General features: G+C 37.0%; 4 protein-coding genes across 5 annotated transcripts; all 4 read right to left on the reverse strand.

Annotated features, from left to right (window-relative positions):
- Positions 1-30,180: 30,180 nt before the first annotated feature.
- LOC145979638 (clavesin-1-like) lies at positions 30,181-132,464 on the reverse strand. Its single transcript, XM_083112603.1, has 8 exons — positions 132,402-132,464; positions 130,578-130,752; positions 78,345-78,485; positions 70,503-70,594; positions 68,569-68,719; positions 59,186-59,379; positions 48,628-48,738; positions 30,181-30,360 (listed from the first exon to the last, which is right to left on the reverse strand). Exons 1-8 carry the CDS (start codon positions 132,462-132,464, stop codon positions 30,181-30,183), a joined length of 1,107 nt encoding a protein of 368 aa, XP_082968729.1.
- Positions 132,140-226,102, reverse strand: LOC145979388 (glutathione S-transferase 1-1-like). Of its 2 annotated transcripts, none has more exons than XM_083112257.1 (6): positions 225,958-226,102; positions 218,855-219,003; positions 193,067-193,128; positions 188,177-188,312; positions 177,702-177,866; positions 132,140-133,660 (listed from the first exon to the last, which is right to left on the reverse strand). In XM_083112257.1, exons 2-6 carry the CDS (start codon positions 218,993-218,995, stop codon positions 133,505-133,507), a joined length of 660 nt encoding a protein of 219 aa, XP_082968383.1. In that variant the 5' UTR covers positions 218,996-219,003; positions 225,958-226,102; the 3' UTR covers positions 132,140-133,504. The 2 variants fall into 2 exon arrangements, with proteins under 2 accessions (XP_082968383.1, XP_082968382.1); XM_083112256.1 differs by having other exon boundaries at positions 132,145-133,660; positions 188,171-188,312.
- A 15,550-nt stretch (positions 226,103-241,652) lies between these two features.
- LOC145979443 (clavesin-1-like) lies at positions 241,653-278,331 on the reverse strand. The gene is made up of 8 exons (XM_083112345.1): positions 278,248-278,331; positions 266,171-266,334; positions 265,174-265,265; positions 259,845-259,995; positions 256,274-256,467; positions 253,090-253,200; positions 246,156-246,300; positions 241,653-244,396 (listed from the first exon to the last, which is right to left on the reverse strand). Exons 2-8 carry the CDS (start codon positions 266,328-266,330, stop codon positions 244,353-244,355), a joined length of 897 nt encoding a protein of 298 aa, XP_082968471.1. The 5' UTR covers positions 266,331-266,334; positions 278,248-278,331; the 3' UTR covers positions 241,653-244,352.
- LOC145979639 (histone-lysine N-methyltransferase SETMAR-like) lies at positions 273,587-274,483 on the reverse strand. Its single transcript, XM_083112604.1, has one exon. It carries the CDS (start codon positions 274,481-274,483, stop codon positions 273,587-273,589), a length of 897 nt encoding a protein of 298 aa, XP_082968730.1.
- Positions 278,332-288,358: the final 10,027 nt, after the last annotated feature.

Genomic DNA, 288,358 nt, shown 5'->3' on the forward strand with positions numbered 1-288,358 from the left:
AATTTTGAGCAGTAAGATCATGGACCTGTCTTCTGATATCCTCAAACAGGGCATGCAGTTCATTAATATGTTGATTGGTTGGAAGAGTGGCCACTGTCTGAGTGAGTTGTTTGATCTCTGCTTGGATATTCTTGATATCTTCTGATTTCAATATGCGATTCACTGCTCTCTTAATATTTTTAAGTTCCTGTGATGTAGGAAGATTTGATACTGTATTTTGCAAAGATTCAAGTGCCAATTTCACATTGTTTAATTCAGAAGCATCAGCCACATTTTGCATAGCATTTTGGAGCAGGGCTATATCTGCCTGAGTGGGTGTGGATTGTTGTAAAATTTCAAGTTTTGTTTGAATATCATCAATCAAGTGATGAAAATGTGACAGCTCAGATTCAGTGTTGAGGTTTTCAAGCTTTGTGATTTGTTGCTGGACACTGACAAGAGTATCTACAATCCCAGGCAATCGGGATTCTTGTACATTTGCCAAATCACTTTGCACTGCTGCTATTGTACCTTCAAGATGGGTTATGGTACTTTGAATTTTTCCAAAATCTTCATATGTTTCAAGTTGCAGCTTAATGTTTGCTACACTCCGAGTTATTGCACTCAAAGCATCAGAAGATGGCAAATTGTTCATAAAATTTTCAAGTGTCTCAATTTTTTCTTTAACCTCGGCTATGGCATTGTTCAGAGTGTCCAGATTAGGTATCTGGAGTGACTGAATCTGTTCTTTTAGAGTGGAAATCACTAGATCAAAATCTTCTTGTGATTTTATGCTTTTGACAATTGTTTGGAGCTGTGTCTGGACATTATTTATCTGCTCTTCCAATTGCTGTTTCAATTGCTCGGAATTGGTGGCCTGGGTCTTAAATTTGGCTTGAAGAGCTGCTACAGCTTCTTCTAAACTTTGAAAATTATCTAATGTTGCCAGATCAGTATATTTCTGAAGCAACAATTTGAGTTCTGAGTCAATTTTAAGAAGAGGGTCCATGCATTGTGATTGTAAATTTGTAATTTCTAATTGAAGACTGGCATTGAGTGTGGTTTGTAAAGCTTGTAAATCACTTCTTAATTTCTTGACTCTGACATCAAGCATAAGAATCTCATCACTGTGATCTTCATGTCTTGTGTGGCCAAAAATATCGTTAGGCATTTTTGTTTTAATGGTTATTTATTATAGAGTATCTGATTCTTAATTCTATAAAAAAGGGTATAAGCTTGTCATATGACCCAGGGACCTCAATATATAAGCAGTCACCAGCAGAAACAGTATAAACAGTGCCAGAAATCATGTTTGAGTGCTTAATTCTATAAATATTTCTCCCTACTGAAATCTTGACATCACCCTCAGGGGTTGTAATAAATTGCAATTGCCCACCTACAGGTAATTGGTAATGATTTAAATTATTGTTAAATATGTACAATATTTTGCCTGTTTCTTCATCAACATCTGTAAGTATGCTGTTCAGATGAATAATTAACAAGCCACTCAGTTTAGACAGCATATCAGAAGAGGGTTGTGGTGTTGGCAGGTCCATAATTTTGAACCCAAATAAGTTCATAGGCATGTTTATTTATTTCAAATCCTGCTCTGTAATTGGGCATTGTTTCCCATTTTTCAAATCGCAATGACCCCATGGTAAAGTATGTATGCCACATGATAAAATGCATCTCTTATCATCATGTGGGTCCAGGGCCACTTTTCTTACAATATTTGAAGTCAATAAGTGATCCACACTCTGGATTCTGGATTCTGATGTTTTGATTGAATTCTGGGATTTGAGGCAATTTTTATAATCTTCAAATTCAAGATCTTTGTCAACAGCTACTCTGCCAATGCCCTTAGCCTTTTTGGCAACAGTGCCACTACATGTCTCAAAAGTGTACATCTTGGCACTTAACCCAGCAAATTTCACAATAACATCACCAAGTGTCTCATCTTTTAACTTGCCAGGCACCTTTTTGTTGTGGTGTTGAATCCTTGTATGTTCACTGGTATCAAAATATTCAAGCAATGCAGGCTGTGACATATCTTGATAAACATCTTCTGTTTGAATATCAAGAATAAAACTATCCGTGTCCATGTACAATAATTTTACACGATCACCATAAAAAGGTTTCAACACATCATAATACAATGTTAACATATGTAATTTGGACAATTCCAATATCACAGCCCCTACATAAATAGGTTTATCAAATTTGATCTTTGTTTTCTTCATGTTGAAAAGTGCCATGTGCTCATCATAAATTTTTCTGTAATTGAAATTAGGCTTTGCAACCAATTTTTTGCTCCGGCTGGGGTCAGTAATTATTTTAACATCGGTATGTTTTCTGACATTTTCTATAGTTTTGCCATAGACAGAATTCACCATCAATTTAAACAAGGCCTTATCAAATTGGCTTTTTGCAGATGTTCGAAGCTCCGTGTTTGTATCAATGTATGGTTTCAACCATTCTGAGTGCCTGAACCTCAAAACTTTGCCAACTTTGGTCACTTGAACACCATGATTCATCAGGAACTGGAGGTTTTTGTAATATATGACATAATCCTGTTTTGGCTCCAGTGTCATCATGAGCTTCTTCTGTTTAGAGCCAGGTGAGCACTGAACCTCGGGAATTGGGGGCAGATCAGAAAATGTGTTGTGTAAATCATCAGGAATTTTCAGATCAACCTCTAAGATGAGACCATAGTCACTGTCATCAAAATCCTTAACATTCTCAATATTAAAATCTTCAACCCATTCAAGCCCTGCATATGGCAATTTATCCATCATGGCATAACCATAGAGGCTGTTTGCATCTACATACAGTATAAAATTTGATGGCCGTGCTGGATCATAATCAGGCATATGCTTGTTATTTGCTCTGGCATATCTCTGGGAACATTGCACCATCCCCCCTCTTATACATTTCTCCATAAACAGATACATATCTTGATCGTGGATCAGATCCAATTGCTTTTTAGTGTTGAAAAACATTGCGGCCCATGCTAGGCCCGGGGCACTGTAAAAATATATTGGGTCCAGTTTATAATTTTGCATGGAAGATTTTCTGAATGCTTGCAATATATCAGCTAAGAGAGTGACATCAAGTTTTAAATATGCCATGTGATAATCACCAAATGTCTTGCAATTTAAATTGTTCCACATCAACTGAGCATGGTGATAATCATCATCAGTGATTCCAGATCCTCTGATTTTGCTGTAAAACTCTTCTTGTGGTGGCAGGGAACACTCATCAAATTTAGAAAAATCTGTAACATAGTCATATGGATATACACCCTTCCGCCTAATTAATTTCAGGTCCTGATTTGGAAACGAAGCACGTGTGATTTTGAATTGATCATCAGATAATTGACTGGCCAATGTAACCAGGCTAGCAGATAAAAATCTGTAAGAATCAAGAAATCTTATGTGAATAGGAACACCATCAACTTTAATTATCTTGCTAATAGATATATATTTCTCATCATTTTCAGCTAAAATATTTAAATTCTGCTTGTCAAACCCCTCGTACCTGATCAGATGATGGAAATCATAATTGGATGCTCCATGGCAAAATATGGGGACAAATCTTGGTCTCTTGATCTTAATATTACAGCTATTACACAGGGCCATTAAGAATTTACCATCTGTATGAGAATGGTGATGTACCTTGATATTTGTATCTGAAAATTCACAATCACATACCGGGCATTTTTCTGTATTGTTGAAATCCTCAATCTGTTTCTCTGTTAAAGGCAACATAGGCTTTGATTTTAATAAGATGTTAGATGCTATGTCACGGCACACATTTTCTATTCTATGTGCAAATATTTTGATGGCATTTGGTCCCTTGTATGAATATTCTTTAATAACAACACCATCCCGTATAACCATAAAACAAAAGCTGGAAGGTTCATGTTGCTGGTATGGTGTAATTGAAGATTCTTCGGGATCTGGATTGCAGAATGCAAGAGATTTGAGGTTTGATTCAGAATCCCAGACAATATATACTGGGTGTTCCAACGAGGCTTCATACTTTTTGAATTTGCAATTTTCACTTGGCATTGGCATCACCATATGAACAGGTTTATGGTTCCCACAGTATTTCAGATGCTCAATTAACTTGTTTTTTGCAATTTCTGCACTCTCTTCCCGAACCCCCTTAACCATTTTCCTGCCATCAAATTCAGTTAAGCATCTTCTGCACAACTTAAATATTTTTTTATATTTGTCTAGTTGTGTTCTCACTAAAGCTTCAAGATTATGTATCAGAGTGTAATGGTATGTATCATCCCCTTCAATTAAGAGCAGATCAATCGGAATTGCAGATTCATCATCAATTGTACTGATTCTGAGAGGTGCTATCGGACAATTGCCAGTGGAACAAATAAATACATTAATAGATAATTGTTTGCCATTGATGTGCCTGGCCCTTTTTTCAAATTTATCAATATTCTGAACTGACATTGGATATTCTAAACCCTCCATTACATCATCAAAATCATGTTCATGCTGTTTGTAATAAGTTATTCTCTGAGGATCCCTTGAAACTGGATACAAAGCAGCTAATATACACCACAAAAAGCATTTCTGGTCATTATTTTTTATATTGACCACGGCTCTTTTGTTTTTGATATTGGCAGGTAATGACACATATGTAGATCCTTGTAATGGGTTGAATTCAGAAATATTAACATATAACTTGTGTGATGAACCGCATAGGCTCCATCCGGACTCTTTTGCCGCAAATTCAGAGTGTCTCATATTCAATTGATCTATCAACCTGCTTATTATTTTGTCTGAATTTGCATTTGAATATACAGGTACAGTTTCTGTTATGTGGGGCTGTGTAAATTTTGTGTCATTTGGTTTCTTATATTGAGTATACAATTTGAGGGAGAGCTTATAAGAGCCATTTTGTGCATTTAGAATTGCCTGCAGATCAGAATTTACACTGTTCAAGAAATTCTCAATGCCACATCTTGGCTCTGATACAAACTTGTGATCCCTTAATTGGCCGTTAAAACTGCTACGGATGGGTTCATAGCGTGGCTGCTTTGCTGCTCTGGCATTAAGAGGTGCTTCGTGCCTTCTTTTCAGACCAGATGTGGATGGTTGTACAGAGCAAGTATCTTTATGTGTATATGTGAAATATTCCATGTTATATTTTCTATGGCATTTGGGGCAAATTTTTGTGGGAGTTCTGTATTTGTCTGGGTTACAAATTTTTTGGTGTCTGGCCCAATTAGAGCTGGATATATTTTTATTGCATTGGTCGCAATATTTTTGATTCGGCATTTTTACTGTTGTTTATTATATACAATTTCCTGGGTTTCAATTCAAAACTTTATACTGAATAAAAAATATCAGTTGGGTTCAGCTGTGTGCTTTGTATGTGTGTATGTATATATGTGTGTATACACTTAATATTTTTGGCTTTGGTATTTATATAAAATTTCCTGGGTTTTAAATCAATCTCTATGCTTATTATGACAGGTTGTAAAGCCAATAGCTTACAAATGGAATATTCATTCACACTGCCATTCCGCAAATGCCTGCACGGACATGCATGTATAGAATGGCAATGACCTTGTTATGTATTAATTTTTGTATAACAGGCTGGGACAAATATAAGCTTGACTCTAAATATGAGTGGATTACAACAAATATCAGATTTTATAATGTTCAATTAAACCAAACAGGCCTGTAAGTATGAGAAGCACTGTATCAACACATCTGTTCCCCTCAGTCACTCTCACATAACTGGCTGATGCAATAATCGGGAATTTCTGTAAATACTGGCGCTGAGGAAAAAATCAATACTACCGTCTCGGGAATTCCACACACTGACACAGAGGGGAAACATGCAAACACGGAGCAATTCTAGAACAGGGCTCTACATATTACATTGTTTTAATATTAGATAAGCAAATTGAATGGTATCCAATTAAACTTAAACCAGAAGTAAATATATATGTGTATAAGCTTAATTTCTGGTGTGGTCAAAAATTGACAAATTTATGAACAAAAATCTGGCTGATGCAACTTTTGTAAGTATGTGCAAATCAATCTGAGGAAGCTCTTCTTTTCTGAAAAATTCCCGAGGGCATTTTTACAAAAATCTTGAATTAGACAAGATTCCACACTTGCTCAAAAAACTCATATGGGCATGTTGAGCAAGTTTTAAGTGTAGCAAATCTGCTTGAGGGGGGCTCGTACTTTCTCGCGCTGTCCCCACCACAAATACCACTACTAATCCGTGTTGTGTAACGTGTGTGAAAAAGTGAGTGGAAACAACGCAGTTCAAGCCAGTGTTTAAAGAAGTATTTTGTTTTGTTTGTTTAATTAAAATATGTGGACGTAAAGAAGCACTGAACTTCTCCACTTCATGAAACTATAATCGCGAGAAATAAGTTGCCTGCGTTGTGTGTAGTGAAAAAGTGAATGGTCGAGACGCAAAGTATTTCCCTGCATGTTTTTACTGTTAAAAATAGCTATATAGTTCTCGTTTACGGTATATGACCCCCCCGTAAATTTTGCACAAAGTTTGTCCTCTTCTTTTTAAAAAATGTTGTTTCTCACTTCCCTGTGCGTAGTGAAGAGGCGTAGAATACCACGTAAGTTGTTACGTTCAGAGCCTCTATCTAATACAAATTACGAATCAACTGATTTGTTCTGTGACATCGTTACGTAATGTAAGTCTACGGCAGCACCACAGCCACGGTCATACTTGTTAGATCAGCTCTCGATTGGTTGCACAAGCTATCAAGAATAAAATTATCCTATGAAAAAACCTTTAATAATAGCTCAAATGAACATAGGGTGTTAGGTTACTCACTTATGTTAATAATCTCTCTCTTTCTCTCTCATGTAGTCTTGTATAGTTTTGTTTCTCATGAGGCTTGCGATGCCCTCCATATATTATTTTCATAATTTTTTCGTAATTAGGTAGGTAGAATTAAAGATTATTGACAAGAATAAAATACAAGGTTAAAATGTAATTATGATGCTGCACGATTGCACAAGTTGCAGATGTTGTATTTAACTAGACATGCTAAAAGAAAGATGAAACATGATTTTTTTTTCTGCGGAATACCGAGGAATTATTTAAAAAGTAAATGGAAACACTGATTTTCACTAATATTAACGATTTGGATGTTACATGACATATTGAGCATTCACTAAAAACCTTTATGCTAGTTCTGAGCAAATAATATGAAGTAAAAGCAATTTTTCTTGCCAAAATTCAATCTGTTTTATGGCATTCTCCGAGGTTACATTTATAAAAAAACTGATTGGTGCTGACATGAAGAATGTAAATTCTTGATGTTGCCTTGCAATTTTCTTCAAGGCTATGATGTTTATGACTCCCACAGTTAGTTTTTATGCAGATTTAGCAGTAATTGAGTATTTTATGGCTGATTTAAGATTAGTTTCTTTCGCAAGAATGATCATTTTTTGACAAAATTTGGATTTCAAATTACAGTAATACAAAACTATGAAACAATACAAGTTTAATATACTAGATTTGGGTCATTTGTGGTTCAATTGTTATTATTAAGTTTGAAGAGGTAAAAAATTGGTAATATTTAGTTGTTTTTATGCTAAAAATCCATTCAATCATCATTTCTTTGTAATTAGGTAAGTAGAATTATGGATTATTGACAGAAATAAAATAAAAGGTTAAAATCAAATTATGATACTGCATGATTGCACAAGTTGCAGATGTTGTATTTAACTTAGCATGCTAAAAGAAAGATGAAACATGAATTTTTTTTCTGCGGAATGCCGAGGAGTTTTCTAAAAAAGTAGATGGAAACACTGATTTTCATTAATATCAACGACTTGGATGTTACATAACATATTGAGCATTCACAAAAATCTTTATGCTAGTTCTGAGCAAATAATATGAAGTAAAAGCAATTTTTCTTGCCAAAATTCAATCTGTTTTATGGCATTCTCCGAGGTTACATTTATAAAAAAACTGATTGGTGCTGACATGAAGAATGTAAATTCTTGATGTTGCCTTGCAATTTTCTTCAAGGCTATGATGTTTATGACTCCCACAGTTAGTTTTTATGCAGATTTAGCAGTAATTGAGTATTTTATGGCTGATTTAAGATTAGTTTCTTTCGCAAGAATGATCATTTTTTGACAAAATTTGGATTTCAAATTACAGTAATACAAAACTATGAAACAATACAAGTTTAATATACTAGATTTGGGTCATTTGTGGTTCAATTGTTATTATTAAGTTTGAAGAGGTAAAAAATTGGTAATATTTAGTTGCTTTTATGCTAAAAATCCATTCAATCATCATTTCTTTGTAATTAGGTAAGTAGAATTATGGATTATTGACAGAAATAAAATAAAAGGTTAAAATCAAATTATGATACTGCACGATTGCACAAGTTGCAGATGTTGTATTTAACTTAGCATGGTAAAAGAAAGATGAAACATGAAATTTTTTTCTGCGGAATTCCGAGGAGTTTTCTAAAAAAGTAGATGGAAACACTGATTTTCATTAATATCAACGACTTGGATGTTACATAACATATTGAGCATTAACAAAAATCTTTATGCTAGTTCTGAGCAAATAATATGAAGTAAAAGCAATCTTTCTTGCCAAAATTCAATCTGTTTTACGGCATTCTCCGAGGTTACATTTATAAAAAAACTGATTGGTGCTGACATGAAGAATGTAAATTCTTGATGTTGCTTTGCAATTTTCTTCAAGGCTATGATGTTTATGACTCCCACAGTTAGTTTTTATGCAGATTTAGCAGTAATTGAGTATTTTATGGCTGATTTAAGATTAGTTTCTTTCGCAAGAATGATCATTTTTTGACAAAATTTGGATTTTAAGTTACAGTAATACAAAACTATGAAACAATACAAGTTTAATATACTAGATTTGGGTCATTTGTGGTTCAATTGTTATTATTAAGTTTGAAGAGGTAAAAAATTGGTAATATTTAGTTGTTTTTATGCTAAAAATCCATTCAATCATCATTTCTTTGTAATTAGGTAAGTAGAATTATGGATTATTGACAGAAATAAAATAAAAGGTTAAAAACAAATTATGATACTGCATGATTGCACAAGTTGCAGATGTTGTATTTAACTTAGCATGCTAAAAGAAAGATGAAACATGAAATTTTTTTCTGCGGAATGCCGAGGAGTTTTCTAAAAAAGTAGATGGAAACACTGATTTTCATTAATATCAACGACTTGGATGTTACATAACATATTGAGCATTCACAAAAATCTTTATGCTAGTTCTGAGCAAATAATATGAAGTAAAAGCAATTTTTCTTGCCAAAATTCAATCTGTTTTATGGCATTCTCCGAGGGGACCTTTATTAAAAAACTGATTGGTGCTGACATGAAGAATGTAAATTCTTGATGTTGCTTTGCAGTTTTCTTCAAGGCTATGATGTTTATGACTCCCACAGTTAGTTTTTATGCAGATTTAGCAGTAATTGAGTATTTTATGGCTGATTTAAGATTAGTTTCTTTCGCAAGAATGATCATTTTTTGACAAAATTTGGATTTTAAGTTACAGTAATACAAAACTATGAAACAATACAAGTTTAATATACTAGATTTGGGTCATTTGTGGTTCAATTGTTATTATTAAGTTTGAAGAGGTAAAAAATTGGTAATATTTAGTTGTTTTTATGCTAAAAATCCATTCAATCATCATTTCTTTGTAATTAGGTAAGTAGAATTATGGATTATTGACAGAAATAAAATAAAAGGTTAAAATCAAATTATGATACTGCACGATTGCACAAGTTGCAGATGTTGTATTTAACTTAGCATGCTAAAAGAAAGATGAAACATGAATTTTTGTTCTGCGGAATGCCGAGGAGTTTTCTAAAAAAGTAGATGGAAACACTGATTTTCATTAATATCAACGACTTGGATGTTACATAACATATTGAGCATTCACAAAAATCTTTATGCTAGTTCTGAGCAAATAATATGAAGTAAAAGCAATTTTTCTTGCCAAAATTCAATCTGTTTTATGGCATTCTCCGAGGTTACATTTATAAAAAAACTGATTGGTGCTGACATGAAGAATGTAAATTCTTGATGTTGCCTTGCAATTTTCTTCAAGGCTATGATGTTTATGACTCCCACAGTTAGTTTTTATGCAGATTTAGCAGTAATTGAGTATTTTATGGCTGATTTAAGATTAGTTTCTTTCGCAAGAATGATCATTTTTTGACAAAATTTGGATTTCAAATTACAGTAATACAAAACTATGAAACAATACAAGTTTAATATACTAGATTTGGGTCATTTGTGGTTCAATTGTTATTATTAAGTTTGAAGAGGTAAAAAATTGGTAATATTTAGTTGCTTTTATGCTAAAAATCCATTCAATCATCATTTCTTTGTAATTAGGTAAGTAGAATTATGGATTATTGACAGAAATAAAATAAAAGGTTAAAATCAAATTATGATACTGCACGATTGCACAAGTTGCAGATGTTGTATTTAACTTAGCATGCTAAAAGAAAGATGAAACATGAAATTTTTTTCTGCGGAATTCCGAGGAGTTTTCTAAAAAAGTAGATGGAAACACTGATTTTCATTAATATCAACGACTTGGATGTTACATAACATATTGAGCATTAACAAAAATCTTTATGCTAGTTCTGAGCAAATAATATGAAGTAAAAGCAATCTTTCTTGCCAAAATTCAATCTGTTTTACGGCATTCTCCGAGGTTACATTTATAAAAAAACTGATTGGTGCTGACATGAAGAATGTAAATTCTTGATGTTGCTTTGCAATTTTCTTCAAGGCTATGATGTTTATGACTCCCACAGTTAGTTTTTATGCAGATTTAGCAGTAATTGAGTATTTTATGGCTGATTTAAGATTAGTTTCTTTCGCAAGAATGATCATTTTTTGACAAAATTTGGATTTTAAGTTACAGTAATACAAAACTATGAAACAATACAAGTTTAATATACTAGATTTGGGTCATTTGTGGTTCAATTGTTATTATTAAGTTTGAAGAGGTAAAAAATTGGTAATATTTAGTTGTTTTTATGCTAAAAATCCATTCAATCATCATTTCTTTGTAATTAGGTAAGTAGAATTATGGATTATTGACAGAAATAAAATAAAAGGTTAAAAACAAATTATGATACTGCATGATTGCACAAGTTGCAGATGTTGTATTTAACTTAGCATGCTAAAAGAAAGATGAAACATGAAATTTTTTTCTGCGGAATGCCGAGGAGTTTTCTAAAAAAGTAGATGGAAACACTGATTTTCATTAATATCAACGACTTGGATGTTACATAACATATTGAGCATTCACAAAAATCTTTATGCTAGTTCTGAGCAAATAATATGAAGTAAAAGCAATTTTTCTTGCCAAAATTCAATCTGTTTTATGGCATTCTCCGAGGGGACCTTTATTAAAAAACTGATTGGTGCTGACATGAAGAATGTAAATTCTTGATGTTGCTTTGCAGTTTTCTTCAAGGCTATGATGTTTATGACTCCCACAGTTAGTTTTTATGCAGATTTAGCAGTAATTGAGTATTTTATGGCTGATTTAAGATTAGTTTCTTTCGCAAGAATGATCATTTTTTGACAAAATTTGGATTTTAAGTTACAGTAATACAAAACTATGAAACAATACAAGTTTAATATACTAGATTTGGGTCATTTGTGGTTCAATTGTTATTATTAAGTTTGAAGAGGTAAAAAATTGGTAATATTTAGTTGTTTTTATGCTAAAAATCCATTCAATCATCATTTCTTTGTAATTAGGTAAGTAGAATTATGGATTATTTACAGAAATAAAATAAAAGGTTAAAATCAAATTATGATACTGCATGATTGCACAAGTTGCAGATGTTGTATTTAACTTAGCATGCTAAAAGAAAGATGAAACATGAAATTTTTTTCTGCGGAATGCCGTGGAGTTTTCTAAAAAAGTAGATGGAAACACTGATTTTCATTAATATCAACGACTTGGATGTTACATAACATATTGAGCATTCACAAAAATCTTTATGCTAGTTCTGAGCAAATAATATGAAGTAAAAGCAATTTTTCTTGCCAAAATTCAATCTGTTTTATGGCATTCTCCGAGGTTACATTTATAAAAAAACTGATTGGTGCTGACATGAAGAATGTAAATTCTTGATGTTGCCTTGCAATTTTCTTCAAGGCTATGATGTTTATGACTCCCACAGTTAGTTTTTATGCAGATTTAGCAGTAATTGAGTATTTTATGGCTGATTTAAGATTAGTTTCTTTCGCAAGAATGATCATTTTTTGACAAGATTTGGATTTCAAATTACAGTAATACAAAACTATGAAACAATACAAGTTTAATATACTACATTTGGGTCATTTGTGGTTCAATTGTTATTATTAAGTTTGAAGAGGTAAAAAATTGGTAATATTTAGTTGCTTTTATGCTAAAAATCCATTCAATCATCATTTCTTTGTAATTAGGTAAGTAGAATTATGGATTATTGACAGAAATAAAATAAAAGGTTAAAATCAAATTATGATACTGCACGATTGCACAAGTTGCAGATGTTGTATTTAACTTAGCATGCTAAAAGAAAGATGAAACATGAAATTTTTTTCTGCGGATTTTCAATCTGTTTTAGGCATTCTCCGAGGAGACCTTTATTAAAAAACTGATTGGTGCTGACATGAAGAATGTAAATTCTTGATGTTGATTTACAGTTTTCTTCAAGGCTAAGATGTGTATTTTACTTGTGCAAAATATTGTTTTTTGAAATGAAAATTCTGACCAGAATTGATATTATGACATTATTTCCTTTCAGAAAAAAATGAATGTTACTGCACTCCAACAAGAGGTTATAGCGGAGAACCTGCAATGAAATACTTCTTAACAGAACAGAAACAATTGTATTTTGACAAATTTAGACAAATAAAGAATATATTTTATGAAAAAAATATTATTTTTACGTATAATAATAATGCATGTCCAATTTTTAGAGTTCAATGGTGACATGGATAGTGTCTGATCACTCGCTGGTGTAAAAAAAAATGTATCAAAGTATGCTTATTTATATTTATTTGGTTCTTTGAATTGATGTTTTAAGTCCACTTTATGCATAAATAGGGTAATCGGGACTGGACCTACAATTCAAAGTGGGATCCGTATCACTGCAATGTGCCTCTACCAGAGTTTCGAACCAGAAATCCCTTCATTACAAGAAGCTTAATTCAATTTCTCAGTGTATTCTGAAACTGACCAACCCATCTTAACCACTATAACAACGTTGAAAGTCAAACATGGGTGAAATAAAAATGATTAAAAAATAATAGAAATGAGAACATATAATTATATCTTTGAAGTAATAATTCAATGGAAATTGCTCACAAGTAACATTAAGAGAATTAATTTCTCTAACTAGTAACCACAACCTCTGATACACACTGCACATTTAATATTATAGAGAATGTCAAAACTTTTCATTGATTTATAAATTTTTAGTTATTATTCAATTATATTATTCGTATTGTTACTGCCTAAAAATTGCTAAAGTTTAGCTTGTCTCCATTTTGCACTTGTGAATTGATATTTATTTCCCAGTTGTGGTTACTGGTTCATTTACTGAATTTATTTTGTGGTCAAAGTGTATCTACATTTCTACCATTATGTAAGTGTATAGGATATTTTTACATTCATTTTGAATTTTTATTTGAGATACGTAAAAGGTGAGAATGTCACATAGTAAATTTTAGTATCCGAAAGTTATATTTGAAGACATGTGCTCAATTGTGATGTTTGAAATTAATTTGGAATATTGCTGTGTAATTCTGAAAGTTCGAACACCATATAGGTTGAAAACTATACATGTGGAACATGTATTCTGTCCAGGAAAAATGTTTTTATTCATACAGACACATTAGAGTAGAATTTTCAGATGACCATGACTCATAGAATCATGAATGGATTTCATACAACACTAAAATGCTTCCAGCTTCTCATCTATTAGTAGAGGGGACGGGAGCATTATGCTGATCACAGCACTCAAATCCCACCTTCTTTGTTGGTTGGTGCTTTAAGTCCACTTTATGCACAGTAAGGCTAATCGGGACAGGACCTACAGTTTAAAGTGGGATCCGAACCACTTGTGCCTCCACCGGGTATCGAACCCGGGACCCCTTGATTACAAGGCAATGACGCTACAACTGCGCCATGGGAGAGGCCCCACCTTCTTTGTGACAGGGTGCAACAAACCACGGAGAGCTTATTACATGTAAAACTTTACACACATTTGATGGTCGTTTAGGATTTGGTGGCGAATACCAGTATTTTTCTTTTTTTTTTTTAGTTGTAACTGTTGTCTGGTTTGAATGAATGTGTATTTCGTAATTTTATGCACTTTCCCCCCCTCGAGAATAATTGTAGCAATTGAGATACTTGGTCATTTGAGGAGAGGTAAAATAAATATAATTAAATATCATTCCTAATTAGGTATCAAACATTGTGAATTTTATTTTCAGGAAATGATTTACAAATAAATATTGAAATAAAGGGGCTTAACACCAATAGCCCCCCTTAAATATTTCACTCGTGAATACAGTACTGATTCCATTCAATATAACCGCAATGTAAAATTATATCACTGTAATGTAGCTGAAATATCACAAAACCTTACGGAAATGTATTTGTAATGTTACACTGACATGTTTCTGCAATGTTACATTGACACGTTTCTGTAATGTTGCACCGATATGTTCCTGTAACATTACGAATGTTATGTTAGATTCGCGGACATTTTTACATTGCTGAAACATACCTGAAACATCACAGTAATGTTTCGCAATGTTGCTGCAATGTTACAATGTTTCACGAGTTACGTATCCGTAACATATCTGAAACCATGTTGTGCTGTATGGGTACATGATGTAGCTGGACGGTTGTGAGGGGTCGTAACCGGTGGACATGTGGTGATTGTTGGCGTGCGAGTGTCGCTGCGACACCTGGACCATTCCACCCCGCACGGCACGTTCTACAAACAGCATCATGTCCACGTCCGAAAGAAGCTCCAGCTCGATCTTCGTCACCAGAAACATGGCCGACCATGCCAGTCCAGGAAGACTGTAGAAGTATGCAGGGTCCAGCTTGTAGATGGTCTTCGCAGTTGCACGGAACGTCTGGAACACGTCGGCGAGGAGCGTCACATCAAGTCTGAGGTAGGCGTCGTGGTAGTCCCCGAGAGTTCGACAGCCCAGCTCGCGCCACATGGACTGGGCATGGTGATATTCTTCGTCGGTGATGTTCGAGCCTCGCAGCTGACTGTAGAAGTTTGATCGAGGAGGTAGCGACGTCTCCGCGAACTTGGAAGGGTCTGTGACGTATTCATAGGGATAGACCCCCTTACGCCTGAAGAGGCCGGCGTCCAAGTTCGGAAAGTTTCCGGAGGTAATGAGCATTTGCTCGTCGCTAAGCTTCCCTGCGAGAGCATCGAGGCTGGCCGGGAGGAACCTCAGGGAGTCGAGGAAGCGAAGCTCGACGGTAGAGCGTAATTCTGAGATCGACACTCGTTTGCTCACACTGATGTAACGCTCCTCGTTCTGGGCGAGAACGCTGATTCCCTCGTTGTCGTACCCAAGATGCTTGACGAGGTGGTGGAAGTCGTATCCCGAGCCATTATGAAAAAACACAGGGATAAATCGCGGGTCCCGGGCCATGAGGTTGCATCCGTTGCACCAAGGACCAACGTACCTACCGGTAAAGTGATCATGGTGTTGGACTTTACGGTTGTTGGCGGTGTACTCCTTGACGCAGACAGGGCAAGCGATGGACTCGTCGTGTCTACGTTGATCGTCGGGGGGCAGTGGGAGCATAGACTTGGGGGCCAACAGTACCTTCCCTATCTCATTGGCCTCGACAACCATCCTCTCGAGGAAGTGTTTGGCTGCGTCGGGACCACGGTACACGTAGGGCTCGGGGGCGATGTGCTGGTCTCGTCGCACCACAACGTAGGCATAACTCGAAGCCTCGTGGAGTTGGTAAGGGGTGGTGGAGGAAACTTCAGGATCGGGATCGCAAGTGGACAGGGGTTTGAGGAAGGCCTCGAAATCCGCGATGATGATAGCGGGATGCTCTACCATGGCACCGTGCATGTGGAAACGCTCCACAGTGCCAGGTTTGGGCAAGACTGCCACACCTGGCTCGTTGGCATTGCAGTAGATCTTGTGGCTGGCAAGCTTCTCTGCAGCGATGTTGGAGCCTCGAACATGTTGGTAGTCCTGCTGTTCTCGATTATCAAAAGTTGACAAGCACCTTCGACAAACTTCTATGCTATCACGATGCTTGCTTTTTTGACTCGACACCAACAGAGAGATGGAACGGATGAGGGTGTAGTGGTGATGGGTCTCGTCCTTGATGAGCAGAAGGTGAATTTCCTGCGCACCATCGTCCTCTACGTCGCTCACCCTGATGGGGTACACCGCATTTTCGTCAGTGATACCGTAAACGTTGATGGCCAACCGCGCACGAACCTCAAACTTTCGAATGTCCGGGACCTCCACGGGATAGTCGATCCCAGCCATCGCATCTTCCAGCTCTGGCTCGTAGGGTATGTAGTGGTTAACGCGTTTTGGATTATTTTTTGGCTCAACTGGGTGCAGCGCTGCCAGAACACACCATACGAAGCACTTGGCGTCACTGTTTTGAATGTTCAGGACAGCCTTCTTTGCCACAATGGTAGGTGGTAAGGGGACGTAGCTGGAGGCGGAGAGAGGCACGAACTTACAAAGTTTGACGCACAGTTCGTGAGGCTCGCCACACAGCGAACCCCCCGAGCCTTTAGCTTGATGTTCCTCCTGTTTTGCCACCAGCTCATCGGCAAACTGGTTGTAGATGACCTCGAGGTTGTCGACATCCGCCAGATGCAGCGTCTTCGCCTTGGTGTTGTGGCAGAAGCTGTAAATTTCGTCAGACGGCTTCTTGTACTGGCAACGTAGCGATGCGTAGAATTTGGTGGAGTGCGTTGCAAGCGCATCGCCGAGGATGGAAATGATTTTGGCTTGCACGTTCTCCAAAAAACTACGCACGTCGCATGAGCCCTCCGAAGTGAGGACAAAGTCCTCTAACAACCGCTCGAAAGCAGACTGGTTCGCTTTCGCCACAGGCTTGACACGTTTGGCGGATGGTGCATTGATGGAGGCTGCTTCTGCCTTCCTCTTGGTGGAGGTCGAAGACTGGGCCCCAGATGTATTTTTGCTTAGACAAGTAAGCTTATGCTTCTTGGCATACGCAATTGTGAAGCGTTTATTACATCCGGAACACAGTTCGGTGGCAGTTAAATGCTTGCCTGGCACGCAGGTGCGACAATGTCTTGCAAAATTTTGGCTTGATATGCTTATTTTGCACACAGGGCAACTTTTCATGGAGCGCATTTTTTTTGGGGGTATGTTTATTTATATGTGATCTGTTGGTGGTAGAGCGTTTACAAAAAAAATGCCTTACGAGAAAAATTTTGTAGGCTAATTCTAATTAGTGTTAGTTTGAGGGTTTATTTATGGGTGGTGTTGTCTTCCTTAAATATGTGCTTTAATAAACCCTGTAAAAAAATTTAAAAAAAATATATAAGAAAAATATGATTGTAGATAGAAAAAGCACAATAAATATTGTATGCATGTGTAATTCTATTTAGCTTATTTTTGCTAGACACGAATCTTCTTCAGATTTTATTGCCTACTAGTATATTTTTCTACCAATCTAGTAGATGTGTGAAACTATGAAAATGTTCTTGTTTAAGCACTAATCATTATGTTTCCAATAGGACTCCTATGGGACGTAAAACCTTGTAACTTTGCTCTATGTATATACTAGTGCTTTTCCAACATATTCACAAAACCTTAGAACCTTCACAGACAAAAAAATAAAGTTTCCCCCCTGTGTACATGTATAATTCGAATCCCACTGTAGGTCCAGTTTCGATTAACCTTACAGTGCATAAAGTAGACTTAAAAAAAAAATCCAACTCAGAGTATCAACATATTCAAAAAGATAAACACACACAAAAGAAAATACTCGAAAACTAGCTAAATTTACTCAAGCTTTTATTTTTCATAATGTCAAGAGCATCTACCTCTAGCGCGGGTTGCTTGTTGCTGACTTACAGACTGATAAGAGCTTATGTAAGAGCACCCTGCTTGGCGACGAGCTGTAGAAGCCACAATTACCTAACCTATTTTTTTTAAATATATTTGTAAAATCCATCTAATATCTGAATTTAAAAAAATATATTATATTTGTTAACTGTTTAAGAAAATTTTTTGCAAAATACCCCGACAACGTTTCAGCTACTAGGACCTCATTACCATGAGCCTAATCCTAGTAAGCCACATACACACCTGTTCTTCGTATCGCATATGCTAGTAAGTCAGATGACATACTGGGAGAATCACATTTCCCCCAATGATCCCACCACAACAAACGTCGCACATGCTAGAAGAAACAGGATCAGGATATTTTATGCTAAATTTACGGCTGCCTGTATGCAGTTATAGGCAAATCATTAAAAGAGCGCTCTAATATACAATGATTTCTCCTACCATGTACCCTAACATACAATTTAACATAACAAATAAAATTTCGATTCGTCTATATATACCCAACAAAACTCAAAAACTGTCATACGCGAGAGCTAATATTTTGCAACAACTATAATTACCCAACACTAGCAACAAGAACAAAAAAAATATATCAATTACTTGTATAATATTAATTAGTAACTTTAGATAATATTAATTATTAGTTTTCAGTTGTAATTAATTTTAAAAAACAATTAATAACGTGTTAGGTGATGATAACCAAGTGCAAAAAGCATTGCTTTTTTTTTACACACAAACAAAACACCACTTAGTTCACAAAACCTCTAACAGATGGCAGATAGTTACATGGTTCTAGTTAGGATGATTTTTGGGTTGTTGGATTGGGGTTGAAGAAGACTATTTGTTGTAGTGACCACAGTATTGTTTTTTTTTTGTGTGTTTTCTGTTCTCTTACGAGAATTAATATAGGTTGTCATAGAACCCTCCAATTCACAACTTAGGAAAAATCTGTTTGGTGATTCATCATGTACACCTATATGTGAGAAAAAATATGAATAGAACCTATGCTCGGAAATTCAAAATGGCGACCGGAAGTGGGGTTATCTTTGAAACGGCAAGACTTAGAAAAAATCTGTTTGCGGATTCATCAGGTACACCTATACGTGAGAAAAAGTATGAATAGAACCTATGTTCGGAAATCCAAAATGGCGACCGGAAGTGGGGTTATCTTTGAAACGGCAAGACTTACAAAAAATCTGTTTGCGGATTCGTCATGTACACCTATATGTAAGTAAAATATGAATAGAACCTATGCTCGGAAATCCAAAATGGCGACCGGAAGTGGGGTTATCTTTGAAACGGCAAGACTTAGAAAAAATCTGTTTGCGGATTCATCAGGTACACCTATACGTGAGAAAAAGTATGAATAGAACCTATGTTCGGAAATCCAAAATGGCGACCGGAAGTGAGGTTATCTTTGAAACGTCAAGACTTAGAAAAAATCTGTTTGCGGATTCGTCATGTACGCCTATATGTAAGTAAAATATGAATAGAACCTATGCTCGGAAATCCAAAATGGCGACCGGAAGTGGGGTTATCTTTGAACCGGCAAGACTTAGAAAAAATCTGTTTGCGGATTCGACGAAAAAAAAAAACACGTGAAACTCTACAGAGGTGCGGTTGAAGATAACCGCAGCCGTTAGAAAACCTTTACTTTTTTGGCTGGGCACCACGCACCCTGGCGAGGTTATAGGGGCCAGGCATCCTAAAAAACAACAATTATTATTTGTTTGCTTGTTTGCGTCACAATACATGCGCGCGCGCGCGTGTGTGGCACGTCGTTCCCCCGAGAGAGAGGTTTACAAAGGTCACGATATACAAACATTGGCCCCCGGGACTTGGAAAATTACGATATGGCGCATTCGCTCACCACTGTTGCCAGCCATAAATCTCTCTCTCTCTCTCTTTATCTTACAGCAAACGTTGGCATCTCTATTTTTTAGTTGTAAGTAAATTGCCAACACACTCTAGTTAATAATGCTACATATTATACGCACACACGCACACACATACTATATTACCATCCACCCATCTCTCTCTCTTTTACGGCAGTACATATTTGTTGCCGGCTCTCCTTGTTTAGTGTGTGTAGGTTGGCAAAAATTGCTTTATGCACTGTAAGGCAAGCCTCAAGCAAAGTTGCCAGCTCCTTGCTTTAGGTTAGGTTAGACCAAGAAAGGCTGTAGGTGGGCTGTCGGTTGTTTAACTCTTCCCTCTCTCTCTCTTTTTTTTTTGTAAAAGGCTATGGCAAAAGTACCAGTAGGTTGGCAAATTTGCTTTATGCGCTGTAAGGCAAGCCTCAAGCAAGGTTGCCAGCTCCTTGCTTTAGGTTAGGTTAGACCAGGTTAGGTTAGGTTAGGTTAGGTTAGGTTAGGTTAGGTTAGGTTAGGTTAGGGTGGGTTAGGTTAGGTTAGGTTAGGTTAGGTTAGACCTGGTTAGGTTAGGTTGGGGTGGGTTAGGTTAGGTTAGGTTAGGTTAGGTTAGGTTAGGTTAGGTTAGGTTAGGTTAGGTTAGGTTGTTTAACTCTTCCCTCTCTCTCTTTCTCTCCTCTCTCTCTTTTTTTTGTAAAAGGCTATGGCAAAAGTACCAGTAGGTTGGCAACCTTGCTTTATGCACTGTAAGGCAAGCCTCAAGCAAGGTTGCCAGCTCCTTGCTTTAGGTTAGGTTAGACCAAGAAAGGCTGTAGGTAAGCTGTCGGTTGTTTAACTCTTCCCTCTCTCTCTCTTTTTTTTTTTGTAAAAGGCTATGGCAAAAGTACCAGTAGGTTGGCAACCTTGCTTTATGCACTGTAAGGCAAGCCTCAAGCAAGATTGCCAGCTCCTTGCTTTAGGCTAGGTTAGACCCAAAAAAAAACCTTGGTGATTTTTTCGAGTAAGCAGCTGGCAACACTGCAAGAAAATGAGGCTCATGCCTTACGAGAGAAATCCATTAAGGCGAGCCTCACCGAGCCTCACTTTCTGACGTTGAAACCGCCAACTTGCACTACTGAGGCACGAACTTGCAAAGTTTGACGCACAGTTCGTGAGGCTCGCCACACAGCGAACCCCCCGAGCCCTTAGCTTGATGTTCTTCTTGTTTTGCCACCAGCTCCTCGGCAAACTGGTTGTAGATGACCTCGAGGTTATCGACATCCGCCAGATGCAACGTCTTCGCCTTGGTGTTGTGGCAGAAGCTGTAAATTTCATCAGACGGCTTCTTGTACTGGCAACGTAGCGATGCGTAGAATTTGGTGGAGTGCGTTGCAAGCGCATCGTCGAGGATGGAAATAATTTTGGCTTGCACGTTCTCCAAAAAGCTACGCACGTCGCATGAGCCCTCCGAAGTAAGGACAAAGTCCTCTAACAAACGCTCGAAAGCAGACCGGTCTGCTTTCATCGCAGGCTTGACGCGTTTCGTGGATGGTGCATTGATGGAGGCTGCTTCCGCTTTCCTTTTGGTGGAGGTCGAAGGCTGGGCCCCAGATGTACTTTTGCTTAGACAAGTAAGCTTATGCTTCTTGGCATACGCAATTGTGATGTGTTTATTGCATCCGGAACATAGTTCGGTGGCAGCCAAATGCTTGCCTGGCACGCAGGTGCGACAATGTCTTGCAAAATTTTTGCTTGATATGTTTTTTTTTTGCACACAGGGCAACTTTTCATGGAGCGCATTTTTTTGGGGGGTATGTTTATTTATATGTGATCTGTTGGTGGTAGAGTGTTTACAAAAAATACCTTATGAGAAAAATTTTGTAGGCTAATTCTAATTAGTGTTAGTTTGAGGGGTTTATTTCTATATGGGTGGTGTTGTTTTCCTCAAATATGTGCTTTAATAAACCCTGTAAAAAAATTTAAAAAAATATATAAGAAAAATATGATTGTAGATAGAAAAAAGCACAATAAATATTGTATGCATGTGTAATTCTATTTAGCTTATTTTTGCTAGACACGAATCTTCTTCAGATTTTATTGCCTACTAGTATATTTTTCTACCAATCTAGTAGAGGTGTGAAACTATAAACATATTCTTGTTTAAGCACTAATCATTATGTTTCCAATAGGACTCCTATGGGACGTAAAACCTTGTAAGTTTGCTCTATGTATATACTAGTGCTTTTCCAAAATATTCACAAAACCTTAGAACCTTCACATTCAAAAAAGTAAAGTTTCCCCCTGTACACTTGTATAATTTTAATCTCCAAGTTCGATACCCGGCGGATCCCACTGTAGGTCCAGTTTCGGTTAGCCTTACTGTGCATAAAACAACAAATCCAACTTAGAGTATCAACACATTCAAAAAAATAAAATTTCCCCTGTACACTTGTATAATTTTAATCTCCAAGTTCGATACCCGGCGGATCCCACTATAGGTCCAGTTTCGGTTAGCCTTACTGTGCATAAAAATAACAAATCCAACTTAGAGTATCAACACATTCAAAAAAATAAAGTTTCCCCTGTACACTTGTATAATTTTAATCTCCAAGTTCGATACCCGGCGGATCCCACTGTAGGTCCAGTTTCGGTTAGCCTTACTGTGTATAAAAATAACAAATCCAACTTAGAGTATCAACACATTCAAAAAATAAAGTTTATCCTGTACACTTGTATAATTTTAATCTCCAAGTTCGATACCCGGCGGATCCCACTGTAGGTCCAGTTTCGGTTAGCCTTACTGTGCATAAAACAACAAATCCAACTTAGAGTATCAACACATTCAAAAAATAAAGTTTCCCCTGTACACTTGTATAATTTTAATCTCCAAGTTCGATACCCGGCGGATCCCACTGTAGGTCCAGTTTCGGTTAGCCTTACTGTGCATAAAACAACAAATCCAACTTAGAGTATCAACACATTCAAAAAAATAAAGTTTCCCCTGTACACTTGTATAATTTTAATCTCCAAGTTCGATACCCGGCGGATCCCACTGTAGGTCCAGTTTCGGTTAGCCTTACTGTGTATAAAAATAACAAATCCAACTTAGAGTATCAACACATTCAAAAAAATAAAGTTTCCCCTGTACACTTGTATAATTTTAATCTCCAAGTTCGATATCCGGCGGATCCCACTGTAGGTCCAGTTTCGGTTAGCCTTACTGTGCATAAAACAACAAATCCAACTTAGAGTATCAACACATTCAAAAAAATAAAATTTCCCCTGTACACTTGTATAATTTTAATCTCCAAGTTCGATACCCGGCGGATCCCACTATAGGTCCAGTTTCGGTTAGCCTTACTGTGCATAAAAATAACAAATCCAACTTAGAGTATCAACACATTCAAAAAATAAAGTTTCCCCTGTACACTTGTATAATTTTAATCTCCAAGTTCGATACCCGGCGGATCCCACTGTAGGTCCAGTTTCGGTTAGCCTTACTGTGCATAAAACAACAAATCCAACTTAGAGTATCAACACATTCAAAAAAATAAAGTTTCCCCTGTACACTTGTATAATTTTAATCTCCAAGTTCGATACCCAGCGGATCCCACTGTAGGTCCAGTTTCGGTTAGCCTTACTGTGTATAAAAATAACAAATCCAACTTAGAGTATCAACACATTCAAAAAAATAAAGTTTCCCCTGTACACTTGTATAATTTTAATCTCCAAGTTCGATACCCGGCGCATCCCACTGTAGGTCCAGTTTCGGTTAGCCTTACTGTGTATAAAAATAACAAATCCAACTTAGAGTATCAACACATTCAAAAAATAAAGTTTCCCCTGTACACTTGTATAATTTTCATCTCCAAGTTCGATACCCGGCGGATCCCACTGTAGGTCCAGTTTCGGTTAGCCTTACTGTGCATAAAACAACAAATCCAACTTAGAGTATCAACACATTCAAAAAAATAAAGTTTCTCCTGTACACTTGTATAATTTTAATCTCCAAGTTCGATACCCGGCGGATCCCACTGTAGGTCCAGTTTCGGTTAGCCTTACTGTGCATAAAACAACAAATCCAACTTAGAGTATCAACACATTCAAAAAAATAAAGTTTCCCCTGTACACTTGTATAATTTTAATCTCCAAGTTCGATACCCGGCGGATCCCACTGTAGGTCCAGTTTCGGTTAGCCTTACTGTGTATAAAAATAACAAATCCAACTTAGAGTATCAACACATTCAAAAAATAAAGTTTCCCCTGTACACTTGTATAATTTTAATCTCCAAGTTCGATACCCGGCGGATCCCACTGTAGGTCCAGTTTCGGTTAGCCTTACTGTGCATAAAACAACAAATCCAACTTAGAGTATCAACACATTCAAAAAAATAAAATTTCCCCTGTACACTTGTATAATTTTAATCTCCAAGTTCGATACCCGGCGGATCCCACTGTAGGTCCAGTTTCGGTTAGCCTTACTGTGCATAAAACAACAAATCCAACTTAGAGTATCAACACATTCAAAAAAATAAAATTTCCCCCGTACACTTGTATAATTTTAATCTCCAAGTTCGATACCCGGCGATACCAGCGAATTCCACGCCGCCGGAACGGACGTTCCGCCCGGTACGGAAGTTGATGTTTATCGCGGCGTCACGAATCGCACACCGGCTGCACGGAAGCTGATCTTCACGTGTATTTCTCACAGGACACGCTAAACGCCACGTGCATCCGTAAGATCATAGCCTTGTGTAAAAAATCAAAAAATTTAAAAACGATAAAATTTTACCACCGGGCAAACTGCTCGAAATGGACGCCAAACAGAACACGGCTAAATTAATAATAAATAGTATGCACGGGTAAATATACAAATTGAAAGACATCCCCGAAGAGATTCGCCCCCCACGTCAATCAATTTTACGTTCGAAGGCCGTACGGGAAAACCTTTACTTTTTTGGTTGGGCACCACGCACTCCTGGCGGGGTTATGGGGGCCAGGAATCCTAAAAAACAACAATTATTATTATTTTGTTTGTTTGCTTGCGTCACAATACACGCGCACGCGTGTGTGTGTGTGTGTGTGTGTGTGTGTGTGTGGCACATCGTTCCCCCGAGAGAGGTTTACAAAGGTCACGATACACAAACATTGCCGGAGTTGGAAAATTACGATATGGCGCATTCGCTCACCACTGTTGCCAGCCATAAATCTCTCTCTCTCTCTTCATCTTACAGCAACGTTGGCATCTCTATTTTTTTTTAGTTGTAAGTGGGTTGCCAACACACTCTAGTTAATAATGCTACATATTATACACACACACGCACACACATACTGTGTTGCCATCCACCCATCTCTCTCTCTTTTACGGCAGTGCGTGTTTGTTGCCGGCTCTCCTTGCCCAGTGTGTGTAGGTTGGCAAAAATTGCTTTATGCACTGTAAGGCAAGCCTCAAGCAAAGTTGCCAGCTCCTTGCTTTAGGTTAGGTTAGACCAAGAAAAAAAAAGCTGTAGGTGGGTGTTGGCAGCTGTCGGTTGTTTAACTCTTCCCTCTCTCTCTCTCTCTCCTCTCTCTTTTTTTGTAAAAGGCCATGGCAAAAGTACCAGTAGGTTGGCAACCTTGCTTCATGCACTGTAAGGCAAGCCTCAAGCAAGGTTGCCAGCTCCTTGCTTTAGGTTAGGTTAGACCAAGAAAAAAACCTTGGTGATTTTTTTCGAGTAAAATGTTGGCAACACTGCGAGAAAATGGAGCTTATGCCTTACAAGAGCAAACTATTAAGAAGCCTCAAGCAAGGTTGCCAGCTCCTTGCTTTAGGTTAGGTTAGACCAAAAAAAACCTTGGTGATTTTTTCGAGTAAGGTGTTGGCAACACTGCGAGAAAATGAGGCTTATGCCTTACAAGAACAAACCATTAAGGCGAGCCTCACCGAGCCTCACTTTCGGGCTTAGAACCGGTCCACCTGCACTACTAATATTGGCGCAGACATGTTCAGGCGTATATCAGAAACCATGGTGAAACGTGCAAGAATGAGACTTGAAGAGAATGGAGGTCACTTTCAGCATTTGATGTAATGGTAAGTAATTCTCCCACGGCTTTCCTCTAATTTTCACACAGTAGCATTATTGTAATGTTATTATGTCGAATACTGTATCTATTTGCAAAGCGGGACTTCCCACTGAAACAGCCAGTATGTGGATAACAGGTTAACATCAGGTCACTTCTATATCCAACTGCTGAAGAATGAAGGAAGAAGTCGTTTGTTTCGATTTACTCTGAAGGAATGATGCCTTCGCTTTATTTCAGCATTAACAAACATCCATTCCCAGGCCAGGATTTGAACCCGGAACCTCTGGCGTCGTAGTGCGATGCGATAACCACTCCGCCACGGGGAGCCGGCTCGCTGTGACTTATTTATAATGAAATACTGAAACCCTATGTTATAATACGAGTATTTACTTTTCGATTGAAACAATATTGATATAAAAACTTTTGACAACTTAGATGCCTAACAATATACAGAAGTATATATATTTTTTGAGAAACTGTTCTGTGTTTTCTTGATAATAAAGTTTATTATATAATCACATATATTTACACCTTATATGTATATATCGTCACATGAATAGCAATGACTAACATATCTGTACTTCATTCATTAAAAATACACATATTTTTTCATCTCATGATAAAAGTAAATATGCAGATTTAAGAGGTGAATTTTCACCACCTCAGAGTGTCGAACTTCTTCTAATAATTTATCCAGTTTCCTATGCGAATCCCGATGATGCTTCCTCTGAAAGAAACAGGCAGAAATAATATAAGGTACAGTTCGTAAAGCAATGTTACCTGTACTGTGAGCCAGAACCATTGAATAAACTTTATACTTTCTTGACTGAAATATCATGAAAATTACATTACCGTGATGTAAGAATCTTTGACACACATTACTACTTTACATACGCTATTTTGGACTATAAACGTGATGAGTTACTTCGCCATTTTCCGATTAAAATTCAAATGTTTAATTGCAACTATCGTGGTATCTTTAAACTGTGGTCATTTCTAAAATACAAAATGAAAACTTGATAATTTTTACGCAACGCCTTTAAAAATATTGTGGTGGTTAAATATTGTTCTTTAAGTAACTAAAATATAATAATATTATTGTTGGAATTTTTACTGAGAGTGTAAGAAAATACTACTGAAGGCTATGAATACTTAATTTCATTCAAATTATTTAATATTTTCTCTTCTTATACAGAAACATACCAAACATGAACAAGAAATGTAAAAACTACGTTTATTTGCTAATTTCATTTTCGTTACAGCTTACTGGAGGCTAATTTCCAAATGACTATTAATAACAATTTATGACTTATTGTATTCTCGCTCAACCCTTGCCACGATATTTCTAAAAGTCAGTTCTCAATGTCCCATTGTTCCTAGTTTCCAGTTTTAATATATAGTCTATATTTTGTAGGTACACCTAATCATACTAGCCTCCCTGACGGCGCAGTGGTAGCGTCGTCGCCTTGCAATCAAGGGGTCTGGGTTCGATACCCGTTGGAGGCACATAGTGGTTCGAATTCCACTTTAAACTGTTGGTCCAATACCGATTAGCCTTTCTGTGCATAAAGTGTACTTAAAACAACAAATGAACCAATCAAACAAACCTAATCATACTAAGCAAAATTTGCGATGCCGATCTATGGTATGTTGTTACATACATATCTATGTTATGGTATGTATACAATACCAAACTGTGATCGTACAGACAGCGTTCGTTACCTATAGGCATATACGTATATCTGGCCTATAAAGAACACTAAAAATGCACACCAACATTGCATATGTTACAGTTTTGAATACTCTTAATACCAGTGGTCCGAAGTGGCACGTTATTTGAAGCAAAAAAATTATTTGTATGTAGCTGTACTGTCGGTACATATTTCAAATTGTTGTTGGAGCTGTAGCTTTTCTATAAATTTCTTGCAGCGAAAATTACGTTGCAGCCGAATTTCTTCTCGGCGTTTTTAGGTTAACTGTTGTACGCGGCAAGAGTGTAAATTGTCAACAATAAAGCTTACGTGTTGAGGACTTTCATAAATAACAAGTACATATATTACAAGATAATGGCAATCCAGATGATTATTATCCTCTACGTCACAGTCCCCCCTTATAGATATCAATATGTAATATAATTAGTATCTTAATAATTATGATATCCATATAATCAATTGACATAGATCAACATCATTCGGTCACATTGTAAGTCATATGTGTACCAAGTTTGGTCATCGTGAATGGCACCAATTAGCTTAGCGACTCCAAAAATTATGGATTCGACACTTACATTGGTCATTTTTGACATTTTAATTTTCATCCCCTTTCACCTCCCATCGCGATAGATGATGAACTTGAAGTGGAACGGCATTGGGAGTGTCACTATTCATCTTAGATACCCCGTAGACTATGGATTCCACATTAATATCGGTCGTTTTCGATTATTTTTAAAAGTCACCCCACCAGGGGTGCCAGGGGTGTCTTACCCCCACAGTATTTCTTTCGATATTGCAAGTGATACGGGTTCCAAGTTTGATTGAAATCGCTCCAGACGTTCGAGAGTTATGCTGGAACAAACATACACACATACATCCATTTTTTTTAAATATTAGATTTATCAAGATTTGTTTCACAAACTATTTCACATATCAAGATATTTTCTAGAAACCAATGAGAGAATATATATCTTCTACATTCAATGTTAGGGTTTTGTACTTTAGTTACTGTGTTCATAAAGGTAAAAAAAAGGTAAAGTGCTCCCCTGTGCATAGCACCACGCCATGAAGGCGTATAGGGGGTGTGGGGGTAACGCCCCACACTTTCTTGATCCGGTCGTGAGTTGGGGTGATGTGATCAGCATCACACCCCTGACCGCCTTTACCCCCCAGGGTTTCCCCCAGGTACCCATGTTATTCGACGCTGGGTGGGCGCTGGGGCCGCTTCCATCGTTAGAAAAGTTCCCGGATTTGAACCGGCCGGGGATCGAACCCGGGACCTATAGCATGGTAGTCAGACGCGTTACCGACTTTTTTTTTTTTTTTTTTTTTTTAAGGAAAGCCCCCTAAGCGGAAGCTTCCCCCATCACATTCACTCATATCATTTCATTCACATTTCTATTTCAGGACTTTTTCAGGACAGACAATCACAAATACCCATGCCTTACCCGGGACTCGAACCCGGAACCCCTGGCGTTGTAGCGCGCTCTGCTAACCACTTCCCCACGGAGGTCGACAACTGAGCCACCGCGGCAATAGTTACTGTGTTCATAATAAACATATTATATACATAAATAAATAAAAAAAATATTTCAACATTTTCAAATAGCAATGTATTATTGTTATTATTATTTTGTAATCAGTGGACGGAACATATACATTTGAGAATCGGGGGGTGGGAAGACCGTGCTAGACACAGTTCCCGTTCATTGCTTCGACCCTCTAGTAAGGAAAACTTTTCGTTCTCACAACACACACTTCAGCTACAGCTCTCCGACCAGTTAGCGGGGGAAAGATTTCTCTCCTCGCTTGCCAGTTTTTACTTTTGTTTGTGCATCGAAATAGTATATAGCCTGAATGGCAGACTTAGTGCATCAGTCTGAATGAACTTGTTTTCTTTCGTGAACGACGTCGGCCATGTGCGGCCCACGATCGTCAGTTGTTCAGAAACGGTGTCCACTTGGTAAGTAACGTTCACTTGTTAAGAATGTGAGCGTGTGCTAGGCTGAGATCTCTTGTAAGTATATTCGCAAAATGAATTAAATTTCTTGTGTTACATCGATGCGTGTTCTGATTCTTTCATATGTTACAATCATACTAATAACTTGGCTTGTGATCCAAGACCGATGTTGAAAGAACGTAATTGTCTTTGAACATCGGCCGAACTCAGGGCCGTAACTTCAAAAACATTGCTTCACCCATGTTGGTATATCTTGGTACATTTATCTTTCAGGTTTTTTTTCTTCAGTTCTATTAATTAACAAACATCCATGCCTGGTATAAACTTGATTCGAACCCGGTTTGAACCCCTCTTTTGTTTATAAATAGCAGTATCCCGAACAGGGACTTGCTTACAACACAGGTTGTATAGTGATTGTTTACTGTACAGCTGCATCCTAAACGTACTAAACATTTCTAAATTCAATCGCCATCCTTATGCTTATATGGTATATTACCTTTTAGTGCGTCCTCTCTTGCAAGGATAATACTTTTCCATTCATCGAAGTCGAAGTCAGGTTTTCTTCCACCATATTTTCGAGGTAGAATGTCTGCGCTGATATGTTTGTGTAATGAAGGGTAATCATATCCATGGATATACACCTTCGAAAAGAAATATAAGGGATATTATAAGCAAATGCCTCATCAGGCCTGGAAAATTTGAATCCATGAAGCTGATCGCACGGTAGGTTAGTATTGTTAATTACCCCTCGGATAAAGCCACAGAAATCACTATGTTAGCATCAAATATGCACAGAATGACCAAACTGGTGCTTACATTAAAAGTATTAGTATATTTTAACTAGTAATTAATTTTATATCACAGAACTGTAATGAGTCATTCCATGCCAAATCAACACAGATATGTGCAATTTTTAACCTGACAATCTCCGATTTTCATGAAATTTCTGGAGTTGAAACTATGCATAGAACTTAGTAACTATGAAAATTTTTAGTCTCGTACGTCTTGTAATTGTTAAATTATTCAAGGTCAAAGTTTTCAGAAATTGCCCTTTTTGAGCCCGCTTAGCTATACTAAATGTGCTGTAACTCCGCAACTATTTTGCCTAGGAAGCTCAAATAAAGCTTATTGTACGGGGAATTGAATAAGCTTTCCAGTGATATATAACAAGCCTACCTTTGGATAAAAATATAATTTTGTAACGTGACCTTGACTTTTGACCTTGAATATCTCAAAACATGTCATCACCAAAAATCGTGAAAAAAATATATTTGGTCCCTCATACCATACTCTAAAACATACCAAAAAATCATTCTGGGACTGCAATGGGATCAGAAGATACAAAATAATATGTGTAACTATGTGACCCATTACATGAACTATGAAGAGTCAAATGTCCCTTAACACCCTCTACAAAATGTAAAGGAATTATCCTGGGTATAATTGGTCATGAAAGAAATAGGTTAGGCACAGGGAGATCCCTAGCCGTGTGTGTCAAGCGCAGATCCGGCATATTGTTGACCGCCATATTGAATTCAACGCAAAAATTTTAAAGGAAAGGGGGTGATGTAATATATCAAATGAGGCTAGAATTTCACAAGAAATGAAGTGACGAAGGTTTATCCAACATATATTTAACCAGCAAAAATTTATTACTGCATGCTTGTAACCATTTTCTCCTTTTCGAGGTGTTGAAAACAAAGCATTGGAATTCTCCTAACGTGTTAGGAACTCATCGAGATCACGCTGACATCTTGGGAGAGAAAAAGAAGTATACGCACCATTGCATATGATTTTAATCAGCTACATTCACCAAATAGTTGAATAGTGAAGAATATTGGGAAAAGTATCTCAAACAAACACTTCCTTTGGAATGAAAAAAATTTCATTGACGAGGCTAATTTTTATGTTCACGGTGAAGTTAATAAAAATAATATGCAATACCTGTGATTTGCTCAGTCGAATGGTTGTTGCTGGTAAGCTAATTATGTGGTATAATGTATGGCGAACGGAAATGGTTGGTCCATATTCAACAACGGAACCTTAAATGGTGAGGGCTTCTTGGATTTGTAAAGTGAACAGGTTTTTTCACCCTTGCTTACGGAATATGGCACTTTTCGAGAGTTTTGAAACAGGACAGAGTGTGACCACACTATGTGGACATTTTTGCAATTTCTTCATGGTAATTTTCTAGGTAGATTGATGGGCACACGGGGATCTATTAAAAGGCCTGCACATTCCCCAGATCTAACATCTTAGGAAGACTTTTACCTTCAGAAACATTTGAAGAGAATGGTGCATGCACTAGAAGTCCCTGATATTGACCATCTCAAAGAAGGCATAGTTGCTGCTTGCGATGTTGTTGCACATGCTACATTACCAAATGTTCTATGCGAGTGTGAGAGACGTCAACGAGTGTGCTCACAGGAACATTGACAACATTATAATGTGCATATATCGTAAGTGAAAGATATGTGTATAACGTTTTGCTGGCGTAAGATACTTTGGAAAATCCTTCGTCACTTCATTTCTTGTGAAATTCTAGCCTCAGTTGATATATCACATCACCCCCTTTCCTTTGAAATTTTTGCGTTGAATTCAATATGGCGGTCAACAATATGACGGACCTGCGCTTGACACACACAGCTAGTGATCTCCCTGTGCCTAACCTATTTATTTTATGACGAATTATACCCAGGATAACTCCTTCACATTTTGTAGGGAGTGTTAAGGGACATTTGACTCTTCATAGTTCATGTAATGGGGCTTTTATCAGTCACATAGTTACACATATTATTTTGTATCTTCTGATCCCATTGCAGTCCCAGAATGATTTTTTTGATATGTTTTATAGTATGGAATGAGGGACCAAATATATTTTTTTCACGACTTTTGGTGAAAAAGTCGTGAAAAAAATGATGACATGTTTTGAGATATTCAAGGTCAAAAGTCAAGGTCACGTTACAAAATTATATTTTTATCCAAAGGTAGGCTTGTTATATACCACTGGAAAGCTTGTTCAATTTTATGTACAATAAGCTTTATTTGAGCTTCCTAGGCAAAATAGTTGCGGAGTTACAGCACATTTAGTATAGCTAAGCGGGCTCAAAAAGGGCAATTTCTGAAAACTTTGACCTTGAATAATTTAACAATTACAAGACGCACGAGACTAAAAATTTTCATAGTTACTAAGTTCCATGCATAGTTTCAACTCCCCAAATTCCATGAAAATCGGAGATGGTCAGGTCAAAGGCTGTGTTGATTTCGCATGGAATGACTCTAATGTAAAATAATAACACCAGCAATTTTAAATTAGGCTAAAATATTTTTATAATATTACTTCAAGAGTATTGCATGAATCCGGAACAAAAATGCACCATCGATGTAAAATGCATTTTAATATTTGAAAGTAGTAAAAGATAGTCAGTAGACTTTCATTCCAAGTCACAAAAAATGTTTTAATTTCATGTTATTGTTACGAAAATTTACAACCCATGCCATAGTGATGTAAGTTGAAGCTTGAGACAAAAATAAATTAATGTAGAAATAATTGCAACACACAGGACCACATTTATATATTTAGAAACCGCGTGTAATACGATATATAGTGCGGACCTCTTATAACTTGAAATGCAGATATCAAGTTTAATTTAATGCAGTTGACAAACATGTGTACGTGTCATTACTATGTGTGTGTGGGGTTACTGATTCATTGATCTATGCCGAAACCTCGTTTTTCACTATAACTACTAGGTTACACAATTTTCAGACTTGTTTTCATATTGGGACAGTATCCAGTGCACATGGGTGTCGGGAAAGGGGTCGAAAGGAACACCCCTGGAAATTGACATAATTCATTTAAAGATACAAGATAGCCGTAAGTTGTTTACTCTTATAGTTAAGAACAGAAATTAAGTTAATTTAGTAAGTATTCGAACAGAAATATCAAAGTAAAAATGCATTGGATCGAAAAAATTGAGTGAAAAGTATAGGCAAAAGGTTATATACTACCATTTCATCCTAAGAACCAATGGCTCCACAATTTTCAAAATTCTAAGAATTACAATGTAGGTGAGAAGTCACAGAACAAACTTTATGGAAAAAAAAAGTTCTCCAAAGCCTCTTCTTGAACGCGACGTGCAAAAGTTAAAATAAAAATATATTTCAGATACTAACTATATAAGATGCAAAATAAATAATATTAAATAGTTGTACTGGTATTGATTCGTTTGCTGAATCGACTCCCCCCATTTATATAATAATAATAATAAATTATTATTTCGAATAAAATTAATTTTTCACTTTTTACAATATTTATTGTTGTAAAGTAAAAGAAAAAGTAAAGTGCTCCCCTGTGCATTTCACCACGCCATGAAGGCGTATAGGGGGTATGGGGTTAGGGCTCCACACTTTCTTCATCTCGGCCGAGCTGGAGGTGATCTGATCATCAACACGCCCCTGGCCGCCTTTACCCACTAGTTTTCTTCAGGTACCCACTTTATACGACGCGGGATGGGCGCCGGAGCCGCTTGAACAGGTTGAAAAAGTTCCGGTTCTAACCCGCCGGGAATCGAACCCGGGTCTCTATTGTATAATAACATTTATAACTGTGGTAATAATACTTATTATTTTTTTACTATTCAACTTTTTGTCATTTGCCCGACCTACCCCTCCCCCCTGCAAAAATTTCTGGCGACGCCCATGCCAGTGCATTTGTTATTGAGGTACCCAACGTTACACCGTACTTGTATATTTTTATGGGTGAGAATGAAAACTAATGTACTATTATTTTTACGAAATCAAGAAGACTTGAATATGTCACAAATGGGAGAGGATAGAAGAATTTACAGGATTCTTGTTGGGAAACCTGATGGTAAGAGGAAGGCCAAGGCGAATATTGAGGGATAACGTTGAGATGGAGCTAAAGGAAAATATTGGATTGATCTTGCCCAGGATAGGGACATGTGGAAGGCCTGTGTTGCTGCAGCCGTTTACGAAGGCTAGAGGCATTAGAGTGTACGAGAGAATTGTGTGTAACTGCATGGACGATCATTTATGAACATACCACAAAATTTTGAGTAATTCTTACATGGGTAAGATAGATATTGGCATCGTGTTTACATATCATCATAAGAAAAGACAGAAAAATAGAGATGAAAGAAACTGTGGAGAATGAGAGGAAGGAAAACAATTAATGAACCAGAGAGGGAGAGAGAGAGAGAGAGAGAGAGAGAAGCAAGGAGAAGGGAAACATAAGTCAGAATCAGATAAGATAGGAGAACTAAAAGAAAGAAGACAACACACACACAGGCACATTGTGCGAAATGAAAAGACACCACAGGGGAGAAAAGGATTACAGGTACTCCCATTGGACTGGGATTGTTTGCTCTTAGTGTCCTGTTAGTACTAAGAAAATGTAAATTAATATTACTAGAACTTGAGTCAATCTAAATTTTCTCTTACCGAAGGGAATTTGTGAACGTTGACTGGAAATTTAATTCTGTAATAAATATAAGTTAAATTATTTGCCACCTGATACTTTGAATGTTATAGAGGAACGGACCGAGGAAATAATTGTATACATAATCTAATAACTGAATATAATTTCAGTAATAGTAACTGAATCCACATGTGTTTTGTTTCAATTTTATGTTCTTTAACAAAAGTCTTTAACATTTCCTATTTTATTTTACTGTTCAAAGTTTTATGTCTTTCTTGTACTTGTCAAACCTTTGGTATTTTACACTTATGTTCATTTTATTTGTTCATTTTCTTATTTTACTTTGTGACATTTGATTATGACTGCTTGGGTAAAAGTGCTGTACTTTGGAATTTTCTGTAAGCCTTACTATATATGTATATATAGACCAGCAGATTACCCGGCGTTGCCCAGGTATTTATTTATACCAATCTTCTATTGGACAAAAACATAATGAATTCTATCATATAGTGTAAAATGAACTTGCAGTTGAACGGCATTGGGAGTGTCACTATTCATCTTAGTGACCCCGAAAACTATGGATTCCACACTAATATCGGTCGTTTTACATGTAAGCCCCTTCCTACCCCTGGGGGTACCAGAGGTGTATTGGAGCTGAACGGCTTTGGGAGTGTCACTATTCACCTTAGCGACCCCGAAAGTATGTATTCCACACTAACATCGGTCGTTTTCGATTATTTTTACATATCACCCCTTCGCACCCCTACTGGTACCAGAGGTGTATTTGAGTTGAACGCCATTGGGAGTGTCATTATTTATCTTAGCGACCCCAAAAACTATGGAGTCCACACTAATATCAGTCATTTTTTTATGATTTTACATGTCACCCCCTTCCCACCCCCCTAGGGGTGCCAGGGGTGTCTTAACCCCACAGTATTTCTCTCCAGATTGCAAGTGTTATGTGCACCAAGTTTGGTTGAAATCGCTCCAGTCGTGTTCGTGAGTTATGCCGGAACAAACATACATACATACATACATTTATATATATATATATATATATATATATATATATATGTATGTATGTATACAGGGTGATTGGTAATTCGACCTTTTCCTAGAAAGGGGTAATACTATGGCACATTTGCAACAAATTTGACCCTATGCACCGGGAGTTGGAAATCAATGGATTTCGAGTTATTGCAGTTTGTATACTCTCGTGACATATTGGGACTTGCGACCAAAAAACTACTACACCCTGGACACTTAATCGACACGTTGCTAACAGCTGACGAATGAGTGACTACTAGGGAAAACATTCATGCCCAAAATTCCTATACCCACACAAAGAAACAGTCATTGGAGCACACGTCATGAAGAAATTTGGAAATTACCGTTTAAATCGAAGAGGATTAATTAAAAAAATTGGTACCACACTTAGCGTAAAAATTACGGAAAAAACTTCCTCGATTCATAAGCTCTCCAAAAAGATACAAATGTTGTCAACTGGCACACGGGTTGGGGGAAAATTCTGAATAAAAAGCGGAGAAGGCGCGTTGTAAACCTCTTTTGTAAAGTGAAAAGAAGTTTTCGGTTATGAGAAATAAAGGAATGAAAATGAGTGAAATAATAATGTTATTTACCATTCTCATGATTCCAGGTTGTCAGAATTAACTGTTACAAAAACTACAAATCCTGTTAAAATTGCCTCCCCCGGTACCGGAAAACCCCAGTAGTCACTCATCCGTCAGCTGTTAGCAACGTGTCGATTAAGTGTCCAGGGTGTAGTAGTATTTTGGTCGCAAGTCCCAATATGTCACGAAAATCTACAAACTGCAATAACACTCGAAACCCATTGATTTCTGACCCCCGGTGCATAGGGTCAAATTTGTTGCAAATGTGCTCTAGTATCACCCCTTTCCAGGAATAGGTCGAATTACCAATCACCCTGAATATATATATATATATATATATATATATATATATATATATATATATATATATATAGATAGATAGATAGATAGATAATTGGATATTTATGCCAGCCATTCTTTCCAATATAATTTTACCGACTTTGAATATATGTACAACGTACATATCCACCCATCTTCTCATGATACATTTGCCTTGCACAAGCTGCACTCATATTACCATGTATGAAATAATATCCACTTCGTAGCTTGTTAGGTAGGGGATGTGGGAATAATTCATGCATTCTTTCTTCGAAAATATGAAACCTTTCTTGTGGCGAGAAATATGTCACCCGTTTTAGCTTATTATCCATACTATCTTTGGTTTTGTTTAGATATATCTAACTGCCAGAACATGCTCCCTGTTCCCTTGTTTAGGCATCTCTGGGCGCTATCTTTCTCAAGATTGAACATAAGAGCTAAGTAATAACAGTGCTTTGTATAATGTAGTCAATTTCCTTGAAGTTTGCTCCCGAGAATGTATTTGCATGCCAACAGTCGAGTAAGTTCATTTAGGAGTGAAAGAAATGAGAAAATAATTCTCCAAATTCGGACATTTGAAAACATGACGTTTTGATCGTCCGTTGTCATCGTGCAACTAGAATTTGCGTGCAATTTAAAATGAGCTGTAGCTATACTGCATGAGGAAACTATGCTACTACGTCCATAACTATGATAGAACTATTATTTACGTTGACCTCTTTAACATCACACTTTCAAGATTTGGAACATCCAACCATGGATTAGCTTTTTACCAATCTCTTCTTCAAGTGAAGCAGAATAGGAAGTAGAAGATTCGCCGTTCATGAAGTCTGAAGTTAATCTCGACGTCTTCCTCTGATAATCATCAATATTAGATTTACATAGCAGATTGTCAAGAGAGGAGTGAAGTTGAAGGACGAGTAGTGTGCAATGAAAAGACAATTAACTTCCAGTTTGCCGTAACAGCAGATGCTGTTGAATCTTGACTTCTCATTTATTTGATCAGGTAGAGAAGATGGTTTTGGAATTCTAATATCCTAACTTTCTTGTAGCCGGAATCGTGTGCTGTAACAAAATAAGCCTTTCACCTGTCATTATCCCGGACATGATCAATCCCATCTTTACAGTGCTATCCTTGCCAATTTGTATTATTGTATTATTATAAGTGTACTACTTTCAGCTGGTGGTGAGAATTTCATGAAATACACTAGAAGCTTAGGAATGTTAGATTGATTGCCTTGGTATTTCCACGATGTTTCTTCTTATGCTACCCATTGAAGAGTGTTTTCCAGGAGGAAAAGGAAACCGCTCCAGAAAACTGTCCCTTGAGACACTTAGGCAACCTACTTGTAATATCTGGGTATAATTCGTCACCAACGAATACATTTTAAGATTTTGATTTTCAATTCAACTTAATTTTTCCCTTCTCGGTGTTGTACTACATGAAAGTTATCTAAACAATGACTGATTATGAGAACAAGGAATGGGAGTAGATTTCGTGCTTATATTCACTCATTTGGAAATGCGAAGCTATGAATCAGAGGCAATTTTACCTCATGCACCAGTCATAATTACGACCTTACAAGTAGCTAATTTTTAAGATCAAAAACGCTAAAATAATGGTTGTGCCAAAAGTACAAAAGATGTGAAGTACTTTGTTCTATCTTAACGTGTTTCAACTTGTATTTTTCTACATAGTAAGCTATTATTGTAGTCAGTGGCATAGCAAGGGGTGGGAGAAATGGGCGACCTCCCTGGGCCTCGTGCCCGGAGGGGCTTCGCGTCCCATGAGGTCGATACGAAAACTGTCAAAAATAGAAGTGAGATAAAAAGATGGAAAAGGCAAAATTTTGTGGGCAAAAAATTAAAACATTATGTTTTTATCTGGCTTTCAAATTCTAGTTAGTTTTACCCATACATTCTTTTCTTGGATAAAAAGCACTCCCGATTTTAGTATATTAACACTAAAGTACCTCCAACAGCCACGAAGCAAGTTTAAGGTATTTAAATGCTTGCGTTGTTTTTAACTCAAAATGGGTATGGATAATACGAGGGCATGCTGAAAAGTTCGTAGCCCGACGTAGAGGGAATGCACTTGGAATTATGAAACTTCATAGTTACTCAATATACTCTCCTCGAAGCTCAATGCACTTTCTGGCCCGATGCTCCAACTTTTGCAAACCAGTTTAAAAAATGCTGAAATTTGCTCCTCGCACCAATGCTCTGTGGCAGCAATCACCGCCTGATCTGAGGCAAAATGTCGTCCCTGCAGGTGTCTTTTGAGCTGAGAAAACAAAAAGTAGTCCGATGGAGCCAGTTCAGGGAATAGGGTGGATGATCAAAACACTGAAAGCCCAGGTCTCGCAATTTCTGCTGTGTTGCTGCTGCTCGATGGACAGGGGCATTGTCATGAGGTGATTACTGCCACAGAGCATTGGTGCGAGTAGCAAATTTAAGTATTTTTTAAAAGTGGCTTCCAAAAGTTGGAGCACCTGGCCAGAAAGTGCATTGAGCTTCGAGGATAGTATGTTGAGTAACTATGAAGTTTCATCATTCCAAGTGCATTCCTTCTACGTCGGACTACGAACTTTTCAGCATCCCCTCGTATTAGCAGTTCGTCCTTCCTTCCCACAGCTTCAGATTTCAGGAGAACAGAGAAATACATTTTAGAGTGAGTGAATTATTAAATCATTTTCGTCAGTAATTTATTATTATTATTATTGAAATGTCATAATTTGCTGACGTATCCCTCAAGATATAGTATCGATTAACATTCAGATTTCAAATGTAATCCTTAAATGTTAGCGAGGCACGCCAGAGAAATTTTCTTTTTGTTGTTATGTTGGTATTCCTGCGAAAATATTCAAGAACGCTTGTGTAATCTTCGTCTGTAATACGCTTTATTAGTAGGTGCAATTAGTTTTTCAAATGAACATTTGTTGGTGCTAATAGTCGACCTTCTGGGATGGGGTATCGCCCTGGTACAGTCATGTTCAAAAAATCTGTCGCATGGATTTTTTCTAAGTCCAACGTCTTACGAAATTATGTTGGTAGCTCTCAAACAAGGAAGTGTTGTGAAATATACGATCCTCCAATCAGAGTGAAGTTCGATTCGGAGGAGCAGGAGGCGTGACTCTCGGTCTTGTCCACAGGAAGTTCAACCAATGCAGCATTTCCAAATATGAGATAACGTCCCCATTGGTTAAATATTGTTTCAATAATGTGAATCGGCAGAAAGATTGCGCAAAAGTTTACTTTGTCGTTTTAATACTTTTAATCGTTTCAAATTAGTATAAAATTGTCCCAATTATAGTTCAAGAGCTTAATATAATGTATTCATGTATGTGTTTGACAATCATATATCACTCATTAGAACAATTTTCACATTGTTTTCACTACGTGAGATGACATTTCATTTACATTTACGATAAAATAGTGGTTTGGGTGTAATAACAGTTTTCATTAATTAATTTAGAGATGCATTTTTATTTGTTGAGTTAATGATCAGGTTAATTCGTTATTTCTCGCGAAAAGAGGGAACCACAGCTGAAAGAAAATACACAACTTGTATTATTGAGGTCAAGAGTTCGTTTTAATATCACTTTTTGCACACATAGGCTAATCACGACTCGGGATACATTTAAATTGGAATCTGAAACATTATGCGACCTGACTGGAACTCGGAAAAGGACACACTGATTACAAGACGTCGATATATTACCACTTGGTCTGGCGAACGCCAATAATAATGATAATGAGGGGTTGTGGGAGTGGGAGAGGGGTGACGGAAAGTAGAAAATAAATAGTATTTTTGGGGGTATTTAATGTTATATTTATACACATACAAACCTAAGAAAATATTTATTTTGATATGTGTGTGGGGGTGGGGAAGGGGGGAAAGAGTGGGACAGAAAGATATTGGGAGAGATGGGACGAAGAGGTGATTGTGGAAAATGTTGTATTTGACGTTCAGTAATAAAAACAATCAAATCAATGATGATTATCTTATAAATACCATATTTAATGTAAATTTGTTTTAAAAATGGGGCGGGGAGCTGTTCATTTTACGTTCAGTGCAGGATAACAAGTGGAGACACATAGTGGTTCGTATCCCACTTTAAACTGTAGGTCCAGGCCCCATTAGCCTATCTGTGTATAACGTGGATTTAGGATTCAGTAGAAAATAACGTCGATCTAGTATTTTGGATTTTAGATGCGTTGAGACCACTAAAATTTCCAATTCTTATAATAAGAAACCTGTCCTCGCATTACCATTTTGAAAGAGAGAGAGATAATTGTATAATCTTTCGTTGTTAGTTTCAAAGAAGACTAATTCAAATAGTAACAATGGGAATGAATAAAGTTTACGAAAAGTTTTTGCCATCGTGAGGATTTGAACCTACCACCATTAGAGTGACAACCCAGTGCGATAACCACTACCCCACGAGTTCGTTCCTTCTTACGGCATGATTATGAGTTAAGACCAATTCGTTCAATATGCATTAGAAATATAATCCCCACCCGCCTCTTTATAAACAACACACCCAAACGCTCCTTTCTAGCAAATGAAATAAAGGTGGTATGAATGTCACAAAACATTTAAGCAAAATCTACTATATTTACCACGCAATCGTTTTACATGGAGAGGCTACAGCTTCGAGAATTGAAGTTGTGACGTGGCTTCTTGTACTTGTAGGGTAGATATTCGTATGGCAAGGTTCCAGCGTGCACTACCCAGTAATTTCCGAGAAAAAACTTCAATTATTTTTATGATGGTAAAGTAGTTCGGTTATAGGCTATCAGTATTACACGCCGAAGATTATAGGTTTGACTTCTATTCGATTACCCGTATTATTATTATTATATATAGCATTTAAGTATTGTATTTAATTAATAATTTAAAGAAATAAAAATGTTATATATTTTTTTAAAAAAATAAGACTCTTTTCTAATGATTTTTCAATGTTATTTTTGAAAATTTTTCAGAATATGTTTTTGAATTTCTCATCATTTTAGTAGGATTTGCATAAAAATGATCCATGTGTCATATTCGACGAAATGTCATGTACAGCGAAAGTTATACATTTTTATTTTAGGGAAAATTATCAAGAAACAAAACAAATAAATACTATTGACATCCTTTTGTGAATAGTATTTATTTTACATTATTTTTTGTTCACCATGCATAGTTGTATTCTTGTAAAAAGCATGAAAAACAATATATTCTCTACATTTCGCAAAGCAAATAATATACGAATTTTCGTAATAAGAAAAATGCAATAAATAATTTTTCGGTTTAATAAGAAATAAAAATCGCAGAGTTAACCGAACGGTGAATCGAACACAGAATTTAACAACCCATAAAATGCCTTGTAGCCTTTGCAATGAAGTGATGTAGATTCAAGTAATAAAATTTCATGCAAAATCGCACGTTATAAGATTGTTCAAATATATTAAATCAATGTGTCCATAAGTTATTATACTGTCAGCCATTTGGCACATCTCGTTACCAAATCTCAGCACATCACCATTCACTAGTTAATCGAATTGAATATTGATTCACTTCACAGTTCAATGTGCAACAATAGTTTCGACTCATATCACGTGAGGTGTAAACTCAATTCAATTCTCTCGTTGTATGTAACTTGTATGTTGAGCTCATGTAGAAATATCAATTATGAGCTCTAAGCTAAATTTGACGCTACAATCGCATGATCAACCCTTGCGTCTAGCTGCCAGACATTCTACGTTCCTGTTTGCTCCAGGTCGCTTCTGAATTTCATTATCATTGTTTTTACCTCTGTTTCATTCTCATCGTCGTTATAAACCTACGTAATTTCTACTGTTTACAGTAGACAGAATCTATTGTTATCAATTGTAGTACTCTACTGTGTCTCTCGGAAATCTACTCAAAATCAATGATTTCCTACTGAACACTTTTAGTAGGCCTAATGTGTAATTACAGTTGAGGAACTACAAGTGAAATATTCCCTTCAGTACTACATGTAATATTGCATGTAGTGTGTTTGAATTTGAATTAAAAATTTTGGGTGCGTCAGCACTTAGGCTATTTTGCACCTGTCACTTTATACAGGGTCCAGCCCCTTACCAGAACTAAAATAACATAACTGTAACGTCGTGTTGTAACTAAAATATTAAAATATTCTGAATTCGGTTAAAAGCTGAGGCTGTAAAGAGGCACTCAGCACCCACAAGGACCAAACACAGGACAACACAGAAAATTATACTGGCCATGGGGTCAGTCGCCAGAACCTCGTTCGTCTGCAAACTGAAGTCCAGGGTGTACTACGTGGAAGCAACGATTGGGTGTACATACTTCGTGGAAGGTCATCTCTTACACCCTTGTAGTGTGTTTAGCTCAGCATGTTAGCTGTAAATATAACTTTTTATTCCTCCTCACTAACAATTTGTTTTTTATATCTATTTAAAATTTAAACCAACCTCACTTCCATGTAGTACACCCTGAACTGCATTTTGCAGACTAACGAGGCTCTGGTGACTGGACCTACTGTTAGTATAATCTTTGTAGGACTGTGTGTGTGTTGTCCTTGTTTGTGCTGACTGTCTGTCGCTTTACAGGCTCAGCTTTTAACCCAGGTAAGGATATTTTAGTTTTCAGACGCGCTTTTATTTTTGTCATGATAAGGGGCTGGACCCCGTATAGCGTGACGGGTGTAAAATACCCTAAGTTTTCAGGCACACAAATTGTAATTCAAATTTAAAAAATCTTAACATAGATGTTTCAAAACACCTATTGATCTACTGAAACCAGTACAGTAGAGAAACTGCAAGTGAAATTAATTTATTCAGTATAGTGTATAATATGTTAAGTTTAATATTTTGGCTGTAAATATTAATTTCATACCCCCTTATTATTTTTTTGTATTTATATCTTTTTTGAAAATCTGAACACAGTAGATGTTTCAAAACACCTATTGATCTACTGAAAACAGTAGACAAAAGTTTCATTGGAGTAAGTAGAAAAGAGTCATGAAATAATACCCAAAGAAGTCAACCATTATGAATTAATGTTACATACTTTTTTTTATTTCACTTTCCAAAACCTAGGAGCTCGAAATAATACATGGCATGCGATTTAGTAGACAGTCTGCTTTTCTGAGATTGATTCGTCGTGCCCAGTCGGGGATTACTACCGTTCAAGGTAAAAGGGGAAGGGGAATAAATCCACCACAGTACCATGACGTATGAAGTAACATGTTCCCAGGCATCCAATACAACAGGTAAGGGTTCACCTAACCTTGGAAGTGTGGGAAACACGTTTCACGCTGGTTTCCAGAATGCTGTGGCTAAATCTGGAACTAACGGTGGAATAAGAAATAGTTTGTAACATTTAACAATGACATTTCGCATTTACAAAATATGAGATATGTAGACTTTGATTTATTTATTATAGTAGACGGTAGAGAATTACTTAACACGAAAGTCAAGTTCTAATTTGCAGACATCAAAATCTACGCCAGGTTGTAAAATACATTTGCGATAGACAGCAGATAGGTTAATAAGGTTTAGAAGATTGCTAACGACTCTTAAGACAAACGTTCAACGAAGGTTATTGAGTGAGAAAATGGGAAATTGTTAAAAATAGCGGCCTAGTTGAGTGAAGGTCGAAGGTTCGAATCTCTTATAGAACCGGCTATTTTTTTACACTAATTTTTGGTGCATAATATATTTAATGTATTGTCGACATTTATAAGAAACAAAATATGAAAACTCTCCTCCTCCGTAGCGGTGCGGTCTAAGACTCTGTGCTTTGGACTCCGACTGCAGCGGGACGGCATGGATTCGAGTCGTCCTGGGTTCTCGGCCTGTTATCTGTATAGGACCGGTGGCAACCCACCATCGTGAGGAAATTGGGGAGTACGAGTGACTGGTGTAACCTGATTTCAGATATCTTCTATAACGGCTGAGGGTTCGACGTGCTGACCAGCGTTACCTCGTTGCCAGTTGAAGATAACTCTAGGTAGGATTGTGGAAGGGAGACTGACAGTCGGGAGATAGCCCATGGCCCTTCGAGGTTTTAAAATATGAAAACTATTCCTTCCGTAAATCTAATTTCTCGTCATTGTCACGTGAGATTTCTTTTCAGTATGACTCCTGGAATACTAATTAGTTCCTAAGTGAGATAATGAGATGGACAGAGAGATATTAAATTATGAGTTCACTGTTTAAAAAATAAGCATTAACACATTTTTATATTCACATACCTCTTTACAAATTCCTGAGCACGTCACTACAAATGAACCAATCTAGTGCACACTAGAGCCTTGGTTTATCGATACCTATGGGGTATCCTACAATTACAGTCAAACCAGAACCTCAATTCTCGAAGCTGTAGCCTCTCCATGTAAAACGATTGCGTGGTAAATATAGTAGATTTTGCTTAAATGTTTTGTGACATTCATACCACCTTTATTTCATTTGCTAGAAAGGAGCGTTTGGGTGTGTTGTTTATAAAGAGGCGGGTGGGGATTATATTTCTAATGCATATTGAACGAATTGGTCTTAACTCATAATCATGCCGTAAGAAGGAACGAACTCGTGGGGTAGTGGTTATCGCACTGGGTTGTCACTCTAATGGTGGTAGGTTCAAATCCTCACGGTGGCAAAAACTTTTCGTAAACTTTATTCATTCCCATTGTTACTATTTGAATTAGTCTTCTTTGAAACTAACAACGAAAGATTATACAATTATCTCTCTCTCTTTCAAAATGGTAATGCGAGGACAGGTTTCTTATTATAAGAATTGGAAATTTTAGTGGTCTCAACGCATCTAAAATCCAAAATACTAGATCGACGTTATTTTCTACTGAATCCTAAATCCACGTTATACACAGATAGGCTAATGGGGCCTGGACCTACAGTTTAAAGTGAGATACGAACCACTATGTGTCTCCACTTGTTATCCTGCACTGAACGTAAAACGAACAGCTCCCCGCCCCATTTTTAAAACAAATTTACATTAAATATGGTATTTATAAGATAATCATCATTGATTTGATTGTTTTTATTACTGAACGTCAAATACAACATTTTCCACAATCACCTCTTCGTCCCATCTCTCCCAATATCTTTCTGTCCCACTCTTTCCCCCCTTCCCCACCCCCACACACATATCAAAATAAATATTTTCTTAGGTTTGTATGTGTATAAATATAACATTAAATACCCCCAAAAATACTATTTATTTTCTACTTTCCGTCACCCCTCTCCCACTCCCACAACCCCTCATTATCATTATTATTGGCGTTCGCCAGACCAAGTGGTAATATATCCACGTCTTGTAATCAGTGTGTCCTTTTCCGAGTTCCAGTCAGGTCGCATAATGTTTCAGATTCCAATTTAAATGTATCCCGAGTCGTGATCAGCCTATGTGTGCAAAATGTGAAGTTGACCTCAATAATACAAGTTGTGCATTTTCTTTCAGCTGTGGTTCCCTCTTTTCGCGAGAAATAACGAATTAACCTGATCATTAACTCAACAAATAAAAATGCATCTCTAAATTAATTAATGAAAACTGTTATTACACCCAAACCACTATTTTGTCGTATATGTAAATGAATTGTCATCTCACGCAGTGAAAACAATGTGAAAATTGTTCTAATGAGTGATATATGATTGTCAAACACATACATGAATACATTATATTAAGCTCATGAACTATAATTGGGACAATTTAATACTAATTTGAAACGATTAAAGGCAATTAAAACGACAAAGTAAACTTTTGCGCAATCTTTCTGCTGATTCACATTATTGAAACAATATTTAACCAATGGGGACGTTATCTCATATTTGGAAATGCTGCATTGGTTGAACTTCCTGTGGACAAGACCGAGAGTCACGCCTCCTGCTCCTCCGAATCGAACTTCACTCTGATTGGAGGATCGTATATTTCACAACACTTCCTTGTTTGAGAGCTACCAACATAATTTCGTAAGACGTTGGACTTAGAAAAAATCCATGCGACAGATTTTTTGAACATGACTGTACGTACCTTCCACGGTTTCGAAAATTTTCTTCTACACTTATGCAAAATGACATTCAAAAAGGTGACGCACCACGAATTTGCTACTTTTGTGTGTCATATTTTGAGAGAAAAGGATGACTTCGATGATGATGACGACGGAGAATCTGAAATTGTTAGAATAATGTAGAAGAGCATTTGAAAACTCCCATTCGAAATGTGTGTGGATCCGGTCGCAACCCGGCCTTGTTTAACTGAGCAACTTTGTTTAATTATACTTTCAAAATTATAAAAAAAATGCAATATAATATAGGAAGGCATCATATATTAATACATAGGGAGGAATGGTTTTTGGGTCTATCCGTCAATGGTTTGTGATGACATAATGAACACGAAAGTAGGTATTCTTCGGTTAAGAAGGTTGCAACACTCCATACTCACTCCAAATCGACAAAACACAAGCACGACGCGCGATGATCCACACCTGTGCGCGCCATATTGTATGTTCCGCAACGGAAGAAAGGACCCAAAAAAATTACTCGTAATGTGAGAAACCGAAGTTATTTTCGTTTAAAAAAAGCATAATAGCACCTTCAACTATGTTCCGCAATACACAATTGGTAAGTGCGCACCATTTAAAACTGAAAATATCCGATAGAAATGTGTCTCCGATATAACAGACATTTACCCAGTTTTTATTCCAGAAATGCAAAATAAATCACTTGATGGAAAAATACTGCTTAGAATTCTGAGATTTTCAGTGTATGAAAAATTTCAAACATTTCTGTCCTACAAAACTCCTCATACACATGAGCGTCACCACAAATGTTTGCAGGGTGGCGAAGGCTCTTAAAACTTTAAGTAATAATAACAACAATTACCACCTTTATAAATGTTATTTTATTTTTTTAAAAAAAAAAACATTTTTTTTTGAAAATTATATATATTCCATACAGTCAATGTACTGAAATTCACAGTTGTGTACTTTGTTATTAACTTTTGTTGTTCAGCAAAAGGCTTGAACAAGTTGGACGAAATCTTAGCTACTCATAAAATTTATGTTGTATGACCTCTCATTGAAAACTTCAATTTTTCGAATTTTAAAAACTGTGAAACCATTTATTCTGTGAATTAAATGGTATAATATAAAAATAAAGCCTGATTGCTGTATTCTTTTCGATCTCGTGCAATAACTTCTGATATTTCATTCCAATACTAACTAAATTAACTTTACTTCTGTTGTTAACAATAAAAATCATTCTGTTTTGTTTTCTTTTGTAACTTGATATGAACGATGCAAATTCCCTGGGTGGGGGATTGCACGGACCTATTTGACCCCCCTTTCCCGACGCCCTTGCTCATACATGCCAACAACTAAAGAAAAGAGTGCTCGCTCAATGAAACAGGCCATGCCATGGATCATATCATGAGCATACACAGTGTAAAATTTCATGAAGGTAGTCACTTACTTATTTTAATATTTCGGAGCTCAATACTTTTATTTGATACTTACCGCTTTGACGATTCTCTCAGGAAGAAATGGCTTCACCACGGAATACAGGAAATTGAATACAGACGAATTGTTTACAATATGCCACGCTTTCACATGGATCGGAAAGGTTTCCTGCAACAGAAAATGTTTATATCGTAGATCGTCTAAACAAATAAGTTATATCTAAATTATTTTGCTTATGAAACTGGATAGGAATGTGTGCAGTGGGATCCATGGATATTTTCCTGCAAATTGTCCATACAATGTTTAGGCACTTTATTGGACCCAATAAGAGCTTCAAGAATTAAAAGAAAACTCAAAACAAGCTGTTGAAAAGTTCTGCACAAGCATACATAAAAATTCATCGCTTAAAAACACATAGGATGTATGAGAAAAATTAATGAAAATTAGTTATGGACAATTTGCGTAGCAATACTAGTGGATCCCACTTTACAAATAGATTTCTCTTTTTCTATGTATTGTGCCAGGACATTTAACTACCTCATTGGACAGTGCAAACATGGAAATTTAGGTCCTGTATAGGGAATGCAGGATAATTGTTAAAACACGTGTAAGTTGCACTTTGAGTTTATTAATGAATAGTTTCTTAACTGGGGTTAACAGAAGCAATACATTTTCATAAATATTAGTACATATCAATCAAATCAATTATGATGATTGTATAAAAATTTAAAAAATATCATTGTTGACAAATAAAAATACGTGCAATTTATAATTGTTTATCCAATCATATTAGAACCACCATGTCACAATTTTCTAGAAACTACATATAAATCGACATTTCTTGCATGTTTGCATTATCATCTCATAATTAACAAACTATTTTAACTAGAGTAATCCCTGAGTAATCCGGCAGATACCAGACCAGAGGACTGCCGGATTAACGAAAACGGCTGAGTAGTGGAGGTTCATTTAAATAAAAACGCATTTTAATAGAAAAACCTATGTTTATTGCACAAAATGTTACAAAATATGTACGTACGTATGTAACGAGTGCACTCACGGTCCCCGAAATGACGTGTCAATCATACCCCGGCACGGGGCCAAACGTCGTTATGTGTACGGGAAACCGGTCGTGACTCACGGTCCAGTTATCAAGTTCGGTACTGAGACGGTCGTTTATTGTCATACTATTGCGAGGCGGAGGTTAATACCTTGAAAAGTTACACTGTTTTGTTTACCTTTGATGTGTAGATTCGAACAATCATAAAACACTAATAGCATAATATCTGGTACCTGAAAAACGTCAAATAACAACACTGACGAACGGTAAAAAAGTAAATATATATTGTAACAACAAAAAAATATTGCAATCAACAACTGTTTACAAAGCCTCCTCACTCTCACAACATTCACTCTATCTCTCTTTCACACACATGAGGTATTTTTACATGTGAAGTATGGATACAAATCATGGATCTCATTAACATATCATTCCTTTTAATTTTTAAACCTTTATGTGAATTTAGGGCATTTGTCTGCCAGCTCCTGTGCTCTTTTAAATTAACTTAAGTGCCAGCCCTCGGAAAGCGGTTAACTAAGACAATTGGGTCGGCGTGGTTAAATCTTTCGTTCGAATGAACGTATGCATCGAGTCGTAAGGACGACATTATACAAGTTTCTCGGACGGGGGTATTACACACCAGCCTCTCTCGTCCAATGAGAACAACTACTCAATTACATAGTGATGCAAAAACTTAATTGGCTCCAGCTGCCGGAATACACTAATCAATCGTCGGCGCGAGCAAAAATTACCTTAAAAACCACCATGCAACAAATAATACTATTTCACGCACACGACCTTGCAATAAAATTTACGCCTTCCACAATTAAAAAGGACTCATCAGTCAAGTATTGACAAGTTAAATGGCGCGACGGGGCGGTCGGTTACACAAGAAATGGAGCACACTTTGACAATTTACACTAAATATTAAAGAAATGAAATGGAGCTTCTAACCCTGAATGCAGACAATTAAATTAGAACATCTGAACATGAAATTACCCTTTTTTATAACAATACCAAAACAATTTTTAGACGCGGAAGTTAGGTTTGGGTTTTCCTTAGTAACTTTGCAAATAAGTGAGACTTCGGCGTTAACTGTACGGTGTTGATACTAACGACGCACGTTTACATGGACATGAGACCCTCTGAAGTATACTGTACCAGACTCTGCTACATGGCGTGATCATTCATCCCTCCTGGACGCGGGACTTGTACACGGTTCCTTTGTGGCGAAATTGACCTCCGAGGTCGATCGCGACGAAGAATAATTGCGACGATCTGGTGTACTTGCACCTCCTTAGTACTTCGGGCGTTCCTCTTGCCACTAGCGTCGGATGTACGTGGTCACGCGCCGGTTCGGAATCTGTCTGGTGACGGGCTTCGATTCGGCGTCGTTCTGGAAGCGTCGTTCTGGAGTCGTCCTTCAATCTCTCCCTCTGGCTTCGATCGGCGTCGTTCTGGAGTCGTCCTTCAATCTCTCTCTCTCTGGTGACGGGCTTCGATCGGCGTCGTTCTGAAAACGTCCTCCGGGCTTTGGGCAGTGTTTGGCTTTGGTGTCGTCTTTGGCGTTGGCTGACTGGCTTCATCGGAAGATGGCGATGCATCGTTGCGGGGTCAGGGAAGTCGACAGACTCCCTTCTCAATCTCCTTTAGCCGCCCATGATTATGTAGTTAACGCTTGGCAAAAAACAAATCACCGCGTAATCTTCACCAAAATAAGGCGCACACTGGTAACTCTCTATCTGCGATTCGCTCACGGTACGTAAGGAAACAAAGTCCACGGACACAAAACAATGATCACGCGAGAGTGTAGCGCGGAGATGCTCTCTCTGTGAAATCCGGGTAAAAACTGTCTCTGGGGTGGTAGCACCGCATATATATAAGAGATTCAAATTCTTCCGTTGAAACCCACGCTAAGGTGGCTTCGCTTCGCTTTCTCAGGGGATGGAAATGACCTCTCTCCATTGTCTTGAAACGCGGTCAGCGACGCGTCCTGGATCCTTGCAGGCTTGAGCTCCAGCTGGTTTTCCTGGTCATCCGTGAACATGGGTTCGAACGCCTGCTGCGACTCAAGCCCGGTAGCGGCGAAAATAATCTTTCCTTATCTCCGCGTTGGTGCAAATATGTCCTGTTCTAAGCGGCGGCTGTCACTCAAGAAAAACCCTTCCCCAACTCCCGACGTCTGGCTCGGATACAAGTTATTTTCACAAAATAAGATCAAACCTCACACTTTCGTGTTTGTGCATAAAATGAATCAATATATAAAAAATAATTTATATCGAACTGCGTTTCACATGTCACTAGATACCGTGACACGTACATATATTAAAATGGAAAAACTGTGCACATGGGGTTCCGTGTGTAACAATGACGCGAACAGAGCTATACTGAGCGTAGTGTTTATTTGATGCCAAGGCCTCTGACACCGACATGCAGTAACTTGTTTTCCCTTTCACGCTCCCCACTCGCTCAACGCCGGACTACTGGAGAGGCAGGATTGGCGAAGTGCCGGATTATAGAGGGACAACTTGATTAAGAAAATATTTTATTGCAAAACATTTAACAAATATCCATGAGAGATTTGTAAAATGCCAGGAGATTCAATGAATCCAATAGAAGAAAGTACTTCGTTTGTGTATAACCACAATTAGGTGGTTATACACAAATGTTTTTCACAATTATTAATATATACAAAATATTAAAATTTCACTAATATTGAATACGTTTAATCACATTAAAATCACGGCAAAATTTTAAAATAAGGCTATTTGCATGTTTCTCATTTGACGTCGGTTTTCAATGTTTTGTGTAACGGGGTAAGGTTGGGATTGGTTGATGCAATCGATGAAGACACGCCCGCAAAGAAACTCGCAATCAAGATGGAACTTGGAGCACCTCTTTCCATATTTTCAAATATATTTTAAACTGGACGAATTAAAAAATCACAAGTTAATAAAACTGTTTCACAATAATAATAATAACCATTTCAGTAAGCGCGATGCTGAAGTGAGAAAATTTGGTGTGTGCCAAATGTGTTGAGTTATTCCTGCTCTGTTAATCCCGCAGCAAAAGGTCCAATCCCACAGTCGTATACTGCGTCAGGGATTACTTGATGCTTTTCCTGTCTGAATCTGAGAAGTTACCTGAAATCTAAAGTGTCAAACCCGCCACATGCAGGAATATGTTTCCAGAAATAAAAAATTAAAGTGATCAAGTATGATTTTTTCTTTTAAATTATATTACGTAGAATTACTTGTATCAATTTTATTTTTTTAACAACACAAAGTTCAACACATTTGAACGCTACATGTAACTGTTAGAAAACAATTAGTTATAGCGTCATTAAAGTCTTGCAAACTTCATACAAGTACTAAAACTTTAATACAATATTCGAGGTTTTGCTTGAAGTCCACTATATGCACAGAAAGGCTAATCGAGACTGGACCTGCAGTTTAAAGTGGTATACGAACCACTATGATGTGCCTCCACGGGGTATCGAACTAGTAACCCTTTGATTACAAAGGCGACGACGCTACCACTGCTCCATCGGGGAGGCCCTATTAGTTAGTTGAATACACTTGCTGTAACAAAGAAACGTCAGTCGATTACACCATTAATCCAAACACACAACAAAAATATTAATGTTATTTGAAGTATTGTAAGTATGGAACATGCTCATAGGTATCTTCGATTGATTGATTTGGTTTCCTTTACCTCGCATTTCTGCCACTTTTGTCTAATCGCGAACACGATGATGCGTGATGATACGATGAAGTTTATGAAGGAACACTCACAAACACCCATGCCCAAGCCGTAATTCGAACCCGGTACCCCTTGGAGTCCTTACGCGATCTGAGGCTGGCAGCCATTTTCGAAGATCGCTCGTGGTTCTGTACTTTCAAAGAACACTCTCAATACGCTTGTCTATTTCCATGCACTGACATCTTCTTCTCTTCCCAGCCAATATACTTCATGCTACCATCTTAATTGCATATGAGTTATTTTTATATCCGCCTTTATGGCCTCAAGCATCACCTAAACATTGGTTTACCTTTTCCTCATGACTTTGCTTAACTCTGAATACCAAGACTCAACGGCATTATTTATCGTGTGTCTTCGGATTCAATAGGACCATGAAGATATTGAAACATGTTCGTTATGCAGCCATTGTTTCAGGAATTAGTCGTTAAACAATTGGAGCTTTTTATGGAGTATAAAACTTTCCATGATGACGAGGAATACCGTTTTCACTTCTGATTCAGGGATCAGACAGAGTGCAGCAGATATGTTGATGTGCAATCTTACAGTTTAATCATTCTTATGAATGTCAAATGTCAGTTAGTCTCACGCATTGAACGTTTCCCCAAATTGTTGGTCTAATGTGTATTTTTATGAAAATACAAACTCAAGTTCCACAGTATAATTAAACTCTAATAAAATACTGGTTAGGTGAATTTGGATAAACACTTTTTTTAAAAAAAAACTCTTCCTCTTGATGAAATCCGCCTACGCTAGCCTATTGGTTAAGTTATTTCTAGGTGCCTGGAGTTTTTTTTACTTGTTTTCTTTGCATATTTTCCTACCTCAGGGGGCCCTTCCAATATGCCAAATTTGAAATGAATCAAAAACTGTAAGGTTGAGGACCTTGTTGATTTCACGTGGAATGACCCATATAAAAATTCACTGTGCCAGATGGATGTACGTTTAAATATGTTACTGTTCAAATACATAAATCATTTTTATCAACTTTCTATTATTTAAAAATTATCTGGTACCATTGAGTCAGTGAAGAGAAGTAACTGCTTCTGACTGAATGCGATTGTCAGAGTGCGGTAAGATGATAGGGAGTAAAGAGGTGCATTCGCGTAACCGAGAATTAGGCTTACGCATTTCTCAGTGTAGCCAGGCAGGGGCCAGGGGGGGGGGCTCAGCCCCCTCTGGAACTACCGTCAGCCCCCCCCCCGGCACTGAGGTCAGCCCCTTTGACATTAGGTAAAACTATTTTATGTCATTTGTTTGCAGTGAAGAGAAAAAATGTAGACAGCATATATTATTTTGGTCACAACTTTGATGAAAGATAAATTCAGGGAGCATGAACAGCAGTTATTACATTCATTCATCTTATTTATAAGAAGAAGTGTAAGTAGCGGCAAGGATTTAGGAGATTCTCTTCTCTAGACTTCAGAAAGTTTCTTCACAGGGGAGCTTCTTTATCTGTACCTTCGTTGCCCCTGTTGCGACCTCCCATTTATACAGATATCTGTGACTTTGATGTCATTATGCAAATTCCCTCCGCATCTGCGTCAAAGGTTAACTAACAGCTTCCAAGTTTTGGGAACGAAGGGGAGTTTTATTGTTTCGGCCGGGGAGTGGAATGTATGCTAGGCACTATGATTGAATATTGTCCATCTTTTCTTGGGTGATATAAATATCTGAATCATCAAACGTAGTATGGAGTGTGCAGTAGAGGATGATTTCAGTATCAGCCAATTAACACTTCAAGCGATATTTTAAAAGATATAGAGATAATATAGTATTTGTGTGATATTTCTAAACTTTATGTAAATGAATGACCCCCACACATAATTTACCTTCATTTAATACTGTTAAATTCTTATAAAATGGACGTGATGTACAAAGCCCCCTTCTAACCCGTGAGGCCCACGGCCCCATGAGATCAATTCTAGCTACGAGCCTGAGTGTATATACAGGCGTCCGTCATTCTAATAAATTATAGTCCAAATATATCTCGGTGTTTTCATTTAAAGGGAGGTAGGTTGATTTAAATCAGGTATTTTTAAAAAAATCACTTATTTAAATCACTTTAAATAAATAAGTTATAGAATAATGTACATAAGGATTTTATAGATATCAAAATCATTCTGTGAAAGTATTAATCTTGTAATCATTTACTGGTATTTATTAGTATCTAAGAAAGAAAAAGAAAGGAAACAAAATATTACGATAGGAAATGTAGTATGTAAACTGTAAATAGATTACATTTTTCTTGATTTAAACTCCAAAAATTTTTTATGGGAAAAAATAGCAACAATTTTGTGTAGGATAATATACAAAATACTAATCATGTTAAATCGTAAATAGTGTCATTATCATGAAATTGAAAATAAACATGCAGCTGATATTTTGCAAACTATCTTTAAAAAAATTGCCAAATTTCAGCTACAAAGACTATAAAGATATTTAATGTTACAATTACAGAGTACATACAGGATGTTTTATTTCCACTGGATGAAAAGTTACTGAACTTATTATAGTTTCATTAACACACTCAACAAACATTTCCATAGTAGGTTCGTACATACAGTATCTGAAATAGAAAAATGTATATTTACATATATTTTTTATTTGCTTTAATCAAACTGTTCAAATATCTTACAGGGCCGTTTGCTAGAAAAAGCCTTTGTTCAAAGAAACATATGTATATATATATATATGTAGTTCTAGAAACAACACAAACAATATTAGGCGTGGTTTATAAAAAATGAAAGAAAATCGATTTAGAGGAAAGAAATCTCAAAAAACTTTTTTAAAATAAAGATCATTATTTTTATCCACCCTGTTAGAAGTAGTAATACGAGTTGGAACACCTAAATCGCGGGTGAACACGTGGATCTCAACGGACTTCACAGAGGAAAAAGGAACCAAACCTGTAACCCTGAGATACCACCAACATGTTCTACTGAGCTGCTAAGGTGAGTTGCACCATTGTTCTCACGTCGTTGGTGATAAGTGCAGCGCTACGAGAACCGTAGCATTCTTTCTACTCTTTTATCGTACATTCATCCACCAATCATATACATTTATGTAGTCCACGTTCATTTCCCAGCCAGTTATTTTCCTGATTGTATCGTGGTGTATGATCGAAGAAACAAATGAAACAGGTACGCACGGCAGGTTTGTCATTCTGGCTTGCAGGAAAACCAGTCACGGAAACTCTGACATATATCACGACGGAATTGAACAGATAAGTCGCCCAAGAGACGGAACAGGGAAAAAGAAGTCGAAAACGTCGACAACCCAGCAACGAAGACGATTCTGCCAACAGTGAGTCCGACGACGCTGGTTCTTCAGCGTCATAGCAACATGGTTCGACCCAAGTTGCCACGCCTGTAGCCTCAAAAACCGAGAAGACATACAGACCTCCCTGTATTTCCATATTTGGCGAGACAAGCTTCACTTTGGCAGACCGAATACATAGTCTCACAGAAGGCAGAGCTACTTTTACTTACAACAGAGGATGTTGCAGAGTTCACATATACAAGAAGCAGGATTTCACGATTGTTCGTGACTGCCATCACAAAAAGGAGATCGGATATGCTTACGGCTCGTCTGCTGCAGAGAAGCTAAAAGTGATCATTCGACAGCTTCCGGTGGATGTTGACACTGAGGTCGTTCGAGAATATTTGACAAACTGCCGAGACTTCCAAATCCTCTCCGCCCCAGTTCGACGGCAGCAGCAACCTACCAATACAAACCAGGCTTCCCGTGGTACCACTTCGATAAGACGACTATAACCATAATGTTAGTCTTTCTACCAAAATCTCCGAAATCTCAACGCATCTCCAGACTTGAGAATATCGGCGCTTATTCGATACGAGTGGAAATTATCGCTCGTCACAGATTTTGCTATGTCATGCTTGCCAAAGGATCGGGCATGGCCAACGTCACTGCTTCGCCCAGACCCGGTGCATCAAATGTGCAGGGGCCCACTTATTTTCCGTCTGCCCAAAAAAGGACCAGACTATACCACCGACGTGTGATAATAATTACACAAAATTACTACACCAGCTACAGAGGTTGCCCTTAAAAACGAGCGACGTGCCCAACAGGATTACAAACGACGAGCATCTACTCGACCCATCGACAGGACATTGCCATGATATCATCAGTCAAGGAACCTCGCCCTGCAGCTCAGTCTAGACAGCCCAATCAGAAGCCAGCTTCACGCCGGATGGATCCCCGTCCTCCAGCAATTCAACAGGTCTTGCGCCCAGCGATTGCTCCGACCTCGCTTCAAGCTTCGATGTTCGACATCCTTGAAACCTTAACCTTCATGATTCTTGTGTTACTGTTTTGCCCCTTTTATATGTGAACAATAGCTAGTTCCCGGTTTGTGACAGTTGCAACCGGTCAATTATATCGACTTGAGAAGTAGGGTAGTAAAGTCACTACCCAAAAATTCTCATATTATATTTCTGTTATGTTATGTAATAAAACATTATAGGTGTAAGGTTGTAAACAAATTGTTGGTATTTGAATAAAGATTGACGACGAAGTTGAAAGCCGAGGTTAGTAAAAAAAAAAAAGTAATCAAAAGTTACGTATATTCTTTGTCTAGGTACAGAAGCTATAAAGTCAATCTCTTGTCATAGTCAGCGTCAGATTGGCAATCTGGCAGTACTGGACAATACAAGAAGGGTAAGTCCTGAATAAGCAAAATTGGGATGGGCCTGGGTCAATTTATGGAGATCGATTTATCACATAAGTATAGCAGAGAGGATAATTTCCTGTGAAATTCATCAAAACATTGCTCTTTAACTGCTTTACTTCCACAAAACTTATCTTAATGTTCCGCAGCCTCTCACAAGATTGACAAATAACCTGACCTGTGTAGGCGATCAAAGTGCGTGGGAGATCGATTAAAACTTTTTTATAGCTGCCGAAGCCCGCTAGATGCTGACTATCGACTCTATCGCTTGCTCTTTAAGATTTTTCATGGATTTAGCCGCATATGGTGCTTGGTCGTGTTTGAGGAACACATTTTTCTGTCCGATGGAAGGATATCCACCCTCCATAAGAAAGCTTAACACCCACTGATACGACGGAAACGCTCCACCTCGAACCTCCGAGTGGAAAATTCCATGGGCCTTTCCGAGGGTAGTCCTCCCACGTCGAATCTATTGGTGGAAAAGGACTATATAGATATAAAATAAGGATTGGTCCCTAAGTATTCAATTAATTCATTATAATTATTTTAATATTTATTTCACATTTTTAATTTTTAATGGTGATTTTATTAATAATGTATGTGTGTTGGTGTAGCTTATATAAATAATGCATGACATTGAAGTTGTTAGGAAAAATAATTAAGCTTCATAAACATTTCCTGAGTTTACTTAACTCATCTTTATCACGAAAAGATAATGTAATTTGTACACTAAAGAAATATTAATAGGAGTATTAATGAAACATTTTCCATGCTCGGCTACAGCGGGGCCGAGTACGACGCTTGCCGGAGCTAAATGAAGAGACGCGGAATTACACGAGAGGGCATTGAAGACGAGGCGAAAGGAAAATTTCTTCCCTATAAACCTGCAGGCTTCTGGCACGGTAATTCCGCGCTTCAGTCCAGCGCATTTCGCTTTGGTGGGCGTTACACCATTGGATTTAAATAGATGCCGTCAACAGATGTTCTATTGTCCCGTTTCTATTGCTTAAAGTCCACGTTTTATTTTTTTCAGTAAAAGTTTAGGTGTTCGCATCCTCCCAAGGTCCTTTAAAATAAAATAATGATAACATATTTTATTTCCTTACCTCAATCATGTGCAGCCCTGTTCTGATGTGATACGGGGTTAGGAAGCGGATGAGCTGCCACCTGGCAGACGCTGCGTCTATTAGAGCTACAACTCCGCAAAGCTGTGTGTCCTCTTCCTCCAGGGCGTACTCCACGTGGCAGACGACGGACCGAGCCACCTCCTGCGCCGTCTGTCTGCTCGGGTCTACTGGAGCTGCAACAGATTGCACTCTTTGTGTTTATATATATATATATATATATATATATATATATATATATATACACATATGCATATATATATCCACACGTACCTACATACATATACGAGGGGCGTTCTATAATGATTTACACTTTATTTTTCTTCAGGTCCATGGTCCACCATTCGAGAAGTAAGGACTGGCATGTGAAGCTACGAGTCTAGTCTACCGATTGCAGGAAGCAGTGCCCAAAAAGGATTACCGGTGTTCACACAGCAGCACGTTCCGTATCACATTGTCAGCGGACTTTTGGACAACATGGAAAGCGACTATAATGGTCAGAACTTGTACCTTTTTCTGTTGACGTACATCCTGTTTTGCAGCCTTCTACCCAATTGTAAACGGTTTTCCGTGAAGGCGCATGTTCACCACACACTGCCACCAATCGCCTGTAAATCTCTGCTGCGGTCCCACCCTCTCTCCATAGAAACAAATTGTCGAACACTGACCATTATAGTCGCTTTCCATGTTGTCGAATAGTCCGCTAACAATGTGATATGGAACGTGCTGCTGTGTAAACACCGGGAATCATTTTTGGGCACTGCATCCTGCAATCGGTAGACTAGACTTAGACTTATAGCTTATACGCCAATCCTCACTTCTCGAATGGTGGACCATGGGACCTGAAAATAAAGTGTAAATCATTATAGTACGCCCTTCGTACATGTAAAAGTGTCTTCCAATGTCTTCCCTCGTTTTCTTCCTATTTCTTCCACCATATCTTCCTATGTCTTCCTTGGTCTGCCCCTGGACATTCTTTTTTCTAGTCTTGCCTCCAATAACTGCTTGGGTTTTCTTCCCTCCTCTATTCTGGTTATATGGCCAAACCATTTCATTTCTCTTTCCGTGAGTTGGTTTTTAATTGATATTTGCTCCAGCTCTTCCCTTATCCTATCATTTCATACTCTGTCTTCTTGCTTTTCTACTATCTTTCGGTAGTACTTCATTTCTACAGTTGGTATCTTTAAGACCGTTTCCTTTCGTTGACCAGCTCTCACTTCCATACAATAATATTGGTTCTATCACTGATTTATATATTTGTAGTTTGGCCCTCGTTCCTATTTTTCGTTTTCCAAATATTGTCTGGTTAATATATGCATTATTTGCTACTCGGAGACGAGTTGAGACTTGTGGGTCTATTTTCCCATTTTGATGAAGTATTGTTGCAAGGTATTCATAGTTTGGGGCATGCGCATTTAACTGTAATGTTTTCCACTACACATTATGTCTAGGTTTCTTACTTGATCTTCTGTTTTACTCATCTTCAGTACTTTTCTCTTACTTACATTAACAACCATCCCTTTTTCCTTTAACGTTTCTGCCTATTCTGGTATCGTTCTTTGCGGCTTGCCCTCTGTATTTGCAATGAGTAATATATCCTCTGCATACACCAAAGCTTGACAATCATTCTCCACATTCCTACCTTGGTCTTTTCTGTTATTCGTTTGCCTGTTTTTATCACTTCATCTATTTCTCTTATAAATAGCAATGGGCTCAAACTGTTCCCTTCATTTACTCCTCTATCCATCATAAAGACTCGGAATCTTTCACCACTGAAATGACTGGCCGCAACTTTTCCAAGGCGTTGGATCGGCAGGGGAGGGCCAATCCCGTGACTTTCAAGGTGTTCCGCCTTGACGACTTTTATGTGTGGAGACACATGAAGGCCTTGATTTGCGCAACATCTCAGACAAAGAATCGTCGATGCTGCTGAAGAAATGCGACGCTCTTTCACTTCCAGGGTAACTAAAACAGAAGTAAGGAAGCGGGTTCCGTCGTGTATTCGACATAGGGGAGAACATTTTTGAGCAAGACTTGTGAACTTAATCCATTATTACATACAAGATTTATTTCATTTAATTATTATTTCAGTTCCCATTTCATAGTCGCCCACTGCCTGCCCCTTTGTTATTGAACTTTTATCCAGGTATGTTTACTTTCTTGTGAACATTAATACGTCGTCGGACAGCTGATAAAACAAGGAAGTTTTTCTAGTAGTTTGTGCGTTTAGTGGATTACTGATTTTTTGAGATATTTGCTGTTATTTGGCAAGCCATAGAAAATTTAAACATGGAGTAAGTTTGGACCTGTTCTGTGAAAATGTTTGGCGCTTGTGATTGTTTTACTGTTCATAAAACATTGTAAATGTGTTGGTATGACATACAAATTACAACAAGTTGAATTCGATCACCAATTTCTTCTTCTTATTTTGATCTTGAACCTAGAAATATGCAGTTTTCCAAAAAAAATCAATAAATGTGGAATATCTCGAAAATTTACCTCCTTGGTATAAAGCACTTTAGGGTTAAATTTGTTGCAAATTCGCTGTACAAGTTCAACGAAGTTAGTAATAAGTTGTGTTTTATACAGATCATATTGATACACTTGTAATACTATTCTCTTTGCTTGTATGTTCTGCAAATATGCTGTATAAAAAAACAAACTGCCGAAGTACTAATTGAGGCGAGTGTACTATCATGCCTTCAAAGGAATACGTCGAAGTTTGAGGTAACCCTGTATATATAACTGAGGATTTTCGGACATATGTTTATATAAACTTTTCTTCTTCTTCTGGTTTGAGGAACCAGCCCTCAAAGTTTGTAAAATTATATTTCAAACACCCTGTCTATATATATATATATACACACACACACACACACACCCACACACACACACACACACACACACACACACACGCACATAGTAGTAGCTTTTGTGGGCAATCATCCTCCACGATCGATTGTCTATACTTGTATATTACAAACACGAATAGAACATTGTTCGAATAGTTCATTGATTTTGTTTATTTGATTTCGCTATTTTGCAATTTTAACTAATCGCGAGGATGAGGTTGAGTGATGGTATGATACTGTACAGTTGATTAAGGGACACTCCAAAAGAATACTCATACGCAGGCCGGGAATGGAACCCGAGACACCACGCTTGGTAGCGCCCTCCATTTTCCATCTCGGCTTATTTTTCTGTGATACAAATACCCCCAAGATCTGGTCGACATTACCTACTCCTTATTTCAAACAATTCAACAAGTTAATTTTAATTTTATTATAATTCTATTATTAGTATTTATAATTATACTTAGATCATGTTTACGACAACCGTAATGCAATGAACTTGCTCTCAGAAGAAAAGTATTTTTAATCCCATTTGTAACAAAAGATACCTCCACAGCACATTGTCACTCGCTGTACCTTGAAAAAGTATTACCATATGTACAGTCATGGACACTTCTGGGTTGTAACGACCCTATTGAAGAAGCACTGAAGCAAACCCTCGATGTCTGACCACCAAGCGCCTTGTGAGTAGACAACCCAACCAACATTGCAATTGTGCGGCTTGTATACAAGTCACGGGTATACATCTCTGTAAATTGAGTAGTGATGTCAAAGAGAAATACGAGATGAAGATTGTCGATCGTAATGTCTCGTGTTCTCGACATGGAATAATACTCGGTCCCCGTTACGTTCCTTTATTTAATGATGTTTGGGAACGAACCTGACGGACTGGGTTTATATTTTCACTCCTTGCATTACACTAAGTTCTATATTTTACAATTATACTAATGCTTTGAACGAAAATAATACCTAGAACAACATCCAACACACCTACACACCACTCTTGTCACACACACGCACGTGAAAACACACAGACAAAGATAAGTTTTAACTTCCAAATAACAGTAAACGGAGAAGCATGATGTGCGAAACATGGGATATTTCACAGAAAGAATGCGTCTATTTTTGACATACGTGGTTTCTATCAATAGACTATGAAACAATTATCAGTAAAATTAAGATGCATTTGCGTTGAGGAAGGAAACAGACTGGCTGGAGAAAAGAAAACGTAGTGTTATAGATAGTGTGTTGGTTAGATTGCAGAGCTTTCATCAGCAAGAACTGGGTTGGAACTAACAAGAGAGGACTAATGATGAACTAAAATTTTAAACTAAAATAAAATATCTAAGTTTTTTCAGGAAAAGGCACACAAGTCACAAACTGCGAATATTTGTTGATTTCATGTAAGAACGGGTCCTTTTATAGTGGTAGGGTACCCTGTAGTTTTTTATTATTAAATTGAAGGAATCAACCTACTAGTCAGTATCCCCAGTTTTTCACATTTTTCTCAGTTGTCACACATGTCAATTTTATCTATGTTCTCTTTATTCTCTATGGGACAAACCAAACATCCATGCTCGAAACGAGTATTGATAATACCGCACGCTACCCAACAATTTCCGAGGAAAAGTTTGATACCTGGTTTAGACGCAAGCGCTTGGGATCCCAGTTTAAACTGTAGGTACAGTTCAGTATTAGCTTTCTTACTGTGCATAAAGTAGACTTAATAGAAGAAAAAAATCCGAGAAAAGCGCTTGAAGGTTTCAATGCTTTCCAAGTGCCTTGATGAGGCGAAGCTATTGTATGACATTCAAGCGGTAAAGTGGCCCCGTTGTAGCGAATACGTTTCACGTCCTGAAGGTTTTGGGTTCGATTCCCGTTCTACTGTACATTTTTTAAATAACTCGAGTAATTCATTTTTGCATTCTATTTAATAAATTATTTACATAAAGGTGAAATGTTACTTTATTTTTTCTGTAGAAATCTCTATTTTACCGTTTTCAATTTTATTTATGAAAATGATTTATGACGATAATTTTCCATTTTTCGCATAATTTTACAAACATTTACATATTAAATTGTCCACGTGTTTTATTCAAAAAATGTTATGCCTGGCAAAGGTATACATTTCTTTCGAGAAAATGATCCAGATATACAAGTAATTGTCGTAAAAGTTTGGAAAACAAAATTCAATTCAAAATTCAACAATTTGCTCTGCAAAAAAATAAGAATGTGCGCAATAAATAAAATGAAATAAATAGTTGCTCGAGTTAAGAAACTGGATGCAATCAAACGGGAATCGAACCCAGTACCTTCTAGGTGTCAAGCTAACACACTATCACCACACCACCGACCCTTCTGACAGACGGAAAATATATTCGTCTCATGAGTAACGCTTGCTAAATTTCTAATCTTTGATGCGCTTTTTTCTCGGAAATGACTGGTTAATGTAATTGTTGTTGTTTGTCACGTACTTATGTTTACTGCGACATTTGAGCACACAATCGAAACATAGAGAAAAAATGTTTTTCTGCATATCATTACTTTTCTCTGAGCTCAAAAAATATCCCGAGTCCAAACTCACTGCAAGTTACCTAGTTATGCAAAACGTGCCAGGACCATACGGAGCATGCGCTTTATCAAGAATGCGAAGGAACCTCGCAAAGAAGGTTCTCTGCGGTCCTGACGGTTGGCCGCGGATTTACGTGGTATCTGCTTATCAGTCGAACATTACCTTGTGCATTCACACCAGGACACTGAAGCGAACGAATGTATTTCTTGTGATTTTTTAAGCTGGAAGGAATCGTTCCACGCGTTACAACCGACAGAGGTTTGTCTTCAGCTTACATATTTTGGGACAGGCAAACCACACTAGACATACAGAGTATATTGTAAGATAGGAGGCAATTATTTCTCCGCCTCCTCACACTGACAATTTTATTACCTTTTTTGGAGTTATTTGGCCACAGAAACGCATCTTATTATTGAAGTCGTATCTCATGTGATGGCATTGTTCAGTATGCTGACCAGGTTTTTTTGACAAAAGCTGGACAGGGTACTCCAGAACAGTAATTTTCTACATTTTATATCTGCTTCCTTCATCGTCCTGTTTAAAGCACACAAGCACATACCACAAACATGTAAGAGAAATATTTGTTAATTTGGTAACTTGTTTTGCAGTTGATCTTATATCATGAATATCTGCAACTAAACAAGGGTTTTCCTTTTTAAAGATTACAATGAATATTTCTTTTTTATTAGGAAACTAAAAGTAACTTCAGTATTCTCATGCAGTACACAAGAGATTATAAACACTCTCTAAAACATACTACTGCTCCTTGCAACAAATTATTTCCACAATCAAAACACAAAATTAAGGCATGCTCAAGTAAAATTACATTTCTGTGATTATCAAGTGCTTTACGGGTTCAACGTCAATTTTGGATTTGTTGGTTATCCATATATTATTAATTTTGAAAATACTCTTTCAGTTGGTGGAATGTGCCAGAAATTGAATGCCATATTTTAAATCGTGAACGTGTTTTGTTTCTTTAATTAAAACTTTTAGTTTCCAATTTAGTCCATCAAACCAACCTGTGTTCTTCTATCTTGTTTATTTATAGTAATAACTAAAAACCCATTGAAGCATAGATAAACCTTTCACTGTTCATAAGTCAGTCATTGTTCTCTGCAGTTTTCAATGCAACTTTTGATACCCGGTGGAGGCACATACTGGTTCGGATCCAACTTTAAAATGTAGGTCCAGTCCCGATTAGCCTTACTGTGCATAAAGTGGACTTAACGCATTAATTCAATCAATCAATCAATCAATCAATGCAACATTTAGGACTTGTTAACGTGCATCTTACGCTTCACATCAGGGTATGATCATTTAAAAGTTGTTTTAATTGAAATTCCACATTTTTATTCTTTCAATATATGATATCAATATCACATTGCAAAAATAGTTATTAATGGTTTTAAAGTCATTTACTGGGGAAAAAATCGTATTACTTTGGATTCGAACATCCAAACACAAATATCAAAGTATTTACTTTAGACCACTCACGATTTTGAAACGTGGAAAGGTAATCATTTTACGGAGAACGTGAAAGTTGGTGTGTTGACAGAATGTAACTACTGCCATATTAGCGCTGACAACTAGGAAACGACCTCAATGATAACATGGCTGCATGCATTTCGCTAATAACTGTGATTTTTCAACATATACACAAATACATCGTCGCTTCGGAACAAGAAATGTTCATCTTCTCTGCTTTCAGATTACCGACATACGACGTGGCATGTAATTCAAAAGGTTTTGCAGAAACCTCAGTCGTATAAATAAGATTGGATGAAATTAGACAAAAAATGTTACTTTCCGGTGGACTCGAACTCAGGTTTCCCGCATGCTAGTCCGACACAATATCCAACACTCCAAGCGAGACAACACGAAAAGTTTTTGCAAGTAGTCGACTAAACCGAAAGTTTATTTTCAGATTGTTAATTCCCAAAGTATAACATGGCTTGGCAGGTGTGTATCGCATTTTCTGTACTTTTGTCATTTGAGTAGCTTTGGTCTCGCCCTAGGTTAATCACGGGAATAGTGATAATGTTATTCAGACGAGGATGATAAATAGACATCCAGGAATAATCCCCCTCGCAAAAAATCCAGAACTCGAGCCTGAAACCTTCGATGCGAGGTATGTTTTTGTTCTAACTATATCTGTGTGCTTTGGTTAGATTCATGGTATTTCGTGAGTAGATATGAAGAATCGTAGCTACAGAACCATTGAGAAGATATTCTTCGCCAAGAAAGAGAATCTCCATATCCCTTGTGAAAGAGAACCTATTTGAAGAATGAAACGATAGATTAAAATTATAAATTTGATGTGTATCCTTTCGTCAAAATGCCCAGAAAACAATATAATATACTTTTTCACTGCTAAAAAAAAAACAAAAAAAAACTTAGCTTTGTCTGTGTGTTTTCACGTGCATGTGTGTGACAAGAGTGGTGTGAACGTGTGTTGGATGTTATTCTAGGTATTATTTTCGTTCAAAGCATTAATATAATTGTAAAATATTGAACTTAGTGTAATGCAAGGAGTGAAAATATAAACCCAGTCCGTCAGGTTCGTTCCCAAACAACATTAAATAAAGGAATGTAACGCGGACCGAATATTATTCCATGTCGAGAACACTTCTTCCGACAATCTTCGTCTCGTATTTCTTCTTGGCATCACTGCTCAATTTACCCGTGATTTGTATACAAGCCGCTGAGTTGCAATGTTGGTTGGGTTGTCTACTCACAAGGCGCTTGGTGGTCAGACATCGAGGGCTTCCTTCAGTGCTTCTTCAATAGGGTCGTTACAACCCAGAAGTTTCCGTGACTGTACCATTGCTATAATGAAAAATAATATTCCTACCTTTCAAAACTCAAATTAAAATTTGGCATTTTGGCTGATGGCATAGGATCTAGGGGACAAGATTTCCTAACATCCCTATTCTATTGCGTTTTTTCTTCTCCTTTTCGTGTTATTATGAGTTATCATACTTATTTTTTCCAAAAAATAGTTCCATAAATAAGACGTAACATTTAGGGGAAATTGCACTTAAACTTTAATACGCGAAGCAAGGGACATTCATGCTGAGGACAAAATCCATGGGTAAACAGGGCTAGCCTAAAATAAATGGACAGTTTAAACGCTTTATAATTGAAATTTTTCTTTCTTGCATCAGAAAGTATTTAGTATCGTTATATAGAGAAAGTCTTCAAGTTTACGACCTCTGCCATTCGTTTGTCTTCGTGACGTCAACATCACGCAAGTACCCTTGAAGTAAGTCGAACAGCATGGCCGCAGGCAGATGGAGAAGGTTTTCCTGTGTGATTGAATTTGCAAAAACAAATTCTGTTACTATCGTGTCACGTCGTTTTATAACACGGTATGGCAAACAACCACCCACAAGGCAGTCAATATACGATTGGAGCGAAGAATTTAAGGAAACTGGTTGTCTGTGAAAGTGGAAAAGTCCTGGGAGAGAAGAACTTTGTAACTAACCAATGTAAACTTCAGGACGTACTCTACAAACCATGTAAGTATTTCAGCCCTATTATTAAAACTCTTCTTTCTGTAAAACTTTGAAAGTGTCTATTTCTTTTAGACTAGTCCTGTATTTTTAATGTATTTCTTTAAACAATTTTTCATTATAATTGGAGGAAGATAAGGGATATATATCTAGAATATGCAACAATTTTCAGAATTACTCCACAAGTGTAGTAACTATTGTTACAGAGTTCGGACCTTAAATTGTCCCGATCGTAGACTCGCCCACAGCCCATATATTAAGTTAATACGAGAATAGAAAAGATCACAGCACTCAACGGCGAATTTACTCTCAGATAGTTTTAATGACATTAATAAACCATTTCTTCTTTTCAGAAATTAAATCTACATATTAATATTTCATTTTGTAACACGGATTCCAATGTAAGTTACTAGAATTCTAACAAACCTAGGGTTCCAAATAGCACAGTTCTTCCGACTTGGTCTCTTTCCTCCAGGATGCCAATGTGTTTCGCTTTTATACCCCACTCGAGGTCAGACTTAGGGTCCTTGATGTACCAACTGCCATCCACCAACTTATGCTTGTAGCGTTTGATCAGCTGGAAAGGAAATTAAGCACTGTTACACAAGCAATGTACAGTACAAAGCGAATGGACGAGTTTTATATGTTAATATATTAATTTAATAAAAGCTTTTCGATGTCCTGTATATCAAGCAACAAGAAATTTCAATTTTAAGATCTCCTACAATGAACTTTCGCAATAATTACTGATGTCGTAAGTGCGAACGAAAGAAAATTATCCAGAACACTATGTAGCCTAATTATATTTTATGTTGGTATATGTTCATCTATCACAATTAAAAAGCAACAACACTTATTGTCCACAAATTATAAGTTCTCTCCAGTCATGTTTATAATTTCTTTGAGTATGATCTTGCGAAAACTTTCGAAGGACCTTTCTCCATTCACAGCAAGAGAAGAATCAAAATATAGCCAACTTTTCAATCGTTTATCATAATTAAATCACTTTTATTGTGATCGTCTTTGCTTTGAAATTTTAAGTTCCAATAAATGTTCTATCTACTATTTCTTTGTGTCTATCTTAAAGGAAAGAAACTTATTACGTTATATTTTAGATATAATACCAGTGTGCCTTAAGTTTGAATGGTTTGATAATTCAGAACCAGAAAGTTCCAGTGCTACAGCTTTCCAGAGTTCCAATTCTTTCAATTTCAGAGTATACCAAGCATTGAAGTATTAGAAATTCCAGCCTAGTTTATAATCCTAGATCTGCACTGAGCTTCTCCGTAGACCAATTGGAAAACGTGAAACGCAGTGAATCATTACACTGTATATCGTTTCATCTTAAATCTCCAGAACTACTGAATGTACACATATATTGAATTTGTGAATAAACACATCTACATAGAAAATTAACATAGCTATTGCTCGTAGAGGGTTGATTGGAATAAAGTATTGAATTTAGTCTATTATCTGTCGTTGACTGGCTATACAGAAACCCATAACCCTTAGATATTGCACATCTACTGGGAGCTGGTAAGACGAACAAATTTTTCAAATCCACTTAAAAGTAGGGGAGGTCACAAAGTTCAGATCATGCACTTTATCCAAATCTCCAATGCATATGAAGAGAGATTTGTAACATCTGTAATGTGACTGCCAATTGTCTCAAACAAAACTTTCAGATTTGTTCTAATGCAGATATTTTACCTAATCATTAGAACTTTATGTTATTTATAATTGAATATGTATAGACTTAGGAAATTATAGGAATTGCAATTTTATTCATACGAACAATTTGAGGATCATTTAGTTGAAGCCGAATTTGTAAATGTGTGGTTGATTCGTGTCTCTCTACTAAAAGACATAAGTTAGTTGTGTGTTATTGTATTAAGTTCATTTTATGCACCAGGTTAATCGGGACCTGACTTACATATTAAAATGAAATCCGAACAACTATGTTCCTCCACAGGGTATCGAACTCAGGGTCTCAGGCAACGATGTAAAAGTAAATGAATGTTCACAAGTAACACTGTAGGGAGGGATGTGATATTTTTCATTGTTTGATTATATAAAATATTTTAAATGCAATGATATTAACTCTGAACAAGAGAAATAAAATTTTGAAAAGGGAAAATATGTGTATATAGATGTAGGCTGTAGAATGATGCCTAATTGCAGCCTAAAGTTCTTCTAAAATGGTGTAACAGCAAGGGTATAATCTGTTGATTACTTCAAAGTGATTCAAGTAGTGAATTTCCTTCGTTTCGCACAATTTGTGCAGAACAGTAAATATTTTTAAAAAACCAATTTACCTACTATAAAATATGTAGACGTACTGGTTCCTTCCCACAACTTACCATTTTATAAGCCTTCTCACTGTCGTAGTGGAAGTGCCTGAGGTACCTGAGAATGTAATTGTCGTCTGTTCTGCACCTCAGGTCTTTAGTTTCTGAAACAAAAATCCGTATCAACTGTTAGATAATTTTGTAATGTGTATATTTACAGTGTTGGAAAATATAATTTTATGTTTTGTAATGATATAATTACTACATTATTATTATTATTATTATTCGTCTTTATGGATGTTCAATATTAATTTTTATTTAATTCCAAGTGTATTACCATAGCCAGTGGCCATGTTTCAATCGTTTCGAGCTGAAAACTACCATTACGGTTTGCAGGATGAAGTTCAAGGAGGACATTGAAGCGACTGTCTATTATTTTGCTTGTTGTTGAAGAGCAACTGAAAACCAAGTAACGTGATGGAAATTGTTAAGGACTATTATGATCGGATTTGTCTTGCCCACAATAGACACAAATGGAAAATATTTGTTGCTGCCGATATACACCTTCAGGTTTAGTAATGCCAGAGATTTTATTAACTGGAGATGAAGAAGTGAACACAAATTCTATTATCTTTTCTGATTATCTCTCACTCCGCGGGAGCTTCATATGCTTTTCAATTTTCTAGGTCAAATTTCCAAGAATGTTCATACGAACTATTCAAAGAGTGTTATATTTTTCTTGTGATCACCATGTCATTCTACAGTAAGTTTATACATACTTTCACATATTAACCGTCTCAAAATAGGCCCAATACAATTCAGTAATTTCTGGTGCAGGAGAAATTTCAATCTCATCTTACTTCGTTATGTGGAGATAGATACCTTCATGGCGTGGTGCTAAGCACAGGGGAACACTTTACCATTTTTTTAAAGATTTTATCCGCCTAACGAGGAATGATGGCACTTTATAATATCCAAAAATAACCTAAATTCGATGGAATCTGTTTTGAGCTGTTCAAATTTGAAATTTCAATATTTGAACATAGTATTTAAATATTACTGAATTTGAACTTTGGATTATACCATAATATGTGACTGTCTTTCCTATTTGCAATGAGCTCAAGCATGCTTTTATATCTTTATTCGTTCCCGAGACATGCGAGTTTCAAAATTGCCTGTTTTTGAAAAATCACTTTTTGAACAACCCTCACATAATACGTGATAATCATGTTTCAACAAAATCCTTTCACTTATGTTGGTTTTGGAGCAAAGATAATCTGTGTACCAAATATCGTCGTACCAAAGCGAATAAGCTAAGGGAAAACAATGCCAGGCTATATTTTTTGTTGAGTCAACTCTTGTCCACATAAAATAAAATAAAAGTTTCCCATAATTCCTGATAATGTTTTGATTTTATGAAGAAAAGTGTACTATGTATCTGCTTTGCCTAAGTACTCAGACAGGGAAAGTGAATAACCTTACACAACTTTCACAATTCAATTTAGTTTTCACTAGAATCACAAGAACCTCTAAAACATTAGTGGACGTCATCATTGTAGATGATCCATCCATTGTACACTCCGCTGACGTAACGGTGCCGATCAGCAATTCAGACCATTGTTTGGCTTACATCACGGTCCTTCTTGAGAAACCCGACAAACGTTTCAAAATAATTTCGTACAGAAACTACTCATCGTTCGATATGGAGAGTTTTGAAACGGACGCTAAACATTTTCACTGGGACAATATAAAGCATTTCGAGAGTATTGACAAAAAAGTAAACTTTCTTAATAATGGTGTTAAGACTATTTTCGATAAGCATGCCCCTATACGTACTGCACGAATAACCAAGAAAAAGTACCGTGGATAACCGACAATACCAAACTATTAATGAAACTTAGAGATAATGCTCTCAGAAAATATAAACTGACGAACAATCAGTCACATTGGGATTATTATAAAGAACTGCGGAATTTCACCACGTCGGTTATAAGACAGGAGAAGAAAGCCTACCTCTCGTTCCACATCAATAGAAACGTCCATGATTCAAAATTAGTGTGGAAAGAGATAAAGAAATGTGGTAATTACGGAAAGGTGGAGCCGAGTGTCCCACACTTTTTAAATGATCCGCATCTGTTAAACACCCACTTTATTGACAGCGCCAGTCCCTCTAACCAAGAAACCGATCTCATCCTCGAAGAGTGCGAACGCTTCCTTACAACTACATTTACTGAAAACGGCGACACCTTATTCTTTCGACCCGTCAAAGAAGTAGAAATTGCACAACTCGTGTCCAAAATCCGTTCCAATTCCTGTGGCACAGACGGCATAAACCTAAAAATGATAAAGCTAATTCTTCCACACATTCTTTCACCTCTGACTCACTTGATAAATTTCTCGTTAGATGAGAACACCTTTCCCCTTGCATGGAAGGAGGCTAGAATCCTGCCCTTGCCGAAGAAACGACACGTGACCGACATGAACGACTTACGACCAATTAGTATATTACCTGTCTTATCAAAAGTTATCGAGAAAGCAGTGTACAAGCAGATAGAAAGTTTCGTTACCAAAAATCAAATATTGCCTGCAGTACAGTCTGGTTTCCGATCTTCCCACAGCACCGCAACGGCGCTCATGAAAGTAACGGACGACATTTTACGAACACTAAACGAAAGTAAGGCTGCAGTCTTGGTGTTGCTTGACTTGTCCAAGGCGTTTAATCTTGTATCTCATCAGCTACTCCTTTCGACAATGTGTTACTACGGTTTTTCGCCGGGAGCAATAAAATGGTTCCAGTCTTACCTTACTGGGCAAGTGCAATCGGTGACGCTTCCCTCGGGAGCTATATCGACTCCCATTACGATACCCTCAGGGGTTGCGCAAGGAAGTATGCTAGGCCCTTTTCTATATCCCTCAGCACCGCCGACCTACCCCTAAATGTACGACACAGTGTACCTCATTGTTATGCAGATGACACGCAGCTGATGATGCCAGTAGACCCCAAAAATGCAAAACCAGCAATTGGTCTCCTTAACCGTGACCTTGATGCTATTTATAAATAGTGTAAACGTAATGGTCTTGTAATTAACCCCTGTAAATGCTGCTTTACATTAATTGGTTCTAGCGCTGCCTTAAATAAAATTCAAATAAATGGGTTATCAATTAATATTAATGATGTGAGGGTCCCACACTGCACAACTGTTAAGAACTTAGGTGTGATATTTAATCGGAAACTTGACTGCCAAAACCACGTAACGTCTCAGAGTTCAAAAGCTTATGGTATACTTAGATCACTCTATAAATCATAGCATTTACTTTCGACTGATGTTAAATTGCGTCTTATTCAAGCTCTCGTTCTTCCCATTTTCGATTACTGTGACGTTGTTTACGGTGTTAATCTAACAAAAAAGAAAGCTAAAATTGCACAAAAAGTACAGAATTCTTGTATACGTTTTGCATTTAGCTTGAAACGAAGGGATCACATACTGCCTTACTTAAATGACGTTAATTGGCTGAATATGACACGACGCAGAAAACTACATCTGGCCTGTATCATATTCAAAATTCTGCAAACAAAAACACCGACATATTTATACGACAGACTCCAATTTAGATACGACATACACAACTACACGACTCGACACTCTAAGAAACTTAATCTGGACAGATTCTCAAAATCCATATTCCTGTCATCCTTCAAAGCTGCTTCTGCATATTGTTGGAATGCGCTGCCACCAGATGCTACCTCGTGTGCGACATACAACAGCTTTAAAAGGGCAGTAACAAAAGTACTTCTACATGAGCAAGGACAGAGCCTCAGTACACATGACTAGATTCAGCATGCTTACGTTGAAATCAAAACACAAAATGAGCAGATTTGAACCCAAGATGAACATTTTGATGTGTGTGAATGAGAAAAATTGTTTTTATCTTTTTAGTGTGTTCATTACTGAAATAGTTAGAAGTGAAAATGTAATGGAATTTTTATGTTATAGTAGTAATTGTATTCTGTTTGTTTTAGTGTACTAGATTTTGCGGGTTAAATGGTAGAGCAGCCACAGGCTGAACTTCGCCCATGAATAAAGAAATTCTAATTTTAATTTAGTAGCAATTGACATCGAAACAACACACAGCATTATGTTAACGAACTATGTGAGAAGGTAATTAGTGAAATTATGACCATTTACAGCACGTTAGATCAGTACAAATCCATACTTTTTAGCCACTCAATTTATAGTAGAAGATTTTATTTCCTCCAATGATATTTTTCAAGGTTTTTGAGACTATTTTTCTTCTACGGTCCTCGTCTCATGAAAATGAAGTATCTGAAAATAAATCACAACATTCGTAACTGGTATTTAATACCAGTACAACTGGTTTATTGTAGTTTAATTGCAATGGCTTATAATTAGTTCAATTAATGTAAAGTTGGACAATAATATTATGAATGGATACTGTACTAATCGGCAGAAATTATTGTACGATAGTTGCGGAAAACAAAAATGCAGTCGCAATATACGTTTCACCGTCATATTTTAGCCAATGTAAAGAAATCCACCACCGCAAACCACATGGAATATCCTCTTCAGTATGAGAAAGATCCTAATATGTTTGCAATGAATAATACGAATACGAATACGAATAATACGTATAGTCTATACCAAGAGTTTCCAAACTATTAGCTGCACGCGTCTCACCTCAATAAGAAGAATAATAGATAAATACATGTGACAATCACATAAGATATCTTCATGTGTTTGTTTACTGTTGGTATATATACAAATAATGAACATAAGGTGTATGATTAATACAGGTATTGTAGATTGTCTTTCCTTTTTTTTCTTTTATTAAGCTGCTGTCATTTCATTCATCCATATTCATGAGATAAAAAGGTAAGAAAATCTAGATTACATATGTTAAAAACAGCCGTGCATAAATGATTGTATTTCTTCATTTAATTATAGAACTGTTTGTAACAATGCGCTCAATGCACGAAAGCAATCACCAATGATTTCATTATTAATCTTTGTCTTAGAAAACAGCAAGTTCCTTTTAAAGGCTGCCAACTTGTCTGAAAGGTGCACGATTGTACCCTTCTATCTTGTAGAGGTACATTCAGATCATTTAATGTGTGGAAAATATCGGAAAGGTATTCCGATTTCTGTACAATGACACTATTAATGAAGTTTTCTTCTACAAGTTGCGAGTGCAGTTCCTATATCAGTTCAAAAACACGCGAGATGACATTGCCGATGGGCAAGCAACGAAAGCTTTCCTGGCTACGAATGATGAAAAGATTGATATATTTTTGATAAACAAATTTTGAATTTTCAGAAAAAAGAAATAGTTTTTATAAAGTTCTCTCGCCTACCTAGAGAAACTTCGGAGCCTCACCAGGAAGGCGCGTCTCACGGTTTGATAACACTTGTCTATACTGTAAATTGTCCTGTATTATAATACAGGGCAATGTAAAGTACATAGAATTATGTAACTTACATACTCCAAATAAAACTAAGCGGACAAAGCGGACTGCTTATCCACTTCAACCTATCCGCTTTGCCCGCAGAACACATTTCAACATTTCAAATGAGGATATGCTTATGTAATCCTCAACAATATATTTACTTACTATGGTACTTTGAAAGTAATTGTGCTGTCTATGAACTACTATACTATTATCTAATAACCAATTTATTTTTTTAAAAAAAATGTGTGTTGTATGCACGTTTGCCTCTCTTTGGAAAATTCTAAGAAAAGAGAGAGAGAGAGAGAGACAGAAGGAAATAGGGAAGAAGAAAGAAGGAAAGAAGAAGGAAGGAAAGAAGAAAGAAGGAAAGGGGAAAAAAGAAATAATTAAAGAAAGAAAGAAGAAAAGTAAGAAAGAAAGAAGAGAAAGAAAGAAATAAAGTAGGAAGAAAGTAAAAAAGAAAGAAAGAAAGAATGGAGCAGTATATTTTCTTCAAACACACGCTGGTCTGTCGTCTCAGAAGCAACGATGCGCCAATTAATTTCCAGCAGATGTTTCTGCTTGGGATATAGCAGCAGAAGATGTCCAATATAGCAAGATAAATTAAGTATTCTCTTTACCCGAGTTATTCTGTTTGACCGGGACTCCCCTACTTACAAATCCGACCATTACATTGTTTATAATTAAAATGTTTCAGAGTTACATTTCAACAATCGAAATTGTGATAACCCTTGGATATTTATAACATTTCTGGTGCCCCTTACGCTAGAGTGTAGATTATGATAATGGATTGTCATTGCAATGCAATCGAAAAGTTCTAAAGGAATCTGTGTTTGCAATATAGTAGGTCCATTACAACCTCACATATACCTCTGACAACCTGATTCTTATTTTCAATCTGATGTTCCACCAGCAACTTGGGAACACACGTTGCAAACTATCCACTTCATATCCATCATGTTTAGTAAACGGTTCCTTTATTATTGCACGCATTCACAGCAACATCTAAGACACACCAAACATTTACGTGACTAATCTGTAATCGAATTTATAACAAACAATAAATTCTGAGCTCCTAATTTAGGACAATAATTATCCTCTTACGTAGGTAATCATTTGCTGCAAGTATTACAATTATAAACTAGATAACACATTTCAAAACTGCTCTAATAGAAGACATTATGAAGAATAAGAAGAAGGAAATTCGTTTGAATCGAAGTGTATTGATTTAAATCAGGTTCATATAGATCGCGATTTAAAACAAGATTTAAATCAGGTGATTTTGATTTTTTTTAAAAAAATCACTGATTTAAATTAAATCACTTTTAGTAAATAATTTATTGAATAATGTACATAAGGACTTTGTAGATATCAGAATCGCTTTTCGTGAAAGTTCATTAATCTTGAAATTATTTAATAGATTGTATTAGGCTCTGAGATAGGAAAATTAAGGAAAATAATATATATATATATATATATATATATATATATATATATATATATATATATACTTATGGGGTGACGCTCATACGAAAGGAAATGTAAACACATTTTATCTTGATTTAAAATTCAATATTTTTTATAGGCAAAAAAAGCAAACATTTTGTGTAGATAAATATACAAACTATAAATCATGTTAAACAATAAATAGTGTCAATATCACTAAACTATAAATAAACACGGCAGTTGATATTTCTCAAACTATCATTAAAAAAACTATAAATTTCAGCTACAAAGACTATAAAAATATATAAGCTAATATTTTAAGTTACATATATATATATATAGTACATCCAGAATGTTTTATTTTCACTGGAAGAATAGTTACTCAAATTATTATTAATTTCTTTAAAACAATCAACAAACAACCCAATAGTAGGGGCAGTATTAAAAACAGAAGAAAATATATATACGTATATTTTTATTGCTTTAATCAAACTGTTCAAATACTTTTCAGGGTCGTTAACTAGGAAAATCCTTTCTATAAAAACATATATCTATATATATAGTGCCAAAAATCAAACAAGCCATTTTAACGTAAAACATAACAAAAAAAGTCGATTTAAATGAAAGAAATTCAACAAAAATTATTTTTTAAAACCAAAATAATGATTTTTCACACCCTGGTTTGTATTATGAGAAATGTATTTAATTTAAAAGTCCTCTACAAAACTCGACATTAGATATGAGACTTATCTTGGGCACACAACTGCTAAGTGGAAGGCCATCGAACTTCCCGAGTTTGAGTAGTGGCCTCGGCATGCACGTACTTTGTGAACGTCCCTTCATCAATTTCATCTGACAATCACTCATTCTCATCGTCGCGATTGCAGCAGAAAAGCGACGCCGAATAACAAAATTACAAATTCAAATCATTGTAAACGTAAAGTTTCTTGAGGTCTAATTTACTGTTACTTCGACGATTTCACTGTATATCTTAATCTCACCTAATATCATGTTCCTGAGAGCAACAATACTCCTGTTCATCGCTTCTTCGGTTTCTCCGATTCCGTCCTTGGCCTTTGTTCGCCATTCGGGGTCTCTCGAGGAGGAAGAAGGAAGAGAAAAGATCCTGTCCATTGCAAGACCTGTAAGGAATAAAAATCAGTTCGGTAATATACAAAGTATATAACAACGGAAACTGTAAATGTAATTAAAAGTAAATAAATTAAATACGTACATAAAATAAAACATTTGTTAATTTTGGTAAAATTTGATGAAAACTACTTGAGCTTCAATTTCCTTTTAAGAACACTTTATGCACAGAAAGGCTATCTGGGACAGGAGCTGCAGTGGGACCCGAACCCCTTGATTGCAAGGCGACGAAGTTACCACTACACAATTTTTATTGAAAAAGGTAAAACCTCTAAGCGATAGTTTCCCATTCCATTCTCTTTTCTGTTTTCTCACATTACTTTTTAATCAATATTCTCAGTTTCTCTCTATCACCTATGTTTTACCCACGCGTCGTAGTATCCCTTTTCATTCACCATTTTCTCAACTTTCACACATATCCATTTTTACTGTATTCTCCGTAATTCTCATAACGGACAAACGCAAACATCCATGTCCTAGCCGGTATTCGAACCCGGGACCCCTGGCTTTGTAGCGTAGCGTAGCCGTGGAGGTCGACCATTGTGGAGGCAATATCAATGACTTTATGCTCACATAAATTCATTTGGATGTGCAAGTTATATTAATGTGAAACACTGCCATGTGACCCGTTGGAAATCAATTCCGGTACAGTGACTTCAGACAATGCCTTAGCCACTACGCTCTCTAGGTCGTTTATGCAAGATTGTAAAAACAAACCTTTCCAAAAACAAAGGTCATTCATAAAATATAGCACATTTAAATAAATGTTACTACACACAGACATGCACATGCATCCCAACACACAAACACACTTGTGTATGAGGATGAGTGCATAATGAAAAGCGCTGAAAAAATGGTCATTAGTACGGTGATGCTACCTATGTCAATAGAGAAGAAAAGTTTGAGCTATTAGAAATTTAATGACATGAAATGCCAAGAGACTGATATTAGTGGTTGTGAGATAAAAATAAAAGTGAAGTATGTATAAAATTATCATATATTTGAAAGATCAGCAAAGACGGTAGAATAGCGCTTTGCTAGTACTGAGTATGATATTGTTTGAGAGTGAAGTACAGGTTGCTGTAGCATTTAAAGAACTATGGATTCTCTACTCATATCTGTCATATACCATAACATGTACTATTATGCATCATGAACTGGCAGCTGTGGCCAATTTAATAGTATGTGCATAGCAACCATAGGCGCCGACTTCATGGGCCTTCATTGAGCCACTTAAATGTTAACCAAGGGGGGGGGGGGCAGAGCCCCTCAAATAATTTTGTTTAAGAGGATTTAATGTATTATTTTGCTTCTCTCGTAAAGTTTGCTCTGAACTGTGCCACATGAACTTAACTTTAAAAACACATTTGACATTTTCTAGACCATTGAATTTGGGGGGCTGAGACCGCTAAACCATCAACTTGGGGGGGGGGCTATGACTAGAGACAACAAAACACATGACTTATTACTATATACTAAGTATATAATTATGAGTATTGTTAACATTTTTAATAAAAAGAGTTTCAAAAGCCGATGTGCATGAAGTAGGGGAGTGGATGGGACGTTCGGGCTAGAAATGGCTCTCACATGACATTTAGAACGAGGTCATTGGTATATTAGGCAGATATTAAAAGTCGGGAATATTTTGCTATTAGGGTTGACGAAACTTGTGACACATCCATCCGTGAAGAATTGACATTCTGCATTCGAACTGTGAATGAAAATTTTGATTTTTTTTGAGGATTTCATGGGCTTTTACGAGATTCCGAACACTGAGGCCAAAACTATTTTTCACGTTGTGAAAGACATTCTGGACTTGCCCATACAGAATATGAAGGGACAGTGTTACGATGGTGCCTCTTGTATGAGGGGAAGATTTAAAGGGCTGCAAACGTTGGGTACAGATTGCAGCCACAGGCTATTTATGTGCGTTGTGCAGCTCGTAGCTTGAACTTGGCAGTTGAAGACAGCTTGCGTCACCTGCCCTGTATCAGAGACATAATGAATTTAGCCAACGACTTGTTAAAGACTGTTTGGAAATCCCCTAAATTAATGCAGATATTTAGGAATATTATTGATGTGAACGAGAAGACTGGCCATGCTGGACTGCGACCACTTTGCCCTCCCGGGTGGACGTTGAGAGCCTCCAGGACGCAACAGATCTTAAAGAACTATGAAAACCTTCTCAATTTTTTTGAGAAATTTTCTGAAGAAAATTCTACTGACGCAGCATCAAAATGTGCTGGATACCTGGAGACAATGCTTCACTTCAAGACAGTTTTCTTTCTCCCCTCTACTGCCATGTGATGGGTCTAATACAAGAGGTAAACTGTAAGATTCAGTGTCCACGCATGGGTGCTACAGAAGGAAGTGGAATGAAAACTTAAATATTTGACTGACATCTTTCAAGAAAAGCGAATAAGGTTTGAACAGTTCTGGCAGAAATGCACAGAGCGCAAACCCAGCGTTGTTGATGAGTCAAAATTGGCCCGGCAACGTCACGTCCCTAAAGGACTTGAAAATCGTGATGCTGCCAAACTTTACAAGTTCAATATACACTGTCGTGTGTGACACAGTAAAATCAAGACATGAATCTACAGGACTACAAAAAGTAACGTAACAGTCGTAGAGAAAGAATGCATCTCAGCTGTAACAATAAACTTTGAGCAAACGCGAGGATTCTTTCGCCAAGATTTGTATGCCGATAGGCTCTCTCTCCATACACCTGTCCATGCTTGGTGATATCGACAAACAGAAGAAAGTGGTTCTAACTACCATTCATGACATAAGGAAGTTTCTTTTGGAAGATATCACCCTCCAGGAGCTTCTGCCTGAAGTTGCCAAATTCATGATGCTCCTCCGCACTGTGCCAGTGACGATGACGACCGCCACAGCCGAAAGGTCATTCAGTGCTCTTCGCCGACTCAAGACATATTTGAGATCTACAATGGGACAGAAGAGACTAAGCAGCTTGCGGTACTCCACATACATCAAACTGTGCTTGATAATTTGGACCTGAGACCGCTCGTTAATGAGTTCATAAAAAATAACCCAGTGTTTAGAGCAACTTTTGCTTTATTTTGAAATCATGTTCATATGTTTCTATTGTGTATGTCACTCTATATCTTAGTGTACAGTCAGAGAAAGAATTACCTGGGCCACGGGACCTAGAATTTCGTAACGTCTTAAAGCCTGTTGTTTATGCAACCCAAATAACAAAATATTCCCTTAAGTTTGTCTGGTGGATCCGAGTTCTCGGGAATGATTGAGCACTGATAACATGAGTCACATGACTCATGCCCCAGCCACAACAAACAGCTGGGTGCTACGAGGCTTCCAGAAGAAAATTTCAGGACCTGGTTTCTTAACATGAGCTACTCGTAAGGAAATATTATTTCCTGTATTATTAGAGTCATTGTCAATAAGGTTCACTGAAATGATGGTTCTCATCACAGACCACATGCCACACACTAATTGTTTAGGTCCAGTTTATGCACTGGACCTACAGATTAAAGTGGGAACCGAACCAAATGTCCCTCTATCTGGTAATGAATTCGAAAGCCTTTGATTACAATGGAGAAGACGTTACCACTACGCCATCGGAGAGGCAAGGGAACGCCTTGAGAAAGAGACTGAAACCATATTTGGCGTAAATTTTAAAAATAAGACAATATTTTGTGGACACAGGTTCGAACCGTGGGAGACGCATAGATTTTTGTGCCATCGTCCATTTCACGAGTTTATAATTCTTCCTCACCGACACTATTAAGGCGAGTGGTAGAAGAAAAGCGAAGTAGAATAACTGAAACAGAAATAAAAGGAAAACGCGAAACAAAATTTATCCATAATATTCTGCATTCACTTCAGTCGTATTCACGGAATGCTTGCTACCTTTAAAGAGAGCCGTGGTCTCTAACTTGTCTTTTCCCCTTCCTTTGTGCTCTCGATTCCCTCTGTCACGATTGGTTTAAAACTAATTAATGCGACATTAATTAAACAATCCAAGCAACGAAACAATGTACAATCAACTGCACATAACAACATTCCAATTGTTTTCGAATCGGAAAACAATTGAGATGCTGTAAAATGAAGCAAGATGCAGTAATAAAGTGATATTTTGGTACGGTATAGAATTAAATAGTTGAAGATGTAAGATTTGATTGGATGTTTGTTATTTAGTGGCACTATTCTTTCACTTTCAAATAGCGACGATGAAGATTAGTAATGAGTGATGATATGATGATATTGATTAAGGGACACTCGCCAAGAACACCCATGGCCAAGCCGAGATTCGAACCAGGGGCCCATGCTGTCGCAGTGCGCTGTGCTAACCACTCCGCCACAGAGGTTGGTTAGGAGTGGACATTATACCATATTTTGTGTGCGCAATTGGGACCAACCAATGGAATGACTATAAATATTATATTATTAATATATTCATATCATAATATCACGTCATATTATTCGGCACGAAGTTACATCAGGGACATTCAATCTTGCATTTTTGCCTTTCAACTAATTCTTCGACTTCAGATTAATCACATCAAGAAGATAAATTATGAAACAAATGATAATGAATGTGGGATATTGACAGTTATTACGAATTACCTGACACAAGCAACATTAAGCAGACTCGGTGAGCAAGCTCATTAAGTGGTCGACAATTTGATCTCGTCACCAAAGTTCCCGGATTTAAGTACCGTCCTTGACACAGGTGTTTGAGTATTTCGTCATTAATTTCATATAATGGTCACTCGTCCGCGAATGGGAAGAAATGTGTTGTTACGTAACAAAAATAATAAAAATATACATGATCGAAGGGTACTTATTTCATCTCTCACGAAATCTCCTACGAAACCGGGATTTATGAAATATATGTATCTTCACAAACTTTTCCGATTTCTATATTTAACTAGCCGAGACCGAGAACGGGAGAGCAATTTTCAATTCGAGAAACCGAGAGACGGAGACACTGTCAAATCTTGTTTCTTTCTTGACATCTTCCTAATTGAGTTGTTGTTCTGTTTGTTGTTGGCTTTGTATTGGCAATTGTCATTATTCTTCCCCTGTAGGTAAACCATAACGACGATTTATGATGAAATAAAGCAGATAAAAGGGCAAGAACAAGAAAGTCATGCCTACCCGGGACTTCAACCCAGAACCTTACGTAACGATATTTGAAATTCTGGAGAAGGCATCTGTGTTGCGCTTGGCTTTATCTTTCCTCAACTTCTGTTATTTTATCATACACGTATAATTAAAATGGATTTGAGAAAATATGTTGCGATCCATAAGTTTGTTGGTTAGATGCTACAGATGTGAACTCCAACCTGGAATAAATTATTATTTTTTGTTTCGTATGTTGTTGAACATGAAATTTTCTTACAATGTGACAATTTATTATATTAGCTTTTGTTTTGTGCACAGATAAGCTAATCGGGACTGGACATTCAGTTTAACATGGGATACGAACCACTAAGTGCCTCCACCATGTGTCGAGTCCGGGATCCCTTGATTACAAGGTGACGACGTTATCATTACGCCATCGAGGAGGCTCCGTGACAAAATGTTATTCACTCGATCTCTACAATAATTTATTTCAACATTTACATTTTCGTTTTCTTTTCCTTCTTTGTTTATGTTAACTAATCTTAAACGGCTCTTTTTGCGTCTTGGAATTTCTTCTTGTTTCAGGAAAAGAAAAATAATACATGCAGGCTGTATAAAAAACAGCCGTGTAAATAGATAAAAAGTTCACTCTCGAGAACTAAATTATAAATAACGTAACTATTACGAAACTATTCGAACGTTAACTGATATGACTGCAGATGAAACAATACTTACAGACAGTGGCGTCTCGTCTCTTGGGACTTCCGGGGCTTAGCCCCTAAAGAAAAACGGACGTATTCACGTAATTAACAATCACCATAACGCGTAACTATCACACAGTCTTTTAAAAAGCGATTTTTATTCACGTAAATTCATCTCTTGCAATAGATACGACAGCGCTCCTAGCGGCATTGATGTGAATTATCGTTTTCCGGGGCACGTCGCGAAGGAAGGAGTGGCCTACACCCACCTACGCTACAGTGAAGGTCACATGCTAGCAGAGAGAGAGGAGGGGAGAGTGCAATGGATTTTGAGTGCTCATTCGGGGCTAGTTCCGTTGCGTCGCGTTCGATCTCGCGTGTTGTTCTGTAGTGTTGTGGTGGCTTTCATTCGCTATGTTTGACTGAGTTTGGCAGGGTTGATGTTCGAACACAAAATGATGAAGGACATAGGCTGTCAATTACAAGACACAATGAATTTGTCCGGAAAAATAGGCATATATTAAATAGAATTTTCGATTGCTTAAAAGTCTGTGCTCGACATGAACTTGCTCTACGAGAACATAATGAAAGAGAACAATCTTTAAACAGAGGCATCTTCCCAGATATATTATCCCTTCATAGAAGTGTGAAGAGTTGAAAAACATAAACTCTATCAGTAGATTGCATTCATTTTTTATTTAAAATTATTTAGAGGGTACCTTTTCAGAAACAGTAAAAATGACAAACATAGTTTTAATAACACCAGTGGCAACAGCTGAATCTGAACCATGTTTCAGCACATTGAAGCGTATTAAAACCTGCTTAAGAAATGCAATTGGACAAGACAGACCAAATGCCTTGGCACTTGCTTACAATAGAGATAGAATACATTTCAAACATAGAGGGCTACAACGAAAAAGTAATAACAAAATTTGTTGAGCAGAAGAACAGGAGTCAACGTTCGTAGAAAGGTATGTTTCACAACAATACCTGTTTCTTTTGTAATCATGTGAATTGTCATTATATTTTAAAGTCTTTAAAAAGATAAGTCCAGTTTTGTAGTTTAGAAGAAGATAAATACCCGTTTTTTTGTAATTCATGTAATTTGCCATTACATTTTAAATTCTTTAAAAAATAAGCCCCGGCCAAATTTGAGGCCACGAGACGCCACTGCTTACAGATGCTAACGAAATATTTATTGTTGTATAAGCTCACAGGCAACAGGTATCTGGTGAGTCATTCACTCTTGCTAACTACGAGCGAAGGTCACTGAACCAAAGGGTGGCAAACAGGCGTCTGCTCTACGAAACTAAAGTTACAGACAAGGCCACGTGTTCCTGTTATCAATTTCGTACGAAATAAGGAGGAACACAGCTTTCGTATCAAACTATTTTTTACACGTATGTTTTGGTCCAGTCATTGCATGTAGAACACTTTCTCGTCGTGGCCTTGAAGGCCTACGTAAAGGCTTCTCTGCAAGAAGGATAGCTTACCATTAAGGGAAGGAAACGTGTGTGTGTATCGAGGTCCTTCCACTTTCGTATTCTTCTTCATTTCTGAACGCGTGCTGTATCGTCGATTTAATCCAATCTATCGGTTGTAGTTTTTACGTTCTGTTTCTGTTCGGTAATTTTATATTGTATTCCTGCTTATGTTATTCGCGACGAAGGTTCTGGATTCGATAATCTGGGCAATAACGGGATTGTGTAGGTTGGTAGATTTGGTGTCTTGAGTCCACTTTATGCACAATAAGACTAATCGGGAATGCACCTACAGTTTCAAGTGGGATCCGAACCACTATGTACCTCCACATTACTTTGCTACTAGATACTTGCATGCTAAGATGTAGGAAGTGCTACATTTTCAGTGTGTGGAATTGAGAGTTATTTTGGATACGAAAGATCGGACAATGGAGTAGTGGGAAAGGAGTAGTAGTATTTGTGGTACTACCAGGACCACTTACAAGTGTAGAAAAGGAGAGCTATTTGATTGAACAGCCCGATTTGCCTATACTTAAAACAAAGCCAAGAGGGGCTTATACCCCAATTCTTCCAGTGTGATATGCTCTGAATTTTAAGAATTTTGAATTCTAGTGTAGAAAAGGAGAGCCTCAATCATCTGATTTGCCTATACTTAAAACTATGCCAAGGTCCCATATTATTTTATTGTTTAGAGTATGTTTTTCTGTCAAAATCCCAGGAATCTTGAATTCAAGTGTAGCCCCCCTCAGATTGATTCGGCCATGTATATATTTATGAGGCCCAGTGGAGTGTGGTGCATAGCCCCATGGTTTTTGTTGCCTTGTAATCGGGAGGCTCGGGTTTGAATTCTGATAAAATGTAAAGCCTCTCCTGATGGCAAAATGTTAATATTGTTGCCTTGTAATCGGGAGGCTCGGGTTTGAGTCCTGAGAGATTGAAATATGTGTGGCAAAATAATATCTCCACACGTGAGATTTTGAGAATAATTATTCCTAGTTGATAGCCCCCAGATCTGAAACCTGGTAAAAGTGTTGTTCAACAGCATAAAAACGCAAAATTATTTTATATTTCGGGATCACCCGAGCCTAGGTTTTGCTGTTGTTTGGGTATAAAAGCACCAGCTCAGCCATTAACTGCTGTTATAATTGTTTTGACATATTGTCCATAGTTCTGTTTTTTCGGACCAGGAAATTGTATATAATAAACAACAACAAAAATGCCAAGTCAAAAATATTGCAATCAGTGTAATAAAAATATATCTAGTTCTCATTGGGCTAGGCACCGGCATATTTGCAACCGTAAGAAAAGCAGAAAGGCCACAAAAATGTGCTCAAGATGCCATAAAATATTAAGCAAGGCATATTACAAATGGCATAGGTGTAATTCTTATGTACAGTCATCAGCATTGCCCCCGCAACCATCTACATCTGGTCTGAAAAGAAAGCACGAAGCACCTGTTAATGCTGGACCTGCAAAGCAGCCACGCTATGCACCTATCCATAGCAGTTTTAATGCCCAATTAAGAGATTATCGGTTTGTATCAGAGCCAAGATGTGGTATTGAGAATTTCTTGAACAGTGTAAATCCTGATGTGCAGGCAATTCTAAATGCACAAAATGGCTCTTATAAGTTGTCCCTTAAATTGTTTGTACAATATAAGAAGCCAAATGGCACAAAATTTACACAGCCCCACATATCAGAAACTGTACCGGTATATTCAAATGCAAATTTAGACAGAATAATAAGCAGATTGATAGATCAATTAAATATCAAACACTCTGAATTTGCAGCAAAAGAGTCTGGATGGAGCCTATGCGGTTCATCACACAAGTTATATGTTAATATTTCTGAATTCAGCTCATTACAAGGATCTACATATGTGCCATTACCTGCCAATATCAAAAACAAACAAGCCGTGGTTAATATAAAAAATAATGACCAGAAATGCTTTTTGTGGTGTATTTTAGCTGCTTTGTTTCCAGTTTCAAGGCATCCTGAGAGAATAAATTATTACAAACAACATGAACATGATTTTGATGATGCAATGGAGGGTTTAGAATATCCAATGTCTGTCCAGAATATTGATAAATTTGAAAAAAGGGCCAAGCATATCAATGGCAAACAATTATCTATTAATGTTTTTATTTGTTCTACTGGCCATGGCAATTGCCCGATAGCACCTCTCAGAATCAGTACACTTGATGATGATTCTGCTATTCCGATTGATCTGCTCTTAATTGAAGGGGATGGCACATATCATTACACTCTGATACACAGTCTTGAAGCTTTAGTGAGAAAACAACAAGGCAAATCCAATACAATATTCAAGTTGTGCAGAAGATGTTTAACTGAATTTGATGGTAAAAAAATAATAAATGGGGTTCGGGAAGTGAATGCAGAAATTGCAAAAAATAAGTTAATTGAGCATCTGAAATACTGTGGGAATCATAAACCTGTTCATATGGTGATGCCCAATCCAAGTGAAAATTGCAAATTCAAAAAGTATGAAGCCTCGTTGGAACACCCAGTATATATTGTCTGTGATTTTGAATCGAACGTCAAACCTCTTGAATTCTGCAATCCAGATCCCGAAGAATCTTCAATTACACCATACCAGCTACATGAACCTTCCAGTTTTTGTTATATGGTTGTACAGGATGGTGTTGTTACTAAAGAATATTCATACATGGGACCAGATGCCATCAAAATATTTGCACATAGAATAGAAAATGAGTGCCGTGACATAGCATCTAACATCTTATTAAAATCAAAGCCCATGTTGCCTTTAACAGAGGAAGAGATTGAAGATTTCAACAATGCAGAAAAATGCCCGGTATGTGATTCTGAATTTTCAGATACAAATATCAAGGTGAAACACAATTCTCATACAGATGGTCGATATAAACAGGCCCTGTGTAATAGCTGCAATATTCAGATCAAGAGACCAAAATTTGTCCCCATATTTTGCCATGGAGCATCCAATTATGATTTTCATCATCTGATCAGGTACGAGGGGTTTGACAAGCAGAATTTAAATATTTTAGCTGAAAATGATGAGAAATATATATCTATTAGCAAGATAATTAAAGTTGATGGTGTTCCTATTCACATAAGATTTCTTGATTCTTACAGAATTCTGTCCGCTAGCCTGGCTACATTGGCCAGTCAATTATCTGATGATCAATTCAAAATCACACGTGCTTTGTTTCCAAATCAGGACCTGAAATTAATTAGGCGGAAGGGTGTATATCCATATGACTATGTTACAGATTTTTCTAAATTTGATGAGTGTTCCCTGCCACCACAAGAAGAGTTTTACAGCAAAATCAGAGGATCTGGAATCACTGATGATGATTATCACCATGCCCAGTTGATGTGGAACAATTTAAAATGCAAGACATTTGGTGATTATCACATGGCATATTTAAAACTTGATGTCACCCTCTTAGCTGATATATTGCAAGCATTCAGAAAATCTTCCATGCAAAATTATAAACTGGACCCAATATATTTTTACAGTGCCCCGGGCCTAGCATGGGCCGCAATGTTTTTCAACACTAAAATGCAATTGGATCTGATCCACGATCAAGATACGTATCTGTTTATGGAGAAATGTATAAGAGGGGGGATGGTGCAATGTTCCCAGAGATATGCCAGAGCAAATAACAAGCATATTATGCTGCCTGATTATGATGCAGCACGGCCATCAAATTATATAGTGTATGTAGATGCAAACAGCCTCTATGGTCATGCCATGATGCAAAAACTACCATATGCAGGGCTTGAATGGGTTGAAGATTTCAACATTGAGGATCTTAAGGATTTTGATGACAGTGACTATGGTCTATTCTTAGAGGTTGATCTGAAAATTCCTGATGATTTACACAACACATTTTCTGATCTGCCCCCAATTCCCGAGGTTCAGTGCTCACCTGGCTCTAAACAGAAGAAGCTCATGATGACACTGGAGCCGAAACAGGGTTATGTCATATATTACAAAAACCTCCAGTTCCTGATGAAACATGGTGTTCAAGTGACCAAAGTTGGAAAAGTCTTAAGGTTCAGGCACTCAGAATGGTTGAAACCATACATTGATACAAACACAGAGCTTCGAACATCTGCAAAGAGCCAATTTGATAAGGGCTTGTTTAAATTGATGGTGAATTCTGTGTATGGCAAAACTATTGAAAATGTCAGAAAACATACCGATGTTAAAATAATTACTGACCCCAGCCTGAGCAAAAAATTGGTTGCAAAGCCCAACTTCAATTACAGGAGAATTTATGATGAGTACATGGCTCTTTTCAACATGAAAAAAACAAAGATCAAATTTGATAAACCTATTTATGTAGGGGCTGCAATATTGGAATCGTCTAAATTACATATGTTAACATTGTATTATGATGTGTTGAAGCCTTTTTATGGTGATCGTGTAAAATTATTGTACATGGACACGGATAGTTTTATTCTTGATATTCAAACAGAAGATGTTTATCAAGATATGTTACAGCCTGAATTGTTTCAATACTTTGATACCAGTGAACATACAAAGATTCAACACCACCACAACAAAAAGGTGCCTGGCAAGTTAAAAGATTAGACACTTGGTGATGTTATTGTGGAATTTGCTGGGTTAAGTGCCAAGGTGTACAGTTTTAAAACATGTAGTGGTGCTGCTGCCAAAAAGGCCAAGGGCATTGGCAGAGTGACTGTTGACAAAGATCTTGAATTTGAAGATTATAAAAATTGCCTCAAATCCCAGAATTCAATTAAAACATCAGAAAATAGAATTCAGAGTGAGGATCACTTATTGACTAGCAATATTGTAAGAAAAGTGGCCCTGGACCCACATGATGATAAGAGATGCATTTTATCATGTGGCATACATACTTTGCCATGGGGGCATTGTGATTTGAAAAATGGGAAACAATGCCCAATTACAGAGCATGATTTGAAATAAATAAACATGCCTATGAACTTATTTGGGTTCAAAAAACAGGCTATTATGGAGCTGCCGACACCACAACCCTCTCCTGATATGCTGTCTAAACTAAGTGGCTTGTTAATTATTCATCTGAACAGCATACTTACAGATGTTGATGATGAAACAGGCAAAATATTGTACATATTTAACAATAATTTAAATCATTACCAATTACCTGTAGGTGGGCAATTGCAATTTATTACAACCCCTGAGGGTGATGTCAAGATTTCAGTAGGGAGAAATATTTATAGAATTAAGCACTCAAACATGATTTCTGGCACTGTATATACTGTTTCTGCTGGTGACTGCTTATATATTGAGGTCCCTGGGTCATATGACAAGCTTATACCCTTTTTTATAGAATTAAGAATCAGATACTCTATAATAAATAACCATTAAAACAAAAATGCCTAATGATATTTTTGGCCACACAAGACATGAAGATCACAGTGATGAGATTCTGATGCTTGATGTCAGAGTCAAGAAATTAAGAAGTGATTTACAAGCTTTACAAACCACACTCAATGCCAGTCTTCAATTAGAAATTACAAATTTACAATCACAATGCATGGACCCTCTTCTTAAAATTGATTCTGAACTCAAATTGTTGCTTCAGAAATATACTGATCTGGCCACATTGGATAATTTTCAAAGTTTAGAAGAAGCTGTAGCAGCTCTTCAAGCCAAATTTAAGACCCAGGCCACCAACTCTGAGCAATTGAAACAGCAATTGGAAGAGCAAATAAATAATGTCCAGGCACAGCTCCAAACAATTGTCAAAAGCATAAAATCACAAGAAGATTTTGATCTAGTGATTTCCACTCTAAAGGAACAGATTCAATCACTCCAAATACCTAATCTGGACCCTCTGCACAATGCCATAGCCGAGGTTAAAGAAAAAATTGAGACACTTGAAAATTTTATGAACAACTTGCCATCTTCTGATGCTTTGAGTGCAATAACTCGGAGTGTAGCAAATATTAAGCTGCAACTTGAAACATATGAAGATTTTGGAAAAATTCAAAGTACCATAACCCATCTTGAAGGTACAATAGCAGCAGTGCAAAGTGATTTGGCAAATGTACAAGAATCCCGCCTGCCTGGTATTGTAGATACTCTTGTCAGTGTCCAGCAACAGATCACAAAGCTTGAAAACCTCAACACTGAATCTGAACTATCTCATTTTCATCACTTGATCGATGATATCCAAACAAAACTTGAAATTTTACAACAATCCACACCCACTCAGGCAGATATAGCCCTGCTCCAAAATGCTATGCAAAATGTGGCTGATGCTTCTGAATTAAACAATGTGAAATTGGCACTTGAATTTTTACAAAATACAGTATCAAATTTGCCCACATCACAGGAACTTAAAAATATTAAGAGGGCAGTGAATAGGATATTGAAATCAGAAGATATCAAGAATATCCAAGCAGAGATCAAACATCTCACTCAGACAGTGGCCACTCTACCAACCAATCAACATATTAATGAATTGCATGCCCTGTTTGAGGATATCAGAAGACAGGTCCATGATCTTACTGCTCAAAATTCAAAATTGGCAGTTGTTGAAAATTTACAGCAAATTGTAGCCAATATCAAGCAACAGCTAGGGACCATGGAATCCAATCAAGCAAATGCTCTGTCTGTTTTTGCCACGCAGCTTCAAGAGATTGTGCAACAATACAAGAAACTTATTGTGGACATAAAAATCAAGCCAGGCTACGATGATGTTGTTAGGACCATCAATGAGCACCTTGAATCTGTAACAAGCAGATTGCTCACAGCAGAAAAGGAAATAACAGGCATAATCGAGAATCCAAAACATTCAGTAATTCTTGAATTGTACAGCATCCCCAACAAAGAATATGATTCACCATTTACACCAGGTGGCAAAATATATATGCTGTCCCCTGCACAATTTTATTACCAGTTTTTTGTTGGGGACACATTGAGACCAATCAAGATCAAATATTGGCATCAGCCACAGGCACACCACTACCCCACCTTATCAATAACAAATGCTGACAACAAAGTGAAAATCACCAGTGTAGAATTAGAGGATTTTACAGACCCCAATACATTAGAAACAGCCTATGCTGAAGATGATGGCTCTCTGGAATTTAAAATACAAATAGGGGACAAATTATATTTAGAAAATCCTGCAGTCTCAGCTGCTGAACACCCCATAGTTGCAATATTCTTGTTTTCATATTATGTCTAGAGAAATTATTGTTGATGAACTACACAGACAAGCCCGACATAATTTTAAGAGACTGCCAGTAGTCACAAAGGGCATAGATGATTTATGGCAGAGCGACTTGATTGAGTTGTCAAGTGGACAGTTGAAAAACTTAGACAAAATCAACAAGGGCTACAAGTATCTACTCACTGTGATAGACACATTTTCAAAATTTGCCTGGGCTGTGCCACTCAAATCCAAGACTGGAACATGTGTTACAGAAGCCATCAGAACAATCATCAATCATTCAGGAAGATCCCCGCGCTATTTGCAAACAGATAATGGCAAAGAATTTTATAATTCAGTGTTCCAACAATTTATTAAAAGCCAGTCAATAAAACATTACTCGAGTTACAGTGATCTCAAAGCCTCAATTGTAGAGAGATTCAACAAAACCCTAAAAAATCTTATGTATAAACAATTTACACTTCAAGGTAATTATAAATGGATTAATATTCTTCCAGAACTTCTACATAAATATAACAACTCTGTCCATTCCACAATCAACATGAAACCCTCTGAAGTAACTTCATCTGATGAACAAAAATTGATCAGCACTGTTTATTATCCTAGATACCAGCCAACAACAAGAAGGGCCAAATACAGGGTGGGTGATCAAGTAAGAATCAGCAAATATAAGCACTTATTCAAAAGAGGCTTTACAAGAAACTGGAGCACCGAATTATTTACAGTGGTTCAAGTTAAACCCGGGACCCTTAACACATATATAATAAAAGATCACCGAGGAGAAATTCTCAAAGGCAGGTTCTATGAACAAGAGCTCAGCAAAACTAAACAGCCTGACACATATCTCATAGAAAAAATCATCCGCAGAAAAGGCAACAAGTTACTTGTCAAATGGCTGGGTCATCCGGAAAACAGCTGGATCGATGCAGACAATGTGATAATATGAACACCTGGGATGTTATAAAAAGGCTGCCAGAACCTGAACAACAGAATAAGAGAAATGGCAACTTGCTGCCTGATAATATTAGGTGTCTTATTGTTGGGCCATCAGCTTGTGGTAAAACTACACTAATGGTTGATAATTTTTTATTGGCACCCAACTGGTTAGACTGGAAAAACAGGCACTTGTATGTTTTCTCTAAGAGCTTGGAACAATTAAAATATCAGCAGCTGATGAAGCTATATGATGGATTGGATATTGCCACTTTTGAATCAGATGTTAAGCCACTTCACGATTGTCTCGATAATTCTGTTGTTGTGTTTGATGACATTATACTGGATAATCAAAACAAGGTTAGAAATTTCTTCACACAGGGCCGGCACAAAAACATTGATTGTTTCTACCTGGCACAGACTTTTTCAAAAATACCGAAGCAGCTGATCCGAGACAACAGCAATTTTATATGTGTGTTTTATCAAGATCATACCAACCTCAAACACATACATGATGAATATGTAGGTGGGGACTTGAGCTACAATGATTTTTCCAAGTTTTGCAGCAGGTGCTGGAACCAGGACAGTTATGGGTTTGTCACAATTGATATGACAAGAACACCCAGTAGCGGCAAATACAGAAGTAAAATCAACGATTTTCTAGACGTTGAGACGTATATAAATAACCATGAAAAGGCCAATCATTGATGATCTTAAGTTAAGAGATTATCTTGTAAAAAGATTTAAGGGATGGAAATCAGAGAACCGGGGAATTTATGAAAAACACAAACAAACAGAACAGCCTGTCATTGATGCTATTAATAATTTAGGTAAAAATATCAAAACTGTTACAGAGCAAAATCAAGATTTGATCACAGAGCTTGTACCTGTAGCTGCAAGGAACATATTAGATTATCCATTCACCCCACTTTCCAGTATTCATACACCTAGTCCTGTTGCTCCTAGAAGAATTGAAGCTACTCAGGATCCTATTGAATTGGGTCTTCTTGCTCAAAAATATTTAACCACACCTAAAGACAACAAAGATGAGGTTTTTGGCTTATATGCTGACACAGAGCTTGACGGTAGCATCATTCATAGAATTGGCAATTTCAGAGTAACATTTATGGGAGATGATATAATTGTATATTCAGAATCTCGTCTCGGAGAAAAAGGTGCTTTTGTTAAATATCCCGGCACACTTGGGTTGTGGGAACTGATGACTAGGAAAAGGCCTGGCAGCTATACAGATCAAGATTATGAATATTACAAAGAAATATTAATAAAATCAGATGCTCTATACCAGAACAATGATCCCACACAAAAAAGGGTTAAGTCTAGCAGTGGGGCAAAATACAATAATTTAATCAAGCCCATATGGTCACAGATCAAGACTGGCAGTGGAATCAAACAATACAACACCCTGCCCAAAGAATTTGTGTGGGTTGATGATGTCAGGAAACTTGTAGATAGGTTGCTGGTGATAGCTGGGGAGGAAAATGCTGGGAACCACAATTTTTACAATGAAAAGGTTGGAATTATGGACATGATAAGCACAAAATTGTCTAATTTTATAGTGAATGACCCTAAGGGGATTGGATATCTCATAAAAATTATTAATACTCTACCACCTAATTTTGGAATATTTCTGAGGGTCGGGGCTTGGTTAATGACATTATAAACAAGCTGCCATTTGAACTACACATTCCAGGCTATCAGTATTGTGGTCCCGGTACAAAATTGGATCATAGATTAAACAGAGGGGATCCTGGTGTAAATCCCCTAGATGCTGCTTGTAGAGACCATGACATAGCATACAACACACATACTGATCTTGACAAGAGACATGTTGCAGACAGGAAATTAGAAGAGGCTGCATTTGGTAGATTTGTAAGCAAAGATGCTTCTTTGAGTGAGAGAATATCAGCATTGGGGACCACCATAGCTATGAGCACCAAACAAAAACTGGGGTGGGGGTTGTGAATATGTATATAATAAACCTACAATGAAGGCCAAGGGTGTTATGTATCAAATACCTTATGCAGGTCTCAAATCTCTTAAAACTATTGATAGTCTCTTGACCAAAAAGCAGCGGAAGAAAAAAAGCTCTTGTCTTGCAAAGGGACATGGTATGAAATTGTTACTTAGTACCCCCCAATTAAAAAAATTACAGCAATCAAGAAAAAAATCACATGTGGGGGGTTTCATATTTACCATCCCTGCCATCTTAGCTGCTCTCGGGGCTGTTGGGAGCTTGGCTGGGGGATCAGCTGCCATAGCAAAAACAGTAATAGATGCCAAGAAAAATAGGGCAGAATTAGATGAGCAGAGGCGCCATAACCTGGCCATGGAGAAACAAGGCAAAGGTGTTAAGAGAGCCATGAATAAGTTTAAAAAAAACAAGAGCCGCTTACAAACCAAGATATTGAAGCTTTAATCAAGCCACTGGGCATCAAAAATTTTAGAGGTGTGTACATGTCTGATTCTTTACCGGAACAACCACTCAACAAAGAGTGTGGCATTGTTAATTTGGATGAGTACAAAAATCAGGGCACTCACTGGATTTGTTATCTTAAATATTTAAACAATGAGGCATTTGTGTTTGATTCATTTGGAGGTGTTCCACCTGAAAATTTAATAAAATATCTAAAATCACCTAATCTTTATTACAATAATGCCCGTGTTCAAAATTTCAAAGATGTTAATTGCGGACATTTGTGTTTATCTGTTCTTAGATATATGTCTCAAATAAATAAACCATCAATTAAAGATTTTCAAAAGGCCTTGTGGTATCTGAAACATCATGGGGGTATTCCATCTCACCAGCCAAAATTCAATATTGAAACTCAAATTGCATGATGACATAGTGTATCCCAAAACAATAGCTCTCAGAGCATTTTACGGCATGTACTTGATCCCTAATATTACACACCACAACAACACAATTGCAGTAGGGGATCAAAAAATTGTCATCACTCCAGGGCAATATAATCTGTCCACTCTAAATGCTCAATTACCCAGAGGTGTAGTGTTAAGTCAAAATTCTGTCACTCACAGAGTAGAGATTGTATCTGCTACAGAAACAGTGGATCTGGGTACTATAGGAGAGCTGTTAGGCTTTGAGAACAACACAAAACTTGAACCGGCTATCAAACACACTGCTATTAATATACCTAAATTCTTGGCCATAGAGACTCTGAATATTCACTGTAATGTGGCGGAGGGTATGATCACCAAATCAAATGGCATAGGCACTCACAAACAAACCGGCATCATTGCAACATTCAAACCTAATTCCGAATTCATGGAGCCCGTCATCTACAATCCATCCCCAACATTATATTTTCCTGTGTGTCATAATAGAATAGATTACATTGAATTGATGGTCACTAATGAAAAAGAAGAATTAGTTGATTTTGCTGGAGCCACAACAACTGCAATCATAGAGATTAACATTTAAATAAAAATACATACAATGGAAAATATTGAGAGTTATGAGCTACAATCATTCCCCCCAAACAGGAGGACATTTGCAAATTTAAATCAACCCAACACAGAGATTGAGGTTGATCTTGATGTAGGGGATGGATTTATACACCCCCACAGAGCAGATCTATACATCAAATTTGATGTTGTAAAGCTCGATGGAACAGATTATCCGGCAAATTCAAACATAAGATTGGTAGACAATTTTGTGCCGCATCTGTTCTCTGAAATTGAGATCAGAAAGCATGGTGTTGTTATAAACAGAATAGATTATCCCGGCATTACCTCCACAGCTTTGGCCACATTAAAATTATCCAAAACCGAGGCTTCTTACTACAAAATCGGTGGATTTGAGGCTGGTGATAAGATATTATCTAAAAATCACACAGTGCTGTTCCCCATGCGCCTATTGCCAGGATTCTTCTCGGATTACAAAGAAATTATGTGGAAGGGCGGGTTAAGAATTACATTTAGAAGAGCTGCAAATGATAATAATGCTTTGATGAGGTACAGCACATTAAACCCTACAGGAGAAGCTCTGCCTAATACCCTACCTGATGCAGGCAAATGCATTATTCAGACTATGGAGTTAAGAATCCCAGTTGTTGAATATGAGGCCAGTTACGCTCTTAAATACAAAGCTGATATAATAAAAAATCCACAGATTCCTCTGCAATTTTACACATATCAATCTGTACAGAAGCCCGCATCTGGCATATATTATGAGTTTGATGCTACAAACTCATTCTCCAGCATTCAATTTGACATGCCTGATTTTGTGGTGGTATTGTTTCAGACTGGAAGACACAACAATCAGGAAAAAAATTCAAGTAAATTTGATAGCTGCAACATCAAGAACATATATCTTAAAAATGGCAGAAATGAGGTATTTCCTAGAGAAAATTATAATTTAGACATGTCCAAGGATGATTTTCTTAAATTATATGAGGCATTTTCGGCTTTCAAGCGTGTCACTACTGGCAGTACTGATATGTATTACTCACCAGATGAATTCAAAACACAGAGACCCATGTTTGTAATCAACACTTCAAAAAGGAAACAAGTTGTGGTTAATGACAGGACAAACATTAAAATTATCTGTGAATTCCACGAGGCTTTACCAGATGACACCATATGTAGCGTCATTCTCATAGGTGAAAAATCATATGTTTATGATGTAAGAAATGAGAGAGTCACGGAGCAATTCTAGAGGCCCGATTCAAACACAGAAACCCCTTGATTACAAAGCAATAATACCAACACTTTGCTGTCAGAGAGGCCCCAGACACTCTACCAGCTTTGAAACCTCAACTGTATTATCAGCTAGCAGTGAATATCTTATGTGTGGGCAGTTGTATATATTTCAATCTTTTATCAGGACTCGAACCCAAAGCCCCTGATTACAATACAACAATATTAACACTTCTCAATATGGAATATGCCCACATTTTACTGGGTTCTGAGACCCTTATACAGACAAAATTGGATTTTGAACTGCCATAATATTTTCTAAGTCTTTGCCTAGGCTCATATTATCAGAATAGAATTGCTTTCAGCATGAAGGGGGTGCAGTTCATTGCCACTGTGTGAAAATATGTATTTTTATCTCAATAATCTTTGTTACACTTTTACATGTTGCAGACATGTTACATTTTTTCCCCTGTCGCACAGAAAGATTAATGGCCCCTTCAGTGAATCGTACAGAAAAATCATTAATGTTCCCTTCTAGCGTGTAGATTTTATCTCTTGCGTGCCGGCAAGACATGCAAACAATTAATTATATTTGCCCGCTTTTCCCCCTATTGTATGGCTGAGCGGGTGGTTCCCAATAGAGAATAATTTTGCTCTGTTGAACAACACTTTTTACCAGGTTTAAGATCTGGGAGTTGTATATCAACTAGGAATAATTATTCTCAAAATCTCACGTGTGGAGATATTATTTTGCCACACATATTTCAATCTCTCAGGATTCAAACCCGAGCCTTTTGTTTACAAAGCAACAATATTAACATTTTGCCATCAGGAGAGGCTTCACATTTTATCAGGATTCAAACCCGAGCCTCCCGATTACAAGACAACAATATTAACATTTTGCCATCAGGGGAGGCTTCACATTTTATCAGGATTCAAACCCGAGCCTCCCGATTACAAGGCAATAAAAACCATGGGGCTATGCACCACACTCCACTGGGCCTCAGAACCCAGTAGCTATAAGCTTTATATTAATATACATGGCAGAATCAATCTGAGGGGGGGGGGTCACCATTTCTACACTAGAATTCAATTCCTGGGATTTTGACAGAAAAACACACTATAAGCAATAAGATCATATGGGAACTTGGCATAATTTTAAGTATAAGCAAATCTGTCCGAGGGGCTTCACCCTTTCTACACTAGAATTCAAAATTCTTAAAATTAAGAGCATATCACACTGGAAGAATTGGGGTATAGGCCCCTCTTGGCATTGTTTTAAGTGTAAGCAAATCGGATTGTTCAATCAAATAGCCTCTCCTTTTCTACACTTGTAAGTGGTCCTCATCCTATATACTTTTATACTACTGAAAGGTCACCTTATATGTTTGAATTATACCCCCCCACCCCCACCCCCACCCACACACACACAGGATATCGGCCGTGGTTTTTATAAGGAAATATAACATGGATGAATTGTATCAAGAAAAACTGGAGCCTATTAACATCCCTACGGAACTTAGAAGAAAGTCCACGTAGAGATTAGAAAGTTCTGTTCCGACAAAATCTGACGTGTAGTAAATTAAAAACCAAAGTGCTACCTTGTGCTTTGAACCAAGCCATGATGGCGTGTAGGGGGTGTGGAGTTAGGACCCTACACTTTCTTGTTACGGCCGAAGGTGTTGATAATGTGATCAGCACCACGTCCCTGTCCGCCTTTACCCCCCCCCCCCGAGTTTCCTACAGGTACCCACTTTATACGACGCTGGGTGGGCGCCGGAGCCACTTGAACAGGTGGACAAAATTCCAATTCTCCCAGTCGGAGATTGAACTCAGATCTCTCGCATGGTAATCAAACGCCCTTACGACCGAGCTACCGCGGCACATACAGTATAGTAGCCTTTGTAATTAAGGCAATAATTATATTAACGTTTCGTTCAACGCTTTGAGGCGAATCATTTTCGGACATGTAACGTGTAGCTCATTTCGGTTCTGCGACTTGGCTTGAGAACAGGCGATATTCTGACGAACAACATTTCACCTGACAAGTCACGTGACTTTCCTACATTTCCTGTGTCTGTTGGCTATTGCATAAAAGACGAGTTGCTCTTGAGACAGACAGAATCACCCGATTACCTAAACGTGCAATGTGTGTTGCCTACCTTTCCGGCATTATTTACTGCCATTAAAGTCTTATGGGGAAGAATTTTTTTCCACCACTGTACATGCTATGTGTTTTTTTTATTATTGCAAAATTAAATTTAGAAAGTAAAATTTTGTAGCAAGAACAAAAAAGTAAAACTACTTTCCTGCGATTTGTGTTATCATTTATGTAAATAAGTAAATAAAACTGTTTAATATTGTAAATATTCGTTATATTTATGGGTACGTCAACACTAAGGTTATTTGCCCCGTCACATGTCCTTTCTTTACAAGTCTTTTGCGGACATTAAAACACACCCATGCCCTCGCCGAGACTCGAACTCGAGAGCTCCGGATCAAAGCGAGTTGAGTCGACCACCCAACACGCTCGGCTACCGACGCTGTTAGGTTGGTATCTTAATGTAAATACATACTTTTCAATAAGAATGTTAATTGTTATCTAAAACAAATGAACAGACGCAAAATACATAAAAAGTCTTTGAAACATTTTCTAAACGTTTTTCATGTTACATTTCATTTGCATGAGGAATATAATAGCTGCTTAGAAACTGTTATACGAAGACGTAATTTTTATTTTTAAAAAATGGAGGGAGTGCGCCATTCATTCATTTATGTCAGTAATTTTGACAAGTCGGCGCCCCTGATAGCAACTATTATACACCTTGCTTATGTATGTATTTAAGTGTTTGAGATGTAAATCCACCTTGTTTTCAGTTACAATATATTATTTATGAAGATCCACTCTTGACATGTGTATTTCTGTTTGTCAGGAAGAATAAGACATAACAATATCTACTTTCATTAGCTCGAGTATGCCTGTGAGTATTACCAGCTCTCATTTTATAAGACGAAGTAATGCCTCTGGTGCTGGCCAATGACAGGAAGTTGAGCACATGCTACAGTGGAGATGATTTATTATTCATATCCTATGAAACGTTTCATTCAGGTAAATGTAATGTGCTCTGGAGATGAGTGTAAGTACATTGCAGGAGTATTTCGAGCCGTGATGGACTCATATTTTTGCACCTTCTGTGAAAGTAAAATGAAATATTAAAAGGCTGCTTTCTGCTATTGTTTTCTATAGAAAATATTTTGAAACATTTTCAGGTTTGTTAACATTTACAAGTTAAGGATACTTTTGTTAATATCCTAAGTGCCAAGTTATGCCCATGATGAATAGAAACATGTGCTGGATCAAATATTTAACTTTTTAGCGCAGAAACTCTTTGGAATCTAAAGTTGCGATTCAGGAAGAAAGACACTTGCTTTAGAGTTGTTTTGAAAACTTATTGTTTTGCACTATCTTGGAAGCCAACATGCAGAAAATTGAATGATTGCATTGGTATATTTTACTTTGATTTTCTGCCATTTTTGGCTAATCGCCAAGGTGAGGATGAGTGATGATATGATGAAATTGATGAAGGGACACTCACGAGAAACACCCATCCCAGGCCCGGATTCGAACCCGGGACCCTGGGGTAGAAGCGCGCTGTACTAAAACATGCAGAAAAGTAACATATCTACGAATTGCTTTCCTTAGAAGACACTTACCCTCAAGTAGCTGCCGGGTCAGTTTTGTAAATGCTCATTGTTTGAGGAAGTGTGCGCGAATTGCGTTCAACCACGCCCTTTGTAATCTCGCTTATGTTTACGTCTGGAGGGACAACCTACTGCACTTTGAACTCGTCCTGTGCACGCAGCAACGGAATTACTATTCATTACTTGTTCATTTTGGTTTATCAGGAACACAATTTACTTACTCTTATCGCTGCACATGACTGACCCGTCGTTATCTGAATGCAAGACAAGAACTGTGTCGAGATGGGCGATGTAGGTAGTAAATTCTGTTTAAGGAAGCGATTTCTGAGTCAATAATCTCCAGTGCACTTTGACTTATGTCTTGTGATGTAATTACTCGCTTCTGAAAGTACTAGTTTTCTTTCAGCGGGAGGTGAATTATTTTTAGAAAACGTCATGTTCACGCGTTTCAAGGTAAGGGTTACAAGTGGCTCCGTTACTTTGTAACCCCATATTTTTGTACCATCAAAACCTCATTTGCCAAATTTTGTACTATTTTTGTACTACTCAAAAATGCTAAAAATAATTCTTGTACCACTCAATTTACCGTCGAAAAACAAAAATCAATTTTGGATTACAGAGTAACGTCTCAACCTCATCATCGGTTTCGATAAAGTTATCCACATCAAAATATTGTACTATTTATGTATCATTTTGTACCACTATTTAAAAATGTTGTACCCGTCAGAAACAGCCTGAAAAAAAGGCTGGAAAACTTTTACAATGCAACCATATATTTTTGTACCGTCTCGAGTTGCTTCGAAGACTATTATGCTATTTTTGTACTAATTTCTTTTAAATTAAACTTTATAAACACTGCTTTGCAATAAGTGGATATCCGATGTTTATACCGTTCTTAGAAAACCCCTCAAAATTTTAAAATTTGTATTGATTTCTTATAGGCAGCAATTCACGGAAAAAAAGGACAGAATTTTATCGAATACGTGAGGTTTTTTTCTGCTTAATGTTTGAGAAAAATGTCTAGAATGAGTACTTTCCAATAAGCCCCTCCATTATTTTTATACCGCTACGGAAAACCCGAAAATAATTTTCAATTTTTGGATTTTTCATATCAATGTACTAATTCATATAATTAAATGGACAAAATATTACTAGAATGGTGAGTTTAGAGCTCCTCAATTCATCAATGCAATTTTATAGACATGTTCTTTTTATCAAGTCCCTTTTCCAGTTTTCGCAAAGTCACGAAAAACACGGGAAACATTTTATAAATTTCACATTCCACTAAGAGACATGCACTTAACAAGAAAATATGGACCAAATATTAACGAATGTGTGAGGTTTATATCTGATTAACGTTTTAATAAATGTCCTAATTGAGTACTTTCTATTAGGCTGCTTTTTGATTTTGCTACCGTCACGGAAAGACCCAAAACAATTCTCAATTATTATTTTTTAACTTCGATGTAAAAGTTCCATCGTACATACGGACAAAATGTTATTATATTAGTGAGATTTATAGCTCATTAATCCTTCAAAATAACGATATGGAATCGTACTTTGGATCAAGTCCCTTTTTGATTTTTGTACCGTCACTGAAAACCCGGGAAATATTTTTTAATTCTTACTTCTTCGCTGAGACACGAGATTCACAAGAAACTACGGAGCAAATATTATCGAGTGTGTGGTTGGTATCTAAGTAATCTGTAAATAAAATGTTTTATATGATTACTTTATATTAAATTCGTTTTTTTTTGTACCGGAACGGAGAACCCTGGAAATATTTTTGAAATCTTAATTCTTTCTTAAGACAAGAAGTTCTCAAGAAACTATAAACCAAGTAATATCAAGTGTGTGAGGTTTGTATATAAGTAATCTTTAAATTATATCTCCTATATACTTACTTTCTATTAAGCACATTTTGGATTTTTGTACCTTCACGGAAAAAACGGGATATATTCTTTAATTCTTACTTCTACGTTGAAGCACGAAGTTCACAACAAACTATAGACCAAATATTATTGAGTTTGTGAGATTTGTATCTAAATAATCTTTACATAAAGTCCTCTATATAATTACATTTTATTAAGGCCGTATTTTATATTTGTACCGTCACAAAAAAAATTTTTGAATTCCTTCTTCTTCGCTGAGACACGAATTTCAGAACAAATTATGGAGCAAATATTATCAAGTGTGTGAGGCTTGTATCTAAGTAATCTCTAAATAAAATTTTCTATGTGATTACTTTCTATGAAGCCCATTTTGAATTTTTGTACCGTCACGGAAAACCCGGGAAATATACTTTAATTCTTACTTATTCGCTGAGACACGAAATTTAGATCAAACAATGGAAAAAATATTATCGAGTGTGTGAGGTTTGTATGTAAGAAATATTTAAATAAAATCCTCTATTTGATTACTTTCTATTAAGCACATTTTTTATTTTTGTACCGCCACGGAAAACCCGTAAAATATTTTTGAATACTTACGTCTTTGCTGAGAGACGAAATTCAACAAGAAACCATCGATCAAATATTATCGAGTGTGTTAGGTTTGTATCTGAATAATCTTTAAAAAAAAATATTTTATTTATTACTTTTTATTAATCCCGTTTTTTTATTTTGTACGGTCACGGAAAACCCTGGAAATATTTTTTTTAATTCTTATTTCTTCGCTGATATACGAAATTCAGAACAAACTATGGACCAAATATTATCGAATGTGAGCGGCTTGTATATAAGTTATCTTTATATAAAATCTTCTATATCATTACTTTCTATTAAGCCCGTTTATGATTTTTGTAGTGTCACGAAAAATTCGGGAAATATTTTCTAATTCTTACTTCTTTGCTGCGACTCGAAATTCACAGGAAACCATATACCACATATTATCGAGTGTGTGAGGTTTGTATCTAAGTAATCTTTAAATAATCTTCTATTTGATTACTTTCTATTAAGATCATTTTTTATTTTTCTACCGTCACCAAAAACTCGGGAAATATTTTTGAATTCTTGCATCTTCGCTGAGATACGAAGTTCCCAAAACCTATTTACGAGGCATTATCAAATTATAAGTAATGTTTATATCTCCTATATGGTTACCTTACTTCCTTCGCTGAGACACGAAGTTCACAAGAAACTATTGACAAAAAATTATCGAATGTTTGAGGTTTGTATCTAATAATATTTAAATAAAATATTCTATCTGATTATTTTCTACTCAGCCCGTTTTTTGATTTCTGTACCGCCACGGACAACCCGGGAATTTTTTTTGAATTTTTACTTGCTCGCTCAGACACGAAGATTACAAGAAACTATTGACCAAGTATTATCGAGTGTGTGAGGTTTGTATGTAAGAAATCTTTAAATAAAATCTTCTATGTGATTACTTTCTAATAAGCACATTTTTTATTTTTGTACCGACAAGAAAAACCCATGAAATATTTTTGAATTCTTACATCTTCGCTGTGATACGAAGTTTTTCAAGAACCTATTGACCAGGCATTATAAAATTATAGGTAATGTTTATATTTCCTATATGGTTACCTTTTACTGAGAACATTTTCGATTTCTGTACGGCCACGGTAAACCCGGGAAATATTTTTGAAATCTTACTTCTTCGCTGAGACACGAAGTTCACAAGAAACTTAACACCAAAATATTATCGAACGTGTAAGGTTTGTATCCAAGCAATCTTCATTTTAAATCATCTATATATTTACTTCCGATTCAGAACATTCTTGAAATTCGTACCGTCACGAAAATTCCGGGAAGTGTTTTAAATTTTTTTATACTTCGCTGAGATCCGAAATTCTCACGATTATATAGACTAAATTTTATCGAGTGTGTGAGCTCTGTATGTAAGAAATCTTTAAATCAAATCTTCTATATGATTACTTTCTATTAAGCACATTTTTTGTTTTTTTACCGCCGGGAAATATTTTTGAATTCTTACTTCTTCGCTGAGACACGAAATTCAACAAGAAACCGTGGACCAAATATTATCGAGTGTGGGAGTTCAAAATCTAAGTAATCTTTAAATAAAATTTTCTATGTGATTACTTTTTACTAAGCACATTTTTGATATGTTTGTACGCTCACGGAACACTCTGGAAATATTTTTAAATTCTTACTTCTTCGCTAATATACGAAATTCGTAACAAACTATGGACCAAATTTTATCGAAAGCGTGAGGTTTGTATATAAGTAATCTTTATATACAATCATCTATATAATTACTTCCTATTAAGGCCGTAATAATTTTTGTACCGTCACAAAAAATCCGTGAAATATTTTTGATTTCTTACTTCTTCGCCGAGACACGAAGTTCACAAGAAACTAGTTACCAAATATTATCGAGTGTGTGAGGTTTGTATGTAAGAAATTTTTAATTGAAATCTTCTCTGTAATCACTTTCTATTAAGCACATTTTTTTATTTTTGTACCTCCCCGGAACACCCTTATGTATTCTTGCATTCTTACGTCTTTGCTGAGACAAAAAATTCAACAACAAACCATCGATCAAATATTATAGAGTGTGTGACGTTTGTGTCTGAGTAATCTTTGAAAAAAATCTTCTATCTGATTACTTTTTATTATTCCCGTTTTTTTATTTTGTACGGTCACGGAAAACCCTGGAAATATTTCTTTAAATTCTTACTCCTTCGCTGATATACAAAATTCGGAACAAACTATGGACGAAATATTATCGAATGTGTGCGGTTTGTATCTAAGTAATCTTTATATAAAATCTTCTATATCATTACTTCCTATTAAGTCCGTTTATGAATTTTGTACCGTCACGAAAAACTCAGTAAATATTTTTGAATTCTTACTTCTTCACTCAGACGCGAAAATTACAAGAAACGATTGACCAAATATTATCGTGTGTGTGAGGTGTGCATGTAAGAGATCGTTAAATAAAATCTTCTGTGTGATTACTTTCTAATAAGCACATTTTTTACTTTTGTACCGCCACGGAAAACCCAGGAAATATTTTTGAATTCTTACATCTTCGCTGAGACAAGAAGTTCACAAGAACCTATAGACCAGGTATTATCAAATGTGTGAGATTTGTATCTAAGTAATCCTTATAGAAAAACTTCTATGTGGTTACTTTCTATGAAGCCCGTTTTCTCATTTTTGTACCGTCACGGAAAACCAGGGAAAAATTTTTGAAATCTTACCTCTTCTCTGAGAAATGAAGTTCACAAGAAACTTAAGACTAAATATTATCGAACGTGTCTTGTTTGTATCAAAGTAATCTTCATTTAAAATCATCTATATATTTACTTCCGATTAAGATCGTTTCTGAAATTCGTACCGTCACGAAAAATCCGGGAAATATTTTTAATTTATTAAATCTTCGCTGAGATCGGAAATTCACACGAATATATCAACCAAATTTTATCGAATGTGTGAGATCTGTATGTAAGAAATCTTTAAATCAAACCTCCTATGTGATTACTTTCTATTAGGTATTTTTTTTATTTTTGTAAAGCCATAGAAAACCCGCGAAATGTTTTTGAAATCTAACTTCTTCGCCGAGACACGAACTTCACAAGAAACCACATATTATTCAGAGTGAGAGTTCTAAATCTAAGTAACCTTTAAATAAAATCTTCTGTCTGATTAGTTTCTATTAAGATCGTTTGATATTTTTGTACGCTCACGGAACACCCTTGGAAATATTTTTAAATTCTTACTTCTTCGCTAATATACGAAATTCGGAACAAATTATGGACCAAATATTATCGAAAGCGTGAAGTCAGTATATATGTAATCTCTATATAAAATTTTCTATATCATTACTTAATATTAAGTCCGTTTATGATTTTTGTACTGTCACGAAAAACTCGGGAAATATTTTTGAATTCTTACTTCTTCGCTCAGACACGAAAATTACAAGAAGCCATTGACCAAATATTATCGAGTGTGTGAGGTTTGTATGTAAGAAATCTTTAAATAAAATCTTCTATGTGATTACTTTGTAATAAGCAAATTTTTGATTTTTGTACCGCCACGGAAAACCCAGGAAATATTTTTGAATTCTTACATTTTCGCTGAGACAAGAAGTTCACAAGAACCTATAGACCAGGCATTATCAAATGTGTGAGATTTGTATCTAAGTTCACAAGAAACTTAACACTAAATATTATCGAACGTGTCAGGTTTGTATCAAAGTAATCTTCATTTAAAATCATCTATATATTTACTTCCGATTAAGATCGTTTCTGAAATTCGTACCTTCACGAAAAATCCGGGAAATATTTTTAATTCTTACTTCATCGCTAATATACGAAATTCGGAACAAACTATGGACCAAATATTATCTTCTGTCTGATTACCTTTTATTAAGCCCGTTTGATAATATATACGCTCACGGAAAAAAATAGAAATATTTTTGAATTCTTACTTCTTCGCTAATATACGAAATTCGGAACAAACTATGGACCAAATATTATCGAAATTGTGAAGTTTGTATCTAAGTAATCTTTATATAAAATCACCTATATAATTACTTCCTATTAAGCCCGTTTATGATTTTTGTACCGTCACGAAAAATCCAGGATAATTTTTTTACGTCTTACTTCTTCGCTGAGACAAGAAGTTCACAAGAAACTATTGACCAAATATTATTGAGTGTGTGAGGTTTCTATCTAAGTAATCTTTAAATAAAATATTCTGTTTGATTTCTATCTAATAAGCCCATTTTTAATTGTTGTACCGCCACGGAAAACCGGGGAAATATTTTTGAATTCTTATTTCTTCGCTGATATACGAAATTCGGAACAAACTATGGATCAAATATTACCGAAAGTGTGAGGTGTGTATATAAGTAATCTTTATATAAAATCATCTATATAATTACTTCCTATTAAGCCCGTTTATGATTTTTTGTACCGTCACGAAAAATCCAGGAAATATTTTTTTTAATTCTTACTTCTTCGCTGAGACACGAAGATCACAAGAAAATATTGACAAAATATTATCGAGTTTCTGAGGTTTCTATCTAAGTAATCTTTAAATAAAATATTCTGTTTGATTTCTATCTATTAAGCCCATTTTTAATTTTTGTACCGCCACGGAAAAAAAGCGGGGAAATATTTTTGAATTTTTATTTCTTCGGTGATATACGAAATTCGGAACAAACTATGGACCAAATATTATCGAATGGGTGAGGTTTGTATATAAGTAGTCTTTATATACAATCATCTATATAATTACTTGCTATTAAGTCCGTTAATAATTTTTGTACCGTCACAAAATGTCCGTGAATATTTTTGAATTCTTACTTCTTCGCTGAGACACGAAGTTCACAAGAAACTATAGACCAAATATTATCGAGTGTGAGAGTTTTGTATGTAAGAAATTTTTAATTAGAATCTTCTATGTAATTACTTTCTATTTTGCAAATTTTTTGTTTTTGTCCCGCCACGGAAAGCCCTGGAAATATTTTTGAATTTTGACGTCTTCGCTGAGACACGAAATACAGAACAAACAATAAACCAACTATTATCGAGTGTGTGAGGTATGTATCTAAGTAATCTTTAAATAAAATGTCTTATCTGATTAATTTCTATTAACCCCGTTTCTGGATTTTGTGCTGCCACGGAAAACCCTGGAAATAATTTTGAATTCTTACTTTTTCGCTGAGACACAAAGTTCACAAGAAACCATCGATCAAATATTATCGAGTGTGTGAGGTTTGCATCGAAGAAATCTTTAAAAATAATCTGATTACTTTCTTTTAAGCCCGTTTTTTTATTTTGTACGGTCACGGAAAACCCTAGAAATATTTTTGAAATCTTACGTCTTCGCTGAGACATGGAGTTCACAAGAAACTTAAGACCAAATATTATCGAACGTGACAGGTTTGTATCTAAGTAATCTTTATATAAAATCATCTATATATTTATTTCCGGTTAAGATCGTTTTGAAATTCGTACTTCTTCGCTGAGACACGAAGTTCACAAGAAACTATTGACAAAATATTATCAAGTGTGTGAGGTTTCTATCTATGTAATGCTTAAATAAAATATTCTATCTGATTACTTTCTATTAAGCCCGTTTTTCATTTTCGTACCGCCACGCAAAGGAATGGAAATATTTTTGAATTCTTACTTCTTCGCTGAGACACGAAACTGAGAACAAACTATGGACCAAATATTAACTAGTTTGTGAGGATTGTATCTAAGTAATGTTTAAATAAAATATTCTATCTGATTTCTTTCTATTAAACCCGTGTTTTATTTTCGAACCGCCACGCAAAGGAATGGAAATATTTTTGAGTTCTTACTTCTTCGTTGAGACAAGAATTTCACATGAAACTATTAACCAAATATTATCGAGTGTGTGAGGTTTCTATCTAAGTAATCTTTAAAACAATCTTCTATCCGATTACTTTTTATTAAGCCCATGTTTCATTTTTGTACCGTCGCGAAAAACACTGGAAATATTTTTCAATTCTTACTTCTTCGCTGAAACACGAAATTCACAAGAAACTTTAGACCAAATATATGGAATGTGGGGTGTTTTGTATCAAGGTAATCTTTAAATAAAATCTTCTATGTTCTTACTTTCTATTAAGCTCGTTTTTTTATTTCTGTACCTTTACGAAAAATCCAGGATTTCTTTAAAATTCTTTCTTCTTCGTTGAGACACGAAATTTACAAGAAACTATGGACCAAATATTATCCAGTGTGTGAGGTCTGAATCTAAGTAATCTTTAAATAAAATCTTCTATATCATTACTTTCTATTAAGTTAGTTTTTTTTTATTTTTGTATGGTCACGGGAAACTCTGAAAATATTTTAGAATTCTTACTTCTTCGCTGAGACACGAAATTCAGAACATACTATGAATCATATATTATCGAATGTAAGGGTTAGTATCTAAGTAATCTTTAAATAAGAGACTCTATGTGATTATTATTATTATTAGTTATTATTATTAGTAATATTTAGTTCTTACTTCTTCGCTGATACACGAAGTTTACAGGAAACAATGGGCCAAATATTATCGAATGTGTGAGGTTTGTATCTAAATAATCTTTATATAAAATCTTCTATGTGATTACTTTCTATTAAGCCCGTTTATTATTTTTGTACCGTTGCGGATAGCCCTAAGACTATTCTGAAAATATTTTTCTCCCCTTCGATGCATTAATTCGTATGCATTCATGGACAAATGTTATTATGTTGGTGAGTTATAAGGCTCTTTAATCCTTCCTGTAACATTTGATCTATGTATCAAGTCGCTTTTTTATGTTTGTGCTATCACGGAAAAAACGGGAAATATTTCTTAAATTCTTTCTTCCTCGGTAACAAACGCAGTTCACAAGATAATATGGGTCAAATATTATGAAAAGTGTGAGGTTTATATTTGATTAATTTTTATATATTGTTGATATGCTAATGCGTTATATTAACTCTGCTTGATTTGAGAACCGTTAGAGAACATCTAGAATTTTTTAAAAAAAGTTTCGTTTCCTGTTGAGAGGCTGTTTTTCACAACAAATGTGATTTTTTTGTGTTTTTTTTCAGGTTTTTGTGTAATAATATCAAATCAAAATCTAATGAACAAGTACTTTATATTATGTTTTTTAATTTTTTTCTCAACGTAAATTACCGAAAATAACATTTACATACTTATCGTCAGCTTGGTATAATCGTACCGTTCCATTAGGAACGCAGGGATCTTAACCCGGGACCATTAGATGTCCCACGGGTAGCGATAGCGTCTTGCATCACAGGCGCTCGCTTGGCGAATAACTCTTATGCGAGTGGTTGTACTTGAATAGCAGTGAACGGCAATGAATACTCAATACACACTATATTGGATTTTGGTCTCACTACCATTGTATCGGCATGTTGTTAGGAAGATACCTGTATTCAAGTAGAAGCTAAATATCTCCGTAGTCTCTCAGAAACGTGTAAAATTGTAGAATTGTTCTTATGGTGACGATGTATAGGTAGAGAGTAATAACACATCTACTCATGGTGAGGGACCAACATCGGCCTTATAGACTGCTGTACAAAGACTGACCTCTCTCACTCTTGTCGTAGGTATCTCAACTCTGTTCACACTGATCTACCAGAATACACACTATTTATCCTACAAGGATTGCTTTTGTAAACACTAGGTCGATTCACATCTTTACTTCCTCAAAGATGTTTGTTAACCTGTTTAATGTACTTCTTACTAGGAGACAGAAAAGTGGCATTCTCTTTTTTGTATGATTAGAACAGATACAAACCTCACATACTCGATAATATTTGGTGTATATTTTCTTGTGAATTTCGTGTCTCAGCGAAGACGTAAGAATTCAAAAATATTTCTCGGGTTTTCTTTGGCGGTACAAAAATAAAAACGGTCTTAGTAGAAAGTAATCACATACACGTTTTTCTATAAGGATTACTTAGATACAAATCTCACACATTTGATAATGCCTGGTCTATAGGTTCTTGTGAACTTCGTGTCTCAGCAAAGATGTAAGAATTCAAAAATATTTCCCGGGTTTTCAGTGGCTGTACAAAAAACGAAAATATGCTTATTACGAGGGTCACTATTTATATTTTGAGCCTAACAATGAAAAAACAGGAATTTGGCATTGAAAACTGGTTTATTGTTTTTCGAAGTATTCTCCTTTATGGTCAATACACTTTTGCATGCGTTCGAACCATTTGTCAAAGCAGTTTTTCCAATCTTTTTGAGACACCTCCATAATATGGTTTCTGAACGCATCAACGGCGTCTTCCGCCGACGAAAATCGTTGTCCACGCAATTTATTCTTGACATTCGGGAACAAGAAGAAGTCATTGGGTGCCAAATCAGGACTGTACGGCGGATGACCCATCTATTCGATTTTCTGACTGTTCATAAAGTCGGTTGTTAGACGAGATGTGTGACAGCTGGCATTGTCTTGATGAGGAATGATCCGACGGCGTTTGTTTGTTTTCCGTATTTGACCGAAGACCTCTGTCAAACAAATTGTTGTGTACCGTTCAGAGTTGACCGTTCTACGTTCCTCTAAAGGCACAGTTGTCACATGACCAGTTTTCCCGAAAAAACAGGCGACCATTTGTTTCGATGTGCTTCTAGCGCAAACAACTTTTGTTGGATTGGGTTCATCTTGAAACGCCCATACAGTCGACTGCTGTTTACGTTCCGGCTCATATGCATATATCCATGATTCGTCACCTGTTACAATCTTATATACGTCTTTTGAAGCACCACGATTGTATTTATTGAGCATTTGTTTGCACCAATTGACGCGAGCGTCTTTTTGAGTTTTCGTCAAATTGTGTGGGATCCAAAGAGAACATACCTTTCTCACAGCTAAATGATCATGTAATATTTTATATATGCTGGTGGAACTAATGCCTATGGTTGCCTCAATCTCACAGTATGTCACATGACGATCTTGCAGTATTAGGTTTTGCACAGCATCAATGTTTTCTTGAACAACAACTGATTTTGGACGACCTTCGCGAATCTCGTCGGTGAGCGAATGGCGGCCACGTTTAAATTCACGATAAAAATCATCGCACGAAAGTGTTCACGAGTTAGTTCCATTTTATTGTTGTCGCGCAATCTCCAAGGCAACATGAACAACACAAATCAAGCTATTGACAAAACATTTGAAGTACGTTATGGTCAATAATGCCAGACGATTCCGTGCAAACGTCAAATCGCGCCTAACTTCAATCAGTGTTGCCAAGGCTCAAAATATAAATAGTGGCCCTCGTAGAAAGTAATCACATAGAAGATTTTATTTAAAGATTTCTTACATACAAACCTCACACACTCGATAATATTTGGTCAATGGTTTCTTGTAATCTTCGTGTCTCAGCGAAGAAATAAGAATTCAAAAATATTTCCCGGGTTTCCGTGGCTTTACAAAAATCCAAAATGGGCTTAATAGAAAATAATCAGATAGAACATTTTATTTAAAGATTACTTAGATACAAACCTCACACACTCGATAATATATGTTCGATGATTTACTGTGAATTTCGAGTCTCAGAAAAGAAGTAAGAATTAAAAAATATTTCCTGGACTTTTCCTGACAGTACAAAAATGATAAAGGGGCTTAATAGGAAGTAATGATATAGATGAACTTATATAAAGATTACTTAGATACGAACCGCACACATTCGATAATATTTGGTCCATAGTTTGTTCCGAATTTCGTATATCAGCAAAGAAGTAAGAATTTAAAAATATTTCCAGGGTTTTCCTTGACCTTACAAAATAAAAAAACGAGCTTAATTAAAAGTAATAAGATAGAAGATTTTTTTAAAGATTACTCAGATACAAACCTCACACACTCGATAATATTTGGTCCATGGTTTGTGACGTTCACAAGTCAATCATTTGCACGATTACATTTCGTTCATAATTATTTGAAACTAAAACGCGAAGGTGAAGATACAACTTCTATGGGTCTATATATTAGTGAAATAACTGAGCAATAAGTTCACTATTACCTATATTTCCATTTTTGTCACACACATTACCACATAATGACTATTGATTCTCGTTGCTATAGCAACGTTAGAATTCCAAATATCTCGTTTATACAGCGTATAGTGCAATGAATAACATAAAACATAATTAACGTTGTACAAAGTAATAATTATACATTTTTTAAACGTTAATATAAAGTGATTTTTATAATATGGAATTAATAATTTCAATAAACATATAATTATATTGTGCGGATTCACAGGACCGTCACAACATTCCCCTCCTCCGGGAAAATGAAAACTACGAAACAACGAGGAGGAGTTTGCATTTATAAATCAGTCAGATGTGTATCAACATAACTACAACAAAGTTACAAATGGACAATATTATCTGACATTCGACAACAACGTGCACATAAACAGATTTGTGCCTAACAGGTAATATCAAATCAGAACATAATACAACATTCAATTGTACAAAATAATAAACAGAATGGTTTCATTTTTCAAGTATCTACTCTCATAAATTTAATTCTCAGACAAGAGTTGATTCCTCCTTTCTTCCGAACAGTTAAACACTCGAAGATTTGAAAAATTCACCTTGTCATAATATTGCTGGTTCATTGTGTAAAGAATTGCATTATTTACCTTAATTTCCTTGACAAGGAATGGCCCAATATACAAGTTGAACAATTTATGAATCTGGCTGTTAATTTTGGAACTAACTTGCCTATTTTTTATCATAACCAAATCTCCTGTTTGAAGTTTGATCGAGTTCAATGCATTCTTAATCTTCCTACTTCTTCTAGATTGTCTAGTCCTGATTTCTGCTAAAAACAATTTGCGTTTCCATGACAAAGATTTAATTTGTTCTGGCCAGCTGATTTCTTCAAATATTGAGTCCTTCATATCTTCATGTAAGAAAAGTTCACTAGGAGATAACCCGGTAACTGAAGAGCATGAATGATTTAATAACTGAATAATATAATTTATTTTTGGATACCAACTGGTGTGATTATCATTGCAGAATAATCGCAGTAATCTAACAATCTCCTTATTGTACCTCTCAATAGGATTAGATTTCGGATTGTATGTAGTGGTATTATGCTTAATTTTCCTTGAATCCATGTAGGCTTTCCACTGATTTGATGTAAATTGGCTTCCACAATCTGATAATAATACATTGCATACAGGGTAATGTTTAAAATATTGTTCTTCAAAACGATTGATAATTTCCCTGGCAGTCGCTTTTCTTAACGGATAAATCATAACAAACTTTGACATAACGTCTACAATTATGAGGAGATATTCATATGTAAGTGATCTTGGTAATTTTCCGATTAAATCAATAGAGAGGAAATCGTGTGGTTGGTGAGAAACGACGTGATATTCATCTCTCCGCAACGGCCGACCTACAATCTTTGTTCGTGCACATTCTAAGCAATCTTTCAGGTAATTTCTAATTGATTTTCTCATGTACGGCCAAAAATATGCCCTTCTACAAGCTGCTAAAACCTTCTGATAACCAAAATGTCCATTTAAATCATGCATTTTGTGCAATACCAAAGGTATAAGCTCACGTGGCACTATAAGTTTACAAATTTCATCTGAATTGGGTTTATAAAACAGAATTTTGTTGTGAAGAAAATACTTTGAGAAGTCTTTATCAGTTGTACTATCTTCCAGGTGAGAAATTATATTGCATTTTTCATCCGCTCGTTGAGCTTTTAACCAAATAGAAGAAGTATCATCTTGTGAATCTTCCACAATTACTTGATTGATATATAATTTATCATCAAGTGCAGAATAAGAAGTACAAGGCGGAAATCTGCTCAACGTATCAGCAATATTATTCGAAACTCCTGGGACATGATATAACGTGAAATCAAAACACTGCAGTTTGAGAGCCCATCCCGTAAGACGAGAATTAAGTGATTGTGCAGTTTTAAGCCAAGACAACGACTTATGATCTGAATATAAGTTGAAATCAGTTCCTTTAAGATATATAGCAAATTTCTCCAGAGCAAATAATATAGCTAAACATTCCAATTCGTGTGTACTATATGTAATCTCTGCTTCTCTAAGAGAACGACTGCCATATTGTATGACACGAATTTCATCATTATCAATTTGCCAAAGTACACAACCCAATCCTTTCTGGCTTGCATCAACAGAAACACAAAACCTCAACTCAAAGTCGGGTTGACTCAATGCTGGTGCTGAAATTAGAGCATTCTTTAACAACAAGAAAGCTTCTTGACACTGAGGTGTCCAATAAAATGGCACATTCTTGCGTAAAAGATGATATAATGGACTAGCGATATCTGAAAATCCCTGTATAAAACGATTCCTCCAATTTGCCAGTCCTAAAAATTTGCGAAGTGACTCTTTGTTTTGAGGAACAGGAAATTGTAGAATAGCTGAGTCTTTATCATGATAGACCTTAATCTAGAAACCAAACACCACATGACCCAAAAACTTAATTTCCGTTTGGAAAAATTTGCATTTGGCAAATTTTATGGACATGTTCGTCTTCTGCAATGTCTGTAGAACATAATCAAGATGTTCAAAATGTTTCTCTTATGTTGGGCTAAATATTAAAATGTCATCCACATATATCATTAGAAATGAATGAGTCTCTGGTCCAAACACCTTATTCATTCTTTCAACAAAAACAGAAACAGCTGATTTTATACCAAATGGCAAGTAACAAAACACGTGCTGTCGTCCTCGATACGAAAAAGCTGTGTACTTATATGAGTCGGGCGTAAGTGGTATTTGAAAATATCCACAGGAGAGATCAATCGAAGAAAAATATCTTGCACCCTTAAAATGTTGAAGTAGCTCGTTTATCGGTTCAACATGGGTAAGTGGTCAAATTACATGTTGGTTTAGGCGACGAAAATCCACCACTGGACGCCACTCACCATTAGATTTTGGGACGATATGTACTGGGTTTAAATAAGGCGAAGCCATCTCTCTAATTATTCCCCAGGCTTTCCATTTCTCTAGTTCCCTTTCTAACGCTGCTCTTTTGGCGAACGGTACCGGATATATAGGTGCCTTGATTGGTTCCTTTGTGTCTAGTTCAATTTGATAAGGTTCTACGAATGCAGATCGGGGTCGATCAGAAAACAAACTATGATATTCTATTATTAGATTCTCAAGCTGAGACTGCTGCTCCGTGTTGAGTGATTCACACGACCGCACCTTCGTTGTGATCTGATCTAGAGAAACGACAAGTAAATTTTCTGCTTCTTTAACAATAGTAACTTCCTGCATCTGGCAGCGATCCCTATCAGTTGTGATTTTGCTAGAGTTAAATGGCTGAACCAATTCGGAACCAGTGGACGCCATCAAACTAATTTCGTTTCTTCTAAAATCGAGTACAGCTTTGTATTGCCTTAAAAATGGTATTCCGAGAATTAATTCAGCATGCAGTTGCTTCAATACGAACATCTCCAAAGTAAAAACTTCCGAGTTAATTTAAATACTTATAATCTTCCGACCAGCAACACGAAACTTCTGATGTCCTGCAAACGGCAATAACTTAAGTTGATCCACTGTATCCAGTTTGGCACTCGGAATAATTGATTTTATACTGCACCATAATTCATAACTGACTAAATTACACTGGCTTCCACTGTCGATGACACACTGTATGGTAATACCGCAAACTGTTCCTGTGATCAGAGGTTGATCAGTAATAGGAGTAGGTATACCAGTATCATTTAAAATCCAAGTAGGTTCATCTTCGTGCCAATCTAATTGAAAAAATATTGAAAGCGGATAACAATGATCAACTTCAGATAAAACTGAATTACTTAATACAGCATACTGACAAGTTGTGCCTATATTATCACTACGATATGATTTAGACGGACCCTCCATTATGTTAGTGCGAGCAAACTGGTCCACGTTCACCCGCGACGTTCGTTTAATGTTGCTTCAGGGACAGAAGAAATGAACTGTTTACAAGAAGTTTCTCTTGGATCGAAAGATGGAGCATTTTCATTTAATGGAGTATTCGCCACTGCAGTTGCATTGCAACTGTTTCCCGTTGACAACTGAGAAGACGAATATCCGCAATTGGCACATACACTGCATGGTTGGAATGAGTGGAAATTATTGTTAGAGAACTGAGAGTTAGGACTCAGTGTAAATTGCTGTTGTTCTTGCTCGTTTCTGGCATTGAAACTGTTGCTCATAAATCTACCATTATTGTTGAAGTATCGTGAGCTTTGTGGACTTCTATTTTGCCGGAAATTTTGAGTTCCTGCACCATTACGTCTGTAACGATTATATGGTCTGTTAGTTAGGTTAGGTTTCCCAAAATTATTATTTCTATTAAATATCATCGTCTTCTAGCTGGAGTTTGATTGTTGGTTTTCAGCAACAAACGGAACATCTGTACGTGGAATCTTATTTCTTTTATTTCCATCGCTAGAGGAAACAAAATGAACAGTATCATTAGGTCTTACGTTACGTCTTGAACCTTGATTTCCATTAGGTTCATCATCGTTCACAAACGATGAACTTTTAGCAACACTCTGAACTCTCAGTTTTGCCCTTGCACTATTATTGTCGGTAAAACTTTTGGAATTATTCCCATCATGTCGGAAATTTTTTTCACGTACATTATCATGAACATTAAAACTCTTGTTTGATCTTGAATTCACTAAATCCAACCTCTTTAGTAACGCAATTACATCATCCATTTTAACTAATCTAGCAGCTAATATTGTTTGTGCAATAGATTTGGGCAACTGATTGATTAAAATATCAATAACTTCTGCATCATTCGGACGATCAACTAAATTATAATATGCCGAATGCGTACGAATAGCAAAAACTTCCATACTACTCGTCGATTTAGGATCATATTTACGACTTCTAAGTTCAGATAATTGAGCCTGAGTTAACGAATAAGACGTGTAGTGATTCAGAAATTCGTCAACAAAGTGTTTGTATGATGTAAACGAATCGACATGAGTATTATACCAACCTTCTGCAGGTCCTTGAAAACAATTAGTAATACATTCAAGCCTTTTCATGTCAGGAACTTGCAGTAAGTCTAAGTAGGACGTTAAAGTTTTAATAAACTTACGTGGGCTTGATTTTTCAGGGTCTCCAGAATATTTACGAAGAACAGTAAGTTCATTCAATCTTACCAACCGTCGAGGTTCTTGAGTAAGCGAACGCATACAATTGTCAGGATAATCACATCGATGATTCTGCGGATTTGCTGACTTTTGGTTTATTTGCCTCTTTCTTTCCTGACCAGAAACATCAGAATATAAAGAACGGGTTGATTGACATAACTTGTTAGTATTACTAGTTCTCACTCGATTATTTCTAGAACGTTTGTGTCTTTGTGAAGCAATGCGATTGTGTTCATCATCAGAAACATCACACGCTGAAGAATCAGATGATTTAGGAGAGGTTAGGTTCCGTGCAGGAATACCAGGTTGACAGTTACTATTCACATGAGAACTGTAAACTTGTACAGGATTACTTGATTCAACATTAGTCGAAATATTAGATGTTAACTTAGTAATATTTTCCTCACATGCTTCCACGCGCTTAGTTATTTCGTCCTTGCTCACAACGGCTTCAAGTCTTTGAACTTGCCGAGACAACCCTGAAACATTGTTCTGGCATTCTGTAATCTGATCATTCAATCCAGTAAGTTTATCAGAATTCTCTGTACAAGTAGTGTTGACTTCCTCGATTTTCTCTGTTAGTCCTTGCACTTCTCTTTCCATTTCCTGATGTAATGAACGTGTTGCTAATTTGCAGGACTCTGCAACTTCAGCTAATTCCTTTCCTAACGATGTACTCAATTCGTGGAAGTCAAGCTTGAGTAGTTGCTGTGAATTTTGAATTTCCTGTTGAGATTCCCTGATTTTTGTAAACTCAAGCTGTTGAGACTCTTGAGTTTGCCTCATTTTTGTAAACTCACGCTGTTGAGACTCTTGAGTTTGCCTCATTTTTGTAAACTCAAGCTGTTGAGACTCTTGAGTTTCCCTAATTTTTGTAAATTCCATCTGTTGTGACTCGCTGATTTTTCTTAACTCTGCCAGCAGATCAAACATTTGAAAAGGAACATTACTTTGCCCCGTTGACGTCTCTGCCAACACAGAAGGACGAATGTCAATTTCTTGAACATTTTCTTGACTTCTTTTCCATTGCACAAAAGCTTTAATACTGAACGGATCATAAGATGGATCACAATCTCTACAGAAATAATTTTCATTTAACTGGTATAATTCCCAATGCTTATCAGACAAACCCAAACATTGTAAATGATACCAATGGCCACAATTTTCACAAGCTACCAACCTTTCCTTGTCGGGATTTTTGCAGCACTTCACCATATTCATGGCACCATTCTTATTTTGTGATTCATCAGGTTCATCACCACAATTGATAGATCTAGCTGTAAGACTTGTTTTGGATCTCAGATTATGAGGATTACTTGATGCGTACATAATATAAATTTATGTACAAACTAGACTCACGAGAACAATGGTGTAAGTTAACACTTACGAAAAACACATCACTCAAGATCGTGCTGATAACGTTCCACAATACTGGACCACCAATTATACTGTGACGTTCACAAGTCAATCATTTGCACGATTACATTTCGTTCATAATTATTTGAAACTAAAACGCGAAGGTGAAGATACAACTTCTATGGGTCTATATATTAGTGAAATAACTGAGCAATAAGTTCACTATTACCTATATTTCCATTTTTGTCACACACATTTCCACATAATGACTATTGATTCTCGTTGCTATAGCAACGTTAGAATTCCAAATATCTCGTTTATACAGCGTATAGTGCAATGAATAACATAAAACATAATTAACGTTGTACAAAGTAATAATTATACATTTTTTAAACGTTAATATAAAGTGATTTTTATAATATGGAATTAATAATTTCAATAAACATATAATTATATTGTGCGGATTCACAGGACCGTCACAGGTTTCTTGTTTAATTTCGTGTTTCAGCGAAGACGTAATAATTCAAAAATATTTTCGGGTTTTCCGTGGCGGTACAAAAATCAAAAACGGGCTTAATAGAAAAAATCAGATAGAATATTTTATTTAAAGAATATTAGATACAAACCTTACAGAGTCGATAATAGTTGGTCCATTGTTTGTTCTAAATTTTGTGACTCAGCGAATTAGTAAGAATTAAAGTATATTTCCCGGGTTTTCCGTGACGGTACAAAAATACAAAATGGGCTTAATAGAAAGTATTCACATAGAAAATTATATTTATAGATTACTTATATACAAACCTCACACACTCGGTAATATCTGGTCGATGGTTTCCTGTGAATTTCGAGTCTCAGCCAAGAAGTAAGAATTAAAAAATATTTCCCGAATTTTTCGTGACGGTACAGAAATCATTAACGGGATTAATAGGAAGTAATGATATAGAAAATTTTATATAAAAATTACTTAGATACAAACAGCAAACATTCGATAATATTTGGTCCATAGTTTGTTCCGAATTTCGTACATGAGCGAAGAAGTAAGAATTAAAAAATATTTCCAGGGTTTTCCGTGACCGTACAAATAAAAAACGGGATTAATTAAAAGTAATCAGATAAAAGATTTTGTTAAAAGATTACTCAGATACAAACCTCACACACTCGATAATATTTGATCGATGGTTTCTTGTTGAATTTCGTCTCTAAGCGAAGACGTAAGTATTCAAAAATATTTTACGGGTTTTCCGTGGCGGTACAAAAATCAAAAATGTGCTTAATAGAAAGTAATCACACAGAGGATTTTATTTAAATATTTCTTACATACAAACCTCACACATTCGATAATATTTGAAGGGCCAGGGGGGAAAACGATGAATGTCGATTTTGCGCCCATTTAGAGATCGCAGCGCCATCTGATAGCTCAGAAGCTGTACTATAAGAATGACAACGGCCTTGGTTGGGAACCGGTGAGAAGTGCCTGAAAAACGCATTATTATTTTGGCATAAATTGACGTATTTATGAATAGAAATACTTAGTTTTTCATTTCCTGGCAAATCGTCTCGAATGAACATTCATCGTTTTTATCCCTGGCCCTTCATTTGGTCAATGGTCTTTTGTGAACTACGTGTCTCAGCGAAGAAGTAATGATTCAAACATATTTCCCGTGTTTTTCGGAGCGGTACAAAAATAGAAAACAGAAATAATTGAAAGTAATCAGATAAAATATTTTATTTAATGATTACTTAGATACAAACCTCACACACTCAATAATATTTGGTGAATGGTTTTTTGTGAACTTCGTGTCTCAGCGAAGAAGGAAGAATTCAAAAATAAAAAACAGGCTTAATAAAAAGTAATCAGATAGAATATGTTATTTAATGATTACTTAGATACAAACCTCACACACTCGATAATATATTGTTGTTGGTTTCCTGTGAATTTCGAGTTTCTGCAAAGATGTAATAAATAAAAAAATATTTCCTTACTTTTCGTAATATTACAAAAATCATTAACGGACTTAATAGGAAATAATTATATAGATGATTATATATAAAGATTACTTATGTAAAAACGTCACACATTTGATAAAATTTGGTCCATAGTTTGTTCCCAATTTCGTATATCAGAGAAGAAGTATGATTTAAAAATATTTCCCGGGTTTTCCGTGGCGGTACAAAAATCAAAAATGTGCTTAATACAAAGTAATCACATAGAAAATTTTATTTAAAGATTTCTTACATACAAAACTCACACACTCGATAATATATGGTCGATGGTTTAATGTGAATTTCTAGTCTCAGCGAAGAAGTAAGAATTAAAAAACATTTCTCGAATTTTTAGTGACGGCACAAAAACGATAAACGGGCTTAATAGGAAGTAATGATATAGATGAATTTATATAAAGCTTACTTAGATACGAACCGCACACATTCGATAATATTTTGGTCCAGAGTTTGTTCCGAATTTTGTATATCAGCGAAGAAGTAAGAATTCAAAAATATTTCCAGGGTTTTCGGTGACGGTACAAAAGTGAAAAACGGGATTAATAAAAAATAATCATATACAAGATTTTATTTAAAGATTACTTATATTCAAACCTTACACACGTGATATTACTTGGTCTATAGTTTCTTGTGAACTTCGTGTCTCAGCGAAGAAGTAAGAATTCAAAAATATTTCCCGAGTTTTGCGTGGCGGTACAAAAATCGAAAATATGCTTAGTAAAAAGTAATCATATAGGAGATATAATTTAAACATTAGTTATATACAAACCTTACACACGTGATATTACTTGGTCTATAGTTTCTTGTGAACTTCGTGTCTCAGCGAGGAGGTAAGAATACAAAAAATATTTCACTTGTTTTCCGTGACGGTACAAATAAGAAACAGGCTTAATATAAAGTAATCGCATAGAAGATTTTCTATAAGGATTACTTAGATACAAATCTCACACATTTGATAATGCCTGGTCTATATGTTCTTGTGAACTTCGTGTCACAGCGAAGAAGTAACATTTCAAAAATATTTCACGGGTTGTCCGTGGCGGTACAAAAATCAAAAATGTGCTTATTACAAAGTAATCACTTAGAAAATTTTATTTAAAGATTCCTTACATACAAACCTCACACACTCGATAACATATGGTACATGGTTTCTTGTTGAATTTCGTGTCTCAGCGAAGACGTAAGAATTCAAAAATATTTCCCGGGTTTTCCGTGGCGATAAAAAAATCAAAAACGGGCTTAATAGAAAAAAATCAGATTGAAAATTGTATTTAAAGAATATTAGATACAAACCTTACAGAGTCGATAATAGTTGGTCCATTGGTTGTTCTAAATTTCGTGACTCAGCGAATTAGTAAGAATTAAAGTATATTTCACGGGTTTTCCGTGACGGTACTAAAATACAAAATGGGCTTAATAGAAAGTATTCACATAGAAAATCATATTTAAAGATTACTTAGATACAAACCTCACACACTCGGTAATATCTGGTCGATGGTTTCCTGTGAATTTCGAGTCTCAGCCAAGAAGTAAGAATTAAAAAATATTTCCCGAATTTTTCGTGACGGTACAGAAATCATAAACTTGCTTAATAGGAAGTAATGATATAGAAGATTTTATATAAAGATTACTTAGATACAAACCTCACACATTTGATAATATTTGGTCCATAGTTTGTTCCGAATTTCGTATATGAGCGAAGAAGTAAGAATTAAAAAATATTTCCAGGGTTTTCCGTGACCGTACAAATAAAAAACGGGATTAATAAAAAGTAATCAGACAAAAGATTTTGTTAAAAGATTACTCAGATACAAACCTCACACACTCGATAATATTTGATATTTTAATATTGATATTTTTGATTTCTTACTTCTTCCCTGAGACACGAAATTCACAAGAAACCATCGACCAAATATTATCGAGTGTGTTAGGTTTGTATCTAAGTAATATTTAAATAAAAGAATTTATATAATTACTTTCTATTAAGGCAGTTTTATTTTTGTACCGTCACGAAAAACAAGGAAAATATTATTAATTATTACTTTTTCACTGAGACACGAAATTCATAAGAAACCATCGACCAAATATTGTCGATTGTGTAAGGCTTGTATCTAAGTAATCATTAAATACAGTCTTCTTTTTGATTACCTTCTATTAAGCATGTCTTTTATTTTTGTTCCGTCGCGGAAAACCCAGGAAATATTTTTGAATTGTTACTTCTTCGCTGAGACACGAAATGCACAAGAAAATATACACCAAATATTATCGAATGTGTTAGGTTTGTATCTAAGTAATCTTTATATAAAGTCATCTATATAATTACTTTCAATTTAGCCCTTTTATGATTTTTGTACGCTCACTAAAAATCCGGGAAATGTTTTTGAAATCTTACTTTTTCGCTGAGACACTAAATTCACAAGAAAATGTTCTCCAAACTTTGTCGAGTGTGTGGGGTTTGTATCTAAGTTATCTTTATATACAATTTACTATGTGATTACTTCTTATTCAGTCCGTTTTTTTATTTTTGTAACTTCACGGAAAAATGGGGAAATATTTTTGAATTCTTACCCCTACGCTGAGACACGATGATCCCAGAAACTATAGACCAAAAATTATCGAATGTGTGAGGTTTGTATCTAAGTATTTTTTTGTTTTTGTACTGTCACGAAACATCCTGTTAACATGTTTTAATTCTTACTTCTTCGCTGATACACGAAATTCACAAGAAACTATAAACCAAATATTATCGAGTATGTGAGGTTTGTATCTGTTCTAATCATACAAAAAAGAGAATGCCACTTTTCTGTCTCCTAGTAAGAAGTACATTACGTATAATTTCTCTACGATACCATATACTTTATTATGACCACAAAAGTAATTTCTCTCGATTCTTGTCTATCAGAATCAGAGCCAGAAAGCAGTAGCTAGAAACTCCAAGTATTGCTGAGTAAAGATATTACATTAATCTTTGTGGGGCACCAGGTTAACAAACATCTTTGAGGAAGTAAAGATGTGAATCGACCTAGTGTTTACAAAAGCAATCCTTATAGGATAAATAGTGTGTATTATGGTAGATCAGTGTGAACAGAGTTGAGATACGTACGACAAGAGTGAGAGAGGTCAGTCTTTGTACAGCAGTCTATAAGGCCGATGTTGGTCCCTCACCATGAGTAGATGTGTTATTACTCTCTACCTATACATCGTCACCATAAGAACAATTCTACAATTTTACACGTTTCTGAGAGACTACGGAGATATTTAGCTTCTACTTGAATACAGGTATCTTCCTAACAACATGCCGATACAATGGTAGTGAGACCAAAATCCAATATAGTGTGTATTGAGTATTCATTGCCGTTCACTGCTATTCAAGTACAACCACTCGCATAAGAGTTATTCGCCAAGCGAGCGCCTGTGATGCAAGACGCTATCGCTACCCGTGGGACATCTAATGGTCCCGGGTTAAGATCCCTGCGTTCCTAATGGAACGGTACGATTATACCAAGCTGACGATAAGTATGTAAATGTTATTTTCGGTAATTTACGTTGAGAAAAAAATTAAAAAACATAATATAAAGTACTTGTTCAATAGATTTTGATTTGATATTATTACACAAAAACCTGAAAAAAAAACACAAAAAAATCACATTTGTTGTGAAAAACAGCCTCTCAACAGGAAACGAAACTTTTTTTAAAAAATTCTAGATGTTCTGTAACGGTTCTCAAATCAAGCAGAGTTAATATAACGCATTAGCATATCAACAATATATAAAAATTAATCAAATATAAACCTCACACTTTTCATAATATTTGACCCATATTATCTTGTGAACTGCGTTTGTTACCGAGGAAGAAAGAATTTAAGAAATATTTCCCGTTTTTTCCGTGATAGCACAAACATAAAAAAGCGACTTGATACATAGATCAAATGTTACAGGAAGGATTAAAGAGCCTTATAACTCACCATCATAATAACATTTTGTCCATGAATGCATACGAATTAATGCATCGAAGGGGAGAAAAATATTTTCAGAATAGTCTTAGGGCTTTCCGCAACGGTACAAAAATAATAAACGGGCTTAATAGAAAGTAATCACATAGAAGATTTTATATAAAGATTATTTAGATGCAAACCTCACACATTCGATAATATTTGGCCCATTGTTTCCTGTAAACTTCGTGTATCAGCGAAGAAGTAAGAACTAAATATTACTTCCCGGATTTTCCGTTACGGTACAAATATATAAAAAAAAATGCTTAATACAAAGTAATCATATAGAAAACTACTAAGACAAACACCTCACACATTCGATACTATTTAGCCAACAGTTTCTTGTGAAATTCGTGTCTCAGCGAAGAAGGTAAGAATTAAAAAATATTCCCGGGATTCCGTGACAGTACAAATATCAAAGACGGGCTTAATAGAGAGTAATCGGAAATAAATGTTTATTTAAAGATTACTTAGATGCAAAAGTCACACATTCGATAATATTTGGTCAACAATTTTCTTGTGAATTTCGTGTCTCAGCGAAGATGTAACAATAAAAAAAATCCGGATTTATTGAGGCGGTACAAAAATCATGAAGGGGCCTACTACAAAGCAATCACATAGAGTCTTTTATTTAAAGATTACTTAGATACTAACCTCATACATTCGATAATATATGATTCATAGTATGTTCTGAATTTCGTGTCTCAGCGAAGAAGTAAGAATTCTAAAATATTTCCAGAGTTTCCCGTGACCATACAAAAATAAAAAAACTAACTTAATAGAATGTAATGATATAGAAGATTTTATTTAAAGATTACTTAGATTCAGACCTCACACACTGGATAATATTTGATCCATAGTTTCTTGTAAATTTCGTGTCTCAACGAAGAAGAAAGAATTTTAAAGAAATCCTGGATTTTTCGTAAAGGTACAAAAATAAAAAGCGGGCTTAATAGAAAGTAATCACATACAAGATTTTATGTCTCAGCGAGGAAGTAAGAATTCAAAAATATTTTCCGATTTTTTCGTGACGATACAAAAATAAAAAACGAGATTAATAGAAAGTAAGAATATAGAAGATTTTATTTAAAGATTACCTTGATACAAAACACCCCACATTCCATATATTTGGTCTAAAGTTTCTTGTGAATTTCATGTTTCCGTGAAGAAGTAAGAATTGAAAAATATTTCTAGTGTTTTTCGCGACGGTACAAAAATGAAACATGGGCTTAATAAAAAGTAATCGGATAGAAGATTGTTTTAAAGATTACTTAGATAGAAACGTCACACACTCGATAATATTTGGTTAATAGTTTCTTGTGAAATTCTTGTCTCAACGAAGAAGTAAGAATTCAAAAATATTTCCATTCCTTTGCGTGGCGGTACGAAAATAAAAAACGGGCTTAATAGAATGTAATCAGATAGAATATTTTATTTAAACATTACTTAGATAGAAACCTCACACACTTGATAATATTTTGTCAATAGTTTCTTGTGAACTTCGTGTCTCAGCGAAGAAGTACGAATTTCAAAACGATCTTAACCGGAAATAAATATATAGATGATTTTATATAAAGATTACTTAGATACAAACCTGACACGTTCGATAATATTTGGTCTTAAGTTTCTTGTGAACTCCATGTTTCAGCAAAGACGTAAGAATTCAAAAATATATCCCGGGTTTTCCGTGGCGGTACAAAAATCAAAAATGTTCTTAATAGAAAGTTATCACATAGAGGATTTTATTTAAATATTTCTCATATACAAACATCACGCAAATAAAAAAAGGGGTTAATACAAAGTAATCAGACTTTTTTAAAAGATTTCTCCGATACAAACCTCACACACTCTAAAATATTTGATCAATAGTTTCTTGTGAACTTCGTGTATCAGCGAAAAAGTAAGAATTCAAAATTATTTCCAGGGTTTTCCGTGGCGGTACAAAATCCAGGAACGGGGTTAATAGAAATTAATCAGATTAATCAAATTAATCATTTTATTTAAAGATTACTTAGATACATACCTCACACACTCGATAATAGTTGGTCCATTGTTTGTTCTGAATTTCGTGTCTTAGCGAAGACGTCAAAATTCAAAAATATTTCCAGGGCTTTCCGTGGCGGGACAAAAACAAAAAATTTGCAAAATAGAAAGTAATTACATAGAAGATTCTAATTAAAAATTTCTTACATACAAACCTCTCACACTCGATAATATTTGGTCAATAGTTTGTTCCGAATTTCGTATATCAGCGAAGAAATAAAAATTCAAAAATATTTCCCCGGTTTTCCGTGGCGGTACAAAAATTAAAAATGGGCTTAATAGATAGAAATCAAACAGAATATTTTATTTAAAGATTACTTAGATAGAAACCTCAGAAACTCGATAATATTTTGTCAATATTTTCTTGTGATCTTCGTGTCTCAGCGAAGTAAGAATTAAAAAATATATTTCCTGGATTTTTCGTGAAGGTACAAAAAATCATAAACGGGCTTAATAGGAAGTAATTATATAGATGATTTTATATAAAGATTACTTATATACACACCTCACACTTTCGGTAATATTTGATCCATAGTTTGTTCCGAATTTCGTATATCAACGAAGAAATAAGAATTCAAAAATATTTCCCCGGTTTTCCGTGGCGGTACAAAAATTAAAAATGGGCTTATTAGATAGAAATCAAACAGAATATTTTATTTAAAGATTACTTAGATAGAAACCTCACACACTCAATAATATTTAGTCAATAGTTTCTTGTGAACTTCTTGTCTCAGCGAAGAAGTAAGACATAAGAAAATTTATCCTGCATTTTTCGTGACGGTACAAAAATCATAAACGGGCATCTTATGTGACAACATGCTCAAAAGTGAATATTTCTTGTTCGTTGTCTTTTGTGGGAAACACTCCCTTCCCCTTCATCACGAACTAATCCCCAAATGTAATCACCCATCATGGCACAGTCCCATCTTCCCTGGTATCTGCTTTCCATGAATTGAATGTCCTTATGAATGCGAATGAAGAATGTGTAATTTTACAGACATTCTACAGTCCAATTCTCTATATCTATCAGTTAGTGTCTTAACGTGATCGTCAAGAGCTTCACTTCTGTTGTGGACAAGAAATCCCTTCACCAAGTTGTGGAAGGCCTCCCAAGCATTTCTTTCCAGCTCGGTCATATTTTGTTTAAGTTCATTACTATTTAGCATGAAACGAATCTGTGGTCCTGTAAAAATGCCACCCTCAATTTTTGCCTCTGACAGATTAGGAAACATTTTTTCTATGTACTGTAGAGCATCTGACTCACTATCCAATGCTGTCACAAATTGTTTTGCCAACCCCAGTTTAACGTGCAGCGTTGGTAGGAGAATCTTCTCTCTGGGCACTAAAGCTGCGCTTATCACATTGCGTTTTCCTGGGATTAGCTCTGTTCTCTCAGGCCACACAGTTTGCTCGTAGTGCTTGCTTCTTGCTCGACTGTCCTAGAAACAGAGAAAACAAGAATACTTTGTATACCCACTTTGTAACCCAAGAAGGAAACCAATTATTTTGAAATCACCACACATGTCCTACTGGTGTTTCTCGTATTAGACTTTCTCCAACATCAACTTCACACTTCAGTATCTTTCCTTCAAGTGGCTGGAGTACGCGACTGGAATTCAAGGATACTGGTTGCCGTTGTGTAAAAGAACTGCCTTCAGACTACTTTTGGAACTGTCCATGAATAAACGCCATTGTTTTGGTTCGTACTGAAAGCGAATTGCACTAAAGAGACCACCTATATCAGAACAGTAGCACATCGACTTTTCCACAGCAAAAAAACAAGAAAACTCCTGGTGTGTCTTTCTGTATTTTGTTATTCTACAGGAAGGAAGTAGCAAGTTACACTCCTTCAGCCGTGAAGCTAAAAGTTCAGACTTATTTTTTTGGTAAATTCAGGTCTCGAATAAGGTAGCTCTTTCTGGTTCAGTAAATGGGGTTTCTTGCTATCCCCATCATCAGTAACAGGGTCACCAGAACTGTCCAAATCACTGCCTTCTTCTGCAAACGTGGTTTGGATAGGAGGCGATGGTATAGGAAGATCTTCACTGTGAGGAACAGGTGCTCGGGAGGATGGTATGTCAGGGTATTGTAGCTGACGCCTGTTCTTCCCTCTCTTCAAATGTGTCAGGTCGATCATGCAAAAGTAACAATCATCATGATGATTTGTAAATTCCCTCCACACTCGCGGAATCGCAAACGGCATGCATTTTCCTGCTACCACGCAACCAATGTTCCAGCGTCGACCTGCAGTTACTAAATTAAGGGACTGATGTGTAATATTAATGTATTCTGTCCATTTCATTGTATTGGTTTAGCTATTTTTCATTGTTATACTGTTCGTTATATATGTAATTTACTGGGTACTGACTGTACTGTGTTTGTAATTTTATGTTGTTCTACATAATACATATTACATATAGGCTACACGTTGCACTTTGAATAAGAAATAATAAACGACCCATATTATCCTAAAAACTGACATTAAAGCAAAACCAATGTCATATTCGTGTTCAGCGGGTGCAAATTATGAAAATAAGACTGAAAAATAAACATAAGCAGAAAGTTCATGAAAATTTGTAACAAGATCATAGTGTATGAAATACATTTTAGATAAATCTATTCACTTCCCAGTTGTACGTAATTTTGAATAACCTTCTTCCCCTTTTAAGTTCGTCTTTTTATTCGATATTCGACCTACAGTTTAAATTAGGATATGAACCTCTCAATCGAATTCAGAACACCTGGATTCAAAGTAATAACATATGTAAGCCACCGAAACTTTTCATTCGAATACAATACATCCATTTGAAGTAACGTCTTAACATCAACTACTGGACATTAGCTTTCGAGCAAGTCACGCTGAATAATAAATGTCAGGATAGTTTTAATACCTCTTGAATGCACAACTGCTTCAATGTAATAGATGAACAAATAATATTATACCTAAATAAGAAATTTCGTTTTGTACAAGCCCTAAATTATTTAATTAACTAACGTTTCCATCTTCAAGAGCTAAGAATACATTGAAATCTAATGTTACAAAATATAAATCTTCAAAGATTTGAGTAACAGATCAGACAGGGAATACCACAATCATCCGACCCAAAAGAGGAACATCTTTATTTGTCAAATGACTTTGAATGTCTGTCATTCACGCTATAATAATCCATCGGTCAATATATTTATAATACAGCAACATTAATTCCATTCTGAATCTGTAAAAATGCAGCAGGTCTGGTAAAAATATTACTACCTTATATTAGCATTAGGTATGTGTTTTGAGTATTTGTGTTCGTTGTTCTTTATATATGCATATTGCAACACTATTCTTTCACATCTTGTTGATAGGTTCACATACATATAGAAATGCATGCTTCAATGCAAGAGCGTGGTTCTACATTTCGTATCAGATAATTGTCTTATGATAGACGCAAGAAAAGTGTGGATTTTTTGTAAAGTAGAGTGCACGACGGATCAGGCATTGTGCTTTTTTTTGCCTGTGGTTAATTAATCCATACCTGCTGTGAAATACGACAAGTTTCCAAAAAATGCATCACTAAAAATATTCACAATTTTCAGTATCAAATACCAAAGAAATTAATCATGCGAAGGAAAATTTGTCATATTTCAAATTCGATTACAATGATCGTTACGAATAATATTTCATGCTTGCTATATATCAACTTATATCAACTTTAGTTTTTGAAATCTTGATGCTTTCACATATTTAATAAACTGGCTGACAGTATGTAATGAATTGATACAATAAGACACATAAGTATTACCAAGCAAATTATCCATCACCATATGTATCCTCCTTGTATCATTCAACGAGAGTTTCAAGAATTGAGACAGTCGTCAAACAAGCTGCTGACTGACAACCTCTGACTTAGCTTACGCAAAAATCTAGTCCTTACAAACGCGTAGGATGAAACAAAAGTGTTAATGGAAATAGTATGGACAATTTGCCTAGCAATACTTGTGCCTCCCATTGTACGATGCAGTCTGACAAATTTTTTTCTGCACACAGTGTTTCATGTTGTTTATAAAGTTTATAATTATTGTTGTATTCCAATTCCCTGAGAGTCATAAACTTCAGAAAATCTTTTTTCAGAAAATGTGAAAGACATTTTGGTGCATGTAACATATATTAATAAAATTAAGTGTCATACTATTGTTCATTTTTCTGTGTTAAGTATAATAGTTAAAACAGCAAGCTTTATTCATGTCTTCTCTAAGAAGAAATGCGCCATCTTCATTTATTCTCTTGTAATCAGGAATGAGTCTTCTGCAGTTCTTCATCCAGCGCACAACGTTCACCAGACATGATACGTCGATGCCCAAAACCTGAAGAAAAAAAACATGCTTGCAATAATTGGCGCCAAAAATTAGGAATTCAATAATCTGGTCCCCTCGCCTTAAACCAAGGAGCACAGCGTATAAAATGCAATTAATTTCTTTATTCTTCTTCTTGCGATATTCGAAACTACTTTATAGTAACTAATGATGTTTAAGTTATATTTGGCCATTTTATGTTGACAAAAGTTATTATGATCCACTACTAACTTAAACAGTGCTAATGCACAAGTTTTAGTCACTACAACTGGTTTGAGAACTAATAACCTGCTAAAGTGTTAAATCTGGACAATTAGACCTCAGACTCCTCCTTCAGCAGTATTATTGTCTCGATGTGATGGGCGACAGTCAGCTGGCTTTGTTTACAAACATGTCGGCTTCCGCAACAATAACAAGTACACGTACTGTACTGCCACCATGTATTAAACCATTCGGCTTTTCCTTTTGATATAAACTTGTTACACATTATAGCATGGCAAGTTTAACAAAGAAAAACAATATGCATTGAATTAAGCAGCAAATATAACAACTTACTTTGTACAGTTCCTACAAGAGTAGTGGAAATTGGTTGTTTCTAAGCCATACTTTGTAGGTATGCATTTGTAGCCTCTTTTTTTTACCAATTCAATATCCGTTTTTGACATATTTTGACAATTTTTTGTCGATGTTTTAGCGTTTAGCGATGTTTTAGTAAAATTTCCCTTTTTTCCCACTCATACTTGGTAGGTATATCACGACCTTCCGTGATATAACTTAACCTATTCATTTTATTACGTGCTAAACTACACGAGAGCCTCTACGTGCTTTGACCTACTTTAGAGTAGTGGTATTGGACCGGTTCTACAACCGAAAGTGAGGCTCGAAGTAAGACTCGGTGAGGCTCGCCTTAATGGTTTGCTCTTGTAAGGCATAAGCCTCATTTTCTCGCAGTGTTGCCAACACCTTACTCGATCACGATCTTACGTGATATAACTTAACCTATCTTACGATTTTTTTACGATCTTCAGTGATATAACTTAACCTATCAATTTTTTTTATTTGCACACCGAACTAACTTACATTATATTTTATATAACCTAAAAAAAAGTGTTGATTTTTTTTAGTATGTGGCAACTTTTTTTTACGAATTTTTTTAAAAACTGCTCCGACCCTCTCGTTCTTCACGTCGTACGCGAAGGACTTCTCGGCGACCAGGATGACGCTGCACACGGTGTCCTCGGGCAGCGCGTCGTGGAAATCGCAGACGACCTTGATGTTGGTGCAATCGTTGACCACCACCTGCTTCCGCTTCGTCGTGTTGATGACGGACATGGGTCTGTGGGTTATGAATTCGCTGGGCGTGTAGTACATGTCGACGTTTCCCTCGGTCCTGCGTTTGTAAGCCGTGTAAGCTTCGTAAAGTTTGAGGTAATCATCTTTGGTCATGTCGAGGTTGTAATTTTCGCGCGGGAACACTTCGTTCCTCCCATTCTTGAGATAAACGTTTTTGATCTTGCAGTCGTCGAACTTGCTGGAATCTTTTTCCTGATTCTTGTCCCTCCCGGTCTGAAAGAGTACAATGACGAAATCTGGCATGTCGAACTGTATGTTGTTGAACTGCGTCGTCACGTCGAATTCCATGTGACTTCCCGACGCTATTTCTGCACGCACTGGTAACCGTGAAAGTGAATGGGCACCTGTGGACTTTTCAAGTCCGAGAAGAATCCCGGAAGCAGACGCATGGGAAAGACCACCATGTGACTTCTCGTCGATATTTTGGTTCCCGCTTCGAATCCTCCCGCCTGATAGTATGCTGCGTCCGTTTTGGAAAATTTTAATATTCCCACTGCCGTCGACGTGATGCCTGGATAATCGATTCTGTCGATGACGGTGTTGTGTTTCCTCACCTCCACCTGCGAGAACAGGTGAGGCACGAAGTTGTCCACGAGTTTTTAGGCACTTGCCTTAGAAGTGAGTTGTAATGTTCTCTTCCCCTCTTCTCTTGTGAAAGGCTATGCTGTTGTTTTAGACACTTGTCTTAGGGTGAGTTGTTGTATTTTTTTGCCCGAAATACGTATAGCTCGGTGGCCCCCAAACAGAATTTTTCTAAGTCTTACCGTTTCCAAGATAACCCCACTTCCGGTCGCCATTTTGGATTTCCGAGCATATGTTCACCTGCGAGAACAGGTGAGGCACGAAGTTGTCCACGAGTTTTTAGGCACTTGCCTTAGAAGTGAGTTGTAATGTTCTCTTCCCCTCTTCTCTTGTGAAAGGCTATGCTGTTGTTTTAGACACTTGTCTTAGGGTGAGTTGTTGTATTTTTTTGCCCGAAATACGTATAGCTCGGTGGCCCCCAAACAGAATTTTTCTAAGTCTTACCGTTTCCAAGATAACCCCACTTCCGGTCGCCATTTTGGATTTCCGAGCATAGGTTCTATTCATACTTTGTCTCACGTATAGGTGTACATGATGAATCCGCAAACAGATTTTTCCTAAGTCTTACCGTTTCCAAGATAACCCCACTTCCGGTCGCCATTTTCGATTTCCGAGCATAGGTTCTATTCATATTTTACTCACGTATAGGTGTACGTGATGAATCAGCAAACAGATTTTTCCCAAGTCTTACCGTTTCCAAGATAACCCCACTTCCGGTCGCCATTTTCGATTTCCGAACATAGGTTCTATTCATACTTTTTCTCACGTATAGGTGTACGTGATGAATCAGCAAACAGATTTTTCCCAAGTCTTACCGTTTCCAAGATAACCCCACTTCCGGTCGCTATTTTCGATTTCCGAACATAGGTTCTATTCATACTTTTTCTTACGTATAGGTGTACGTGATGAATCCGCAAACAGATTTTTTGCTAAGTCATGAATTGGAGGGTTCTATGACAACCTATATTAATTCTCGTAAGAGAACAGAAAACACAAAAAAAAACAATACTGTGGTCACTACAACAAATAGTCTTCTTCAACCCCTATCCAACATCATCCTAACTAGAACCATGTAACTATCTACCATCTGTTAGATGTTTTGTGATCTAAGTGGTGCTTTGTTTGTGTGTAAAAAAAAAAGTAGAACACCTCTCGGCAAGTGAGCCTGCAAGGTAGACAGGTTGTACTGACTAGGGGTGATGCTGATTTTGTTGCTGCCGACTTTGATTGTGTTGTTATGCACCGTCACATTGGGTATCAGGTACATGCTGTAGAATGCACGAAGAGCAATTGATTTAGGATAGATGATGTCGTCGTGCAACACGAGACCGAAGTCTCGCTGGTGAGATGGAATACTCCCATAGTGCTTCAGGTGCCACAATGCTTTTTGAAAATCCTCGATCGTAGGGTTATTTATTTGAGACAGAAAAGTAGTGTAATTGGTACTACTATAAACCCGATAAATGAAGAGGTCTTCGACTGAATAGAAATACTTAAAACTAAGGCAAAATGTCTATAAAATTTCATTTCTACTGTGTAAAACCTACGATTTTTGTAAAAAAAAAAGCTTCCGAGAAAAGATGACCCCCTCAAATTGATGTGGCTAAACCTAAATTTGCTAAAATTGCTGTTTATAAATTTGTTAAAAATATGGCTTTTCTCAATATTGTTTTAACTACACTTAAAACTAGGCCAAGATGCTCTTAAGAGTTTTTTGATTATAGTGTGCTATTTTGTCTAATCCAAGATTTTTGTAAAAAAGCCCACGGGAAATTCCCGTAAAAAGTATAATTCTTCTGGAATTTCCCGTAAAAAGTATAATTCCACGGGAATTTCCCGTAAAAAATATAATTCCACGGGAATTTCCCGTAAAAACAAAATTCTCGGGAATTTTCCGTTTTTTTTTCTCAGACCGAGTTTAGCTACATCTATAAAAGCTGGATCTAACTATAATAGTTAATATTGTGAGAATAGTTGAAGAGTACACACGTGTTGTTCCAGTGCTCCTCATATTATAGCTCTGTTTGGTTTGATATACTGAATTTCTTATTATTTATATTAAACATATTTCTAATATATTGAACAAGAATCTTATATTTTATATAAAAGAGTTTGATATTTGATACATCTTGTTGTAATTAGTTTATATTTAGAGTTTTGGCTTGTCGCTGTTGCAATCTGTTTCTGTGTGTTATACAAGATCAATACACATTAGGTCATTGCCAGTGCTGACATGCAATTGTGGTAGGTCAGTGCTTCTGAAGATCAATATTTATTCTATCTTCGTGCACGTAAGCCATTGGCATTACAATTTGTCATAGTTTTATTAAGTATAGAATTTTGATTTAAACCCCAAGAAATCTGATATAATAAACCTACGATAAAAATTAATAATATTAACATATTAAATATATACAATAATTATATAAAGTACACTGCTGAACCCAATTCATATTTTATATTAAATATAGAGTTTAATTTAAACCCCAAGAAATCTTATAACTAATAACAAAAATGACAAATCAAAAATATTGATATTGTGATCAATGCAATATGAATATTTCTAGCTCTAATTGGGCTAGGCACCAAATGAATTGTAATCCAGACAAATATAGAACTCCCACAAAAATTTGCCCAAAATGTCATAGAAAATATAGTCTGGAATATTTCTTATATAAACATAAAAATAATTGTTCTGCACAGTTTTCTACATCTTCATCTGGTCTAAAAAGAAAACTTGAAACACCTATTAATTAAAAACCAGCAAAGCAGCCACGCTATGCACCTATTCATAGTAGTTTTAATGATCAACTAAGTGATTACCGTTTTATATCAGACCCAAAATGTGATATTAAGAATTTTTTGAAGAATATAAATTCTGATGTGCAGGATATTCTAAATAAACAAAATAGCTCTTATAAATTATCTTTCAAATTATTTACACAATATAAGAAACCGAATGGAACAAAATTTACACCCCCCCACATAACAGAAACTGTAGCTGTTTATTCAAATAGAAATTTAAACAAAATAATACGCAGTTTGATAGAGCAATTAATTATTAAACACACTGAATTTGCTGCAAAAGAATCCGGATGGAGTTTATGTGGAAGTCCACACAAGTTATATATTAATATTTCTAAATTTAACACACTACAAGGTTCGACATATGTGCCATTACCTGCTAATATTAAAAACAAAAGAGCCGTGGTTAACATAGAAAATAATGATCAGAAATGTTTTTTGTGGTGTATTTTAGCTGCTTTGTATCCAGTTTTAAGGCAACCTGAGAGAATAACTTATTATAAACAATATGAACACAATTCTGATGATGCTATGGAGGGCTTAGAATATCCAATGTATGTTCAGAATATTGATAAATTTGAAAAAAAGGCCAGAGATATCAATGGTAAACCATTATCTATTAATGTATTTATTTGTTCTACTGGTGCTGGGAATTGCTTGATAGAACCTCTGAGAATTAGTACACTTGATGATAATTTTGCTGTTCCGATTGATTTGCTTTTAATTGAGGGGGATGGCACATACCATTACACTTTGATACATAATCTTGAAGCTTTAGTAAGAAAACAAATAAATAAATCTAAAACAATATACAAGTTGTGCCGAAGATGTTTAACTGTATTTGATGGTAGAAAAATAATAAATGGTGTTCGTGAAAAAAATGCAGAAATTGCTAAAAACAAATTAGTTGAACATTTAAAATATTGTGGGAACTATAAACCTGTTCATATGGTGATGCCTAATCCAAGTGAAAATGCCAAATTTAAAAAATTTGAAGCTTTGTTGGAACACCCAGCATATATAGTTTGTGATTTTGAATCAAACCTCAAACCCCTTGCATTCTGCAACCCAGATCTTGATGAATCTTCAATTACATCATACCAGTTACATGAACCTCCTAGTTTTTGTTATATAGTTATACGGGATGGTGTTGCTAGTGAACCACAATTATACATGGGACCAAATGCTATCAAAGAATTTGCACATAGAATAGAAAATGAGTGCCATGATATAGCATCTAATATTTTATTAAAATCAAGGCCTATAATGTCTTTAACAGAAGAACAAATTGAAAATTTTAAAAATGTAAAAAAATGTCTGGTATGTAATTGTAAATTTTCAGATACAAATATCAAGGTGAAACACCATTCCCATACAAGTGGTAAATTTTTAATGGCTCTGTGTAATAACTGTAATATTAAGATCCAGAGACCAAAATTTGTCCCGATATTTTGCCATGGTGCATCTAATTATGATTTACATCATCTGATCAGGTACGAGGGGTTTGACAAGCAGAATTTAAATATTTTAGCAGAAAATGATGAGAAATATATAGCTATTAGCAAGATAATTAAAGTTAATGGTGTTCCTATTCACTTAAGATTTCTTGATTCATATAGAATTTTGTCGGCTAGCTTGGTTACTCTGGCCAGTCAATTATCTGATGATCAATTTAAAATTACTTGTGATACGTTTCCAAATCAGGACTTGAAATTAATTAGGCGAAAAGGTGTATACCCATATATGATTATGTTACTGATTTTTCTAAATTTGATGAGTGTGCTTTGCCACCACAAAAAGCATTCTATAGTAAACTCAGGGCATCCGAAATCACTGATGAAGATTATCACCATGCTCAGTTGATGTGGACCAATTTAAAATGCCAGACATTTGGTGATTATCATATGGCATATTTAAAACTTGATGTAACTCTTTTAGCCGATATACTTCAGGCATTTAGAAAATCTTCAATAGAAAATTATAAGCTAGATCCAATTTATTTTTATAGTGCTCCAGGTCTAGCATGGTGTGCAATGTTTTGAAACACTAAAATGGAGTTAAATTTAATCCAAGATCAAGATATGTACTTGTTTATGGAGCAATGTATAAGAGGAGGCATGGTGCAATGTTCTCAGATATATGACAGAGCTAATAATAAATATATTTCTGATTATGATCCAGAATTGCCATCAAATTATATACTTTATGTGGATGCTAACAATTTATATGGGTATGCTATGATGGATAAATTGCCATATGCAGGGCTTGAGTGGGTTGAAAATTTTAGTATTGAAAATCTTCAGGATTTTGATGACAGTTATTATGGCTTGTTCTTAGAGGTTGATCTGATAATTCCTGAAGATTTACACAACAAGTTTTCTGACTTGCCCCCAATTTCTGAGGTTGAGTGTTCACCTAATTCTAAACAAAAAAAGCTAATGATGACTCTGGATCCAAAACAGGATTATGTAATATATTACAAAAACTTGCAGTTTCTGATGCGTCATGGTGTTAAAGTAACTAAGGTTGGCAAAGTTTTGAGGTTCAGGCACTCAAGATGGTTGAAACCATATATTGATACGAATACCGAGCTTCGAACATCTGCAGTAAGCCAATTTGATAAAACTTTGTTTAAATTAATGGTAAATTCAGTATATGGCAAAACAATAGAAAATGTTAGAAAGCATAGTGATGTTAAATTAGTTACCGACCCAAGCCGGAGCAAGAAATTAGTGGCAAAGCCGAATTTTAATTATAGAAGAATTTATGATGACAATATGGCACTTTTTAATATGAAAAAAACAAAAATTAAGTTTGATAAACCTATTTATGTAGGGGCGGTGATATTAGAATTAGCCAAATTACATATGTTAAAACTTTATTATGATGTGTTGAAACCTTTTTATGGTGATCGTGTAAAACTAATGTACATGGACACAGATAGTTTTATTCTTGATATTCAAACAGAAGATGTTTATAAAGATATATCACATCCTGAATTAATTAAATATTTTGATACTAGTGAACATTCAAAAATTCAACCCCACAACAAAAAGGTGCCTGGCAAGTTAACAGATGAGACACTTGGCGATGTTATTGTAGGATTTGCTGGGTTAAGAGCTAAAATGTATAGTTCTAAAACAAGTAGTGGTGCTGTTGCCAAAAAAGCTAAGGGTATTGGTAGAGATACTGTAGATAAAGAGCTTGAATTTGAAGATTAAAAAATTGTCTCATGTCACAGAGGTTAATTAAAACATCAGAAAATAGAATTCAGAGTGTGGATCACTTGTTAACTAGCAATATTGTAAGAAAAGTAGCTCTAGACCCACATGACGATAAGAGATGTATTTTATCATGTGGCATACATACTTTACCGTGGGGACATTGTGACTTGAGAAGTGGTAATCAATGCCCAATTACAGAGCATGATTTGAAATAAATAAACATGCCGATGAATTTATTTGGGTTAAAAAAAAGCTATTATGGACCTGCCGACACCAGCACACTCTCCTGATATAATATCTAAACTAAGTGGTTTGCTAATTATTCATCTGAATAGCATACTTACAGATGTTGATGATAAAACAGGTAAAACATTATACATATTTAACAATAACTTAAACCTGTAGGTGGTCAATTACAATTTATTACAACTCCCGAGGGTGATGTCAAAATTTCAGTAGGGAGAAATATTTATAGAATTAAGCACTCAAGCATGATTTCTGGCACTGTATATACCGTCTCTGCCGGTGACTGTTTATATATTGAGGTCCCGGGATATTATGACAAACTTATACCTTTTTTTATAGAATTAAGAATTAGATATTTTATAATAAATAACCACTAAATCAAAAAATAAAAATGCCTAATGATATATTTGGCCATACAAGACATGAAGATCATAGTGATGAGATTCTGATGCTTGATGTCAGAGTTAAAAAATTAAGAAGTGATTTACAAGCTTTACAAACCACACTCAATGCCAGTCTTCAAATAGAAATTACAAATTTACAATCACAATGCATGGACCCTCATCTTAAAATTGATTCAGAACTTAAATTATTGCTTCAAAAATATACTGATTTGGCAACATTGGATAATTTTCAAAATTTAGAGGAAGCTGTAGCAACTCTTCAAGTTAAATTAAAAACTCAGAATACCAACTCTGAACAATTGAAACAACAACTAGAAGAGCAGATTAGTAGTGTCCAGACACAACTCCAAACAATTGTCAAAAGCATAAAATCACAAGAAGATTTTCATCTAGTAATTTCCATTCTAAAAGAACAAATTCAATCACTACAAATACCTAATCTGGACCCCTTGAACAATGCCATAGCCGAGGTTAAAGAAAAAATTGAGACACTTTAAAATTTTATGAACAACCTACCATCTTCTGATGCTCTGAGTGCTATAACTCGCAGTGTTGCCAACGTCAAGCTGCAACTCGAGACATATGAAGATTTTGGAAAAATTCAGAGTACCATAACCCACCTTGAAGGTACCATAGCAGCAGTACAAAGTGATCTGACAAATGTACAAGAAACTCTAGAATCCCGCTTGCCTGGTATTGTAGACACTCTTGTCAGTGTCCAGCAACAGATCACCAAACTTGAAAACCTCAACACCGAATCTGAGCTATCTCATTTTCATCACTTGATCGATGATATCCAAACAAAACTTGAAATTTTACAACAATCGACACCTACTCAGGCAGACATAACTCTGCTCGAAGATGCTATGCGTAGTGTGGCTGACGCTAGTGAATTAAATAGTGTGAAATTGGCACTTGAATCTTTGCAGAATACTGTAGCAAATCTGCCTATATCTCAGGAACTTAAAAATATTAAGAGATCAGTGAATCGCATATTAAAATCAGAAGATATCAAGAATATCCAGACAGAGATCGAACAGCTTACTCAGACAGTGGCCACTCTACCAACTAATCAACATATTAATGAATTGCATGCCCTGTTTGAGGATATCAGAAGACAAGTTCATGATCTCACAACTCAAAGTTCAAAATTGGCAGTTGTTGAAAATCTACAACAAATTTTAGCCAACATCAAGCAACAGCTAGGGACCATGGAATCCAACCAAGCAAATACTCTGTCTATTTTTGCCACGCAACTTCAAGAAATTGTGCAACAATACAAAAAACTTGCTGTGGACATAAGAATAAAACCAGGTCACGATGAGATTGTTAGGACTATCAACGAGCACCTTGAAACTGTAACAAGTAGATTGCTTACAGCAGAAAAAGAAATAACTGGTCTAATCGAGAATCCTAAGCATACAATAATCCTTGAATTGTATAGTATCCCCAACAAAGAATATGACTCACCATTTACACCAGGTAGTAAAATGTATAAGCTGTCCCCTGCACAATTTTATTACCAGTTTTTTGTTGGGGGCATACTTAGACCAATCAAGATCAAATATTGGCTACAACCACAGGCACATCACTACCCTACCTTATCAATAAATAATGCTGACAACAAACCAAAGGTCACCAGTGTAGAGTTAGAGGATTTTACAGATCCCAATACATTAGAAACATCTTATGTTGAAGATGATGGTTCTCTTGAATTTAAAATACAAATAGGAGACAAATTATATTTAGAAAATCCTGTAGTATCTGCTGCTGAACACCCTATAGTTGCAATATTCTTGGTTACATACTATGTCTAGACAAATTATTGTTGATGAGCTACACAAACCAGCCAGACATAACTATAAGCGACTACCAGTAGTAACAAAAGGCATAGATGATTTATGGCAGTCTGACTTGGTGGAAATGGGCCCTCATGGGGGACAGCTGAGAAACTTACACAAGGTCAACAAAGGATACAAGTATATACTTACTGTCATAGAAACATTTTCAAAATTTGCCTGGGCATTGCCGCTCAAATCTAAGACTGGAAAATGTGTTACAGAAGCTTTCAGGACAATTATTAATCAGAGTGGAAGATCACCACGCTATCTACAAACAGATAATGGCAAAGAATTCTATAATTTGGTGTTCCAACAATTTATTAAAAACCATTCAATAAAACATTACTCGAGTTACAGTGATCTCAAGGCCTCTATTGTAGAAAGATTCAACAGAACTCTAAAAAATCATATGTATAAACAAATTACCCTTCAAGGTAATTATAAATGGCTTACTATACTACCAGAACTTGTAGATAAATATAATAACTCAGTTCACACTACAATCAACATGATACCCTCTGAGGTAACTTCATCTGATGAGCAGAAATTGATCAGTACTGTTTACTATCCTAGATACCAACCAACAACAAAGAAACCTAAATACAAAGTTGGTGATCAAGTAAGAATTAGTAAATATAAGCACTTATTTAAAAGATGTTTTACAAGAAATTGGAGTACTGAATTATCTACAGTGGATCAAGTTAAACCTGGGGCTCGTAATACATATATAATAAAAGATCACCGAAGAGAAATTCTCAAAGGCAGGTTTTATGAAGAAGAACTTAACAAAACTAAACAGCCGGACACCTAGTCCTGTTGCTCCTCGAAGAATTGAAGCTACTCAGGATCCTATTGAATTGGGTCTTCTTGCTCAAAAATATTTAAGCACACCAAAAGACAACAAAGATGAGCTTTTTGGTTTATATGCCGACACAGAGGTTGATGGTAGCATCATACATAGAATTGGCAATTTTAGAGTAACATTTATGGGAGATGATCTAATTGTATATACAGAATCTCATCTTGGAGAAAAAGGTGGTTTTGTTAAGTATCCTGGAATACCTGGATTGTGGGAATTGATGACTAGGAAGAGACCTGGCAACTATACAGATCAAGATTATGAGCACTACAAAGAAATATTAATAAAATCAGATGCTCTATACCAGAACAATGATCCCACACAAAAAAGAGTCAAGTCTAGCAGTGGAGCAAAATACAACAACTTAATCAAGCCCATATGGTCACAAATCAAAACAGGTAGTGGGATCAAACAATACAACACATTGCCTAAAGAATTTGTGTGGGTTGACGATGTCAGGAAACTTGTAGATAGATTGCTAGTAATAGCTGGAGAAGAAAATGCCGGTAACCACAATTTTTACAATGAAAAAGTTGGAATTATGGACATGATAAGCACCAAATTGTCTAATATTATAGTGAATGACACTAAGGGGATTGGATATCTTATAAAAATTATTAATACTCTACCACCTAAATTTTGGAATATCTCTGAGGGTCGGGGGCTGGTTAATGACATTATAAACAAGTTGCCATTTGAGCTACACATACAGGCTATCAGTATTGTGGTCCAGGTACCAAACTAGACCATCGATTAAACAGAGGAGACCCTGGTGTTAATCCTCTAGATGCTGTTTGTAGAGACCATGACATAGCATACAACACACATACCGACCTTGACAAGCGACATGTGGCAGACAAAAAATTAGAAGAAACTGCATTTGGTAGATTTGTAAGCAAAGATGCTTCTTTGGGTGAGAGAATAGCAGCATTGGGGACTACCATAGCTATGAACACCAAACAAAAATTGGGGTGGGGGTTGTAATAAATTAACTAAATTAGGTACAATTTAATTGTGATAGTTAATCCCAAAATATGTATATAATAAACCAAAAATGAAGGCCAAAGGTGTTATGTATCAAATACCTTATGCAGGTCTTAAATCTCTTAAAACTATTGATAGTCTTCTAACCAAAAAGCAGCGCAAGAAAAAAAGCTCTTGTCTTGCCAAGGGACATGGTATGAAATTATTACTTAGTACGCCCAATTAAAAAAAATTCAGCAATCTAGAAAAAAATCACATATAGGTGGATTCATATTTAGTATCCCAGCTATTTTAGCAGCACTCGGCGCAGTTGGCAGCTTGGCTGGGGGATCAGCTGCCATAGCAAAAACAGTAATAGATGCCAAGAAAAATAAGGCAGAATTAGATGAACAAAAGCGCCATAATCTGGCCATAGAAAAACAAGGCAAAGGTGTTAAGAAAGTTATGAATAAGTTAAAAAAAAACAAGAGCCGCTTACCAACCAAGATATTGAAGCTTTAATAAAACCACTAGGCATCAAAAATTTTAGAGGTGTGCACATGTCTGATTCTTTACCAGAACAACCACTCAAAAAAGAGTGTGGCATAGTTAATTTGGATAAGTACAAAAATCAGGGCACTCACTGGATTTGTTATCTTAAATATTTAAACAATGAGGCATTTGTGTTTGATTCATTTGAAAGTGTTCCACCTGAGAATTTAGTAAAATATGTAAAATCAACTAATCTTTATTATAATAATACCCGTATTCAAAATTTCAAAGATATTAATTGTGGACATCTATGTTTATCTATTCTTAGATATCTGTCTCAAATAAATACACCATCAATTGAAAATTTTCAAAAAGCTTTGTGGTATCTAAAACATCATGGGAGTATTCCATCTCACCAGCCAAAATTCAATATTGAAACTTAAACTACATGATGATATAGTATATCCCAAAACAATAGCTCTTAGAGCATTCTATGGCATGTACTTGATACCTAATATTACACACCACAACAACACAATCACAGTTGGTGACCAATAAATTGTCATCACTCCAGGCCAGTATAATTTGTCTACTTTAAATGCTCAGTTACCTAGAGGTATATTGTTAACTCAAAATTCTGTTACTCACAGAGTAGAAATTGTGTCTGCTACAGAAACAGTAGATCTGGGTACTATAGGAGATCTATTAGGATTCGAGAATAACACAAAACTTGAACCAGCCATTAAACACACTGCTATTAATATACCTAAATTCCTAGCCATAGAAACTCTAAATATTCACTGTAATGTGGCCGAGGGTATAATCACCAAATCAAATGGCATAGGCACTCACAAACAAACTGGCATTATTGCAACATTCAAACCTAACTCTGAATTCATGGAACCGATTATCTATACTCCATCACCAACATTATATTTTCCTGTGTGCCATAATAGAATAGATTATATTGAGTTGATGGTCACTAATGAAAAAAGAAGAATTAGTTGATTTTGCTGGAGCCACAACAACTGCTATCATAGAAATTAATATTTAAATAAAAATACATACAAAAAATAAATAAATAAATAAAATGGAAAATATTGAGAGTTATGAGCTACAATCATTCCCCCCAAACCGGAGGACCTTTGCAAATTTAAATCAAGTCAACACAGAGATTGAGGTTGACCTTGATGTAGGAGATGGATTTATACACCCTCACAGAGCAGACCTATATATTAAATTTGATGTTGTAAAAGTCGATGGTACAGATTATCCAGCTAACACAAATATAAGATTGGTAGACAATTTTTTGCCACATCTCTTTTCTGAAATTGAGATTAGAAAACATGGTGTTGTTATAAACAGAGTAGATTACCCTGGTATTACCTCTACAGCTCTCGCCACACTAAAATTATCCAAGTCCGAGGCCTTATACTACAAAATAGGTGGATTTGAAGCTGGTGATAAAATAATATCTAAGAGTCACACAGTATTGTTTCCTATGCGCCTATTGCCAGGATTCTTCTCAGATTACAAAGATATTATGTGGAAGGGTGGTTTAAGAATTACATTTAGAAGAGCTGCCAATGATAATAATGCTTTGATGAGGTACAGTTCATTAAATTCTACTGGGGCAGCTCTGCCTAATACTCTACCTGATGAAGGCAAATGCCTTATTCAGACTATGGAGCTAAGAATTCCAGTAGTTGAATATGAAGCTAGTTATGCTCTTAAATACAAAGCAGATATACTAAAAAATCCACAGGTGCCTTTACAATTTTATACATATCAATGTGTGCAAAAGCCTGCCACTGGTAGCTATTATGAATTTGATGCTACAAACTCATTCTCCAGTATACAATATGATATGCCAGATTTTGTGGTGGTACTGTTCAGACTGGAAGACACAATAACCAAGGAAAAAATTCAAGTAAATTTGATAACTGCAACATCAAAAACATTTATCTTAAAAATGGCAGAAATGAGGTGTTCCCTAGAGAAAATTATAATTTAAACATGTCCAAGGATTATTTTCTTAAATTATGAGGCATTTACAGCATTCAAAAGAGTCACAATTGGGAATACTGACATGTATTACACACCAGATGAATTCAAAACACAGAGACCCATGTTTGTCATCAACACCTCAAAAAGAAAACAAGTTGTGGTTAATGACAGGACAAACATTAAAATTATCTGTGAATTCCATGATACACTTCCTGATGACACCATATGTAGTGTTATTCTTATAGGTGAAAAATCATATGTTTATGATGTAAGAAATGAGAGAGTGACACAGCAATTCTAGAAGAGTTTTGCATATTATATTTTCTTAGTATTAGATAAACAAGTTGTACCTGGTCTTAAATTAAAATATTTAGAATGTTACAAGTCAACATATTAATTCTCTGAACTTAAACCGGAAGTGGGCCGAAAGTGGACCGGAAGTGGACCGGAAGTAGACCGGAAGTGGACCGGAAGTAAATATATGTAGGTATAGGTGTGTGTGTGTGGGTGTGGGTGTGTGTGGGTGTGTGTAGCTCTTAAGAGCATCTTGGCCTAGTTTTAAGTGTAGTTAAAACAATATTGAGAAAAGCCATATTTTTAACAAATTTATAAACAGCAATTTTAGCAAATTTAGGTTTAGCCACATCAATTTGAGGGGGTCATCTTTTCTCGGAAGCTTTTTTTACAAAAATCGTAGGTTTTACACAGTAGAAATGAAATTTTATAGACATTTTGCCTTAGTTTTAAGTATTTCTATTCAGTCGAAGACCTCTTCATTTATCGGGTTTATAGTAGTACCAATTACACTACTCAGAAACACAAGCATTGATATGCAGAGATGACCGCAGTTCACTTCGTCGAAACCTTGCATGCGTTCGTCGTTGTAGTAGAGACTCGAAGCACCGAGCTACTTTGCCAACCCAGCAGGTGGCACACCGCCGAATGAATCGAAAACAAATGCTTTGTTGTTGCTGGTTTTCAAGTAGCAAATCCAATGTGTACCTGGATTTTCGTAACTGTCCAGGTTAACCACACCACACTCTTTTATCTTCAGAACAGAGGGTACAGAATCGGACATGAAAACGCCCCTAAAGTGCTTGATTCTCAACGATTCGATCAAAGATTCAATATCGAATTTGGACAGGGGCTCTTTTTTTTAAAAACTTTTTCAAAGCTTCGAGGTTGTTTTTTCGCTTTTTGGTCATACCTTTCCCCTTCTTCTCCATAGCCAGGTTGTGGCGTTTCTGCTCTTCCAACTCGGCCTTGTTCTTCTTAGCGTCGATGACGGTCTTGGCAACGGTGGCACTGCCTCCTGCCAAGCTTCCAACAGCACCCAATGCTGCCAAGATAGCCGGGATGCTGAATATGAATCCTCCAGTCTTCTGCTGCTGCTTTCGCGAACCTTGTAACCTCCTCAACTGAGGAATGCTAAGCAACAATTTCATTCCATGACCTTTTGCCAGGCAGGAATGTTTCTTCTCGCGCTGCTTTTTGGTGAGCAATCCATCAACAGCTCCGAGAGACTTGAGGTTTGCGTAAGGTATTTGGTAAACGACACCTTTGGGTTTCATGGTGATAGTATGATATTTATATATATCGTAAAAAGGTAAGGCTTTGCCCACTAATAGGTTAGTTATACAAGTTGCTTTTTTTCACAGGGTGTTATTTATTTACAGCCCCCACCCCAATTTTTGTTTTGTGTTCATGGCCATGGTCGTACCCAATACGGCGACCCGTTCACCCAGCGAGGCATCTCTGCTGACGAGTCTCCCGAAAGCTGCATGCTCCAACTTCCTGTCGGCATCATGACGTACGTCGAGATCTGTGTGAGTATTGTAGGCAATGTCGTGGTCCTTGCATGCAGCGTCCAGTGGGTTCACATCCTTGTCTCCTTTTTCCAGTCGCTGTTCGAGTTTGGTACCGGGGCCGCAGTACTGGTAACCCGGCAGGTGCATCTCGAAGGGTAGCTTGTTGATGATGTCGTTCACGAGACCTCGACCCTCGGCCACATTCCAGAATTTGGGAGGCAGGGTGTTGATGATTTTGATGAGGTACCCTATACCTTTGTTTTCGTTGACAATGAAGTTGGCAAGCTTGGAGCTAACCATGTCCACAATTCCTACCTTCTCGTTGCGAAAGTTGCTGTTGCCTGCATTCTCCTCTCCTGCAATAACCAACAACCTGTCTATGAGCTTGCGCACGTCGTCCACCCACACAAACTCTTTGGGTAGGGTGTTGTAGAGTTTGACGCCGCTGCCTGTTTTGACCTGGTTCCATATCGGCTTGATGAGGTTCTTGTATTTTTCGCCGCTGCTGGATTTGACGCGATTCTGCGTAGCGTCGTTGTTTTGGTACAAGGCATCCGTCATGATCAAAATTTCCTTGTAACTTTGGTAATCCTCGTGTGTGTAATCTCTTGGCTGCTTTTTGGTGATGAGTTCCCACAGTCTCACCGTGCCGGGATACCTGTTCCAGCTGCTTTTCTCGCCCAAATTGACTTTCACGTCGTCACCCTCGAACGTGACTTTCGATTTTCCGATCTTCCAAACCACGCCCTCGTTGAGTTCCATGGTCGGGTACAATCCGAAAACCTCGTCTTTCTCGAATTTCCCGGTGCTTAGATAATCCCTCGCCAACGGTCCCAGCACGACTACATTTTCCGAAGAGGTGCTGCCTAGAGCCTGACGTTTCGGTGGCGGCGCAAGTTCGTACGGGGTAGTGTGAATGCTGGATATGGGTGTTGGTATGGTATAATTTCGAGCAGTGAATGGTACGAAGCGTTTTGACAGGTAGTCGCGCAGCTTCAAGTTGTCGTCAGCAAGTTTACGCTTCATTGTTTTTTGGTGTGTAGTTATTTATAATACGTCAAGACGTTTCTTGTAACGTTGCAACGTTTAGTTTTAAGGTTCAAGGGTTGGAAATGTTTAGTTCAAGGGTTGGAAATCCGAGAATCGTGTAATTTACGAACAGAAAAAGCAACAGGACCAGCCTATCATCGATGCCATCAGCGGGCTGGGTAAAGAAATCAAAAATGTCACCGAGCAAAACAAAGAGCTGATCAACGAGCTCGTACCATTCACTGCTCGAAATTATACCATACCAACACACATATCCAGCATTCACACTACCCCGTACGAACTTGCGCCGCCAACGAAACGTCAGGCTCTAGGCAGCACCTCTTCGGAATATGTAGTCGAGCTGGGACCGTTGGCGAGGGATTATCTAAGCACCGGGAAATTCGAGAAAGACAAGGTTTTCGGATTGTACCCGACCATGGAACTCAACGAGGGCGTGGTTTGGAAGATCGGAAAATCGAAAGTCACGTTCGAGGGTGACGACGTGAAAGTCAATTTGGGCGAGAAAAACAGCTGGAACAGGTATCCCGGCACGGTGAGACTGTGGGAACTCATCACCAAAAAGCAGCCAAGAGATTACACACACGAGGATTACCAAAGTTACAAGGAAATTTTGATCATGACGGATGCCTTGTACCAAAACAACGACGCTACGCAGAATCGCGTCAAATCCAGCAGCGGCGAAAAATACAAGAACCTCATCAAGCCGATATGGAACCAGGTCAAAACAGGCAGCGGCGTCAAACTCTACAACACCCTGCCCAAAGAGTTTGTGTGGGTGGACGACGTGCGCAAGCTCATAGACAGGTTGTTGGTTATTGCAGGAGAGGAGAATGCAGGCAACAGCAACTTTCGCAACGAGAAGTTAGGAATTGTGGACATGGTTAGCTCCAAGCTTGCCAACTTCATTGTCAACGAAAACAAAGGTATAGGGTACCTCATCAAAATCATCAACACCCTGCCTCCCAAATTCTGGAATGTGGCCGAGGGTCGAGGTCTCGTGAACGACATCATCAACAAGCTACCCTTCGAGATGCACCTGCCGGGTTACCAGTACTGCGGCCCCGGTACCAAACTCGAACAGCGACTGGAAAAAGGAGACAAGGATGTGAACCCACTGGACGCTGCATGCAAGGACCACGACATTGCCTACAATACTCACACAGATCTCGACGTACGTCATGATGCTGACAGGAAGTTGGAGCATGCAGCTTTCGGGAGACTCGTCAGCAGAGATGCCTCGCTGGGTGAACGGGTCGCCGTATTGGGTACGACCATCGCCATGAACACAAAACAAAAATTGGGGTGGGGGCTGTAAATAAATAACACCCTGTGAAAAAAAGCAACTTGTATAACTAACCTATTAGTGGGCAAAGCCTTACCTTTTTACGATATATATAAATATCATACTATCACCATGAAACCCAAAGGTGTCGTTTACCAAATACCTTACGCAAACCTCAAGTCTCTCGGAGCTGTTGATGGATTGCTCACCAAAAAGCAGCGCGAGAAGAAACATTCCTGCCTGGCAAAAGGTCATGGAATGAAATTGTTGCTTAGCATTCCTCAGTTGAGGAGGTTACAAGGTTCGCGAAAGCAGCAGCAGAAGACTGGAGGATTCATATTCAGCATCCCGGCTATCTTGGCAGCATTGGGTGCTGTTGGCAGCAAGTCAGGAGGCAGTGCCGCCGTTGCCAAGACCGTCATCGACGCTAAGAAGAACAAGGCCGAGTTGGAAGAGCAGAAACGCCACAACCTGGCTATGGAGAAGAAGGGGAAAGGTATGACCAAAAAGCGAAAAAAACAACATCCAAGCTTTGAAAAAGTTTAAAAAAAAAGAGCCCCTGTCCAAATTCGATATTGAATCTTTGATCGAATCGTTGAGAATCAAGCACTTTAGGGGCGTTTTCATGTCCGATTCCTACCCTCTGTTCTGAAGAAAAAAGAGTGTGGTGTGGTTAACCTGGACAGTTACGAAAATCCAGATACACATTGGATTTGCTACTTGAAAACCAGCAACAACAAAGCATTTGTTTTCGATTCATTCGGCGGTGTGCCACCTGCTGGGATGGCAAAGTACCTCGGTGCTTCGAGTCTCTACTACAACGACGAACGCATGCAAGGTTTCGACGAAGTGAACTGCGGTCATCTCTGCATATCAATGCTTGTGTTTCTGTCTCAAATAAATAACCCTACGATCGAGGATTTTCACAAAGCATTGTGGCACCTGAAGCACTATGGGAGTATTCCATCTCACCAGCGAGACTTCGGTCTCGTGTTGCACGACGACATCATCTATCCTAAATCAATTGCTCTTCGTGCATTCTACAGCAAGTACCTGATACCCAATGTGACGGTGCATAACAACACAATCAAAGTCGGCAGCAACAAAATCAGCATCACCCCTAGTCAGTACAACCTGTCTACCTTGCAGGCTCACTTGCCGAGAGGTGTTCCACTTTTTTTTTACACACAAACAAAGCACCACTTAGATCACAAAACATCTAACAGATGGTAGATAGTTACATGGTTCTGGTTAGGATGATGTTGGATAGGGGTTGAAGAAGACTATTTGTTGTAGTGACCACAGTATTGTTTTTTTTTTGTGTTTTCTGTTCTCTTACGAGAATTAATATAGGTTGTCATAGAACCCTCCAATTCATGACTTAGCAAAAAATCTGTTTGCGGATTCATCACGTACACCTATACGTAAGAAAAAGTATGAATAGAACCTATGTTCGGAAATCGAAAATAGCGACCGGAAGTGGGGTTATCTTGGAAACGGTAAGACTTGGGGAAAATCTGTTTGCTGATTCATCACGTACACCTATACGTGAGAAAAAGCATGAATAGAACCTATGTTCGGAAATCGAAAATGGCGACCGGAAGTGGGGTTATCTCGGAAACGATAAGACTTAGAAAAAATCTGTTTGGGGGCCACCGAGATATACGTATTTCGGGCAATAAAATACAACAACTCACCCTAAGACAAGTGTCTAAAACAACAGCATAGCCTTTCACAAGAGAAGCGGGGAAGAGAACATTACAACTCACTTCTAAGGCAAGTGCCTAAAAACTCGTGGACAACTTCGTGCCTCACCTGTTCTCGCAGGTGGAGGTGAGGAAACACAACACCGTCATCGACAGAATCGATTATCCAGGCATCACGTCGACGGCAGTGGGAACATTAAAATTATCCAAAACGGACGCAGCATACTATCAGGCGGGAGGATTCGAAGCGGGAACCAAAATATCGACGAGAAGTCACACGGTGCTCTTTCCCATGCGTCTGCTTCCGGGATTCTTCTCGGACTACAAGGAGATCATGTGGAAGGGAGGACTGAGAATCAGCTTTCGAAGAGCGGCCAACGACAACGACACACTGATGCGATACAGTAACTTGAACGCGGACGGTATCACGCCGCTGCCCAACACATTACCCGAAGCAGCCAAGTGCGTCATCCGGAGCATGGAGTTGAGAATGCCGGTGGTGGAATACGAGACGAACTACGCCCCCAAGTACAAAGCGGAGATCTTGAAACGTCCACAGGTGCCCATTCACTTTCACGGTTACCAGTGCGTGCAGAAGATAGCGTCGGGAAGTCACATGGAATTCGACGTGACGACGCAGTTCAACAACATACAGTTCGACATGCCAGATTTCGTCGTAGTGCTCTTTCAGACCGGGAGGGACAAGAATCAGGAAAAAGATTCCAGCAAATTCGACGACTGCAAGATCAAAAATGTTTATCTCAAGAACGGCAGGAACGAAGTGTTCCCGCGCGAAAATTACAACCTCGACATGACCAAAGACGATTACCTCAAACTTTAAGAAGCTTACACGGCTTACAAGCGCGTGACCGAGGGAAACGTCGACATGTACTACACGCCCAGCGAATTCAAAGCACGCAGACCCATGTTCGTCATCAACACGACGAAGCGGAAGCAGGTGGTGGTCAACGATCGCACCAACATCAAGGTCGTCTGCGAGTTCCACGACGCGCTGCACGAGGACACCGTGTGCAGCGTCATCCTGGTCGCCGAGAAGTCCTTCGCGTACGACGTGAAGAACGAGAGGGTCGGAGCAGTTTTTAAAAAAATTCGTATAAAAAAGTTGCCACATACTAAAAAAAATCAACACATTTTTTTTAGGTTATATAAAATATAATGTAAGTTAGTTCGGTGTGCAAATAAAAAAAAATTGATAGGTTAAGTTATATCACTGAAGATCGTAAAAAAATCGTAAGATAGGTTAAGTTATATCACGTAAGATCGTGATCGAGTAAGGTGTTGGCAACACTGCGAGAAAATGAGGCTTATGCCTTACAAGAGCAAACCATTAAGGCGAGCCTCACCGAGCCTCACTTTCGGTTGTAGAACCGGTCCAATACCACTACTCTAAAGTAGGTCAAAGCACGTAGAGGCTCTCGTGTAGTTTAGCACGTAATAAAATGAATAGGTTAAGTTATATCACGTAAGAACGTGATATACCTACCAAGTATGAGTGGGAAAAAGGGGAAATTTTACTAAAACATCGCTAAACGCTAAAACATCGACAAAAAATTGTCAAAATATGTCAAAAACGGATATTGAATTGGTAAAAAAAAGAGGCTACAAAGTATGGCTTAGAAACAACCAATTTACACTACTTACAAGATTAGCCGGAGCCGAGAATTGAAATAATGGAGCCACATGTTTTTTTTTCTTTCGAACAATTCCAAAATAACGAAATATGAGGAATATATGATATAAATCTGATGAACTAGTATGTAAAAATAAATATGTAAAATTATGTATTGAAGATAGAAATATGTAAAAATATTGACAATAAAATGTGTCTTAAATCACTACAAATACTATTCGTAAGGATATTACAAACTTTCAGTGGTAATTAGTAAAACTAAAAGTGTGTTCATAGCCCTATTAATAATAATAATTTTGGAAAAAATGGTTTATTCTTATTACGAGATTTTAATTATTATTATCATTATATAATAATTATTGTCATTTTTCTATTATTTCTATTAAAATCTCTGGCAACGCCCATGGACTCAATTAGGAGAATCTCCACCCCACCCGATTTTTTTTCCTGCATAAGGCCATGCATATTGAACCATTTCAGTCAGTGTGCAAGATTTCTTTGAAACCTTACTGTTCTATCCAAGTTTATTCAATTTCTTTTCCTGGTAATTTTATGTCGTGGTAAGTGGATCTTTATATGTAAATTTTCCAATTGAATATTATCAGTTATTTGTCGATATGAATATTATCATATATGTTATATTAACGTATATGTGAATATTTCGATATCTTTATTCGCTTATCTGTTTCAAAAAATTACTGATTTCATTGGTGATTTTAATGTACAGAAGTGAAAGCACAAAGAAAAATACGTAGAATAGAATATAGTTGATTTCAGGTATGAGTCTCTGCAACTCTGCATACCATACAATCAATAGCGGCTTCTGATTATTCGCACATCCGCACGTGAAATGCAAATCATTCTTTTTATATACTTATTTATTGAACCCCATCTCCTCCTTCAAAATATCAAGGTGCCTATTTTCACAAATGTATTTTTAAGTTGAGTCTAAGAAATTTGAACAGCCCCTTTTACTATTTTTCCTTTTCCCTTGGCTTATTTTCTCTCATTTTCCAAACATAGTGTGAGACAGTCCCTAGATTGCTTATTTGTGTATCCCCCCCCCCACACACACACATTGTTCTCTACTTCAGAATGGTTTACTTTATCTTTCCTCATCCTAGAGTCGTTTAAATGTCTAATAAATTTCGTCTTGCCTACACTGCTTCTCTGCAGTGGAGAGGGAAGTGAAATGTCGTCTCCTTTGCGCTGCATAACCGACATCAGAACTACCGCCATCTCGTTTGCGACTACCTTGTTCCCATCGCCCAGTTCGAGCCAGGCTTATCCTGATCTTGAATTGATTTGGATTGTTGTTTTAAGTCCACTTTATGCACAGGTAGGCTAATCGGGACTAGATCTACAGTCTAAGGTGGGATCCGAACCACTACGCAATGTGCCTCCTGGATCAGAGCTGTAGCTAGGGGATGAGGCAGAGGGGCGGTCGCCCCTGGCGCTGATGGAAGGTGGCGCCGAACGGCAAGAAGAAAAACCTTGAAAATTACTTGTAATAAAGGATGCATGCCATCCCCTCGAAAGTATTTGAGTAGTATAAAAGTATATATTATAAACCCAAGAAAGTATGAACCCCCCCTCAAGCAGATTTGGCTACACTTAAAACTAGCTCAACATGCCCATATGAGCTTTTTGCTCAAGTGTGGAACCCTGCCTAATCCAAGATTTTTGTAAAAATGCCCTCGGGAATTTCTCGGAAAGTATGAACCCCCTCAGATTGATTTGTCTACACTTACAAAAGGCACTTCTGTGAGATTGCTGTCCATAAACCTGTTAAAAATATGCCCCTCTTGATATTTTTTTAGCCATACTTAAAACTAGGCCAAGCTGCTTATAAGAGCCACCTACACACACACCCATACATATTTACTTCTGGTTTAAGTTCAATTGGATACCAGCTTCAATTTGTTTATTAAAAAAAATGCAATATGCAGAGACCCTCTAGAATTGCTCCGTGACTCTCTCATTTCTTACATCATAAACATATGATTTTTCACCTATGAGAATAACACTACATATAGTGTCATCAGGTAATGCCTCATGGAATTCACAGATAATTTTAATGTTTGTCCTGTCATTAACCACAACTTGTTTTCTTTTTGAAGTGTTGATTACAAACATGGGTCTCTGTGCTTTGAATTCATCTGGTGTGTAATACATGTCAGTATTGCCAGTAGTGACCCTTTTGAATGCCGTAAATGCCTCATATAATTTGAGGAAATCATCCTTGGAAATGTCTAAATTATAATTTTCCCTAGGAAATACCTCATTTCTGCCATTTTTAAGATATATATTCTTGATGTTGCAGTTATCAAATTTACTTGAATTTTTTTCCTGATTATTGTGTCTCCTAGTCTGAAACAGTACCAACACAAAATCCGGCATGTCGTATTGTATACTGGAGAATGAATTTGTAGCATCAAACTCATAATAAGTACCAGATGCGGGCTTCTGTACACATTGATATGTATAAAATTGCAGAGGAATCTGTGGATTTTTTATTATATCAGCTTTGTATTTAAGAGCATAACTGGCCTCATATTCAACAACAGGGATTCTTAGCTCCATAGTCTGAATAATGCATTTGCCTGCATCAGGTAGGGTATTGGGCAAAGCTTCCCCTGTAGAGTTTATTGCACTGTACCTCATCAAAGCATTGTTATCATTGGCAGCTCTTCTAAATGTGATTCTTAAACCACCCTTCCACATAATATCTTTGTAATCTGAGAAGAATCCTGGCAATAGGCGCATAGGAAACAATACAGTACGGTTCTTAGATATAATTTTATCACCAGCCTCAAATCCACCTATTTTGTAGTAAGAAGCCTCGGTTTTGGATAATTTTAGTGTGGCCAAAGCTGTGGAGGTAATGCCGGGATAATCCACTCTGTTTATAACAACACCATGTTTTCTGATCTCAATTTCAGAGAACAGATGGGGCACAAAATTGTCCACCAATCTTATATTTGAATTTGCCGGATAATCTGTACCATCGAGCTTTACAACATCAAATTTGATGTATAGATCTGCTCTGTGAGGGTGTATAAATCCATCCCCTACATCAAGATCAACCTCAATCTCTGTGTTGGGTTGATTTAAATTTGCAAATGTCCTCCTGTTTGGAGGGAATGATTGTAGCTCATAACTCTCAATATTTTCCATTGTATGTATTTTTATTTAAATATTAATCTCTATGATTGCAGTTGTTGTGGCTCCAGCAAAATCAACTAATTCTTCTTTTTCATTAGTGACCATCAATTCAATATTATCTATTCTATTATGGCACACAGGAAAATATAATGTTGGGGATGGAGTGTAGATGATTGGCTCCATAAATTCAGAATTAGGTTTAAATGTTGCAATGATGCCAGTTTGTTTGTGAGTGCCTATGCCATTTGATTTGGTGATCATACCCTCGGCCACATTACAGTGAATATTCAGAGTTTCTATGGCTAAGAATTTAGGTATATTAATAGCAGTGTGTTTGATGGCTGGTTCAAGTTTTGTGTTGTTCTCAAAGCCTAACAGCTCTCCTATAGTACCCAGATCCACTGTTTCTGTAGCAGATACAATCTCTACTCTGTGAGTGACAGAATTTTGAGTTAATACTATACCTCTGGGTAATTGAGCATTTAGAGTGGACAGATTATATTGCCCTGGAGTGATGACAATTTTTTGATCCCCTACTGCAATTTTGTTGTTGTGGTGTGTAATATTAGGGATCAAGTACATGCCATAAAATGCTCTGAGAGCTATTGTTTTGGGATACACTATATCATCATGTAATTTGAGTTTCAATATTGAATTTTGGCTGGTGAGATGGAATACCCCCATGATGTTTTAAATACCACAAGGCCTTTTGAAAATTTTCAATTGATGGTTTATTTATTTGAGACATATATCTAAGAACAGATAAACACAAATGTCCACAATTAAACTCTTTGAAGTTTTGAACACGGGCATTATTGTAATAAAGATTAGCTGATTTTAGATATTTTACTAAATTTTCAGGTGGAACACCTCCAAATGAATCAAACACAAATGCCTCATTGTTTAAATATTTAAGATAACAGATCCAGTGAGTGCCCTGATTTTTGTACTTATCCAAATTAACAATGCCACACTCTTTGTTGAGTGGTTGTTCCGGTAAAGAATCAGACATGTACACACCCCTAAAATGTTTGATGCCCAGTGGTTTGATTAAAGCTTCAATATCTTGGTTTGTAAGCGGCTCTTGTTTTTTTTAAACTTATTCATGGCTCTCTTAACACCTTTGCCTTTTTTCTCCATGGCCAGGTTATGGCGCCTCTGCTCATCTAATTCTGCCTTATTCTTCTTGGCATCTATTACTGTTTTTGCTATGGCAGCTGATCCCCCAGCCAAGCTCCCCACAGCCCCGAGAGCAGCTAAGATGGCAGGGATGGTAAATATAAATCCCCCCACATGTGATTTTTTTTCTAGATTGTTGTAATTTTTTTAATTGGGGGGAACTAAGCAACAATTTCATACCATGTCCCTTTGCAATACAAGATTTTTTTTTCTTGCGCTGCTTTTTGGTTAAAAGGCTATCAATAGTTTTAAGAGATTTGAGACCTGCATAAGGTATTTGATACATAACACCCTTGGCCTTCATTGTAGGTTTATTATATACATATTCACAGCCCCCACCCCAGTTTTTGTTTGGTGCTCATAGCTATGGTGGTTCCCAATGCTGCTATTTTTTCACTTAAAGAAGCATCTTTGCTTACAAATCTACCAAATGCAGCCTCTTCTAATTTTTTGTCTGCCACATGTCTCTTGTCAAGATCAGAATGTGTGTTGTATGCTATGTCATGGTCTCTACAAACAGCATCTAGAGGATTAACACCAGGGTCTCCTCTGTTTAATCGATGGTCTAGTTTGGTACCTGGACCACAATACTGATAGCCTGTATGTGTAGCTCAAATGGCAACTTGTTTATAATGTCATTAACCAGCCCCCGACCCTCAGAGATATTCCAAAATTTAGGTGGTAGAGTATTAATAATTTTTATAAGATATCCAATCCCCTTAGTGTCATTCACTATAATATTAGACAATTTGGTGCTTATCATGTCCATAATTCCAACTTTTTCATTGTAAAAATTGTGGTTACCGGCATTTTCTTCTCCAGCTATTACTAGCAATCTATCTACAAGTTTCCTGACATCGTCAACCCACACAAATTCTTTAGGCAATGTGTTGTATTGTTTGATCCCACTACCTGTTTTGATTTGTGACCATATGGGCTTGATTAAGTTGTTGTATTTTGCTCCACTGCTAGACTTGACTCTTTTTTGTGTGGGATCATTGTTCTGGTATAGAGCATCTGATTTTATTAATATTTCTTTGTAATATTCATAATCTTGATCTGTATAGCTGCCAGGCCTTTTCCTAGTCATCAGTTCCCACAACCCAGGTGTTCCGGGGTACTTAACAAAAGCACCTTTTTCTCCGAGACGAGATTCTGAATATACAATTAGATCATCTCCCATAAATGTTACTCTGAAATTGCCAATTCTATGTATGATGCTGCCATCAAGCTCTGTGTCGGCATATAAGCCAAAGACCTCATCTTTGTTGTCTTTAGGTGTGGTTAAATATTTTTGAGCAAGAAGACCCAATTCAATAGGATCCTGTGTAGCTTCAATTCTTCGAGGAGCAATAGGACTAGGTGTATGAATACTGGAAAGTGGGGTGAATGGATAATCTAATATGTTCCTAGCAGCTACAGGCACAAGCTCTGTGATCAAATTTTGATTTTGCTCTGTAACAGTTTTGATATTCTTACCTAATTCACTAATAGCATCAATTACAGGCTGTTCTGTTTGTTTGTGTTTTTCATAAATTCCCCGGTTCTCTGATTTCCATCCCTTAAATCTTTTTACAAGATAATCTCTTAATTTAAGATCATCAATTATTGGCCTTTTCATGTTTATTTATTTATATTTCAATGTCTAGAAAATTGTTGATTTTATTTCTATATTTGCCACTATTGGGTGTTCTTGTCATATCAATTGTGACAAACCCATAACTGTCTTGATTCCAGCACCTGCTGCAAAACTTGGAAAAATCATTGTAGCTCAAGTCCCCACCTACATATTCATCATGTATGTGTTTGAGGTTGGTATGATCTTGATGAAACACACATATAAAATTGCTGTTGTCTCGGATCAGCTGCTTCGGAATTTTAGAAAAAGTCTGTGCCAGGTAGAAGCAATCAATGTTTTTGTGTCGGCCCTGTGTAAAGAAATTTCTAACCTTGTTTTGATTATCCAGTATAATGTCATCAAACACAACAACAGAATTATCGAGACATTCATCAAGTGGCTTAACATCTGGTTCAAAAGTGGCAATATCCAATCCATCATATAGCTTCATCAGCTGCTGATATTTTAATTGTTCCAAGCTCTTAGAGAAGATATACAAGTGCCTGTTTTTCCAGTCTAACCAGTTGGGTGCCAATAAAAAATTATCAACCATTAGTGTAGTTTTACCACAAGCAGATGGCCCAACAATAAGACACCTAATATTTTCAGGCAGCAACTTGCCATTTCTCTTATTCTGTTGTTCAGGTTCTGGCAGCCTTTTTATAACATCCCAGGTGCTCATATTATCACTTTGTCTGCATCGATCCAGCTGTGTTCTGGAAGTCCTAGCCATTTGACAAGTATCTTGTTGCCTTTTCTGCGGATGATTTTTTCTATGAGATATGTGTCAGGCTGTTTAGTTTTGCTGAGTTCTTCTTCATAGAATCTGCCTTTGACAATTTCTCCTCGATGATCTTTTATTATATATGTGTTAAGGGTCCCGGGTTTAACTTGAACCACTGTAAATAATTCAGTGCTCCAGTTTCTTGTAAAGCCTCTTTTGAATAAGTGCTTATATTTGCTGATTCTTACTTGATCACCCACCCTGTATTTGGCCTTTCTTGTTGTTGGCTGGTATTTAGGATAATAAACAGTGCTGATCAATTTTTGCTCATCAGATGAAGTTACTTCAGAGGGTTTCATGTTGATTGTGGAATGGACCGAGTTGTTATATTTATGTAGAAGTTCTGGAAGAATATTAATCCATTTATAATTACCTTGGAGGGTAAATTTGTTTATACATAAGATTTTTTAGGGTTTTGTTGAATCTCTCTACAATTGAGGCTTTGAGGTCACTGTAACTCGAGTAATGTTTTATTGCCTGGCTTTTAATAAATTGTTGAAACACTGAATTATAAAATTCTTTGCCATTATCTGTTTGCAAATAGCGCGGTGATCTTCCACTCTGATTGATGATTGTCCTGAAGGCTTCTGTAACACATTTTCCAGTCTTGGATTTGAGTGGCACAGCCCAGGCAAATTTTGAAAATGTGTCTATTACAGTGAGTAGATACTTGTAGCCCTTGTTGATTTTGTCTAAGTTTTTCAACTGCCCACTTGCCATTTCAATCAAGTCGCTCTGCCATAAATCATCTATGCCCTTTGTGACTACTGGGAGTCTCTTAAAATTATGTCTGGCTTGTCTGTGTAGTTCATCAACAATAATTTCTCTAGACATAATATGAAAACAAGAATATTGCAACTATGGGGTGTTCAGCAGCTGATACTACAGAATTTTCTAAATATAATTTGTCTCCTATTTGTATTTTAAATTCCAGAGAGCCATCATCTTCAACATATGCTGTTTCCAATGTATTATGATCTGTAAAATCCTCTAATTCTACACTGGTGATTTTTATTTTGTTGTCAGCATTTGTTATTGATAAGGTAGGGTAGTGGTGTGCCTGTGGTTGTAGCCAATATTTGATCTTGATTGGCCTCAATGTGCCCCCAACAAAAAACTGGTAACAAAATTGTGCAGGGGACAGCATATATATTTTGCCACCTGGTGTAAATGGTGAATCATATTCTTTGTTGGGGATGCTGTACAATTCAAGAATTACTGTATGTTTTGGATTTTCGATTATGCCTGTTATTTCTTTTTCTGCTGTAAGCAATCTGCTTGTTACAGATTCAAGGTGCTCATTGATGGTCCTAACAACATCATCATGGCCTGGCTTAATTTTTATGTCCACAATAAGTTTTTTGTATTGTTGCACAATTTCTTGAAGCTGGGTGGCAAAAACAGACAGAGCATTTGCTTGATTGGATTCCATGGTCCCTAGCTGTTGCTTGATATTAGCTACAATTTGTTGCAAATTTTCAATAACTGCCAATTTTGAATTTTGAGCAGTAAGATCATGGACCTGTCTTCTGATATCCTCAAACAGGGCATGCAGTTCATTAATATGTTGATTAGTTGGTAGAGTGGCCACTGTCTGAGTAAGTTGTTTGATCTCTGTCTGGATATTCTTGATATCTTCTGATTTCAATATGCGATTCACAGCTCTCTTAATATTTTTAAGTTCCTGTGATGTAGGCAGATTTGATACAGTATTCTGCAAAGATTCAAGTGCCAATTTCACATTATTTAATTCAGAAGTATCAGCCACATTTTGCATAGCATTTTGGAGCAGGGTTATATCTGCCTGAGTGGGTGTTGATTGCTGTAAAATTTCAAGCTTTGTTTGGATATCATCGATCAAGTGATGAAAATGTGATAGTTCAAATTCAGTGTTGAGGTTTTCAAGCTTTGTGATCTGTTCCTGGACACTGACAAGTGTGTCTACAATACCAGGCAGGCGAGATTCTTGTACATTTGCCAAATCACTTTGCACTGCTGCTATTGTACCCTCAAGATGGGTTATGGTACTTTGAATTTTTCCAAAATCTTCATATGTTTCAAGTTGCAGCTTAATATTTGCTACACTCCGAGTTATTGCACTCAAAGCATCAGAAGATGGCAAATTGTTCATAAAATTTTCAAGTGTCTCAATTTTTTCTTTAACCTCGGCTATGGCATTGTGCAGAGGATCCAGATTAGGTATTTGGAGTGATTGAATCTGTTCTTTTAGAGTGGAAATCACTAGATCAAAATCTTCTTGTGATTTTATGCTTTTGACAATTGTTTGGAGCTGTGTCTGGACATTATTTATCTGCTCTTCCAATTGTTGTTTCAATTGCTCGGAGTTGGTAGCCTGGGTCTTAAATTTGGCTTGAAGAGCTGCTACAGCTTCTTCCAAACTTTGAAAATTATCCAATGTTGCCAGATCAGTATATTTCTGAAGCAATAATTTGAGTTCAGAATCAATTTTAAGAAGAGGGTCCATGCATTGTGATTGTAAATTTGTAATTTCTAATTGAAGACTGGCATTGAGTGTGGTTTGTAAAGCTTGTAAATCACTTCTTAATTTCTTGACTCTGACATCAAGCATCAGAATCTCATCACTGTGATCTTCATGCCTTGTATGGCCAAATATATCATTAGGCATTTTTGTTTTAGTGGTTATTTATTATAGAGTATCTGATTCTTAATTCTATAAAAAAGGGTATAAGCTTGTCATAAGATCCAGGGACCTCAATATATAAGCAGTCACCAGCAGAAACAGTATAAACAGTGCCAGAAATCATGTTTGAGTGCTTAATTCTATAAATATTTCTCCCTACTGAAATCTTGACATCACCCTCAGGGGTTGTAATAAATTGTAATTGCCCACCTACAGGTAATTGGTAATGATTTAAATTATTGTTAAATATGTACAATATTTTGCCTGTTTCATCATCAACATCTGTAAGTATGCTGTTCAGATAAATAATTAAGAAACCACTCAGTTTAGATATCATATCAGAAGAGGGTTGTGGTGTCGGCAGGTCCATAATAGCCTGTTTTTTGAACCCAAATAAGTTCATAGGCATGTTTATTTATTTCAAATCATGCTCTGTAATTGGGCATTGATTTCCATTTTTCAAATCACAATGCCCCCAAGGTAAAGTATGTATGCCACATGATAAAATGCATCTCTTATCATCATGTGGGTCCAGGGCCACTTTTCTTACAATATTTGAAGTCAATAAGTGATCCACATTCTGAATTCTGGATTCTGATGTTTTGATTAAATTCTGGGATTTGAGGCAATTTTTATAATCTTCAAATTGGAGCTCTTTTTCAACAGTTACTTTGCCAATACCCTTGGCCTTTTTGGCAGCAACACCACTACATGTTTTAAAACTGTACATCTTGGCACTTAACCCAGCAAATTCCACAATAACATCACCAAGTGTCTCATCTTTTAACAAGCCAGGCACCTTTTGGTTGTGGAGTTGAATCTTTGTATGTTCACTGGTATCAAAATATTTAAACAATTCAGGCTGTGCTATATCTTTATAAACATCTTCTGTTTTAATATCAAGAATAAAACTATCCGTGTCCATGTACATCAATTTTATATTATCACCATAAAAAGGTTTCAACACATCATAATACAATGTTAACATATGTAATTTGGCCAATTCCAATATCACAGCCCCTACATAAATAGGTTTATCAAACTTAATCTTTGTTTTTTTCATGTTGAAAAGTGCCATATTTTCATCATAAATTCTTCTGTAATTGAAATTAGGCTTTGCAACCAATTTTTTGCTCAGGCTGGGGTCAGTAATTATTTTAACATCGGTATGTTTTCTGACATTTTCAATAGTTTTGCCATATACAGAATTGACCATCAATTTAAACAAGCCCTTATCAAATTGGCTCTTTGCAGATGTTCGAAGCTCTGTATTTGTATCAATGTATGGTTTCAACCATTCTGAGTGCCTGAACCTCAAAACTTTTCCAATTTTGGTCACTTGGACACCATGTTTCATCAGGAACTGGAGGTTTTTGTAATATATGACATAGCCTTGTTTCGGCTCCAGAGTCATCATGAGCTTCTTCTGTTTAGAGCCAGGTGAGCACTGAACCTCGGGAATTGGGGGCAGATCAGAAAATTTATTGTGCAAATCATCAGGAATTGTCAGATCAACCTCTAAGAATAGGCCATAATTACTGTCATCAAAGTCCTGAAGATCTTCAATATTAAAATCTTCAACCCATTCAAGCCCTGCATATGGCAGTTTTTGCATCATGGCATGACCATAGAGGCTGTTTGCATCTACATACACTATATAATTTGATGGCCGTGCTGGATCATAATCAGGCATATATTTGTTATTTGCTCTGGCATATCTCTGGGAACATTGCACCATCCCTCCTCTTATACATTTCTCCATAAACAGATACGTATCTTGATCTTGGATCAGATCCAATGGCTTTTTGGTGTTAAAAAACATTGTGGCCCATGCTAGGCCCGGGGCACTGAAAAAATATATTGGATCTAGTTTATAATTTTGCATAGAAGATTTTCTGAATGCCTGCAATATATCAGCTAAGAGGGTGACATCAAGTTTTAAATATGCCATGTGATAATCACCAAATGTCTGGCAATTTAAATTGTTCCACATCAATTGGGCATGGTGATAATCTTCATCAGTGATTCCAGATCCTCTGATTTTGCTGTAAAACTCTTCTTGTGGTGGCAGGGAACACTCATCAAATTTAGAAAAATCTGTAACATAGTCATATGGATATACACCCTTCCGCCTAATTAATTTCAGGTCCTGATTTGGAAACAAAGCACTTGTGATTTTGAATTGATCATCAGATAATTGAGTGGCCAGTGTAGCCAGGCTAGCCGATAAAATTCTGTAAGAATCAAGAAATCTTATGTGAATAGGAACACTATTAACTTTAATTATTTTGCTAATAGATATATATTTCTCATCATTTTCAGCTAAAATATTTAAATTCTGCTTGTCAAACCCCTCGTACCTGATCAGATGATGAAAATCATAATTGGATGCTCCATGGCAAAATATGGGGACAAATCTTGGTCTCTTGATCTTAATATTACAGCTATTACACAGGGCCATTTTGAATTTACCATTTGTATGAGAATGGTGTTTCACCTTGATATTTGTATCTGAAAATTCAGAATCACATACCGGGCATTTTTCTGCATTGTTGAAATCTTCAATCTGTTTCTCTGTTAAAGGCAACATAGGCTTTGATTTTAATAAAATATTAGATGCTATGTCACGGCACTCATTTTCTATTCTATGTGCAAATATTTTGATGGCATCTGGTCCCATGTATAAGTGTGGCTCACTAGCTACACCATCCCGTATAACTATATAACAAAAACTGGAAGGTTCATGTAGCTGGTATGGTGTAATTGAAGATTCTTCAGGATCTGGATTGCAGAATGCAAGAGGTTTGAGATTTGATTCAAAATCACAGACAATATATGCTGGGTGTTCCAACAAGGCTTCAAACTTTTTGAATTTGCAATTTTCACTTGGATTGGGCATCACCATATGAACAGGTTTATGGTTGCCACAGTATTTCAGATGCTCAATTAACTTGTTTTTGGCAATTTCTGCATTCACTTTACAAACCCCTTTTATTATTTTTTTACCATCAAATACACATAAACATCTTCTGCACAACTTGAATATTGTATTGGATTTGTCTAGTTGTGTTCTCACTAAAGCTTCAAGACTGTGTATCAGAGTGTAATGATATGTGCCATCCCCTTCAATTAAGAGCAGATCAATCGGAACAGCAGAATCATCATCAATTATACTAATTCTGAGAGGTTCTATCGGGCAATTGCCAGTGGAACAAATAAATACATTAATAGATAATTGTTTGCCATTGATATGCTTGGCCCTTTTTTCAAATTTATCAATATTCTGAACAGACATTGGATATTCTAAACCCTCCATTGCCTCATCAAAATTGTGTTCATGTTGTTTGTAATAAGTTATTCTCTCAGGATGGCTTGAAACTGGATACAAAGCAGCTAAAATACACCACAAAAAGCATTTCTGGTCGGTATTTTCTATATTAACCACGGCTCTTTTGTTTTTAATATTTGCAGGTAATGGCACATATGTAGATCCTTGTAATGGGCTGAATTCAGAAATATTAACATATAACTTGTGTGGAGAACCGCATAGGCTCCATCCGGACTCTTTTGCTGCAAATTCAGAGTGTTTAATATTCAATTGATCTATCAAATTGCCCATTATTTTGTCTGAATTTGCATTTGAATATACAGGTACAGTTTCTGTTATGTGGGGCTGCGTAAATTTTGTGCCATTTGGTTTCTTATATTGTGCAAACAATTTGAGGGACAGCTTATAAGACCCATTTTGTGCATTTAGAATTGCCTGCACATCAGGATTTATACTGTTCAAAAAATTCTTAATACCACATCTTGGCTCTGATACAAACCGGTGATCTCTTAATTGGCCATTAAAACTGCTATGGATAGGTTCATAGCGTGGCTGCTTTGCAGGTGAAGCATTAACAGGTGTTTCATGCTTTCTTTTCAGACCAGATGTAGATGGTTGTGTTGATGACTGTGCAGAGCAAGTATCTTTATGTGTATATGTGAAGTATTGCATGTTATATTTTCTATGGCATTTGGGGCATATTTTTGTGGGAGTTCTGCATTTGTCTGGGTTACAAATCTTTTGGTGCTTGGCCCAATTAGGGCTGAATATATTCTTATTGCATTGATTACAATATTTTTGACTTGGCATTTTTGTTGTTGTTTATTATATACAATTTCCTGGGATTCAAATCAAAATTCTATGCTGGATAAAAATATCAGTTGGGTTCAGCACTGTGCTTTGTGTGTGTGTATGTATATATGTGTGTGTGTGTGTGTGTATGTGTGTGAATGTTTTTGGCTTTGGTATTTATATAAAATTTCTTGGGAATCAAATCAAAATTCTATGCTTAATAAAAAATATCAGTTGGGTTCAGTGCAGACAAAAAAAACTGCATAGCTCTATGTCAATTAGTTCTTGAGATTTTGTATTTAGGAACCACTTTGGCCCCCCTGCCAAAAATTGGCTTTTATTGCATCAGTGTATATTGTCTCTATGACCTTACTTGGGTTATTCCGCCAAATTATATGCTTCAAGTCTCCTATACTTTGGTGGAGCCTGTTCAGGTTCTGCCCCCACTTGTGGGTTCCACTGCCGATCCAGCAATGGTGAAGAATCTGCACTGTGCCCTGGCTTATATAGATTTACAGAGCCAATAGAAACACTGCTTATTTAAACCAATCAGAAAACACCACATCATCACATTATGTCATAACCATTTAATCAATTAATATTGCACAACATGATGCAATAGAAGTGGACCGGGAAGTAAATATGTATGGATGTGGGTAGGGGTGGGTGTGGGTGGGTAGGGGTGGGTAGGGGTGGGTGGGGGTGTGTTGGGGGTGGGTAGGGGTGGGTAGGGGTGGGTAGGGGTGGGTGTGGGTGGGTAGGGGTGTGTTGGGGGTGGGTGGGGGTGGGTTGGGGGTGGGTTGGGGGTGCATTCAGAAACATGAGCTCTTCTCTAATATTTTTTGCTGAAGTATTTTCTTCTGGGCGTACATCCCGTTTTTCTGCTGAGCGTACATGCAATCCATACCGCAGCGCCATGCCGCGGGACTCTCTGGAACTAATCGATCAGTCAATAAGACTGCTAATAAAACTGCCGGAGCTTTGCTAATAAGAATTGCTGAAGGCAATAGAACTGCTGCTCCAAATATTGATCCCACCGCCCCATCCTACAGCGCCGCGCTGCGGGAATCTGAGGAACTTGCTCAAGTATTAATCCCACCTCGGTGCTGCCAGCGCCGCGCCGCGGGAATCTGAGGAACTGCTCCAACAAGTATTGATCCAGCAATAAAACTGCTAATAAGAATGCCGGAGTTGCTAATAAGAATTGCTGAAGGTAATAAAACTGTTTGTTTTCCCCCAGCAAGGTGGGAGTTGAGAATCAATATATTGATTTCCTAGGAGCTGTTGAGAACTTGGGTCAGAGGATATTGATTCCCCCCGGCGGGCAGGCAGTTCTCAACTTGCCGCGGGGGGTACCTTGTAGGAATATGAACTCTGGGATATTATATACACGACCTACTGGGTCCCCTGAACAATATACTGAAATTTTGGGATAATTTTATTTCTCTCATATCTTGAGAACCATGAATCCTAGAGACATGGGGTTTGTTGCTTTGGACTCAGCATGGCAAGATGCAACTTTTTGGTCTCTATAAATTTTTCAAAATATCTTGTTGTTCTCTAGATCTTGAATAACTTACCTATTTTTCAAGATAGAGACATGGGAGTTGTTTATTTCAATTCTGGATGAGATTTAGAAGTTTTTTGAAAAAATCGATAATTTCTTTAAATTTGAGATTTTTCAAAAACTATCACTACTGGAAACTTGAAATTTTGTATACATATTCTACTCGAGATTCTCTACATTTTATGTCTCTATAATTTTTCTGATATATGCAATACTTAAGCTGTAAATGCATAATTTTTATAAATAGAATTTTCTGAAAAGTGCAATATTAACAAAATTGTTAATATTTTGAAATCTATACATGCTAGGGCACTATAACAGTTACTATACTTAAGATATCATAAAATATCAAGAGGGGCATATTTTTGACAGGTTTATGGACAACAATCTCACAGAAGTGCCTTTTGTAAGTGTAGACAAATCAATCTGAGGGGGTTCATACTTTCCGAGAAATTCCCGAGGGCATTTTTACAAAAATCTTGGATTAGGCAGGGTTCCACACTTGAGCAAAAAGCTCATATGGGCATGTTGAGCTAGTTTTAAGTGTAGCCAAATCTGCTTGAGGGGGGTTCATACTTTCTTGGGTTTATAATATATACTTTTATACTACTTATTTGGGCCCTATTAAAACAATATCATTGCCATTTTGCAATTTTTTTGTCTTTTTGCTCGCTGCGCTCGCATTACAAGCTTTTCTTTTAAACAAATAAATGAAAATAAATAAAAATCCAATTTATATATATATATTATTTGTTTGTTAGTGAGGATGTGTTTACAACTTCTTAGTCAATAGTTCCAATAATATATGCAGCTCTAAAAATACTATTGGTGTAAACTGCAGTCTGCATGTCGTAAAAACTGTACTAAATTTTCCTGTAAAACAAAAGAATTTTTGCGAAATTTGACGGAAAACAATATCTCTTCAAAAAAGCTATTTCATTTAAAAGAATACGTCGTGATGGTCTTTGGCTCTTTCAATGACCTTTCCAGGCAGCTTTCAAATAAAAGGTGTACAGGACGAAGGTACACGTCACCTGGAACAACATTAATAAATAAAAGTCTATTCTGCTTATTATACCCCGAGGATATCAACGGAAGGTAGTTACTTCATGAACTATTGCATTTTTAAAATACTTTCTCTTGGAATGCTTGTCAGAATTGTCACCACTTACTGCTCTCTCATTCATTCATAAAATATCATGTATTGAGTTGTACCCAAACGTTGTCACTGCATTGAAACCATTTTTAACTCTACCTTCGTCTGTTGCATCTTGTGAAAGGAGTTTTAGTAAGCTAAAGCTTATAAAGAATTACTTAAGTTCTTCCTTGAGTCAAGAAAAGCTGACTAACCTGGCTATTTTCTCTGTTAAGAAGTACAGAGTTCAATCACTTGTGTTCGATGATGTTATTAATGACTTTGCTGCTCGAAAAGCAAGAAGAGTGAAACTGTAGCTACTTATGTTCGCACAGAAGAATTGTCAAATCATACTGTACTGATTGTAGTTCTTAATAAGTTCTTGTTTTTATACTTGTTGATTTCAGAGCTGATCAATATAACATTTTGCAGTGTATATAGGATTTACTTTATAAACATTATACTGAATGATTTTAGCTAGTTTCTACAATGACTTTGAAGGATATTTGAAAGGGTTTCATGTGATAAAAAACATTACATTACATTAATTGATTGATTTGTTCTTTTATGTCCACTTTATGCACAGTAAGGCTAATTGGGACTGGACCTACAGTTAAAAGTGGGATCCGAACCACTGTGTGACTCCACCGGGTATCGAACCCGAAACCTCTGGATTACAAGGCGACGACGATTACATTACATTAATGATTGTGAAAAACTAAATATGCTGACCAAGGCAGTAATTTCTTTTATTAAAAACATAAACTAACGTAACGTTTCAACCTTCTAGCAAGGTCTTCTTCAGACTCTGTATCAAGTACAAAAGTAACCAGATACAACAAAAGGGCATTATATATACACAAACATTACTCCCTCCAGACTATTTAGAAAGTTGTTTGGAACTTTCTACGAGATGACTTTCACTTGCCAACTTTACTTTCACCTAAAAGGCTAAACACAATTACTTCCATATAGAATGTGGTTGGGCTTTTAATCTCACGCTCTTTCCTTCCTTCTCCTCTCCTCTTTCTCTCTTGTCCATTCCACTCTTTCCAACATCTTCTTCCATTATTTGTTTAACTTCAGTCCCCCATTCCAGTTCATTGTATCTTCTTCACCTTTCTTCTCTATTTCCTTGGCTTCCTTCTATTTTCTCACTAGCATTCTCTTCTCCCTTCCTATCTGCTTAGCCTCATCCCACTCTATGTCATGTCCTGTTTCTCTCGTGTGTTTAAATATTGCATTTCTCTCTCTCTTACAGGAAGGGAGGGAGAAGCATGTTAGGAATAGCGAGGAATGCTAACAAGAAAAAGGAGAACAGAGAAGAGGAAGAGGAAGGGATTATCTACGAAGTGAAATGTAAAGAATGTCCGAGTGTGTACATAGGAGAAACGAAAAAAAGGCTGAAAGACAGGTTGAAACAACATAGGGATGATGTACGACTTAAGAGAGAGAGAAATGCAATATTTAAACACACGAGAGAAACAGGACATGACATAGAGTGGGATGAGGCTAAGCAGATAGGAAGGGAGAAGAGAATGCTAGTGAGAAAATGGAAGGAAGCCAAGGAAATAGAGAAGAAAGGTGAAGAAGACACAATGAACTGGAATGGGGGACTGAAGTTAAACAAATAATGGAAGAAGATGTTGGAAAAAGTGGAATGGACAAGAGAGAAAGAGGAGAGGAGAAGGAAGGAAAGAGCGTGAGATTAAAAGCCCAACCACATTCTATATGGAAGTAATTGTGTTTAGCCTTTTAGGTGAAAGTAAAGTTGGCAAGTGAAAGTCATCTCGTAGAAAGTTCCAAACAACTTTCTAAATAGTCTGGAGGGAGTAATGTTTGTGTATATATAATGCCCTTTTGTTGTATCTGGTTACTTTTGTACTTGATACAGAGTCTGAAGAAGACCTTGCTAGAAGGTTGAAACGTTACGTTAGTTTATGTTTTTAATAAAATAAATTACACGCCTTGGTCAGCATATTTAGTTTTCATAATCATGGAAACAAGGCTTAATGGTGTTATACATTAATGATCTTTATTAGAGATTTTTCTGCTGCCTAAGAAATACACTAATGTCCAAAATTAAAGCAACAAACGGAAATTCTTTCCCGTGTGTCCATTTGACCACATAATACGATCAGGTGATATTAATATTTATGATGTCATAGACAACTGCTTTAAGGTAGAAAATAAACTAACCTTAATGTGCCATGATTTATAAACAAAAAAATCACGATAGCAACAGGTTAAACTTGGCAAATTTATCCAAAAAAAATCACGAAGGATTTCTGTTTGTTGCTTTAATTTTAGACACTAGTGTATATAGCCTATGCTATTCATATGGTAAGATAGCCTATTCTTTTTTCTGCATGGATTAGTTTCATTTCTAGATTTTTTTATCATTGCACACAGAGAGGTCAACAATGATTATTGATTCAGACGAATATGTGTAAACTTACAAAAAACTCGATAGTTGTAATTACTACAATTACATATAATTGCTACAATTATTAGCATCAATGAAACTAAATGCTTCTACACCTCCCTTAAAAAAAAAACAATGGTAGAAGTTCGACAAGGCGAGTGTAGGGGGCGCCGAAATTTATTCTCGCCCCGGGCGCAGAAATCTCTAGCTACGGCTCTGACGACGTTACCACCCCACCATCGGGAAAGCACCTATCCTGATCTTTCTTTGTCCCACACCTTGCCATACCTCTTCCTCCTACACTTAGCACATGTTTCAAGAATCTAGATTGTGTAGTTTAGTGTTTTCACTCCCTTCAGACCCAAAGGTGAAAGAAATACAATTATGTTGCTCTGATTATCGACTTATAAATTCCCTTCTCTTCATTGGCATATTTAGGACCTTGAATTTTATAATTATTTCTCAACGTTTCTCTACATTTATTTCTTTGCACATGCCTTGCCCACCTGCCCATCATTGCCATTGCCATGCTTAATTAATCGCCATGGCTGCGTACAAATCAAAAGAAACATTTTCAGTCTCGTGTCATAAGAATCTGAGCGTGTTTCCTCCTTGCACTTTAGCACTGAGAAGATAATTCCAACACAAGCACCATTACACAGTCGAGATCTGCTTTTGGACTCAAATTTAGTGAAACCGCATGTATTGTTCGTTCATCTGTTTCGTGTAATCATCTTCTTCGTCGCGATTAACAAATCCACACTGAGGTCTGAGATAAGTGGGTCCCTATTTGGCAGGCGGAGTGCGGGAGGCATGTATTGGGTGTATCAAAACTGAGTTTTCCTCAATGTTATCTGGGCATTTATTTACTATTTTTTTTACATTTACTATTAATATAGCAAGCACATATAGCACATAATTTCTGTTATGCCGCATATCTTGTTTTGACTGAAACTAAAAAGAAACAAAAGAAACGTTCCAAGTTTCGAAATCTCCACCGTAATGTACTTTAAAATTATTAATATACTATACAAGATTATTGGATATATGTATAAAGAAAGGGCAGATCTAATAAATTTGGCTCTACTACACATACTCTCAGTTTCTCCGGAATGAGAAATATGGCACTGTTCAATATTTTCAACAGATAAACAAAATATTTAATCTAAAGGTTTCCATTCTACATATAGAAGATCAAAATTTCTGATGTTTTTTTTTTCGGACTGCGAAAAGTTATGGACTTGGCAACGAAGATTTAAGTTGAAAAAGGAAAGGAGAAACGTTCTCGTCTATTGATGCTTTGAAAAAGTGTATTTCTTTAAAGGTAGTTTGTGAAATATACGAGATCAAGTGGAAACACCACATCAAATTTCGTGCTGATGACAAAAATGATTATGTAATTTTTCACTTGGAATCATAAACATGAGTAAAATGAGGACAGAAACTTCATTCTACAAGCATAAGAAAAGCAGAATGTGCTAGCCCACCTTATTTGCCATGATAACTATTTCACTAGCGACATTCATTTTTGGGTACTGATCAGTACCTTCATGAGATGGTTGCGTAAGTTTCTCTGTCGTCCGTTCGCGTCGACTATCGGTATCTGGGAAAAAATCAAACCACAAAGACATAATTTGGAGTGCGTACGAATCGAACGAAAAAACTTGCATTTAATTCATTTTTCTTGAATATACATTATTGTGTGTGGAGGAAGCGGACTTGTATCTCCAGTCGCGGTGGCAAACGGGCCACTGAAAGAGCAATAAAATAAAATTTCAGAATGAATTAACATAGCGGAGCCTGTGTAATTATTGGTGTCCTATTAAATTAATATCGTTGTCTGTTGCATGAAAATTAATGTAATTAAACTTCCTTTATTCGCTCCCAATATTGAAATAAATTTTTATTTTCAGTAATATTCAAACCAGGTTTAGTAATTGGAATTACGAGTCTTCTTGTATTCTAATTGTGTATTGTGTATTGGTTTCATTGATGGCGTAAACATGAGGAATATCGGAAGAAAAATGGGAAAGGGAAACCACTAAATCCTGCATGATCGTATAGAAAAATCCAGAATTTTATCACTTGATAGTGGTACTCGAGAACCAAAGTTCGAAAAAAAATCAGTTTCATATTCAAAACCTTCTAAACGGGCTATTTAATTAGTGTAACAGATATTTCGTTCGTATATTCGCACTTATAAAAATAAATAAATTACAAGATGATTTATTTTTCTTAAATTTGTTCAATCGTAGGATATGTATGTCAATAGTGTATGACCGAGGGGCGAATTGAATTCTCAGAGACCATTAACGTACCGAAAGGAGGTTTGCGGATTTAACCCTTTACCCCAAAAATATTCATAATATCGTACTGGCTGTTTTAGTGGGAAGTCCCGCTTTGCAAATAGCTGTTTTTTATTTATATATGCCTCAACATGTCTGCGCTAATATTGTTTATTTCAGCCGTGATATTTGCCTGAAGATCCTGAATAGTTCTTGGTTTGTTGTGATGGTAGGCCACTCTCCCACAGTTTTCCTCTTAACTTGCACACAGTAGCGTTATTGTAATGTTATTTTGTCCAATGCTATAGTTATTTAAAAAGTGGGACTTCCAACTGAAACACCCTGTAGGTCTACAAGGAAAGCATTAGGTTCCTTGTCCGGTTGTTTATGTCGAAATACCTACATATGTTAATTTCTTGACTAAAAATGAAATGAAGTAGAATTTTTATGTAAACATAGAAAACTACACTGTATCGTGGAGAAAACACTTCCGTAAATTTTTAAAACATTCAAGTAATGAGAATGTGGCCGAAAATATCCGCTGTACCCTGTCTCAGCTAATTCTCGAGCGTGAGAGACGATGAGGAATCGAATTGGCAGAATGAAGCAGTACACACCGCTCGAAGGCTGGCAATTGCAGTTGCCCCCCCCCCTCCCCATTCCACTCAGTTCCGTTATCTGTCACGTGTTCATTGGTGGAGCAGCCTCACGTCGCTACTTGCGCAGAGACTTTTTACCGTTCACCTGCTCCAGATATACCTGGGACAGGGTATACGTGTAGATCTCATTAAGTGTAAATTATACTTATTTGTTGCGAGTTTCCTTAAGTCGTTCTCATACCTTAATACTGGATACAGTGGACACACAGAAGAAATCGGCTATCGTGATGGCGTCGCCGGCTACCCACTGCTTGCTTGTGAGGAGGCCATCGAGAATCTGCAAAGCTTCTTTCAGGCACTTCATGCTTTCCAGCGTGAACCTTCCTCCGCCATACATCACCGGATACTAGAAACAAAACATATATATATATATATATATATTTATTTAAGGAAAAGTGGAATAGTTTGTGTACATTCATCAGGCAGGTCCTGCCATGCATCTGGATAACTTCCAACATTTGACCACACACATTGAAGCTACCTCTTCTTGTTCTCTTTTTGTTTCAGAAGTGTATGCACGCTAAACGCAATTAAGTAGCAGCCACGCAGCAAAACGCATGCTTTTGATTATTAAACCACGAGGAAATACAGCATGTTCGAAAAGTCCTGCGGGATTCTGAAAAAACTATACATTTACAGTAATAGGTTTATTACAACGAAATATTGTTCTTTACACAGAGGAAAATTTCAAATTTTGTTCTGATTGATTGAGTGATTTGCTGTTTTAAGTTCACTTTATTCACAGGAAGACTAATTTGGACTGCAACTACAGTTTAAAGTGGAATCCGAACCACTATGTGCCTCCACCGGGTATCGAACTCAGGACCCCTTGATTACAAGGCAACGACGCTACCACTGCGCCATCGCGGATGCCTCAAATATTGTTCTGCTCACACCGCAGAATGACGTGTGTGCAGGTGATCACGCGATCACGTGATTGCAAGATGGCGTCGATGCAGCAAGAGATCATTGCGTGTTATGGTTTCCCGAGTTAAAATCTTGTGTTTTGTTGTGGAGATGGTTCCGAACGACTGAGGCAAGTATCCAGAGATCGTATGAAAAGGTCAAAGCTACGGATAGCGTAGCAGATTTGCCACGTAGTGGGAGGCCAAGAACGAGTGACGATGTGGGGAATGGAGATCGTGCACTGGCGTTCAATGAAATATATTAAACGAAGATCCTTGGAACTGGGAGTGGCGAGGTCTACGTTACACAGTATCTTATGCAAGGAAGTGAAAGCGAGGAAATACGAGTTAAGATTGTGCACGATCTGATAGAAGAGGACTGTGGCATAAAGAAGGAATTTTGTGAATTAATGTTAACCCGATTAAATGGTGATGTTGGTGATGCCCTTCAGTCTCTTGTTCTTTTCTCTGATGAGACCATATTCCATCTTGTGGAAAAAGTAAATAGACGTAATTGCCGAATTTGGGGACACACGAGTGCGAGAAACATAAGCGGGATAGCCGCAAGGTCAAAGTGTGGTGCGCAGTTTCCATGGACTACCTCATTGGTGCATTCTTCTTCGAGAAGGACACGGTGAACGGCGCGCCGGCTAACTGAACATGTTACAAATATTCCTTGTCCCGTAACTTCAGAGGCATCATCAATGAGGTCCACTTCCAGCAAGATGACCCCCCCCCACCCCCAACCAAACACACACTGTCTGCCTTTGAAGTTCGTGAGTTTCTTGATGGTCAAATTTAGGAGAGATAGATTGGCCTCAGAGGACCCACACCTTGGCCAGCAAGGTCACCAGATCTTACGCCTTGTGATTACTGGCTGTGGGAACATGTCAAGTCCCAGGTGTATGCATGCACAGAAACCGACACATCTTGATGACCAGAAGGTCAAGATACGTGATTTAATTCACAACATTCCGGACTAGAATTGTCAGAGTGCAATTCTCGGATTCAAACTAATATTGCAAAAGTGTTTGGACGGGAATGATGCACAGCTGGAAATCTGGCGATGACCCAAACCACATCAAACATTAATTTTAAAGTTTTCTGTGTAAAAAACAATATTTTGTTGTAATTAACCTATTTCTTTAAAAGTTACAACTTTTTAGAATTCTGCAGGAGTTTTAAAATACACTGTATATGACAATGAATTTAGGAATAACACAAATTAAATGAGCTAGCTTGGAAAGAAAAGTGTACATTTCAAGAATTAATTCAGAGCTTACTGTTTTAACACTTTAATTCTTAATTACACAACGGGTGCAGGGTATCGGGATTTTGGCAAATTCCTCAACATTTTGTGTAGTCTATGTGTGGAGCGGAAATTCCTTATGCCTTGCCATGGGCACGGGATATGTAGGAGTGCAATAATTTATCCTAACGCTTTCTCTTACTATCTCCAAGATTGGAGAAGTGGCTAATAAGGAAAAGAAATCATGAAATCCTCTGCCAAGAAAGGGAAAAGGAATAAGGTGCTAGTGAAAATTTTACAAGATTCTCCATCCAGTGTGTGACATTATTAACCAAACTTTATTGGTGTGCGTTGTGAATATCGTGTGTAAATTGTGAACAGGTTTCGTATTTCCTGAGGGTCCAAGTACACAGAGGAATTGCGTATTTTTGAACAATGTATGTGCACCGAAAATGCACTTCAGGTTGAGGTACGAGTTCACTACGTATTATACTTTACGTGTTTCGAAACTCTTGTAAATAGTCCAGTAAACGAAGGATTTCTGTCGGAACAAATTAGGGGAAAGCTGAATCTTGATGTATTTTTAGACCATCATAAGAGGTACATTTTCCAAAAATAACCGTCAATAAAGATTTCATGTTGGGAATAAATCCGTAAAAGCTGAATTTTGGTCAGTTGTTAGAACACTACTAGTAGTGCAAAATCCCAAAAGTCCCCGCCCCTTCTTGCGGTGATTTCCCCAAGCACCCCGCAAAACATCAATTTCGTAGACTCTCAGTTATTGGCCTATATTTCCGTAACCAATCATTTGTAGGCAGGTATTATTTCTTTAGTCTTAATAGCCATTAGATAGTCTACAAAAAAGATTCTGTTTAATTTTTTGATAATGTTGGTGGTTTTGACGTAATTTAAAAAATAATCTTCAGGAAGTGAAATTTTTGTAGTACTTTTTAAAGTTTTTCCCTTCTAGTTCTAACTTTTGAACAAATTCAATCACAAGATATTGTTTAGGATAAAAGTTTTAGCCTATTTTATAAGCTTTAAAACTATATAAGTTTTAATATATTTTAATGAAGGGTACACCATAAAATGTGTCTCCAAATGGAGGATTGTACCAAGAAAAGTGTCTGTTTATCACAGTCCCGCGGGTAAGTCAGGAATCATTGGCTTTTTAAGACTTGGTAAGATTAATTGTTGTATCACTTAATATATGTTCAGTCGAGTAGCCATCTGCGTTCTGACGGCCGCCATCTTGAAAAGAGTACGCCATATTGCATATTTTTTATTTGATATATCTCGGGAACGGTGGCACCTATCAACTTTGATTCTTTTTCAGAAATATTCCAAATAGTGCAAACTTCAATAATATATTAATAAATCTATCTTTTAAAAATAAAAAATAGTAGTTTTGTAGGAAAACTTACTATTTAAAATACTTTATGTGAATAACGGCATAGCTCCACTGGGAGCTAGATGGCCGCGAGTTCTAAAATAATTATGTACAGGAGTGTCCCAAAAATCCGGTATCGTAGGGAAAGTCGGAAAGAAATGAAAAATTCAAATAATGATTATTTCTTCCAGGTAAACGAATGTAGATTAAATGGATGCCAGGGATGGAACGTACACTATGCAAGAGAAAGCTGAATTTCGTTGTGCATGCCACGCTATCACACCAAAAATGTTATGCAATGTGCAAAGAGCTTTCCATTCTCGTATCCATACCTGCAGGTCTCAAGAGGGGCATCAATTTCAACATTTGTTGCCGAAATACTTTTCCTACCTGAAACAAAGGATATGTTATCAATATTCAACATTCATTACTTTAAGACTTCCGACTTTCCCTATGAGGCCGGACTTTTGGGACATCCTGTACATATATATATATATATATATACAGGGTGTTTCCGTGACATTGATTCAAAGATCCAGCTTGTAGATTTAATACGGACATTACTACAGTAGAACTCTACGACCGAAACGTAACAGTAGCTGTTCAAAATGGCGGCCCCCAACGTCGATGCAGGCACGACAGCGTCGCATGAAGCTCTGCTGCATCCGCTCGAACATCCCTGGAGTCGTTCTGACAATATCACAGGATGCAAGGATTTCCCCTCCCCTTGGGAGCTGTCAACAGTCAAGATGGCGGCCCGTATGGTCTACGCGTAGTTGGAGCTCCGCAATTTCTCCCGAATTTAGCCTGGCTCATTGAGATATTTATATCTAGAACTTTATATATTCCACTCGCCGGCAACTTGCAACTATTTGCATAAGCGTCGTGAAGTGTTGTGATACCAGGAATTGAATAATCAAAGATTACAATGTCGAAGCCATCTATCAATACAGTTTCAACTCGGGTAGACGGTGTGGAGTCGATGCTACGGGACTTCGAGAGCCGCCTGCAAGAGATCGTCGAGCAGCAGCCAGCCCCTAACAGCGTGGACAGCAGCGCCGTTACACCGTTGCAAGATCTCTGCGCTTCCTTCAAGAAATTCAAGGAGGAGGTTGAAGACACATTCAAAGTTGTGAAGTCCGACCTGCAGATTTTAAGGAAGGAAGCGGCAGAAAATGCCATCAGAATCGACGACCTCGAAATGTACTCTCGGAGAAACTGCCTCCTCCTGCATGGAATTCCTGAAAGATCAAACGAAAATACAGACTCCCTGGTACTTGACGTTCTCCACCGGAATCTAAACCTACAACACATCACCCTGGAGCACATCGAAAGATCTCACCGCCTTGGCCCTCAAAGAAGAACCGCCGCCGATGCCGTCCGTGAAGGAAGGAGGCCTATCATCTTTCGTCTGACCAGCTACCGCACCAGGGACGAAGTTTGGAGGCGGAAGAAATCTCTGAAAGGGACGAAGCTGCTCATTACCGAATCCCTGACGTCCGTGCGACAAGATGTGTTGCGGAGGGCAAAAGACCGCCACGGCCAACGGAACGTGTGGACCCAAGATGGAAGAATTATCATCCTCTTACCGACTGGCCGAAAAGTATCCGTCACAACACTAGCGGCACTTGACAACATGAAATAAATGCGGGATGAAAAGTAAATTTGCAATAAGGATTCATGAGTGTATGTTTAAATAATGCAATTGTGTGTGTGTTGTGTGTTATGTGTTTTTATTGTGTACAAGCGCGTGAAACTATTTTTTCTTTGCGTATCAATTTTTCTTCCTTGTGCATACGTTCCGTCCATTTGAGTGTCTATAAATTTAAATCTAATGGAAGTGTGTTATTTCTGTGTTCACTGCACCTGCCTTTCATCAACGCTACTTTTATGGTAAGTCAAATCTTTTTTAAACTAATTATATATGTAATCTCGTTTAAAATGAGTGCTTTCCATCCATTTGTCAGCACTTTTAAAAACCGTAAGAAATATTATGGCTGATAGAGACGATTTGTGTACTGTAAATTCGGCAACGCCGACGTCAAACTTTTTCAACCAACTTTGCAACATTTGTACCTCTCCAACAAACAGCAACAATGGCCTTTCCTACTCAACTGCAGCGCTACAAACGGAAACGGTTTTTCCATATTCTGGGCCGCAGCTGAATCTTACACCCGGCAGCTTTAACGCAATTCATATCAACGCGCAAAGTATTCTCGCTCATTTCCTAGAAGTAGAAAATATAATTCAAATAAACAAAGACGTACATGCCTTACTGGTCTCGGAAACATGGTTGAAGGAGAGTCTTTCGGACGATCTGTTGCATCTTCCGGGATTTCGTTTATTTAGGAAAGACAGAATCGGAAAGAGGGGAGGGGGAGTGGCAATTTATTTGCGCGAGGACGTCCCTGCCAAAATTCTCTCAAAGTCGCCCGATGCTTATGAAGGTTCATCGGAATATATAATCCTCGAAATCAGTATCTGTCAACAAAAACTCCTCCTGGCGGTAGTCTATCGTCCACCTTGCACTCGCCTTGATAACTTCGAGAACGCCGTTGCAAACTTTCTACCAAAATATTCACACACGATCATTCTGGGAGATATGAATACCGACCTATGTAGCCAAAATGAAAAGGTTATAGAATTCCGTGATACGTTCTCTGCTTCAAATCTTTCCATTTGCCATTTAAATCCAACCCACCACACGGCCACTTCCGACTCGTGGCTTGACGTCATCTTGGTTTCTGACGAAAATCGTGTAACGCGCCATGGCCAAATACCAGTGCCTGGAATTTCCTACCACGATTTAATTTACGTGTCCTATTATCTTCGCATTCCTAAATACAAAGCAAAACAAGTTTCATATAGAGACCTCAAAAACATTAACGAAGCCCGCCTAAATGAAGACGCTGCCCTTGTACCATGGCATTTAATCAGTACGTTACCTACGGTGGATGAGCAAGTCTTATTGTTAAATACCTTTATCCTCCAATTGTACAATAAACATGCTCCAGTCAGGAAGAAGCGTGTTTCGCGTCCCCCTGCTCCCTGGCTGACGGACGAGTTGCACCGGCTTATGGCGATGCGTGACAAAGCGTACACCAAATATAGGAAGGCGATCAAGGTCGGTGATTATAACTAGGGAACGGAAGTTTAGGTAAATAAATGTTTTTTTCTGCGATAAGATAGAGACCCTTGTTTTTACCAAAATTCTGATCATAGCCTTATATGTCAACACAGCAAATTTTATTTTGCATAAAAACACATATTTTCCAGTTTTCCGTATGTAAATACATATTTTGCGAATTTTCATTTTAAATACATAAAATCGCTCATTGACTTCAACTACCTCGAAGTCCTCGAAGGAAAAATGTTTATTCTCCGCACCTCTTTCATATCGAGAGTGCTAGGTTTGGTTTGTCTTTGAACACGCTCGCTGGCAGACTTCTGGCGCCTCGCCTACGATCCTATTGGGGGAAAATATTACCCCCACTGGATCTAGCGCACAAGTGCTAATCTCTAAATGTACAGAATTTTTTTGGGAAAACCAAGGTTTTCAAACTTTGTGCCAAATTGCACGTGTTTTGGAAGGTGAAGTAGAGGAAGATGAAGCTTTCGAAAACTTCAGCGTTAGTGCATTTCGTGCTTCAAATATGCAAGAATTGTTTCTTATGACGTGGAGCGATCTTTCTCACAATATAAGATGTTTTTTTAGAGATAATCATTACTTATTTACAATGGAGAATTTGGAAAAAAACTATGGTGATCCACTGCAAATCTTCCAACAAATAGCTCACTAAGAGGTAAGCATTTAGAAACTGATTTCAGGTGTTTAAAATGCATGTAATATTTTGGTTTTGCTACCAAATGTTTTTTTTTTGTCACATATTTTCCTGTTTATATCACATATTTTCAACATTTATGACACATAAAAAATAAATATTGCTGAGTATTTTAGCACATAAAGTTCCGTTCCCTAATTATAACACATCCATCTTTGAAAATTACAGAATTCTGAGGAACCATTGCACCCAGGAAGTACGAAAATCAAAGCGTCGATTCGCGTCTGAACTACTAACATACGAAAGCAAACCTGACGTCCTCTGGAAAAAATTGAAAATACTGGGAGTTGGGAAACGGAGAAACCACGAATCCGTGAATAAATTTCCACCGGAAGTATTGAACGATCACTTTTGTGATCTTCCGATCGTCGATGATAATGTGAAACACGAAACGATTCGTAACATTGAAACACGCTCCACAACTGCTCCAAAATTTTGTTTTTCTTATTTTTCGCCGGAACAGGTCAGAAAATCGTTACAGAAGATAAAGTCATCGGCCGTAGGAGTAGATGAAATTTCTATCCTCATGATTAAAAAAATTCTCTACCACGTACTTGCTCCTATCACTCATATTTTTAATTTTTCTTTAATTACCGGCGCATTTCCCTCGTCTTGGAAACTCGCCCTGGTACGCCCTATACCTAAAACAAACAACATAATAAACGTCAACGATTACCGACCAATCAGCATCCTCCCAGCCTTGTCTAAAGCCCTAGAGCATCTCGTCAGCGATCAAACCCGGGACTTTCTAACGCGAAATAATTTAATAGATCCTCTTCAGTCTGGCTTTCGAAGTAACCACAGCACTTGCACGGCTCTTGTCAACGTAACCGATGACATGAGGCTAGCCATGGACAATAAACAACTTACGATTCTGGTACTTCTAGACTTTACAAAAGCTTTTCAGACAATTGATCATGAAATTCTACTCGCTAAATTATCATCGATTTTCAATTTTTCCGACTCCGCGGTTAATTGGTTCTGCTCCTATCTACAAGAACGTCGACAATGTGTCGTTGACCTATATGGAAAATCGTCGTGGAAAAACATTCCATGTGGTGTCCCTCAAGGCACCGTACTCGGCCCCCTCTTATTTGCTCTGTATATAAGCGACCTCCCGACGGTGCTTAACGGCTGTAAATACCATATCTATGCCGACGATTTTCAGTTATATTTCTCTTTCCCCCCGCAAGAAATACTGCATGCAATAGAAATTGTGAACAATGACCTTAAACAAATAAGTACTTGGTCTGCACACCATGGCTTACATCTAAACCCGACTAAAACCCAGTGTATTCTTGTAGGTTCCCCTAGAATTTTGAGCAAAATAGATAAATCTAGCCTCCCTAGACTCAACATAAATGACATTCATCTGCCCTTCTCCACTACTGTTAAGAATCTGGGTGTGATACTCAACCAACATCTCACCTGGGCAGAGCAAGTTAACTCTGTATCTAGAAGAGCTTTCGGTGCATTGCATTCACTCTATCGGCTCAAAAACTTCCTCCCTGAACGCATAAAAATTAAACTGGTCCAGTCTCTTGTATTTCCCATTGTTGACTATTGCGACATTGCTTTCTTGGATGTCAATCACGAGCAAGCTAAACGACTGCAGCGAATTCAAAATGCCTGCATTCGTTTCGTTTTCGACCTAAAATATTCAGACCATTTGACATCGTACTTTGCGAAGGTCGAGTGGCTTAAATTAAGCGATAAACGTAATTTTCATAAGTTAATTTTACTGTACAAAATCCTCCAAATAAAAGACCCGCAATATCTCTATAACCGATTTCAACATCTTTCCGACTTTCACAGCCACAACACCAGATCGCGCGAAAGGTCTCTGCTGTCCATTCCACTCCACAAATCCAACTTTTATGCAAATTCTTTTACTGTTACCTCAGCAGGCCTTTGGAACAAGTTGCCACCTGAAATTCATGTCTCTTCCTCAATTGTGACGTTCAAAAAATTGTTAAAGTTACACATATTATACAATGAAAATTAAATGTTTGATTTCCCTATTAATATGGCGGGTGCAGAGAATGATAGAAGGACGTAAGGCACTAAAATGAATTAGAGTAACAGTTAAGATGAATTATCGTCAAAGTATACCGTATTGGACTGTGTTTTAAGTATGTGTAATATTGGACTGTGCTTAAGTAAGTGTAGTGTTATGTATTTGCTTGTACGTGTGTAAGGGCAAAGATATGTATGTGTGTGTGTGAGTGTGTGTGTCCGTATCTATAGGTTAGATTACCTTTCTTATATGTAATTTCTCTTTGTATTTTTTATTTCTCTGTAATTTTTTATATATTTTTTTCTTCCTTTTTTTTCAAAATTTTAATTATTTCATATTCAATTTTTTTGTAAACATGGTCAAGTGGTAGAAAAGGCTCCACAGCCTTAACTTCGCCATGTAAAAGAAGACGAAAGAAATAAATAAATAAATAAATAATGTATGTATGTATGCAACACCCTGTCTATATATGGGGCGGGTGGGACACACGGACTACATTTTTTATATTAAAGTAAATTCTACTGATAGTTAAGGAACATTTTTCTTACAGTTTCTGTGCAATGAAACATGAAACTTAACACTGTTCATTATGCATAACTACCCTTAGAATACTTTCCCAGATTTGTAGCTACAAGTGAACATTTTGTATCACGGTGGGACAGACGAAACATTGCTTCTTCACTTTTATTTATTTATTTATTTATTTATTTACTGCCCTCAACAGAGGTAAACCTCCAATTACAGACGGCAGGATAATTATAATTTCTGCGAATTGTCAAAATATGAAAAATGAATTATTTAAGACGAAGAGAGAAGGTAATTGACCTTTGAATATTCTAGTGGAGTTGAGGGGGAATAGCAGTTAGAGGAGAAATCAATTGTTTTTTGCTGTCATAGGTGAGACACAATATAAAACTCAAGTTAATAAAAAATGTTAAATTAAACGAACAATTTGTAAGATACCTTCTAACTGCAAACATAATAATGTATAATACTTGAATTCTCATGGAAGTGACTTTTTTATATTGTTCATTCAGAAGACAGGATAAAGTTACAGCTATGCATTTAATTTTGAAAATGGAGGTTAAGGGGACTTTCTCATGGAATTCCTCATTTTATATATATATATATATATATATATATATATATATATATATATAGATAGATAGATAGATAGAGAGAGAGAGAGAGAGAGAGAGAGAGAGAGAGAGAGAAGGGGTGTGCATTTCAAAGAAACATCAACTTACAAATACCCTGGAAAAATATCGATAGAGGATTCCTGCATCAAAGTAGAGGGCTTGGTCCACGGCTGCTCTCTTCTTCGGATCTCTGGGATAGAGAGAGTCGTCTGCGCCATATTGGTTCACCAGATAAGCTGCAATGGCTCTCCTGCAATGGGATTATGAAGGTTTCCATCATAATTATGCAATGTACAAAATGTATAAAGAGCTCCATTTTTTTTTTTTTTATTTTTTTTTTTTTTTTTTTTGCAACAGTTCAGAATGTCCATGCAAATATATAAACAACTGTATTCTGCAATGGCACGAGTTAATATCATGAACAAGAAATATGCCGAACCCAACTCTCAAAATCTTAATTTGTTAGTGTGTAAAGTGCACAATCAGAGATGGATATATGGCATGGGAAGGGGTGAGGGACTTTTCTCTCCTTCGCTTTTCAATGTCACCCTGGCCTGCCGTATCTATTCGACACAATAGTTGTGCAACTGTTGGGATGGAACCGCTTTGGAGAGTCTCCGATAGAAGTTGTAACGGTGTCAAGATTTACTTGGTGGTCTCGTGTTCGGTCCCTGGTGGACAGTGACGGCGATTAGAGGGGCGTGGGGGCAGTTGCTCCCTCCCCCGCCCTTATTTTTGGTACTTTTTAACCCAGCACTAAGGTCTCTTAGTGTTAGGCCTTGTCTACCAAGAGAGCAAAAATTGTCCTTGCCCTCCAGTTTTGCCACCCAATCGCCTTACTGCTGGTGGAGACACTTTGCGTAGTGGTTCGAGTCCTACATTACACTTGATTAGGGTTTGATAGAGGTGATCCTTTCTACGGACGCCCAAATGCCAACTTCCCTTCCACGTAGTAAACCTGAAATGCATTTTCCAGACTAGCCAGGCTCTGCTGTCTGGACTTACTAACTAACTCTCTAGCCTTCCTAAACCCGAAGGTTCATAGCTGCAGAAACACAGGCCTTCCATCCGTCCCTATCTTGAGCAAGATATGTATACTCTTTTCCATCCCTACCGATTTCCTTGAGGTCTATCTCAACGTTGTCCCTCCATCTTCGTCTTGGCTTTCCTACAGGTCTCTTATCATCAGGTTTCCCAACAAGACTCCTGTAAACTCCTTTCCTCTGCCATTCGTGCCACATGGCCTGCCCACCTAAGTCTTATTGATTTAATTATTCTAATAATATCTGGACATGAATACAAATTATGTAGTTCTAAATTATGTAACCTTCTCCACTCACCTGCCTCCTCATCCCTTTTAGGTCCAAAGATTTTCCTAAGGATCTTATTTTCAAATACTCTCAATTTATGTTCCTCTTTCAATGTAAGAGACCAAGTTTCACACCCATATAATACTATTTGTGTTTTTCTGATTGTTCCTTCATCCATTTCATCAATTCTACACAATTCATCCTTATCTTTACGATTATCCAAACGTGGCAGAACAGTCAAACAAATCAATCAATCAACCAGTCTAGATTAGCCTGTCTGAATAAGAAACGCACTTTAAAGAAAACCATGACTTTGACTTAGGTTAGACAAAACCAGCTACAAGTAATTAGGGAACCGGTAGTTTTAGACTTAACATATATACTGCCTCAAGATGTTGCGCTCGCCTACTTAACCTTCGGCAACTTTTTGGGTTCTTCAATGCTCCTAATGTCTTTGAAAATGTCAGCATGTATCATTGGAGGAAGGGAAACAAGTGAGTACGTTCGTTTATTTGAAAAATTTAGAACATAACGTTAAATGTGTACAGGCTCCAATTGTACAAATACTCCAAATATGATTTTCTATTGCCCTAATAATAAACTGCGTAAATAATGTCAGTTTCAATACAGCTAGATGTTTTACGTAAACAAATTCAATAGCGACAAAAAATTTGGAAAGCAACATTTATTTCTTTGGTGATTTTTACATTTTTAAACATAATTGAAAAATAATTGATTTCCTTCATGCCTCGCACATTCCTACCTTCCCTCTGTAATAAATTCTGACGGGCATATTTTGAAATACGAAAATTTAAGTGCAACTCACTTACCTTAGTTTTCTGCGTGAAAATAGCCTTTCTTTAAGTTCTCTAGCAACGTCCGTTTCCATGGTCAACAACAAACTGCAAACTCGAAATAATTCTTATACCTGTAAACATTTTATTAAAACAACCACGCGGCCCCGTGGTGGACTGGTTATCACATCGCGCTACGACGCCAGGGGTCCCGGGTTCGAATCCCGGCCTGGGCATGGATGTTTTGGGCGTGTCCATTCATCAATTTCATCATATCATCACTCATCACCATCATCGCAAATTAGCCAAAAGAGGCATAAAAAGTCAAGTAAAATAAAGCAAGTCAATCAAACTAAATAGAGGGCTTCCCGTTGGTGGAGTGTTAGCGTCGTCGCCTTGTAATCAAGGGACCACTGGTTCGATACCCTGTGGAGGCACATAGTGCGTGCAGATCCCACTTTAACCCTGCGTCATCCGCGTCCTCATAGCAGCACAAATGTCCCGCGTGCGGCACTCGGTGCCGCCTCATCAAAACCAACGTTATTTACGTGAATTATTGATGCAAATCGAGGTTGAATTACACTAGCACTTACTGGAAATTAGCAGAAATATACATGAGCGGAAACATGTCCATTTCGAACATTTTTATTAGCTATTAGGAGACAAGTGAACAAAAATGACAGAGTCTCATAATTACAAGCTTAGACTCTTGAAGCAAATGCATCAAAATATCATTCTAAAAGTAATTAAAACTTTTGAATATAATGAAGGCACTAAAAAGTGAACTCACCATTCACAAAAATATCAAAGTATTTTCCAAAACTTTTCAACATATTTTTCAAAAAATTCAACGTATTTTTTCAGTTTTTTTAAAATTTCAAATCGAATTGAAATTATACAACTTATATGGGCTTAGAAATGTTTTTGTCAAAATATCTCTGACTAGCAGAAAAAACAATGGAATGTAGAAAACACACCTCGAAGAAACTTACAAAATATTTTTAAAATGTTCAAATCTCAATTTGTTTCTTGTACTCTTACGAGGTATACGTAAGAAAAGATAGTATACCGACTCAAATATAAGGAACCGAATGTTGTCACTTTTCAATATTCTTATTTTGGTAACTCCGACATTTCGTATGGGTACTGCAATGGTTTCTGCATACAAATAATTTGCATTCCGAACAGCGTACCGTGGTTTTGTTCTTATTTCCACCAAATTCATGACTGCCCTGCTGTGATTTAAGTTAGGAAACGTCCCGCGCGCGGTACTGAGTGCCGCTAAAGGGAGACCGGTCACTTGAGGAGCGTGTAATCAACTGAAAGAACGGCAGAAAAAAGGTGCCAACGCCTCTATGTTTTCGGGAAAATAGTGAAGATAAGTTTACTTGATGCTATCCCGACCATTATTGCCCTGATGAGGAAAATAATTCAAAATTTTAAAAAAGGCGGCAGTCAGTGCCGGCGCGCGGGTTACGGAGGGTTAAACTGTAGGTCCAGTCCCGATTAGCCTTTCTGTGCATAAAGTGGACTTAATTCAACATTAAAACAAAATAGCTAGTTACTGCTATGTACCATTTCTTGTAATAAAATATGAGGCTGTGCATGGATTAAGGGTAAGCACCTGGATTGTCTCTATATTTCTTTCTTAGCCTCTCCCTTCTACTTGCATTCGTACCTGTTTTCACTTTCTAATCTTTCTATACCACTTTCTCTGCCTTTATTCCTCTCTCTCCCTCTCTCTCTCTCTCGTTTTCTTTTATCCCTGTATGTGTGTGCCTCTGTGTGTGAGTTTTTGAGACGTGCGTACAAATGTCCTTCTCTATTTCGGAGGCAATCTCTACCTACAAACCGTGCTATAGAAGGCATCTCGAGAACCATCTCCTTGCAAACTGCCTGGTTGCAGACAGGAATGTCGCACAAACTACAGCTCCACAAGACAATATATATCGCGATTTGAATATAATATAAGATGTGCGATCTATTGATACACTGCTAGACTCACTTCTCCCCTCACTGCACGCCACTTGGTAGAGCCGTCCTTAACCCCCAACCCCAACCCCAACCCCCCCTCCACTCCACCCTGATCCCTTACGACTTTACTCGCCTCGAATTGAAATGAATAATATTATCATCCTTGCTTGACTAAAATTCCCATTCGTAAAGTCCCTATTAATATTCTCTGAATTAAGTAAATACACGTCCCGTGTTTGATACCCAGTGAATACACATTGCATCGAATCCCCCCTTTAAATTGTAGGTACCGTCCCGATTAGCCTTACAGTGCATAAAGTGGACTTAAAACAACAATTTAAAAAATATTAAATATTTTCCACCGCACCCAGCATACGCTGTGACGCAATAACCTTAATTGTGCCCATATTCCCCACATGCCCATTTTCCCGCTACTTCCCTTACATTTTTACGCATTCGTGTTCAATAATTTTACACAGAAATACACATGGCAGTCACATTTTGGGCGTGTTTACATTATAGAGCTCTACACCTTTTGCATGAGCTTGCCTAGGCTGGGGTTGGAGCACGGTAACGTATACTCTGTCCCCGGAATCTGTGGAGGTAAGTCCCTCAAAGAGGCAGAGAAGGATTACTACTTGCGCAGAACGTATTCCCGTTCGTGCTCCAGAGATACCCCAGCCAGATGGAAAGTAGAAATTGCGTAAACGAAAAATATGGTTGGTTGGGAAATGTAACAATTTTGAATGAATATTTTCTGTATTGTACACTCTTTTCGGGAACTCGCCTTTCTTTTTAACACTAAATGAAACAACTGTCGGTACGCCATTGACCTTTTGAAATTTTCTAAACATTTATTACGACCTTTTCCCGTGACAAGTCTTACTAAGCGACGTAACTTATATCAAACCTCTAACTCGCCTTACCCTTCTGATAATGAAAATCCATCATCTTCCAGCAGCGTAGGAACACTATGTTGTGGATTTATCTGTAAATATAAACATTAATCATACCTTCGTGCTAGAATAACATACAGTTTATATTACATTGAAGAGTGATACAGAGGGAAATCTGCAAAAGCTCTAATTTTCCACCTCTCCACACTGACCAAAGACCCGATCATTCAACGACAATGCTGCATACCACAGAGAATAGTATTATTCTTTTAACTGCATACCGCTGAGTATGCACTTCCTCTGGGGACTTTCCATGGAAGGTAGAGGCTTTAACCTCTCGTTGAGAGGTCCGAAACAAAGGATGTTGAGAACAGTATAAAACGTCCGGAAAGGCAAAACTCTCGCTCAGTTGTTAGTAAGAATACATCGAGTATAGTGGGTACGGAAGCGTGGAAGTTCGAGGATGTGACTGTCTTCTACATTCACAAATAACTAAAATTTACTTGATTTATATTGCGTACAAGTTTATAAAATTAACAGGGAACTATTTAGATTAAGAGCGCTGTATCAATGTCGATATTTGATTTACGTTGTTGATTTCGATTCGTTTTTGTTATATGTAAGAAGATTGACTTAAAATGACTTGTGTCAGAAATCGAAAATTAGTTTATATCAAATGTTATAAAGTGAAATAATATTTTGGAAGTTGAGTTGTGTGGTTTAATTCTTGCAATGTAAGTATAATAACATTATGAAAACCAGTTGAGCGCTGAGGGCTTGCAATTTAATTTAAAAATTGTGTTAAAGTCTGCTCATCCTTTGCGTACATTATATATTCAGTAGAAGTATCGTTGCAAGGAGGCGTATAACTTAAGGCGCGTGACGCCTCAGTAAGTTGCACCTCGAACCCAGGACTTTACATCGATCTTGATCACGGTCGGGTCTAGTTAAGTGTGGAGAGAGCTTCGTTCTGGTATTCCTCTTCTATGCTCTTCTTGACAGAATAGGCAAATTACGTTATAAAATGAAAACCTCTTGCACTGCATAATTTGCTAAATCCCTTTTGACTCAACGATCCCCAAGCTAATTAAACCAAGCCACACTTCAATATAGTGTAAAAGACTTGTAAATTACATGTAACATATTGATCTAATCAAGGCCTGGGCAACTAGTCTTAATTGATTGATTGACTTGTTTTATTTTACTTCGCTTTTTGTGCCACTTTTGGCTAATTTTCGAAGATAGGGATGAGTGGTGACTACGAAATTGATGAATGGACACTCACAAGTATCTATGCACAGGCCGGGATTCGAACCCGGGACCACTCCGCCACGGGGGTTGGCAACTCGTCTTAATTGCCGTAACCAGAGACTGACGGAATAAACACGGACTATGCTATGAAATTACACAAACTTATACACGCTCAAATTTAAAGGCACCCCATAATAAAAATTACGAAAATTATGCTGATTTTGAATTGTTTAATGGTCAGTTTAAAATATATTTGTCCCTTAGAAAACAAACATCATTCTACATCCCAAGATGACAACACCATGCAACAATGAGATGATTGAAATTTAAACTATGTATGAATTCTTGTTAATTCCTGGGTTCAAATCCCGGCCTGGGTGTTTGCGATTGTCCATTCATCAATTTCATCGTGTCATCATCACTCATCCCCATCTTCGCAAATTAGCCAAAAGTGGAACAAGAAGCTATCATGTATTGATTCGCCATGCTCTTTTTTTTTTAGCATTTTTAAATTTATATTTCTCAAGCAACTTGTTTGTTTTCGGTTCATAAATATCAACGAGTTCTGTCAGCAAAACCTCGACAGGAAAAATACTTCGATCATTTGGAGCTAATTTAATATACAATGCCTCATACGCATTATTTCCAATCACTGATAACAATAAATGAACCTTTTTATCTTCTTTGACTTCTTGTGCTTTTAGAAATGAATCAAATCTTCGTACATAAGCTTTTATATTACTTCCTACCTCATAGGACTCGAAGAATGGCAACGTATTCATTTTTCGAACTTCTAAGATTTGAATCTTCTATTCAACTACAATAATCGTATTAATTGTTAAACTTGCAAATGTATCCAATCCATCGTCGCCACTTGTCATATGTTGATTCGAAGAACTTATTCAATGAAACACTTAGGTTCGCACATTTTTATATTCACTCCATAACACATGTATAAAAATCAACAACAAGTAACCTTAACAACAATATATATATAATTTGAAATTTATGGCTGTTTCAGCCCATGGCTTCATAATTTAACTTCCACTAATATATAACAAAAGCTAATTAAAATAAAACAAATCAATCAATCAATCAAATGACATCATGTTAAATGTTCAATATTTACTTTTGTATGCAAGATAGCTAATAAATGGTGCGTGATTTTTATACATTTTAAGTTTGATGTGTAAAATAACAGCAATGTATAACAATGCGATGAAATAAAGATGATTGCCTTTTAGCCATGGCCGTCAGGAAGGGGGTCGAACTGGTCTGTGGATCCCCCCTGGAAATTGGCATTGGAGATACGAGAAAGCAGAAAGTTTGTTAATTGTATTGTTAAAAACAGAAATAAAGTTCATGTAGTTAGCATTCGAACAGAATAATCAAAGTAAAAATGCATTGGATCGAAAACATTGAGTGAAAAATACAGAAACAAGGTTATATTCTACCATTTCATCCAAAGAACAAATTGTTTCACAGTTTTAAAAATTGTAATAATTACAGTTGTAGGTGAGAGGCCACACAACACACTTTATAAAAAACATCCCCCTAACAAAATTAGACCTTTTTCTTGAACGAAAAATGCAAAGGTTAATATCAAAATGCATTCAGATACTAACTGCATAAAATGCAAAATAAATAATGGAAAATGGTTGTGCTGGTATTCACTCGTTTGGTGGATCGAGTTTCCCCATTTACATAATAATAATAATAATAATAGTAATAATAATAATTAGTATTATTTCGAATAAAATGTATTATTGTTAGTTTGTAATATTTATTTTTATATAAGAACATTTATAACCGTAGTAATAACACTTATTATTTATCTACTATTCAACTTCTATCATTAGCCGACCGCCCTGCAAAAATTTATGGCGACGCCCATGCTTTTAGCCCATCTAGCATTCCCGATTTTAGAAGTTCAATGTTCACTTCTGTATGGAATGGAGTACGTAGTGTGGAAAACGGCACTGTTCTGGGCTCTCTGACGGGTTTCAATCAGATATGATACCGGTAGAGGCGCTGGTGTCGGTCCCGCTGCATGATATTTGTCTGCTTATAATGGAAGTAAATGAAGTTTTTGCTGCAACGTCTGATTCTTTTACAAGAAGCATTTCCAAGAATGTGAAAATTCCTATGATATTTGGTACAGTGATTGTGAATATATTAACGAACATTTTAGACAGTCGACCACGTCCTGTTATCGTTAGTTTCATTAAAAATACAGAAGAAAATATACGCTCTTGGTAACTAAATTTTTGTGTATGAATTAGGTTCATTATTATTATTATTATTATTATTATCATCATCATCATCATAATTTCTTTTAAAGATATACACACTGAAGAATTTGTATTTATGATATTTACTGTATCTTTTCTTCCGCTTGAAACTAATCGCGGCGATGATGATTGCATGAAACGACAAAGGGAGACCCACAAAATTTCCTTAGTGTCATTGACATGAGTAAGAAAACTTTCAGACCACTGGAACAAGCTATACGGGATGCTCACACTGATGTGACTAGTGACACAGACACTTCCAGACTGTAAAATAGCATTCATTGCGCATGAGGGTCCAAACAGCAAACGACACGTTCATATGGCGTATTCGCGTGCTACTTGTTACTTCGGTCGGAAAGACGACGCGCCACATGGGAAGTTCCAAACTAAGTGACAAGCGACATGGTGCCTTCAGTCTATTAGCAAGTGTTCGCTGCTAATTGTGCGAACAACAGATCTAGGCGACACGATAAACCGCACGTTACTACAACAGATCTAGGCGACACGATAAGCCATGCGTGTTGCTTTGTCGCTTCTGTGTCGCTCAAACTCGGCCATTTCCTCAATACCTTGCAACGTGTTGCCGTGGTTTGATGTTCACGCATGAGCGATGCAATGAGTATCTTGCTTTAGGGAGATTGCGCACCAAAGCGGCACGCGACGCTTATCGCTTGAGGATTTCACCAACCGAACGCTGGCCTGTGCTGCCTGTCATGCTGCTAAGATGTGAAATATTGCTCTTGATTGGCTTGTTTCCAAGCGACATGTGTCGCGTGACATGTGTCGCGTGTTGACTTGGACAGAAGGACCCGTATCGCTTTGGTGTGAAATCCCCGTACGTTTGTGGAATGTCGCTTTGGTCTAAAATCTCCTTGAGGAAACAGTGCAGTCAGAGCGTGTGTCCCTACGGTTCGAAAGGCTGCATTGATTAACGACTGCTCGCTATCAAGCGACACTTGTGGTTTGTCGCCTCGGTATGAAATATCTCTCAGGATACTATTTATATTCTAATAACTCTAGTACACAATACAACACCTCACGTCCGGAATCACATAGCGATGTTTCTTCTCGTGTTACGCATGCTATTTACTTATTAATTTTATTTTACTTTCCTTTCCAAATTAATGCCATTCGTGACTCCAAATCACTCCACAAATAACTCTGTTTCCATCAATTCACGTAACGTCTTTCAAGACAAACAAGTCTACGCAATATATTCCAGAAACTAAGCCGCTTTACTTTCATAAGAAAATTAACAGCGATACTGATCGCACTGCCATCTACGTTGTCATCCGTCTCGGAACTAGTATCTTGGATCGTTTTCCACACTACGTGTTCAAGGCACTATAGTTGAGGTACATTGCGTAGGCCAGATACGCTACTTAGAGATTCGTGATCTCACAATTAACCTTTCTAATAGAAATGCCGAACTTCTCACAAGGCTTAATAACAATAATTTGCTGATTTCCAAAAATTAAATTAGAAAATGTTGTGCAAGTTTCATCAATTATTAACTGTACTGCATTTTTAATACTTGAAATAACAACTTCATAATCAAAATTATCATTCATAACAAACAATTGCAACTGAAATTGAAATAATAAAATGATTTATCTCAAATACCGTCAACATTATTCATTTCTCGATATAATTACTCTAATCTAAACAATAATCTTCGTCAATTAGTATGATTTTTGTTGTCACCTCTTTTTATTAAATGTATGTAATTTAATTAAAAACATATGGCTGTACCATGCGTTTGATTTAACAATGGCAATAACTATTGGAAATCCCTGTTTTTGTGACGTTGGTATCTAACTAACTACAACTACGAAACTTAAATAAAATGAAGTGTACATCTAACTATTCAACATAAATCATACCACCGTAACTGGGTCTACGTGCTAATAGTCAATGTGAACGTGGAAAGATTCCATCTGGTTGGAACGAGCAGTTTACACTCTGGAGAGAGGAAGTCACGTGAGACGATGCAGAAAACACAAGCTCTGTATACTCTGTCCCGGGTATATCTGAAGCAAACAAACGAAAACAAGTCTCTGCGCAAGTAGTGACCCGAGAGGGCTCCACCAATGAACACGTGAGAAGGAACGGGATTGTGTGGAGGGGGTAAAGCGGTAAAGCAACTGCTGTTACCAGCCTTCGCAGCTGCGTGTACTGCTTTGCTCTGTCCACTCGATCCCTCCCGCCCCTTCTCTGCCGCTATGCGTGGCCTTGTTCAACAGATTCCGGGAACAGAGTATAGAAATAGACCTCTAATTTCTTTGCTGTAGGTGCCGAGTGATATTTATCAAAAGTAACACTGTCCAACAATGATTTTGTTAAAAGTAAAATTTCAACCGTTCTTTATGTTTTGCCACCTGCTGATTCCGAAAATGAAGTCAGAAATTGTCAATCACCCACCATTTTTTGTAACAATAAAAATATAATCCTGCATTATTATTGCAGCATGCAGTCCATAATTAACTGATTGGTAGGCAATATTTAAAATATTTTTATGTCTTTGCTCCAACAATACACTAGTAACTTTATGCCATTGATGTCTGCATGAATGATAACAATTAAACTTGTTAAACAATCCGACTGACAAAATTTGACAATGATTAACTTTTCAACACAATGCTGTGATTTAACTGTTATGTCTACTTCTCATTTCAATAGCAAGTTGTCTGGAGGAAAGAAGCTCTCCTGAGTGTTCTTCAGTTCCAGTGAGTGTTTCGAAGCAAAGATAGAATCATGTCAAGAAGTTGCGTAAAACACAGGAACAATTTTTGTTATATCTGTGGTGAGTTGACCTTAAAAGCAAATAGGAGAACATTTACTCCTCGTGTAAGAAAAGCTTATGAGTGTTACTTTGACAATAAGATAGACGAAAACAAGAAATTGGCCCCTGATATCTGTTGTGCGAACTGTGTAACGCTTTTGAGTAGTTGGCTGAAATGATCTCGTCATATGTCTTTTGGAATTCCTATGATATGACGGGAACCTAAGGATCATATAACAGACTGCTATTTTTGCTTCACAAATATATCTGGGATAAATTCGAAATCAAGGCAAACAGTGAAATATCCATCACTAGAATCATCAACTCGACCGATGGACCTGGAGTTACTATACCTGCTCCACCAGATCACATAAGTATAACGGAAGAAAGTGAAAGTGTTCCTAACAAATGTAGCGAATTGCATAATGATCCTGATTTTGTGGGGAGTGTTTCAACAGCTGAACCTCACTTAATAACTCACGAGGGTCTTAACGATTTAGTTCGAAATCTAGAGTTAAGTAATGGTAAAGGAGAACTGCTTGCATCGCGATTAAAAGGATGGCATTTGTTGGAGAGTGACACTAGTTACTTTTTTCCGGCAACGCCAAAAAGACTTCGTAGATATGTATGCTGAAGATAAGGACCTTGTTTTCTGTTGTAACATCTATGGCCTATTAGAGTCACTAGGTGTTGTCCATAAAAGTGAAGACTGGCGTTTGTTTTTAGACTCTTCGAAAACAAGTTTGAAAGGAGTGCTACTGCACAATTGAAATAATTATCCAAGCATTCCCGTAGCATATTCCTGGGGCATGAAGGAAAGTTATGAAAACATGAAACTGTTATTAACAAATATCCAGTACTATAAATACTCTTGGCAGATATGTGGAGATTTTAATGTTATTGCTATCTTCTTAGGATTGCAACTAGGTTACACCAAATTTTGCTGTTTCCTGTGTAAATGGGACAGCAGAGATAGAAAAAATCATTATGTTAAAAAGAACTGGCCGAAGAGAGAGTCACTCATCGCAGGACAGGAGAATTTTGTTCATCCACCACTTATAAGTTCAGACAAAATCTTACTGCCTCCTCTCCACATAAAGCTTGGTCTGATGAAGAATTTTGTAAAAGGAATGGACCGCGAGGGTCAGTGGATTTATGTTCTTCAAAGAGAGGTTTTCGCGAATTTCTGAGGCGAAACTAAAAGAGGGAATATTTGTTGGCCCTCAAATCAGGAAACTAATGAAAGATAATGATTTTGAAAAGAACCTAAATGAGCTGGAATTGGCTGCTTGGCAATCTTTCAAGGAAGTTCGCATAAATTTGCTCAAAAACAACAAGTCAGAAAATTACCCAGAACTTGTCAGTAATTTGATTCAGAACTATCATGCTCTTGGGTGTAATATGTCTCTGAAGATACACTTTTTAGACTCCCACCTCGTTTCTTCCCGCAAAACCTTGGTACAATGAGCGACGAACATGAAGAACATTTTCACCAGGATATTGGTGAAATGGAAAGGCGATACCAAGGAAAATGGACTCCAAATATGTTGACAGATTATTGCTGGACGCTAAAAAGAGATGTTCCTCAGGCAAAGTACAGACGAAAATCAAGGTCGAAGACATTGTAGATATGCCATTGTAAATAATATTGCATCGTATCACTATAAGGCTATAAAAGATTTGTATGTACCTGATATTTTGTATGTACTCTGTTACTCAAATTTCATGGGTGATGGATAAATTCTGTAATTAGATTTGAAATCAGCACATCAAATTCAATTAGAATCACCCCCAACTTCTCTTTTAACAGACAAAAACTTCAATTTTGTTGGACAGTGTAATCAACGTGTGTAACTTAAAATACGAGACAAGGATACATTGAATCTTTTCATACACAAAATGTAACCGCTCATACTGTTTGTTAAATTAAGTCGTCAGAGGTGACAAAATGATTATTTCTTTTTATTGAACGTTTATTGATAGTAAAAGTCAGGCGTCGGGCAAACAGACTTAAAAGTTTTGAATTTGGGAAAGAAAATTAAAGGATGCATCTTATAAAACATGCTTCAATGTCACAGCTCCGTAGCTACATATTTTGGCGCCATGGACAGGATTGTGCTTTGACGCCCCCTTCCCTTACTACCAAGCACCGATATTTTATGTGCGTCCTTTGATAATTTCTTTTCATCCTACAAATTTTGAAATGAGTAAACAAAGAAAACTTGCGACGGGTTCAAACGGGTGAAAAAAAATAATTTGTTCAAACTCTTCAAATTTTATTATTCACCAGCAGTATTCAGTAGCGCATGAGTCTCAGGATCTTATTGAGACGGTTTTTCCGTTGAATACTTCTTTTTAAGAGAAGTTCAAAAAAAAAAGTTTAAGATCTACATTTTTAAAAGAAAAATCCACAACAGTATTAACTGACCACTGAGTCTCAGGCCCTTAATGAGACCATACGACACGGGTGAGGTAGCCCCCAAACCCAGCAACGTCACAAAATACTCCACCACATCATTTATCCAAAAATAGCCAACATTCAAAACTCACTTTTCAACGGTATTTTGTGGGTCCCACTCAGTAACGCTTGGAGCGATGTCTGAAGGGTTACAGAATTACAAAGCACTTTAATAAAGGAATACAACAACAAAATGAGTACAATCAACTGCAGAATACAATGTTCACCTTAACTGATTTATTGCGCATGGAATATGAGGAATTCCTTGAACATCCTGTTCAAATTTGGAAGGATAAAGCTCAGACACTCTTCCCACTTAAGATAAGAGAGGCATTCATGGGTTCCCTTTGAAAATTTCACAAAATACTAACCAAACTTTTATCTTTGAAATTTGCCCCTTAAAGGTTATGCAAACGGATAAACATCTAATTGTTTAGTTAAAATTTGCAAGAGAACATAAGTGACATCCGTTGACTTTGTCTTATGGATAACCAGCAAATTCAACACGCCAGGGAGAAGTTTACAAATATCCCTACTGCACCTATATCACCACTTACCTCCTTGAATAGTATGCAATCAGATATGCATTCAAATAACTACTCAATTATTCATATATCCGCAGTATACACATGAAATTCCTCCCAACTGGACGAGAATCTTACAAATTAGTGCACAAATAATAAGATATAAACACTCTCTGGGTGATGTGAGCTGTTTGGAGGTTAAAACTGAACACGAGTGCATATGTAATATGTATATTTGTTTATTGTGAACAATCAACTTGAAAATTGTCTAACGAAATTCTAATGAATGAATTTTCACAAACCAGAAAAAATACACCATGAAAGAAAACTACATGTTCGTCTTCAAATACTTATGTACTCAAGTGTACAGTTGATATATTAATGTTCTTGAGAATTAACTTTGAAAGTGCCACATACAATTAGGCCAGAATACCATGACTTATGGTAAAGATAATATAAATCCTGTATAAAACTTACAACTACTTCACACTACTATTATAAAATAATATTGTACTTTAGTGTACACATCAATCAACGAACAATGAATTTCAATATGGTCACAGACAACCTGGCCTAGATACCGAATCTAATGATCTGATTTGTTTAATACACAATGTTTATTATTAATGGTTTTCTTGTCACAAATATGTTAAAATTCTTTTGTACTTGACCATACAAATAAATGTCTCAATACATTATTTAAAGTGAATAGATCACACACTTTTGGACCAGGATACAAAGTATCACAGAATTGCATGAAGTCTTTGTCATTCACTAAGTGTGATATTTAGATATCGATTCGTGATGACTAATCTTGCATTTGACGTCTTACCAAATGTAGAGAAACGAAAGTCATACACAACATCCAAAGCCTGTGATTCTCAAAACGAATGACGTCCTTCAAACAAAGCACTTTTAACGTGTAGCCTACAATGATACACGACAGGTACCAGTAGGCAATGCATTATCCAACATTTATGAAAAGCAACATGCTTCATAATCTGATTTATATAATCCTGCACTGGCATTAAATATCATCACGATTCCTTTTCTGATTTTTCTCAATGAAAGCTATTGCAGCTGATCGCGTTCTGGTTTGGATCTCTCATGACCATGCAAATACAGTAAGAATGCTAAAGGCAGCCATTACTCGGTATCCAACTTGCACGTACACATGCAGAAAAGCTCGTTTTTGCTTCACAATACACTTTTCGAATTTCACTTGATAATGGTAAACATTGGTCGACACTAGTACTTAACTTTGGGCTCGTGTTGGCATTATGTTTTCTCGTTGTAATAGAGTAGAAGAAAATTTCGTACCTCATGTATGGAAGTATGGCGAAATCGACGAAACTAAACGGTGAATACATTCTTTTCTCAGAATATGTAGTGCACGACCTACCTCATTGGTTTTTCATGTCCGTTACCATCTCCACAATATACATGTCGGACCGATATGCCGATTTATGTCATAAGTGTCTTTACGTGTCAAAATATTGGTGTTATATGTGGGATAAGATTATATATTTGTCAAAAGGATTGTTCTTAGACATAGAAGCCTATCGATTACTATATTTGCTCACAGGTGGCAGCTGTATATGGTACAGCCCAAAGTTATTAGAAGTACAGCCGGCTGAGATGCTCTTTGGTACAAAGAATACTCAATAGGTGTCATCAGTTCAAGCTTGACATCATAAGAGCATAATTAATGTTTTGTTCGTTCAACTGCTTATAAATGTTATTTTAATTCAAGGAATATTAATGTCTAAATAAGATAACTTATCTTTAAAATATGAACTAAATTAGAATTTCGAGATGCGACTTGACAAGAGCGAAGGTAGACAACGGAGGACGGGAGAACTGAATCGTCTTCAATGAACTGGTAAAAGAACGGATCAAGGAACTCATTGGGGTATAAGGAAAACAATGGAGGATGGGTGAACGGAATCGTTTTCCAGGAATCGGGTGCATGGAACGGATAGAGGAGCTGGTCATGAGGAAGCAGGGAGAATGGACGTTGAAATTTAGCGAGCGGGAAGAATTTATGGAAATTGCAGTTATCCCTGGATTATAAGTCAATCGGATTAGCTCGTTATGTACGCTATAGATTGCGGAGTGTGATATTCAACGAACATTTATGCGAACGTTCGTGTGATGACGGATATTTGAGTAGGTTTGATTGATTGATTGATTTAGTTTATTTTACTTCGCGTTTTGTGCCTCTTGGCTAATTTGCGAAGATGGGGATGAGTGATGAAATGATGAAATTGATGAATGGACATTCACAAACAACCAAGCCCGACCAGGATTCGAACCCGGGACCCTTGGCGTCGCAGGGATATTTGAGTAGGAACACATCCGTTATGGACTTTGGTGGGAAACCGTTGTGATATGTAAGTACGCATTACTATATTCCATTCGAGTGACAATCGTGGGATTGAACTTGAAACTTGGATAAAGCGATGTTTCAGCACTTCCATTGTAATGCTAACATTCGTGTGATGTCAGTCATGGCCATGATTCGCGAGTTCACCTACCCGCAAAAGTGGCGGGAACATAGCGCGTAGCAAAGCCATCTTGGGGGAAATTATTGACTAGTCAAAAATGAAAGTAAAACGGCAGTAATTGTAATCGACTTCAAGTATTTATGCACGGTGCATTTATTTTCAATGTATACTTCTGTAGAAGATGTTCCGTATAAATGGAGCCAAGTTCATGTCGAATATTTTGGTATACAGACGTCGGCTGTGCAAGGGTGACAAAATTCCTCGACTGTTAAAACCAGTTTTATTTGCCTAATATTTGTTTGACGGAAAGTCCTATCAGAGTGTCAGAATTGAATTCCTACTAGGTTATTCCTTTGTGTCATGCTCCATCAATATCAAATACATGTATATTATTGTGTGTTGTAATAAGAATGACACTTTATTAAGAGTTCTATACTCGCACAGCCCAACCTGTGTTGATAAAAATTCTGTGAGCTATTGCTTATCGTGTAGGTGAATTTAAAAGTAATGATTGGCAAATGTCAAAGATGGCATGGATGAATATCATTTAGCGACGGCTGTAGACTTGTAAATAATATAAACACGCTTTCTTGATGTTGAATAAAAATATATAGTTTGGATCTATGATTTTGCGTTTGAGCCCTTAAAGATCATGCAGTGTGTAGTTGGTTAGTTATATGAGTATTAATGTCAATATTCCTTTCCAGAGAGAGGGAATGTTCGTGCTTCAATGGTCACTGCGGTTAATCTTCGTGCTTGTTTAAATATGAACATATAAAAGGGGTAACTGTAAAACTAAGGAATTTGTACGGGTCTGTTTCTTGAGATGAGTTGGAACGCAGGTGACGTCGGAAGGCAGAGGCATGTTGGGTGAATAGTGTAACATATAGTTTGTCCCTATCTCGTAACCTTTTACTAAGCGTGTGAACCTCGAAAGGTTCGGGGATCGAACCTGGAGCCCTTTTGATGAATGTAATTCTTACCATTGGGGGTTAGCGGTAGCCCGTAAGCTCTCACTTGGCTGCATCTGCTAACTGCGGGAGGTACCTAAATAAACTTAAATTTAGAGAACCCTTTAAAGAATGGCAACTCTCTTGTATTTGGGCTATAATTACCTAAAGACTGCAAAGGCAAGGATGGCATTAGAAAAGCATGTTACCTGTCTCGCTCTTGAAGCGTGGATCTAAGAGTTTCTAAATTAACTCTCACTCGCTTGATGAAATTCGTCTCTTAAATTCTCTCAGCTTCGCACCACTTCACTCCCAAACAAGTTTCTAAAATTCACGTTCACTGTTCAGAACCCAGCCTGAATCTCCTTCAAAATGAAACTCACTCTCCTCTCTCCAAAACGCAAAACCCCTTTCTTACTATCGAACCACTCTCCTGTTCTCTACCTTTCCTAACCCCAAGACCAACTGTCTCGAGCAAGATGCAACTTGCATCCCCCTGATCCAAACTCCTCCCCTTTTTCTCTCTCATCCCATTTTCCTCTGCAAAATACTGGCGAATGCTTTTCGCTGAGCTGGCCCTGAAGTTAACACATTCCTTATATTTCCTACCAGGCTACCTAGCTAAACGTAACTCAGTAGACCCAAATAGACAGTTCTGCAACCGAAAATGAGGCTCGAAGTGAGGCTCGGTGAGGCTCGCCTTAATGGTTTTCTCTTGTAAGGCATAAGCCTCATTTTCTCGCAGTGTTGCCAACACCTACCTACACCCCTTCTTCTTCTTACTTGGCAAGGGCTACTACCTTTTTTTTTTAGGCTTAGCCAATGTATATACTGGCGTAACATACACACACTGGGCAAGGAGAGCCGGCAACAAACACACACTGCCGTAAAAGAGAGAGAGATGGATGGATGGATGGCAGCACAGTATATGTGTGCGTGTGTGTGCGTGTGTGTGTATAATATGTAGCATTATTAACTAGAGAGTGTTGGCAAACCACCTGCAACTAAAAAAAAAGAGATGTCAACGTTGCTGTAAGATGAAGAGAGAGAGAGATTTAAAAGACCTATAGCTGGCAACAGTGGTGTGCGATGTCCTCCCTCTTCTGTGCAAATATGACATTATGATGTTACTGTAGTTTTTGAAGAGGATTACGAGTTAACTAAAAAAACCTGCAACTATAGAGAGACTCGACCGACGCACTAAACCCGACCTCTCTACGACTATTCGTTCAAAGTTTTGCGAGAGTGGGTTAACTTCTTACCCCTTGACCCCAGGACCACCAAAACTTTGTATACGTATTCTACACCTCCAAAATAGACAAGGGGTATCTAACGATACCGGATGGGGGTGTTTTTCGATATATTTTTTCGATAACTCTTACCATTTTCGAGATATTTGCAATTTAAGATTTTTTAACGCTGTGGACTTAGAAAATTTTCGATTGATGAAAAAAAATTGGTTCCATGACGACCTATGTTTATTTTGGTATGGGAGGACAGAGGACACCGAGACTCGACCGACGCACTAAACCCGACCTTTCTACGCGTACTCTACGTCACCAAAAAAAATCGACAAGGGGAGATTTTTCGATAACTTGCACTGTTTCCAAGGTACTTAGGTTTTTTTTTGATAGACGACAACGACGGAGTCATCAATGAGTAAACATCCGTGAACTCGGTGAACAAGTCAACTTTTTCAGTACGTCAATATTTTTTTTTCTTATTTCTTAGTGAATGGGTTAGGTGACTTGCAACGACGAAGGCCTTCTAGCAACACGTATAAATAACATACCTGAAAATTGTATCGCTATATACTAGACTTTTTTGGTTTGTGTGATCTGAGAAAGCAATGGCATCCACCACCAGTTTCAATCGTAAAAATGATAAAACTGAATGTGTTACTTGTGGGAAGCTAATCTCAAGGAACAATTTATCGGTACACAGGGCAAGATGTAGCGAAACAGGTTCGAGAATTAATCGTTCGTTACCTTCTAAGCCTTGTGCTCGATGTAGAAAAATGATCAGCATTACAAATTTAAGTAAACACCTCAAAATTTGCAAACCATCGACCGGACAAGCATCGAAAAGGAAAATCAATAATTCAGAAACGGAAGCTTCAACTTCCAAACAAGTTAAATTATCCGATGAACGCAAACCAATTAGATCTGCATTTAACCGTCATATTCAGGATTTCTCTTTTACTTCGGAACCAGGCTGCGACATTCTTAGTTTTTTGCGTGAAACGAAAACATCCGTGATAAATATTCTAAAAAATAAATTGGAAAATAATTCCATAAAAGTATACGTTGATCTATTTTCCGAATACGAAAAAGTCGATGGTACAACAAGAGTTTTTTATCATCGAACAAAAAACCAGGCTCTTCATTTGGCGGACGTCGATAATTTGGACGAATTTTATTCTGATCTTTCAAATGAACTGGTTAAGAAACACGACGATTTCGAGGCTATAGGGTCGGGATGGTCTCTGTGTGGAAGTCCTCACACGTTAACTGTTTACGTGAACCAATTCTCGCCTCTTCGCGCTTCCAGCTACGTTCCTCTTCCACCGAACATTCAACACAAGAGGGCTGTGTTAAATATACAGAACAGCGATAACAAGTGTTTCCTTTGGTGTGTGTTGGCGGAACTTCACCCGATTCATTGGTCAAATCATCCAGAACAGGTTTATCATTACAAGCAGCATGAACCTGAACTGGAAAATGCAATGGCTGGCATCGAATACCTGGTGACCATTTCTGATATATCAAAAAAATTCGAAACACGAGCACGAGATGCAGAAGGAAAACGCTTAATCATCAACGTGTATTCCTATACGTTGGATAAACATGTCGTGCATCCCGTCAGGATAAGCGATGTCGACGATGATGATGCTCGTGTGATTAATCTTCTTCTAATTTCCAACGAGGATGTTCACCATTACTGTCTCATTCGTTCACTATCACGCTTGGTCAGAAGTCAAACTACCAAGTATGCAAACAACATCGAAGTTTGCCCGAGATGCCTAACCACATTCAACGATATAAAACAAGTCGATTATCGAAAATACACTGGAGGTCAGATTGCTATCGATAAACTTGCCGAACATAAAATATATTGCGGCAACAACAGACCGGTTCGAATGTTGATGCCCGAAAAGAACGAAGTGGAAGAATTCAAAATGCACAAGGCGTTGTTCCAGCATCCGGCCATCATCGTTGCTGATTTCGAGGCGTTCCTCAAACCACTCTCATACTGCGATCCGGATACCGAAGTTTCTTCCACCACACCTTACCAGCTTCACGAACCAAACAGTTTCGGTTACGTTGTCGTGCGACAGGATAAAATAGATGAACCGTACGTATACCGAGGACCCGATGTAATCGAACGCTTCTGCGAAAAGATGATCGAGGAGGTTGGGAAAATTGGATGCATGCTGCAAACATCGAAACCGATGCTTCCGTTATCTGCTATCGAACTTCAAAATTACTATGACACTGTCAAGTGTCCTGTGTGCGATAACCACTTCACGGACGACAATCGTAAAGTGTTTCACCATTCGCATACGGACGGTCGCTTCATAAGCGGAATATGTAATGCATGCAACCTCAAAATCCAAAAACCGAAATTCGTCCCGATATTCTTTCACAATGGTTCTATTTACGACTTTCATCCCTTAATTAGGAAACTCGGATACGACACACAAAAAGTAGATATTCTTGCTCAAAACGAAGAACGATACATCTCTATAAGTAAGAAAGTTATGATTCCTGAGACTAAAAATACCATCGAGATGAGGTTTCTGGATTCGTACAGATTTCCCTCTGCCAGCCTGGACGCTCTTGCCAGCAAACTTTTAGACGAACAATTCAAAATTACAAAAGCTAGTTTTCCCAACGTAGACATAGAACTCGTTAGACGTAAAGGGATTTATCCTTACGAATACGTTAGTGATAATTCTAAATTTAACGACGACGCTCTCCCACTTCCAAGAGAATTTTACAGCAGACTCAGAGAGAAAGGAATTACGGACGAAGAATACCAACACGCGCAACTCATGTGGGAGAAATTAGAATGTAGGACACTCGGAGACTACCACGATGCCTACTTAAAATTAGACGTAACGATACTCGCGGATGTTTTTCAAGCGTTCAGGAAAACGGCAACGAATATTTATAAATTAGATCCAGCGTATTTCTACAGCCTACCGGGATTAGCGTGGTCGGCAATGTTATTCCAGACAAAGGTCAAGCTGGAACTGATATCGGACGTGGACATGTTACTTTTCATCGAGAGGGGGATTCGGGGCGGGATGGTACAATGTGTACAGAGATATGCAAAAGCCAACAACGTGCACATGAAAGAAGATTATGATTCAAATCGAGCATCGAATTACATCTTCTACGCCGACGTTAATAATCTCTACGGACATGCCATGGTACAGAAACTTCCTTACGGAGGATTCGAATGGGCATAAATAGACATAGAAAAATTCGATGATAGTGAGTATGGCTTCTTCGCAGAGGTGGATATCGAATTCCCCGACCATTTACACGATCTGTTCAGCGATTTACCACCGGCATCCGAGTTCAAATCTTCGCCTCATTCTAATCAATGCAAGCTTTTATTGACTCTAGAGGGGAAAAAGAGATACGTTGTTCATTACTCGAATCTCCGATTCTTGATCGGGAAGGGTGCTAAGGTAGCGAATATTAGAAGAGTCCTCAGGTTTAAACATTCCGAGTGGCTCAAACCGTACATTGAAACAAACACGCAACATAGGACAGTTGCCACTTCCGATTTAGACAAAGATTTTTTTAAATTGATGAATAACGCGGTGTATGGCAAGACGATGGAAAACGTGCGGAATCATGTAGACGTGAAATTGGTTTCAGATAAAAATAAATGCATGAAGTGGGTGGCCGATCCTAGATTCAAGTCGAGAAAAATTTACAATGAGAATTTGGCACTTTTCAATCTAGATATAAAATTGATGAAATTCAGAAAACCAATTTACGTTGGCGCAACTGTTCTCGACTTGTCGAAACTTTACATGTTCGAATTTCATTATGACGTGATGAAACCCTTCTTCAATGATAAGATATCACTTTTGTACACGGACACCGACAGCTTCATTTACAGCATACAAACACCTAATCTCTATGAAGACATAAAAAATCCTTCCATGCTTGAGTATTTCGATACTTCTGCATATCCTCAAACCAACAGATTTGGGATTCCTTCCCTCAACAAAAAAGTCCTAGGTAAACTGAAAGATGAATGTAACGGTGATATTACTGTCGAGTTCGCGGGTTTGCGTTCGAAAATGTATGCCATGAGAACAGAAAGTAGCGTCACGAAGAAAGCAAAAGGTGTGTGTAGAATACGGTGGAGAACAAACTCACCTTCCACGATTACATCTATTGTCTTTACTCACAATCGACGATACTAAGTATAGAACAAAGAATCCAAAGTGTAGACCACGTGATTACAACAAACAAAGTTAGTAAAGTAGCATTAGATCCGCATGACGATAAAAGATGTATTTTGTGTTGTGGAATCCACACGTTGCCTTGGGGACACTATCGTTTACAAATTAGTAAAAATTGTAGGCAATGCAATTGAAAAAAAACAACTTAAATAACTATAACTAAAATTAAAAAAAACTTTAACTGTCTCAAATTATCACATACACAATAAATAACTATCAAGGACAATGCATCTCTTTGGTTTCCGAAAGCAAACAATGGAGACTGTACACCGCACGGCAGATCATGAATTTCTACCTTCCATGTTATCTAAACTCAACGGCCTGTTGATCAATCAATTTTCGGAACGCTGCTCTTCTTGCTGGAACCGTGACGATTTCGGATTCGCGACGATCGACATGACGAGGAAACCCAACGACGGAAAATACAGAAACAAAGTCAACGACTTTCTAAACGTTGCAACGTTGTGTCCTTGCTTGTTATTTATTGTGTATGTGATAATTTGAGACAGTTGAAGTTTTTTTTATTTTAGTTATAGTTATTTAAGTTTATTTTTTTTCAATTGCATTGCCTACAATTTTTACTAATTTCTAAACGATAGTGTCCCCAAGGCAACGTGTGGATTCCACAACACAAAATACATCTTTTATCGTCATGCGGATCTAATGCTACTTTCCTAACTTTGTTTGTTGTAATCACGTGGTCTACACTTTGGATTCTTTGTTCTATACTTAGTATCGTCGATTGTGAGTAAAGGCAATCGATGTAATCGTGGAAGGTGAGTTTGTTCTCCACCGTATTCCCGCACACACCTTTTGCTTTCTTCGTGACGCTACTTTCTGTTCTCATGGCATACATTTTCGAACGCAAACCCGCGAACTCGACAATAATATCACCGTTACATTCATCTTTCAGTTTACCTAGGACTTTTTTGTTGAGGGAAGGAATCCCAAATCTGTTGGTTTGAGGATATGCAGAAGTATCGAAATACTCAAACATGGAAGGATTTTTTATGTCTTCATAGAGATTAGGTGTTTGTATGCTGTAAATGAAGCTGTCGGTGTCCGTGTACAAAAGTGATATCTTATCATTGAAGAAGGGTTTCATCACGTCATAATGAAATTCGAACATGTAAAGTTTCGACAAGTCGAGAACAGTTGCGCCAACGTAAATTGGTTTTCTGAATTTCATCAATTTTATATCTAGATTGAAAAGTGCCAAATTCTCATTGTAAATTTTTCTCGACTTGAATCTAGGATCGGCCACCCACTTCATGCATTTATTTTTATCTGAAACCAATTTCACGTCTACATGATTCCGCACGTTTTCCATCGTCTTGCCATACACCGCGTTATTCATCAATTTAAAAAAATCTTTGTCTAAATCGGAAGTGGCAACTGTCCTATGTTGCGTGTTTGTTTCAATGTACGGTTTGAGCCACTCGGAATGTTTAAACCTGAGGACTCTTCTAATATTCGCTACCTTAGCACCCTTCCCGATCAAGAATCGGAGATTCGAGTAATGAACAACGTATCTCTTTTTCCCCTCTAGAGTCAATAAAAGCTTGCATTGATTAGAATGAGGCGAAGATTTGAACTCGGATGCCGGTGGTAAATCGCTGAACAGATCGTGTAAATGGTCGGGGAATTCGATATCCACCTCTGCGAAGAAGCCATACTCACTATCATCGAATTTTTCTATGTCTATTTATGCCCATTCGAATCCTCCGTAAGGAAGTTTCTGTACCATGGCATGTCCGTAGAGATTATTAACGTCGGCGTAGAAGATGTAATTCGATGCTCGATTTGAATCATAATCTTCTTTCATGTGCACGTTGTTGGCTTTTGCATATCTCTGTACACATTGTACCATCCCGCCCCGAATCCCCCTCTCGATGAAAAGTAACATGTCCACGTCCGATATCAGTTCCAGCTTGACCTTTGTCTGGAATAACATTGCCGACCACGCTAATCCCGGTAGGCTGTAGAAATACGCTGGATCTAATTTATAAATATTCGTTGCCGTTTTCCTGAACGCTTGAAAAACATCCGCGAGTATCGTTACGTCTAATTTTAAGTAGGCATCGTGGTAGTCTCCGAGTGTCCTTCATTCTAATTTCTCCCACATGAGTTGCGCGTGTTGGTATTCTTCGTCCGTAATTCCTTTCTCTCTGAGTCTGCTGTAAAATTCTCTTGGAAGTGGGAGAGCGTCGTCGTTAAATTTAGAATTATCACTAACGTATTCGTAAGGATAAATCCCTTTACGTCTAACGAGTTCTATGTCTACGTTGGGAAAACTAGCTTTTGTAATTTTGAATTGTTCGTCTAAAAGTTTGCTGGCAAGAGCGTCCAGGCTGGCAGAGGGAAATCTGTACGAATCCAGAAACCTCATCTCGATGGTATTTTTAGTCTCAGGAATCATAACTTTCTTACTTATAGAGATGTATCGTTCTTCGTTTTGAGCAAGAATATCTACTTTTTGTGTGTCGTATCCGAGTTTCCTAATTAAGGGATGAAAGTCGTAAATAGAACCATTGTGAAAGAATATCGGGACGAATTTCGGTTTTTGGATTTTGAGGTTGCATGCATTACAGATTCCGCTTATGAAGCGACCGTCCGTATGCGAATGGTGAAACACTTTACGATTGTCGTCCGTGAAGTGGTTATCACACACAGGACACTTGACAGTGTCATAGTAATTTTGAAGTTCGATAGCAGATAACGGAAGCATCGGTTTCGATGTTTGCAGCATGCATCCAATTTTCCCAACCTCCTCGATCATCTTTTCGAAGAAGCGTTCGATTGCATCGGGTCCTCGGTATACGTACGGTTCATCTATTTTATCCTGTCGCACGACAACGTGACCGAAACTGTTTGGTTCGTGAAGCTGGTAAGGTGTGGTGGAAGAAACTTCGGTATCCGGATCGCAGTATGAGAGTGGTTTGAGGAACGCCTCGAAATCAGCAACGATGATGGCCGGATGCTGGAACAACGCCTTGTGCATTTTGAATTCTTCCACTTCGTTCTTTTCGGGCATCAACATTCGAACCGGTCTGTTGTTGCCGCAATATATTTTATGTTCGGCAAGTTTATCGATAGCAATCTGACCTCCAGTGTATTTTCGATAATCGACTTGTTTTATATCGTTGAATGTGGTTAGGCATCTCGGGCAAACTTCGATGTTGTTTGCATACTTGGTAGTTTGACTTCTGACCAAGCGTGATAGTGAACGAATGAGACAGTAATGGTGAACATCCTCGTTGGAAATTAGAAGAAGATTAATCACACGAGCATCATCATCGTCGACATCGCTTATCCTGACGGGATGCACGACATGTTTATCCAACGTATAGGAATACACGTTGATGATTAAGCGTTTTCCTTCTGCATCTCGTGCTCGTGTTTCGAATTTTTTTGATATATCAGAAATGGTCACCGGGTATTCGATGCCAGCCATTGCATTTTCCAGTTCAGGTTCATGCTGCTTGTAATGATAAACCTGTTCTGGATGATTTGACCAATGAATCGGGTGAAGTTCCGCCAACACACACCAAAGGAAACACTTGTTATCGCTGTTCTGTATATTTAGCACAGCCCTCTTGTGTTGAATGTTCGGTGGAAGAGGAACGTAGCTGGAAGCGCGAAGAGGCGAGAATTGGTTCACGTAAACAGTTAACGTGTGAGGACTTCCACACAGAGACCATCCCGACCCTTTAGCCTCGAAATCGTCGTGTTTCTTAACCAGCTCATTTGAAAGATCAGAATAAAATTCGTCCAAATTATCGACGTCCGCCAAATGAAGAGCCTGGTTTTTTGTTCGATGATAAAATACTCTTGTTGTACCATCGACTTTTTCGTATTCGGAAAATAGATCAACGTATACTTTTATGGAATTATTTTCCAATTTATTTTTTAGAATATTTATCACGGATGTTTTCGTTTCACGCAAAAAACTAAGAATGTCGCAGCCTGGTTCCGAAGTAAAAGAGAAATCCTGAATATGACGGTTGAATGCAGATCTAATTGGTTTTCGTTCATTAGATAATTTAATTTGCTTGGAAGTGGAAGCTTCCGTTTCTGAATCATCGATTTTTCTTTTCAATGTTCCTTGTTCGGTCGATGGTTTGCAAATTTTAAGGTGTTTACTTAAATGTGTAATGCTGATCATCTTTCCGCATCGAGCACAAGGCTTAGAAGGTAACGAACGATTAATTCTCGAACCTGTTTCGCTACATCTTGCCCTGTGTACCGATAAATTGTTCCTTGAGATTAGCTTCCCACAAGTAACACATTCAGTTTTATCATTTTTTCGATTGAAACTGATGGTGGATGCCATTATGCTTTCTCCAAAATCACAGAAATCAAAAAGTCTAGTATATATAGCGATACAATTTTTCAGGTATGTTATTTTATATAGAATTTCTTGGGGGTGAATACAAAAAACTCAAGAATTCAATCTACACTGTGAATAGAATTTCAGGTATGTTATTTTATATAGAATTTTCTTTGGTGCGAATACAAAAAACTCAAGAATTCAATCTATACTGTGAATACAATTTTCAGGTATGTTATTTTATATAAAATTTCTTGCGGGTGATTTCAAAACTCAAAAAATTTTAATCTACTGCGAATAGAATTTCAGGTATGTTATTTTATATAGAATTTCTCGGGGTGATACAAAAATCAAAATTCAATCTACTGTGAATATAATTTCCTGGTATGTTATTTTATATAGAATTTTCTCAAGGAAGCCAAAAATTGCAAGAAGACCTTGCCGCCGGGCAAACTGCTCGAAATGGACGCGAAACAGAACACGGCGAAGTTGATGATGAACAGAATGTACGGTCAGATGTACGAACTGAAAGACATTCCCGAAGAAATTCGCGCTCACGTGAACCAACCTTACGTTCGAAGGCCGTACGGAAAAATGTTGGGGGCTCGTTCGTTTCGAAGAACCCCCAGCTTGCTCGTCTCTAGTTACTTTTCTGTCGAGAACCATCCTACTGAAATCGCGCGACGTGGTCGAAAAATTCCCCTCGAACCCCAGCGACCGCGCATGATGTACATGGACACGGATTCACTTTTCATCCTCATGGATAAACGCGATCAGGCTAGCTTGATCGATCACCTGCACGAGCGGTTGGTTCCCGAACTTGCGGGTGAAGGTCGAATTCGTACTGAACGATCGCACCAACATCAAGATCGTGTGCGAGTTCCACGACGCGCTGCCCGAGGATACCGTGTGCAGCGTCATCCTGATCGCCGAGAAGTCCTTCGCGTACGACGTGAAGAACGAGAGGGTCACGGAGCAGTTTTAAATATATCGCCTTCGTCGAGCAAGAATGGCTTTTTCTACATCCTCCATTACAAAATTTTTAATCTAAAAAAAAAAAAAAGGAGAGAGGTCCCGTTAGGTCGTAGCAGGGGAGGGGGGGCACACATTCTAGAAGATCACACATGAGAGTTTTAAAAAACATCGTGGCAGATTACGCTGAGAGCAAGGTCGTAGTAGATTACACTGAGGGGACCTTACAGTAAGAGGAGACAGCAGACTTATAGGAAAATGTCGTAAGTCATTTCAAAAGAAGGCCAAAGGACGAGTTAGCATAAGAGCAAAAATTTGCAGGAGGTAAAAAAAAATAGCTTAAAAAGGGATGCCAGAGCTTCTTCTGTCCACTTTTCTCTCATTGTAGGTTAGTTTAGTCCGTAAAACGTCGTAAAATAAAAAAGTAGTAGGTCAAAGGGCGAGTTAGCATAAGAGCAAAATTTGCAGGAGGTAAAAAATAGCTTAAAAAGTGATGCCAGAGCTTCTTCTGTCCATTTTTTCTCTCATTGTAGGTTAGTTTAGTCCGTAAAACGTCGTAAAATAAAAAGTAGGTCAAAGGGCATGTCCAGAACGTTGGGTTCCACCTACTTAACTCGAATATGGAAATGAGGCATATGTAACGATTGTATTGATGTCTATTTAGCAAATTTGTCATTGTGGTTCTCCTGTCACCGCTACCAGCGCTACTGACATAAAGGGTTGCTTTTGGATTGGTGTTTATGTTGGTGATCTCATCACAAATACAGGTCAGGTTTCGTAACTCCTTTTCGTAATTTTCGAAGCACAGGCACGTTTTAGTAGATCATGAGTTTATTAGCACCCGTTTTACCGAGATGCAAATTTTCAGCCAGACTAACCAACGAAGGCTGCTAACAACGAAAAGATTCCACGCGACGCATTAACTCCATTCGTTACGCGTCCATCTTTTATCCCGAGTTCCTTTCGCACCCGACTAGTAGCGCACCCGACAGCAGCGCCAGAAGCAACGATTTTATGGCACACGTACGGGATTCGCTTCTGATTTCTATTCAAGACAGTCACGGCAATAGTTACAATGCCGAGGCTGTATTTTATGTGTCTTTCATGCCTTATATAATTAAAAAGCTATTTTTTTACAATTAATTCCACATTTTGGTGAAAATAAGTAAATATGTATTTACATATTTAGAACTTTTTTACTACATATAAATGTGTTTTTTAACAAATTTGCAATCATTTACTATAATAGTGTATTTATTCCCTTCATTTATTAACACTCGACATAAACAGGTGATTCCGACATCATCTTATCAAATCTGTTGGGCCTCCCGATGGCGCAGTGGTAGCGTTATTGCCTTGTAATCAAGGGGTCACGGATTCGATACCCGGTGGAGGCACATAGTGGTTCGGATCCCACTTTAAACTGTAGGTCCAGTCCCGATTAGCCTTACTGTGCATAAAGTGGACTTAAGCCACCAATTCAATCATTATCAAATCTGTTAAGTAAGATGATGTAGGAATCACCTGTTTTCCAAGGAGAATGGCCATGATGATTTTCGTAATGGACAAAAGCATAAATAATATTAGCCCCGGGTAGCCGCCAGAAGTGGATGGACGGAACTACGTGTATGTGTATATCTCATTCTGTTCAAAAAGCCACCTGCTGCTTCTGGATACTGTCACAGCAATAGGCCATTACTAGACTCTCGAACTTTCTGGTATACAATCCATTGGAGATGCTATATTCTAAGTCAAGCTTCTAGAATAGGAAATTGACTTAATTTCTAATGCAGATGCACTAGATATCTTGGAAACCCCCTTGTCTGTGTGACAAAGGGCTTCGAATGAGATGAATGGTTCTGATTCAGATTATTGAGCCGAAGTTATTGTTGAGTATCGACATTGTATCTAGTTTTAACAAATGCAAAAAATTGCTTTTAAACTAATTTATAAAATACTAGATAAAATGTCCATATCTGAATTAACTTAAAATACTTAAATGGTTGAATCTCAAAATCCTACAGCCTAATTTTGATGAGACTTGCGGAATTTGAAAGATAAAATATATTCTTACTGTTGCCTGTAATGAATAATATTCATCTTAACTTCAAATACTGTGAACTCAATAATAAACAACCAACACCACTAAGGAAACGAAACCAGACAAAGTGTAACAAATGTAAGAAGCGTACACGATGTGAGAAGATAGGATTGAATATCGAGGGGGGAGTGAGGGTGCAAGGGATTTACCAAGCGAACACTCACCTGCAGAAACTGCGGTGTAATATGTTCCCCAGCAGCTATGTTGACTTCTGTCAGGACTAGATTTAGTTCTAAAACTCGTGCAGTCAGCAACACTGCTCGACATGGAGGAGACTGGAGGTTGAAGAACAGCTCCAATGGCATGAGAGTACCTGAAGAGAACAAGCTCCAAGCATCAGGCACAATTCAGTCTTATAATAATAATAACAATAGTGTTATTTATAAATTGCTACTGGTAGAAGATAATTACACCCCCTCTTCCAGGCGTCCTTTTTAATTTACATGTTTTGAAATTTATCGTTTTACAGAAGCGTCAATAATTTGTATGTAAGTAACAGTCAACTCTGACCTCTAGTAAGGTAAAATTAACAGTATGCAAAAATAACAATATATCGTGTAATTCCCCGATTAGCACATGTAATAATATATCAGTCGTAGATCGGTTAACTTAGTTGCAATGGTTACAGTTACAAACGGAAGAATATATGACGTCGTTTAAGAAAGGTTATGATACATTTTAACCCCGAATATAAATAACAAGTCTATATAAAACTTGCGTCTTCTAATGATTTGTGACATATTTTATTTAATGAGCCCCAAATTAAATTGGTGGAAATTTAAAACATTTAAAACATTACAAATAAACATAAAAACTGTTGTGTAATGATCAAGGAGCAATTGAATTAAATTAGGTTGATTTAAATTACGATTTATAGCATCTCCTGTTGGTAAACCACTGCCGAAATTTTCTGTTTTCAAAGTAGTGGTAGTAAAATAAGGTAGGTGGGCGAAAGGTGGCCATAGTTAAGCTTCTAGGGAAATTTACAAATCTTCAATGAGAGATAAATTTATGAAATTTTAAGAAATAACTCTCATCACTATTTAGCAACACGTACCATATAATATTTTGTAAAATTACTTGTAACTTTAAAAAGAATTACAAAACCGTTACATCTGTTCCCAAGTTAGCCCATGGTACTAAAGGTAGCTGCTTATAGTTTCGTAGAAAATGTTGCTTGTGCTCAATAAAACATATTTATTCATGTTTATTAATTTTATAATTTATTACAGAAATTGTTAGTCTCAAACTTGTGATTGGTGACCAAACAAATTATATTTTGTTGCCATTAGTGCAAAAATTAAATATTTATACTTTCGCTATCTTACCGCGTCCCATTGCGCTGTGAGGAGCTTTCAAATTCACTTGGCGCGCGACAAGCGGCAAACTGGTATATGAAGCCGCTTCCCCCTCGGGGACTGGCAGTACATCTCCATGTTAACTCTAACGTAAGCACTGCTTCCACTTCCCTCCCTGCTAGGCCCTTGTCAATGCTAAAGAGCGGACTGCATTCACTGCAATCCAATGCTGCAGTCTAATGTACGGTGGCGCTGCCAAGTTGTAAAAATCGAAAGCTTTCACATTATGATACGGCGACACCGCGCATAAACATGCGATTACCGAGACAAACAGTGGCCTGCCATGTAACGCGTCCGTCTCGCTTGTCAGTAAGTACGTGATAGTTCAAGTTTCGAATCGATTCAAATAATTATTTATTAAAGAGTAATTTGTTTTCTCGCAGTAAGTTATATAATCTGGTGTTCTGAATGGTAAATCGACAAGGTCGCTACAATGAATGACCGCCGCATGGAGTTCATCTTCAAATAGTTAAGGTAAGGTATTTTTTTTATGAATGCAGCTCTCCTAACAATAAGTAGCATGAGCCGCCACTGTTGGTGACGTGAATTATATACAGTAACGACGCATAACCGACCTCCGTAGCGGAGTAGTTACTTATGGACCGACCCTCGTATATAGAATGATTTCCCCCAAGCTTCCATCTCTTGGCATCTTGGATTTGAGTTGTCCAAAGATTGGGGAACATTCCTGAAAAAAATATTTTCTGTTGTATTAAAATTCCGGGTTGGAGCAAAATTTTAGCTAATTCCACCCTATTAATTAATTGTCTTCGAAATAAATCAAAGAAACACTTCCGCGAATAATTTTATCACTGAAGGGTTTAAGATATAAATCCAACATATTAATAACATTCATGAAAGTTTAACATTATTAGGTAATCTTTAATGATAAAACGTATTTTAATGCGAAAGAAAGTGTAAGACGAGGCGAGTGTAAGCTGTTCCCAAGGTGGTACGCCATGGGCCACCATAGGAACTAGCCTCTGGACTACGTTTTTCAATAAAAATAGGTGTGTATATATAGTTCCTTTGGCACAAAAAACATTTTTACAGTGTAACTATGTAATGAAAAAGATAATTAAACGAGCTTTCAAAATATGTAAAAAAAATATTAACATTCGTTACTTTCAAGGTAGTACACACACTCACATTTCTTACCTTAAAATAACAACGATGACTAATCTGCTCGATCCCTGACACAATAACTTACACATAATGGCATCTGGCAATCCGAGAGAGTTGGTTTTCTGCAGAGTGCACTAGAGGGGCACTGGCTACATTGATGCAGTACCATCTCTTGACTTTGTTAAATACTAATATGATTTTCGTGAAGTGGGCCACCTTGGGAACGATGTTCTTCAAACGCTAAGACATAACTGAAATATTCAAAAATATGCTATTTTTTTAAAAAAAAAAATCAGAGCTGCAAACCTTTATTGTTTTTAAATTAGTGTCTCTTTGTTTCCTAGTTTCAAAATTTGTAGGATGTAAACATCACAAACCATGGCATAAGAAGAAATATCGAAAGATGCACATAAATCGTCGGTAGCTTGGTAGTGCGAGGGAGAGGTGGCGGGCAACCACAATGCTCTCTACGGTGCTGATATTGGCTACTTGCGATGAGTGATGATGAGATTGATGAAGCATCACTCACAAAGAACACACATGCCCAGGCCAGCTGTCCTAACCACTCCTACTCCAAGGTCGGCATCTCTGGCTTTTCAGTAAGTCTTCTCCCAACATGGTTTGCCGAAGCACAAGTCGAGTTAATTATATTTATTATTTTATTTCAAACTATTTGCCAAATGTGCACACGCACACATACACACACATTAACAGAAGCAGTGAAAATAAATACGCAAATTTCTTCTCCCCCTTTGTCTACTTTTCCTGCATCAATCATGCTTGTTGCAAATGGTACTCGTATTGGCCAATGACGCCCAGGGGATTTGTTCTCAGAGGGGGCAGAGTCACAAACGTTTATGAGCATTATTATTATTATTATTAATAATAATAATAATAATAATACTAATAATAATATTAATATTATTATTATTATTAATTTCATTACTGCTATTATTATTGTTTTTACGGTACTTTAGTATTATATGGACTACCTCATTTGTCTATTGAAATATGCTTTTGTAGTTGGGTTAGGGCCTCCCCGATGACGCAGTGGTAGCGTCGTCTCCTTGCAATCAAGGGGTCCCGGGTTCGATACCCAGTGGAGGCATATAGTATTTCGGATTCCACTTTAAAATGTAGGTCCAGTCCCGATTATCCTTACTGTGCATAAAGTGGACTTAAAACATCAAATCAATCAGTCAATCATAGGTTAGGCTGGCCAGGTTCGGTTCCCTTAGCATTTCCTTAATACTCATATTATATTTAAGGAAATGCTAAGGGAGCCAAACCTGACCAGCCTAACCTAACTATGAAAGCATATTTCAATAAACAAATTAAGTATTCCGTTTTATACTTTAGTTATTATTATCTTTGCATTAATATTACTACTACTACTACTACTACTACTACTACTATACAATACTATACAATTTGCATAACTGTACACTTAACATTCATTCATGTAGAACAAAAAGCTGTTTTTTATAGTTAGATAATCATTGTAAAATAGACTGTAAGCTTAAATGTAACCCTATTTCTAATAATAATAATAATAATAGTTGCTGTAACTTACCGGCTGTAAATCACAGAAAACAATACTTTTTTGTTATAAACTATCTCTACAATTTCACCATTTAAATTACATTAACTCTTTCCAGAAATCTGAGAGTGAGCAAGTACCCCTCTGCCCCCCCCCCCCCCATGCGGAAACCAATGGTATTGACATTTATTGAACAATTATTATTCATATCTTATTCATATCATACTGTTAAATAGAAGATTTTTAAAAGATGTAAAATGTTTCTAATTTCCCCTTCACTTTCCACATTAAAACAAATGTCTCGGCACTAAATCACATTTGAGATTGTGTGTTCATCACACGTGCTTCGTGAATGCTGATAACGTACGTGCTTCGAACTTCAAAGGCCTGATTTCATCCTCACTTGTACGTAGTTGAATGGAGAACTACTCACACAGAGTTCCACTTGTCTACTTTTATATTCCCATCCAGTTTCGTTGGCTGATCGTGTTGAGTCAACTACTTATAATGACGTTACCAAGGATTTTGGGTGATCCTTGCCGCATCTTCTTCAATGCTATCTAATTATCGTTCATCTTTGTGAATAGTGAGAAGTGGAAGAAACAGGACGCAAAATAAGAAATATGCAGAATAGAAATTCAAGTATATTTCAGAGCACGGTCTGTTACGTAAGGCTTTGTTCCCTTTAATCCCAAATGCCTGACGTATAGACCCTAAGTATGCACGTCACTCAGTGATGTACCGTAGACTATAAGTTTACGTCTACATGCGTTGTCTACAAGTAATCTACGCGTAGATTACATTGGGTTGTAGTTTACATAGACCACGTAGACAATCTAAAGTACATTAAAATTAATTTTCAAGGGTTTCATGAAAGGAAAGTGAAATTTTCAACTATATTGGTTCCTAACGAAATGAAAAGAATCATGTTTACAACAAAATTTATCTTCTCTTCTATTATCAACTATGGAAGAAGATAAATAGTATGCAAAAAACAACAACAGATGGCAGTCGTGAGGCAAAAGTGGTCTTTTCCCCATAAAACACTAGAATATTTATTATATTAGGTTTCTTCCTAGATGAGAAATTGTTCGAATTTGAAAGACAAAGTATGAAAAGTTCTCCTCACGCATCAGCAACTGATACGCAGTATAATTTTCTTTTAATTCCACGGCGCCCTTTGCTAAGTTATCACCTTTCGCCATGTTGTTTACATAGATTACGTAATCTACGTGTATAAAATAGTCTACGTGTAGAAGGTAGTTGTTTACGCGTAGACACACATCACTGCGTCACTTCAACATCCAATGGACAGCTATGGAGTCGATACTTGATTGCTTCATCTCTTGGTGCGCTTATTACTGCAGTGACACTTAGGCGCGAAGCTAGTTATAACTAACGACCTATGGGAGCTTTTCTCTCTATACTCTGTCCATGGAATATCTGAAGTAATCAAACGAAAAGAAATTACTGAGCAAGCTCGACCGATGAACACGTGAGGGGGGATGGTATTGCATGGAGGGGGAAACGACTATAAGTACCAACTTTCGTAGCAGCGTAACTGCTTCGCTTCGCCCACTCACTTTCCCCCCTTCTCTGCCCCTATGCGCGGCCTTGCTCCAGAGATTCCCGATGTAGAGTATAGGTGCGTTAGCACGGAAGATTGAGGGGGGTTATTACTCCTCTTCTTTTATCTTTTATCAAAAGATGAAAAATGCATGGAAATCTTGCAAAATATAGAACTGGCTGTTTAAAAAAAATTGACAAAATGAGTACACACTACGCCCTAGTTAAAAGGGTCGAAAAGTGACAAGCAGTGATCTACCAGTTGAATTCATCTATCTATTCCAGAGTTTCAAGGGGAAGAATGTCATTGAATGTAAATGGCAGGTCAAAATAAATACTTCGCACGTGTAGCTTCATTTTCAATTACATTTATTATAAGGGATTCATAATTACTGGAATGGTACTTGGTTGTTGCAAGCATGTTCCAATTTCAAATTCAAGCAAATGTTTTTAGCGTAGGGTGCAAAACTATTCTGGAAAAATGCCTATTTGTCTCTTCCGTGTTTGTATGTGGTGTCTCTCCCCGACTCCCTGTAATCAAGAACTGTAAATTGCACCGGATCCCACTTTAAACTGTAGCTTTAGGCCCAATGGACTCGACTACAGGTTCATGATCTCGCTGCCGAAAGTTCTGCATTTCTTCTAGAGATGGATCTTTACTGTGTATTTTCTTTAATCAATTCGTCAACTTATCATCATTGTTCCGATATCGCAAAATGAGTAAAAAACGAGACTATATAACAAAAATACAGTGAATCAATGTGGAAAAAAATCACTATTGTAACCGAGACGGAGCAACAAAACTCTTTTTTTCCCCATCTTCATTTTCCTTTCTAGGTTCTACAAATGTAAATTTGTTCGTAATTGGAGAAATACATTTTCCATCTATGTATTTTGCCAATATAATATATTATGTATTATTGTACTGTTTGTAATGCCCTAAACATTTCATTACTGTTGTATGCTTCTTAATCTTAACTTGGTTTTGTTCATTTTATCTATTGTCATCTGCTTATGGTGTCACAGACAACCAGTATCAGAAGGACAAGTTGATCCGTAACATACCCTATAGATCGTTACGGATGGACTAACTTGTAGATGTCAACCTGGAAACGAAATTTTCAAATAATCAACTTGTCAACAGTCTGGCAATATCCATGGTAACGAGTTAACAGGAGTATGAAGAAGTAAATTTTTAAACACGTTCATTTGAGATTCAAGAAACGTTGTGAGCGATTGTTCGAGAATTAAAACAAGTTTCGTTTATCACCGCTTGAGATTATCAGAGTATTTTACTCACGACATTAGAAGCGAAGGGTTAATTCCTAGCAGAGATGTCGAGGTACTAAGTATGTTTTCATTTTTATTTATCAGTACCTTTTAGTATGATAACTTAAATTTAGGTGTGGAAGGGATAACCGCGCTATTTGCTATTTTCTTTAAAACATTGGATATCCAACAAAAGTTACGTTTATACAAAATTGTAGTTTTCAACATATGCGTGCGGTGGATTTTAATTTAACTTTGGTACACTTTGTCCCTGTAGTTATTTTAATTATAAGTCACAACACTTAAAATACGTATCTAGATATGGAATAATAAATTTCTGAATTTCGCACAGTCTACAATGTGTTCTGTTTGAACACAGTAAATAACTAAAATATAAGAATAAACGTACCTTAGTGGTCGTTCTTAACCACCGTCAGTTGGAATAGTAGTTGGTTGTACGAGAAATGAAGCGGCTGTTGCGCTGTGCAGTGTCCCTATGTCCTTGCGATTAATATGCTCACGTACGTGCGATCTCCATCTGCGGACGGGGTTGGGCTTAGAGGAAAGACGAGCGGAGAATGTCTGTGGCCTCTAATGAGATGGGACATCAGCAGCGATGTTTGAGCAAGGATTTAACGCCCGGCAAGGCCCTTAGAAAATGACCGTGATGCGAATTTGAAGTTATAATCTACTCTAGAGAGCATTGCAGAGAGTTCAGGTTAATTCACATTTAATGTACCCCATAAATCAATTTTAGAAAATTCATATTTGCGCTAAGAAGCATTTATTAATCTAGTTTTCTATATTTGTTTGAGGGGAGATAAAATTTTGTGGACCGGAATGTAATCAAGGGGTTACGGATTCGACTCCCAGTGCACGCAAACAGAGGTTCAGTTCCCACATTAAGCTTCAGGTTCATTTTCATTTAAAACTTTAGCTCAGTAGCATCCCTAACCGTCAATATGGACTGAGTAGAGGAATACCTCTACCATCATTTCACTGTTTTCATAGCATAGTTCAAACGCACAATGTTAATTTAGTCAGTGACATTTTAACTAATAGCTCTCCACATGCAACTCTTACCAGTAGCAATAATTTAAGTTGAACTGAATTTCAAATTTGTTTTTGACTTATGTGAAATCAACTCACGATACTAATCATAACCCAAGTAGGGCTATGCAATTTCAAATACTTACCTGTTATGCTGCTTTATGTCGACCAACTTGACCAACACCTACAAAGCGCTCAAGACAGCAAAACTTGAGGACACGAAGTCGAGCTGCTTCGAATCGTGACAACAGCGTCCCAAAGTGCTCCTGTACCTCGTCACCTGTAGATTGGACTCATCATATCACGCACATGACAGATCGCAGAGCGAAAGTCATAAAATTGTGACGAAAGCAGCAGACAGTCGCTTTGCCTGTTGACCCACAGTCTCACAGTCATACAACTTTCTTCAAATGCCTCATAGTATTTACTGAACACACATTCCCTAATTCCAGGTGTTATACTAATCCACGCGTCCCTTGGGCTTAATCAGTGACATAAATAGAGTTCGGAAGTTGATGACCTAAAAAGTCTCAAACAATGACCTGCAGAATGACATTAAAAATATCAAAATATGACCGAAAAATGATGTTCGTTCTTAAAATGAAAGGTTGATTTTTCGTAAATTACAACAGAGTAGTTGAATAATTATACAAAACCCGTCCTTTGGTGTTTTAAACTACTGAAGCAAAGGAAAAAAAGCAATTAGGGTAGGTAGGGGGAAATAGGATCATGGATGAAATCGGATCGGCCGAAAACGACCCAGTTGTTCAGACACAAGAACTGAAGTTTGTGCGATTTTGCTGTGGGGTCATTCCACGTCAAATGAACCAATTTTTAAATAATTGGTTGCATGACCATTTTAGAAAAAATTCAGTTTTAGTACAAACGTTTGTACATGTTTCTAGATATCAAAACCAATGTTCAAAAAAAAATATTATTGTCTTTAGTTCTCGTGCGGCAGCCATTTTTCCAACATGCCACATGGAATTTTTTGCTCATGTAGCAGTATACGGAAACCTTAATATCTGAAAAACTATTAAAGCTAGAGACCTGAAACAAAATTCATTTTGTAGCTAATTAAGTATACGTTCTATGATATTCAAGTATGTTTTACTCAAAATTGCATCCTAAGTACGAACATTATGGTGGAAATTTGGTAACAATAGTTAAAAATTTGGATTTTAAAGCGCGATTTTTTAAATGAAGGGGTTTAGTCTAAAGCTTGATTTTTTTTTTCATGTTTAGACCTACCTGCAGGGTGTCTGTAAATAAAATGTAAGTGCATAGAAATGCACCCCCTTTTTTACAGCATGGGCTCAAACATGGCCATTCATTGAATTTTGACAGTTTTCGGGGTCAAATATCTCAGATGGATCCTCTTGAAAAATACTGAAAATTTGGCACAAAGGAAGCCCTGCATGAACCCAACTCACAGTAAAAATCTCAACTTTTAGATTCAACTCGTTTTGGTCAATATGACGTAACGTATTATATCTGGATGATCTCACAGACCTCTTTAATTCCCCCATCTCAAGCACAATTCTAACGATTGCCGATGATTGCAAGCTTATGAGAGAAATAAAACAGCCATCAGACATGCAAAATCTCCAAAATGACATTAACATATTCTCTAAATGGTGTAAGCGATGGAAACTGTCCACAAACCCTTCTAAATGCTCTTACATAACAATTTCATTGAAACAAAACATTCTTGAAGGTAATTATACACTCACCGACCTCCCTCTAGCAAAGAAGCACAACACCGAGATCTAGGTATCCTCATAGATTCTAAACTAACTTTCGATAATCACATATCAACCATCACAAAAAAAGCAATGCGTATGCTAGGCTTACTTTACAGATTCACCGAAATCCATAACCCGAAAGCACTTTCCATTTACTTCAAAACTTTTGTGTCCCCCATTCTAGAATACTGTTCACCCATCTGGAACATGGCTTCCCCTTCTCATACCTCCAAGATCGACAATGTTCTCAGCTTTTTCCTCTCCATCTTTCGATACAGAGTGCCTGCCCTGAGACACCTGCCTAAGAGAGATCTGCTTGTAAACCTGCACATTAATACTCCAGAAACTCTTAGATACATTGAAGATATGAAATTGCTATATAAGATTATAAATGGAAACTTAAGATGCAGCATCCCACTCCACGAACTCTCACTCAGAGTGCCTAGACATAAAACACGGAGCAAGGAAACCTTCCACACTACAACTCCCAGGCTCTCACTCAAACAGCGATCACTATTCCATAGGCTACCGGATCAGTTCAATATCATCTCAAACCAAATATATATATTCACTTCATATTCATTTTTTATCAGCAACATAGAAAAAATTGTACATAAGTAATGCTTTTGTGAAACTAATCTATTTACCTTGGTACTGTTTTGGCTTGTTTATTTTTGTTTATTTTATGTTATGCTCTCTTTTGTGTTTTTAATCTTAGTCTATTCTTTTACTTTCTTTCTGGTTTAAAATGGCTTCTGCTCTACTGGAAATTTCAATAAATAAATAAATAAAACCCAATATTAAAGCGATTATAGTGGCCATCAAGGGAATCTCAAAGTAAGCTTCACACAAAGTATTTTAATGCTGGGGAAAAAATAAATGTACCACAATTAATTTATTAATCCATTGCCAAACTTTCAGTTCAAAATAATATTGTGGATTTCCATTGACCGTATTTTTGATTAATGACGAACTTGCTAAAAAGATCATGTCAGGAAATTTAAATAAATAAATTATGCTAGAAAATGGATATAAAATTCACGAAACAATGGGGGAGAAGAAACATAAACCTCAAAATTATGAAAAATGCAAAAAAGACGGTAAAAAGTTCTAAAAAATTACCTAAAAGGCCGAAAATGCAAAAAAAATGCAATATAAAAACCATGGTTTCTGGTTCTAACTCAGTGGCTTCCAACTTCAAAAGGTCCGAGGGCCAAAATTATATCCAGCAGTTGATTGGCGGGCCGCATTTTTTTTTTGGGGGGGGGGGGAGGATTAAAAATTACAAAAATTGTAAGTACTGAACTTAAAATGTAGGACTCTCGCATGACCTAAATTTCTAAAATGAAGCAATAAAAACAATGGAATCACAAATCAAAATTGTATAAATACAATTTATTTCACCAAAACCCAATACTTATGGATGAATTGAGAGAAATGAAAAACACACAATACAAATAAGAATCCTTCATACTAAGTGTTCAACGTGAAAATTGAGGCCGATCTGCTTCTTTTATTAAAGTTGAAATGTCCACTTCAATTTCTGTATTTGAAAGTCTCAGAAGGTAAAGCAGTCGGCTTCTGTAGCGGTTCTTGATGAACTTCATTGAAGAAAAAACACTTTCACAAGTGTATGTGCTGCCGAACATCGACGTCATTCTTTGCCCGAAACTACGAAGGTTTGGAAAGCGTTCTTTTGAAAGGTATTTGAAAACCTCTGGCCCCTTTTCTTGCCTAGTTTGAAGGAACAAACTTGCAAATCACACAATTCAAGTTGGAGAGAAGCTTCTTGTTCTTCGATGTTAACACGAAGAGGATTGCTAAATACCTGGATGCTGCTTTTAAGTTCTTCAAAATATTTAAATCTGGAGTCAAACACATCTATTACTTCTTTAATATTTGCACTGAATTCAAAAAAGTCCAGTGTTTCTTCATCTTCTGCTAGCCGCTGACAGCGTTATTCCTCTCCCAAGTAACGTTGAAAATCTTCAGTTTATTACGAAACCCATTTATGTTTCCCATTAAATCTGACGGGCGAGTTCATTCCGCATAGCGAAGGGGTGGAATCTGTAATGCATAGTGTGTGAAGATAACGTTACGTCACTTTAGATTCTTCTGATGATCATCATTGACTGCAAAATCAATTCTACCTGTGATATTGTCTTTCTTCACAGAGCTTCCGTTCCTTCAGTAAAAATAGACGGATTTTAATAAAAATACATGAAAATAATGTATTTTGCAAACTGGCTTCGCGGGCCGCAAAAAAAGACATCGCGGGATGTTTCCAGTTGGAAACCCCTGTTCTAACTAATGGGAAACGGGCCCATATCAGGTTTAGCATTGTTTTAAGGTTCATAAAGAAAATGGTTTGTCATCAACTTCCGACCCCTATGCCTACAATCAGTAATTTTCCGGAATCCAATCAGGTTCTATGGCGTCTACTAATCACCTTTCTAAAATTGATCCCTTCCTCTCCTTTTCCTAGCTCAAGTACAGGCTTCGACAAATAATGTGCACTTCTTATGACTCGCGATTGCTCCCTGCACTTTGACGTTCCGCTCATACCTTGCACATGGATAGTCCCTGCCTCTGTGCCAGCGCGTGTGTCAAGGGCGTAACATACAGGCCGGCAGTGCCCTCAATGCGTCTGGGCTTCAAGGTTAAGGGAACAACATTTACGCAAATTTGCACAATAATTCCCTTGAACATTTTCACCCATTTATCTTGTCTTGAATAAAGAGCACAATTTCTTGTCTTTTCTCTACACCTTGTATCTCCGTTCTTAATAGGTTAACAAGAGAGAACACACACACTTTCCTCCATAACTCCAGAGAGTAAAAATACAAATATCAGAAATCATCTGAATCGGAACAAGAAATAGTTAAGGCGATAGAAGAAAAATGGCTTTCGTTAAGTAAGTGCCGAGATCACGATTATGATGGTGCAGATCGTGTGTTTCGCGGGAAAAGACAAAAACCGCGAAATAAGTTCACTGTGCAACTCACAATATAAATCTAGTTTTGAATTACGCTCCATGTGAAATCACTCTAGTAAAAATGTTTTACAAAACAATAAAATAATTATACCAGTATAAAGTGTAAATATGTCAACTTTTGGCTTGGAATCAAAACTATTTGAAACAGTACAGTATCAAGTTCTGCAATCACAAAATGAGAACTTCAATAAAACCTTCAAAGTTTAAACTTCCTAAAAAAGTTTTCAATTTCGAATTCGGGGTGTAAAGTAATGACCTTTTCATAAGATACCCAAATATCAACCTCCCTTTCACGTAGCATGCCCCGGTAAGTGCCATCTTGCAGGCCAACGAGGCTCTGGCGTCTGAACTTGAGATCAGTAAAATCCTCTGTGGCGCTCTGCGTTTTGTACATATGTGCTGAGTGTCCATTTACAGCTTCAGCTTTTAACTAACTAAGGAGATTGTAGTCCTCGGAGACACATAATGGCTTTAGCTACGGTAAGAGACTGCACCCCGTACTGGGTGCAACGGGTGTAAATAGCTTAATCGCTGACGCATCCACAATTTTACTTTCAATCAATCAAAATACAGACACAATTCATGTTTCTAACTTTTGCTTTCCGTGCTTATAGAGTATATGTCTTTCCTCTACGTGAGAAGAGTCTATGTGCTTAAGGACGTATTATTGTTCACCGCTGTAATAATTAGACAAACGAGAACACACACACACACATAGGGCCTCCCCTATGGCGCAGTGGTAGCGTAATCATCTTCTAATCAAGAGGCCCCAGGTTCCATACCCAATGGAGGCAAATAGTGGTTCGGATCCCACCTTTAACAGTTGGTCCAGTCCCAATTAGCCTTATTGAGCATAAAGTGGACTTGAAACACAAACTCAATCAATCAATTCGTCTCATGGTGAAATTTTATAATTCAACTACCAAATTTCACAGCAATTCCCTCACCAAAACAAGGTATAGCAGTTCAGAGATCTTGAGATAAAATGAATGATTGTATTAATTAGCCTGTTCTGCTTCAGATATAAGGAATAGAAATATAGTCTACAGAAGGATCGATTATCTGATACAAGGATAATCAACTTTATTCATCTGTAATGCAAGTTCTGAGAAGTTGAAATCAAAAATATTACGAGTCTTACAGCATTTTTTTTTCACGCTAATGCGTGTCAGGCAAGAAATTTTAAAATATACAATTGGAAGGTCACGATATATGCTAACGTTTAATGTATGAATTTTCAACAATATAGAGATCTGTATCAGGATAGAGAAAAATACAAAATACGCGCAGTGACAGGTCGACCTAAACTTTGCATTTCGGCAGTTGCTTCTCTTCCATGTCTTTATCTCTAACCTAATACAGATCTCTATGTTGTTCAAAATTCATATCTTATACGTTAGCATATATCGTGACCTTCCAATTGTATAATTTAAAACTTTCTTGCCTGATCCGCATAATCGTGGGAAAATGGTTGCCATGGCTTTTGCTGTAACCCTCGTAAATTGTTAAGAATCATATGGCTCAAACAATGTTTTCTACATTTTATTTTGTGTTTTATATCTTGCTGTAGAAGATCTATTGGCCTTGATAGAAGAAATGGAAAACAAGCCTAGCATTACGTTTGTGCAGCACGCAAAGCATACTTACTTCAGGAGAGACAGAAAATGAACAAGATTAGCGAGTCATCTAATCCAGGCACAACAGATGTCCATAATCTGCAAGAGGATGCAAAAGGAAACTAGCTCATGTAAGTAAAGAATGGCTTTCCTTCTTTCAACCTTCCTTCATCAGGGTGCACTTCTTCTATATCCGTTATTTCTATTTGGAACCTTGCTTCAGTTTCCTCCTACTATTATACTACGTAGAATATTTGTTTTCGTCTTATTATCTCTCTCTTTTTAGTTGCACATGCATTCTCGTAACTCCCTTTCTTACTTTAAAGGACCTTTTCATCTTGCCTAACTAGCTTCCCATTGGAAGGTTAATATGTTCCTATTCTTCTCTCTTTTTCTCTGACAACTATTCTTTCCCTTGATCACGCAGGAAGTGTTGTCTCTTATGTTATTTGTTCTTTTTGAAAGAACATAATAACCTTTTTTTCTCAAAAAAATCTACATCCATTCCCTTCCCACTTTCCTTGAGGGAACTTTATTATTCTATTTCCACCGCGTTTTCATTTATCTTCAAGTACTTTCACCCTCTATATTTGGAATACATGAACAACCACACTCCCTTTCTGTGTTATTGGATGACTTGTATTCTTCCATCATCTTTGTTCCTCTCAAGAACTTCTGCTATCAGTTTTCTCCTCATTAATGTATTTTCCCACATCTGCTTGTAACCGTTTGTTTTCTCTCTTCTTCATTAAGGATATGTATTTACTGTTTTCCTTGATTCCTGTCGAAGGACTCCTGTTCTCTAATATCCAATTCTTCTTAAACTTACTTCCTTTATGTCCTCACATATTCTTCGATGACCTTACTTCACCTAATCTATCTGTTTTCTGTAGCCATGCGTTTCTATTTCTACGAGCCTTTCGTATTACTTATTGCATCTTTTAGAGAACTGTTTTAATATTATCTTCCTGGTGAATTCCCTTACTCAACACTTTTCGTGTTCTGTTTGGAGCAGTACTGCATCCGTTTTCTCATTTCGCCATCTCTCTCTCCTGTTTACTTGGAAGATTTACGAAAACAACGATATCTATCTATATTACTCCTATTCAATTAGAATATTTATTTTTTTATATCTCCTTTACTTCTCAACGCATGACCCTTCCACTGATCTTCCTCCTTCGAAGAACTTCTGTTCTTCTGTTAAATTTCCTAGAAGGGCTCGTTTTCTCACAGTTTCCTCTCTTTTAATAAGGAGGAAGTGTTTTCTATTTTTACCTTGTATGACTTGTCTTCTGTTATCTCCTTTCCTTCTCAAGAAGAAGAAAGGAGTCTGGTAGCAAGCAAGAACTCGAAGGGAAAAAAAATAAGATATGCAGAACAAAATGTATAGAATAGAATGAGGAAAATATAGTGAAACCTGGAAGGAGAAGGCCACCAAAAGGCATGTCGAACAAGGAAGTTTCTTCCATCAACCTTTCTCTGTTGTTACGCTCCCAATAATGAGATATTTAATTTGTTAATTATAAAGGCAATACTTCAGGAGAAAGTTCCACCTTACAAGGGGGAGAATGAAAATGCTTGGTGCAACCCACCGCCGCCTAAACCTCCCGCCTGTCGTTATCCGGGACTTTCTTAACTAGTAGTTTGAGTGGCGATGGTGCAACCGGCCCTAAGTATATAAATTCTCCTTGGAGGAGAGAGCTCCTCCTAGGACTTCGTATGATTTAGGAGCTACGTAAGTAGTCAACACTGGCTGCAGCTGTCCACGTGGTGAAGAAACGCCTGGAGCAACACGCTGCCGGAGGGGTTTCCTTCCAGCAGGTTTTGCAGGCGCCTGGGTCTTGTTGAATGCCCAGTTATCTTGTAAGCGCAGAGCGCCTTGAAGACAAGGAACCCGGTTAAATCGACTCCTTGCCGTGGCCCGGAGTGCAGGTATATCTGTTCTCGCTAGGCAAGAAGCAGCGGGTAGGAAAAATCCCGACTATGCAGACCTCTGGATAAAATAGACAATGGTACATATGATTTAACTGTAAAAGATTGAAGTATATTTGCAGTCCAAAAATTTACAGAAGGAGGTGCTAATGTTTCTTCTAAATAAAAGGCGTGAGAACTAGAAAGATGACTTGTCTTGTAAAGACAAGACAATAATATAGAGAGATGTACGTCCTCAAGGTAGAAAAGGAGATAGGAAGGAGCATGTAGTCTATCTAGAAAGAAAGTGATAGTGGAAATGACTTCACAAAGAAAAGAGGAAAAATATATGTCAGTTCTCTAAGAGAAGAAACAAAGATAGTATTAGGTTAGTATTTCTGAATAAAGTGGAAGATAGGAACAAGCTGCTCCTGCTAGTTGACAGTAGCGGGGTGGGAAGAAACTAACCATTCTATGGGTTAGTAGGCGGACTGGAAGATAAATGAGAAAGGGTAAATGGAGTAAGAAAAGTGTTCTGCAAAAGGAAATGAAGAAAAATAGGAGGAGACTAGTCCTCGAGTCAAAGGATATTAATAGGAAATGTATACTCCAGTTAGATTCTACGAAGACAGAAGACAGAGAAGTGTTATTGATAGGAGAATACCTAGGTAGTGATTCACCCAGGAGAAGGAGAAGGTAAAGCAGGTCTTCCAAGAAGGAATAAGGGGAAATAGGAAGATGTTATTCATCCGAGCAAAATAGAATCAAAATCTACGAGAAGAAATTATCAAAATAGGAATATAATAACCTTCCAAGAAGAGAGTAGTGATGTTACATAATAGAACTACCTTAATGTGAATGTTGATAATAAGAATGACGTTGAAGGAAGGAAAGAATGAAATAAATTTTCTACTTACCCGAGGAGATTCATAGGAGATCATGCCAGGCTCTTCTCTAAGTTGTCTAATTGGGCCTCTACAAAAATGAATGGACGAATTATCAGAATGCGCAAGTCAATAATTTACGTCACTCGATATTAAATATCACAAATTGTATAAAAGGAGAAAATATAGTTGCTAATATTTCTACCAGAATAAAGGCTAAAACAAATAGCGTGAAAGAAAGCTGTATATTATAACAGTCGTTACACAAATGATAGGGCTTGGATTGTTCCACTTAAAATTTACAATATCTACCAAATTATAAAATGTACACTTGTAGATGAAAGTGTAGAAGGAAACTTTGATATTAATAAATATGATATGTTTCCGAATAATAACTGGCAAAGATGCACGTAAGGGTCCCGGGTTCGAATCCAGCTCGGGCTTGGTTGTTTGTGAATGTCCATTCATCAATTTCATCATTTCATCACTCATCCCCATCTTCGAAAATTAGCCAAGAGGCACAAAACGCGAAGCAAAATAAACTAAATCAATCAATCAATACAACACGTTAAAGTAGCAATTCAGTCAGTCCTTGCATGTCATAGTTGACATGATTTCCACTTTTATAAATATTTATCTTAATACGTATTTCGTTATTTCCGTAAATGTATAAATTCTTGATCAAGATATTTGTACAATAATTTGGAAACTGTTGAACAATCTACTAAACATTAATATTATTATTAATATTAGCAACCAAACACTCTAATATGAAACTTACTATTACGTTATTAGTAACGAAAAGAAGGATTATTTTAAACATATCCTTTTTTTTAAATTTTCAGTCAAATTCAAAATAAGGATAATATTTCACAATGCAATATTACAGTTAATATGAAAGGATAGCAATTTTACTATCCTTATATTTCAGTATATCAACAACATTTACCAAATATTGGCCATCGTATTTTATTATGCTTTGTCTCTGCCATTTTACCCATTCGTGAATTAATTATCTGTTAGAACACATATTCAAAGCCTCCCCGATGGCGTAGTGGTAACATCGCAGCCTAGTAAAGAAGGGGCCTCGGGTACGATAGCGGGTGAATACACATAGTGGTTTTGGATCTTGCATTAAACTCTTGGTTCAGTCTATATGTCTATCAAGTTGGATTGAAACAAAAACTCAACTCAAATACATATTACATTTTTAACAAATTAGTGAAATGAAGGAAAGTAACTTTCGGAAGTTCTCGAATAAACATTTCTAGACAAAATCAATTACGTCCTTTTTTAATGATGTTGCAATTTCTGTTCGTAACATAGCTAAATGATAACCTAACGGATGGATTGAGCAAGAGCTTTAATAGAATGCAGTGTAATGTTTACACTGATTCAAATCTGTATCCCTTCTATAGTAAAAGTGTTCTGTATAGATATACAAAACAAAATAGTACAAACTCAATGTGTAATACACATTCATCACTATTTACCTAACCAAGTTATGTGTAGGAAAGTACTTGCTTCCATTTCAGAAACTACCTACCAGCTAATGTAAATTTGATAGTTTTTTAAAGTCCATGTTCTTCTTGCTATTGACTACTGTGATTCTGTTTGCTCTGTTCTATTAGATGAAATAGCATAACATCGGCAATGAGTTCAAAATGTATTTCAAGATCCTAGATATATTTATGTAATGTTATCATTAAAACGTTGTATTGCATTTGTTCTGCAATATAAAGATCGCCAATCTCAATTCAACGTCTCCAATTAATAGATCCATGAAACTTTTACTCGAAGACCAGCTTGGGTATACAAGAAATATCAATTGCTTAGTATTCAATCCATTGCAAATCCTTCAAACTTGTCATGCAATAATCCCTCCCTGAAATCAGTCTTCAATAGCTGAGTTTAAGGTTCAATTTAGAAACAGAAATGATTAAACGAAGACAAACCTTAGCTTTGCCATGGATATAAAGTCAAAATCTAATTTTGCTTGCTACTTGCTACAAACACTTCACTAACCTTCATTGTGTTGCCTATTGTCTATTCTCCACTTGTCTTTGTCTTGTATTTCTGTGGTGTCTCCATAGCAGCTGTAACATGTACAACAAAGACACTGATTAAGCCAACAATCGTTACCAAGTACCAATTATATGCAACTAACATTTAATCTAAGCTAGTACATAGATATGGAAAAAAACGGCCAAAGGCGGTAATCACAAATAAAAATAAATAAATTATAATAAATGTAAGCTCAACGGAGGAAAAAAGTAGACACCTTGCAATGTAAGACATGAGGAGTTTCAGAGACCATGTATGCCTCTCCAATGGCGTAGTGTTAATGTAGTTTCCTTGCAATCAAGGGGTCCCAAGTTTGATACCCAGTGTAGGTACACAGTAGTCTGGATCTCACTTTAAACTCTAAGTCCAGTCCTGAATAGCTTATCTGTGCATAAAGTGGACTTAAGACGAAAACTGAAAACTCAAAGTAACATGTCACTAGAGGCGAAAACGGAAGAAAGCGATCAAAATCGGAAATGATTACAACACGGGGGATGTTTCAAAATTCGCACAAAATTCTGTACAATAATGTACCAAAAATTCCTCGAAAATCCAGAAAGTTCAGTAAAATTTGAAAAAATTTAGACACTTAGAAATAGTGCATTTTACGTGAGAAATTAAAGAGAGCAAAATTAGAGAGGTGAAAATTTCACTTGATTGATATTTATTTTTAGTCTGTGATTTTCATCCAGATGATCCCAGCGTTCAATTTATAGGGCACTGATAAATTTTGTATATGTTCTTGTGTATGTGCATAAAATTATATCTGTACGATGTCTGGTGTCTCAAATATTCGCAAGAAGGCCTGTTTTATGATTATACAAGTCCCACGTAACTGATTCGTAACGAACAAAGGAACCATTCATTCAAAGTAATAAGCTTGTGATTGTATATTTTATTGTTTACATTATAAGGTCCATTTAATAGAACAACGTATGAAGAAGTGTGTGACATCTAACTGTAGACGATAACTCCTTGTGTTTTTCTCCCAAGACCTGTGTTGTATAAGTTTCCTACAACATATAGGCCACTGGTATGTAATGTGACATTTTAGGTAATATTGGACAACGTAGCCTATTTCGAATGTTTATCAACTTATGAGTTTCTGGAAGTGATAAAGTATAAACAGGAGGATCTCTCATGCATTTCATTTGATGTCAATATTGATTGTGTCCTCTAAGTAACGACTGAGATGTAATGTCATAGTTGAAGAATAGATAATGACTATCAATATGCCTGCGAGTCAGTTGCTAACCGAAAGGAACCAAAGACTTCATAAACGAATGGGTGTTATATATTATTATATAATTTACTGGAAGCGATTCGAACAAAATACTTAAGATTTGGAACACCCTGGTCTTCATTTCGCGCACTAACGAGGCTGGCGTATGGATTCACAGATCCACAGTGGGATATTTGTTGTGTGCTGTTCCTCTGTGTTTTCGATTGTCCATTCATGAATTTCATATTATCTTCTTTCATCTTCATTTTCGTAGTTAGTCAAAAGTGGTAGGATAGCGAAGTAAAATAAATAAGTGTGATCCATGAAGTGATATCACTTGCAAGAAGGAAGGTCATGAAAGTGACATCGCTTTCATTGCATTAGCAGTATTAAAAAGTTACAGTAGAATACTATACTGCAGGAAATTCTTGGAGCCTGAAATACTTTGAAGTGTTTAACTGTAGTGAAACATTTCAATAGAGTTCAAGAACTGTTTTATGGCCTAGCGTCCCATGTATAGGACGTTCATGGCTCAGAGTATAATTGATACATCACAACATATTTTGCCAAAAAAAAATGTTCTTTGGACGCAAAATATCATATTTCAATATACATTTGCCAAAATTTATTTTTAAAAATTCAGGCTCATCTGGGTTCACTGCTTCACGACTTGCACATTTGTATACGACAATTAACCCCTAAAATGTGAGAAAAGCACAAGTTATCAGAAATTTATCAATGATAATAATTTGAAGTCTTAATTTAACCCTTCCAAATGAAGATTGTCTACAGAAATTCAGGAAGAAAGGTCTTTGGTGCAAGACCTATTATTCAACGAGTACCCATTCATTGACAAGTAGGAAGGGTTCATTGTAACCTTAATACCCAGTCTCTTTCAAGAGGCTTATTAGGCATCCTTACTTGCCTATAGTTAACAACTACCACTAATAGTAAAAATAATAATAACTAATAATTATCCAATTGATCGCTATCTTCCATGCTCGTATTTCTGAATTTCGTATAATCCATCCACTGGCATACTAAGCCTTGTGTATCTGGGTTACTTTTTGTATAGGAAGGAGGAGTACTTTACACAAAGCGAATAGTTAATGAAATTCAAACCTCCTAAAGATTTGTCATTCAAGTTTACGTTACTTTTCACTTCTCCAAAGTTATATTTCAACATCTTGAAGATCTCCAAAGATAAGAAAAACAAACTTATTCTTTTACAATGTTCTATAATATTCTAGTGAATACCTATTATGACTTTTCTAAAAGGCAACACAGTAACTCCAGTAACACATTAAAGTGCATAAGCTGCTAATCGTAACGATCTATGAAATAATTAGAATCATCGATATAATAAACCTCCAAATCCCAGTTATTTATTATGATCGATTTTAATAAGCAAAATGCAGAGTCGGTTAGTTACCTGTATCCTCTTCCTGGTTTCACCTGTTTACATGTTTACGCCGTTGGTGGCCAGGAGGAGCTTAGGTAACGTTTGACACTGCATTCCTGATTGTCAAATTCCTGTCTGGAAAATGATGGCTGAATAACTGGGATTTGAAGGTTCATTATATCGAAGTTTCTAATTATTTCACAGATCGTGACGTAATGGTGCACATGAGAAATTCACAAAAAATGGTACTTTCATCAGGTGCTGTTCAGTGTGATGCACTAAAAGTACATTTGAGAATATCAGACACGGTAATTTGAAACAAAACATAATTACACGTTTAATTGTGTCAATTGATGCACCAAAATGCATCAACCTTGATTTGATGCATTTCGAGTTCTGCGTGTTCATGGAAATGAAATTATGTGCTACTTTAGATTTTATTGTGCTTACAATGGAAAGCTTTGCGACACAATTTGGACAAGTGACTGATTCGGAGATCAGTTTAACCAAGGGAACTACTTTTCACAAATACAGATCGTTTTCTTATCGAGGAAGCTGCCGTTGTGTTTCATATGTTCCCATGGAAATAATGACCAATAGCACATGATCACTTTATGAACATTTCAGCTTGTTATATGGCTGCTAATAGGCCTAAATAGGTAAATGATCCACAGTATATTTGATTACTATGAATTGTTGAATCGGCCCCATTTTCAGTTGATTATAGAGAGCGCAGAGAGTGTTTGCCAAGTTTTTTCCTACTATTTTTGGAAGTGGTTATGTTAAAAATATTTTTTTAAAGTTCTTACTTATGGCATCCTTGAGGTTTCTCCATTCTCCAAAAGATTCTCTGTTCAGGATAGGAAGAACTGGATGTAAAAAATCATGCCATTTGAAATCCTTTCTTACGTAAACCATAGACGAAGGGTCAATCCCAAAGACATATGAACAGAGGATTATACTTGCCATGGATAGAGACGCCAGAGTCTCGTTAGTCAGCAAAATGCAGTCTAGAGTGTACCACGTGGAAGCGAGGTTGAAATGGTCACCCCTTACACCTCACGTGCGGACTGATATAATGTTAAACAGAAAGGGAATCAAATGCAATTCCCTCGTGAAAAATAAAATCTTTGGAATGTTCAACATAAACTTTATTTTTTTTTCAAAAATTACAAAAATAAATGATTATACTTCATAATCACAAAGTCATGTACACAAACACATTTCAAAAGCAATCAGCACAAATATGGACGAAAGAACATAAATTATTTGAAAAAGCAAGTGCATTATAATGCTTTACTTGTAGTTATCACCTGCAAACAGTAACATCTGCAAAACTTTCAACTCAAGAAATACTCTCTCTCACCTCGATTAATATAATATTCTAAATGTATCGTAATTCCTTAAAATAAAATATTGAAATAGTTACTCAAAGTACTACCAAATATGTAAACTTTCCTTTTCACAGCATCGTAGAGTTATTGAATCTTAGGAACATCTAAATTACACGATTACATTATGTGGTTACATTCCTACCCTTTATGGAGACGAGAACAGAACAGTTAAGAAAAAGGTGATTTATCACACGATGGTTACAATATCACTTCTTTCATATACAGAGTCACAAGTGATATTTGTGAAATGAAGGGCTCGGGGTAAAACATGCTAAGTGACATTTTGATTCTTATTGAGTTATAAAGTAGAGGGAGCCATCCTGCAATTTTCAAGTGTAATTGCCATGTCATGCAATTTGCATTGGACTCATTGAATGTTTCTGAAATTGGTAAGCACATCCAAATCAAATTATCTGCAGTACAGCTTCTAATGACCTTTCTGCTCAAGAAAATCAGCAATGACCAAATTGTCACTTAACCATGTTTTACCTTCAAGACCTTGAAATTTCTTCTATCATCGATAATTCATTTCTTCTGCCGTCATTAGTCCCATCTAGTTTGCTGAATTTTTTGACTCTTTACACTCAAGTGTCTAGTTGATTACCCAGTGCAACACCCACTCGTCTACTTCGTTGATTTGGTGTCAAGTGGTGCATTTAGTGTCTCCACTGTTTGCACCACGTTCTGGAGCGTTGTAATATCTGGTGATGTACTTAACTGTATTTACAATACATATCAGTGGCATAGGCGGGCTCACCCGGCTCAAGCCCCACCCCATTTTTGATAAAATTTTTCATTTTAAATTAGAGATACACGATCGAGTACGAGTGCGACACATTATATGCTTTTTCTCTTTATATCCCGTTACTTGTCCGAGGACAAAGTCTCATAGTTAAACTGAAATTTGGGCATCGATACATTGCAAGTTGACACTTGGATGCTTGGTTACAGCATCCCTGTTTATGGAATGGGTGAAGTGGTCGCAGTGCATGGAAGGAAGGTGGGTAGAATGAAGCTGTACTCTTGGAATTCCACGGTCAGCTGGCCTCGGTATTTACTGTACTACATTAACAGGAAATCTTACTGCCCTAGGTTACTTCTGGGGTTGGAAAGTTGGGGGAACGGGGATTTGAAAACAAAAGAATGCGGTTAGTGTCTGGTCGGTGAACGTTCTCAACAGATTCACTTTGCAAAGACGGAGACTGGATTTTGTTTTATAATCTTTGGTTTAACACAAAATATATTTCTACATTTAATTGTTAGATACGTTTGAAGGCCGTAGTTTGGGGATCGTGGTACGCACAAAATTTTGCAGACAAGTTTCAAGCCAGACGACGCCATTCTGCACCCAGCTCTACAGGCGGATGCAAAATGATGACGTCATGGTTTGACCTGGTGCAAGTTTTGATGGACGCCGCAGGGTCCACCCGTGGATTCTGGAAAACATCCTGAGAAGAGAAATGCTGGACACGTTCTGAAAGGCGCTCATTGTTGCGATGTATGTTTTAAAATACAGAAAAGAGTGCATTTATTTTACAAATAAAGTTGTTCCCATTGCTGAGAATTTCTAATGTTTCTTGCAGTAGACAAAATCTACTGTTATTAATTGTACTGTACTCATGGACGGAAGGGGGGAGACACCTGAAAATTATGTATTTCACACATAATTTCATTTTAGCAATAGTACATTAATTTATGTTAATTATTATAAATAGGTTGAAGGAACATGATAATTTCAGACTGAAATAGTATTTTCTGAGGGGGCATCACTATTTTGGGGGAAAATATGCCTCCTTTGCCCCCCTGGAAAGAAACACCTTGCTTGACCCTCCCTGGAAAACATCCTGTGGACGCCCGTGGTGGTGTAAGTTCACGTTAACTAATCAGATGATCGTTTAAAGTAGCAGACAGGCATTTGTCGGATTTTTTTAACTTGAACACAGCTATTCGTCTACTTGGTTGAACGTCATTTTCTTGCACCAACCTGACACCGGATATACATGCACTACAACTTGTGTCAAAAAGTGCAGCGAACTACGAACTTACGTAAACTTCTCAGTTCAGAGGTTTCTGTAATTTACGTGTCAATAAGCTTAGATTTACATGACTCGTTATTATTGATTACAGAAAGAAAATTACAATTGCCGCTGAAAGATTCGTTCATGGGAGAACAACAATTCATGACGGAGTTACAAAGTCTTTAGTGTAGACATTATGGGCTATGGACTGGAGACAACATCTTATTTTCACCACGAAGAAAGACAACTTATCTCAGGTCAGAAATGGTAACTTAAATGAGCCACATTCACCATAAATGTATAACACCCACCTCACGTTTCCTAACTTCTGACATCACATTTCGCATGTTCTACGACGAAGAGTGCAATTGCTATAAACTGTTATCGAAATGTTACGTCACATGAATATTTAGTTTTGAGTGCTACATGATGTAGGAAACGCCGAAAATTTGAATCAAGAAGCAGATCTTCCACTTAATCGTTAACTGTCTCTTAGGATTTTCCTAATCAGCATCCTTCTTAGTGATAAACCCTGAAGCTACCGTCGCTGCAAAGAAAAAAAAGAATACAAATAGGTAAATGTTATGTTACCACATAGATGTATTTTCAAGTATCAAATGTAAGATTTGAATTTTGAAAATACATCTATTCACAAACTAATTCAATTAAAATAAATACATTGTTAGCAATTTGCCCACCAGGAATATTGGTATCCAATAAAACATTCTGAAAAATAAAGCCTCAAAATGTAAGGATCTCTGCAAACAGAAACGGACATTTCTTAAATTTCATATTTGGCACAAAAATACTACAGGTTATACAGAGTGCCCCAAAATATTGTTTGCACTCTTTGAATGTTAATAACAGAGAAACTATTAATGATAACTTCACTGAACTTTTTGTATTTGAAGCTGGAATAACTACATTGAGCGTGTGTGTAAGCGTATGTAGGCATTCTGTTATTTTTAGTTCCATCACCACAGCCAACCAGGCGGTAGGCATTAGTGAACCCAAACTGGCAGAGGTGATCAATTTTTCTTTTGAGCAATGTTAGAAGTGTCAAATAACCACCCAGATCTCCCAACTGAACTCTGTTAGATTGTCTATTTCTGGGAAACTGAAGAACGATGTGTACCTCACAAAGCCATGGTCACTGGATGACGTGAAACATGCGATTGACACTACCTGTGCTCCCCTTCCTGTGGAAACCATATCTGCTGTTTGTTGATTTGTCAATCTGTTCTAGAGCATTGCAGGCAAAGTATTGCTACCAATGTACAGTGGGATCCATGAGTATTACCGTGCAAATTGTTCATCACCATGTTCGTGCACCTTATTTGATCCAATAAGAGCTTCAATAATTAAAAGAACCCTCAAAACAAGCTGTAGACAACTTCTGAACCAGCATACATAAAAATACATAGCTTAAAAACACACAGGATGTAAGAGAAAAATTAATGAAAATAGTCATGGACAATTTTTAGGGTAATACTCATGGATCCCACTGTACATCTATAACGATAAGTTATGTGACACGCAAACGATCATACTTGCTGTTATTAGTGTTCCCATTATTAACGTCAAAGACTATAAGCACCATTCTGGAACACTCTGCATGCTCATTATGAAGAAATTAAGCCCTGAAATTTAACTCTTGTTCCTATAACGATTTTCTAAAATCTGATTATTTAACAGATACTATATGTATATGAAATATATCGTTTAGCGACGAAAATATGTATATAAAGTAACATGAAAGCTTGAATTCTAGTTCAAAAGGTGCTGATGGGAATCATTCTTGTTCTATGCCTTTTATATTTTAAGACATATTCATGGTTACATAAAGTTCTGCAATCACCATTTTTTTTAAACCAGAGATCATGGAATTATTGCTTCACCAGTTTATGAACCAAAGGGGTATGTTAAAAAAATAATTTACCAAAAAAAAAATCGAGTACCACATATGGATTGGTCCACGTGGCACTTTCATTCGTTCTTATAATTTTCGGATTTTCCTTAGAAATTAGTAAACTATAATTTGAATGTAATATTCTTACACAATTATTAAATTTATAATAATAAACTTTATAATATATAAATTTATCTTAAACATATTGGATTATTTCAAGAAGTTTACTTTTTTTATTTCAGGAAGAAGTTAGGTATAAGTGAAAGGATATCAGATATGGAATTGTGACATCGTTTGCAATGTTCCCTTCAGTACTGTGCAAGCATTTGGGATTAGCATTATCTAAATCAACGAGATATATTTCAGAACCAAGAGTAACTTTTGGTGTTTCTCCCACCTTTGAATGCATCTATCCTGCTGAAAAGGACTTCTTCCCATTCGCTGTCTCCAAACGTCGGCTGCTGTCCTCCGTAAGCCTTTGGCAAGATAGCTGGGTCGAAGTACTTGTGCAGTGACGCTCGATTGTACCCATGGACGTGGACCTGAGAAAAAAATATTTATCTTTCCAAGCGTATATATGCACTAAAGGTATATCAATGCTTATCAACTTGGAAGACATATGGTGTAAAAAATGCATCATGTGAAAACACTTCACACAAAAATTGAGCGTTCTGAGCATAGGCGTAACTAGTGGGGGGTCTGGGGGTCCTACCCCCCTCCTCCGACTCTCCACCGACCCTCCGGGTATCGTCCGGAACTCCCCGTACATTCAGGGGGGTCCCAGCAATGATTTCGAGTCAAACCCGTCGCTACTTCGAAAGACGAATTCAAAGAATTAAAAATCTTGAAAATTGATGTCTTACTAAAACCTATGTGAAATTATCCAATCGCAAGACCAAGTGCATTGCTTCAAGGCCTGAGACCGCATTCGACATTCTTCCACATGGGCCACAGCATCCAACGAGTGGCCTCTGCCTATTCAAGGAATGGACACTTTTCGTTACGAGGAAGCTTTGGCAAATTTGCCAAATTTCAGTCTTTGTGGACTAATCCCTCTCTAGGGACCCTCGCAGACAAAATGATCATTGACCATTCGGAAAGGTGCGTGCACGTGGGCCAGACTTCAAGTTCCTGGCATTCGAGCAGGTATATTTCGACGTCAGAGAACGTGATCAGAAAACCATTTTTTTTTTTCATTCATTGTGAATAGAAACGACTGAAGTCGGTCGCCTCATAGAGAATCATCACAATTGTAAGTTTTACTTCTCTCCATTCTATTTGTTTTTTCTGTTTTAACGGACATAGGTGTCTTCAGGCTAGTGACGGAGTAACCTACTTCTCTCGAGGGAAGGAGAAGGAAGTGATCGTTTCTTTAGTTCGTTAGTTTTTATACGTCAGAGGGAGTTGTCGGTATTTATTCTTATGCTCATGGATTATTTATTGTTAGTTGGGAAAGAGTGATCGACAGATCATTTAAAGATATGTAAAGTTGCGAATGCTGAACAACACCACCATACGGCTTCTGGTGCAACATATTTTTTTCGCACCAAACGTTGTTTTCCATCAACCAAAATATTGTTAAAGGATCATCCCATATCAAATCAAGCGGGGTCTGAACCTTGACATTTCAGAAATAGATATTTTTTGGTGCAGTGGTGGTACCAATAAAGTTGAAAACTGCCAAATTTCAGAATTTTTCGACTCTTAGTTTTTGAGTTATTGACTTTCAAAAAAGCAAAAATCACAAAATTTGAAGACATTTGGAAATGTTGAAACAGCTGTACATCAAAAACTTTTTGACCTAGAGAGCTCAAATTAGTGTCATTCTCCTTTGCTTGTAATGAACTTTAATTTGAAATGCAACTTGACTGTGGTATTTGAATTTTGTAATTTTTAAAAAACTTTATTATTATTTTTTTTTTTTTGAAAATATCAAGAACACCATTTCTAAATTTTTTGGAAGAATTGTATGTTTTGAAGACATCAATTGACTATTTGTGTGCAAAATTTCATAATGGGATGGTAATGGGTCCCTATGGAAATTCATATTTTGTAGTGTAATGTGTGCGAAATTTGCTAAATTTGTTAACTTCCATGTTAAAATCATAACTATAAGCTGAGTGGTTGATGTTGAAGTCTTCATATTAGTCTATTTTGTAATTTTTGGAGTACAAATAACATGAAAATACCTAAAACGTATTAATTTTAATATCACGTAAGCAAATTGAAAAATGTACTAGGGGAAGTCATGAACAAACAGCAATTTTATTCTAAACTTCATGGAGATGTATGCACAAATAACCTTTTTGAGTGCCGGAACACAAATTTTCGTTGTGCATAAATCTCCATGAAGTTTATAATAAAGTTCCTTTTATAAAATTATACTTCCCCTAGTACATTTTTCAATTTGCTTACTTGATATTAAAAGTGAAAGTGATACATTTTATGTATTTTCATGTTATTTGTAGTCCACAAATTACAAAATAGACTAATATGAAGATTTCAACATCAATCACTCAGCTTATAGTTATGATTTTAACATGGAAGTCAACAAATTGTACAAATTTCGCACACATTACACTACAAAATATGAATTTTCATAGGGACCCATTGCCGTCTCATTATGGAATTTTGCACACAAATAGTCAATTGATGTCTTCAAAACATACATTTCTTTAAAAAAAAAATTAGAAATGCTGTTCTTGAGATTTTCAAAAAAACTTTATAAAAGTTTTTTAAACATTACAAAATTCAAATATCACAATCATGTTGCATTTCAGAATTAAGCTCTTTAAAAGCAGAAGAGCATGACACCAATTTGAGCTCTCTAGGTCAAATGGTTTGTGATGTACAACTGTTTATATATTTCAAAATGTCTTCAAATTTTGTGATTTTTGCTTTTTTGAGTCAATAACTAAAAAACTAAGTACCTAAAAAATTTGAAATTTGGCAGTTTTTGTCCTCTTGATAGGTACAATGTATAAACAAAAAATCTAAAAAATCTGAATCCTAAAGGCTCAAAATTATTTTGTATCGGTTGATTTGACATGGAATGACCCTAAAACAATATTCTATTATATTTTGCAATCGGTAGAAATTTAGGACTTTTTGTAAATACTTGCCCTATATCTAGGAAAGCGAAATGACGCATAACTGTCGCAAGTGTCTACAAGAAAAAATATCCGTAGCTTGATGATAACACAATTATCATCTGTAATTTTCATGGCGACGACATGTATATCCTTCAACAATGTCCGCTCACATTATTAACACGTCATATACTCTGTATTTCAATATGTACAAAACTAACATTTACATTCCTGTGATTTTACATTTTAAGTTACATATTTTGCGGAAATTAGGCTATAGATCAAGTTTCGTTAAGCAGTTGTATTTAAAGCACGCGCTAGATTTAAAAGTGAAGACCAGGGTTCGATTCCCGGCTGAGTGATCTAAGGTCGGAATTTTCCCAGCCTTTCCCCTGCATAAAGCCGGACCCCGTGGCCTAGTGGTTAGCACATCGCGCTGTGACGCTAAGGGTCCCGGGTTCGAATCCAGCTCGGGCTGTTTGTAAATGTTCATTCATCAAATCCATCATTTCATCCCTCATCCCCATCTTCGCAAATTAGCCAAGAGGCACAAAACGCGAAGTAGAATAAAACAAATCAATCAATCAATCAATGAATTTCCCCTGCATAAAGCGGCTCTGTGGCTCAACCAGCCTCAAATCAATGGGTACCTGGGGCCAACCTTGGAGAATAATGGCGGTCGGAGCGTGTTGCTGATCACATCACCTCCAATATTCACGCGTTCGAACATGTGTGAGGCCCTACCATCTAATCCCCTAAATGTGCCTTCTTGGGACGGTGGTACATGCACGATTAACTTTGCCTTTACCTTCGTTTCTTAATCTCAATCTCTAAATGGTGGTACCCGGTGGAGGGACATGGCAAAGTGGTTCGGATCCCACTTTAAACCGTAGATCCAGTCCCGATTAGCCTTACTGTGCATAAAGTGGACTTAAACACCAACTCAAACCAAAACCAAACTCTAAATGGTGGTTTAGACATGCATTGATTGATTGAATTAAAAATGTTGGGTGCGTCGGTACATAGAGCCGTTTTGCACACTTCCATGTATGCGGCAAAATATCCCCTTATATAAAATTCTGACTTGAAAATTTAAAACAAGGGGTGAAAAAAGTCCCTTGGGAGAATTTAAAAGTGCAAGGTTGTAAAGGGTCCTGCACGAGACAAACACAACACATTGAAAAGAGTAAGGATTTTCTAAAAGCTTTCTCACAGACTGTGGAAGAGACCAACTCTTCTCAAAAAACAAAAAACGTTGGATAAAACACTGCTGTCATCGCCCAAGAGGGATGACAACAGCTGGGACGATATAGATTTGAAAATAACAGCAGAGTATGGAATGCTCTCCCGCAACACAACTTTTAGAATGACACGCACATACACACGAGAGAGAGAGAAACATATAGAGATTAATTGAAGGGCTCGAGTGTAAAACATGGAAAGTGACATATTGATCATTTCCGAGTTCATTAAGAAAAAAGGTTATTAAAAGCTATACTGTATATAAATTGTTTTCGTGTTGTGTTTACCAATTTCAGAAGATTTCACTGATTCCAATGCAAATTGTATGACATGGCAATTTCTCTCAAAAAATTGAAGGATGGTACATTTTACTTTGTAACCCAAAAATAACCAAAATGTTACTTACCATGTTTTATGCACGACCCCTTCCATTTATAATAGGCCTATGTATTACCAGTTTGCAAAGAAATAGGTCTAAAAATATCTTATTACCTTCACATGCAGTGCAAACATTTGTTTGAAAGTCACATAATCTGAAATCATTATTCCTTCAAAACACTTCTTATTAAGTGCTGTGTTATCACCTGTCTGGAGAGAGAGAGAAAGAGCTGTAACTTGGCCAGGAGGGGGGGCTAGAGTCCCTGGATGTATGACTGCAACACAATATACGTGTATGAAAAAAAATTTCTAAAGCGTGAACGTCGCAAGAAACTTGAAATGAAAGTATTGGCGCTCTGTTTAAATAATAATATGTACTACCAGTTTTGCAAAGAAATAGTTCTAAAATTTTCTTATCATTTACTTAAGAATCATGTCAAATCTGTTATCATTATTACTTCAAATCAGCCGGCTCCCATGGCAGAGTGGTTAGCACATCGAGCTACGAATCCCGGTTCGAATCCTGGCTTCGGCATGGATGTTTGTGAGTGTCTATTCATCAATTTCATCATATCATCACTCATCCCCATCTTCGCAAATTAGCGAAAAGTGGCACAAAGAGCAAAGTAAAATATGGGAAATCAATCAATCAATCAATACTTCAAATCAGTTCTTATTAAGTGCTGTCTTATCAACTGTCGCGAAATTGAAGACTAAATCATAACGCACATTCTAACTTACTAAAAAGATAATCAAGAATACCAAATAGATACACGTTGGGAACATTTTATGAAATAATGATTTTACGTTACTAGTAATAAGTCTTCTTTGCTGCAGTTAAGACTCAAATAGATTTTTATTGTAGAGGAACGCGAGGCACTTGAGACCAGAATTAATATTTTTTTCCATTGGATTCCTTATAGGGTCAGAGTTCTATCCACGCAAATTTTAAAGTGAAGTGTGGGTAATGAAAATGACACTTTACACAAACATGCGTGCAGGACATGCCAAAATCTATTCTCGCCCAGGGTTCAGAAATACCTGGCTAGGAATCTTAAAGGACATCAATACAACTTACCTCCCAGATAAAGACTTTTTTCTAAACTTGAAAATATATTTGACGTATATGTATATATACTGTATATTGTAGTATGAAATAGCGTTCACTTCAATTACATTATTAGGGGACACGATTGACATTAACAATATTACATACATTCATACATGCACACACATACTTTATATAGATATGTATATATGCTCATGCAATGCATTCTCATTGACATTTCAATTTCAATTTCATCGATATACTTTGGACCCACGCCGAAGATGAACTCCGAGTTATGCCTATGGTTCTAAGTTAGTTTCATCCGGGGTTGCAATTGGCTCCAAAATAAAGGGTGTCCGAAAAGTATTTCCCTGATTACAAGCTTTATTCATATCCGCTATATGTAAGATAGAGATGTGAAAGTGGTGCCAAAATGTTGGAAAACTAACCAATTTTTTGGTTACTGGTTTCCAGTAACGTGGCTGTTGTGTAGCAGTGGCAGTGCCCAGGAAACCAGAAATGTTCACAAATCGGGAAAAAGCTCAGTGTGCCCTCTGGTATTACGAGACCCGGTCACCAATAACAGTGCAGGGGAACTTTCAAACAACGTATGGAAAGATGCTACCCGATGTCAAGAGCATTAAGTCTTGGTATGACAAGTTCAAGACCACAGGATTTGTTACCAAGAAATGACCGACCATCAACCTCAGCTGAAAGGGTGGAATGTACTACGTGCTACCAAGGATGCTCACGTGTAGATATATTGATGTGTTTCCTGTTGCCCATTAAACTTGGTTAGTGTTCCAACATTTTGGCACCACTTTCACATCTCTACCTTACATATAGTGGATATGAATAAAGTTTGTAATCAGGGAAAGACTTTTCGGACACCAAAGAAAAACAACATTTTCACTTCATTAGTTATATATAATACTTTGAATCATGTCGAAAAAAGAAGGATAGAATATTTACAAAGGTGATCCACAATGCATGAATGTAGAACCCCTTCTGTGGCGATACATAAAATTGAAATTTGAAACTTCAGTATCAAGTGGTCTTCGTGACGAGACTCCATTTCCATTATTTCATGTGTTTAAAAACATCGTTTAAAATAAGTCCTGTACTTTACGTTGTACACTTTTCAAATCTATGCAAGGAACCAAAATGCAGCTATATTTTTTACAATTTCACGGTGTATAACAAGTTGCTCTGCATGCATAGCAATTAGTCCCTTCGTGGGTTCAGGTACGTTGCGGTAGTGTCCCTCCAAAAATTGTACTTTCCCAAAATATTCACAGTAATGCCAATATAATTGATAATTTGCTAATGTGCTAATTTGTAATAAATATTCTGTGGATATTACAACGTTCACTTAATTGTACAAATTACTGTACAAGTAAATAACAACAAGGGCAACTGTATTTTTTAAACGAATATATTGTATTTTATTGCTTAAAGTGTCTATATAACTACAGAGTAATGCTAATTCATTTAGTGAGTGCATAATTGCTCCTATAATGACTTTGTTCCTCATATAAACTTATCTATATTATGAAAATATAAAAATTGCTCACCCTTTTTATAATTTTATCAGGTAGAAATGGCTTTAGGATGGCATACAGGAAGCTGAATATCCACGAATTGTTCACTACATGGAAGGCGTGAGTTTCCAATGGATAGCATTCCTAAAAAGGGAACATGATCAGTAAAATTTCACTGTTACTATAGGTATATAAATAGGCCGCTACATATTTATTTTGCTAAGATAATCCAATAAACTTCTTCAATTACAACTTTGGTTAATTCGTTTAGAATATTTTAACAAAAACATTACAATCAAAGCATTTGAAAAAGTAGTTTCCTGCCTTACATGTAGTTTTCTTTGCTTCATTGTTTAGGTCAATGGCAAAGATTAACTTAAACTGCGTTGCATTATAATAGTTTATACGTTTGCATTCTATCCATGCAAAATTTTCTTCATTTTTTACAACCATACTTGCGATGTCATCAATAGATGTGTCACAAACTGCTGCATTGTGGCTTCGAGCAGCCATGATTGAGGCCAGTTCTTGCAAGCGTACGGAATTGAAGCGGGTGGGCGGGAGATTTTAACATCGTTTACAATGGCAGGCACATTGTGCAGTATCAAACATAAACTCACTTTATTTCACGATATTTCCTTGCAAAGGACAAACAAAATTGGCTGCACATCCTAACGTCACATGAAACTCACCTATAAGACACTGTGCATGAAAATCAACGAGCTTAGAAAAAGTAAAAAGAAATATTTCAGACAAGGGAATTTTTCGTTGACAATATTTCAGTACCTTTCGTTGTCAGAAAGTTCTTGTATTTACTGTGAAATGTTGTTTTTCTAATACGCGTATTTTTGGAACTAAAATGCATTTGTTAGAGTTTTTTGTTTTAAGTCCACGAATTAAAATACTTAATGATGTTCTAACTATTCCTGATCATACTCCAAAATGCACATGTAGGCTAATCACGACTGGACCTAGAGTTTAAAGTGGAATCCGAACCACTATGTTCCTCCACGGGGTATCAAACCCGTGATCCCTTAGGGCCTCCCCGATGGCGCAGTGGTAGCGTCGTCGCCTTGTAATCAAGGGGTCCCGGGTTCGATATATTCGGTGGAGGTACAAGTGGTTCGGATCCCACTTTAAACTGTAGGTCCAGTCCCGATTAGCCTTACGGTTCATAAAGTGGACTTAAAACACCAAATCAATCAATCAACCGTGGTCCCTTCATTACAAGTTGACGACGTTACCACTACGCCATCGTGGAGGCCAAACAATGAAATTTGTAAATAGTTTGATTGATTGGTTGCCACTTGACTAACATGCAAAAATGAGGATGAGTGTTGATATGATGAAATTGATGAATGAGCACTCACAAACATGCACATCCAGGCCAGGATTTGACCCCTGGCGCAATGTAAATAGTTTGAAGGAGCACGTTTGCTTTATGCTAACCCTGTTGTTACTACAGACGTTCTGGACGATAAACCCCAAGTATGCAGGTCTGCTAGTTTCCATTTAATCTGATATTTGACGGAAAGCAACATTAAGCTGTAGAACGATCAAAAATCAGCAACTTTGTAAAAGTATGTGAAGTGCATAGGTGTGTAAATGTGGTTCTGGAGGATGATAAAAAAATGTAAGGCACGAAAACCTCCTGTATGGAGACTTCGCATGAATTTGAAATTTCATTTCTAGCATCCAAAAAAATCCAAGTTTGTTTTATGTGCACTTTACGCTCAGCTAAGCTTATCAAGACTTCTCTGTCTCCACCGGCAATCGGACTCCCAAAGCACTGATTGCAAAGTGACTACATTTTTGGCGTGCAGTTAGGCAGCCAATTCGATTGTACTAGCCCGAATGAAACGGATTATGACCCCACATGAAGATTGGAGTAAATATTGATGGTGTTGTTTCTGTTTGACTTTAAAGTGGTCGCGCATTCTCTGCGAATATTCACTCTCAGTTTCCGTGTTTTATTATTGATGTAGATAGATGAGAAAATACAGTAAAACCTCGTTAAGCCGGACTCCGATAAGCCGGACTTCGCTTAATCTGAACAGACAAAAGGCAAAAGAAAGAAAAAAAGGAAAAGAAAAATGCAAGGTTTTAAATGTGGCTAGAAGTCAACAATCGCATTCGTCATATTTCTCCGTAACGGTTAAGAATACGTACCGGGTGTTTCAACAGAAACGCCGTGATTTCAAATTACCCTAAAAAAATATTTAGTATAGTCACAGTAAAAATTTGTATATGTTATGATTGACAAAAGTCTAAAATTTAATTTAATTTAATTCCTATCTGTGTTTGTCAGGTGTTTGTAGTACAGTAATGGAGGGCAGGAGACTTTCACTGCAGAAGACGATTCAGTTGGTGACTTTGTTTATTGAGTCACGCTCTCTGTTGTTTCTGTTTAACGACGGTTCCGGCTGGAGAATACGTGTCCTGGTCTTCGTCGGAAACGTTGTCCAATTCGTCAGCAATGGTTCAGCAAGACGGAGCTAGACCGCATACAACTGAACCTGTCCTGACCTTCCTCCACTCAAAATTCAACAATCGTGTGATTTCAAATCGCTACATACATTTCTTTCAAAATGGTTTAGAGTGGCCTCCAACTAACCCTGTTATTAACCCATATGACTATATCACGGCGTTTCTGTTGAAACACCCGGTACATCCAATTTCCATGGGAGAATTCCCCAAAGAAAAGGCAGTCAACCACTGATGAAATTCTGTTTATGTACTGCATTGTCGCATTGCTTTACATTTTACTGTACGTACTGTTTAGTATATTTAGGCCTATGCCCTTTAAATAAACCATAATAAACGTGTTTTGTTGCTATAAACGGAGTTTTAATGCACTTTCTACTGTTCTTTTAGGTTATTTCAGTTAATCAGGACTTTCGTTAAACCGGTCAACCTATCTTCCACATTAGTCCGGATTCACGAGATTTTACTGTACCTAAGAAGAAACGCTGATCATTTTTTTTTTGTTTCTTTTACGCATCTCTTCCTTCTGTACTTTAAATGAACTTGTGCATCAAGACTTATAAGAGATTGGTTAGAATATATCACCGCGTCAGACCACCAGAAAATGTGCCTATTATTTTCGGAGACTTTTTTGTAAAGCAACTGTTAATGTTGTACCCTTAGTACATTAGCAATTTCGAATATAGAAAAAATATTTTCTTTTCAATTGTTTATTTGTTTAGGTGTATAATACCTCTATAATCTCCAGGGACTTCTTGATGTTGTAAGGAGTGAGCCACCAAGAGAGAGTCCACCTGCAGATGGAGGCATCCGTGATTGTCACCATCCCAGCGAGCTGAGTGTCCGATTCCTCGAGGATGGCCTCCGCGTTGTAGTTCATCGTCTGCGCCGCCTGCTCGAACGTCACTTCCGTTGGGTCAGCTACGGCTGAGACAGAAATAAGCACTGAAGCAGAACCATTCCAAGAGTGGTATATTTGAATAGTTATTGGTTTTTTAAAAACAAAATATTTTCTTATAGCTAAAGTATTTTTAAGTCTAAACAAACATTTCGATTTTTAATGTAATATTCCTCATATTCTTTGTACCCGAAAATCTTCTCATAGAAATTACAACCAATAGATATTTTTGCATAATGTAAAATCAGGAAAATAATAATCAATGAAGTAATTTATTTTTGTCGAGCAATTTCCACAAAAAAGCTAACTTTATAATTTATTTGTATCTAATCAAAACGTAGCTTGAAACCTTGCACGATTCATGGCTCTAAATTTACTCAGTCGCACATGAACAGAACAAGAGTAACGTCGTATAGACGTATAGACTATTTAGTACTATCATCAGCAGGTGGTCTGTATTTGTCGAGATAAACAACGCCAATGTGATCTTTAAATACATATACATGCCCACAGTTCTTTATTTGATTTGATTTTCTTTTTCATTTAGCTTCGTTTTCCTGGCACTTTCGCTACGGACATCGGTCCGCAATTTTCGAATCGATGAATGTCAGGGAATGTCCACTTTGCAGTTATGTCTTGCAAAGCTATATTTTCTAACGTTCATTCTCAACCTATGTAAGAAAGTTGGAGATCTGGAAGTAGTAGTATCACCGTAAGGGGAATCAGAGGCACCAAATGAGAAGTTTACATCTCCCTGGGTAAAATACTTTGCTTAATTTACATTTCTTTAGTACGACGCTAAGTTTTTAATATTTTCTGCATTGCGTCCCAGAGATCTGTTCCAAATAAGGGAGGTCAACGCAAGTAATTACAGAAGTTCGCATAGAATCGGAAGAAAAAATTGTTTCCCGCCATTACAGGTAAGGTTGCCATGTTCGCTTAGTAAGTTACCTTACAAATTACAATGTAAAAAACCCCTGAAGTGCGTTGCGTTATATGCCAATACAGCTCGCGAAGTCGACGACTCTGTTCTGTTGCACGACGTTATGTGTGCTGTTCTTTGATACCGTCCCAGTCTTCTTGTTCTCCCACTTTGTATTGTGTAATGCGGTCTTTCGAGATCAAAAATAATGTTAGCCCAAATACCTAGGAAAGATGACTGAATGAGAGAGAACCAGACACAGGAACGATCTCAACTCCCTTCAGCAGGCCCGTAATGGGCCCGGAAAGCATCGCGTGGGTTGGATGGCAGTCGGACGAGATCATGGACTGTCCAGGGACGCCAAGGAGATGAGACAGAAGAGCACGACGCACACAGACTTTAAGGGCAGACACGACGACCAGTATTCACTTCGGAGAAAGGAAACATATGCCTCTTCGTGAAACAACTGACGGAATATCTTCTTGGGTGGTGTTATTGACAAGGGCCTTGGAATGACCCTCGGGATACCGGAACGGAACAATGCCTTCCCCTACAGCAAAAGGTATTTTATACTATTACGGCGGCCGACCCTAATGTTGGCAAGGGAAGTGGGGAGCGGGGAAGCGACCAATCCAGCATGATAAGAAACACATCAGCCAATAAAACTAGGTTCACGTAGTACTTTGTCCCGCCGCGTTGTGTCTCTCGGCGCCACTGCTGTTGTCTGGTTGGTCTGCGGTGTGATCCCCGCTCCTCACTTCCCTTGCTGGAACTAGGACCGGCCGCCGTAAGAGTGGGAAAGTCCTTTAGAAGAGAAGAAGGGTCGGATAAGTCACGGAGAAGGTCGGAAGGAAAATGGATCATGTTAGTGGTGACGTCACAATAGGCAATTGAACAAGATTGAGTCTAATCAAAATTGTCACTTAGTGTTTCCGTATCTCATAGAATTGCATTTCCCATTGTAAGAAGTAACCTTTAAAATTGTGGCAGCAATTATGAAACAAAATTGTGATCTGTATCGTACATACATGTAAAGATGATATTTCGGAGAATTACACATGCCATAGCGTAAGGTAAAGAAAAACTTGAATAACTTGCTCGGACACCGGTAACATGGCGATCGTTAAGGGGCGCCCCAGTCACGTTCCTGGTGGGAAGCGTTGATGGTCCTTAGAAGGGTATAAAAGGCCCAACTGAGGGTCGCACGGGGGGGGGGGGGATCGGCCGAGGTAGTTGCTTTACTCGAACCTCATTGGTCCTCTAGGGCCTCTAACTGGTCAAGCTTGGTCATTCTGGGTCTGGTGTTTCAGTACTGGATTTCTGAGGAACACAAGTGGATCAGGCCGTGATGAAGGTCACTCTTTATACCTTTTCTCGCACGGATACAAAAACAAATGCTGTACTGACGGATTTGGATAAAGTTCTCAGCATCGGATTTGGTGACAAATACGAAACTGATAACCCTTCTAAAGTCAATCCACGGTCTTTTGATATCACAGGAAAAACCTAGTTGCAAAGTGTCGCCCGTTCAGTTCGCACCGAATACGGGAAAAACGGTCATTGAATTGGCAAATTTGGTCCTTTTTATAGTAAAAGTGTCACACAAAACTAAGACAACGTAACTGATGTTTACATGCTTCCAAATTACATCACGCAATCTTATAGTTTACAATATTTTACATGAAACATATAATTTTGCAAATAACATATCTTTACCAAATATATTTTATTAGTTTTATTGATGTTGCAAATATTTGAAGGACTCGGGTGTAAAACATGGTAAGTGACATTTTGGTCATTTCTGAGTTCATTAAGAAAAAAAAGTTATTAGATTCTATAGCGTAGATAAATTGTTTTCGTGTTGTGTTTACCAATTTCAGAAGGCTTCACTGGGTCGAATGCAAATTGTATGACATAGCAATTTCACTCAAAAATTTAAGGATGGCACATTTATTTTGTAATTAAAAAATGACCAAAATGTAACTTACGATGTTTTACACCCGAACCCTTCATTTAACTTAGTTTGGAAATTGTAGATGAATATTTTTACTATACCATTTCTTTTCGTAGATTATACTTGTACAGATAATACGATTCTTCATTACAATGTGATCCGTGTCAAATTGACTGTGGTGACACATGCTTCTGCGAATCGGGAAGGGATGCCAATCCATCAGCGGAAACCGCCTCCTCGACCATGCGGAAGAGTCCCATGATCCTGAAAAGGGCTCCGATCGTGAAGACGCTCTCTACCCTGCGTCGAGCCACGACCTGACTCCGAAACAAAAATGTTAATCGGCTGGGACCGTGATCTTTCTCATTAGCCTTCATTCGCAATATTAAATTCCACAATAACTGAGTATCTAAAGAAACAACATGAACATTGAACACGGCAACATCGTTTTTAGCAACATTTGCCACCGAAAATTGCAAGATATAGCTCATGTATTTCGCAAGGAATTTCTTACAATTAGTTTTACTTACCCATTCGTCCGATCATGACTCTTCTGCCCAAATGATCTCTGTCCTTCAGAACAACAAATGGTTTGTATTGACACATCAGCTGCACGTCTGGTAATGGGTCCTGCATGTACCAATTGGGGCACGCAGCACGTGCTTTATAATACCGCAACATCTGGGGAAACGAAAAGGATTCTCCATCGATATTTCTTTGGAAGACGGGAGATAGGAATAAGACAGGATGAATAAAGACAAGAGTGAAGACGTTGTTTTAGCCAAATAATCTCAGATTTACTGTCGAATTTAAAATTATATATACTCAAGTTTGTATTCCAATTAAAAATTAACCAGTAGACCTACGTAAAACGAGTTACATAAAAATTTACCTTATTGAATCCTACGTTAATCTATGCTCACCAATTTTTTTCTAGAATGCCTTCTATTTTTTATCGTCGTGGTAACAAAAAAGGTGCCGTTTTTAGGTTTTGTAAACGATCGCTCTCATTGAAATTCTCTAAATAAAAAACGGGTGGTACGATCATGATGAAATTTCAGTACTGTGCAGGCAGAAACGTTTTGAACACAATTCTTAATTTTCAGAATTTAAAAAGTTGTCAAATAAAACGTACTTATCAATTTTGTGAAAAAAAAATTTCTTTGAATTGGATAGTCCTACAAATACAATATTTGTCTTGTTTTGAAGCTCTTTGCATCTGTTTTTGAAATGCATTATCATTGTCGATTCACACTGCGATACCGATTTTATACAGATTTTTATTCAACTGAGTAAAGATGTACATGGAACGTGGCAACACCGGCACACAGAAGCTCACAGTGATAGCCTGTAGTTTCCACGGTTCAACGGACATTGCTGTGTGCGGTGTTGCCACGTTTCACGTACATCTTTACGGTGTCCTTCGCCCCTCAATGTTTGCCCTCCTCTAGAATTGACTTCCGTCCAATTGACTTCCTTCCCCCTTGGGGTTGCGCCACTGGAATAACCACAATGAAACCAGATAGCTGCATACGGCCATAAATAAAATGACATAAGGTTATCCCAGGATGTAGATTAATAGAAGATGATAAACAGAGAAAATGAAGTGATATCATGATATGAAATTATAAATGATATGATCAAATGTAAAGTCACCCCTGGGTCTCTTGTATAAGAATATTGGTTCAAGGGTAGCTGAGTCGTCGTCGACCTCCGTGGCGGAGTGGTTAGCAGAGCGCGCTCCGGGTTGGAGTCCCAGGTAAGACATGGGTATTTGTGTTTGTCCAGATGATAAGAAACTAAGAAACTGTAACAATTGAAAAGTGTAAAAATATAAAAGTGAGAACAGCGTGAATGGTGGGGGATACCTCCGTGTAGGGGGTATTTCCTTTTTTTTAAAAAAAAGTCGTTAAGCCGTCTGACTATCATGCGAGAGACCAGGGTTCGATCCCCGGTGGGAGATCCACCTGTTCAAGCGGCTCCGGCGCCCACCCAGCGTCTTATAAAATGGGTACATGGAGGAGACTCTGGGTGGTAAAGGCGGCCATGGGCGTGGTACTGATCACATAACCCCCAGATTCGGGGGTTTAAGAAAGTGTGGGGCTCTAACTCCACACCCCCTATACGCCTTCATGGCGTGGTGCGAAGCACAGGGGAGAACTTTACTTTACTTTATGGTGATTGAGTATTATATACATAATCAATGCTATAACTATGATAATGTTTGACATGAAGCCTTTCAATTTTTGTTATTTTAAGTAGCTTTTCATTTGCGTTAATGAGGATACTGGTGATTTTCTAGATTGAATGAGAAGGAAATACAACAAAATTTTCATATTCGAAATTCGAATCACTAACTCTGGCTCCTTGGTCTAACCCTTCCACTATAAATTCAAAAAAAGTGTCCTAAGAATTGTGTAATAACGATCCACATATATTTTTTGACTGCACCAACACCTCCCTACTTCCCAGGGAAGCACATAATTCCAAAAATTAGAAATAATTCACGCCTATAGGCCGATATTTCCAGCATAGGTGGCTAATATAATTGCTCAACGTGGATAGTGTTGCATTTCTGTAATTTGGATTTCTGTGTTATGGCTTTATTAACAATTAGCATAAATCTATTTTTACGGATAAAGACTGTTTACAAAACCGAAACTGATGACTAGTTGCTGGGACCTATTTTAGGTTTTTGTCCCAAATAAAAGAATCACCATGCACTAGTTATTAACAGCCAAACATGTAGACAGTAAAAGAACATCCAATAAATGCTAAATTAGTAAAATATGTTACACAGATACCCACAACAACTGGTCTTACGCAGTCAAAATATTTCGTTGAACTACACTGCTGCACAGGGCATACATAGCCCTGAACTCCTGCCCCTGTTATATTCTCATATACATGTATAGGTAATATTTAATCAAATAATTCAGAAAAAAATTAAGCCTATTTTTTTCAATGTTGCCTGTGGATACCATTGTAGATGAATGGTTGTGTTCTATATTTTTTTTTTATTTTCTTAAAAAAATCCAGAAATTCGAAGAATAAACCTTGCTGCGACAGAAAAGGACTCAGAACTTTGAAAACGCTATGCTGAGCCTTTACTGAATGGAAGGATTAATTCAATATGTTCACGGCGATGTAATGGCCATGACGGATGGTGAAAAGTTGATGTGTGTGTGACAATAGTAATGTAGGTAAATTTCCATGTGAACTACAAGAAATTATTCTAGATATCTAAGATATTAAATTTAATACTTAAAATGCTCAGAGTAGACTTGATAGGTACATAATGGTTAGGATCCGATTTTAGAACTGTAGGACCACTCCAAAATTAACCTATCTGTATTGAAATATAAACAAAACTCAATCTAAAATGTTGTTACTAAGCAGGGTGGATAAAAATTATGATATTTATAAACACAATATTTTTGATTATTTTTTAATTTAAATCTGATTTTTTAAAATTTAAATCGATTTTTTTTGTTTTTAAAAAACACGCTTAAACTTGCTTGTATGGTTTTTGACACCGTAGATAGGTTATATATGTTTTTTTTTTATTTAGAAAGGCTTTTTCTAATAAACGGTCCTGTAAAATATTTGATCACTTTGATTGAAGCAAATAAAAAATTGTATGTAAATATACATTTTTCTGTTTCTGATACTGTATACATGAACCTACCATGGAAATGTTTGTTCCGTGTGTTAAACATTCAAGATGTACTGTAGAATCATAATTTTAAATATTTTTTATAGTCAATGTAGTTGAATTTTTGCGATTTTTTCATGATAGTTAGCAAAATATCAGCTGTCACATTTATTTACAGTTTAATGATAATTACACTATTTAAGATTTAACAAGATTAGTATTTCGTGTTATTTTCTACGTAAAATGTTTGCTATTTTTGCCTATAAAAAATATTGAATTTTATAAGTGTGTTTACAGTTTTCATATTACATTTCCTTTCGTATGAGCTTCACTTCATCAGTACAAATATTTTCTTTAATTTTCTTTCCTTTCTCAGATCCTATTAAACACTATTAAATGATTACAAGTATAGTGTACTTTCACCAAAAGTGATTCTGATATCTACAAATTAATGTTGTACATTATTCTATAAATTATTTATTTAAAGTGATTTTAATCAGTATTTTTTTAAATATCATCTGATTTAAATCAACCTGATTTAAATCGATCCACCTTGTTACTAAGGAATACAGTGGGTAAAATCTTGTCATAGCATACAGATAGCTTATAACATAATAAACAGTGTTTCTAAGCGAACAATGCTCAGAAGTAGTGCGCATCTGCTTTAAAGAGTATAGAATAATAGAACATAGGAACTAAGCATTATTTTATAACTGATATTAATAAATACTGAGCATATTTTGTAATATATACATATATGTACCTTCATAATCGCTTCATGTGAAGGCCATGCAGAACATTTGTATATCATGAGCAAGTCGATATATGAAACCCCTGTGGGTACTCTTTTGCTATATTTTATAATCATTCATTTGATGTAATATTGATAGAAAGGGAGAGTTCTGTTAGCTCCCCTTTGGACCAGCTTTGCATAAAAGTAATACATGAAAATGGCAATGATAACATGATGGTCAGTGCCGGATCTATAAATTCTGGGCCTCCCGCAAGATTTTATCAAACGCCCAATCTATTTATCTACCTCTAGATAAGAGTGTGTGTGTTGAACATAAAATACACGTACTTGCGAAAATAAATGTCTGAGTTGTTAGAATTGAATTGTTAAGTCTGGCTTGTATTCATCCCAGTGAAAGTCAGATCTAGGTAAGAAAAATTCGTGCTTAGAAAGAAATTGATGTTTAGTTTGTTGTGTGGAGTGTTAAACATAATTTACAAACCGAAAAAAGATTCCATTTTAGCCAAATTTAAAATTAGTAACAAATGAAGGGTACAATGGAAAAACAAAGTCCACTTTTGTTGAAAATTGATGTTTTGGTACCATGCTGTTGTAGGGGTGGTGTACTATATTCCCGCAGGCTTAATTTAAGAAAAACACTCAGCATAAACAAAAATGTTTTTGTGCTTCACTCTGTAACATTTTCAAACTTTAAGTTGCATTTCTGGTGGTTTGAATCCCACTTTAAAATATAGGCCCACCCCCATATTACCGTTTCTGTGCTTAAAGTGGACTTAAAAGAAACTCAGCTAACAAGATGGTCCTTTCATTTTTTTATTTTTTTTTTACTCTGCAGTGCTACACAAATTACTACAATTATTGTTTTATGTACATATGTTTCCGAACCCTATAATGGTAACGGGCCCATGTTACCTCTGCCCCCGCACTGCGGGGTGTTGCGGCTCATTGATCCGGCACTGACGATGGTATAGTGTTGACTATTAAAACATCGTATGCTGTATCATCCTCCTTGTGACTTGGAACTTAAAGTGGCTAATCAAAAACTACAAATATATTTTTAATTACATATGTTTGAGAGATCTATCCCAACAATCTGTAATTACTGTCAGAGTTGATGATTTTTTTGTAATTACAATCTTCTGTTTATCTTCAATTTAGTTTGACAATAAAGTGTTTGTTTGTTATACCTGTATAAACGACAAATATACGGCAGGATCAATTCCAAGGTTATCAGAAATTTGAAAATTTTGATTTTGTGCAATCATGTTGCAAAGATATTGGCCGAACAGTATTCTTAAAATAAAAATAATAAAACATTGGTATCTTATTACTGTAGTTTAATTTTTCCAATTTCGTCCGTAGGTTTAGTGGCAAATGGGAAACGATTCCTGATTTAACCAGCAGAGAAAAGTGCGGTAATTAATTGCAGCAAATACATGGTTAAACTTACCAAATCGAAGGCTTTATCACAGTCAAACTTGCAGTATCTGAGAAACCTCAAGAGAAACAAATCGTCTGTTCTGGAATACAGGTCTTTACGAGCTGAAATCAATATCCAGAGATAATTTAAATTGTCCATCTTAATATAATCCCTAACTTTATGTGTGTGTGTGTGTGTGTATATATATATATATATATATATATATGTGTGTGTGTGTGTGTGTGTGTGTGTGTGTGTGTGTGTGTGTATGTATATATATATATATATATATATATACATATATATATATATATATATATTGATACGCACCCACTTAATGTATCAATTTCAGTGTTTTATATGTTAAATGTCTATGACGTCATAATTTGTTTTGTTCAATTTGGTAGTCTGTGACAATGGTTATGGACTAACCTTAAGACATTTGAGTGTGGGTTGCTAGATGAGAGATATTATGAATGAAAAAGGTTGATGTAAGTAATTTTGAAGAGTAAATGTGTTAGTATGTGTACTGAAAGAACAATTTTGATCCTAATACAGTTTTTTTTGTAACAAGAGGTTTCATTTCGAATTCAAGTGTGGGATATTAACATAAAATGACATTCACAGGTATTTTAGTGTGTGAAAGTTAGTAAATTTTACGTAAACATACCCGTGCTTGTTTCCCACAACCTGAGGGCTTCATAGCAGGCTGATAAGTCTTAATTTCGCCGTAGTGGATTAATAGTAAGTAGATCCACTGAGTATAAAACGGGAACATAACAATATATATAGTATTATATGGTATTATTTATTAAATACTATATATAGTATTAATGTGAAATAATTATTCTATTTGAATTTATTGCAAAATACCATAAAATACTTTTTTATTCTCTTTCTTTGAATTTACGTAAAGTATAGTATTTTTTTGAAGTGTACTTTAAAAATTTATAAGCAGGGTATTTAGCACAAAAGCACTAGGAACAGTTTAAAGCAGCATTAAAAAATTATCACTCTATGTGCTTACCTAGAATCCTGTTTCTTAGAGTCTCGACGCCATTTTTAAGTGTCTCTGGAGTTTCTCCAATGGCTTGCTTAGCCCTCGTCCTCCAATCGTGCTCAATGTACTGCAGTTCTTTCACTTCACGAAAGCGGAAAACAGGCATACACTCCAATTCGGCAGCCATGTTTCTGAAGAAAGAATATGTACTCATGTGAAATTAGTTCTTGGGACTACAATTATAAGTATTATATATATTATATATAATATGTATGCATAGTGTGTGTGTCAAATATCACAATACGTAAAAATACTTTGAAATACGAAATAATATGATGTGAAATTTCCGATATCTTCCACGCTTAGGGATTGTAGCCCTAGAAAGCCTGGCCTGTAAATAAACATGTTGCTGGTTGATATGTGACAAACGTATCGAATCCCTTAGGAATTTCAATATCGTAATCTGAAACCTTAATGTAAAACAAATTGGGCATATCGCAATTCTTTCTCAATTCATGCTCTTTTTTATTCTTTCTTATGAATGTGTTTTCCAAGTAATTTTGAATATTTCCCACTGGCAGTGTTCTTGTGAATTGTATAATTGGTCTCATTTTTGTAAGTTCTCAACTACATCCTCATTACATTTTTTATTGCCCTAACTAAATTAAACTGCCTTCTCTTCTGTGCAATTTGAGAAGATTTTCGCTTATCTCAGTCACTGTCTTCATTGCGGTTATTAACTTACAGAGGAATAAAAATATATTAAAATAACTTGAATGCATAACTATATGTATGTTACAATTGAGCTCATAAAATTATATTTTTCACTTTTATGTATTTAAATTATTTCGTTTCATATTTTCTTATGAAGTACTAGAGTTAACTAATTAGTATCGAAATGGTTGTGATAAAATCAACATTGTCAGCGTTGACAACAATTTCCCTCACTTGAATCACCGTCGTTATTGTGGTAACATTAGATTGATATAAATCGTGTCGGAAAGAAAGAGTGAAATACAGGAGTTCTAGGTGTCGCTTGGCAACTAGATGCCAAAATGACGTTACATGTGTATATTACTTCTTGAGAAAAATGTAAAATTGTCAGTTCATCAAAAGTTACAGAAGACTGGGAAAAAAATAATTTTTGAAGAACTCTGCGACCTTGAGAGATGGAGTCGTCTTACTGTAAATAGTATACGACACCGCGCAAACAATGGATAGTTATTAGCTATCTTTTATTCATGAAGAACAATGGCAGCGATTAAGACGGGCGAGGGGACAGTTTCCCCTTCCCCAACTTTTCGCCACTTTTGCCCCCGCACTATGCTAAACCTTATATACAAAGGGAAACAGTGGCGTACGCAAGGGGGGGTTACCGGGTTTAAACCCCCCCCCCTTGAGCTCTTGAAATATTATGGAAAATGCTGTAGAAAAAATTAAAAATGGCTAATTTATCACAGTCAAAGATCTGCGACAGTAATAATAATAATAATAATAATAATAATAATAATAATAATAATAATAATAATAATAATAATAATAATAATAATAATTTGGATTATTATTCCCATGCAGCATGAAGAAAAACACAACATTCCAAACACAATCTAAGCGGCCGCAAAGTTCAATTTTGCAATTTTCTTTTGCAAAAAGTCGCGCAGTGACTCTTGCGAGAATTGTGAAAATTCCTTGCTTCGTCCTTATTGCAAACGTTCTTCCCGGTACTGATTTCACATCCCCTTGTGAACTCTCAAGTGATGCTGAGTCTACATCCACATCATTAAATAATGTCGAAGAAGTATTTTGTGAATCACCTAGAAGGGATAAATGTGTTGGAATGTCTATAAACTTACTTTACAACGAAAACATAGACTCAGTGGAATTTAGCAACATGTATTCTCGCGCTTCATCATCACCCTGGGTGAGTTCCATAGGTAAAGGTAATGTAAATTCCCCCGTGTATATAGCACCGTGCCATGAAGTCACACATAGTGGTGTGGTGGGCCCCAAAGATTCTTGATCTCGAACTATTTTGCAGGTGATGTGATCAGCACCATGCTCCGGCAGCCTTCATCCCCCAAGGTTGCTCTCAGATACCCATAGGCTGGGTGCGGAGACAAGGCTGGATAAATTCCAACCAATTCCGGGAATCGAACCCGGATATCCCACGAAGTTGTCAGACTAGACCAGCGCGGCTCCTTGAATGAGTTTCATATTTCGATTATTTCAATAAATTTAATATATTTGCTTGTTTTTATGGATTTTCTTCACACTTAAAATGTCTCACTTATCATATACAAATAATCGTTGACTAGACAATTATTTTGAAACAAAAGAATTGTAATTTTGTTCTATTTCTTTCATAAATAGCAGCTGCATTAGTAGTAATTAAACTAATTAATTAATTATAAGAATTATTAATTAATTTATTATTATTAATTAATTAAAGTATAATAAAACAATGGTAATGTGAATTTGTAGAAAGTTTTCGAGATAACACCCCCTTGATGAAATCCTGCATACGCTACTGAAGGGAAATATACTGTCCTTGGCCCCCTTCCCCCTAGTTTTGGCACCTTGGAAGCCAAGGTATGGAACCCAATCACCGCCACTGAGCGTCATTATCATTTGTGAAAATTTTGGATTACTATGTGGTACCTCTAGTGGTCAGTAACACTATGTCGAGTGGTTCCCGCCAACAGTGAGTATTTGTTTAGCGGCTAATTCCCAAATTGTGAAGTTGTTTACATGCTGTTCAATTCCTGCGCTTTGTTTTAAGAATACGTTAATAACATTGTCTCGTTGTATAATTATTTCTGAAATATGTATGCTACCTAATGCATTGGTCTATGTATTCTGATTACCATACTTAGTGGAGTTGTGCATTACAGCGTGAAGTTCGTAATCCCAACCTGCATGTAGTTTGAGGGATCAATTATTGGAATCAACTATGGGTCTGTACTAATCATTGGCAGGATTCCATTTGTTTTAACTTCAGGAAAATAGATGAAGCGCATGACAAACAATGGAAAAAGAAGCTAACAGGTAAAAAGAAAAAGTAAGGATGAAAGAGAAAAGAAACATTATGTAAACAGAACATAAAAATGACTCCAAAAATTTTAAGTTATAATTCTCATGCAAACGCAACGATGGATCCTGTACGGAGAACAAGGTTATGTTTGTAATTTTTTATAACTATTTAGAGAATTCTTACTGCGGAGTTCAGTTTATCCTGTTTCTCACATCAGGAGGACTTTTGTGACGTGTAAGCTGCTTATTATAAGGGTCAAGGTTAGGAAGAATAAAGGCTGAGAGAATGATACGAAAAGCTCGGACTGAATAAAGGAACTGTTTCGAATAACGTAGGTGAACCAAAGGTGGCCATAGTTCACGAAAATCATATTAGTATTTAACAAAGTTAATAAATGGCACTACATCAAAGTAGCCAGTCCTCCTCTGGTGCACTCTGCAGAAAACTAACTATCTCGGGCTGCCAGCAACCATTTTATGTAAGTTATTGTGACAGTGATCTAGCAGATAAGTTGTTGTTATTTTAAGGTAAGTAAGAAATGTTTGTGTGTACGTCCTTGAAATTAACGAATGTTAATACATATATTATACATATTTTGAAAGCTCGTTTAATTATCTTTTGGATCACATTGTTACATTGTAAAAATGTTTCTTTTGTGTCCAAGGAACGATACCTATTCTTGTTCCAAAACGTAGTCCAGAGGCGAGTTCCTAAGGTGATTCATGGCGGGCCACCTTGGGAACAGGTTATACTCGTTTCTGGAATTCTCTTTTTTTTCACATTAAAATACGTTTTATTATTAAAGAATACCTAATAATAGTGACGGCGATTAGAGGGCGAGGGGGAACTGTTGCCCCCTCCCTTTTGCCCCCTCATTATGCTAAACTTTACCTATAGTGGAACCACAAGGAAAGAAACCTGCGCAGACCCCATCGCGCTGGTGGGTGGGGGAAAAAGACAGGAGGAAGGAGCCTTCCGAGCGGCCAACGTCAGTGTTGCCAGACCTACAGATTTCTCGGTAGGATTCCATAATAAACTATTGCTATGGCACCTCTGACGGCCTGCTCAAAAACAAGTTTCCTGGTCACCTTACTTGAATATGGAGGGGAGAGTGGAACTCCACTCAGCCATGAAAAGTGCTGTTTGAACTGTGAAATTAAGCCAAACGATGTGCTAGGACATTATTATTATTTTTTTAGTACATTACCATGGGCGTCCGGAAGGGGAGCGTGCCCCCCCTGGGAAATTAAATTCAACCAAAAATTATATATTTTCACATATAATTTCATTTCAGCTGCAATAATGTGTGTTAATTATTGCATGAATATGATACATTGAAATTTAAGCAATGTTTTTTGAGGGAACAACACTATTATTGGAGAAAATGTGCCTTCTTTGCCCCCCCTGGAAAAAAATACCTTCCTTGCCCCTGCCTGGAAAAAATCCTGCGGACGTCCATGTACATTACTATTTTTAGATGGTTGTATTTTATCCCACCCGACAATCTATTTCTATTTGAGTTATTTTACGTCGCTTTTGTGCCTCTACGGGTAAGTACGACAACAAGGATGAATGAAAAACTGATGAAATGAATGAAGTGACACAAACACAGTGAAACGTCCTTGCCTTACTAAGTAGAAATACTGACTTCATAGCGTGGGCAAATTATTTTATATATGTATGTGTGTGTGTGTGTGTGTCTATTATATATTAAATGCAGCAACATACAGGCAGCATAAGTGACGAATAAAGCTTGTGAGTGTTAATAACAAGAAATTTGCTACAGAACGAAGCGGCATAGTTCAATTACAAAGGAAATAATGCACCCCTCCTCCGTAGTTGCTTGGAACTTTCATCGGCTTGAAAATACTTAATTTTCTATTCTTAATATACTATTCTATACTTAATACTTAATTTTCTACAAAATTATAAAGCGGTATGGACGTCCAGAAGGAAGTGCAAGGATGGTCGCCACCCCCCTCCCCTTCTGGAAAATGAATGTTGACATAAAAGTACTTATTATTTCAGACGTATGAGTTGATTTCAGTTACAGTAATTTACATCCATTTCTATAATAGGGATGTAGGAACGTGATAATTTCAAACTCAAGTGGTGTTTTCTGAGAGGGCAACGTTATTATGGGGTAATATGCCTCGTTTACCCGCCTGATAAAAATACATTGTTTCCCCCTCGCTGGAAAAAATCTGCAGACATCCTCTTGCCCCCCATTGCGCACGCCTATGCCGCCCCCGAGAAGGTCGTTCATCCGCTGCTATTAGATCATCGGATTTTGTAGCAGATCTTCTGGTTTCCGAAGGAACAATCTCCCGATTTTTTCAAGTCTGACCTGGCAACACTGCCCCGAGCACCGATAACGGCAGGGAAGATGCGCGAACGCTTTTGAGGGAAGGTTTTTTTCCTTGTGGTCGAGCTATACCAAGAAAAAGTAAACTGTAATTGCCCCCCCCCAATTTTGCCATTTCGCCCCCCACCCTAGTTCTGGAACCCAATCGCCGCCACTACCTAATAATGTTAAATTTGCACAGACTTTCATGAATCACTAAATGTTATTAATACGTTGTGTTTATATGTTAAATACTTCAGTGATAACATTTTTGGCGAAGTGTTTCTTTTATTTAATTCGAGGGTGGAATTAGCTAAAACTTTTGCTCCAACCTGGAATTAAATACTACAAGAAAAATTTTCCCAGGAATGTTCCCCAATGTTAGGACAACTCAAATCCAAAATGCCAAGAGATGGAAGATTGGATAAATCATTCTACATACGAGGATCGGTCAATAAGTACCTGCACTTTTGTTGTAATTTTCTTTCGGTTGGCCGGCATGTCAATGGAGTGTGCATTTATCATTGATTAAGTGTATATCACTCCGAAGATAAGTTGAAGAATTTCACTTTTGACTAATCGCGAAGATGAAGATGAGTGATATGATAAAATTGATGAAGAGACACTCACAAAGAACACCCATGCAGGATTCGAACATGGGACCACTGCCATCCCATGGGGTGTGCTAACCACTCCTCCACGAAGGTCAGTTATGCGTCTTTACTGTACATAATGCTTGTGCTCAAGAAAACATATTTATTCATGTTTATTCATTGTTTTATAATTTATTAGAGAAATTGTTAGTCTCGAACTTTTGATTGGTGACATGCATTATATACAATAACGAAGCATAACAAAGTAAATAAAAAAACACTTCGACAAAAAAAATATGACTGAAGTATTTAACATATAAACCCAACATAATAATAACTTTTAGTGATTCATGAAAGTGTGTGCAAATTTAACATTATTAGATAATCTTCATTAATAATGAAACGTATTTTAATGTGAAAAAAATGTAAATTCCAGAGGCGAGTGTAACCTGTTCCCAAGGTGGCCCGCAATGAATCACCTTAGGAACTCGCCTCTGGACTACGTTTTTCAACAGAAATAGGTATCGTTCCTTTGACACAAAGAAACATATTTACAATGTAAGTATGTAATCAAAAATATAATTAAACGAGCTTTCAAAATATGTATAAAATATTAACAAACATTTCTTACTTACCTTAAAGGTAAGGCCGTTATTGTTGTATGCAACAGGCAAGCACTGAAAGAGGTGCCTATACTTTTCTGTACTGGCGGCATTATCTGTAAAGATCAGCGGTGTTTTTTTCTTTCGTCAGCATTGTTGTTATTAATTTTTTCGTCTTTTGTTTCTTCAAGTGGCCTGTTCATGTTTTTATGATAATTTCCCATAGGTTAATGTGAGTTATGTTTTTTTTTTCTTTTTTGCATTGTTATTTTCCGCCTACTTGTTCTTCATCACACACTAGCAAAAATTTCAGCTGGTTTTAAGGTATCACCGGGTCGTGCTCGAGAAATTATTTAATGCGTGTTGTAACATGAAGGGTAGTTTTCTTCTTAATACGTTCTATGTATTTGTTCCATCCCAGGTAACATGTCTAGCAAACGTACCATTTCAAGTTTTTTTTTCAAAAACTGTTAGGAAGAGGCCCAATGTTCACGAAGACATTTTACAGTTCGTTGTTGGTGATAGTGTGGCAGAAGGGATTTTAAAGATGACACAGTTGCTGCGCTCTTCGCGTTTTGTCTTGTGGCAGACGGAAGGTTATAATGTACGAGGGCCATCCGGAAAGTAGTACTCGTTTTTGAATTGTAAAAAAACTAAGACATATTTTTTGACAAAACTTTGTAATTGTTAACAACAAACTTTAAACTACTTCTCTACATAGTCACCATGTACATCTAAGCATTTGTCATAACGATGTGACGAGTTTCAGTAACCCAGCTTCATATCCATCTGCGGCCAGTCCATTGATAAAAGTAGTCACCCCTTCTTTCAGTTCCTCATCACTGTGAAATTTCTTTCCTCCCGAAAAGTTCTTTAGTTTTGTGAAGAGATGAAAATCTGAAGTAGCCAGGTCTGGGATGTAGGTGGATGGTTGAAAATTTCCCACTTGAATTGGAGAAATTGATGTGTTCTCCCAGCAGTATGAGACCTGGCATTGTCGTGGAGGAGAATGACGCCGGTACACAACAGACCTCGCCGGCGATTTTGAATTGCCCACCGTAATTTCTTAAATGTGTCACAATTTGAATCAGCATTGATAGTGGTTCTGCGGGGCAGAAAATTAATGAGCAGTACACCTCGTCGATCCCAGAAAACTGTTACCGTGAGTTTCCGGGCAGACTCTGCCGTCTTGGACTTTCTTGGTTTGCTTGGTGAATGAGCATTATGCCATTCCTTTGATTGTCGTTTACTCTCAGGTGTTGCATACGAAACCCATGATTCGTCTCCATTGACGATGTGGGTGAAGAAAGTTTCTCCTTCATCGGAATAACGCCCCACATATTCAATGGCCATACGTTTCTCTTTGTGCTCATCAGTAAGGAAGCGAGGGACCCATCTTGCACAAATTTTCCCATACTTCAGGTGATCTTTGACAATTCCATGAAGAATTTTTCGTGAAACATCAGGGAACTGTTCACTGATTTCATCCAGTGTGACGCACCGATCGTTGTTGATGAATTCGTCAACAGCACTCAGCAGTTCGTCCGTAATGACAGACGGGCGCCCGGAACTTTCGTCATCATGGACGTTCTCCCTCCCCGAATTAAAGTTTCGACACCAGTGCCGAACAGACAACTCATCAATAACAATGTCTCCATAAACCTCCTTTAAGTGACGCTGAATATGACATGGTCGCACATTCCTAGCGTTGAGAAATCTGATCACAGCACTAACTTCACAAGTGGCGGCGTTTCCAATTTTTTTGAACATTGTAAACACTCACAGAAACAATGACTACAATGACAGCGCCATGAAACTTCGCACACACTGAGCAGACAGTCAACTGAAGTCGTTTGACCTTGAGCGGCGGCTACTAGCGTCACTAGCTCTCTACACGGCGCGAACGGGTACTACTTTCCGGATGGCCCTCGTACTATGTATCTTGTACCTCCATTGGTTACATTGAAAAGGTTCAAATATTGTGTCTGAATGCTCACATTGTACGACCACTTTCTTAAAGTAGAAGACTTAATACATATCATAATGAACGTCCAGGGGGAGGCCAAGGGGGCCAGCATTCTTAGAAAATGAATGTTAATCTAAAGTTATATATTTCACACATATATTTCAATTTCAGTCAGTAGTTTATGTTAATTAGTTGAGGCGATTAGGGATGCAGTTGCCCACCGCTTCTTGCTATTTTTGCCCCCGCAGTATATTTCCCTTTGTATATAAGGTTTAGCATAGTGGGGGGCAAACGTGCTCCCCCCCCCAATCGCCGCCGAAAACCTTAAAAGTCCAATAAAAATTGTACGGCAGACTGTGTACAGCTCAAATTTACATGAGCTATCAACAAAGCTACCTCAACGTTACGTATTGTTTATGTTTTACAATAAAATAAATTTTGCCTTGGTCAGCATATTGACTTTTTTTACCTCAAGGCTGAAACACTAATCAAGTGAGCTTCAAAACACCATTTTTGTTATTTTAAAGATAGCGCCTCCTCTACACACTTGCACCAGTGAAGAGGAGTAATTTCATGCCCTCTGTCATCCTAAAACTTACAGAAATTTCTCTGCAAATGAATCTTCAATATCTCTGTGCATGCTTACCCCACCAGCAAGTTTACTGATGGAGAAAAAAAGTTCGACAATGGCCTCAGTTCGCAGGTGGATGGGTGGAAAGGCCTTCGCAGTGGCTCATAAGTGACTGCACGTGGACCCCAAGGACTTATTTTTCTTAAGGTATACAGGCACTAACTCAATGTTGAAAATAGGTCTGTGCTAACTTGCAGCAAACTTGTGCAACCCTACATACGGAAATCTACTAGATAAGAAACGAAAACTAATGAAGGTTTTCATTTGACTATCCCTTGTACAATCAAATAATTTAATAGGTTCACGTTGCCACGTAACTATTTAGAATATCTAGGCACCATGGAAAGCAAACCATACGAACCTTCACGTTAAAACTCCCACGAATTCCTAGCATATGTGTCTTTTCGGATATTGGAAGGGAGTGGATAATTGGACAACAGATGCCCTGGCATCGACCAAAGGTCGAGCAGAGTTTTAATCATTTTTTGGAGAATGATCGATCGAATAGGATGTAAATATGTGCAATTATTTATTGGCGAGAAAGTAATTAGGTCTTCGGAATAATTACGGCCACACAATAGCGTTACCGGCTATACCCGGAAAACCTATCCTAAGCATTTCCCAACTCTCGAGAGCACTATAAATGGGGTTAACAACCTGCCTCAGGAGGAGAAGCCAACGAGAACGCCCGAGATCCGGTCGCGAGACCACGAGAGTGCCGGACGAGGAGAATCGTCTACAGGACCGCCCAGAAGCCGTGGGGCCCAAGCCGGGGCCTGTCCAGAGGCGAGACGCCTCGGCCAACCAGCGGAACCAGCGCCCAGTCGACCGTTCCAGCGTCCAGGCGAGCCGGAGATAAGTATCTGCCCCTTTATGGTGCTATTCTCCCCTAACTTCTCCCTCTTAATAATCTATTAGAGTGCTTGCCAAATAAACTATTCAATTGGTGTTTCTTTAAGTTAACTGCTCTACCTCTGACTCGTCGCCCGTTGCTCAACGGGTCCTACCCTGTGATGCATAGGGTGAAATCCGGTATGACTAAGCTTTAACGCCCCCAATTGTGTCTCCAGGGACGAGCCCTGGGACAAGAACGTGAGTTCGTAACGGTAAGATCACCATCAAGATATAAGCGTGGGCGGGGAGGGGAGGGGGAGAAAGAATTTTTTCTGGAGGTTCAGAATCTTAGCAAGCACTATAATACTATAGCACTTCCAAACCCGGAGGCATATTGCTACAACAATAAGTTTTCCATCTGTTTCTAGCATGGAGAATCAATCGTATCCTGATATTATTTATCAAAGCCCTTTACTTTATTTCTGGATGGTCCTTCACATTATAAATTCATATTTGGGGTACAGATTTATTTAATTAACAATGTTCCTTGTGTGTTAGGGGTACAGAAAACTGACTAGATTGAGATTGTCAACTTCCTTTGCCATTGTTACTGTTTGATAAGTTGACTTTTTCGCGTGTAAGTTCCACATATTGTCCCACATATAAAGTACAACATTATACCACAGACTCTCCCAAAATAAATTAGGATCGATCTTTCATTGATTTATTAATTTAGTATTTCTATTCTGCCACTTTTACCTAATCACAAAGATGGAAATTGTTTGATTGATTGATTGATTGACTTGCTTTATTTTACTTGGCTTTTGTGTCACTTTTGGCTAATTTACGAAGATGGGAGTGATACGAGGAAATTGATGAATGGACACCCTCAAACATCCATGCCCAGGCCGGGATTCGAGCCCTGGCGTCGTAGCGCGATGTGCTAACCACTCCGCCACGGGGGCCGGCTCTCGGTGGAAATAAATAGCCATCATTGGCCGATACCGGCAGTCACACAAAAGACAGAAGTGAAAAGAAAAGTATAAAATGCTGATTCCCGTTCGCGCTTGAACGTAGATAAAACAAAGCTAAAAAAGCAAAGTTAAAACACCCACTTATCTCAGTACCACGAGCTTCAAGGAAGAATTGGCAATGAATGGTTTATTTCCCACAGCGTTAACTAAGCAGTTACATGCCTTCATAGCCACGTTTGGGTTCAGCTTTCATTTACCCATGCCTTTGATCTTGCCATCACCGGGGGGGAGGGGGAAGGTGAGACCTAAACACCGATAACCTCAGAGGCAAAAAACGGAAGATTGGAAAAATATAACGCCCCGAACTTAAGGAGAAAGTTTATTCTAATATATAAAATATAATTATACATGAACTGTGTATCAAGCTCAAACGTTGGAACTGTGTTCATTGATTGATTGATTTGGTTTATTTTACTTATGCCACTTTTGGCTAATCACGAAGATAAGAATGACATACCATACGGTAAAACTGATGAAAGTACACTCATGAAGAACACCCATTCAAACCCTGGACAGTTACAGTAAAACCTCGTTAATCCAGACTAATGGGGGGATAAGTTGACCTGTTTAACGAAATTCTGCATTAACTGAAATAACCTAAAGAACTGTAGAAAGGTCATTAAAACTCCGTTTATATCAACAAAACACGTTTATTATGGTGTATTTAAAGGGCATAAGCCTAAATACACTATACAGTAAAGTACAAAGTCTGCGGGAAACAGAATTTCATCTGTGGTTGGCTGCCTCTTCTTTGGGAAGTTCTCTTGTTGACTTTTAGCCACATTTAAGACCTTCCATTCTGCTTTTTTTTTCTTTTACCTTTTGCCTGTCCGGATTAAGCTAAGTCCGGCTTATCTGGTTTTTTTTAACGAGGTTTTGCTGTATATTCAGATATTCGGAGTGATTAACTTTGGATACAGATAAAAAAAACATAAGACGATCGTGAATAATTGTTAATGAATTGATATTATGCAGGACACTGATATTTCAATAAACAACATACTTGATATGTTCCTCATTGTCCAATAAAAAATTATTTCAACCAAAAATCAAATCAAATCTTACTCACCTAGTGTATTTCGCAAGCAGTCTTTGGAATTAAGGTTGCTGTTGAAAACAACGACAGATGCCTCATGCACTTTTACGTAACACGATCAACGCGGAACTGATCTAGAAGTTGACAAAGCCATGCGTTATGAAGCGCAAGGAAAGGGGAGGGAGATATCAAAATATGGTTGAAAGCATGACCGGGCATTCAACTTTACCGTGCTGTACAGCTAATGTGCTTGGGTCGCGACTTTCTGAACTTCCTGGAAAGATAGTGCTAAATAAATCACAAACAAGGAAGTTACCATTCATTGGCTTTCCAAATTTAATATCAAGTCTATTGGCTGTGACGTCCGAAACTCTTGTTTACTTCTTTTATTCATGCCAAAGCACACTTTCTTGATATTTATTTTGTGCAGTAGGTGCTTGTTTGTATGTCAGAATTATACAACCATCCTAAATTTTCCCAGCTACAATCGGTCTTTGCATTAAGCTTTATGTTCCGAAAACTATCACAGTGTAGTGTGTAGTACAAGAAAAACTAACCTTCGATTTGACATATTACTGTTCATACGAGGGGCGTTCAAAAAGTTTTCATATTCACCTAGTTCAAAATGTCGGAGAAAGTTGAAACTGGGCAAAAATATTATGTCTTTTCTACATAGTAACGACCCAATGTTACACATTTTCCCCACCTTTACAAACACTTGCGAATACCATCCTTGTAAAAGTCTGGAGATTGGGCATTTAACCTCTGTCGTGGATATGACGTCATTGTCATCTTGAAAATGCTTGCCCCGCAAAAACTTCTTCATATTAGGGAAGAGGAGTAAATCCGAATGAAATATGGAGGATGAGGCAAAAATATTATAGCCACACTCACGTGCTTTGACGAGAGCACGATAGAATGCATGGGCAGGTGCGTTGACATGCAGGATGAGCACACCTTTGGACAGCATTTCTCGCCTGCAAATTTTAAATTTCTCACGGAATTTGGAAAGAAGGTCTGCGAAATAGTCCCCAGTAATTGTGTGGCCTTTAAGAAAGTAATCCTTGATGATAACACCACGTTCATCCCCCCCCCCAAAAAAAAAGAGATAACATCACCTTCTTGGCAGACACTTTGGCCTTTGTCATTTTAGGAGGGGGGAATCACAATGCCTCCACTGTTTTGAACTTTATTTGCTTTCAGGATCAAAGTGATAAACCCACGTCACATCCATTGTCACAAGTCGGGAGAGAAACAAATCAGTGTCCTGATAAGCGAGGTCCAACAATTGTCTTGAGCACTGTACTTTTTGTTGCCTCTGAAAAGGTGTTAGCAGACGTGGTATCCACCGTGCAGACACCTTTGACATATGTAGGTGATCATATATGACCGTTTCCATGGAACCTACACTTAAATGAACCTCCTCGCATATTTCTTATATGGATATCCGGCGATCTTCATTGATGAGTGTTTCAACTTTTTGGATCACCTCATCATTCACTGTTGTTGACGGTCTGCTAGACAGTTTTCTTCCTTCATGCTCGTACTAACACATTTGAAATGTTTATACCACTCGGCAACAACACTATAGGATGGCCACTCTTCCATATGTAGCAAACATTTCCTCATGGATTTGTTTGGGAGCTTTGCCTTGAAGAAAGAGGAATCGGATCACGACTCTGTGATCTAATTTGTCCATTGTTGCGCCTTCATTCATTGAAACACCTTGCAAGGAAACAGTAATTATTCAACTGCAGGCATATTTGGTACATAACATACGCAAGATTGTACCTATTCAACTTACACAAGTCTGTGTTCTTACGTGAAATATTCCTATACGGATATGGAAACTTTTTGAACCCCCTCGTATTTCCATCGAGGTATTTTTTTACTAAGATACATAAATATATGTAATAAGTAAAATATTTATTGTATTTGATGTAAAATAAATGAATACAACAGTCTTTGAAGTGTACAATTGTCAAGTTTGGGTGTTTGCCGAGTCTTGTGGCTACGGTGGGTGGGATCCTATGATTAACACGGTGACAACATGTTCTCATCTCGAGAGATAAAACCCCACCCCAAACCCTCCCTTCGAGCACTGATGTGACATTAATTTGAAGATTGAAAGAAACTAACGTACAGAACTCAATGAATCTTGTGTCTACAATGATGCACATTATTGTGCTATTCATGTAGAGAATTTAGTGTTATTAAACACTGATACAAAACTAACAAATATAAATATAGTGATAGTTAATATGAAATGAAATATGTGAACAAACTAATAGAGCCTTAGTGTATTAAACAGTTCAAAATTAATATATTATTAATACAAAAGGCTCGTCAGGGTTAATCCATTCTAAAGGCATCCAAACATCAACGTAGTAGAGCGTGAACTGCATTTTGCAGACTAACTAAGCTCTAGCGTCTGGATTCATAGACACATTTTCACAATTCTCAGCTGCATTTCCTTGTATGCTGTCCATTTATGGTTATCCTTTCATCAACTACATCTTATCACCACTCATCCTCAACTTAGACAAGAGAGGCAGAAAAGAAAGTAAAATATATCAAATGAATCAAAACCAAAATCCCAAACAGGAGGGGCATCAGGAATTTTCTACCAGGTGAGAAGCTGTGTATTGAAACATTTGGGTGGGCAGGTATTTCCTCTTACCTCTTTCACTTTTCCCTTGTAATGATCATGCAATATCATCGCTATTATTTACTTTCTCTGTAATTTTTATTCAATGTTCGTGGCTGTTACTGCCTGCGATATTTGTGTTAACTATTCGATTTTAATTGTGTTAGTAATTCGGTGACAACTGCGTCATGTGATCTGTTTTCTGCTTAACGTATTTTGCTCTGTTTTAACATTAATGTTGTTCTGCTTGGTCGCAATGAAATTGTAATATTTATCTTATAATTGTGTGTATTAAGATTTCAGCCTGAGAATGGGACCCGTGGCCACCCACCATCGTGAGGAAATTTGGAAGCTACGAATGAATAACGTAACCTGGTCATAGAAAACCTACAGCAACGATTTAAGGTTAGTCATGGTGAACACACGTCACATCGTTATTGGTTACACCTCTGGTGTAAGTGAGGTAGGCAATCGGTAGGTAGGCACTTGCCCTCACGGTCTGTTACCCCACGTAACACACAATTAGCCTATGTGCCAGTCAAGAATTCGACATAATTTGGAACACTAATTTTCCTTTACGACACAGTTATATACGTAGGTGTGTAAGGAGGCCAACAAACCATTATTACCATTTCAAAGTGATAACTAATAGAAATCGCAGCCAATCTAAGATGGCGGATGTTGTCATTTAAATAAATGAATATATATCTGAAACCAATGGTCAGATTTCAAATATCTTTTTTCAAATAAAAGTTTAAAATGTGTTCTATATTTAACGTTATTTCAGGTTTTTCTATAGGAGCAACCGTAAATAGTCAATCGCGAATTAGTAAAAAAATTTCGTATTTCTACTTATAATTTTATGTTTATCATTAAATTGCAAATAATCTAGACATCTGAGAAGAAAGTGTTCCAAACAAAAATTGTAATGTAAATACTTATCTTTAATTTGGCACATTGCACTTGTTGGTTTTGACCTCAGAAATCATTTAAAACGAATGAATTTTGTAGTGTGTGCAGCGAATTCTTCTAGCAGGATGTGTGCTTACACCTACAGAAACATGTACTAACATTTAATAATAATAATAATAATAATAATGACCGTTATTATTATTATTATTAGTTGTTGTAGTATTAACTAGCCATGAATTTTGTTTAAATGTTACCGGTGTTCATGGAAGAATGTTATTGATTGATTGAAATTAAAATTTTTGAAGCGTCAAATTTGAGCTATTTGCACCGTCACATAATACGGGGCCAAGCCCTTTACAATAGATAAAAAATCACCATTCGTGTCTCTAAAATTTCCTTACCCAGGGTAAAAACCGAAGTTGTGTTGGGACAGTCAGCTCATAATATGTTACATGGGGAAAACACAGGACAACACACAAACCATACAAAGGTAACCTCTCCGATGGCTTAGTGGTAAGACGTTAATCTTGTAATGAAGGGTACCCGGCTGACATACCATGTGGCAGTGGCGGCTGGTGGTCTGGCTCTGTGGATGTGCACTTCAGCCTTGCACCCGTTTTTACGTACATTACTGATGCTAAATATATTGACAACCCAAGTTATGACCAAACCGAGACATCCTCCTAGATTAGAGCCAAATCACAAGCGTGGACTTTTATTTGTTTGAGTTTATTTTTTAGGTCCACTTTATGCATAGGAAAGCAGACACGACCTTCAGTTTAAAGTGTGATCCCAACCACTATGTGCCTCCACCGGCTGCGTGGCTATTTGTTTTTAAAAAGAGTTGGATTTATTGTTGTCAAGAATTAATAGAATTTACTATTGAATAACTAATAAGCATATTGAAAAATCATGTAGGAATTTAAGCTAAGAGATTACTGTTATTGTTATGTCATTATGTAGGTATTAAGGTGGAATACCAAAGCGGAAAAGAGGGGGCAACATCTCGCCCGGGTGAAAATTTTATCTGAAGTCGCTCCTGCAAACAAAGACCACGTGCAGAAGAGCAGTTGTAATCTATCTAGCAGTTGTTTATTTCTAATGAATGACTGACCAAACACACAAAATCTAGCGAAATCAAGAGAATAATAAAGATTAAAGAAAATATCAGTACTCGCTCTATCCACACTGCCCTATTTCGTATTTCAGATTATTTCCCCTTCCGCCGTATCCGTATTATTACTGCAGTCGCTTTGTAGCTAACTTCCCTCCAAATATTCAACAACGTTTTTCCCTTTATCATGATATCAATCTCTTCGCACTGAAACAAAAAAGAACTTTTGACAGTGTAACAATTGTTGCAACGCATGAACAGGCACACAGTGAAAACAGCTTACTGATCAACGATATCCCCGCGCGCCTTGCTTGACTACAGCGCACTAAGCAAACGCAATGCACAAAACACGTATTTTGTTTTCACTTGCCCCCGTTCCACTCCTTCTTTCTTTCCGGAACAGGGTGGGCAAAGATACATGCCATAGAAATGTCCCTTTAAAAAAGAATCCCTCGATTTGCCATGATGTGTGTGTGGGATGTCTCTACTCCGCCACACGATCTCGAATGGAATGGGATTGCAGCACTGCGTGAACACAGCACTAGCAGTGCTCGTCAAGCCCATAATACTGTAAGCTATGGGCGCTAACCCCCTCTCTCTCCTTGCATGATGTAAGCAGCTGCAGTTGAGTGCACGCACCTTAGCCTGCAGGCGCTCGTAAATCGAAGATATGGTTCCAGATGAGCCATGGAAACGTTTGATTTTTTAAGGATATAGTGTTCAGTGAATAAGTATAATAAAAATTAATTGCATTACAGATTTATTTGGGTGTGCACGTGCGAATGTTCGAATAGGCAGAAGCCGCTACTGTCCTGTAGAGGCACATAGTGTTTCGGATCCCACTTTAAACTGTAGGTCCACTCCCGATTAGCCTATTTGTGCATAAAGTGGATTTAAAACAAAAACTCAAATCAAACAACCCAGTGCAATTAGTGATCTGCGATCGCAATTATTCTCCTAGTTTCAATTTTTTAATATGTTTTATAAATTATTCCCCTGTTGTAAGATCCAAGTTTTCGATCTTGTGCGCGCGCCCCCATCTTGAAAACACCAGCCGAAATCACGGCAAAATCTAGTTTTTCCCATATATCTCCTATCCAATGCAAATTTCGGTTAAAGTAGCCTTAACAATTTTTTTAGAGCATAAAGTTACCTACAACCTTTTGTATTTACAATTTTCTTCTATCCCTAATGGGTACCGAGATATAAAGTCGTAAAAAAGCGTAAAAGTTTGCAAGAACAAGTAAAATGCACGACTAGCTTCGGTTTTTCGTGAGTATCTCGTTTCCAGTGCAATTTCGAGAAAAATATACTAACACCAATTTTGTAGAGCATAAAATTTCATAAAACAGGTGCATGTTTTATGTTTTTTATCTCTATTAGGTATCGAGGTTCTAATCCATCAAAATCAGGTCAAAGATTGAAACAGCGGTATAATGTTTTGAACTTGGCATTCTTGTTTCTTTTTATTTAAAAAAAAATATTTGAAATTCTTATTAGTGCTATTAAAACATACGAGGGTCACTATTTATATTTTGAGCCTTGGCAACACTGATTGAAGTTAGGCGCGATTTGACGTTTGCACGGAATCGTCTGACATTATTGACCATAACGTACTTCAAATGTTTTGTCAATAGCTTCATTTGTGTTGTTTATGTTGCCTTGGAGATTGCGCGACAACAATAAAATGGAATTAACTCGTAAACATTTTCGTGCGATGATTTCTTACGATTTTCGACGTGGATTATCAAGACAAGAGTGCATCGATCAACTAACTTCCACATTTGGCGATGAAGCCCCATCCTTTGCCACTGTGAAACGCTGGTATAACGAATTTAATCGTGGCCGCCATTCGCTCACCGACGAGATTCGCGAAGGTCGTCCAAAATCAGTTGTTGTTCAAGAAAACATTGATGTTGTGCAAAACCTAATACTGCAAGATCATCATGTGACATACTGTGAGATTGAGGCAACCATGGGCATTAGTTCCACCAGCATATATAAAATATTACATGATCATTTAGCTGTGAGAAAGGTATGTTCTCGTTGAATCCCACACAATTTGACAAAAACTCAAAAAGACGCTCGCGTCAATTGGTGCAAACAAATGCTCAATAAATACAATCGTGGTGCTTCAAAAGACGTATATAAGATTGTAACAGGTGAGGAATCATGGATATATGCATATGAGCCGGAACGTAAACAACAGTCGACTGTATGGGTGTTTCAAGATGAACCCAATCCAACAAAAGTTGTTCGCGCTAGAAGCACATCGAAACAAATGGTTGCCTGTTTTTTCGGGAAAACTGGTCATGTGGCAACTGTGCCTTTAGAGGAACGTAAAACGGTCAACTCTGAATGGTACACAACAATTTGTTTGCCAGAGGTCTTCGGTCAAATACGGAAAACAAACAAACGCCGTCGGATCATTCTTCATCAAGACAATGCCAGCTGTCACACATCTCGTCTAACAACCGACTTTATGAACAGTCAAAAAATCGAATTGATGAGTCATCAGCCGTACAGTCCTGATTTGGCACCCAATGACTTCTTGTTCCCGAATGTCAAGAATAAATTGCGTGGACAACGATTTTCGTCGGCTGAAGATGCTCTTTGACAAATGGTTCGAACGAATGCAAAAGTGTATTGACCATAAAGGAGAATACTTCGAAAAACAATAAAACAGTTTTCAATGCCAAATTCCTGTTTTTTCATTGTTAGGCTCAAAATATAAATAGTGACCCTCGTATACGTAAACAACATCAATCATCAACGTCATTGCAACACAAAATTAAGATTATTAACTAAGATACATAGGTATGGTAAAAAATTGAAAAATTGATATTTTAGTAAAATTAACATTTATTGACAATCTTATTTACTTAGGTCTTGATTATAACAACAACAATTAACTTTATTAATTCTTAGGGCTATTAAAGTTTATATTTAACTCATTCACGCTTTTCAAAATACAATAATCAATTTAGGTATGTGATTCGTCATTCCCTTGACTCACGTTTCTGTCTCTTACTCGGGCCCTAAACAGCTTCAATATAGTCTTCCTCTCTCTCATCAGCCGAATCTCTCTCGCCATCAATAACGGCATCCTCGCATGAGTTGCCGTTGCAGTGGATGCAGAGTAGGGAGCATTTCAAACCCGACCTTCTGCAGGTGTACTTTCCAGCGCAACCTTTCTTTGCTTTGGCAGGATATAAAGTTCAACAAGGCCTGAAGTGCAGCTTCCTTCAACATTGGTACTGGAGTTACTACCCAACAGCATCCTTCTTCCACCCCCATTCAGTTGAATCTTTATTGTGGCCAAGCCAAGTCTGCGCTTGCAAGTATGTTCTCCATACATGATGCTGGACTGCATCTTTCGTGGGTGGTAGCCTGGATAATTTCAATATGTTCTTTTTCACTCCTTTGACAAAAATAGTGTAACTTAAATTTTCCATTTGGATTTATCATTGCCGCCATACAAAAGTGCAAATAATTGTTCGGCTGCCAAAGTGATTGTTTCTCATTTTGCCTTTGGATCTTGAAACACACGAACAAGTTCATTCACTGAGGAGTTCTTGAGAAGAATATTACAAAATTTGTATTTGCCTTGACCGAATGGAGCACCAGTTGTGTCGCAGCCACTTATGGTATGAATGAATAAAATGTTTTCAACTATTTCAATGTGTTTCAAACATTTGTTGGAGTACAACGCGTTAGGTGATTTGCCTTTACCAACTTTTTGGTAATATGCGTTGGGAGGAGAAAGAGCTGTGAGGAGCAGGTCGACATCCTCACCAATGATTATGACAGCATCATGTTGAGAAGACAACGAGTTTGCTGTGTTTACTATGAGAACGTCAGCATCCTCTTCAGCTTGTATTGTCGTCATGTGTGATCGTTCAAATACGGTTCTGAGTAGGGAAATAAAACGAGACTTGTTCTTCTAATTTCCCAAGAACTTTTCCTGTGGCACCTTTGGGTGCATGCTTTCGAAAAACAAAACCTCAGCAGAAATTGCAACTCTGGCACGCCGTGCTCTTTCAACCCTCTTAGTGCTTTTCTTTTCTACCGAATCTGGGTATCCATCGAAAACCGCTACTGCATTGGCACCATAATGATTAAAGCTGACGTATTGCTGGAAAATGACAGAAAAAAGTTGAGCACGTCCCCATACTACTTTGTGCAGTAGATATCCCCCATCAGCTACATGTATTTTGCTGCTTCCCAGTTCTGTGCCATTTGGTAGAGGGTTGAAAGATGAATAGAAGATGGACTTCATTCCTTTGTGCATGCCTTTCTCTTTGAAAAGAGACAATGGGACAGGAGAGAGTTCATACTGGAAATAATCTTCAAGTTCACTTTCAGACTTTTTGACAATACACACGATGGGAGAGCATCAATGGATATATTGCCACAGTCATACCCTGATTTTTTACATTGCTGGTCACTACCGCAAGAGAAACCACTGCATCTTTATGTTTTAAGTGTAGCTCTCCAAAGTTCTGGTTGATAACTTTAGACATAGCGATTTTCCCCATCTTTTCAGCTATGTGACAAGTGGCTTTGCTATCCCCGATCGTGCGACTGCTTATAGACATAATCACGTTTGTTTAAGAAATGGTTCATGGCAAGCAAACCAATCAATGAGAGTTTGGGCGTCTTTATCATCCCTCTTAATTCGTGTAGGCCTCATCTGTACATGTGGTTCTGACGTTCTTGATGCAATGACACACAATGACTCGATACCCTCACAAATGTTATGCAGATAAACAAATCCAGCAGTCCAACTAAGGATAGAACTGTTATTTCACGTCCTCGGGTCAAACCTCCAGATGTTTTCATCGATCTCATCAGAGTTTGTTCGATGGTCACCTCAGACCAAATCCCTGACCAAAATTTATGAGACCGTCGAATCGTAAAGTAGCCCTCTTTTTTAAATCCTTCATATTCTATTAGATTTATGTTTTAAGTGAGGGTCATATTACATCCCCTGCAGCAATAAACAGAACCCTTCAGCTCGCATGTAGTGGCATGCAAAGTGATAACTTCTCATTTTATATGGATGATTTATTTACTTGTGTAAAAATATCAGGATTCGGGAAAATTTGAAAATCTCGATTCGGAAATTGTACTGCCAGAATTTCGGAGAGAGAGAGGTTTAACAATTTTTTTTCATTTTCGTGTAGAATTTATTATAATATCTTCCTTATTTTACGATCATATACTCCTAGAAAAAAAATCCGGATTTGGCCATTCCTACATCACACATCATTGCGAACACTGTTATCATCATTATCACTGTAGGAATGGCGCCTTTCTTCGGTCTCTTTTTCGGTGTAATTCCTAATAATTCGGATATTAAATCATGTTCATCATAATTATATAGTAAAAAATATAAGCAACCTGACATTTTCTATTTTCGATAGGATGTGCTCTCTAATTTTTTTGGAACTTCTCATCGGACGGATATA

The sequence above is a fragment of the Lepisma saccharinum genome, chromosome 26 (assembly GCF_977018435.1).
Source record: "Lepisma saccharinum chromosome 26, izLepSacc3.1, whole genome shotgun sequence".
Lineage (NCBI taxonomy): Eukaryota > Metazoa > Arthropoda > Insecta > Zygentoma > Lepismatidae > Lepisma > Lepisma saccharinum.

Bases quoted from the DNA above. Each gene is read 5' to 3' on its own strand.
- LOC145979638 (XM_083112603.1), bottom strand. From the start codon at position 132,464: ATGACAGACATTCAAAGTCATTTGACAAATAAAGATGTTCCTCTTTTG. The intron at 68,720-70,502 runs GTAAGTTGTGGG...TTTCCTTTCCAG, and splicing joins GTGAGAAGGCTTATAAAATG to CTGATCAAACGCTACAAGCA. The intron at 30,361-48,627 runs GTAAGTATCAAA...TTCTTTTCGAAG, and splicing joins CTGAGAGAATCGTCAAAGCG to GTGTATATCCATGGATATGA.
- LOC145979388 (XM_083112256.1), bottom strand. From the start codon at position 218,995: ATGCCATTGGAGCTGTTCTTCAACCTCCAGTCTCCTCCATGTCGAGCA. The intron at 188,313-193,066 runs GTAAGGCGAGTT...ATCCCATTGCAG, and splicing joins GGATTTTCATTATCAGAAGG to GAGAGCCATTGCAGCTTATC. The intron at 133,661-177,701 runs GTATGAGAACGA...TTTTTTCTTCAG, and splicing joins CCACTGTATCCAGTATTAAG to GTTTTGGGCATCGACGTATC.
- LOC145979443 (XM_083112345.1), bottom strand. From the start codon at position 266,330: ATGGCTGCCGAATTGGAGTGTATGCCTGTTTTCCGCTTTCGTGAAGTG. The intron at 246,301-253,089 runs GTGAGCAATTTT...TTTTTTTCTCAG, and splicing joins CTGATAAAATTATAAAAAGG to GTCCACGTCCATGGGTACAA. The intron at 244,397-246,155 runs GTGGGAGAAACA...TTTTCTTTGCAG, and splicing joins CAGGATAGATGCATTCAAAG to CGACGGTAGCTTCAGGGTTT.
- LOC145979639 (XM_083112604.1), bottom strand. From the start codon at position 274,483: ATGTTCAAAAAAATTGGAAACGCCGCCACTTGTGAAGTTAGTGCTGTG.